The sequence below is a fragment of the Bactrocera dorsalis genome, chromosome 3 (genome assembly GCF_023373825.1).
Source record: "Bactrocera dorsalis isolate Fly_Bdor chromosome 3, ASM2337382v1, whole genome shotgun sequence".
In the NCBI taxonomy this organism is placed as follows: Eukaryota; Metazoa; Arthropoda; class Insecta; order Diptera; family Tephritidae; genus Bactrocera; species Bactrocera dorsalis.
The window spans coordinates 61,028,703-61,317,060 of record NC_064305.1 but is presented as its reverse complement, the minus strand read 5'-3'; the positions used below and the strand labels follow the sequence as shown (position 1 = coordinate 61,317,060).

The following is a 288,358-nucleotide window of genomic DNA, read 5'->3' as shown; positions in this document are numbered from 1 at the left end:
TAATTCGGTATGGTTTTTCAAACACGCGCGAAATAAGAAACATGAGAGATCAGTAAAGAAGAGACGTTTTGAAACAACCTTTCTAAGGAAGCATCCGATCCATCTAAAAGACCGAAATGGACTAAGAAATGAGTAAAGAAGTGAATTTGGATTCATATTTCCAAATAGGGATCACATCATATCACTATCACTTCGTTGTGTTAAGGTCGAAAAGCGAACATTTCATACCCTTGCAAGTTGTCAAAATCAAAACTGAAGAAATACCTCCAGCTATTAGCTAAACTTTAAATTAAATAAGTAAAGAAGGGCTAATCATTATATGTAATGTATAGGAGTTTTTGTTCTTGGCTGTCTCCGCGTCAAAAAGAGTTCGTAACCAGATCTATTATGTTTCGATAGATGAACGAGATGTATTCAGTGTCCTGGACATGCGTACGCTCTGAAGATCTAACATCGACTTGAACCACTATCTTAATATAGCGAATATACGCGTCCGCCTCTGTACAGCAAACAAACACAGGGAAGGTACGACATTGAGAAGCTACTATCACAACCGACAGAGAAACAATTTTGTACTCGACTTCCACTCCTGCTCTCTGAGAGCTCTCAACAACTCGGTATAAGGGAACTGTGATACGGCATATTAAGCTCCTTACGTATAGCTGGGAGCGAAACCATTAGTAGCATTAGCATTAGTTTTCGGAAAAGGCAAACGAACAGCTGGTACGATGAGGACTGTCGTTGTAAAAACGGACTGCTTAGCTGCGGTGACTAACGGAAGGTATCAAAATCAGAACATACTCGTCCCAAAGTAATGACCTAGCGGCTGATGTTCAGAGCATACTGAAGTTGTGGATGGAGCCCGATTAAATTATATAATTGTATTTTGCTCACTTTGTAGGACTGTTTTTAATTACTATGTCAAATATGAACGCGATCTGCTGAAAGGTTTGTTTGCAACAGCTGCTTAAGTCGGTATACCTTAGCGATTTTTACAATGGATAAAAATATCGTAGAAATAATTGTTTCAAATTTCGCATTTCTAACCAAATTTCGTGTGCGGAATCATTGTGAATGTTGGAAAAGACTTTATGAATCGCTGTAAGTTTTATCAAAACACAAGCATACGAGCGGGACAAAACCTTCAAAGACAGTCGAGAGATCGTTGAAGACTTGCTTCGTTCTGGACGACCTTCGACCTCTTCAATTGATGAAAATGTTACATTAAAAAGTGAAGGATATGATGCTTGTCAGGCAAGTGTTAGAGAGATGACAAGAGAATTCGATATCTCTCGAATGATTTTGGTGGATATTTTGGGTATGAAATGCTTCTTGCTTTACTCGTTCCGATAAAGCTAATTATTTTTCAAAAACACTACGACAAACCGGTTTCTTTGAACATGCTTGATCGTGCGACTTCCTATCCCACATTCATGCAGAGCATTATAACCACCGACGCGACAAGGGTTTATGAGTTTGACTTGGGATCAAGGAGATGCTCATTGTTTTTTTTTTCAATATTCGTGGTTTGATGCATCATGGATTTATTCCGGAGGGACATACGGTCAATAAGAAGTTCTATTTAGCCGTATTGAGGCGTTTAGAGAGCACATAAGTCGAAAAGGTCCGGAATTGTTGAAGAACAATCCATGAATTTTACACGTTCACAGATTTGGCTCCGTGTGATTTTTTCTTGTTCCGCAAACAGAAATTGCCACTCCAAGGAACACGTTTTCAATCGATTGAAGATATAAAAAAAAAATTCGCTGAAGTAACTGAAGGTCCTCCCAAGAACTGACTGTGAAAAGTGTTTCGAAGACTGGAAAAATCGTAGGCAAAGTGTACATTTGGTGGGCGACAAGTAAATATTGTCGAATAATTAAATATTTTGCGTTTTATTTACTATTTTCGGGTACTTTTTCATCACTATGTATATATATCTTATACAACTCTTGTTTAGCTCGAGTAATTGTTGGCATTACAAGCAATCGTTAGGTGAACAAAACTTGTATACACTGTAGCAACATGTTCCGGGAGACATAAAAAACTAATAAAAGGACGAAACTGTCACACTCTCTATTTCCATCATTATTTGTAACAAAGTTTTTCGAAAATAGAGAAAAACTAAGCCAAACTTTCGATTTTCCCAGTAGGAAAACGACATCACTTCAAGGAAATTAACGGCACGTCACATATTGATAAATATTGTGCAATAAATCAGCACAATGTAAACACAGACGCCAACCACACGCCCTGATGGCGCCCGTCAAGCAATTTCCGTTACTCGCGTACGCGCCTGGACACGAGCACTGTGTTTTCCTGTTGCCATTATTAGTAATCTTCCGTAATTATCGAGCAAACAATGCTGCAATGGTGTTTGTTTTTATGCCGCTGAGTACTTTTTGCCCCCCAAACACACATGCTTTTTATTTATGTTTATTAAATCACTGGTTTGCTGATTTTCTCACGCACTCGCCGCACCAATCACACGCCGCAGTACAAATTGCAACCTAACTGTTATACGCATGCGCATACACTGGTTGTTGGCACAAAACATTTGTAGCCATGCACACGAGCATTTATTGGACTACACCCCATTCTGCGTGCCACTAATGTCGCCCGTGCGCATGCGCAGCATTAATAATCGCCGACAATAATGGAATATGAAAATAAAAAGTGCTGTGAAATGTTGCTCAACAGCTCGAGTGACGCGCAACATGTTGCGAAGCGTATATTGCATGTGAACACACACACACAAACGCACATGGCGGCAAGTATGAGTTAAACATGTAATTAACCTCGCCAAGTATCCAATAAAGCCGCAGTTTAGAAACACGCTTACAAACATACATATACATGAAAACATGCATGTATATACATACATACATACATAAGCCCGCAAGCATAAATACACACATATGTATTTGATTATGTGGCAACAAACAACCAGTTGCTAGTTGACGCCACAGCCAACACACCACTTGTTGCTGTTGTTGTTCATTTTATTGTTGTTATTGTAGGCACTGTGTTGTTGCTGGCGGCTAAATATCTCAATCCGCAAGCGATTAAAGCGTTGTCGCCGCCGCCAATGCGCGTTGAGTTAGTCGCTGATAGCCTGCAGTTGACAATGTTGTTGTACACTCTTTGTTGTTGCTATTGCTGTATTGCTTTACATATATTATATTATGGTACCCATGGGCTTGTGGCATAATTTATGCTGAAAATATCAAAAAGCTCCATAAATCTTTCGGTCGGTCGCTGTCATTGGTTGTTGTGGTTACTTCTATGTTGTTGTTGCTTTTAATTTCCCATTGTTGTTTTTTCACTCATTCAATTACATTTTGCGATAATCGCCGTATGTGCTTTTAATTTGCCTTTTAATTGCAATTAATTGCTTGCATTGCTTCATACAAATTCGTCGAAAAAGCGCTCATTCATCTACGCAAACACTCACATGGGACATACCGGGCTTAATTGCCTGGCATAGAGGTTTCTAAATTCAGAAAAAATTTCTAAAATGGCGGGCTGCATGAAATAATTGAGCGCGACTTAAGCACCAAGCTCCACAATATGTTAGCAGGACCGCAAGACTGCTTGCTAAGAACTGTTGTTGCAATGAAAGTAAGTTCTACATGGACCCCGAGAGTCATGCTTAATATTCTGTCACCTTCAATCACCTTCAAGTGAATCCATATCAAGGGATATGGAACAAATCAAAATAAGAGGATGTTGTGGAGATGGTTATACCATAACAGGGTGCTTCTCCTAAAATCTAATCTTTAGAAACTTTGTAATCTGGAATCGTTAAAATGTAGATTATTACAGAACCTTCAGCTGATAGAGGAGGTATATCTTTCATGACTGCCAATGTACGAATCACGGCTACACAGAATTTAACATTTAGGGCTAAAAGGAATCGAATACTTTTATTTAATCTAGCGAGTTATTGAGTGGACTCATCTGAGAGAACAGTTAGACTAATAATGGTTTAAGAGCGATCAGGCAAAGCTTGTATTTCGACCTCACCTTTCAACTAGGCCAACAACCAGTCACAGTAAAACTCCTTATAACCGGGCACCCACCACACCCAGTGTTTTTGTCTGATTAAGGGTGCTGTGCACATATTAAGGAGTCACAAAAACCTGTGTTTAAAATGTCTTCTTAAAGGTAGAAGTTGCACCTCAGAACCGTATTTCTACCGAACTAATAAAAGTGAGTCCATGTCAGACACAAGTGGAATGAATGAACATTATACAAGGTGCGTTCCTAAGTAAATAAGGCTTAAAAAAATAGAACGAATGGTTTTTCGGCAAAATCAATTTATTTTATTCAAAATAGTCTCCTTCTGCTCCAATACAGCTTTTTGCACGGTCCAAAGGAGTGTCGAACGAGTGTTTTATCTCGTTGGCCGGTATGGCCGACAGTATGCTGGTGTATGCATTTTTCCGAAAGGAAGATCAGGTGAATACGGGGAATGGTTAATGGTCCTGTTTACTTTGGAACGCTCCTTATAAGTAAGCCAGAAACTGTGTTTTCGTGTTATCCAACAAGTTCAACAAAAATCAAAAATAAAATCTGCGTACTTAAAAGACAGAATAATTATTGAGCATTGGAACTGTACAGGAACATACTTGGTGGGAAACACATCACCTATTATTCCCAACCCATTTATGCTTTCAGATGTAACTTCCTTCAAAGATGCATAAAAGAGAACATCAAATATACTGGTAGATTCTAATGATGGAAACCCCCAAAAATAATTAAAAAATTTGTATGTCAATTAATGTCAATGGATAACATAAAGAAAGAATTTCTGCCCAAGTACATCGATTTTGGATCAACCCTACTATCTAATGTCAATGAATGAATTCATCATTACACCGCGGAGTCCATTCGATGGCTTTCCAAACGAACCAAATCCATGAGTTCATAAACGAACTCAATATTTCGCTAGCTATATTTTGTAATAAAAAAATTTCGTCCACTAATTTAAAAACGAAAAACCATCACGATCGTTCGAGGGACAAAATTATGGAAAAGTCTCCATAAAAATAAAAATAAAGAGTTTTTTACCAAGAGAATACACTGAAGTCCATTAAATAAGCTTTGAGATTGCTACAAATTTATGGTATTTTCCGAATCTGAGTCTAGTTTGCAGAGGTTTTTTCTAGTTCGTAGACCTCAAGAATAGAAAGAGTCTGGTTTATTTCTAAAGACCAGGGTTCTTCAAATATCGCCACAAGAGTAGTCTAAATCAACAGTTCTAAGTCACAACTTCTTGAAGACCATTCCATAATAAAGTTTTCTCGTGGTTGCCCTTGGCCCCGTCTTGTTGAAACCAGATTTTGTCAGGAAAGACTTCTTCCAATTGCGGCTATAAAAAGTTGGTTATCATCGATCTAGACCGATTATTAGACCAGATCAAAAACCACACCAAACTGTCAATTTTGTGAATGTAATGGTTGCTCATGAATAATTTGAGGATTTTGTTCGCACCAGAATCGACAGTTTTGTTTATTTATCGCACTACTCAGTTGAAAGTGAACATCATCGGAGAAGATGATTTTCTTCAAAAAATCGTTATCGTTTTCAAGTGGTTCCAAGGCAAAATCAGCAAATTCACGAACTTGCGGTGGTTTAATGGCGTCTGTTTTTGAGTGAGAACAATTTGCGAAATCAAATCCTTTCTCAAAATCAGCCAGGTTGTGGTTTAAGACAGCCCAAAGTCTTGAGAACGCCTTGGAATTGACAAATTGCGGTCTTCAGCAACAGCAGCCTGAACGACAGCAATATTTTCATTACTTCGAGCGGTTCTTATTGACACTTGAACATTATGCTAAGAAAGTGTACGGTCGAAATTTTCAGCAAACCCGGTAGTAATGCTATAATTACAGTTCGTTTCTTCGCCAAATTTTTTCTTAAATCAATTTTTGATTTTACCCTCCTGGAATAAGCCGAGTTGTCGAAGGTCTTGTTTGTTTCTTTTTCTTATTTCTCTACATTTTCTATATGCGGTCTCATAAGCCCGCGCAATATTATTGTCATTCGTTTTCGGTTTAATCGTTTGACTCTATGGCTTTATACTTATACACATACATATGTGGTATCTGTGTTTGACAGTGTCATTTAGAAGTCAACGCCGAAAGGTTATACCGTTTTGTAGTTGGCGATAACATGTGGCAGTTGCAGCTTACTTGCAAGTCTCGCTTATAAGCGCAAACAACTAATTGTGTTTTTTCCTATTTGGACTTCGTATTATTTATTGCATTCCAAGACTTTTTACAGAAAATATCCGTTTTTTATAAATTTTAATTGTGTAATTAAACGTTTGATCACTTTATGTTGTCAACTTTAGTTTTGTATATTTCCATTTGGCATAACTTACTACCAGATTTGGGGGTAATTAATAGACCTTACATGCCAGCAATTAACTAATCGGTTTTAGACAAAACATTACATGAAAATATCTCTCACTCTATAATACATTGGTGTAAGTTTGGCTTACACAATTTTTTGGATTTACATTCTGACTTGTTAACTGTAGACGCGGCTTCGCTGCAGTAAGGAGCTGGGTTTTGTTCGTTCAAAACTTGAAAGCTGTTCGGGGTATGAAAAAGCTTTAATATTATCATACCTTCGTATAAGATCTTACTTTTCGTTAGTGGTACTAATATGATCCTCTCTTCATCTGACGACGAATTTCGCCAGTAAGAATCAAGTTTTCAGCATTTCACATTCAGGCAGTGAGTGATCTGGCTCACCGATGACTAAAAGCAGACCCGTATTTTTGACCACAAGAAATATTAAAAGCTTCGACGAAGTTTAAGTGGTAGAAGAAATTATTATGATTCAAGATTTTCTAAAATATTTTCGGAAAATATAGACATTTTTAGAACTATCACACTAGAGACACCTAAATGAAAGTTGGAAAATATCAGTGAGAACCATTCCTGCCTTCGTTATAACAGTATATGTAAATTTGTTACGAATACTCAATAACTTATACGTCCCTTTGCCCGTGGGACGGACGGATAGCCGGATAACTCTAGCACAGAGGCAGATCTGGCTGTGAGGACTTCAAGTGCGGAAGTAGATCCCTCCAAGCGCATATCAAGTATAGCCTGGCAAGCGAGCTAAAATCAGTCAGTCGGTGCTGATTGTGCACCAAATCATACAATCCAACTCATATGGAGTAAAGTGAAGATTGGTCCGCAATTGCTCTCCAGGAACTAAGAGGAAACGAAAGGCAACGAAGTAGCGAAAAGAGAAGAATTAGAGAAGAGTCGTCCAGAAAGGTGCCCATGTAGAGCCGATCTTGGCTGAGCGTGGTCATGCGAAGAAATGCTTAACGACGTTCCCGTAAGATAAGTGAACTGCAGTCGGAGTTAGAGTTTAGTGCGTAGGTATACTGTTACGCAAGTTCAGCTTGATATAATACTCCATACTGCGTGCGGTCTCGAAAAAGGGACAGTATGAATCGGGCATGCCGTATACGGCTGACGGTATCTATGAAAGATTCTTCTTCGAAACAAAAAAGGCGTCAAGAAGAAAGTTTTAGTACTTAGAGGACTTTAATTGCAAAAAAAATTGCAGCGCTTGGTGGCGCCAAAGTCAAATTATTTATTATTTACCATTTTATTTTTATTTTCATCGATTTCAATTTATTTTACGCAATTCAAATATAAGTATATATTACAATCGCAGTTGCACTAAACCCGTTCACACCACAGCTGAGTGATCGGCGGTCCGGCGACCACCGTGAACGTCATCAGGTGTGAACAAGCCGACAAAGACAAATAGAAGCAGCAACAAAAAATACAGCACAAACATAAAAAATCACAAACACCCAGTCCACAACCCGATTTGGGCATGAAAAGTGCAAATGCCGCAACATATGGCCGCCACAATCAGTCGCCACTCCGCACCAACCGTCAGACAGCGCGTTCGCCGAGACCCAGCTGGGTGACAATTGCCAACTGACAGAAACCAGTAGCAACGACTTTGACATTTTGATTATAATTGTTTCGCTGCGACGCGATAAATGCATTACTCAAGTAAATCGGTAAGCAACAACAACAAATTCCGCAAAACTAGTAGAATTATAGACGACCAATAGTTATTAGAGTTGCCGTGGTGTATCGGCCGGGGTTAGTGCGGTGTGTTGCCGTTGAGCGGCTTAAAAAATAATTACAAAGCACTAAAAGTTGACATTTGACAATGGCGGCGACGATTGGCCGTTGACGTTTGAATGGCGAAAAGACATTGAAAAATGAATGGAAAATCGACAAAAGTAATAATCTATTCTATGCTTATTTGGTTGATTATTCTATATGGGTGCGTTCGTTAGGTGTTGAAACCACATGTTGCATATGTGCACTGTATTATTTTAGCGTGCTTAAGGCTAATTTTTCAACTAATAATTGCACAAACGTGTGCCCCAGGCCAAGTAATTATAAACACGTCAAAAGCTCAAAGACGATTTTGTATGAAAATAGAGAGAGAGTTGAGCGATCGTCAAATAATCTATGTAGATCAAATGAAGTAGCTCTAAAGAGTTATTGGTGGCAACTATTAAGCCATGTCATTTTGTCCCTGGCGCTAAAATTTAGTTCGCTAGTCGCTGGTGGGCTTTCATCTTTCACTCAATATGCTCGTTAGAACCTTATCTACGATGTTGAGTAGGCTTATCCCACTGTAGATGGGGTCTCCATTTTTGTGGATTGGGCAAACGTCGGGCATGCTTTCATTCGACCATATTCTACAAAGAAACTAATGCATGTACCTTATTAGTTCTTCGCTACTGTGTTCGAATAGCTCGGCCGGCAATCCATTGGCCCCCGCAGCTTTTTTGTTCTTCAGACGAGTAATCGCTATTCGAACTTCTTCATTGTCTGGCAATGGAACGTCTGCTTCATCTTCCTCGATTGGGAAATCGGGTTCACCTTGTCCTGCCGTTATGCCTTCACTGGCATTCAGCGGGCTGGAGAAGTATTCCCTCTATAATTTTAGTATGCTTTGGGCATCGGTTACTAGAACACCTCTGCGGATTCTACAAGAGTATGCTCCGGTCTTAAAACCTTCTGTTAGTCGCCGCATCTTTTCGTAGAGTTTTTCGACATTACTCATGTCGGCCAGCTTGTCAAGCTCTTCATACTCACGCATTTCGGTCTCTGTCTTTTCTTTTCTGCAAATGCGTTTCATTTTCATCTTTAGCTCTCGGTATCTATCCCATCCCGCACGGGTTGTGGTCAATTATAAGGTTGTGAGGAGGGAAGTCTTTTTTAACTCCTCTGTGACACGACAGTCCTCATCGTACCAGCTGTAACCAAGGCGCTTGAAATGCCGTCGCACATTTCCTTTATACCTAGTGTCTGATGAGTGCTCTCAAAAATCATTTGGCTATCTATTGTGATTGCAGCTTCTCGACGTCGAACCTTGCTTGTGTTTGTTGACGTGCGTTTTTTGCTGCACAGAGGCGGATGCGTATCTTGGCTGCAACAATTCGATGTTAGAACCTCGGATCGTACGCCCGTTTAAAGACATCCAGGTAGCTTGGTGAATTTTCCTATGCTGGAATCTAATACTACAGATAATCGTATTTCAGGCCACAAATATGCTTTTTTTGCCAGCCTGTCATTAAAGTCGCAAAGCGCGGTTTTGACTTCAGGATCGTTCGCCTTCTCACTTTATCTCGCCTACAAACGGATGCTCTTTGGCTATCCAGAGTATACTTGGTCTAAGATCGGAAATCGTGAGCTGCTTGACCCATATAATTGTTTCTGGCCACTCTCAAGTGAAAGACGCTCAGAGAGCTTTCCTCACTTGCGTGAACCTCTACACATGACTCCAGTTCATAGTGAACTACTGTGGTCTAAAAGTAAGAAGAAATTGTCACTTAAAACTCCTAGGCATCAGGAAGGCAGGTAAAGCCTAACAAGGCTAGATAAGTGGCTGAGAAGGCGAGAAAACTTATATTTTGCCTCCCAAGCAGATAAGCTTAACTGGGTAACAGACAAAGATGTTTTGATTTTCAGAAAGTGATTTTCAAAATCAGTAACGCCATTAAGGAGCAAATCTTAATACAAGGTGTTAGTTTCCGGTATCTTGATACATACCATTCCTTCCCATACCTCATTACCGCTTTAACTGCAGCTTTAGAGAAAGAGCTACTTTATTTTGGTATTCTAAGTTCCTTATATGCCGACGAGGACTCGATACTAATTGAATAAGCTCACATCGAAAAACACTTTGAATCTCAGTTATTGATAGATTGATATTAATCTATCCATTAAACACCATTAAGTTAAAAATCAATTTCTATAAAGCTTAAAGCTACAAAAAAGCTTTCATTAGGAATTCATATAATGCGACCCTTTTCATTATAACCACCCATTAGCACACACTCCTACCTGTTATTAATATCATAAATGCACTTTAAACTCCACTTAAGAACTTAAATGCAAATATATATGTATGTATGTATGTCCAATTATCAGTGCGACGATCTTACAATAATCTAATGCAAAAGTCACGTTGACACTTTCAGCTGCTGTTCTTAACAGCCCACAAGGCATAATGCTAATTGAATGCTAATCACTGGCAACAACCGACGAAGTAAAGCCAGACAACGTGTGTGCGGCTAAGAATACTAAGGATCAGCAGCAACAACAACAACGATGTGCAAATAAATCCGCTTTGCAAACGGCGTAGATATCAAATTCTCCAATGGGATACCAATCAGCGAACAAGAGGCTGGCACTGAGCTAAGCATTTAGAGAGTGCAGAGTTAAAGCATGGGGAGAAGTTGTAGAGGAGTTACACGAAGTATTGCGCTTACACTAAGAGACATAACAAATGTATGTAAGCCGGGACAGCAACAGCAAACCCACTTTAATTGTGCTGAAATGGCCAAAGTGGCCGCCAACTAGTTCGCGTCCACCAATTATTGTCGCAATTATTACGCACATAAATCGTTGTGCAACAACAGCAAAGTGGGATTAAACGACGCGACGACAGCAAAAGACAGCAGCAGAAAATGCTTATTTGTAAGTGTTTACATACTTATGCACCTCAGCGTAAAATCGAGTATAGTTCGGGAGTCATGAGTAGCAATAAATTTTTGGTAGAAAATAAAATGATCAAATTGAAAGGTGAATTTTTAATTTATACTTCGCGTGTTTTTCGAATCGGTAAATTTTTTTTGTAATTTGGTAGTACTGTTAGTGACAGCTATGCTAAATTTCACGTCACGTAAAGAACCGAGGAGCCATATCGAAAAACGCTGCTTCTCCATAAATAAACAATCCCTTGCTCCTCTCAGTTTCGCAAAGGGAGCCATAAGCTATGGCGTCGAGAGAGTGGTCCTCAGGATACTCCCTACAGAAGTCAAGGCGGATAAACCGCTGCCAGCAATGGGGACAGACTCACCCGAATATGGATATCGACTCAATCCTCTCGGACACGGTCAGGGGCGGATCGTCAGTTAATGGGTCCATCTTCAGTCTCGAGCGTTTGTTCGAGGAGACTAAAATCGGTAACGATGATGTTGCGGAACTCGCACTGCGGGAGAAGAGTTTGGATTCTATTCAAATTAATAAGCTCCTATCTCATCCTCTTCCAAGCAACTAATGCAGTTCAATCTTACCGCATGAATTCCGATCGGGTAGTGTCCCCTTAGAAATTTTACAACCACAGAAAGATGGATCTTGCTAAGGACAAGGAGCTATGTCAAAAGTACCTTACGTTCGCGCAGTTGCTATTATCTGACCATCACCTGCTAAGCCGACCACAGAACCAATCATCCAATAGTGAACCGCAAGCAAACAATGGAGCTCTACCCAATAAAATCCACCTGTCCCGACATATACATATAGTTTCCAAAAACTTATTCAAAACTTGTATTCTGAAGGTCTAAAAGTTATATATTTTTACTTTTGGAAGATTGATTTCGTCTTCAAGCCCGTAAGACAAATGTTAGGTTAAGTTATTCTGGCAGGTCCCGTATGGACCCGGTTCAGTCCTTTGTGATACCAGATAGGCTTCCGTTATGAAGTCCATAAGTAGTCGTCATCCTTTAAAAATTTCAATAGACTCTGCGGTCTCACTAATGTTATCTCCTTCAGCGGCTTATACCGTGGGCTCTCAAATCGTTAAAGTGTTTACCAATTAATGCCAATGTTTCTGCAGTACTTTCAATCGTGTACCATTAGAACTTTGCTTATTACCTATCTACCGTTTTACGCATGACTTTTACAGTTTTGCATTTATGTAGATAGTTCCGTCCTTCTTGATTTTCCTTGCACGCTCCTGTCCAGATCGACAATGCATGTATTGATCACTTTTTCGGATAACAGCCGTAGACCACTTTTGGCAATCATCTTCACTATATTGTTGCCATCAACGCCCTTATGACCTGGCACTCAGTAGAAGTGAAGCCGTTTGTTTAAGACGACACTGTCAACTGCTGCCCTGCTTCCGAAGACACTTCTGACCAACATGCGAAACGACTTTAAGGCTTGGTTGCTGCTTGGCTGCCTAAGACAAAACTTAGTGAACTAAATATTTCGACGGAGTTAGAAATGTGGCGCTAGGGGATGGAATGGATAGTTTAATAATAACTTAAGTTCTATTAAATGCAAATCAACCTATATTCAGACTATAACTAAGGCAGATTAATCGATTTTTACAAAGAAAGCTAAGGAGTCTTCTGCATCATTTTTCTTGTCTAAACATGAACATATTGTCAACGCTGCAAGAATATTTTCTCTGGAGGTATATCAATTCACTACTTAAGGTTTACGCCAATCAACCAGCAACTTCCGAGGAGCTCGAAGACAACATTCAGCGCACTACAGCCGAAATACCAAAAATGTAAACGTGTTTAAAAGAAGGGATATTCCCCAATCCAAGATAAGTTCAGCGATTGCTTCTACTTCCTAAACCAAAAAAAAAACCTCCTGAGGAACCTTCAATATATCGACCGCTTTGAGTAAAGCGATCTAGAAAGCCAGTGGATTATCAGAACGACAATACGGCTTTATGAAACAGAGGGTCATTGAACACTGATCACCCTGGTTGTGAAGAATACCCTCAACTCAGCAAACATAATCAAGGCTCTGTATGATATACGCGAATATTATTCGAAACTGATGAAGGTCTCAAGAGCTACTCTATTTCGATTGGGAACCGCATTGCTCGGTTCTAGACCCCCTTCTATGGAACCTAATGCAAGATAGGGTGCTAAGGAGACACCAACCAAAAGCCGTTAAATTAAATACCCAGATGACGTTCGGAGCAAATGCAAAAAGTGCATAAACGGTCTGCACCAATGGTTCTCCTCAATGAGTTTAGAACTGGCTCAGCAAGGTGACGAATACGAGCCGGTATACAAGTAATCAGAGAAGTAAAAGCTTAACAATATGACAGCAGCAAATTTAGCGTCTGGGTAATTTATCCGTTTAGTATATCTATTTGAATATGCAAATATTTTTGTTTTGGATATATCCCGGTTGTTTGTTTAAATCGTCACTCTCTAAAGTAAAACGAAACGAAACGTCTGAGTAAAGCGAAGTGAACTTAAGATTGTCGGACACAGTTGTAGATGAGAGTGTATTCAAGAGGGTATTCAATTAAAACTAAAGCCGGATCTACGTATTCGGAATCCAGCCAGATAAACAAGCAATCCAAAACTCTTAGCACGATAGCATGCCTCAATATTATTAAGCATCGTCTTCTGCTGCCAAAACAATATCAGCTCGAGTCTCCTTCCTGATATTTTCATTTAGAACAAATACTCACCCCTTAGCCAACCCTTGGCATCAACAATATGGCAAAATCACATAAACTCACCTGCAAAAGATAGAAAAATAATTATTTATCAAATGATTTCATAAATGGGGATTTTTTGGCACAAAATTTACATTTGGTTTGGACAAATTTTTAGCTCTTACTAGTTTCGCGTTTAATCATAAGTGAGGTCTTATCTGTCAAACAGGAACATATATATTACAAATTATTAGACATCCTTGCTTACATCAATATTTGATAAGAAAAGCGCTTAAAATATAATTGAAGAAATTTTTAATTGGTTCAAAAGCTAAAATTTGAAAGAAAAGAAATACATACTATATAACGGATCCTTAAATAATCAAGTCAATAAACCGCGTTAACTCCAACATTACTCATCTTTCCTAAACTCTCATCTGAACATAATAAATGAACTTTACATCCCTAATCCACACCAGTTTGCTCACTTTTTAAGCAACTTTTGAACGCGCTCTCTTTGCTTCATTCTCTTATCCTTAATCAGAACACACTGCCACAACATCATTAAACACTCTGCACAAAGCCTTGCCACAGCGGTAATCGAGCCACGCAATATCTGTCTACTTGGGTGGTCCACCAGTGGCAGCAGTCAAAGCCACAGCAGTCGGATCGCTGCAATTTTCTTTGTTGTTGCAAGTTGTGTGTGCATGCAACCGAGCGTTTGTGTTGCTCTGGCAGTGGCAATTGCAATATTGGCACTGCAGCACTTAATGCCACTTGAATTGTTGTTGTTGTGGTAGTTGTTGTTTAGTGTTTTTTTTTTGCTGATATGCCTTTGTTGTAGTGAATCGGCGATGCAAAGCGTCTATGATGCAGCGTCGCGCTGGTACAACGCTTATAACGCAGCGCGCACCAAAGTTTTTCACCTGGGAAGGGCAAGGAGTACACACTGTTGTTATTGTTGTTGCACACATTATTATCATTGTTGTTGTACTTATATGTGTTTTATTAGCATTCCTGTACTCAATTTCTCAATTCCATTTTAATTGCTTTCCACCACTTGGCGCCAACTTCAGTTGCCACTTGCCAAAGCGCGCCCTGATCACTGCAGCGACCCACAGCAGCGCGGCCGCAAGTCAGCGAACGCGTATCTCACTGCAATTACAGTTAGGCTGATCCATGTCTAGAAGTTAGTAGTCATTTACGATATTAGAAATATTCATTTACTGCGCGCCGCCTCGCTCTCCAGTCCAACGCGCCGGCGTATGGGGCACCTTAGTGTGCGCGTCGCGCTAGGCGGGTCGTCGCGCTGTGCATCTCCGTGCAATAATTGCAAGCGCGTAATTGCGCTACATACAAAGAAACACATGTGCTGCCATCCATCGTTCATTGGCGGCCAAAGATCAACATTGTGGCGGCCACCGCGATAGTCTTCTAACAGTTTCGCGCATGCCAGCGCGGCTACTCTCTCCGTTGGCTGTCGCGGACCACCAGCGCTTGAGTCATCGCTTATCTAAGTATGTGCGGACGGGCATAAGCACTCGCTGGCTTTGCTCCTCGCTCTGTGTGTCCGACGTCTGCCATCAACGCATTATCAGCATTCTTCTATTGATGATGATATTATTATGGCTTTAAGTATCGGGATATGGGAATATGGTTGTGTGGAGGCCGGCTCATTGCATGCGACGCCTTAATTGCCGATATTATTGTTGCATAGAGTTGTGACGTTATCGTCTAATATTTAGCTGAGAAGTCATAAGTTGCGCGCTTCCCAGGCATTAATTACACAAATTGAAAAATCACTATTTACATTTCGTTTTAATTAAATTTCAAGTGATATTTGAAGTATGGAATTTGCGGTTAGAATGAACCATAGAGTTTTATGATTTAATCAGAGTCTGTGTGTCTTTAATTTGATATTGAATATAAATATATTTCTGTGACCACGTTTTGCCGAACATTAAAGAGGATTTCATAAGCTTTCGACGCATAAGATAAGATATGTGTACTTGAACCCCAGACTAGCAATAGCTCTAGCTACTTCTTTAGCATACTCGTTTGTTCATAACGGAATCAATCAATTGGAACTGGAAAGACTGGATGAGATAGCAAGACGGGGTACCCTTGCCACACTCACAACGGATTGGGTGGCTCTCTGTTGTCCTCTTGCGTTCTAGTAATGGATCTATCTGGCGTTGGTCGAAGATCGGACCCCTGTACAACTGCGAGATCCTTTTAGCCTGGAGTAGAACGCAGAAGATCTACTGAAGTATTAGCTAAGTTTATATTGCCAAAATCGTAAGAACTTTTACTGAACACCGTCCAGTCGGCTAAAAATAATGTCTGATGAAGTTGTATGAAAATAAGTGACGTGGAAATAGTCGGGCACATTCTGTTCCAATATCCAGTTTTAGCAAGACTGAGATTGAAACAGTTCGGTAGTCATCCTTTCGACGAACCAGGAAACATAGTCGAAACGGGCCGCCTCAACAAATTTATGATAGGCTCAATGCGCTTTGTCGCAGTCGTTCTTCCTTTACGCTGTTTGGGGCCAATTAGAGATTCCAACGGAATGGAGGTCTTCCTCTTCCTCTACTTTCCCCGGCGGCACATCGTTCCACCGACTGCGATATTCAGCGATGCCATGACCAAAGGATCACAAAACTTTCGCAGAACCTTTCACTCGAAAACTCGCAACGTCGACTCATCAGTTGTTTTCATCGTCCAAGCCTCTGCACCATATAGCAGGACGGGAATTATGAGCGACTTGTAGAGTTTGGTTTTTGTTCTTAGAGAGAGCACTTTACTTTTCAATTGCCTACTCAGTCCGAAGTAGTATGAAAGATGGAGTCATGTGTAGAAGTTCACGCAAGTAAGGAAATTACTCTAAGCGCCGTTCACTTGCAATTCACAATCAATTCTTTTACACATGGGCCAAGCAGCTCACGACTTCCTGCCTTAAAACCAAGTATACTCTGTTTTAAGGCGAGCTAAAGTGAGAAGGCGAAACATCACTCCCCAGGGTTGTGCGATGAGCTTGGGACCCGCCCGAAGACTAATCTTCCGTAAATATCGAGAAGTAGAAAGAGCTCAAAATCAATGTTGTAATAAGAAAGCAAAGAGCTCTCTACAACAAATATACTAGCCGTGGATGCTTGTCTTGTCCTGAACTAAAATCAGGCAAGATACAATTTTAACGTATCAGAAAAATCCAACCCGGCTTCGACTTGTCGATATCGGGTAAGAAGTTTATCTTTACTTTAAAACTATTTAAAATAAAACCATCGACGCTGACAACTGTGAGTTCCAACGAAAAGCCCTCATTAAGGTTCTGATAACAGCGTGCCACTTTCGAAATTCCTCGAAATAAGTATTGAACTCGCGCCATCGAGTCGCAAGCCTCCATCTGCCGTCATAAATCTCCGAATTATGTTCCAATCAAACAAACAAAGATTAGGAAAACTTACAAATCAATTAAGATAAGCAGAGCTCATTTGTTGGCACACGGACCACCCCAGAGTCAAAATCAAATGCAATCACAAGCTCGCACATAAAAAACACTTGTTGACAAGCTGCCTGTAAGTAATTTATTTGTAATTTACGACTTGTTGTTTCCATTTCTGATATTTTTTTGGTTTATTTCTCGGAAGTAACAAATTTCCATAATTCATCTTCAGCTGATCGCCAGCGCGTTTTGATGCCTCGGCTGCAGCGTTTATTTGCTCAACACTCGACGTGTGATCGAAAACCATGCGAAACGCTTATCGCGTGTGATGTGGGGCTTCGGCTTAGGCGGCTTAGGAGACTTTGGCGGCTGGCTGTGTGTCGGGCAGTTAGACAGTTAGTACATTTAACCATTACAGCGCTGATGGAGAGATAGACAAATGGACGGACAGACAGACATACACGTCAACGACTGACCGTTTGCTTGAATAATTGTGATAATCAAGAGCCGCAGCGAAGACTCGCTGCAATAATAGACATATGGACTCACTGACGCTTGCATTTACCACAGTGAACGCCATGTATCTGTATGTGTGTATAGCTGTGTGTATGTCTGTGACTGAGCTCTGACACAGGGCCCACTTACACACATTTGATTCCCACTAATTTTGACTGATTTGAATTGTATCCGCACTTAGCACATAACTCAAAAGTATTTCTAAAATTTTTTGAAAATATAATCAGGCAAGTTTAAAGATATCATAAAGTGGTTACCAAAAATGAAAACCAAGAAAGAACGACACTCAAGTATCAAAAGATCATGTTGCGAGTCGCCACTTGAGTGCTTCAGTTTAAAGCGCCAATGTAGGAGTACGAAGTTAAGCTGAGTGCGAACAGCTAAACTGTCCAATGCATTCCCTCCATACTCGTGTACTTATACTTCAAGAAATATATAAAGTATATACAAATATATATATATATATATATATATATATATATATACATATATATTTATATGGAGTCATGTGTAGAAGTTCGCGCAAGTGAGGAAAGTTCTCTGATTGCCATTCACTGGCCAGAAACTATTCATTTACATATGACTCAAGCAGCTTACGACTTCCGGTCTTTGACCAAGTATCCTCTGAATAGCCTAAGAAAATCCGTTTGAAGGCGAGCTAAAGTGAGAAGACGAAACATCCCCTACATAGGGTTGTACTGCCTAGCTGGTTGGTGTCCTCGTTAGAGTGAAGACTGACATCACCGCCGTCCAAGAAATGCGATGGACGGGACAACGACTGAGGCGAGTAGGTCCTTGTGGCATTTACTACAGTAGCCATATAAAGGAGCGCAAATTTGGTGTGGTATTGATATTCATCTCTTTCTGCTTTCTCCAGACTAGACAAGAAAGCGAATCAAATGGGTCTGGCAGTGACGAAATATCTCCTGTCATCAAACAAACAGTCGTCGCACTCACTACTTGGCTCCCACGTCACTGTTGACAGTCATAACTTTGAAGTTGTAGATAGTTTCGTATATTTGGGAACCAGCATAAACACCACCAACAATGTCAGCCTGGAAATCCAACGCAGGATAACTCTTGCCAACAGGTGCTACTTCGAACTGAGTAGACAATTGAAAAGTAAAGTCCTCTCTCGACGAACAAAAGCCAAACTCTATAAGTCGTTCATTATTCCCGTCCTGCTATATGGTGCAGAGGCTTGGACGATGACAACAACTGATGAGTCGACGTTGCGAGTTTTCGAGAGAAAGGTTCTGCGAAAGATTTATGGTCCTTTGCGCGTTAGCCGCGGTGAATATCGCATTCGATGAAACGATAAGCTGTACGAGATTTTCGACAACATTGACATACTATAGTTCACCGAATTAAAAGACAGCGGCTAGGTCATGCTGTCCGGATGGACGAAAACACTCCAGCTTTGAAAGTATTCGACGCAGTACCCGCCGGGGGAAGCATGGGAAGAGAAAGACCTCCACTCCGTTGGAAGGACCAAGTGGAGAAGGACCTGGCTTCGCTTGGAATATTCATTTTGCGCCACATAGCGCTTTGTTGTTAACTCGGCTATAATCGCGTTAGCGGTGTCTACGGCAGTAATACAAATATACATACAATAATAAAGAGTGATACATTTCGAGTTTTCGTACTTTTTTTTGGATCAAAAGCACAGAAACATCAAATTTAATGGGGAATGTTTATTCTCATTCGAAAGAATATTTTATGGAATTTATTTTTTTAAGATTATCTCTTTCACATGTTGGTCGCGACTACGTCTCAGATGGTCCATCCCTTGATTCCAATTTTCAATGACTAGTTGGAGCATTTCGATTGGTAAATGGCGAATGACACGGGGCTTGTTTTGCTCCAAGGCCTGAATCGAAGCAATATTGTCCATAGACTTTAAACTTTGACGTCCTTGGGCATTATCTAAAGGTATACATATGTATGTATGTCGTGAAAGCCAGCTATCCTAACCTTACCGCTGAAGGATCACTTCTAAAGATTCAAACACACTCGAATGCAGTTTTTTCCGAAGCCCGGAATTTTTTCTCTCTTTGTACATTACCGCAGATTACTTTGTTGTTGCATTGATATTACATATTTTATAAAAATTTGGCAAAACATATTCTAGTTGACGAACGAAGATGGTTTTGGTATACAAGACCTCATAAAGAGCTTAAATCATTCTTCTCTCTGGCCGATTAAGATCTGCCATAACTCGCCTTCCAAGTAAGCTTACTTCTTCAGCCGATATTTACAGGGTCCATCTATACGTCGACTCTGCTATCTTTATCGATTGTCCAGTGAGAGTTTCATGATATTTCATTGATTGGAAGTGAAATTATTGCATTTTTAGTGTTTTTTATCGGTGCGAAAATGAGCTTCGAACAAAGAACCAACATTAAATTTTGTTTTAAAATTAGTAAAACGTTTACCGAACCATTTCAATTGATGAAACAAGTTTATGGCGATGATTGCCTATCCCATAGCAGTGTGCACGAGTGGTTTCAACGTTTTCAAAGTGGTCGTGAGGACATAAATGACGATCAACATGCCATGCCATGGACCAATCAAAATCTGTGACCAACGGAAATTCCTTCGAAACTGTGCGTGAATTCATCAAAAATCAGCCGAAATCATCATTGAAATTCATGGAAATGGTATTAAACATCTCCAAAATATCGGTTTATCGCATTTTGACCGAACATTTGGGCTTAAGAAAGGTGTGTGCACGGTTTGTTCCGCACAAACTGACTGACGACCAAAAACCACCAGGGGGCGCTAGATTCAAAAAGTCCTGTTTACTTTGGAATGCACCTTGTATTTTGAATAAAAATAAATTGATTTTGCCGAAAAAACCATTTGTTCTGGAAAGCACTTTGTAGAATGATGAGTTTTCTTTCACAACTGAATAATTTCAGGTTCTTTCAAAAGCTTCTACATCTTTTTGTCCCGAATTTCACTCCAAAAAGCCGAATAAAATTACAAATAAAAGGCTTACAAGTCTGATACTTCAGATAACACCGGATTAATTAAGCAGGTATAAATTTTAACAACCCAAACAAAGGGAAAGCTCATAATGTACTATATAAATTAGTCGTTAAACCATTATCTTAGAGGTCAAGTATCTCCTACCTGTGCTTTACCGAGAACCTTTTCTACCTAAGAATATAGAGCTTAGGCAGGTAGAAAGATACAGGTGGTCGGGTACTTAGATAATCAATATCATGGGTATAAAAGGCGTGTGGCGCTATCACGGAACTCAGTCTTAGTCTGTACGCAGAGGAAGCACAACACAACTAAAAAATTAAAAAGCTGCTTGAATTTCAAAATTCTGCTTTTAATAAATTAATATTCGTAGCTAATTTTTAAAATTCTATTGAAAATAACTAATATGGCTGCCATTCACAAATGTAAAGCATTATTCAACGAATTCGAGGCATTCTTCAAGCAGAAGATGGGCGAGTTTATTTACCGCAAATCAATTGAGGACACTGAAGCGGAGAATTGCGTCGAGGAAACACCAAAAGAATCTGATGTGGATTCTGAAGTGGAGACGCACGACCAGGAATCACCAAAAAGTTTAAAAGAATCAACAAATGTTAAGGAGTCAGAGACGATAGAAACACAGAATGAAAAACCATTACCCCTAATATTGAAACCCTACGTAGGGTCACCACTGGCGCACACAAGAAGAGTGAAGCGTAGGCGGCTAAATTTCGATGTTGAAGAAAGTGATGAAGAGGATTCGAGTGCAGCAGAGATTAGTCGAAAGATATCGAAAAAGTATAATGCTAAGCGGCTTAGATTAGAGTAAGAGGAATAATACATAGTTGTAGATTAAATAATTATATAATTATATTTTATAGAAATTTTATTGAACATGTACGTTTAGAAAATAATTGGTCTTTGGTCTTCTAGAATATGCTTAAACTTGCCACAAGTTATGTTAAAAGTTCAGGCTGTAAAAAAAAAATTAATAATAGTGTGTTCTTTAATAAAGTTAATTTTATTTAATAATGAATATATTACATTAAAGGAAATATGGGATTTAGAAAATTTTATTCGAAACGCTCACCCTTGAATCGGTCATTGATCAATGTCATTCTCCAACTCTGACTACATAGTGTAGTTCAATAGATTCAAAACTGTACTTACAGATGATCAATCATCACAGAATTGCAGCAGACTCCACACCAAACCAAATAACTGGATGGGACCTAAGATTCAAGCCACAAACCAAACTCTAGCGGCTCCTTCTCTGCCCATATACCAACGAAGGAGCTGTGGGTGGGAAGAAGCCGTTGGAGGAGAGGGGCAGTGAGCTTCTTTAAGGATGGGTTAAAGCTTGCGAGGGAGGTTGGTGGATGAGTTTACTGTCAGGAGTTCTCGATCAACTCCAGCTTCAGACGTGCTGACTATTGCAGTGTCTTCCAAGTCGAGGTTACAGCCATTAATGTAGCAGTAGATCTGCTGCGCCGGAGTGCATCCTCCTTCAGAGAAGTGGCCTTTCACTCAGATAGTAGAGCGGCGATACTAGCCTTGACCTAATTTACAGTGCGTTCAGGGTAGGTCGAGAAGTGGCTAACTTCGCTGTCAATAGTATCGAGTACCTTTGTGATAAGATTGATATGAGTGCCGTGTCATAGCGGAATCTGAAGAAATTGCAAATCTGATGAGCTAACAAGGAAGGGCACCCTAGAACCGGTATCGGTGGAATGGGAGCTGGTCGGAGCTCCCGTATCCTCTTGTGTTCTATAGATAGCTGGGCTTCGAGGAAGCTCGACCAGCGCTTGGCCACCTCGGTATATGCGCTGTCGCAAAAGTCTTTTGGCGCAAGATCGATTGTAGGAGATCTCGTAATCTCTTTGTCCTCAGTAAGGCTAGCCTCTCCTCAGTTGTGGGGCGATCAATAATGCGGTAACATTCTTCCACAACAATTACAAATACAAATCTGTCTTTGTAATCAAACCAATTGAGGGGTGTAAAATTGAACGTGAATCAAACAAAAAAAAGAAAACACAAAATTGAGAAAAAAATTTTGAAAAATCAATTTCTGAAGCATAAAATTTACAGTTGTTAATTCTGCCTTGCAACATAAGACGTAATTAAACAAGCACCAACAACAATATACTTATAACCTCACAAGTACCAGCATCCCTCACAATTGTCCAAAATAATGTCTGTCTCGGGGCTGAACATGTCAAATGCGGTTGACCACACACATACAAACACAAACACACTAACACGCAGTCATGGCGAGAATATGAGAGAATCAATGTTACACTGCAGTTGTCAGTTGTTGGGGCAGTCATCAATGTCAAGTCGACACGACGATACCACATACAAATATAATAATAACAACAACAACAACAATTGCTTTGTTAACAACAAAGCCAAGCAGCAAAAGCATACAATCCGATTTTGACAGCATCGTCGGTCTGCTTGCGGTGGCATCAGCAGTTGATCTCTTGGAAGTTCACTCGGGAGAAGAGTACGAGTACAACAAAACCCATAACACCAACAAAAGACGGACACTGAAAAACAAAACAAAAACAATTCGAAAAGTGGAGTAAAGACGGAAACGCATTGCATTGCCAGCCGATAACAACACTAAGCTGGCGTCAACCATACAACAACAACCAATAATGCTTGCCACAACGCCGTAGTGTGTTGGTGTTGATGGAGTGTTTGTGCAGTGATTAAGTGTGGCAAAGGAAAAAAGTTGCTCGATATTACACGAAGAAGCACACACACACACATAGTCACACAATATTTCGCTTCCCAGCCGCCCTTGAGGTAATCGACAAGTGTCGGGCACATGAAGTTCTCAAATTATTTCTTTTTTTCTGATTTCTCTTTGATGAGTGTCAATAAATTGATGGATTGTCAATCAAATGGAGAAGAGTAAATTTATTAAAGCATGAGTCAGTGCTGTGAAATCTATACCGCCATTCACGATATTTTAATTGAAATTAACTCACATAATTCTACTTGTGTAATGCTGGCTTTACTACACGCGATCGAAGTGAAGAAATCTGAAACAACTACTTCTTGTCTAAGAAGCTTAAAAATTGCATGTCTAACTGAAAAGCTTACGTCATAGAAATCCGGGCGGTTATTCCTTATTTCTCTTGAAGAATAGTTACGTATATGGGTATTAAGATGATCTACACATGAATGCCTCGGCCATGAAAGTAGTATCCTTTCTACAGATCCAAATTTTTAATTGCTGTTGAAGAAATTTTAATAAGAAATCGACAAAATCTACGTAAAAAGTTCTAAAGACGCAAAAATGGTATTCCAAAAAATCAAGGGCTGGCAACCTTTCAGCTGCTTGGATTGGTTTGGTGGAAAGTCTCCTGCGAAGTAGTCAAAACTGTTCACTTCTGCGAAAAAAATGTTAAAACTGGAGCAAAAGTGTATCAGCAGGATCTTTTAGAAGGTATGGTAAAGCATTTAAGCAATACTCTCTGCGATGGAGAGCATTGGATTATCCAGCAAGATTCTGCTTTAGCACATAAGTTGAAAGCTATACAAATTTAAAGGCTTCATAGGTGCAAATGAATGGCCGTCGGAACGTCAAACTGTGGATAAAATGGTACGTTGAATATTTCCCAGAAATTTGGAGAGTCTCAAAAAACCAAGAAAACAAACTTTATTTGGAAAATCTATTATAGTTTCGTTTTTATAGCGTCCTGAATTTGAAACATAACTTAGGACGGGACTAAAAATATGGTAAAAAGCAACCATAGATTAATATGCACATGCAACTAGACAATTAGTTCGCTGTTAAAAAAACACTGATACCTCTTTATTCTCTGTAAAGCCTGGAAGAAGGCCCACAATGGTAAAGAGTCCGAAAATAGTAACTATTAATCCACAAGTCTTCGGATTAAATTTTTACATAACCAGCTCATGAGATTTAAAATATTAAGATACAGTGGTATATGGTGGAAGTTGATAAAAGTTACAGTTGTTCAAAAATGAGTGAAAATAATGAAGAAATTCGCTATATTTTGAATTTTTTTTTATAAAAAGGGAAGAATGCCACGCAAGCCACCAATGAAATTTGTGATGTGAGACGATTCTGTATCAGTTGTTGTAGGACAACAGCTTCTTCGTTTTGGAAATTTCAACGTGAAAAATGCACCTCGCTTTGGTCGACCTATCGTTGAAAAAGTTGATGAAATTATGGAAAAAAATTGACCAGAACCCTTACATAAGTAGCCATGACATCGCTAAGGAGCTTAACATTCATCACCAAATCACTGAATCATTTAAAAAAGACTGGCTACAAAAAGAAGCTCGTTGTTTGGGTACTACCTAAATTGTCTGTGAAAAATTTAGTGGACCGAATTAACATCTGCGACTCTTTCCTGAAACGAAATGAAATCAAACCATTTCTGAAGCGAATAGTAACAATAATAAGCAAAAAAGATCATGGTCCTAAGGTGGTGAAGCTCAACAAATGGTCGCAAACCCAGGATTGACGCCTCGAAAGGTTATGCTGAGTGTTTTTTGGGATTGGAAAGGAATCTTCCACTATGACATTCATACATTTTTATACTCTCGCAACAAAGTTGCTAAGGAGAGTATTATAGTTTTGTTCACATAACGGTTGTTTGTAAGTCCTAAAACTAAAAGAGTCAGATATAGGGTTATATATACCAAAGTGATCAGGGTGACGAGTAGAGTTGAAATCCGGATGTCTGTCTGCCCGTCCGTCCGTCCGTCCGTCCGTGCAAGCTGTAACTTGAGTAAAAATTGAGATATCACGATGAAACTTGGTACACGTATTTCTTGGCTCCATAAGATGGGTAAGTTCGAAGACGGGCAAAATCGGCCCACTGCCACGCCCACAAAATGCCGGAAACCGAAAACCTATAAAGTGTCATAACTAAGCCTAAATAAAGATATTAAAGTGAAATTGGCACAAAGGATCGCATTAGTGAGGAGCATATTGGATGTAATTTTTTGGAAAAGTGGGCGTGGCCCCGCCCCCTACTAAGTTTTTTGTACATATCTCGGAAACTAGTACAGCCATGTCAACCAAACTCTATAAAGCCGTTTCTTTCAGGCATTTCCATATACAGTTCAAATTGAAGAAATCGGGTAATAACCACGCCCACCTCCCATACAAAGGTTATGTTGAAAATCACTAAAAGTGCGTTAACCGACTACCAAAAAACGTCAGAAACACTAAATTTTACGGAAGAAATGGCAGAAGCAAGCTGCACCCAGGCTTTTTTTAAAAATTGAAAATGGGCGTGGCGTCGCCCACTTATGGACCAAAAACCATATCTCAGGAACTACTCAACCGATTTCAGTGAAATTCGGTACATAATATTTTCTTAACACCCTGATGACATGTACGAAATATGGGTGAAATCGGTTCACAACCACGCTTTCTTCCAATATAACGCTATTTTGAATTCCATCTGATGCCTTCTCTGTATAATATATACATTAGGAACCAATGATGATAGCGGAATAAAACTTTACACAAATACGGTATTTGAGCTGAGGTATTCCTTGTGGAAAAATTGTCGTGATCGGACTATAACTTTTCAAGGTCCCTAGTATCGAACACGAAGAACTCAGTGCCTAACCTAACCTAACCTAATTTTTCACCGAAAATATCGGTAAATCGCTCAGAATGTAATTCTAATTAATTATACAGCAAAATAAAAAAATATGTAAATGATGGATAATGAAATATCGATTATCACTTTATCATGCGAGAGTATAAAATGTTCGGTGACACCCGAACTTAGCCCTTCCTTACTTGTTTAATACATACCATCATAAATATTCTATACAGCCTTACTTAGAAAGCCGAATATCTCGAGAAGTATTAATGATTGCGATTCTGACTTCGAAACTTTTTTATAGCAAATAAAATTTTCTACAAATTTTTCATGTTCATTTTTTCTATAGCTCCTGTCATTTACGAGATATATACAAAGAAATGCGAAATTCGTAGAAAAATCGGGTGTGGAGCCCCGTACTACCTCGCCGGTGTGAGTTACGACTTTGTTGCACTGGGCACTTTTATAGAGTGAACAATTCTCAGAAATATGCGTCTAAAGTTAAAGCGATGCCATAAAATACGTCTGATCTGTAAGAATTTAAAGATTTCTATGGAAAATTTTTACACGCCTTGGTCCAGTCCATAATGTAAATGTTAAGGGCTCAAATTTTCAGGGAATCCTTTTTAGAGTATTTCCAAGGAATTTCATGAAAAAAAATTAATAGTTCAAAAAAAAACACCCTAATGTACATATGTACATATTATTTTTTCCTTTTGCTCACCAAAATTCACACCTCAACATTCGTTGCTGTATTATTAATTTAACATTTCAATTGCCATTTGAACTTTTTGCGTAAACACAACCCCAACAACAACAAAACAAGCTTTCAACTACTCCATCATCACAGCATGCTTGCCCACCTATCTACCTACAAGCGTTTGCAAACATACCTGGAAACCAATATACGTAAATACATACATCAAATACATACAGACACAAATGTACATATGAACATATATCAATATGCTTGTCTGTCCAACCACTTGTCTGGCATGAGTTGACTGGCATCAGTGACTGATTGCGTCTGTCAAATGGTTGGTGATTTCTATGACTGGGTGGTGACTGAATTCTTTTGCCGCCTTCAAACGGTAAGTTTACACACATGCACACACACCTGTGATGAAAAATATAAATATATATGTATATTCAATATCTATGCGATGTAGGTAGGTTTGGGTTGTTGTTGCTCATTGAAATTGTTTATTTACTTGTCATTATTTTTGCTGCCAAAGTAATTGCAGGTAGACGAGGCACAGTAAATCAAAAACAAAAAAAAAATAAAACAAAAGAATCGCGAAACGATTAATGAATCGCGGGTAAAATTAAAAAGCTGTCAGATTTAATTAAGTCTAAATCTCATTTGATTATTCCATTTCGTACGCTTATTTAGTCACCTTTAATGTTGTTGCGCTGTTGTTTTGCCGACTTTTATTGCTTTTAATTGGTTATTGTTTTTTAAGCCGGATTATAATTTATTTGCGGAACCGCCATTCATTGTTTGGGACATTCCGCGATACCCTCGAAAAACGCTCACTCATTTTTTCTTTTGTTTTTGCTACAATGAAAGCCATGCTTTTGACCGCTCCACTGAACTTACGGGCGTCGGCTTGTCACTTAGTACGACAGTTCGTCAGCGGCGATCAGTTTTGATAATTTTTTTCTGTAGATTGCGGTATAAAATCTGGACGAACTTGGTAAATTCCGAAATTAAATCAATATCCTTTACGAAAGAAAAGTTTCCATACAAAAACTTAATTTTTATCGCTCAGTTTGTAAGGCAACTATGTAGTAACGGGTGATTTTTTTGAGGTTAGGATTTTCATGCATTAGTATTTGACAGATCACGTGGGATTTCAGACATGGTGTCCTACGTAAATGCCCATGCATCCCGAAAAATGCACTGTTTGGTGTGGTTTGTACGCTGGTGGAATCATTGGACCGTATTTTTTCAAAGATGCTGTTGGACGCAACGTTACGGTGAATGGCGATCGCTATCGTTCGATGCTAACAAACTTTTTGTTGCCAAAAATGGAAGAACTGAACTTGGTTGACATGTGGTTTCAACAAGATGGCGCTACATGCCACACAGCTCGCGATTCTATGGCCATTTTGAGGGAAAACTTCGGACAACAATTCATCTCAAGAAATGGACCCGTAAGTTGGCCACCAAGATCATGCGATTTAACGCCTTTAGACTATTTTTTGTGGGGCTACGTCAAGTCTAAGGTCTACAGAAATAAGCCAGCAACTATTCCAGCTTTGGAAGACAACATTTCCGAAGAAATTCGGGCTATTCCGGCCGAAATGCTCGAAAAAGTTGCCCAAAATTGGACTTTCCGAATGGACCACCTAAGACGCAGCCGCGGTCAACATTTAAATGAAATTATCTTCAAAAAGTAAATGTCATGAACCAATCTAACGTTTCAAATAAAGAACCGATGAGATTTTGCAAATTTTATGCGTTTTTTTTTTTAAAAAAGTTATCAAGCTCTTAAAAAATCACCCTTTAGTATATCCGTTCAGGGTATAAAACACATATCAAAGTAGGCTTGATCAAATTCCGGACATAGACTCAACCTTACGGCGAATTAGGCAAAGCAGAGAGTTTTGACAAGGGAAGATAATGCCATCTCAAAACACGAAGGCCTTAGGGAAAGACACGCCATTTTCACTTCTTCCTAAAGACGGTGTTACGGAAGAGGCTAAACTTTATAAAAAATTTTGGAGTTACTCTTGGCAGAAAGGAGGAGTGGAGCGATTCCACGTTTGACCTACTGAGAAGCACCCCTATCCAGTGGTGCATTGACAGCACGAAAACACCAGAAGGCATGGGAGCAGACATTTCGGACCACATACCAAACTATCCATCCGTTTTCCGAGCATCCTTCAAGCAGGAGTCTTTTCTATAAGTCAGTGTACAGAAATCAATCTTCATCGCAACTATCGCAACCAGCGTATCGCTATACTCAGCGATAGTCAAGCGATACTAAAAGCGATCTTAGCTTATGACGTGAAATTTCTATTGGTAGATGAGGAAGCAACCGTGTACACCTGATCTGAGAAGTGGAGCATAAAGGTGTACCCGCCAATGAGCTTTCCGACGAACTAACCCGCTCTGCGGCAGGTTCTTGGGTGATGGGGCCATAACCATTCATTGCGGTGGGGCCCCACACCATAAAACAATTGCTCTGCACGAATAAGAGAATGGGGAGAGAACGGAACTGATAAGGTATATGCAGGTCACTTCAGGCTCAGGAAGCACTTGCCTAACACAGGCATACTGCCGGTTTTGCGACATGGAACAGGAAGCTCCAGAACACTTGATTCTGGATTTCCCAGCAAATTGTAGAAGCAGGCTCAAGGCCTTAGAATCCATCTACATGGACAGGGATCACATCTCTTCAGTCGCGCCCAGCAAGCTCCTGCAATTGTCCACAGTGCTGGGTCTTTGTGACCTTATGTGATATAGAAGAGGAAACAATAGATCATAGGTCGCAGTTCAAAGCCTCCATTATTATTTATCTATCTATCTAGAATTGGTCTTAAATCTGTAGACCCTGCACTTAGGCTTGGACCAGATAATTCGTCAAACTGTTTCTTAAATTATTGAACTCTAATGGGTTGATAAAACCCAACAAAAACCGAAAGACGTAATTTCCTCTCACGACCCTCCCAATTTTAGTCAAGCAATTGGTTAAGAGACATTTCAAGATGTTTCAAAAGGTCTTAAGGTCTCCCAGTCTTGAAAAAGTGAGTGATAAATGGATCATAGCGGATAAAAAGCAAGTCGACTCGAGGGATGTTTTCTATAGCTACAAAGGAATATACATATATTTCTACTGTGAAAATTTTAAATGTTTAATTTCAATATTAAGACACTTGCTATTCAATCAGCAAGCAGACATTGAAAAACTACTTCACCTCAACTGCGGAAGCACTCTTCGTTTTGTCTTATATTACAGAAGTTGGAGAGTAGTATGGAATCCCACGCAGAAGAAATGTGAAATAAATTACACTACAGATAAGCCGACCTTCAGATAATGGATGATTCATCACAGGGTATTACCGCCTCAAAAAATGGATCAAACCTCGAGGAAAACTTACGAATTTACGAACAAATTTCTGTGAAACTTGTTTTCCAAAACTAGAAATAATGGCTCGGTTTCACTCAGGTCAAAAATAACAGTATACAATTTGTAGACAGCTCAAGATTATCGAACTTATTGAATATTTTGTTGAAGTCTTAAAAACAAACTTAGACTTAACCGAAATGTTTTACACTACCTACCTTCAAGGTAAAGAAAAAATTTTAAATTCGAAAGATGTAGACGAAGTTATACTCCTATCAAGAAAAAATGCTCCAAGACGATCAAGGGGGTCGACCGAAGCCGTCTTGAAACTTAGCGAAAAAGATGAATACCAAATACCAGTAATTCATAATCCCACCAATCATTATTATTAACGGTACTTATTAAGTGATTTCATTCAGCTCCACATTATTCACCAACCGCGCTTCCCGCGCCCACCCTTGCCGTCGCTTAACTATAATCGACAATTCCGACTCTACCAAATGATAAATGAAGTCATTTGGGTAAATGCGTATAAATATGTATGTATGTAGTATGTATGTACGTATGTCTACAGGCATCTGCAACAACAATTTGAATAACCACAAAATTAATATTTTGACAGTTGTAAATATAACTGACAAAAGACGAATGAAGTTATAAAAAATCATCGAAAATCAGCGGCAGCCCGCGGATTAAGCTACACAGCGCCAGCGGAGAGGGGCGGCCGCGTGGTATACTTAAAGACACCGAAATGAAATGCCGAAACTTGCGTATATCTCTCTTGCCAAGTACGGCGTGATCAACAGCTTTTGCTTTTGCTTTTGCTCTATGTTGTTGTTGCTATTGTGGCTTATGTTGCTATTTAACTTTTGACTTTGCCTTATCGCCTTTCGCTCGAAATCTTTAAGACACATTTTGGGTGGTCCATTGGTCGGTCGATCACAAACGCTTTGACGAGGCGGAGCGCACGGGCGCACGGGCGCTCGGGTGAAAGCGCGTTAGAGCGATCGGCGCGCAAAGTGTTGATTACATATACTAAAAGCACAATCAAGACATTTGACATGCGATACTCATGTTTGCATACGGAGAACACATAATGATGTCTGTAGCTAAGCATTCGGCTGACTTTGCGCACGCCTTAATGGCTTTATTAGGGTTAACGATTTAAACTTTATGCTCATTTACTTGCGGCCCATGTGCTTTGCCTCGTTTTGTGCACTCCAACTATCTGCGTTAACGGTTGATTTACACATTTTGACATCTGATAAATTTTAGTGTTTTTAAAAGCAGATAAACGATTAGTGGAATTAAGCGCCAAATAAAGAAAGAAAGTGAGAGTTAAATGAGAAAATAAAAGGAAGAGAGGCAAGGTCGTAACCGCAATTCAGATAGGTTTTGAAATATTTTATTTTTATATTCAACATGCGATTGTTGTGAAGAAATTTTTATTGAACACTCATTAGTTCTAGGCCTGAGAGCTTTTTTCTCCTATTAAGCTTTTCTCTACATCTCTCTTTCTCTCAGAAAATTTGGTTCTTTTATGTTAAAGATATCCTTCGCGATTTTGGTATTATGTATATCTCACATTACAACTCCTAACCTTAAATTATCTCAGAAACGTTGGAGCTCTGAGCAGCTGATCAGCTATTTTATATTCTTTAATGAACTTATGTTGAGACCCTCTCGTTTTTCCCAAAACTATTTAGTGTTATCTTAGGTTCTATCGAGCGTATTGTGTGAAAGATTAAAGCCCACCGTCAACAAACTGATTGGACCTTATCAGTGTGGCTTCTATTCGTCGATTTCGACAGCACGAAAAGGAGCTGCCTTTATGCCGCGATGTCTGATATCCCCCGTATGCCGATGATATTGATATCAGTTAGTTCTTGGGTCTGGCAGTGACAGTCGTCGCACTCGCGACTTGGCACTCACGTCACTGTTGACAGTCATAACTTTGAAGTTGTAGATAATTTCGTCTATCTTGGAACCAGCGTAAACACCACCAACAGCAAAGTCCTCTCCCGACAAACAAAAACCAAACTCTATAAGTCACTCATAATTCCCGTCCTGCTTTATGGTGCAGAGGCCTGGACGATGTCAACAACAGATGAGTCGACGTTGCGAGTTTTCGAGAGAAAAGTTCTGCGAAAGATTTATGGTCCTTTGCGCGTTGGCCACGGCGAATATCGCATACGATGGAACGATGAGCTGTACGAGATATACGACGACATTGACATAGTTCAGCGAATTAAAAGACAGCGGCTACGCTGGCTAGGTCATGTTGTCCGGATGGATGAAAACACTCCAGCTCTGAAAGTATTCGACGCAGTACCCGCCGCGGGAAGCAGAGGAAGAGGAAGACCTCCACTCCGTTGGAAGGACCAAGTGGAGAAGGACCTGGCCTCGCTTGGAATATCCAATTGGCGCCACGTTGCGAAAAGAAGAAACGACTGGCGCGCGGTTATTAACTCGGCTATAATCGCATAAGCGGTGCCTACGCCAATTAGGAAGAAGAAGATTTAGTGTTACACATAGGGCGCCCCATCCTACGAGCGTGTGTCGACAGATCAGTTGGTATTCCCATCATATTCCTCCTACGTCTCTTCTATCGAGTGACAATAAGGATTTTATGTATTTCCAATATACCGTTTTGTATATGACTTTTGCAGTTTTGCACCCAGGTATCTCGATCCATCGCGTTTTGATTTTATTTACCATGATTCTGTCGAGATCGTCTTATAAACAATGCATTCGTTTTCCAATGATGACCGCGTTTTCGGATGTTAGCCGTACCCTACTCTTGGCAATCTCCAAGGCACTTTTGGCTGATATGTGATACGAGGCAGTCATCGCCTTGGTTGCTGTTTGGCTGTTCTCGTAGATGTTGACTCTGAAATTGCCTGGAGGTCCGCGGCTTTTGCAATAGCAAAGACCTCAGCTTGAAATATATTGAATCGGTCTCACAACTTAAAAGTTTGCCGTTATGCATATCTCAGCGAGCCTCTGAACACTTCCTCTTATTAAAGTCTGGAATAGGACCAAAAATACATCAAGGTTCCATACAATGCCGTTTGGAATCCCAATAGCTGCTTTGACTTTACCATGGATAACAACAAAACCTTAAAACCTAGGTTATATTAGGTAATCTTTCTAAGTATAAATTAGCCTTGAGCCTTGAGCTTGTCACAGCTCAGTAGAGGCGACTAATATTAACTGCAGCCAATTCGCCAGGTTTGCAGAAGGTATGATTGCTAAGAAACTTTAGCATTAGTCTATCCAAAACTAAACAGTGGAGGAGAAGTGTCCGGTTGTTTCACTTTCTCCCATGCAACTTTGACAATTTGCGTCCTGCTAATTTTTTAGCCTCAATGAGAGTACAAATTGTACAGTATCGACTTAGGACACTTAGGACTTAGGACACTTATCATTTCTACAAAACCAACCTTTGCTAAGAAGAAATAATTTAAGGAGCCTCTGAGTAATGAGAATGTCTCTATCATGTACATATAACCTGGTTGCTCACCAATGCTCACTAAACTCACACGAGATCCACATATAAAATAATGCAAGAGGCCAGCGAAGCACCGATTCGTTCCCAGTCCGATGAAATCGTGGTAAGGGTATCCATACTTGCGAACTCATTCACAGATCCTGTGCTAGAATGCAATGCGACTCGTTCCCGATATGCTGAGATTGGGGTAAAGGTATCCCTTCCTAAGATCGCATCAGCATTTTCAGCGATTCTGCTGTGATCAAGTACACAAACTAGCCCGATAACAAAGTTATGGCTTTCGCTTATTAGATCACACACTCCCTGACTAAATTTGAGCGCAATGTCAGCGAGCTCCAAGTCAGTATTTCCGCTCTGCTATCAAAGTAAATGCATATTTCTCTAAGTTAAACTGCACTTCGCAACAGATATCTACTACTCTCCGATACTTTAAAAGTACTACATTGGTATGGTAGCCTGTGGCTACTGTTAATAGAGAGCTCCTGGCGGAAAACGGCGCCTCCAACCTGTCTCCTGAGCTTCGATTCATTCGCGAAAAAGCTTACTGAGGCTCTTCTATAGTCACTTGAGTATCCCTGTCCGGCATCGGAGTGTTCACTAGTGAAGAAGATATAACCGCGAACCGTCTGAGCTCTACGACGATATGAATTTAATTCGAGACCAATTGGTGTACAAGGCAAGCAAGGGCGCCCACGCATCCAAAGGAAAGACTTAGTGCATATCAAACTGTCTACACTTGGCAGTTAACGGGTTTTTTAAAAAGAGCGCTACAAAAGTAAGTAGCGATTCCCATTCATAGTAACGTGGGGGTTTTAATCATCAATGATGCCGCCGGTCCAAAAACCGCACCAAACCGTAATTTTTTCGGGATGCAATGATGACTCATGGCAGCAATTTTCTGGACACTGAAGGCACTTCTTTGTCTCACTGGCACGGAAACATTTTGTACTGTGCCTTTTGCACTTTCCATTAACATTCAATTGTTGATCTGACAGGACGATTGTGACGACCATCAATTGGACGTAGAGCTCTTAAACTTGAGGCCACTGACTCCAAATTTCCACAGCAAATTTTAATAATTTCGACTCGTTGTTGGATCGTATATCCTTCCATGATGAAGTGGCAAATCTTACTGAAGAGAAATGTCATAAGGGAAAAGCGGGGAAAAATATGGTGACGTTTGCTGCCCCTATGGGTCTACTGGTCTATTTTTGTAGCGTCCCTATTGAAAACGACGACGTGACCTCACAAAGGATGAAGACAACTGGCGAAGTTTTAGGCTCTCGGCCCAGACCGGCTTACGGTTGTAGTGCCAAGAAGAAGAACGGTCCGCTGACTTTAGTTACAAAAAGTGGGGTGTTATGTGCTCAATACCAACGTATAGAATTCATAAAATTAAAAAGAGTAACTAAGTTTCTGCGCGCTTTGCATGCACGTCACCATTCAATCATCTTTAACATTTGACTTAAGAATTATACCGTTAAGCTCTATTCAAAACTTTATTACAGTTGTTGTCTCCATATATTTAGTTAGATATTTATATTCTTTACTTCAGTATTATATAACCAAATGGCAGATATTTTGCGGCAAAGCTATAATTACGAGTATTTACGAACGAGTACGAGCATGTCGAACTGGAGCGAGCGAATGTTGTATAAGTGCCATGCTGGCGAACAGCACGTGCAACATAATAATTTTTATGGCCATCGCGAATGTGTTAACTAGAACAAAATGGTAACCAATGCGGCAAATGAAATGCACGAAATGCTAACTAGCCATGAATGTACGCGTATGCGCCGTGTGACCGCAAATTGTAAAGTTACAAATGAATAAATAGCAAATTAGTGGGGCAAAAACTAGAAATTTCCCTTAAAAACCACAAATGCTTTCTTGCGATGGTCGGCCCGGCAATTCCTCAGGGTACCATTGCGGACGCGCACAATTGTGCTGCGGACAAAAAGCAAATTAAATGGCAACAGCAACAACAACTCACAAAGCAAAATACACTTGCCATGCTTAGCTGGCACACCGCCGCGCTGCATCACTGCACCGCTAGCCAACTGCGAAGCCGCAACTCCAGTCAGCTCCATGCCACATGGCAACGGCTGCGGCCCATGAACGCCTCTAATGTCGCGCACACAGCGTTTCGTGGCCATTTGTGGCGCGTAGTGTATGTTGCAACAAGAGAAATACGGCACTTAAGAAACAACAAACGCGCTAGGACACTGTTAGCGACAGTTAGCTTGTTTACAACCAACCAGCGTTTGTTGTTGTGTGGCAACTGCCACTTGTATGTGCTTTGTGTTGTTGTTGCGCTTTGTGGCAATTGCTGATTTTGTCTCATTTCGCTTGTTCAAGCATGACACTTTTATTGCTGGCCATATTGGCACACCAACACACATGCAAACATACGCACATAAACACACACACACATATATAAATATACATACTTAGTTATTGTTGCTGATGCGGCTGGCGCTGCAGCGATAACAGTTATTAGTGATGACGCTGTGTCGCCGATTATGTCGCTGCTGCAGCTAGACGTCTACGGTCGGTCTGCTGCCACATGCCACTGCAACGGTGGTTCGAAGGTGCCACAAATAAGTTTAGTCGCCGACAGGTTCACCACTTTTCCAGCTCATTTGGCTAATTTGGTTGCAACAGCAGTGAGTTAGTAAGATAGCTAAACAAACAGACAGACAGACACATATTCACCAATGCCACACGCTCGCCAACTTAGCTGCAAATACCTCCAATAGCCGCAAGTGCCATAAAGTGTTGCCGTCGCTGGTCATAAAGCCATTTATGGCGTGCTTAGTGTATTTTTGTTTTTGTAAAATATTAACATGGCATTGTGTGACTTAATATAAATATTAAAATACTAATAAATTTAGCGACATTTTTGTAATAAATAGTTCGGATTTCTCACTCAATAACTTTAAGCTACCAAGGCTTAGTGAGGAAATAACGCTTTTTTTGGTCACGCGAACGCTTAAAGCGGATTATTCGCTAAAATATGGCTAAAATGACAAACGTTTGAGATATTTGAGCAAGCTTTATGAATATGGTCCAAAGCTGGCTTATAAAAAAATATGAAAGAAAACATTTTTCTCCTATATACATATCTTCAGGCACAAACAATTATGGGTACTTACAATAATCAACAAAGTAAATATCAGTTAAATTAGGAGTTTTCTAATAATTTTTATTATCTTTACTTGGATCCAATGATGACACTACTGTGATCAAAATGAAAAGCGAATTTTGTCCATTTCATTTCTTTCAAAATAATCCCCTCCCTCGGAATGGTCATGTGAATTTGCTGAATAGCCAGAAGTTAGACGAAGGTAAATCAGGCGAATGCGGTGTTTCCGGCGCGATATTAGTTGAAAATATGGCGAAATTATCCCGAATTAACAATGCAATATGACAATGGTGCATTATCGCCCTTCTTTGTTCCATAAATTCACACATAGCAAAAATTGAAGAATTCACTTTTAGAGCCTCTCAAATCCTAATGATTTTTTTGACTTGAAATTTAGCCTAAATTCACCGATTCGAAAAACACGCGAAGTATAAATTAACCTTTCAATTTGATCACTTCCTTATAACTATTTATACATTGTAATAGTAGGGGAGCCCAAGAGCCCCTACCAAATATGAGCCCTTAATATGGAGGCGTGCGTTGGGGGGAGTTCGTCAGATTAGAGAAAAAAAAATCGATCCTTCGGGAAACTCGAGCGCGTAAGATTAAGAGATGGTAAATTAAATACATGAAGACGAGTGTATATTTCAATATTCTGACAGTTTGAGGGAGACTTAGAGAAATAGCAGGGTAACAAATTTGTAAAAAAAAACGTCACCTTGAAATACTCGAGCGCGATAGATTTTTTTTCATTTTAAAGGTAATTCTGTCAGAATCACGAAAATCATATAATCTGAGAGTTTCCGTGGGACGATACAGGTAAAATCGTCGACAAAAGGTCAAGTGTACTGATCACCATAGCGTGGTTGTTGTTAGTAGACTCTTGACACTTTTGTTTGCTTGTGGTGTTTTCTATTTTTTTTCGTTTACAGCGATCAGTTTTACATCCGTTGTAAAAATGAGTGACGTTAGTATCAAATGTGTGTCTGTGGCGAAGAAACGTATGAAAAAATCAAAAAGTTTACTCCACAATCTCTAAATAAGTGTATAACTGTTTTGGAGTATCGCAAAGCGAAGCCGGTTGTCAAGAAGTTCAAGACGTGGAAACCAACTTCGACGATGATTCGAATGACGAAAATTTACATGTGTTTTTTATTTTATTTTTTCTATTTTCATATTAATAAATTATTAAATTTTCTATACATATATATGTATACACTGTTTTTATTACATCCTGTAACAAAAACAAGAACTAAACAGAATTCTTCCACTTTTAATCGTCAGATTAACGATATGCCTCTATATAATTGTCAGATTATCTTTTGGGAAGACTCTGACATCAAGTTCATCCCCCTGCATAAAAATTTGACGCGCTCGACTATCTCAAGGTCACTCTTTTTTTTACAAGTTTTAAAATCAATAAATGACTTTTGGTCACGTTGAAATTGTCAGAAATTTAAATGGCACACTTTTTAGAGGTTCATTAACATTCGCTTTGAAAATCTGACACGCTGGAATAACTTTTTTTTTAACCTCTCATTACGGCCTTCAACCTTGAATTGATTGTCAGATTAATATATATCGACTATAAGAAACACAATGCGCGTATATACCATAAATGACTGACGCGCTTGAGTATTTTTAAATGACTGTTTTTTTTTACATTTTTGAAAATAATTACCCGCTCTTCTCCCCACTAAAATGGAAAACTTCACCTAGACTTTCTTTTTTTTTAAACGTTATCTTGATAATCTAGTAAGTCTCCATGACGCTCCAGTAACTGCAAATTTAGCACTCCAGGCTCCCCTACTAGAAGTAAGCAGATTAGATATGGTGGTACAATAAAGCTATTGTCTATCTACATAGTTTGAATAGGTGACTTGCTTGCATTTGATATCAATTCGATATTTATTGGCGGGCATTTCACAAATACAAAAGTTTTAAGGCACTCAAAACCTCACAAGTCTGGAATAGAGCTTATGACGTTAACCAAGTGAAACCTCAGTTTTAGAGGTAGGCTTACTTATGCCAAACTAAAGAATAAAGCAGGAAAAAGTTGGAAGATAAAGCATATAATATTTTCCATTAGATAGTCCGCCTATTTTTGAGATATCGGTCGAAAATTTTGCGCACGTTCTTTTCTCTCCAAGGAGCTGCTCTTTTGTCGAAACTAAGCGGTCAAATTTATGTTACGAGTATTGTATAGAAAACTTTTATTTTGTCAAAATATCTTTACGAAATCGATAACGAAACTGTTCAAAACAAATGATGAAAAAATGTATGAGAAGTTTTTTACTTAATTTAAATATTTAGCTGTCTCGAAACTGTTTTAAATTTAAGTACTCGATGGCGCTATAAGAATTAAATCCATATGATTTTTAGTTAGCCCTAACCTCCAAAAGAGACGTGTATATATTTGACGGATGTGGGATTATTAGTTTGTGAATTACTTAATTTTGTGGGAAGTAAATTTTGTTATTGTGAGAAAAAGTATACAACGGAATTTCGCTTGCTGATAAAATACTGCATTATGAAAGGAAAAACTACAGCTGTAGCAAAAACTTGGCTCAGACTCCGCCACTGCTACAGGAAAACCAACCGTTGAAAAGTGAATAAGTTTGAACGAGGAGATATGAGCACCGAGAACGATGAAGGCAGTGGACGTCCAAAAGATATTGTTACCGACGAAAACACCAAAAAAGTCCACAAAATAATTTTAAATGACCCTAAGGTGAAGCTATTTGACATAGCAGGCACTCTAAAGATATCGACTGAAAATATAGCTCATATCATTCACGAATATTTAGGTGTGAAAAAGTTCAGTGAAAAGTGGGTGCCGCGGGAGCTCACTTTTGACGAAAATCAAATCTTTTGACGAGTTGATGATTCGGAAGAGCGTTTGAAGAGGCTGCAAGTAGTTAACCGGAACTTTCGCATTGATGTGTGACAATGGGTTATTTCACAGCGAAGTCTAATCGACAGTCATCCGAGTAGACTGCACACGATGAACCCGCTCCAAAGTGCGGAAAGACGCAACAGTCGGCTGGCAAGATTATGGCGTCTGCATTCCGAGATGCGCGTAGAATAATTTTAATTGACTACTTTGGAAAAGGAAGGCCCATCGATAACGACTACTATATAGCACTATTAGACCATTTGAAGGACGAAATCACCATAAAACTACCACAATTGTAGAAAAGAAAATGCCGTTTCATCACGAGAATACACCGAGTCATAAATCCGTGAAAACCATGACAAAAACTCAAACTCCCAGCACTCTGAATAATTCCAGGAGCTTGCTGAGTGTGACTGACTTGATATGATCTCTGTCCACGTATATGGATCCTAGGGCCTTGAGCCTGCTTCTACAAGTTGCTGGGCAATCTAGAATCAGGTGTTCTGGAGTTCCCTTTTCCAAGTCGCTAAACCGGCAGAGACTATGCCCATGTTGGACAAGTGCTTCCTAAGGGGGAAGATGATCATATCTCTAAAACTCGCCAAGTTGTATCCTCCCAGCTTGGCGTGGCGTATTCCTGTTGCCTGCTGCCAGTACTGTTTTCTTTCCACTCTCTCTTCCGTGCGGAGCAGCTTCTTTATTTGGTTCTGACCCCATCATCGTAGAAGCTGCAGCAAATCGGGCTAGTTCGTCGACCAGCTCTTTGCCGGCTACTCCTTTATGCTCGGTACCCAGATCAGGTGTACACTGTTGTGAAGGGATAGACGGTTCAGCCTTCCTATACCCTGCTGCAGCTTTGATGGATGAAGTTGCGATAGTAAGCAATATTATCATTTTTATTCATTAATAACTCTCTAACAATGATCTCTAGAAACGGATTTTGTTCCTTTGATATTGCTGTAAGTTGGTTTCACTTCGAGTAGCAGTCAACTAGGGTTTTTAGATTTTGTTTAAATAGAGTTTGAGTGAAGTTCTGCCTTCTTTTCAACGTATGTAATTACGTCTGATCGTAAACAAAAGTATACAGCCTCTACCAATAAGGATGACGTGATTTTGATAACTCCTGGCGGCCATGTTTGCTATTATTGTAGCTACTGTGAGACCAGCAAGCCGGTCAATCTTTATCTTTATTAAGCTTAGGAGTTCCCCAATTCAAAGTTACTATAGCCTTCAGACCATAGGAGGTCTGCAAATACCTAACCGTTACTTCGATAAGCATATTTTAGCACAGTTAGACTCATATGTACACAGCGCTTCTACATCTTCGTTACACTACTTGCTCACTAATACACTTAATTGCTGCGTCTGTTGAACGCGCACGCACCAACAACAACAATTATTGCAGCAACATTGTTCTATGCAAATTTTGTGCAACACAAGTAATCTGCATAAAATTCTAATTGAGTGCACATCATTAATTTCGCATATTTCAACACCAACAACACGCATACACACACACACACACACACACGCCTATCATATGTAAAAAGTACTTCACTTACGACCAACGACGGTGGAAGGAGAGTGAAAGAAAATGATTTAATAAAAGCAAAATGCAATGAAAACTAAAAAAGCATACAAATTACCGTACAACAACACCAAAAATGATATGCAACATGCACACATCTAAAGGGTGATTTTTTAAGAGCTTGATAACTTTTTTTAAAAAAAAACGCATAAAATTTGCAAAATCTCATCGGTTCTTTATTTGAAACGTTAGATTGGTTCATGACATTTACTTTTTGAAGATAATTTCATTTAAATGTTGACCGCGGCTGCGTCTTAGGTGGTCCATTCGGAAAGTCCAATTTTGGGCAACTTTTTCGAGCATTTCGGCCGGAATAGCCCGAATTTCTTCGGAAATGTTGTCTTCCAAAGCTGGAATAGTTGCTGGCTTATTTCTGTAGACTTTAGACTTGACGTAGCCCCACAAAAAATAGTCTAAAGGCGTTAAATCGCATGATCTTGGTGGCCAACTTACGGGTCCATTTCTTGAGATGAATTGTTGTCCGAAGTTTTCCCTCAAAATGGCCATAGAATCGCGAGCTGTGTGGCATGTAGCGCCATCTTGTTGAAACCACATGTCAACCAAGTTCAGTTCTTCCATTTTTGGCAACAAAAAGTTTGTTAGCATCGAACGATAGCGATCGCCATTCACCGTAACGTTGCGTCCAACAGCATCTTTGAAAAAATACGGTCCAATGATTCCACCAGCGTACAAACCACACCAAACAGTGCATTTTTCGGGATGCATGGGCAGTTCTTGAACGGCTTCTGGTTGCTCTTCACCCCAAATGCGGCAATTTTGCTTATTTACGTAGCCATTCAACCAGAAATGAGCCTCATCGCTGAACAAAATTTGTCGATAAACACATTTCGAACCGAACACTGATTTTGGTAATAATATTCAATGATTTGCAAGCGTTGCTCGTTAGTAAGTCTATTCATGATGAAATGTCAAAGCATACTGAGCATCTTTCTCTTTGACACCATGTCTGAAATCCCACGTGATCTGTCAAATACTAATGCATGAAAATCCTAACCTCAAAAAAATCACCCGTTACATACAAACATGCAGGCAGCCCTACGCGTCTTACCGCCAAGTGTTGGAAAGGGGAGTGGTGCAACAACTTTATGAACGCGGCAACTTTTCCCATTCAATGGCTCAATTTACGGCGCGCCAACAATTTCCGCGAAGCGTACACGAAGGCAGAGAGTCACATGCCACAGGCAAGCGCTGCTTCCTCTTCGCAGGAGCATTCACTTCCCGCAATTCAGCCAACAACAACTAACTAAGCTAACTGCAACTCCCGCTATTACACTTTCGCCAGCGCTAACAATGCGCTGTACATAGCACCGCACCGCACCGCTCAGCATAGCATACCATGGCATGGCTTGGCTTGGTATGGCAGCAACGCGCTTGTGTGACGTGCGGTCAAAGTGATTATCACATGACGTGACAGCTTCAAATATTCATGATGCATTTGGGTCATAAACATATTGTTGTGTTATTGCTCGAACAACATGTATTGTTGTTGTTATGACTGTTGTTATTGTAGTTGTTGCTGTTCCCTTTAAGTTTGACTGCTTAGTTGCTTGATTTATAAAGTTGGCGTTGATTTTGTTATGCGCCATTTGAGGTGTTTTCGATGCGCTTACATACATACATACATACAAGTGTACAAACATATGCAAAAACACCCACACATACATATGTATATACTCATAATTCGCTCCAAGTTAGGAACAGCGCTCGCCCTGTTTTGCATATGAAGCACGTGACGAGTGTTGGACCTGCCTGTTTCGTCATATTTTTACTATTACTAAAAGTCACTACCCCCCTCCGCCCCTTCTCATGCCCTGCCACATACTTATACACATATTTAGCAATTTTTGAATTTCCTCCGTTCGTGTTTTTAGCGCGATTTAACTCTAAAACATTTTTCCTTTTATTGTTGTCTTTGTTGTTGTCGCATAAAATGTTGGAAAATTTCGCTGACTTCATTCCCTTTCGCTTTAGCTCTCCAGAACTATGGTAAGTTGTGTCGTTTTGATTGTTCCTCCTTTCGGTATCGTATTAGTCTCTACACCTGTGCCTAGTGATTTGTGACATGCAAAATTGTTTCGGACGACTGCCAGCAATAATCACCGCTGCTGATGGTATAATCATAGTTACAAGAACAAAAAACAACAAACTCACATTGAGAACGAGAAAGACGTTCGAAGTGTTTATAGGGCTCTTGGATTAGAACTACTTATATGTAGGATATTAGGTACTTAGAAGGATATCAAACTGATTCCAAGAGTCTACCGATATGTGAGTAGTCAGCACGTCACGGACGGACGGATGTGAAAAGTGAGATATTTCCCGAGTCCCATGTTAAATTACCCGAGTAATGAGTTCCAAATTAATACTCGAACGTTAGAACCATGTAATAAAATAAAAATTAATAAGTTGAAGATTTTTGTCTTCTAAAATATCTTCCTGAAATCCCTCTTAAAGAGTTTGTTGATTTTGTAGAAAAAAAACTCGTCCTAACTAAAATGTCCAGTTGTTATTTTTCAAAGGCCATGGTATCTCCAAGTTATGAATAACAAGTTCCACATAGGTGCTGTTAAAACAGTCCGTAAGTCAACGTAGGAATCAACATTTTGTCAGACAATACAAGGCCGAGCTCAAAAATGGGAGCAATACTAAATGATTTGACAAAGCTGAGAACTTTGATATGAAAACCATGTCTTTCAAATAGAACCGATGCCTTGAGGTATTAATAACAAAGGGCGGAGCTTCTTGTGTTAATTGCTGGTTCTGTGACATGGAACCTGAAACTCCAAAACATCGCTAATTCACTGTGCAGCAGTCTGTTGGCGCAAGATATTGGAATTTATCAATATGCTGGCGCTATGTGAGTCGTTGTGACTTAGGAGGGGGCACAAGAGACCTTAGTTCGCGTTAAAATCCTCATTTATTTATCTAATCTAATCTAATCTAACATTTACCACTAAAGTTCCTAAGCGCCACAGTTGATATACCTACAAAATCGGTCTCTTAAATCTAAAGGATGTTCTTAGGCTATATAGATAAATACCTATTATATATGTATCTATGTACACAAATTCAAACTAATTAAGTAGTAAGGAAAGAATACTAAATTGGAACTGAATTAATTATAGCCAGTCTCTATGAATAGGAATACAACAGCCACGGATAAGAAGGATGAGGAATAAGAATAAGAAATTGAAAAGAAAATGCCTTTTAAGATCAAAAAAATGCAATGTTATTAAAATTACCTGCTCTAAGTTAATCATTTATGATTGAGAGGAATGCACATTATAATATATGTATCTCTCCCAGAAAAAAAATCTACAAAAGGTTTCTGAAACCGCAGCCACCAAAGGTCCCTCTAGTAATAAAATATCGATTGAATGAAAATCAAACAATTTTGATGCGGTATCTAAAGAGAAAAGTCCCGGCCGTGTCCACAACAGTTGGGTCAACGTAACTGAAACATATTGTATATTTTTACGACCAAGAAATAATAACTCCGTAGTATTCCTTAAATAAATACAGTGGTATTCTTCAAAAAGGGGGTCTCTCATCCGAAGCTGTTATGTCCTTTTCTTTGAGGGTGTTTTTTTACATGGCGTATCCCAAACCCAGCGCACAATTCTCGAGAGGAATGGTTCGTCTTCTCCCTTAAGCTTCAAACTGATGTTTTAGGTTACCCAAAGGATACTTGTTCTAAGACCGGAAATCGTGAGCTGCTTGAGCCATATATAAAAGAATCATTTCTGGGTACTCCCAAGTGAATGACGCCCATTACTTCAATCTACTGCTGGAGGCATCCATATCATTGAAGCGAATCAAATGGGTCTGGTAGTGAACGAGGGCAAGATATCTCCTATCATCAAACAAACTGTCTTCGCATTCGCTACTTGGCTCTCACGTCACTGTTGACAGTCATAACTTCAAATTCGTAGATAATTTCCTCGAAATCCAACGCAGAATAGTTCTTGCCAACAGGTGCTACTTCGGACTGAGTAGGCAATTGAGAAGTAAAGTACTCTCTCGACGAACTTACTAAATTCTACATTTCACTCATCATCCTCGTCCGGTTATATGGTGCAGAGGCATGATCGATAAAAATATCTAATGAGTCGACGTTAGGGGTTTTCAAGAAAAAGGTTCTGCGGAACTATAAACTGAGCGAGGTATATGCGGAGCCGCTGTCTATGTCATGTCATCCAAATGAACGAAAACACTTCAACTCTGAAAGTACCCGCGGGGGAAGCAAAGTAAGAGGAAGATCTCCACTTCAGGAGACCCGGTGGATTCCAGAAAGACCAGGTAGGGAAGGACCTGGCTTCACTTGGAATCTCCAATTGGCGCCAAACAAGTCGAAAAGTCGAAAAGCAAAAACTTGTACTATCGCGCTGTTATCAACTCGGCTATAACCACGTAAGCAGTGTCTACGCCAATAAAGTAGAAGAAGAAGTATTATATTCTTTAAAATTTAGTGTGCAATATTTTCACCGCTTCAGCAACAACAACAGAAGATTTCTTGTAAAGATCAAACGCAGTAAGCCCTGGACGCTTGGACATTGTAGTAATCAACAGACAACACATGGCAGGTATTCTTTTTTGTAGAATGAAGCATTGAATATGTGACCTTCTTGTTAAATCCCTGTTTCATGTTGAAGCCTGAAGAGTTTCAAGATATAAAGAAATGGTTTCCAAAACTCTCTGTCTTAGTGAGAGAGACCGCAATAACCCGGGAGAATGAGTATATCAAAACCGCTCGGTGACCCGAAACTTTTTCATACAAGTATAGCAGTACTGCCTTAACGTCAATAAAGAATAAGTCGGTAAAGGTGAATTAAAAAGTGAAATGTCCGAGAGTCCCCTCCTTCTCATCAAATATTCCCAACACACTCCCCAACTCTATTGCCTTCGTGTCATTTTTATGAACGAACAAGTCGTGTGAAAATTTTCTTTCGTTAGAAAACAAAAACAACAATACGTGCGATGTACTCTTATGCGCGCTAGGCAATAACAGAACAACAAGAGAACACCAAGAATGCTTCTACAAAAATGTTAGAAGAATTGGAATCTCGAGCGCCAAGCAAAGCAATAAAAAGCCTGAGGGAAGTGGAGGCAGGCGCAGGTCAATTAAATGCATTAAACATGCGAAAAGCAAAAACTTGTTACGCAAATATTTTGAGCCATTAGCTGCCGCCCGACAGCCGACAAGCGACAGCAGAGTGCAACAAAAGAAGCAGCAAAAATAATAAGCAGGAGGAAACGCGGCGGAATACAATGTGCAGAGGAGGGAGGTAAGAGGGGAGAGCGAAAGCGCTGCACCAGTAGCAACAACACACACATAAAGGCATACACACAAGCTCTAGCTTGCGGCTTGGCGGCAGCAACGCAGCCAACGCCAATCAGCGCATAATCAAAACAAGCAAACATTAGACGATCAACAAAATCGATAGCAGCAACAGCAACAATAACAACAGTGGCAGTAGCGCTGGGAAATTAGCAATAACAAATCGCTTGGAAATTGCCAGCCATCTATTGCACCTTGCTGCCATTCAAGGGTGTTTATGTTGCCGTTGTTGTTATTATTGTTGTTTTTATTGCTAATATTGTGTATGTCGGTGCGATTATGACAACATAACAATCAATTGCCGCGTAGCATAACCGCTTTGTGGTGTATAATATTAGAACGTGTGTTGTTGCTATTGCTTTTGTTGTAGTTGTTGTTGCAGGCCTATATGAGGGCATATTTGCCTTAAGGCGCTTCCGAACTCCCATCAAAATCATAGCCATTTTCAGACACTTTATTGCCGCCAACCGAAGCGGCGAAGGGGCGTCAGCAATAGCAACAACAACAACGTTTATGACAGCCACGGCTCCATTAAATCATAATTAAAAAGTCGCACGCCGGCGCTAACGTATCATTTTCCAATTAATTATTCAAAAATTTCCACTTTTCGCATTTGGAATTCACCAACCGACAACACACACATACATACATACATATACATATGTACATGGGAGTACGTGCAAGAAGCTAAGCGCCAGCAACGCCTGCTCAACATTCTGCGCCGGTGACGGCGACGGCGTCATCATCGTTTGTTTGTTGTTGTGGAAAGCATTTAATTGTTGCTATTGTTGTTGTGGTTGCACTGGTTTGCTGTGCCGTTCGGTTGTTATTGTTAGTGTTATTGGCGATTTTAATGCTCTCCTGGCGACTGTTGCCGCCGTGACTCATGGGTGTTGCATGTTGCTGTTATTGTTGTTGCTGTTGTTGTTGTTTCAGCTAAGCTGTACGATTTTCACATTGTTTTGAGTGCGCAAATATTTCCGCCAAGTTGTCGGTGGCATTGCGCGCATTGCTCATTGACTGTTGCATGCAACAAATGGATGTGCGTAGTGTTGCATATTACTTACTGTGTGTTTGTAAATTTCTATAACTGTGCACGGGAAATAGTTCATAATTGCATTATACATTTTATATTGATTTTTTATCACCAGAGAGTTATAGTTTCGTTGTACCTACTTATATATACCTATATATTGTATATTAGGGTGTGTAAAAGAAGAATAAGAGCTATTAACAAGCCACATACTAATAAAATGCTCCCTGGGCTAATATTTACTGTGTAGGTCAGTCGAAGGATAGAGCCATGTGTAGAAGTTCACCCAAGTGAGGAAAGTTCTCTGAGCGCCAGTCACTTGGGAGTGCCCAATCCGGTCTTAGACCAAGTATCCTCTGGGTAGCTAAAAAAAAACATCCATTTGAAAGCGTGCTAAAGAGAGAAGGCGAATCATCCGTTCCTGGGTTTTGCGCTGGGCTTGGAGCCCTCCACTCCTCCACCCAATGAAAAGAAGAAAACAGCCTCGAATGAGAGACACACCTTCTGATGACGACCACTGAAAACGTGTTAAGTATTATAATTGATGGGCATGCACCTGGAATGCCCTGAATTGGGAAGGTGCCGCTGCCCGCCCTGCTGGTTGATGTCCTCGTAAGAGTAAATGCTGATGTCACCGGCGTCCAAGATATGCGATAGACGGAACAAGGACTGCGACGAGTAGTTCCTTGTGGCATTTATGTCAGGGCCCGTATTAAGGAGGGCAAATTCAATGTGGTATTCGTGGTTGGAGAGAGACTCTGTCTCCGAGTCCTGACATTCACCACGGTGGAGGAACGTCTAGCCACAATCCGCATCAAAGCAAAGTTTTTCAGCAAATCGTTGATTTGAGCCCACGCTCCGACGGAAGAAAAGAACAATGTAACCAAAGATGTCTTCTGTGAGCGCTTTGAGCGCACCTATGACAGCTACCCCCGCCAATGCTTGGCGACTTGAACGGCAGTGTGGGCAGCGAAGGCATCTGTGGAACAAAGGTCAGTAAATTCAGGGCCATGAGCGATGAGCTGTGTTCTTGGCAGTGGTTCGATTACCGCCATCTACGAGCTCGTTCTCACCTTTTTGAATAGACGGACAAAGAGACAGTCACTTGAATATCAACTTGTCTTATCCTAATCATTTACATATATAAATAACGGTGTATTGTTTTTTGTTACCCATTATTCCAAACAGGAACTTAATTTCGTTCAGTTTACATGGCAGCTATATGCTATAGTGATCCAATATCTGCTTTTCTGATATCTCAAAAACGAAGGCAACAGTTTTGCACATATATTCAGACAGCCAGACATGGCTAAATCGACTTGGCTCAGCAAGTTATATTGTAACAAAAAAGCACCCGGAAACTTAGTTTCTATGCCAAATATGAGCGCGATCTGTTAACCAGCTGGTTTACAGCTGCTGCTTAAGTCGATACACCTCAGTAGCGCGTTGCGATTTTTCCAATGGATAAAAATATTGAACAAAAAATTTGTCTCAAACTTTGTATTTCTAACCAAATTTCGTGTGCGAAATCGTTGCGAATGTTACAGAAGGCTTTCGATGATTCAGTTTTATCAAAAACACAAACCTATGAGTGGAACAAAGTCGGTCGAGAGATCGCTGAAGACATGCCTCGTTCTGGACGACCTTCGACCTCTTCAACTGATGTAAATATTGCATAAAAAAAGAAAAAGCTATGGTGCTTGTCAGGCAAGTGTTAGAGAGGTGGCAAAAGGGCTCGGTATCTGTCGGGAGACCATTCGAATAAAAATATGGGTATGAAAGACGTTGTAACTCGACTCGTACCGCTAAAGCTGATTTTTTTTCAAAAAGAGTACCATAAGCAGTTCCCTTGGACACGATTTATCGTGCGAATTCTGATTCCGATGTGGAGCTATGAGTTTGGCAAGCAAACAAGGCAAGAATCATCTGAATGGAGAAAGAAAAACGAGCCGAAACCAAAAAAGCAACATGGCATAGGCACTCAAAAATCAAGGTGATGTTCATTATTTTTTCAATATTCGTGGTTTGGTGCATCATGAGTTTTTTCCGATAGACGGTCCATAAGGAGTTTTGTTTGGCCGTATTAAGGCGTTTGCGTAAGAACATCTGCTGAAATGGCCGGAATTGTGCACATCGCATTGAACTACGATTGTGGACGAATTCAAAGCCAATAAAACGCAGTGAGTACCATCGATCAATCACCGTATTCACCAGATTTGGCTCCTTGTGATTTTGTTAGCTTATAAGAGACCAGTTTCGAAGTATTTAGTAGGCTCCAAAAATCCACATTTTGAATTTCCATAACAAGTAAGGTCACAGAAAATATTCTTCAATTTTTAATCTCAAGTTCAGAGACCTGAGACTAGACCAATATACAATATCCGGACAAGGAATCTTTTTTCAAATGCACATTAACTTTGTGCCACAATTACACGCTTATACATACACACATACATGCATATGCATAAAGGCGCATATTAAAAAACAAATTTTGACATTTCTTTCCACAGCATTTTGCAAATAAAAATGTCACACCGCCAGCCAATTATAGCGTTTCACCTTGCAAACACATTGAACTGCCAACACAAAGGCAACTGCACACACACACAGCAATAAATACAGAAATGCATACATACATATGGCCGAGTGCGTAATTATTAAGTGAGGTATTTAATTTTTCATTTGACCGACAAATATGGCGCATGACAGCAAATAAACGAATTGAGCGAACGAAAAAATAACGCCAATAACAATAAAAACATCTGCAACTAAACTTTGAACATTTCATTAAAATGTCATTTTCAGCGACAGCAGCGGCCAGATAATTTAACCGCAATACGCAGTTGCAAACGTCAACTGCAATAACGACTACAACAAAAACAAAACAAACAAAAAAAAACAACAAACATAACAAAAAAGCAATAATAATTGGCAAAATAGAACTAGACTTTACAAGCGTGTCTGCCATTGTGGCAAGCATGTGTGGCAATAACAAAATGCGCAACATGACACAACGTGCAAAGGTGGCAATGCATGTGGAAGGGTAGGTAGGCAGGTAGGGTATCGATTCGCGCGAAATTAACTTAAACACATTGGATGTTATATAGCCGGTGGTTATTAATTTGGCATTAGTTTGGTTATAGAAATTCAATTTCAATAGAAATTTTAATTAAATTTTAGTTGATATTGGCAAATAATACCGTTGAATTCATATAACGACTTTGAGCTGATAAAATGGAGCGACCCTCAAGGACACGAAATTACGCACATGGAGCTGAGTTTAATTAATTTCATAAATTCTTTCTTCTCTTATATTTACATATACTCTCGCAACAAAGTTGCTAAGGAGAGTATTATAGTTTTGTTCACATAACGGTTGTTTGTAAGTCCTAAAACTAAAAAAGTCAGATATAGGGATATATATACCAAAGTGATCAGGGTGACGAGTAGAGTTGAAATCCGGATGTCTGTCTGCCCGTCCGTCCGTCCGTTCGTGCAAGCTGTAACTTGAGTAAAAATTGAGATATCATGATGAAACTTGGTACACGTATTTCTTGGCTCCATAAGAAGGTTAAGTTCGAAGATGGGCAAAATCGGCTCACTGCCACGCCCACAAAATGGAGGAAACCGAAAACCTATAAAGTGTCATAACTAAGCCATAAATAAAGATATTAAAGTGAAATTTGGCACAAAGGATCGCATTATTTGAACGTAATTTTTTTGGAAAAGTGAGCGTGGCCCCGCCCCCTACTAAGTTTTTGTACATATCTCAGAAACTACTATAGCTATGTCAACCAAACTCTATAGAGTCGTTTCCTTTAGGCATTTCCATATACAGTTCAAAAATGGAAGAAATCGGTTAAAATCCACACCCACCTCCCATACAAAGGTTATGTTGAAAATCACTGAAAGTGCGTTAACCGACTAACCAAAAACGTCAGAAACATAAAATTTTACGGAAGGAATGGCAGAAGGAAGCTGTACCCAGGCTTTTTTTAAAAATTGAAAATGGGCGTGGCGTCGCCCATTTATGGACCAAAAACCATAACTCAGGAACTACTCTACCGATTTCAATGAAATTCGGTATATAATATTTTTTTAACACCTCGATGACATGTACTAAATATGGGCGAAATCGGTTCACAACCATGCCTTCTTCCAATATAACGCTATTTTGAATTCCATCTGATGACTTCTCTGTATAATATGTATATACATTAGGAACCCATGATGATAACGGAATAAATCTTTACACAAATACGGTATTTGAGCTGAGGTATCCCTTGTGGAAAAATTGTCGTGATCGGACTATAACTTTTCAAGGCCCCTGATATCGAACACGAAGAACTCAGTGCCTAACCTAACCTAACATAATTTTTCACCGAAAATATCGATAAATCTCTCAGAATTTAATTCTAATTAATTTTACACCAAAATAAAAATATATGTAAATGATGGATAATGAAATCTCGATTATCACTTTATCATGCGAGAGTATTAAATTTTCGGTGACACCCGAACTTAGCCCTTCCTTACTTGTTTTCTCTTATATTTTCACTAATATTTGTTCATTTATGATTATGGTCACCTTAATTACGACCTGACGAAATCAGCTGTTGCTTTAATTGGCCTTTTTCACTGTCGCTCGCAGTTCAAAGAATTTCGTATTTTTTCAAAATGTTTATTTTTTTGTTGTATGTAGAATTATAGAAAAAAAATTCTAATAATCTTATCGTCTCTTTGGAAGGCATTGTATAATCTGAGTGTCTACTTTTGACGTAAAAAATTTGTACTCACACGTGCAGAGACGGCTCAAAATTCCGAATAATAGGAGTTTAACCGTACACAATATTTAAAATGACATTGCGATAGGCGCACTCTTGATTCGCGGGGCTACTCGAGCACTTCGTCTACTATGGTGGTGCTGGTACTGCTCAAGTACGCCATTCACTAGGAGAGAGTCGGTGAAACTGCAAATGGTTCCACTGTCGGTATCCATGTAGGTGTGAGACGGGAGACTTCAAGAGGCATCATGTAATTATCGTAATTATATACGTCTGAAGCTTCTTCATCAGCGTTTCTCCACATTGAGACGAACATTTTTGGTTTTTCAATATGTACGCTGCAAAAGTTGACCGAAAGGGACAGCAAACAACGTCATATTTTTCTCGCTCTTTTGACATTTCTCTTCAGCTATGTTTGCCATTTCATCATGGAAAGATATATGACCCAGCAACTAGTCGAAATCATTAAAGGAGTCAGTTACCTCAACTTTAAGAGCGACTTTATGCTCGGCATAATCATCCTGTCAGATCAACAATAAGGAGTCTAGTGGAAAAATTTGAATTCACAGGCACAGTACAAAATGTGCTCATACCAGTGAGGCAACGAAGTGTCCGTAGTGTCGAGAATATTCCTGCCGCTAGCGCATCAATTGAGGAAGACCCAAATCAGTCTCTCACACGTCGTTCTCAAGCGTTGGATCTCTTTGACGTCGGTGTTGCGAATTTTAAGAAAATTTCTTGGCCTACATCCTTACAAGATCAAATTGATGCAAGAACTGAAGGCTCTTGACCACCAGAATCGTCGTATGCTCGTGAATTGGGCGGAGCAACAACTCTAAAATGATCCAATTTCATCGAAAATTATCTTTAGCTATGAGGCTCTTTTCTGGCCGAATGGCTTCATCAATAACCAAAATATGAATTATTGGTCTGTCACCAATCCACACTTACTCCATGAGTCAACATGACATCCTGAAAAAGTTACGGTTTGGTGCGGTATATGGGCCGGCGGCGTCTTCTTCTGCGATGACCAAGACCGACACGTTACTGTGAATGGGAATTGCTACCACTAAATGCTAACCGAATATCACAATCGATTTATTTATATTATATTATCGATTTAAGCCTGTTGACTGTCCGAATTTCAATACAATCGACTGTGATATTGAGATCTAATGTGTACTCCTTCGTCCAGTTCGTGAATATGCCAATTGTGGATGGAGTGAGTAAGAGCTTCTTGCAGAGAACAAGGGAAAAACTAGGTAAGACAAATGTTTACTTTTGAATACATGACAACAAATCCATTGCCTGACGTCAATATCGTACCAACATCTGCGTATGAAGTGATGTAAATTCCCTCTAGCGGTTAAGGAAGTTGGGTTTCTTACTTAGTTCTTCGCTAAGCCTGCTCCGTTTGTCAGACCGTCATACGTTGGAACATTATATCAGTCAAGTGCAACACTAACGTGTTCCGGCAGGTCCACCACGGTTGAATGTAAAGTGTCATACGTGGCTCTGTGCTGCAGAAGTCAGACAGTGTTCTCGCCAAAAAAACATCAAAGTACGACCTCCGCTTCTACGGGTTCCATAAAAAAACCACCACTAAAGTTCACACCCTCACTCCCACGGTAACTGCTAGACAAACTCGACTTTTACAATTCAACTGCAACGGACTCCAGAATGAGTAAACTCGCAAGAAGTTCCGGGAACTTGGATGAGATGTTCTTATGCATCCACCTTATAGTACGATCCTAGCACTATGCTTACTAATTGCCAAAATAGAAGCCTTCTTCGAGGCACTAAATGTTTCTAAATAAAAGAAAAATATTGTGGCAAAATATCAGTTCGCAAGCTCCATTATATTCGAATTTGTAAGCTAGTTGTTTATTATGTAGATACTGGTCTAACTCTAGTTGCAAGATGGAACCTGAGTGAACCTCTGTTCATAACAAGTAATGCCGATCAACCAGCATTTCCCTAAGATTTTCTCTCAACATTTTGCTTAAAGAAAGAAAATGATTTCAACATGCCACATAAAAATCACATATACAACGTCCTAGCTAGATTAGACCATTTTCTCATCCACTTTGAGCAGAAGTATTCGGTTCCATTTTCCAAGCATTTTAAAGAGCAACCTTTCCAACTGTCACTGCCACACTTGGTTGTGCAAACAAACCGTGCAAATGTGCAGCTACTTTAAAATTGCCGCTGCCAAGCAATTGAAATGCCCCACACTCACGGACAAGGGCACCTTGAACCACAACAACAACTATTCCATGCACCTTACCGCTCTATTGTCTCCGCTCGACATTTTGCTGAGCACAATTTTCTATTCGCAAAGTGTTCATCATTAAGCAATTTCCCCGCCACACTGAAACAGTGGCTACCAAAAGTAAACAAACGATTTTCAATTTTCCCAATTGCGCAATTTTTCAACTTCCGTTACGCTCTGCTACAAACAAAACCATTTCTATTGCCACCTATGCACATATTTACTTACATACCTATGCTATATACATATGTACATATCTAGTTGCACCTTAGTCACTTCATGCTACTCCCTCAATGCAATGAAATGGCGATTCGCCATGGCCGCCACCGTGTTGTCTACTTTTTTCACGGAGCAGTGGAAAAAAGGTAATTGCTGCATCATTTTAGCGGTCGCCTGAGCCAAAAGTCGTACAGCAACAACAAGTGCAACATTTTGCCTAATTTATCGTCAGTCTTTTTTTTCAAGCCCAAGACCAAGTCCAAGTCGATCTACGGCGGAGCAATGCTCAATTACGGTGAGTGTGGTAAGTGTTGATGTTTCGAGTTAAGTTTTTTTCTCACATTTAACCTCTAGCGGTGACTGCCTAAAAGTGTTGAAACGGCCATTAAGTCCATTAAGCGCTGAGCCAAGTTGAAGGCGGCAGAGTTTTGTGGAAATTGTATGTACCTTATGTATACGTATGTTTTTTACTCTCTATGAGTAAAGATCATATATGCATAAGGGTGATCATTAAAAAATCAAAAATGAATATTTAAACTGCTGCTTTCCTTGGAAATATCCTAAAAAAATTCCCTGAAAATTTGAGCCGTTAATATTAACATTAAGGACTGGAACAAGGCGTGTAAAAATTTTCCATAGAAAATACACTACAATCGTGAGTTTTTATACTCTCGCAACAAAGTTGCTAAAGAGAGTATTATAGTTTTGTTCACATAACGGTTGTTTGTAAGTCCTAAAATTAAAGAGTCAGATATGGGGTTATATATACCAAAGTGATCAGGGTGACGAGTAGAGTTGAAATCCGGATGTCTGTCTGTCCGTCCGTCCGTCCGTCCGTCCGTGCAAGCTGTAACTTGAGTAAAAATTAAGATATCGTGATGAAACTTGGTACACGTATTTCTTGGCTCAATAAGAAGGTTAAGTTCGAAGATGGGCAAAATCGGCCTACTGCCACGCCCACAAAATGGCGGAAACCGAAAACCTATAATAACTAAGCCATAAATAAAGATATTAAAATGAAATTTTGCACAAAGGATCGCATTCGGGAGGGGCATATTTCGACGTAATTTTTTGGAAAAGTGGGTGTGGCCCCGCCCCCTACTAAGTTTTTTGTACATATCTCGAAAACTACTATAGGTATGTCAACCAAACTCTACAGAGTCGTTTCCTTCAGGCATTTCCATATACAGTTCAAAAATGGAAGAAATCGGATAATAACCACGCCCACCTCCCATACAAAGGTTATGTTGAAAATCACTAAAAGTGCGTTAACCGACTAACAAAAAACGTCAGAAACATAAAATTTTACGGAAGAAATGGCAAAAGGAAGCTGCACTCAGGCATTTTTTAAAAATTGAAAATGGGCGTGGCGTCGCCCACGTATGGACCAAAAACCATATCTCAAGAACTACTCAACCGATTTCAATGAAATTCGGTATATAATATTTTCTTAACACCCTGATGACATGTACGAAATATGGGCGAAATCGGTTCACAACCACGCCTTCTTCCAATATAACGCTATTTTGAATTCCATCTGATGCCTTCTCTGTATAATATATACATTAAGAACCAATGATGATAACGGAATAAAATTTTACACAAATACGGTATTTGAGCTGAGGTATCCCTTGTGGAAAAATTGATCGGACTATAACTTTTCAAGGTCCCTGATATCGAACGCGAAGGACTCAGTGCCTAACCTAACCTAACCTAATTTTTCACCGAAAATATCGGTAAATCTCTCAGAATTTAATTCTAATTGATTTTACAGCAAAATAAAAAAATATGTAAATGACGGATAATGAAATCTCAATTATCACTTTATCATGCGAGAGTATAAAATGTTCGGTGACACCCGAACTTAGCCCTTCCCTACTTGTTATCTTTAAATTCTTACAGATCAGAGGTATTTTCTGGCATCGCTTTGACTTTAGACGCATATTTCTCAGAATTGTTCATTCTACAAAAGTGCCCAGTGCAACAAAGTCGTAACTCTCACCGGCGAGGTAGTACGGTGCTCTACACCCGATTTTTCCACGAAATTCGCATATTTTTGTATATATCTCGTAAATGACAAGAGCTATAGAAAAAGTGTTCATATCGATCTTGTAGGAAATTTTATTTGCTACAAAAAAGGTCCGAGGTCAAAATCGCTAACATTAATACTTCTCGAGATATTGGGCTTTTTAAGCAAGGCTGCATGGAATTTTCATAGCTTTTTTACTACACCACCCTAAATACCCTATGGTAAAAGGGTATTTCCAAGGAAATTTCGTGACGAGATTGAAAAAAATTAATAGTTAAAAAAACCCCTAATATACATATGTATATGTAACATATATCTATCACATTAAGCAACAAAAAATTTAAATTTGTAGATAATAAATATTTTTAAAATTCGACAAAACTAAAAAATGTTGAAGAAATTTACCTTTATTTTTGAGCCACGACCATTTATGAAATTTTCTTTTTCAGTTTCATAGCTTCTTGAGATATTCGTGCTAGTCAAAAATCCATCAATGTTTCATTTTTCATAAGGGTAGAAATTATGGCGACGAGGCCGCGGCCCTTTTTCTCTACTCAATGAAAAATTTTTGGTTTTTTTTATTATTTAATTTTATAGACTCTTCAAATAAAAAATATGCAAATAGATATTAAAAAAAATTCAAAGCTTATTTTTTATCAATTTCCGAAAAACGCGCGAAATCCGGCCCTTAAGACTATAATATCATCTAAAATAATTTAGTGCAATCAACAGTTAAAATTATCTCAATTCACTTTTAGTCACAAATTCATTAGTCTATGTATATCCAATACTGCATCTTACATGACACGTCTCTTTTTTAGTACAAAATTTTTTTTCTTTTCTTGAATTGCCAAATTGTTTGGCTTTAGCGTAAAATGTTTTTATGAGACTTAACTTTGTTGTTGGTTTGTTCGAGTATGATATTGTCGCAATTAAATGCAATCAAAAATGCAAAATTTCGACACACCGAAAAATGCAGATGTGCGGCATAAAGCGCGCCAACTGCCAATTAAAATGGCAATAAACTAAAATGAGAGTCGTCAAAAGTTTTTATGTTTTCATTGGTTTAGTACCGGAATATTTATGTACTGTGCTGTGTAGCTTGGCAAGTCTGGCTGCGGCCAATTGACAACTGACGCCTGCTTTCGGTTTAATTAATCGAATGAATGACAAAATTTATATGTGTGTATAAGCAAATGTTTAATCAAAAAATTATACATATAAGTGATTGTAAAATCGACTGACTATCGAATAAGTTGAAAATAAATTTATGTTGACAAGAGGAATTTTGAATATATTCTTGGGGAATATACTCGAGAAGCACTACTTGCAGTCGGGTATATGGGCAAATCTTCTTCTTCTTCACTGGCGTAGACACCGCTTACGCGATTATAGACGAGTCAACAACAGCGCGCCAATCGTTTCTTCTCTTCGCAAATCACTTGTGTTATTTAAAATGTTTATTGAGAACGAAAAATCTCTGACAGACATTTTTAGCGATGATCGGATTTCGTTTTAACAAACCGAATGATTTCAGTTAAGGTGTTCTGCAAACCAAATGATTTCGAATATTTCGAAGTATTTCTATTTCACATCGTAACGGCTGTTTAAAGCAAATGACATTCTTTATGCAACTGATTTGTGAGTATTTTATTTTCCAAAAATTTAAATTTTAAATATTTTATTTATTTTTTATTTAAATATTTTATTTTTTTTCGAATATTTTATTTTCCAAAAATTTAAATTTTAAATATTTTATTTATTTTTTATTTAAATATTTTATTTTTTTTTTTAATATTTTATTTTCCAAAAATTTGAATTTTAAATATTTTATTTTTTTTTTTTTGAATATTTTATTTTCCAAAAATTTAAATTTTAAATATTTTATTTTTTTGAATATTTTATTTTCCAAAAATTTAAATTTTAAATATTTTATTTATTTTTTATTTAAATATTTTTTTTATTTTATTTTTTTGAATATTTTATTTTCCAAAAATTTAAATTTTAAATATTTTATTTAAATATTTCATTTATTTTATTTTTTTGAATATTTTATTTTCCAAAAATTTGAATTTTCCAGAACGAACATGTTTGCTGCCGCGAGAGTATTACAAAGGATTAGAAGTAGGTTCTTCATGGATAATTCGCCACCGTTTGAAGTTGATTATTTTCTCTTTTAATACTTTTATTGATTATTTTACATTTTTTGAGCTTTCAGATTGGAGTTTATACTGAAAAAATATGTCATATACATACATACATCATATATATTTTTTATACTATTATATCAGAAAGTAGAGACTTCCACAAATGTGGCCTTTGATCATTTGATCATTTTACTAAAGATTTTTTTATTTAAAATTGAAGTTTTTACAGAGCGTTTGGATCAAGGCACGATAAGTATCACGCAAATTTCGTATAAGATAAAAATTGTTCTATAAGATAAAAATAATAAGACGGTCGAGAGATCGTTGAAGACATTCCTCGTTTTGAACGACCTTCGACCTCTTCAACTGATGAAAATATTAAAAAAGTCACGGTCATGGTTCATGAAACTCATCATGAAAGTGCTAGAGAGATGGCTAGAGGGTTCGACATCTCTCGCCAGTCATTCAAATGATTTTTGTGAATATTTTGGGTATGAAACGCGTTCTTGCTCGACTCGCCTTGATAAAGTTGATTTTTTTTCAAAAAGTATACCGTAAACAAATGTCTTTGCGAATTGCGATCCCACATTCATGGAGAGCATTATAACTGCTGATGAGATTTGTAAGTTTGACATGCAAACAAGTCAACAATCATCGGAATGAAGGGAAAAAACGAGCCGAAACCAAAAAATAAAAAAAAATCGAGCCAAAGCCGCTCAAAAATCAAAGTGATGCTTATTGTTTTTTCGATATTCGTGGTTTGGTGCATCATGAATTTGTTCCGGAGGGACAGACAGTCAATAAGGAGTTTATTTGTGCGTATTGAAGCATTTGCGTGAGAACATCCGTCAAAAACTTACGGAATTGTGGAAGAACATCATATTAGAGCCACGGTTGTGACCCAATTTAAAGCAAAAAATGAAGCAATGAATACCATCGACCAATTACCGTATACACCAGTTTTGACTCAATTGTAAATTTTCATGTTCTTAAAACTGAAATTGCTGCTCCGTGGAATCCGTTATCAGTCAACCGAAGAGATAAAACAAAGTTCGCAGAAGGTCATCCCAAAAAGTGCTGATGGAAAATATTACCGAGGACTGGCGAAATCGTTGGCATATTACATCTGGAGGTAATTACTTCGAAAGCGACAAAATAAATATAAATAAATAATTAAATATTATTAACAAAATCCAGATACTTTATGTGACAATATGTTTTAAAAATAATTAATACATATTCAAATACCCAAAATATCTATTTAAAAACGAATTTAAAGCAAACCTTTTTCGCATAAAACAAATACTCGAGAAAATTGCTCGCTCTTATAACACACACAATAATTTTTAAGTGCTAAAAATCTCTACTCAACACAATCGAGGTTATAAATCATAACACATTCCTTGCATACCAACTAACACTCGCAAACACTAGAGTTAATGAGTGCTATTTGGGTCCAAATACCGTCCAAACCAACGAGAATGTTTCGCCAACTGGCAAAGCGCTGTGAAATTAACAGCAAGAAGCCGAAATACAAACACGTACTATGCATACATACTCAAATAAATACAAACACACATACATAATTTGGGCACAAAAACATTAGCTCCCCACCACGGAACCTTAACGACCGAAAAATCACAAGTCAAAAACAATTATCCACTCTCAACACCACTTTACGAGTTGCCACACCGAGGTAACCACACGCACACACATGAGCTTGACGTAGCTTTTTGTGGTCCAACGCTAATTTGGGTTTATTAGGGATAAGCCAGAAAGCCGGCAGAATGAGTCAACCAAAATGCGAATACTCTGCGGTGTCATAAAATAAATTCATAAGCACCCATAATTGTAAGCGTTTGACAGAAAACCTGAAAAGCGGCGTGAGAGTGCGCAAGTGAGGGAGGGAAATCAAGCTTGTGGAAAGTAAGTAAGTTTACAAAGTGGTTGAGTGCTAGCTACAACAACAACTAGTGATGTTTAGGGGAAGACAGCGGAAAGTTACGTAAGTCGCACTTGATAAGTGTTTGTTTAGCATAATGAGCTCAATGGAGAGAGTATGTATGTAAACAAATATACAAACGTGAGTACATAAATTATGAGTTGATAAGCATAAGTACATATGTACATATAATCATACCATATATGTATATATATGTAAAGATATATGGTTTACTTTTGAGGCGTTCAATACGCAAATGGTTGTTTATGTGAGCAAGTTGCGTGTGTTTACGTGTGTTTGCGACCCCTCACATTTATTAAACGCACTGGCAACACTCGCACGCACACACATACAAAGATATACATATAATAGCGCATATAAGAAGTAGCAGCTGCGCGTTCGCTTAACTGCGTTTTGGAGGGTGTTGCCAAACCACACACACATACACATAAAGTTATGCATACACATACATACATACAGACATATTTACCAGGGGTTGTTCGCACATTGTAATTTTGTTGTTCTACCGCTACCACAGCCGTTTGTTGTATTATTTATTGCTTAACCACTTATTGTCTGTTGTTTTTGGTATTATTGCCTTTTCTATGCACCATATATGGCGCGTATATGTATGCGTGTATGCGTGTTTGAGTGTTATGATTATTTGATGCGCGTAAACTTTTAATTAGCTGCGCTTGGGTTTGTATTAAATAGAGAATGGAGACACATACTTCACTTTCAAGTGCGACAACCACGAAAGGATGGCGCTTCGCAGCCTCAAAGTAGACTGTGTGGTAGGAGTGCCATGTACATACATATGTATATGTTAAAATGTATATAACCGCTTATACAAACTTTTTTGAGGTATAATGCCTTGTATGAGATATACATACATATGTATGTACATATGTACATATATGATATAGTAGTTCGATTTTCTTTATTTTCACAGAGTTCGTTAAATATGTAATAGAGAACAATTCTGCAAACTTACGCGCTCTTAGCTTTTAAATTAAAGGCAGGTTGCTCGAAAATAAAATATGTATATGAATAAACGGTTGCATGGGAGATACATAGTATGTATGTATGCATATGATATAATTTTCGATCAGGTCGATTTCGCGAAATAATATGTACATATATAAAATGTTAAAATGCATTCAATAGAATATTAAAATGCACTTACGTATTAAATTTTATGCGGATAGCACAAAACTGACAAAGAAATTTTTATAAGCCGGAAAATAAAAACTTCCGAAAAAATCGTTGGCCCGAAATTAATTTTAGACCAATAGTCTCTTGGGCAAAATGTTTCAGCATGATGCGTAGAAAAGGTATTACAGCTTGCACTCGAAATTAATCGGGATTATTTTCATTTTTGCATTGATAAAAAAAATTGCAACTGACGTACTAAGAGATCTGTGTTCATATTATTACATAAATTGGAAATTAACGTAACGTATCGTAAAAAAGCCGAATATCTCGAGAAGTATTAATGATAGCGATTTTGGTCTCGAACCTTTCTTATAGCAAATAAAATTTCCTACAAATTTGTCATATACATTTTTTCTATAGCTCCTATCATTTACGAGATATATACAAAAAAATGCGAAATTCTTGGAATAATCGGGTTTAAAGCCCCGTACTACCTCGCCGGTGAGAGCTATGACTTTGTTGCACTGGGCACTTTTGTAGAAGCCATAAAATACTTCCTCTTAGCTGCAGAAATTTAAAGATAAAAAATCACAGTGTATTTTCAATGGAAAATTTTTACACGCCTTGGCCCAGTTCTTAATGTTAATATTAAGGGTTAAAATTTTCAGGGAATTTTTTTAGGGTATTTCCAAGGAAATTTCGTGACGGTACTAAAACAATAATAATAATTCAATAAAAAAAAACATCTAATATACAGTTACGGCCAATAAAATAGAATCATCCATGGTATAAATTTCCGTTCTAAAAAATATGAATTTGATTTAAAATCAACTAAAATGTATTTTTATTATTTACTTCAAGTCAAGTGCCATAGGTAACAGTAAAAATATTGGAAAAAAAAAACAATTAATAAATGTTGCAAAAGCAGAGGCAGCACAAAATTTCATTATTACGGAAGCCAAAAAAATGGTATTGTAATACCTTACATTATAAAAATAAATTTTTAGAGAGAACTGATAGAAAAAATTGTTATTACTTCATATCGTTCCCTTTATCGTCTAATACAGATGCACATCTTCTAGGCTTAAACTGAATTAGGCTAGGCCAGTGTTCTGTGGAAGAGACTACCAAACTTTTAAATCTTTTCTCAGAGTTCAACCTTAGTTCGAGTTAACGGGTCCTATATTTTCCTTAACGATTTTTCATAAGTTTTCAATTGGATTCAAAACTGGTGATTGTACTGGCCAAGCCATAACGTCAATATCATGATCCCAATACCATTATTTTGCAAGATCCGAAGCATGTTCAGGTGGCTGTCTTGTTGGAATTACCAAATAGAAAGCAAATTTATTTCAGCATATGGGAGTAGGACTTTATGTAAAATTTTAACGTATTTATGGCGGTTCACGTTTTTTATATCCAAAAAATAGGTCCGATAATACACTATGAGAAACAGCTCCAATCCATTATATTGTCAGTATGAAAATGTGACAGAAAGATTGAAAATTATTTTTCGAAAAGCCGTAACAGACTAGTGGCTTTGAAAATGGAAAAAGTGAAAAAAAATTTAAGTAGGTTGAAACCCTGTGGTTCGTTTCGGCAAAATATGCAGAAAGCTCCCACCGAACGATTAAAATCATTTTTATTTCATAATAGCAGCATTCATAAAAGGAGAGAGTCTCCTCAAAGGCTGTTGTAATATTTTTATTGGGGATGTTATTTTACATGGCTGGTCCCAAACTCAGCGCGTAACACTGAGTTGGGGATGTTTCACCTTCTCACTTTAACTCGCTTCGGATGTTTTTTGGCTACAAAGAGGTTACTTGGTCTAAGACCAGGAAGTCGTGAGCTGCTTGAGCCATATGTAAAAGAATCTGTTGTAAATTTTTTCATTACCTAAAACTTTGGCATATTACCTTTTTCTATAGGAAATCGAGACAAACCCTTAAAAAACTAACCACGCGCTCCTCTTCCCTTCCCGACCTCAGATCGCCACTAAATTATTTTTCATTTAATTTTTATTATTATATCTTACGTTTTTAATGGGTTTCATTATACTATGATTTTTTTGCTTTCAAAAATTATTCACCCTGGTCTAGATAAAATTGCAATCATCCAAAATATTAAAAAATTGTATGAGCATTTTTTGAAAAATAGTAAAAAAGAAAAACAAAAACAAAAAAGAATCTTTCAGCTTTTTTTTAAGAATTAAAGGAGTGAAATTAAAAAAAAAAAAAACAGTTTGGAAATTAGGAAAATTGAATGTATTTATATACACTAGACATAAAATGAAAGTATAAATGTAACTGACAACTTCAGAGCATTCACTTACTTCCTGCATTTCCGCTTAAAAATAAATTCATAAAGCATACCATGAAGTTGCACCGTTATGTAAATAAACAGTAAAATGTGCACTTATTATTTATACAAAAAAAATTTACTCTACCGAAAGTGATTAGCTTAAACTGGTGAGGAGCCTTCTTTCAAGCTAAAACTGAATTTTACCGCAGGTTTAATCAATTTTAATTTATTAAGTGAATTTCTGTTATGGTAAATACTTTTTATGTTCTGTTCTAAGTGAAAAATACGGAAAACTGAAGAAATTCGGAACTTAATTCTAGAGGATAGAAAGAGGAGTGAAACGTATAAAAAATATATAGAAAAAATATTCCATTTCGATCGGAAGCGCTAGAAAAGTTTTTGAAAACTTTAGGAAAAGGAACTAGACGCAATACGGTGCAGGTCCGAAGCACAAAGTTTTCATACACGCTGCGCGACTTATACGAAGAAAAGTTGTTGAAAACCCTGAAATTTCACCGAGAGAGTTGGTCGAAAGTTTTAGTTGTATGTAGGTGGATGTTTCCATAAGTGCAATGCTAAGGAAACTACGCACATTTGTTTTGAAAAACTACAAGTATGTCGCAAAAAACGACCTATGCGAATAGTAAAAAAATAGAGTTTGCAAAACAATATCGAAGAATCCAATATCGAGCTAAGGAATTAAAAAAATGTAAGCGAGTGTGGTATACACCTTCTGATCGCTTAAAACCACAGTGCATGCAATCATCGGTAAAGCATGGAGGAGGTTCTCTCATGGTTTGGGGCTGTTTCTCAAAATTTGGTGTAGGTAATTTAGTTAAAATCGATGGAGGAATGTCGATTGCCTCATATATTGACTTTATTAGCAAAAACTTGACAATAAGTGCAGGAAACTGAATTTGGGGTCATTTACCTTCCAACAAGATAACGACCACAAATATAGGTACATCTCGACTGGCTACTCACTTTTTTTAAGAAAGCTTAACCGAAAAACTGAACTGTCCAGCTCAGTCACCGGAATCAAATAAAAGTGAGCATTTCTGGTCAATTTTGAATTCCAAAACGTCAAAACCAGCACAAACTTGCAATAATTTTTCTTACAGATGAAGCGTCAATGGAAAATTTGGTCCGAAGCATGCCAAATCGTCTGCATGCAGTAATTCTGAACAACGGTGGCATTTTAATTACTAAGCTTACTTTCAAACCAAAAGTTTTTTTTTTCAAAGTTTATATTTTCATTTGACCACATTTGTTTAAAAGCCCTTATTTTAAAGTAAAACGTCACCTAAAATCAAAATAACGTAAGATCACTTGTCAGAAATTTACAGGCGAAAGAAAAACGTTACTAAAACAAAATTTGAGCTTTGGTTATAAAGTGGTTATATATTGGTTATCATACACTCATATTGAAACAAAATTTTAGTTTTGGTTATAAAATGGTTATATATTGGTTGTTATATCTGACAACGGTTTTCATTTTTTTTATGATATGTTGCTTTGCATTTAGATGACGATATACTTCTTTGTACATATACATAAATCAAATAATATTATCCGAATTTTCCAAAACGCCTAAAAATTACAGGAAAACAGAAATTTAAAAAAATCTGTTTATACGAGTATACGAGTATATAAATTCCATTTTTACTTTGACATAAACATCCCCACATTGCGTTAAACACAAGTCATCGCACTTACCTGAACTGGGTCGATCGCTGTAGCGCGTGCAGTACACCCACGCCGGCCAAACGATGGGACCGCTGCCGCTCGCACCTGTGCCGCTGGATTTAACAGCGCTACCGCTGCTATTCGTCTCTTCTGCCGCCTTCGCGCCAAACTCCGCCGATGTACACTTCGCTGCCGCTGCACTTAACTCGCCGTTCGCGGGCGACTTAGCATGCTCAGAAGCAGCGCCAAAGCTGCTGCTGACCGCGGTGCTATTCGAGTCGCTGCTGTTAGTGCAGATATTGGCGAGTGTGTGTGAGAAGTTTAGCGTTGCGGACGACGCTGCTGTGGTTGTTGCTGTGGACGTCGCAGCGCTGAGATGCGTTAAATCAATTGCGGTAGAGGAACTGGCAGCGCCAGCCACAGTAGAGCCAGCAGCCGTTAAACTATTTGCCGCTTTACGCGCGCGCTGCACAGCGCTACTATTATGCGTAGTGATGCCTTTGGCAGCGCGCGCGACATTGTTGCACGCAGCCATGCAAGCAGCGCCCTCCGCCAGACGTCGGCCAAAGTCTGCTTTTAGTATATTGTCAATGCTAAATTTGAGCGCTGGTTCATTTAGATTGTTGTTGTTGTTGAGGTTATCATTGGTATGATTGGCGTGCGCGTAGGGAAAATGCGCTTGCATTTGCGCCTGCAACTGGCTCAGGCTCGAGACGGCGCTGGCGGTTGTAGGTGAGAGTTGTGTGTGCGCTGTGGTTAAAGCGCTCAATTTGTTCAGCGTATCCGTGCTATTTGGTATATTTGTTTTATTTTGCTGTTGCTGTTGCGTGGCTTGGTTGTTATTAGCCACAGCTGCGACAGCAACAGCGGCTGCGGCTGCAGCAGCGCTTAGTTGTGACATTTTTGTGATGGCCGTCAATTGGGATTGTATACCCGCGAAATTGGACATTGGCTGCGGCGCGCCCGGTATGCGCGTAAAAGCGCGTCTATCGGGCGTCAGTGTGTCTGCAACGCCTGCGCCGCGCAAAGTAAAAGCGCTAGCGCGCGCCGCCGCCATTAACTGCATCTGCTGCTTCATCAATTCCTCGGCGTACATGTGTGACTTACGCATAAATTCCGTTTGAAAACTAGCCGTATGGTTGGTGGCGCGCGGCAGCACCGGCACAGGCATGCGTAGCGCGCTGGCTACGACATACGGGTCTAGGAGCGCGCTTGGCGCTGGTTGCGCTTGCAGCGGTACATGTTGCTGTAGCGCTGAGCTCGTCCCGCTACCCACACTCTCCTCATCCAGTTGTTGCATAGTATTATCATCAGTTGAAGCACTGGAACGCGCGTCACTGCCATCCCCGCACGCTGATGCCGGTGCGTGCACGCTGCTAAAAGCCGACGGCGCGCACAATGCCATCATATTACCAACATTGCTGAGCAACAAGCGGCGCTGCTGGTTAAAATCACAAAAGCTTGGTGTTGTTTGGCAAGCAGCAGCATTGGCGCTGCCACCTTCCTGACCCACAGACAGTTCACTATCCTCACTGCAAAGACTCAATGCGTCATCTTCCTCTTCTACATCCGCCTCTGTATCCACTTCCTCTTCGCAGCGTATTGCTGCCGCATCGGCTAAGCGTGCGGCTGCGGTTTTGGCCTCCAATTCACTAATTTCGCGTATACGCATTTGCTCAACCGCGCCCTTAGCAATCCCCTCGTCATCGCCCACCACATCCATTTCATCAGCTGAATCAATCGATTCGCACATATCAACCTCGTCCAACGCGCTCGCCTCCCTGGACATTGTGGTGCTGTGACGCCTGTATTTCTCACCTGCCAAAACCGAAGCGCTTGGGCTCAAACGCGGACTTGTTACGCCATGCGCCTGCAACAGCATACAATCCGGATGCATATCGATGCGACGTCGACGCAGCGCGCACAGCTGATCGAGTATGGGTGGGCGCGTATGCGCGTGTGTCGTTAGTCCGTTCAGTGGCGACGTGCGCGGCGATAGTGAAGCTGATGAATTGACACAAATCACTGGAGACAGCGTCGGCGTCGCAGGCGTGGATAATGCGTTTTGTGTGAGTGTGGCGCGCGTGGTCGCGACCGTTGACATTGGACTGCTGACGTTTGCGTTTGCTGCAATGGCAGCTGGCACCCACTAAATTTGTTTCAGTTGCGCACATGGAACGCGGCGGTTGATGAAAAGAATTTGCACATCAAAAGTTGTTTTCAAATGAAATGCCGTCGGCAAGCAAGCATTCAGTTAAGCACAAATCTGAGTGGGCTGCCGCTTGTTACTTTCATGGAAATACTTTAAATATCACTAATACAATGCGTACACATACACGCGCGTGACTGTCGACAACAGCGCATCGATCAATAAGTCAAAACATTAAGTCCATCAAAAATCGCGCTCGTAAAATCAGCAAATCGTCACAAAATATTGATACGTTGTTGAAGAAACGCGTTGGCAATTCACAATTATTCAGCTTACATGCTTGTTCTTCTTTTCACTAACACTATTCGCTTTCCGCTAGCCACTATTCATACACTATACAAGTACCGCTTGTGTTTTTTCTTTTCTCGTTTTGCTTTTGTATTTTTTTGTTTTGCTTTATCGGTCAAATGCTATAAAAATTTCCAAGTAAAAGAGACGCGCGCGCCCGTTCAATAACTCTTCGCACTGCTACTCTGGCCGACCACGTCGTTTAACTGAGACCGGCGCCGTCGAGTATAGCCGCGCCACATGCGATCGCACATTAAACGCCTGCCAGTTAGAAGCACCCGCCCCTCGCGCCTTCACAACACAACGCAAATTTCCACTTAGACTGCACATAAGCATATAGGCGCTAGCTGCCTAAGTCTTTCGCTCGCTCACGCGCGCTTGCCAATTTCAAGTGAGCCAGCACTACTATAACGCTCTCACGCACACAATCATCGGCGCTCTCTAGAAGCATATGAAGCGCCTCACAATTTGACTGCAGCGCGCTGCCTGAAATTGTGTCCAGATCCAATGAGAAACGCTGTGTTACAGTGCCAGCGGCGCTGCGTCGCTGCTCAGTGGTCTGACAGGTTTTTTGCCTGCGCGCTGCTGTGCGAGTGAGAGCGCGTCTGTTTGCAGCACGCAGCGGCCGTTAACACAAATACATAGGCGCAATGGTAGTATATAAGCGCGCTATAGGGCAGCCAAGCTGTGCGTAAGGTGAGAGCGAGTGCGAACTAACGTTGCCAGCAGGCGCCAGTAGTATGAGCAAGCAAAATATATATTCACTGGCTAGTAAAGCTGGTATGTTTGCGCTAAAAGCGTGCGACTAGCTGCTGCTTGGTGTTTTTGTTACTATTGGCTTATGTTTGTTTTGCTTTTTTGTTGTTGTTAATAAGTTATATTTCACGCTTTTCACTTTGTTACTGCTATTCTGAGTTACTCTCTTTTAAGTACGTCAATAAATTGCTTGTTGTTGTTGTTTTTGTACATTCGCCAACATTTTGTGTATATTTTGTTGTTGTTGTCGCTTACTTGCTCCTGTTATTTTGCCGTGGCTTTTCCTGTTCTTCTTCTACCACTGCCGCTGCTGCTTATACTGTTGTTGTTATTATAATTTTTGTTTGCATTATTGCAACATACATCCGATCATATGTACATATGCACATGCATGCGTCTGCTTTTGCTTTTATCCCCGCGGCTTCCCTTACTTTTATCAATATTTTCTTTACTTTTATTGCCGCTGTTATTATTATATTTTCTTTGCTGTCATCAGTTTGCGCTTCCCATATTCTTCTTCTCCATATGAATTTCGCTGAAATTACAAATACATATTGGTTTTTGTTGTTATCAACAATGTTGCAGCGGACATCGTGCGGAAACTCGCAAACAGTCTCGTTTGTAAGAGGATTTGTGTGTATGTGTGTACCTCTCCTCATGTATATATGTATGTATGCCCTATATAGGTATGTTTTTGAATATCTTTGAGTTTGTGCATTTTGTTATTGTTGGTGCTGCTGTCATTTGAGGTTATGTTAAGTGCTTGTATATTTGTTAATTAAGTGCGCCGTCGACACTTGAGCTCATTTTCCCTACCAAAGTTAGGCAACATGTTTGCTGCTGCATATGAGCATATCCAAATATATGTATGTATATGTTTGTATGAATATCTGTCTGGCAACACATACAATGTGAATACATATATGCATACATAAATATGGATATTGAAGAGGAAGATGTGCTGTTCATTTACCTTAGGGTGATCGGCTAAAAGACTTTATAGGTAAAAAATAAATGGTTTTGCTGTCGTCAGTCGTCACGATTGACTTTATACCAAATCAGAAAAAAGCTAACTTCGGTTGCACCGAAATTATGAAATCATAAATACAAAAATTACATGCAAGAGCTTGGTTTCGAGCGGTCGTTTTGTATGTCAGCTAATTGCTATAGTAGTCCGATCAGAAGAATTTCTGCAAAAGTTATAGAGTTGCCTTCGACAATAATCTATGCTAAATTTCTTGAGGATATCTCAACACATGAAAAAGTTTTCCATACAAGAACCGGATTTTGAACGATTTGATTGTGTATCAGCTGTAGCTATCGTGGTCCAATCAAAAAAATTTCTTCGGATATTATATCTTTGATTTAAATAACAACACTGGTAGACAAAAATCCACTTGTTTTTTCTGACATGAACAGAACAGAGTGTTTATTATGTAAAAATTGCCACAAATGCAGAAAATAGCAACAAATTTCTTCTATGAGGATTTTTATTTAAAAACAAACGGCACACTGTGTTGCGGCTAGTGGAAAAGTAACTTTTCTCCGATTATTTTTTTCAGTGTTTTTAATGATGCAATTTTGTCACAGACATTCTAAGTAAACAAAAAACACATAAAGCTTATTTTTATGTTGGCCCGTTGATTTTTAATTGATTTTAGAAGTCAAATATACAAAATTTTCACGAAAAGAGGGGATTTCAGGGCTGTATTCAAAATGATCTAATTTGATTTTGGTGACAGATATTTTGATTCGGAAAAAAAATCTGCCTTCGGACAAGTATCTTCTGTAAAACAAAGGAATGTTGTTTGAGACATTTTCATATGCACCTTTTTTAGAGCGAAAACCCGACTAAAGGTCCATTTTTCCTTTTAATTTATATTAGTTAAGCAATATCTAAAAAGTCCCAGAGAGTCCCAAAACCAAACCACTACAGAAATGTTACATAATTTGTTTTCAACGAACTGTGAAAAAATCAGCTGCCCATACCTGCCCTCCTGGGAGTTATAGCGATTTTAGTATATCACTCTCAGTATTTATTCCATAGAAATAGAACGGAAATTCTCGGAATCACTTATTGAATAATTTAATCATATTGGTTTTCGGGTGACTTTCCGTCATCCCACGTCAAATTTTTATTATTTTCTGACCGGTTTCGGCTAATCGCCATCCGCTCTGGCCACAGGAGTAGATACCGAACTTATAAGAAGGTTTTCTAGTATTCTTCAAGCTATAACTTCTGGATATAAGATAGACTGCGATAAGTTCTCTAAGTACGGAAAAGAAACTGCTGGTCTCTATGTAAAGAAATATTCGTGGCATTATATGCCACCAACTGTCCACAAGGTTCTTATTCATGGAGCTGAAATAATTCGTTCATTTTTGGTCCCCATTGGGCAACTATCAGAAGAAGCATTGGAAGCAGGAAACAAGGACTTCAGAAACACAAGGCTTTACCATGCGAAGAAAACATCAAGAAAAGACAATTGTGAAGACATATTACATTATCTACTCGCCAATTCTGATGCCGCAATCACAAGTAGGAGAATACTGAAGGAGAAGAAACACCTGAAATTATCAGAGGAAGCAATGAACTTATTGGTAGATGACTGGTAATTTGCAATTTTTCTGTAGAATGCAATAAAATATGCCTGTGTTATAAAATAATATCTTCAATTTTTTTTTTTTATTCTACATCTATTCCAGCACTCCACAAAAATGAGCATAACTCTCTTAAAACTGAGGCTATTGACTTTAAACCGGTATCAAATTAAAGCTTTTATTGTCACCTTTCAAATAAGAAATAGATTTTGGTTTTATATAAAATTTCAGAGTTTTTCAACAAATATCGAAAAATCATGAAAATTTGACGTTTATAATTCTTGTTCGGACCACCCTATACTTTATTTAAAAAACTAATCATAGGGTATTTATCAGAAATAAAAGAAGAATTAAAATAAATTTTTTTTGTAAATTTTTAGAACAATTTTTTTTTTGACATTTGTTGAAAATTTGACCCAACAATTTTTTTCGGTGTAAATTTATTTTTCACTCATTCTGTGTGGGATTTCATTCTGACCAATCTGTAGAAGTTTCTCATCGATACAATTAAAATAACAGTTTAGGCAATATGATTTCCAAAAAATTCCGGTTTCGCAACACTGTGCGGCAATAGATATGTACATATATTATTGTTATATTATTTTATTAACCAAAGAGTACCTTAAAATGTTACTGTCGATGTTTTTCGGCGGAATTTTGTTTTTGGAGTATTAACAATAGTAGCATAGCTTCGCGCAAACGACGCATAACACGATAATGCATACATATGTATATGATAGAGAAAAGCCTAGTGGAAGCTTAACCCCATTTTATCCATTTTTAACATCAAGTCACATTATTACCAGAAATAACGTTGTCAAAGCTTCATTGTTGATTTTAGATATTTATTTGTAAAAAGTTTTTTTTTTCCAAAAACTGCATTGTATTTTGATTTCTATACTGTAAAGTGAAGGAATCAGATGAGATCTAAAATTTTGTTATATGGAAAGTAGACGTGGTTATATACCGATTTCACCTATTTTCACAATGCAAGATAAAGAGGCCAGGAGAATACTGTACTATTATTATGTACCGAATTTGAAATTTTGTAAGTAGTTCCTGTAGCATTTTTTAACCTCAATCAAGCGAAAGTGGGCAGCCCAGCAGAAAGTCCTCGCCTTCCTCCACACAAGTTTGTTGGCAGAAGTGGATGAAGGCTTTCATGAAGAATTTTGCACATCTCAGAAATTTCGCTATATCCAGGCATTCACATAAGTCTAATAACGAAGTAGGTTTAAGCAACTGATAATGAAAGCATTGATAATCAAACACTCTTCAACTCTCAAGGCTAGCGCACAGTCAGCGATCTCAAGGCCAGCATTGCCGGTCTGCTACCGGAGCGAATATTCACCTTTATGAAGCAGGCTGCACTTCAGAGCAGATCATCTGCTGTTACTTTAGTTGCAGCTAACTCAATAGAAAGACATTCCAGTAGTCTAGTAGCCAAAAACAAATGATGATAATGGAATGAAAAAGTACCAGTTTCATAAAAACATATATTGTCAAAGAATAATTAAAATCATTAAGTATAATTAAAAGTAATTGACATAATTAAATATTTCCTGATTATTTCAGATAGTTTTTAACCTTTTTAACCTTTTTCACCTGTATTTCCTTATTTACTGAACTGTATTTTTATTGATAATTATAACCGACTTTTTATTCGATGAAAATAAATTCAATTAATCATTGCGATTACCGAACCCAAGTAATTGTTCGTATTACTAAACGAAATCAAAACATGAAAAAAGAAAAAAAACCGTCAACTTCCACTGCAACGAAAGCTACAATATAATACATTTCACAAAAGCATTAAAAGCGTAAAAGGATATAAAAAGATCTTTATCTTTCCCTTATTTCTTGTCGACCGATCCGCCCAATTTTTTCGGAAATTGTAATCATGTTTTGTGCGCCGAATTTCGTGAAGACACCTTGTCAACTAAAAAGTTTTCCATACAAGGACTTTCATCCATCGGGGTGAATGCCAGTACTCGACGACAAAGTCGCTCTTCCACCATGAATCACACAACGAATTTGCGCTCTTTTATATGGCCTCTGTAGTAAAAGCCACAAGGATCTACTCGCCTTAGTCCTAGTCCCGGGAGCTAAGTCAAGTTTTTGTTCAATTTTATCCATTTTAGGCATAAAGGTACATTGTTATGAGTAAAACATTCTCCTTAATTTTCACTGAGATAACTCCCTTATTGACTGTTGTATGCCTTATAAAGTCAAAAGAAAGTTCGAAAATCTTCGTATTACGGCTGCTATATATATTTCTGGCCTAGGCAACACTAAGTGTTGCCAGGTGCAATCTGACATTTCCATTGGAAAGTTTGACATTTTTAGCATAACATCACTCAGAACGTTTTGTCATTTAATCGTGAATTGTTGTATTTACAGGGAATTAAAAAATTCATCTCGGCCAAAAAATGGAATTAACTCGTGAACATTTTCGTGCGATCATTTTTCACAACTTTCGACGTGAATTATCACGACAAGAGTGCATCGATGAACTAAAATCTTTGTATGGCTATGAAGCACCATCCTATAGCACTGTGAAAATCTGGTACAACGAATTCAATCGTGGCCGACACTCGCTCAAAGATGAATTCCGTGAATGTCGTCCAAAAACAGCCGTTGTGCCAGAAAACATCGATGCCGTACGTGAACTGCTAATGCAAGACCGTCATGTAACATACCTTTAGATAGAGGCATGCCTATGCATTTCTCCCACCAGCATACATTCGATATTGCATGAACACCTGGCCGTAAAAAAGGTTTGTTCTCGTTGGATCCCGCACAATTTGACAATCGCTCAAAAAAATGCTCGTGTGGATTGGTGTAAAGAAATGCTGAAAAAATACGATCGCGGTGCTTCAAAAGACGTTTATAAGATCGTCACAGGTGACGAATCATGGATCTATGCGTATGAGCCCGAAACAAAACAGCAATCGACCGTGTGGGTCGAGCCAAATCAACCGAAAAAAAAACATTTTCGTTGATAAATATGCCTATTTACATTATTAGGCCAGAAATACATATAGCAGCCCTCGTATTTAAATTTTTTTATTCAAGCAAGTTTATATCTTATGATTAGATATTAGGAACTAAATATATTTTAGAAATATTCAAAATACTTAGAGAAGAAAATATTTTCGTAGAGGAGTAGGCCACGGCTTGAAAACATGAATTCATGTGATTGGTAAATTAAAGAAATGTGCATTAGAGCGGGCCGATTTAAATGGAGCCAAAAAGCGGAAAGGTCACGTATGGTGTTCTTAATGACCATCTTAAGGGATTACAGGGGCTTTCTCGGGTAAAAAACAGCCTTTTTTCAACAATTTGCTTTTCATATGAATAATGATATATTTTATTATAATTTTTTATTGTTGCAAACATACACTATTAGCAAAGAAATTCTGAAATTTTTGGAACAAAATATTTTAAACTCAGTCATTGCGACGCCATTTCCAGTGACCCCTCTGAAAAGATATGCGTCCGCCCAGAATAACTGCTTACAGGATCAACTAAAGTGAAAAAATACGTGTTTTAGCAAAACATTAACTTAGAACTTGGACAAGTGCAAAAAACTGAAAACTGGATTTTTAGTGACATTTTTATAAAAAAGGGAAAATTTCATTGAAACTGGTTTTACTTATAGTCTCTTAAGCAAAGTTGCTCAGAATGATTTGTAGAACCACTCCCGCATACACCATTTTATAGAAAAAATTATCCTCTCAAACAAGCATACATACCTACACATAACAAAGGTTACCAATCTGCTAAAAATGCCCGGAAATGTCGATTATAAAATGTCTTACAAGCATTGCATATTAATTAAATTCATTACTGAAATACCTACTAAAAATACATTCATTAGTTTTTGCATAATTATTATAACTAAGGCTCCCAATCCATCAAGCCGCCAGTGATCTTAGCAAAGGTCGCCATTAAACACATGCTGAAAAATGTTTCCAAAGTATGAACTGCTTTTGTAAGCATTGCCTTAGTAATAATATTCAATTGCAGACTGTTGTGTTAGTCAACAAAACCGAGCTTAACAAGCCAGCAGCCCAACGTCCCAACGCAATGCCAGTTTTGTGTCTTAAGTCTTTAGTTTGCTCCAGCTTAGCAGGCATTCAATATACATTTTGCGACTTTTATTTTTCTTAGTTATTATATTTATGCACTTTACAAGCATCTCAGCAATTTTTCAAAGCTGCACTTTTCTTCTCTTTTTAGTACACAATTCGTTGGCGCTTTTCTGTGAACGCAATAAAAAGTCTCCTGCGGCTTCAGCAGCGTGCAACATTTTCATTTGCAACAATGCACGCTGCAGCATTTATAACTTCGCCCCAGCTAAACACATTGGTTTTTGCTTTTTACTTTTGTTGTTGTAAAATATTTATGTTATTTGAAACTATTAAAGTTTTTTCTATGCTTACAATTGATTTTGTCTTCGCATTTAGTTCGCATTTGTTTACTTTTCATAAAGGCAAATGGTCTGACAATCCGCTGGCATAGCTGAGAGAAGTGTAATTTTCAGTTATTTATCACAAACATAAATTTTGATGTTCTGAGTACTTTATATCAGCTAATGCTTTGTCTTTTGATTCACGATAAATTATAATAATGGTATAGAATTAAGATATATTAAATATATGTAGATAAAAGAAATTAAAGATAGATATGCGCCTAAGAAGCGTCGTCAAGTAGAATTATATCTGAAAGCATACATTTCATTACAAACTATTATAATCAGTATATAGGAAGATAATGACCTTTCTATAAGTAAATTAATATTTCTACTCAATTTGGAATATTAGATGGAAACGGTATCATTCTGTAAGAGGTAAGGAGATCTCCAAAACCGAGTTGTCGAAATTCTCAGCTTACGTATAAAACCCCCAAGAATTTAAGAGAATGTCAAAAGTCTTGAAGCAAATATGAAATTAGGACATAACAGTTACACCAGTAAGGTAAGCTTAAAATTTTTACTAAAAAAAATTTAAGGAACTAAAATTATGGTGATTTCCTAAGGCATTTAAGTACTACTGAGATGGAGTCTATATCCTGGGGCATTACGCAATCTTTTATAAACTTATCGACTTCAAACTAGTGTTTTGAAGGGACTCCTCGCTGGAGTTTGAGGTTTTCGAAGTTACTTAGTAAATAAGAGAAATATGTATATTTAGTGTTTGTTTATAAAATGTAGTTATGTTTAAAGCTCTACAAAAATATATCGGTTATTACGCAGCTTAATCACTATTATTGCCAAGGTTATTATTCTAACACTTTAAACTGGAGCAACAATGATTATGTTTTATCTGCGTAATAACCAATCAGTGACAATTATAATAACTCGCTAACTTTATTGATGCCTCTGATCAATTGTTCGCACTCTCCTTCTCAAACTTACAAGTGTTGCCACTATAAGAGTACTTACAGCGCGTGAGTAAAATGTCCACCACCATCTCTCTACCTTACATAAGAGCAGGTGATTTGAATAGGTAAATTCGATTAATTCGAACTCATGTTCCTTTTTAATGGACATAGAGACTTACATACATACACACATACCATATCTTCATACCTAACATGAGTGCATTTTTGTGAATCGATGTGTTCGTTCGTGACATATAATTAGGTGTCTCTGTTTGTTAATTTAAATGTGTCGTCGTTCGAAACGCCCATTCTACTAACAAAGCCTACAACCGAATGACCAATCGTCCATTAACCAAACTCGTAGTGAACCTGTCCATCAAGCACATTTCCATTTCAAAAGTAGAGTTGCCGTTGTTTTCATTACAAGCATTTGCATATTTACTTCGGTTACGCTTAAATAATATGGGTATGGAAGCTGATACTCGTATAACCAATGAAAGTTACAGAAAGAAGAATTTAAAAATTTCAAGAGCGTTTACCGCGTTTAAAAATTATACATTCTTATGACATTCAACTTATTGTAGAACTGGAAGTATCAAAATAATAACTAAAGGATCATATATAACACGCTCTCCATGAGATGAAGAATCCTCCTAATCAAAGGTTGCGAATAATCACTTGTCTTAACTCAATCACAGGTGATTAAGTGTACCGTTGAAACCAAAAATAGCCACTTCAGTAAAAGCCAATCAGTTAAATGAATTTTAAATTTTTTGATACTTTATATTCAAGTTTTCACTATGAGGTTTGAGGTGTGATATTATTTTAATTTAATTAATTTTTAAAACACGAAAAGTATCTTGATTCAGATAATTTTAAATGTGTGCTATCCGAGATAAACCTTCATTTACTTAATCAGTCAATAGTATATCGTATTTTACAACCCGATCTTCAAAGACGTTGAGATAATTATTCGAAAAAGCGACAACGAATCCAAAAAAGTATCCGAGGTTTTCTCTCAATGTTTTCGGAGACAGAATATAGTAGTGCACAACCCGTTCTTATCACAAGATTCCTGATTCTACATCGCATAGTACTCTGTAGACGCAGTTTTAAAGTGCTTGGATTCATACTATATACATAGTTTCTGGAATTCTTGAGAGTGATTAGTAAATATGTTATAAACGTTAAATCTAAAAATGGTTACGTAAACATTTTTACCTGTCACGGCAAGAATTTATCACCTTTTCTGATGATCTAAAACTATTACACAAAGTCAAAATCTGTTTTTACCTACTTTTTTAACTTATAGGTAAATATTGTGTGCGTTCAGGAAACTGGTATGTGTAGATCGATAAGTTCGGTAGGTCTTGTTCTAGACATTTCCTGCAGTCTTCTCTATCTGTCATTCTGCGGGCATGTGTCGCCACCAGACAGTGACCAGTTAGTATTCCGATCATGTTCCATCAGTTTCTTCTATCGAATGCCAATAGGAATTTTATGTACTTCCGAACTACCGTTTTGCACATGACTTTTGGAAATTTTGCACCCACGTAGCTCGTTCCATCGTGTTTCGATTTTCTTTACCACGCTTCTGCACAGATCGTTTTACAAGGCAAGGCATGGGTTTTCTAATGTGGGTCACGTTTTCGGATGTTAGCCGTACCACATTCTTGGCAATCTCGTCCACTATTTCATTGCCCTTGAAGCTTTTGTAAGCTGCCACCCAGTAGAAGTGAAGTTACTTACTTCCAGCAACACTTTCCACTGCTTCCTAAGACACTTCTGGTCAATATGCGATACGAAGCTACTGCTTTGATTGCTGCTTGGCCGTCTACGTAGATGTCGATTCTGGAATAGACTTTCGCAATAGCAGAGACCTTAAATTGAAATATACTCCAGTTGTCCGGCAACTTAAAAGGTACCTTATGCCTAACTCTGGACATTATATTCCCGCACCAACTCCATCGTCCATTTTCGAGTCATCCGTATAGAAGTTTAGAGTGGTTGTGCGCGTAGCTAAAGTACCTTTTCGCCAACCATCATTTTCTATATTTACTTTCAACCTTCTTTCCCAGTTGAAAAGTGGGAACAATTAGTCGGTGTTTGCCAAACCGCCATTACCTACCGAGCTCTATAGGTGGCAGGTTTAGTACCAGTCAAGACTAACATCTTTGACTCTTCCAGTTTACCAAGTCTGTATTAGTTTCTCTATTCTATAAGTCGGTCGGTAAAATCGGTCGAATAATGAATTATTTGGATGCGTTTTCGTTGCATCTTTTCCAAAACCTTATTAGTAAAACATATTTCGGATCGATTTGAGTGTTCAAAGCTCCAATGATCCGTCTGGCATAATTTTCCGATATTTATTTCAGATCTAAACTCAGGAAAATTGACTTCGGTCCGTTCAACCAGGTTAACTTTCGACGCTTGTGGGTTGGTTGTGAGCTTCTGAAGCCAATGAAATAGCAATCAATGAGAATTCGGAATTTCAATTGAATTTGTATTCTCGCATGTTTGAATGTTGGTCCGTATTGAACTTTCACCCAACGCCCATTGTCCTTGTTTGCATTTGTAAGTTATTTGTTTTTTCGTGTTTCACGCGTCACTATATTTGTTTTAACGCCATTCGCTTTACTCACACATACATATGTACACATATTTGTCTATATGAGGTGCTCTAAATATGTAGTTGTTGTTGTATTCAAATTCATTTAACATTTATTGCATGTAATTGAGGCGTTGCAATTCTAATTTGTTGTTTGAAGAATAAAATAGTAAAATAGTTTTCAAATGCATGTCAGCGCTGTGAGTTGTGGTGTGAGTAATTAACAGGCAATTAGTAAGCTTTTATTGAACAAATTGTTGTGAATTGATTTAACTACTATGTATTTACAGACAAATATGGCACACGTAAATGTAGTACTAGCATAAATAATGCATAATATATATGTACATACATACATACATACACACCACACATTAGGACGGTGGAAAAGTTTCTGTGGAGGGTTGCCAAATGTCTTTCAATTTTAAGTTACAAAAATTGTTTCATAAGGAGATACTACCAATTCAGAGTTATAGCGGCATATGTAGGTATTAAACTAAAGAGGATTTGGTAGTGTTATAGTTAGAAATATTTTTGAAGAGTGTTGCCACCCGTTTGAACTTTTTAAATAGAAAAAGATATGGTTAAGGAAAGGCCAAATACTACTAAAAGAGATTTTTTCAATAATGCAGTCCATATTTTCCATATTTGGTAAAGAGAGTTGCCAGCTGTTTGAAAAAAAAATTCTCCAATAAATGTATTTATGTGGGTATTAAAGTAAAGAGCATTTTGTAGTGCTTTAGTAAAATATGTTTGAAGAGGGTTGCCACCCGTTTGAACTTTTTAAATGGTAAGAGATGAGGTTAAGGAAAAGCCCGAATAATTACTACTAAAAACTATTTCCTCAATTATGCAGTTCATATTTTCCACATTTGATCAAGAGAGTTGCCACCTATTTGAAAAGAAAAACTTCAAAAATAGATTTATGCGGTTTAGGCAGTTCTAATTTTCACAAAAGAATTGATACCTGATTGAAAAAAAATATTTCAATAATAGTATTTATAAGATAAACGAATTATTATACTTTACATTCATTAGATTAGCCACTCGTAGCCACTAAAATTCCTAAAACTCATCATTACCTGTCTTCGATATTCACTATTATTCACATGTAATGATACATCAGTCTCTCGTATAAGATGTCTATTTTTCTTCACAAAAGCCGCCACATCGTTATGAAGAAAGAGTTATAGGGTCGACATGTCATCATCTGTTTCGTTTGGATACCTGGTCTCTGGCAACTACAAAGCCGACGATATAGCCAGTGGAGGTACCATTACCCGCACACATTTGAATCGGACTACGTGTCATCATCAGATTCGTCTTGGCTGCCTGGCCATAGCGGAATTGCTGGAAACTACAATGTTGTCAAAGTTGTATGGAGAATCCAGGCACTTTCTCCTCCATTAACCAGACTTTGCAAGACTGAGGTTGAAATATCACGGCAATCTCATATTTGACGAACCAAGCCAAAACTGACAATAACTAGGGGTCTCACCCAATTTCTTGTAGGCTTAAAGCAAATAGTCGATTTTTTAGGAAACACTACGTACCGGCGTTCTGAGCTATCCATGTGGGATCCCTGTTAGGATTAGATTCTGTGTTGGATCACCTAATCCAACATAGAGTCTAAGAGTTGTTCGTCAAAAGAAGGCTTTATTTTTCAATTACCTACTCAGTCCAAAATATGGCAATATCAAAATATCTTATACCTTGAATTTCAACATAGATATTTAGTCAGTATTTAGATAAGTTCCAAAGTAGACGAAAGTCAAGTTGCAAATCTTCTGACTATTATATATAAACGCAGGAATTTAGTTTGCTCTCTTACCTACAAAGAAACCTGAAACTTTTTTTCGAACAACTCACAGATAATCTTTTAGTACGACTTGAGACAATTGGATCAATAAAACATAGTTCAGATGTTTAAAATGCTCCAATAGCTAACATCTATTTCAACACTTAAACTTGAAACAATTGATTTCTTAAATCGGATCTCATCTTATCAACTCGAGTTCCGCTGCAGGTTCAGCGCCTTCGCCGCTCTATCGTCGCAAAATATGATCTACTTTATTCCATCAGAAGAAACGAGCTCGTTTTGACTTCGATGGGGTTTCTTTGTGCTTACAACGTAGAAGACAAGATAAGATTTGTTTACTAACAAGTTAGTAGCTTTGATTTTCTAGAATGACATAAGGATCTTGTAGAGAAGTCTTCGTCACTGAAACAAATGCTTACTTTACGATCCCTTCCATCGGCTTTAATCAGAAGTGATAAAAAAATGGAATAAAATCTGAACTGGATACATCGCTTTCCAACAAATATTATTTGCAAACAAATATACATACATATGTAATAGTATAACCACGTATTTTTATATTGAGGAAAATCTCTGCTCAGTGATTTCATTTAACAATCTGCCAAACCAGAGCAAACCAGAGGCACACAGCACAGTCGTTACGCTTGATTTGCCAGCATCCATGTTAATATTGGCGCAAAGCCATAGAAATGCATCAATAAAATCCAATAAAAGTTCGACAGACGACGTTCGATACTCGACATTCGACAATCGGCTGAAACGACGCGCGCTGACATGACACAATTGCCAAAGTGAGGCAGAAAGCAACACAGGCACACAGACGAACCGACAAACCGGCCAACAACTGAACGGATTGACTGAATGCAACTCAAATTACAAATCAACATACAAATGAATACGCAAATTGCCGATACAAACAGCAATGCCGCGTCAACAACGCGCAACGCACAGTGATGGCTGACCGGTGGATGGCTGGATGACGGCTAGCGGCTGGCGGCTGGCGTAGAAAAACTGGCGGACGACTGGGCAGCTGGCAGCAGTGACTACTGCCGATTGCCGCTTGATGGTCAATTTGTGTTGTAAGCGAGGCGATTGCCGACAATTTTTCGTTACAATATTGACCGCCTTTCATGGCGATTAAATGGTTAAAATGGTCACTTGAATGGCTGCCGCCGCCGCTTGCGCTGTTTAACAAGCCCGTAATTAGTTGTGCTTTTCACTTAAACAAACAGACCGACCCGCTTCACGAACAACCGCACGTTAAATGCTACAAATACTACAACAACAACAATGAGTAGAGAAGTTGATGCAAATATAAAATAGCAATAAGTGCGGCAGTGCTCAGCGAAATCATATAAAATGCAAATAAAGTAGGCAAAATTGTGAGCGACGGAACGGCTGAATGGTTTAGGGACGAAACCCCGGAACGCCTGAGCAAATAAGCCTGCAGCTAACAGGCAATTGAACGCCTGAACGATGGTACGAATGAAAGCTGACAATTGACAATGCGTCGAGGATTTAATTGAAAGGATGTGGCCTGCTGGCTGACTGCCTAGTTGGCGAGCTGGCTGCCTGGAAGGCTACAAACATTGAGTTGCACTGGACTGTAGAGCTTGGGCGCTCTACCATAGAGGAAAATCCAGTAGTTGGAGCTGCAATTTTGTAGCGAAAAATGTGTGAAGAACAACAAACTCAACACATGCACAACAACAAATGGCCGGCCACAATGGCTGCAAGCGCTGTTATTATTTGCTTTCAGAGTTGAGAGGCCACGTCGTCGGCGTACTGCAGTGTGGGGCTAATGGGCGGCTGTGCTTGATTGAATTTGATGTGGCACGCACTACGATTGTCACCACTTCTTTCGTTTATTAAAATTCATTGATATTGTTAAGTTATAGTGTTTGGTTTCGACATTTGGAATATACTGTAAAAGTTAGGCATAAGGCAGCTTTTTAAGTTGCCGAAACACTGCAGTATATTTCAAGCTGAGGTCTTTGCTATTGCAAAAACCACGGAGCTGGCCTCTAATGCACCTGCTGGCAATTCCAGAGTTATATTCGACCAGAAACGTCTTAGGAAGCAGCACACCAGTGAAAAGTGTTGCCAGAAGCAACTTCTCTTATACTGGGTGCCAGGCCACAAAGGAGGACAATAGAATAGTGGACGAGTTTGCAAAGAATGGTGTATGGCTAACATCAGAAAAAGTAATTAACATTAGGAAACCAATGCATTGTCCATACGACGATCTGGACAGACGCATGGGAAAATCAATACCCGATAAAACTAGCTACCTGGGTGCAAAACTGCAAAAGTTATATGCAAAACGGTAAATCGGAAGTATACAAAATTCCTATTGGCACTCAATTGAAAAGAAGGTAGAAAAATGATGGGAATATTAACTGGCCACTGTCTGGTGGCGACACATGCCTTCAGAATGGGGCTGGCAGATCAAGAAGACCGCAGGAAATGTTTAGAGCAAGGCATCAGGGAAACAATTGAGCATCTATTGTGCACTTGTCGTGTATTGAAAAGACTACATTGTAAGCATATCGGGTCCCCACGGTACGATACACTGGAGAAGGCATTGATATTGAGTACACAGAGTCTGTTAAAATTCGGGTCAAGCGCAGGCATCCTAAAGGATGACTGAGTACTCATGAACCAAGCTACTGAACTCCATCTGTTATCGTAAAGCACCAAAACTGCTCTATGCGTGGTTAATTGGCCTACCAGATTTACCTAACCTACCAAAAAAGCCAGTGAAATCGAAGAAAAACTTCGCTTGGTTCTTAGAACACGGAATCCCTTTTATATCTTACATATTTATTATTGTTGCTCCTACAAAAAGCATAGAGCCCTTTTAAGTCAAGGTCTTATTGATTTATTCGGAAGACGGTATATTCCGTCGACTCCGATATCCTTATGAGTGTCGCATATCACTTTTCACAGTCGCGACAACGGTTCGATCTGAACAGTTTCCTCGGAGATCGCATCGTTGAAAAATTTTCTGGTGATATCTCGTCAAATAAAAGAGAATTCCATACAAGGAATGGCAGCTGTATGCTATAATAGCCCAATATCGGCAATTTCGACAAATTTCCTTCTTAGTGTTACAAATTTCGCACTTCTAGCCAACTTAATATAAACTGTTCAGGATATAAAATGTGTCGAGATTGACATAATCGAAGCATTAGACTTTGAATATAGTTAGAAAACAATCGACTGTTATAATATCGCAAAGCATTCTTGAAACCCGAACTGTTATTTATAAGTGACATAGTCTCTTTGAGGAAGAAAAGTATTTACTTGAAGACAGCCTACTACATACTATGTACAGGCTTAGGCGTAAGATATGGCATCAAGTGGAACTTGATTTCCTACCTAAACTACAAAATTTTCGTAAATTAAGTTCCCAAGATCTAAAAAAGTTGAACAAGAGCCAAGTTGAGTTCTTAAGTACTTGAAGAACCGCAAAACTGAAAATAGCTAACAACTTCTTTTGATATCAGCTGTGGAATCTAGAACTACTTTTTGGTATTCAGAAATCGTAGATATTTTCTCATTCAATTAGGCGGTTTGCATTGAGCCAATAGTTGAAGCCCAATTAACGCTCACAGTTTTCCAAAAATTCGCGTAAATGTACTAGAAGAGAGGTTAGATAAAGGGTGCTATGATAGAGAGTTCCTCAATGCAAGAAAACTAGATATTGTAATATAAATAGATTGAATGATACTCTGCGTAATCCCTAATATAACCCTCCAAGCAAAAGGGATCTGAATATTCCAGAATAACGAGGAGAATATCTTGACGCATCATTACATTAACAAAGCAAGTAATTGAACATTCTTGCGAATAAGAAATTGCTTACGAGTACAGTTATTATTGGTAATAAATTGAAAATAAAATTTCTACAATAAACAACAACAAGCGATCATTTTCCATTGCAAATTTCTCATTACCATTTTTAATTTCCGCATTGACATATTTGACAAATGTCACACGGTTAATTGCTTATTCTCTGCAGCGCTCTGTTCATAAGCGAGTAACTCCAGTGCTAGACATAAAAAACACCTGTTACGGCTGATTTGTTTTTAATTTGTTTGGGTTTGTGGTCACCGAATGTCCACGACATGCGTACTTCCGCATTAAAAATGTGCAGAACAAAAGCAACAGCAGCGACCTCTAGCGTTGATCTTTAGTAATTTACTGCAAATTACACGCCGGAGGAGCTCATTCTAACCGTGTCTCAGTGTCGTCAGTTAACTCAGCCGAAGGAAGAAGCCAATAAGCCGCGCGTCGTGTTCAATGGCGATGCGAATGTGTCGTTCATTACTCGTAAATATACCGTACAACTGGTTAGCAACGCATAGCAGTATTCTAAATGAAAAGCCACAAAACAGGTGGAAATGGGAGGTGAAAGCGCGTCAAGGAAAAAGACAAGTGCGTCGAATAGAAGTAATGGCGTTTCGATGACATTTTTAGTATGAAATAAGAATTTGTCGGGTCTTGCAATTATAGTTGTTGTTATAGCTGTTAATTGGTAAATAATTTGAGCGCTTTTTGTGGGTTTGTATTCACATGACGACGATGGTTAGAAAATATTATATTAAACGCGCGATTAGGTGCTTAAATTTTAAGGTTGGAGAGTTTCATGCTTGTAATGTTAACTTCATTCCAAAAAAGCAAGGTATATTACTTTCGTTTTTGAATAAAATAAATTTAAAATAATTAATTTAGATTTATGAGAAGAGCTTTTAAAGATAATTAGCATCATATTTTAATAAAGAAGTGATAACTTCTCGAGCTTTCTATGTTTAAACAGCAAAAGTTTTGAGATTTTATTTAAGCCAAAATTTTAGCACATTTTTTCTGGTCGCAGGATCTACTCTACCTCTTCGAAAGAAATTAAAGGTAATTTTTCAAAGCTTTAGAACATTGTGAACCCATAAAAACTTCTTATATCTACATGAGGCAGAAACGAAGGTCATCTGCGAACACTAAAGACCACAAATCAAACTTCAAGTTGTAGTAAGAAGTTAATTGATCCGTGTTCGTTAACGATTCTTTTCTAGTAAATTGTCACTAACGAGGTAATACATTCTTTTCGACGTAAGATGACTTTGCTAGCAGTTGCTTTCTTAATTACCAGTTATTGAAAGGAGTGATATTTATTTCTAAAGTTATGAACCAACCTTGCCCTCGTTGACCAGCATTTACCTTCATCTTGCTTAGTAAAACCGCCTAAAAAGTATTTTTTTTTAGCAAAGAACCCACATGGAAAGATAACCTCCCTAACATTGCATATAAGGACCTTTCTGCAGTATTATGTGGAAGACTGAAGTCCATTGTAAATAAACTGATTGGACCTTATCAGTGTGGCTTTAACGTCAAATCCTGAAGATTCTTTTTTTTCTTTCAAAACCGCTTTAGACAGCTCTGCCAAGAGCTACCTATTCGCAGATTTGTCAAAATATGGTATCCCTGAGGATCTCATACGGTTATGCAGAACGTTTGATACCAGATGAGAATTTTTTTAGACGGGATGATTTTCTGTCTTGCGTCTTCTACAATATAACGTTGCAATAAGTGATAAGCGCCGCTGTGGCACGGTTAACAACGAAGTCAACCTTTCCATATTAGAAAATGAAGCGGAAGAGGTTAACCGTGTGGTGAACGAGGACAAGACACAGTACCTGAAGGCCACACACACAGATTCTCCGCGCCTTAGGAACTACGTCACAGTTAGCAGCTATAAACTTGAAAAAGTGAACGACTTTGTACATCTAGGAATCAGCATAAAATCCAACACAATACAAGCCCAGAGATCAAGCGCTGAATCTTATCAATTGGAATCGGTAGACAATTCAAAAGCAGATCCCCTTTCTTCACGAATCAAAACTACTCTCTATAAATCTCTCATCATTCCCGTACTACTTATTATACGGGACAGGAAAGACGATGACAAACCGAGAGATGACCAAAGCACTAGAAGTATTCGAGAGAACTGTTCTCCTCAGGGACTTTGGAGCCGTCCGCGTGACCTATGAATATGGAAGAAGATGGAATCACGTACTGTATGAGCTCTACGGCTACGTGGTCATAGTTAAGCATATAAAAATACAACGAATGTGCTGTTTAGACCATGTCGTTCGCATGAAAAAATTAAAATTAAATATGTAATTAGAAAATTTGAATTCTTTTTTACTTTTAAGAGCTTTATATGAGTCCAAAAATAATTCATGCTGAAATAAATTACATGCAAATTAAAGTTTTTATTATTTTCTCTACCAATCATTATCAGTTTTTAAAATACTCTAAGAAACGATTACAACTGTCAAAAAAAAAAACAAAAAATTATTTATGGCAACCCTCGTAACAGAAGCTTTGATAGTAATTGTTTACTTATTGTTGTTGTTGCTTCAGCGCTTTCCGTTATGGTATGCAACTTTATTTAGTTAGAGCCACAAACTGACGTTTATGTTGGCACAACCCTCCAATACACCCTGACAGGAGCAAACAGGCCAAGACCCTTCCAGTACTAAACTTTGTAAAGTCAACTTAGGCTGGACTCCGCAAAATGCGCTTCGGCCAGAGGTAATGCACATCATTGCCATTATGGCTGCAGCTACATAATCAACATAATCATTACAAGTTTCGCCCGTGCAGCTGTAACCATCTAACGCTGGACAGTTGGAGTTGGTCCGTAGCTAAGCAGCTGGTGCCTCAGTTAGAATTGGCCGGGCCAGACGGTCGGGTGAACAATGGTGCCAGCGAACAAATCAATTTTCCTCGCATTGCACGGGGCATGCAGCACACTACCGAGTACATGTGGCATGCGGCATATTCGCCCATTTCGCCTGCCACATTTGCAATAAAATGCAAATGCAAATTTTCCACTAGCTTTTCGCATTTGCTACTCCAACGGACTGCAAATGGATCGCCGCTTTGTCGACTGATCTCACGGTTGGCTCGTGTTCATTTGCCGGCAGTAAGCACACCCATTTTTTATGGTACTAAAAAATTATTTGCTTGCTTTGAGCGGCACACACACACACTCATACACAAGTACGAGGAAATTTATTATTTGTTTAAACTTTTGCTCCCCTCTGCCGTTTGTCAGTCTGTGCATTGCAAATGCTATTTAATATTTCAATATTTTCTGCATTGCATTGAACTTTTGCTGATCTAGCTTAGAAGAGATGAGCGCGGTCGCGTTCTGCGTTGATCGATTTTCTTGCACTTTGTCTCGTTCGCATTACCTCAGTGCGATGATCACAGCGCTCGCGATGACCCTTAACGATCCACACACCTAAGTGTGTCTGGTGTATTAATTTTGTGAGCTAATTTAGCCATTTTGATTACTTTGACCCAAAAGTTTGTAGCGCGTGTGCGAAACAGCTATCGAATCGGTATCGATTGCAGAGATCAGTAAGTTCAAGTGTTAGACACAAGGTGGAAGACTTGCGACTGTTGCAGTTGTCCCGAACGCTAATACTCGCAATGTGGGGTGTGGCTATTAAATAGCGATATTGATACAGAATAAAAACGCATCTAATCCAATGACAGGATGAATGTTCATTGGAAAAACTGTTTTATCGACTGTGGATTTTCATTCTATAGGGAACGCTTTATGTTCCACTTTAATAGATTTGGGAAAAAAAGCCTCAAACCCCAAAAACGATTATTTTACATATGGCTCAAGCAGCTAACGACTTCCGGTCCTAGACCAAGTATCCTCTGGATAGCCGAAACCAATCCGTTTGAATGCGAGCCAAAGTGAGACAGCGAATCATCCCTAACCAGGTTGTGCTCTGGGTTCGGGACTTGCCACCTAAATATACACCCGCAATGAAAAGACACAATAGCCTTTGAAAGCGCCATTTATGATGACGACCACTCCGTGAAAGTCCGGTCTCTTAATTGGGAAGGTTTTGCTACCCAGCTGGTTGATGTCCTCGCAAGGGTAAAGGCTGCCATCATCGGGGAAAGACACACTCCGTCGCCGAGCCCTGGCATTTACCACGGTGGATGAACGTCTAGCCACAATCCGCATCAAAGCGAAGAAAGATGCCTTCTATGAGCTCTTGAAGCGAATCTATGAGAGCTGCCCCCCGTCACGATGTCAAAATGATGCTTGGCGACTTTAACGATAGTATGAGCAAAGAAGTTATCTTTGGCAGAACGGTCAGTAAATTCAGCCTTGATTTCCCCGGTACTACTAGATTCCAGCATAGGAAAATTCATCAATCTACATGGCTGTTTTCGGATAGAAAAGCCACCAACAAGCTCGATCATGTTGTGCGCTCCAAGATCCTGGAATTGATTCAGACCACTATCTTGTAACAGCGAAGATACGCAGCCGCCTCTGTGTAGTAAAAAACGCACGTCAACAAACACAAGTTTCGCCGTCGAGAAGCTGCAATCACAACAGACAGCCTAACGATTTTTACTCGACTGTCTCCCTGAGAGCACTCATGGGACGGCATTTCAAGCTCCTTATGTATAGCTGCAAACGAAACCATTGGTTTTCGAAAAAAGCAAAAGAACAGCAGTAGAGAAAAATAAGACTGCCTATTTCACAACGTTATAATCGACCAGAGTACCCTCCAGGCGAAGTAGAGGAAGAGGAAGACTTTCACTCTGTTGACCAGGTGGAGAAGGACCTGGTTACACTTGATATCTTCCATTGACGCCAAACAGCGTTTTGACTATATTTCCTGGTTCGCCGAAGGTATGAGATCCGTGTAACGCAAAAATATATTCGAAAGTTACTATTTGCGCCAAGTGCATTAGTGAAGTGCAACAGTCGATGGAAATCGATTTCGATATAAGTTGGTTCATTAAATCTCTAGAAGATATTGTCCGTACAATGACAAGCGATTAAAAGAACAAGAAAAAACTTGGTGCGTTTTCAAAAAAAGTAGAATTTCGTGCCAATTCATTAAAGATACTGCCAAATAAGATTCATCAGAGAGTAAAAAAGTTCCTTTAAAGGTCAATATGATGTCATCCACAGAACAGTCCAACAAATTGGATTTGCCAGCGAAACTGGTGAAGATTGTCCCAGCCGGAAAGGGATTGCCAAGCGTCAACATCTTGAAAGCCCACAGAAGTAGTCACAGGGCTTTAATAGGCAAAAACGGCTCTTTTACATTATATCATACGAAGTCAAAGTGTAAATTAAAAAAAAAAAAATTATATAACTTCACTTATTTATTATTTCTCCACTTTAATTAATAATACGACGACGACATTTTTTCCAATTCTTATTATTTTTTATATTTATTACATTTCAAAATAGCCATTATATAGAAATCGTGGCAGTAGCACTCGTAACTCATCCAGAAGTTTTGGGTCTTCCAATTCTTTTCTTAGTACTTCCGCATTTTCGAGCACCTCAGCAATATCTTTATTCTCATCGGCCAGTGTATAGTTGAATAATAGGAAGCAGAGGAGTAAAAAAAGCCCTGTTTATGTAAAATTAAAGTTTATTTTAATTCTCAATATCAATAACAGTTTTTAACATTAAATTGTCGTCTGCCATACAAGACAGAGCTGCTCCTTTATTATGAATCAATGAATCATGATTATCTGCCCGTATTCAGTTATTACTTGTATGACATATTTAATTTTGATATTATTATTGTTAGCAAAATGTTCGCATCATCAGAGATAGCAGAAGATCTCAACATCTCCTACAAGGTGCGTTCGAAAGTAAACGGTAAACTTTTTGAATCTAGCGCCCCCTGGTGGCGCCATCTATATGTCGACTGATGCATTAGAATCTGCTATCTTTTTCGATTATCCAGTGAGAATTTCATGGCATATCTTTGGATTGGAAGTGAAATTTTTGCCAACATTAAATTTTCTTTTCAAATTGGTTAAACTTTTACCGAAACGTTTCAATTGATGAAACAAGTTTATGGCAATGATTGCCTATCCCGTAGCAAAGTGCACGAGTGGTTTCAACGTTTTCAAAGTGGTCGTGAGGACATAAATGACGATCAACATGTGGGCCAATCGAAATCCGTGATCACCGTAAAGAATCCAACATTCGAAGGACGATTATTTGACCAAAAATCACATTTTAACCATTAACTACTCCCCGAATTTACCTGATATGGTGTCGTGCGACTTCTTCCTTTGCATTTGCCCATGAAAGGAAAGCGTTATGCAGACGTAGAGAACATTCAAAAGGCTTGCACCGGCCAACGAGCTAAAACACTCGTTAGACATACTTTTAGACCGTGCAAAAAGCTGTATTGAAGCAGAAGGAGACTATTTTGAATAAAATAAATTGATTTTGCCGAAAAAACCATTTGTTCTTTTTTTTAAGTCCTGTTTACTTTGGAACGCTCCTTGTATTAATCAACTCAATACATTTTGGTTAATATTTTGACTCGTACAAATGATCATTTTGTCGTAAACGAAATTCAAGGAGTATTCACGACCATAATGTTAGGTGAAATTCCAAATAGTTACCAAACACATCCTAATTGACATAAAGGGTTTGTCCGGGAAGTAATAGGACTGATATTCTTCCGCCGGGACTGTACTTCGGAGCGTGCGCTCACCGACTGAATTCAGCTAACGAAGCAGTGGCTGGTCAGTTGTCTCCGAGCACCTGGAGTGTCAGGACAAACATTTTCACGCGACGTGTTTCTGTAAGTGGTGCAAGCCCAAAATACAGCGTTCGTTAGAGCAAAGGTACACGATTAAATTTTGTGTGAAACTCGGTACATCTGGGACAGAGGCGTTTGATATGATCAAACAGGCTTACCCAGATGTTGCTTTAACAAGAAATGGTGTGTCGGGTGTCGGTGGCAAGGGGCCTTTTTGGAGGGCCGGGAAGAGATTGCTGATGACCGTGCTAGGAGACCTGCGATTTCGACAAAAACCGACAATGTAACTCGTGTGTGCAAAGTTGTGAACTCAGACCGCCGACTAAGTATTCGAATAATTGCCCAGATGTCATTGCGGCGAGTGGAAGTGTGCCAAGAAAATTTGAACATACGAGAAAGTGACCCCCAATTTTTGAACAACGTAATCACCGGTGACGACTAATGGATCTTTGAGTACGATCCCGAGGCAAAGACCGATGAAAGGCAAGCATTTTAAGACGACAGAGGGGATCGAAACAACATACACCTCGGCTCTCAAGGCTATTCCGGAAAATGCCTTCCATGGCATCTTCAATACTTGGAAAACGCGCTAGCAGCGCTGCATTGACGCAGAAGGAGCATATTTTGAAAGTTTTTAAAGAATTGTAACGATTGGTTCAATAAATTTGTTTAAATCGCCTCAGTCTTATTACTTTCCGGACAAGCTCTTTATGTAGCAAACCTAACTTACCCCAATATCTATGTTTTGCCAATTCCTGGCGAATTTCAATATGTGTAGGAATGTGGCCTTTGTATTCCGTTTTGCGCAGTGTCTCTTGAAAATTCGTGATATAGAAATAGAGTAGCTCGTCATAGTGGTCACGTCGCATTTCTGGACCAAACATCATTGTGAACGCATAATGAAGATCAATCGCCGGCGATCCGAATATGCTGATCTGATAATCAAGCTGCGCACAGAAAATTGGGTAAAGAGCAGAAATCATTAATTCTGGTATTAAGTTATATAGTAAACAACTTTGCTTACCAACATAACATCAGTCAGTTTATCCCCATTTTTCTTGGTCATTATGTTTTTCAAATGAAAGTCCCCATGGTTGACCACAAATATGCCATCGCGTTTACCACTGCCGGCTTCGTTAAACATATCGATCGACTTTCCGCATAGCAAATGTTCAACGGATGCGATGTGTGGCACATATTGTTTCAAATCATCGTGTTCGCTTAGAATCTCCTTCAGAAATCCAATACCATATTTAACATGTGGAAAGGTAGTGGGGTCGGCAGAATTCATTGAGCCCTTGTCTAAAGTAGTTATGATATTGTCCTTCTAAAAAGATGCGAACAAATCCGTCGAAAGAAATTTCAGTTTCAAAATATGTTTGTTTTCCTCACCTCTTCCTTGCACAATTTGTAGCTGATGGCATGCAATTTTGCCAGTTTGAGAAGAGTAATTTTCATTTCCTCCAAATTAGGATGGCGGTACCCTATTGTGGTGTAACCTTTGAGTGCTAAATCTTCAAAAACCACATATGACGGTGCAGTGGTGCTGGAGGCGATGAGCCTTTTCCAAAATATATTTAAAAATTTACTTTCATTTTCGATCTGTTGTTTATTTCTCAATTTCAGTTTGGTTTACTCACTTTGGTCCCAAAATGGTGTTGTCGCCATATTGTCTCAGCACTTTTTCGATCATCGGCAGCACTTTAGTATACATGGTTATTTCCGTATCGAAATAACTATAATTTTTCAGCACTTCTTTCTTGTTTCCCTCCATGAATGGTTCGATTTTTAATATGAACGATGAAACCTTCTCTTGTGTTGGCTGCGACGGCAATTTGTAAGTGACTTTGGCTCGAAACAAAATGCTTGCGTAGTTATCATTTTTCAATGTGCCTGGTTTCAGCTCTAAATTGGTGATCTAACAATTGAAGTTTTATTTCAAAAAGCTGTAAATTTGTAATATGGACACACACCTTCACGCTTTCAGTTTCGATGTTTTTGAGGACGTTTTGGAAAAAATCTTCGTTCAACCATTCCGGGTAAGTGAACTCAACCTCGCTGCGCTTTTCGTTATTTGTCATTGCAATGCTGACCTCAAATTGAAAATGTTTATCTTCCGTATTTCGTGGGGCTTCAATTGTAGAATGGAAAGAATGGAGCTCGCGTGTCGCACTTTTATACCTGCTGATCGCTTCAAATACTTCAGATTTTACAGTTCGTTATCTAAATTTTGCAGTTATTTTTGCAATGCCTTATTGCATTCATAAGAGCTGTGGTGCTAGATGTTGAGGGGAAACGAAGCTCTTCAGAGGTGGAAATAGTCATAAATCACTCACAATGCACAATAAGTTTTACAGATTGTTCTTCGTATTCAATTTCATTGAGGCAGGTAAATTTGAAAGCTATTTTAGACTATCAATCACGGTTACTTATCTTATCATTTAAAAGCAATGAGATAGAAAGATAACGAGCTTGATACTAAAATAAGTCGTTGTAATAAATCTGCTCTCTTTTATGGGGCGACCACATTTATAAAAATAAGATTGAGAAATGGTATTAATTTCGATGTTAAGATGCACCTCGCTCTGGTCGACCTATCGTTGAGAAAGTCGATTAAATTATAGAAAAGATTGACCAGGACCGTCACTTAAGCAACCATGACATTGCTAAGGAACTTAACATTCATCATCAAACGCTTTTGAACCATTTAAAAAAGTCTGGCTGCAAAAAGAAGCTCGATATTCGGATACCACATGAAAAATTTAATGAACCGAAATAACATCTGCGATTCTTTGCTGAAACAAAATGAAACCGAACCATTTCTGAAACGAATGGAAACAGTAAACGAAAAGGAGATCAAATACGGCAATGTGCGAAAAAGATCATGGTCCAAGCGTAGTAAAGTTCAACATATGGTCGCAAAGCCAGGATTGACGCCTCGAAAGATTATGGTGAGTATGTGGTGGGATTGGAAAGAAATCATCCACTATGAGCTGCTCCAGCCTGGTCGAACGGTTAATTCTACATTTTACTGTCAACAACTGATGAGATTGAAGCAAGTAATCGAAAAAACGTCCAGAACTGATCAACAGAAAGGGCTTCGTCTTCCATCAGGACAACGCTAGACCATACACATCTTTGATGACTCGGCAAAAACTGGGAGAGCTTGGCTGGGAGTTTTTGATGCAATTATTCGTATGGAAAAAGTGGGATAACGCCAGATTCGTGCATACTGTTACAAAAAAAGTAGATTATGAATATAAAAAAATAAGTTGATTAGAAATACGAAAAGACATGTTCCACCACCCTATGTAAATAAATATATAACACTTTGCATGAACGTAATGATATCCTGACCATGCAACACCTAATAAACTGCTACAATGACACATCGCAAAATATTGATTTGCATACCGCTATAGCGACACTAGACTATGTAAATATAAGAAACGTTAAAGGAATCACGTTCTTGTCCAAAAAGCTGTTTAGCATTTTTGTTGTTGTTGATTTTTTTAATATATTCAAAATTTACATACTAATATACAAGATGACCTGTAGAGTTTCCAGATTAAAACAAAAAAAATCTACAAAAAAATTCACCGAAAATGATGTCAGATGTTTCGAATTCTTTCTGCTTGGGAAACTAACTGTATTTGAAATTAAGAAAAATCTTTTAAATTATGAAATTATTGTTGACCCTGCTCAACTATCCCATCCTATCCCATGTGCTCACTCTACTCATTAACTCATTCTCTATCTAAACTCTGTCACAAATTGATCAAACTTTCTAAATTGAAGTTTCATTATTAGCGGCGCTTCCTTGTACTCGTACCATAACTTAAGAAAGTGTAAAGTGAGCACATTGTTTAAGTTTCGAGATTGGCAACAGTTAAACGAAAAGAAACTGTCACGCGAGTGTCAAAACTACAAACTAAACCAAACGAACTGTCATTGGTGCAAATTAAAATAAATAAATGACACTTTTCATATGAATTTTGTTTGTTTAGCCTGACAACCCAGGCATGACCCGAGCAAATCTCCAATCAAATACGAAGGAGATGGAGGCACAGCCAAATGCCAGATGCAGAAAACAATGGCAGGCGGCAGTGCGAGAGGCTCACATAACAAATGTCATTACATTAACAAAAACAAAGAAGAAGAAGAGTATAAAAAGCAGCGAAAAAAATGTCTCCAGTTTCGCGACGAGTGCAACGACGATGGCACAGAAATCAACACTCGGAAATTGGCGCAAATAATTGTGGCGTTCATATGTATGTGTTTATGTATGAAAAAACTCAAAGTCGCTACCAACGAGCTGCGTTGCATGCAACCAAAGCATGTGAGGCAGCAGCTGTTGCAGCATTAGCAGCCTTATTTTTAACCCTGTTAAATGTAACAGAAAATTATTGCGGACAACAAACGCTTGCAGCCGAGCCAACAGACAGTCAGCAACAACGATGATATGATCAGTGCGCAACAACAAATAGGAATTTTCTAACAATGCTTGCAGCTTTACGAGTGAGGGTGTTTGTGGAGAGTGAGAAAGCGGGTGGGGGAGAGGCGATTTGGTTGCTGTTACAAATTTCTAAATCAAAGTTACGCTAACGAAGTCACCATCAACGACAAAGCGACAATGGCGATCACAATGACGGCGACTACAACAACAATACACAAGCATTACAACAACAACGCCAAAGACTCGCACATTAAATGGTGTTAACAATCAACACCAACTAGTTGCAACAGCTGCCACCAGCGACAACAAGCACTACAAGAACAACAACAACAGTGCTAATGCAACAAAAACAACATGCAATGCAACAGCGCTATGCCAATAAGTGGGCAATAATGTAAAATGGCAACTCAAGTCGCCCGAAGGCGCTCATAAATTGTTGCCACCACCACCATTGCTGGCAATAAGAGTACCAACAACAACAACAATGACAACATTAACGACCGCAACAGTAGCGACAATATCAATATTATTGCAGGCGCAACAACAAATTCCACGGGAATGCAACAGCAGCAACAACAACAAGAACAACAACATCAATTAGGGAAACTCCACAAGTGTCAAGTAGGCGACGCGGCAGACAATTGAAGACACAAATCGCCAACTGCATAACCGCATGATCAAGAAAAACAACAACAGAAGCAACAACAACAAATTGTTAGATACAACAACCACCAACATATACATATGTACACATCTAAGATCCTTAAATCACTGCAGCTTTGCCTTCAACTCGTCGCCGTCTCTGCGCCCACAACCAGTTGTAATGGCTGCTGCTCCCGTATTTGCTGCCAATTAAAATTTGGAAAACGACAATAAAATTTGTGGCAGTAATAGTCGATTGTTTGCTCTCTTGGTGTCTCTGGTTTCTTTTCCGTTAACTGAAGTAAATAAATATGTACTTGGAAGAACACATGTAATAATCGTGCAACCTATTTTTTTGAAGGAAGGTAAATATCTGGTACTTAAAGCAGATAAGTTCGACTTCGGCGAAATTTTATGCTCTCAAGCCAAGAGAAGTAAATTCGTTAACTTCGGCTGCACCGAAACTACAATACCCTTCACAAATAAAGAAAGCTTCCATATGAGAACTTTATTTTGATTGTTCAGTTTGTATGGCAGCTATATGCTATAGGAATCCGATATCAGAAAATTCAACAAATAAGCAGCTTCGTGGGGAGAAAATAATGTGTGCAAAATTTCAGATCAATTCCTCAAAAACTGAGGGACTTGTTCGCGTATATGCAGACAACACTCCAAGACAAATTTCGTGAAGGTCGTCCTAAATCCAATGTTGTTCAGACTCCTCGCTCCTTTGTTAATACACGAAAGCAAACACTGAAATAATTATAAATGAGCAGATAGTGACAATTTTTGGTCATAACGGATTATTAGTGCAAAGGAAATAAGCGTAATTGCGGTCCATTTTCACAATATTACATAGAAAGTTGATAAGAATGCTACATACCAAATTTAATCGAAATCGGTCGGGCGGATCCCGAGATATGTGATTTCACCCAAAAGTGGGCGTTGCCTTGACAATCTTTCAATTTTCACACTGGATCCCAAAAATCTCCCTCGTACCATCTTGGGCGTAAAATTTAATGTCTCAACCGGAATAAGTTATTGATTTATTGCGCTTTTAGGTTATCTTCCGATTTTATACATTTACACACTGTCGGTAGCAGTTTTCATAATATTGTATTTGAGCTGGTCAGCTTATTGGAGGGCAGGTTGCCTTTTGCTACAACGATCCTCTGTGGCAAATTATAGTTTTATAGTATATCTTTATTTAATGCATAGTTGTGACACTTTATAGGTTTTCGGTTAATGGCGATTTGTGGGCGTGGCAGTGGTCCGATTACATCCATCTACGATCTCGCATACCAAGTTTCATATTGATATATATTAATTTTTACTCAAGTTACAGTTTGTACAGACGGACGGATGGACGAACATACCACGATTTTAACTCGCCTCGTCATCCTAATCATTGATATATAAATAACCCTATATCTATCTCGATTAGTTTTAGATGATACGTACAACCGTTAGCCGCACAAAACTTGTCTACTCTGTAGCAACATGTTCATTCTCAACGAATTTATCTTTGCTGTCTGCCGAATTTATGGTACTCGTAAGACTACGTATAGTGAACTATGTAGATATGAATTTATTGTCCCACGCCAAAACTCACTAGAAATCGATTGGCCGATTGCAATCTTTTGTACCAAAATGCGGGTCCATACAATTTTTAAGTACTCTATTTGACAAATCCCTGAGAAATAGAAATTCGATTACATTTTTCTGCCCCCAGAATAAATTGTCAAAGTTAAGCCTTTTTTTAGACCTCTAAATTTCCCTAATAGACGAAAATACTCCAGCTCTGAAAGTATTCGACGCAGTACCCGCCGGGGGAAGCAGAGGAAGACCTCCGTTGGAAGGACCAGGTGAAGAAGGACCTGGCTTTGCTTGGAATATCCAATTGGCGCCACATAGCGAAAAGAAGAAACGACTGGTGCGCTGTTGTTAACTCGCTTATAATCGCGTAAGCGGTGTCTACGCCAATAAAGAAGAAGAAGATTTCCTAAACCATTAAAACAAAGTAGATACGAAATTTCTTAAATTTTCCGAATTAGTTTACTTATTATTTTTTCTTACATATATACATACAAAATCATTTTTATTTCTAAAAAATCTTATCAAAATTGAATTTATTTATCGTCCTCAAGTGTGTAGCTTAACCGTCGTCGTTTGATCTGTCTCATAGCGGTTCTTGTAGAAGTCACTTGTGCGTCTGTTTCACGTTTCTTCTTTGACGATTTATTCGAGCTCGGAGGTTCATTCGAATTCTCAACACATAAAATTTGTTCCTCATCTTCTGTATCGGAGGCGTCCGGCGTGTAGATATCGTAGTAAATAACTCGCTGCTTTCGCTTCTTATAAAGAGATTCTAGGTTTAACGATTTCGCCAACATAGCCAGAGCGCCAAATCTCGGTTTGTTGTACAAACTCATTGTCGTGCCTTTTTTGGAATAATATTTTCAATAAATTGTAATTACGAGTACTTCACTTGGTGCTGGTCGTGAGTGTTCTGAGAAGATATCACCAGGGATCTCCGTTTTATATGTTGCTCGGCATATGCAAATATTTAAAAATCCTTAAAAAGTGTATACCCGCAGGTAGATGAGTTCTTAAATAATTGTTTTTGTTTTTAAATATCTTTTTTAGTTTTTAACCTGCATTATTGGGTAGCAATTTTGGATTGAAGAAGCTTTTCACAACATATGCATTGTTCACCCAAATTCGGCTTCTTAAATTTTTGGTAAAATTATATATCAGGGAAATCCTTTATACTTTGCACGGTGTATACAAATATCCACCAATCCTTAAAAAATGGCTACTTAAAGCCTTTATCTATTAATTAAGGTGGTTTGCCTTTGTTTATAGATGTGATGATTACGACACGTTAATCTGTGTTACCGTGTAATTCTAGGTAGTGTTGAAACAGGTTATGAACTCAGCATAAGTAGTTGCTTTTGTTTTCAGCTACCTGGTGAGTTTTTACCCACCATATTTTTGTCCAAAGTTAAAAAGGCTCCACAAAAGGTGTAAGAATTTTACGACATGTCATTGTTCTATTCGGCTAACTAAATTTTTTTTTAAATCATGTATTTTTTTAGGAAATAATTTATCTATATAAAACCGACTGAAATTTCTTATAACCTTCCTCTCTTTAATGGTATTTATGTTGTCCATTTTGAAAATAAATTTATATAAAATATTTCATATTTTGCTTTTCGCCTATTTTTGCATTAGATCAAATTTTTATATTTCTAATTATTTTGAATTTCATAGACTCCCTAAAATTTATTACCATATCTTAATCGCGTCATCGAAAACTATTCTGAAATCATCCTCAAATAAGATATGCATGTATATGCAGAGGCTAAATTTATTATATGTATTTAATTGATGAAAAACTTCGATCGTTCAAACGATGGGATTTTATTATACTGGAGATATGAGGTTTAAACCAAGAATAGTTCATTTTTATTGAGTGTCAAACCATTAACATAATTTTATAATTTTTGAAAACCGTGTTCTTTTAATTTCATCAAAATATCACACATTTCGATCAACTGCCCGTACGAAATCATTATATACAAAATATTGCGGACACATGTCATCTCAACAAATGAAGGTCTCATAGGAAGACACACCACTAGCTCTTCTTCAAAGAAACGGCGTTGCGAAGAGGGTAAATCTTACAATGAAGTTTAGAGTTACTCTCGGCATAAGAGTTTTTCTCGGCCGGTAGTATACTGACGGCTCAAAAACACCAGAAGGCATTGGACCAGGCATTGCGGGATCTCATACCAAACTATGCATGCCAATGGGATATTTTCCAAGCACCTTTCAAGCAGAAGTCTATGCTATGGGTCTGTGAGCAGAAATCAATCTCTATCGCAACCAGCTTATCTATACTCAGCGATAATCAAGCGGCACTAAAAGCGATCTCAGCTTATGAGGTCAAATCTCTTTTCGTGGAGGGGTATAAAGGAAGGCTGAACCACCAATCACTTTGCAACTGTGTACACCTGATCTGATTCTAGACTGCCAAGCAATTTGTATAAGCAAGGAATCACATCACCTCAGTCGCGTCCAGCAAGCTGCTGAAATTGTTCAGAGTGCTGGATCTTTGTGACCATATGTGATATAGGAGATGGCACAAAAGACCATAAGTCGCCTCAATTATTTTCTATTTACCTATATTGACGACAGAGAAATGGAAGGCCATTTTTTACATTGCTCAGATATTCTTGAGAACTTCTTTTCAAGCAATACTTATGCCTGCCATATATGGAGTAAAGTCAGCGGGATGTTTCAAAATCCCGAATATCAGTTATATAGAGGCTAAGGCAATCTTTCGTCCGAATTTATCCACTTTAGGGACCGGAAGTTCGAAAATCTTTATATTAGGTATATGGGTTCTAAGAGAAGAACTAATTTTTAGTTTGAGATCATATTATTATCAAAGAAATATTTTAGCACAATTGCATGAACATAGCTCACAGAGGATTTTCAGTCAAGTAAGCGCACTATTTCTGCAAACTTTTATACCGGAATACGGAAAAGTGAAAGAATCGTACGGATATAATCAGACACATTCATTTTCACACCGTCGGTAGCGGTTCTTAGAATATTTACTCTAAGCCAATTTGGTTTTTCAGTGGTTTAAGAGACATGTATGAGTCGGATGTACTGCAAACCTCTGTACCAAAGTATAGGTTTATATCTTAAATAAGTGCTTACTTATAAGTTTTCGATTAGTGTCGTTTTGTGGATGTGTAAGTGTCATTAAAATAAAAATGAACTAAATTTCTGAAAGCAATTGGAGAATCAATTAAATTCGAATACAATTGTTTAAATGCCTACTAAATCTTTTTTTCCTAGTCGGTTATTAAATTTTCGTGTAACCCGACATTTGTACAAGACAGCGCAATGTGCCACCGTGTGAGTTATACAATTGCCACCGTAACGTGTAAACAATCAACCCACCAGCAGTGGGCTAGACAACAACAAGCAATCGCTTTAGCCGCAGAAGCAAAACAACGCAGCTAAACTAACGGTGACAGCTACAAATGGCCAATGGTCAACACTTGGAACTGAAAGAACTAAAAACACAACTTACTAAAAATTAGACAACAACAACAAGGGCAATCAAAGCAGTAGGCTTAACAATAACAAGAACAAAATCAGAGAAACCAGAACAGACTTTTGGCTACAAACATACAAACATTGATCATAAGCACAAAATTATATATACATATGTGGCATGTTTGTAAATATATTTGCAAGGGTGGTCCTAGAATGGCGAAACATAGAAATATGACAAATTTTTTATATCATGAACACTAATGAACATAACTGAGGGTTCTTCTAACAGTTCTTTCACAACGCAAGTTTTTTGAAGATTTCCTGTCAAATAAAAACATTTCCTTACCAGGAGGTCCATGACGCTATCCTATTCCCTAGTGAAATAGCTCTTGATCTCCGAATGGAGAATTCTAGACGAATTGATGAGCTCATTGAGGTCTTCAACTCCATGTGAAGGACTACTCTTGAAAGCTCCTGGTGTCTGAAAACCCAGAAAGGTAAATGGGAACCCCTTTTATGGACATCAATACTAACGGAGATAAGATCTTCCAGCAGAAGACTCTTCCACAAAGCCCATAGGAGAGGCTGTAGTAACGACTGGGCACTGTTTAAGGTAGGGCTGTTCATATACAAGTCCGAGTTAAAGAAGGCCTTCTGCGGAAGTGTAGAAGACTAACATGAGTTCTCAAATTCTTGCAAAATATCCTACTCTATAGAGGTGCCTGAAAAATGCTGATAGTGCTTGAACCGCGAGCAGGAATGCCTTATGTTCACTTTCCATTGAACCATTCCGCTGAAGAAGCGCCGCTGAGGGAGCTTCGGGAGTCTTGCACAGCTTTCTTGGCATTTTGGATGAACGTACCCATACCTGCGCGCTAATTTCATTCAAATCATTTAAGACCCCGAGCCCTGATGTCATTATACCAGCGTAGCGAACGATCAAGGTGGCGTGCAGCTAGCTGACCGCCATTTATGCGAACTGCGTGAGATTAGGCCAAGTTCCATAGGCCAGGAGACTGGCGTTTTTTACTGGAGGGAGCCCTTTTGTACAAGGAATTCGCTGTAGGCGAACGAAGAGGTTGTTTGAAGATTACCTCAACTTGTTAGCGAATAGAAGCGGCTTAGCTGTCAACCCAAGTAGAATTGGAAAGGTTTTATTTACCAAGAGGTATAAGATTCCAGAAGTACCTCTCCCCTTCTATCTGTATATAAGGTGAAATACCTAGAGCTTATCCTTGATAGAAAGCCTTCATCGGTTGCCTTATATATTGCTGTACAAGAGCTATAGGGAAAAAATGGGGATTTTCACCAAAGGTGGTAATTTAGCTCTACGAAACATTAGTCATGCTAATAATGTTTTATGGTTTATTCGTCTGGTAGAGATAGCTTGAAAAGACAACACTTGCTAAGAAGCTTGAACGTGTTCATAGGAATCTCTGGTGCACTGCGGACAACACCAACACCATGGACATCCTTCAACTGCATTCCTGAAAACTTGGATCACTGCAACGGAGAGACTACTCAGATTGAGTTGGATCTCCAATGGCATAAGGCGTTCTAGCTCAAGATCAATGGGCGTCGCATATTCTTAGCATATATGTATATAACTAGTGAGAGTTAGAGATTTGAAGTTTTTTTCTGAATCTTACTAACCCAACACCTCAAAACAATATTTTAGGTTTTTTAGAAACCTTACCTGACCTAACCCCCTAAAAACTATTTATTATTGTTATCGATTACTTAAATCCTGATTTTAACAATTTCAATTTTTTAACTTTATACGATCATCTGCTACTTCGCAATCACATCCATTCGATTTATTAAAGTCTATGTAATATCGTTTATCGACATTAATATACCAAATCCTTATTTTTTAAGTACCACCCTAATGCATACGTACCCCAATACCCAGGAAACCCGCCGCAGATTGCCAGCTAAAGCAGCGATCGCTCTTGCAAATTGGCCAGTTCGTCGGCGAAGTGCCGTATTTAACACCTCAGCAAAGCTAACAACGATAGCAACAACAACAAACACTTACAACAACATGATTGGCTACCGTGCAACGGGCAACACTGCCGCTATTATAAATTGTATTGTATGCATTTGTTTTTGTTTCTGTTTTTCGACAGTGCTGCGCCTGCGCATTGCCGCCTGCATTTTTCGTAAATGTACAGTTTTTGCCAATTTTCGGTGTTTGGTGTGAAAAATGGAAAATATTTGATTTGATTTTCAACGCGGCTTTTAGTTTATCTGCACGTACGCGCAATATCTCCTTAATGGCTGTGCTGTGCTATGTTATGTTATGCTATGCTGTGCTGCGCTGCCATTGTGGCCAAAATGGATAATTGGTTGTTGTAGTTGGCTTGTTCACTCTTTCGTGCCTTTGTTTGTTTATTGCCCACATTCTTTCGCTGCTGTTCGTATTGTTTTTGCTGGCATTGTTTTTCATGTTGTTGCTGGTGTTAGCTGTTGTTGTCGCCGTTATTGGGTGGCGAATATTGTACGGGGCTTGTTTGGTAGCCACTCTTTTGGTAATTGAATTGGCTTGTTAGCACCAAATTTTATGGTGACGGTCGAAATGAGATGGCCACAGTGATAAATTTATTTTTCCAAGTGCGTAATTTTTCTAACTTCTTACAGACTTACAGACTCATTTTATTTTTTTTTTTGCCTGCACACTCGAGCGAAAAAATTAGTTTTCAATTGAAATGGATTTTTTTGGTAAATTCATGTTTTTTTTTTGTTTTACAATGAATTCAAGCCATTTTCAGTCATCAGGTTTCCTACAACAAATCCTGTGACTCAGTCTCGGATAATATGAAATACATATTAGGGTTGTTTTCACATGCTAGAATTGACTAAGTAGAAGATCCAAAGTATATTAGTTTTGCTCATCTAACAGTTATTTGTAACTCCTGAAATTATATCAGGAGGATGGAGTCATGTGTAGAAGTTCACGCAAGTGAGGAAAGTTCTCTGATCGCCATTCACTTGGGAGTGGCCAGAAACGATTCTTTTACATATGACTCAAGCAGCTCACGACTTCCGGTCTTTGACCAAGTATCCTCTGGGTAGCCTAAGAACATCCGTTTGAAGGCGAGCTAACGTGAGAAGGCGAAACATCCCCTGCATAGGGTTGTGCGCTGGGTTTGGGACCCGCCGCGTAAAAAAACACCCCCAATGAAAAAGCAAACACAGCCTTGCTGTTGTTGACTCGGCTATAATCGCGTAAGCGGTGTCTACGCCAGTAAAGAAGAAGAAGAAATTATATCAAAATGATCAAGATGACCAGACAAACCACCGAATGTTTGTCCACCCGTTCGTTCATCCTTAGTAAAATATAGATGTCTTGAAAAAACTTGGTACACGAAACGTATAGAAAATTAATTATTTTTAAAAATTATGGACCGACAATTATTAACATGCTCAGTCACGCATATGCGACACATAATTAGAAAAATATACATTGCGGTCTAAAGGGTAGAAGATGGAATTGCCTCAATTATCGTTTTAATGAAATGCTTCAATTCAGTCAGACTTCTGAGTTTTGTTTTGTGTACCTTTTCTTAACATAACCCCACAAAAAAGTCTGATGCAGTAAAGTCAAATGACCTTGGGGCTAGCAGAAAGTGGAATATCTTGATATTAAATTATTTCCAAATTTTCGTTGGAGCTCCGCAAAGCCGGGTTAGTTATCTGTGCCATCTTGCTGGTACCAAAAGCTATTGAAAAGGATACGTTTTCGACGTAATTCTGGGTTAAGAAACTTCATTCAACAGCTTTAAATAACATTGCCCGTAAACAGTTACTGTCACACGGTTTTCTTCAAAGAAGTGCGGTCCGACAATACACCTTTATGGAAGTATCCACCACAGAATAACTCGTTCTAGGTGAACTTCCGTCTCGTGGATTATTTCTGAACTTGATTGACACCATATGCGACAATTTTGCTGTTTACATTTTCGTTTAGTGCAAAATGGGTCTCATCAGACATAAACAGGGATTTCATCAATACAGTAGAATCCCGATTATCCGGACAACGATTATCCGGATATCCGATTATCCGGACTCATTCGTCTCGGCTCTAATTGTCAATTTAAAATTGTTTTGACGGCGCAATGATACATGTTACAAGTTAATTTTCGCGTCCGATCGTGTTACGTGTACTCCCGCTCTCATTTGTTTGGGGGATAGTGTTTGTTATGGTTTCATTTTCTTAGATAGCGTTCAACTGAAGGGTTGTCTCTTATTTTTGTCTGCATTTTGTGTTGGAAATTTACAATGTTCAAGCGAAAAAGAGTAGTGTTGTCTCTTAATGACAAAGTGAAGATAATTAAGAGTATAAAAAATGGTGAATTTGGCAGTAAGTTGGCACAAATACATATACGGTGTAGGAACTTCTACGATATCAGGCATTAAAAATAATTCTGATTCCATAATGAAATCCACCTGCGCGCTTGAGAATGAAGATGGAAGTTCGCAACGTAAAGTTATGAAAAAATCTCAATACATATGATATTCTGGAAAATGCAGTTTTGAAGCTCTTGATATTGGTTTTAAGTGGTTTGAAAGACAGGATTTATCGGATCCCATACAGTTGTTATAACTGAAACGTATCAGGGACTTGGCCGCAATGAAACGATGTGATTCTTTACGTCAAAGACCAAGTTATTTCCAACCAAAATTTTAAATTACATAGTCATTGTGTAATACATTATTTATCGTTATAGCTCGCTTTTTATATATCGTACATATTATCTAAACTACATTTGTAAAACTTATTACATAATAAAACTTTATTATAATTTAAATATTGTTTGATTTGCTTTGAAATCGATTATCCGGATTTTCGATTATACGGAATACCCCTGGTTTTATTTGATCCGGATAATCGGGATTCTACTGTATATTGTCTTCTTCGACCATTTCAAACATTTTTTAGCAATATTTAAGGCGAATAGGCAAATCTAGAGCGTTTAACCGGCTGGTTATTTGAACTTGGTACGGAAACAGTTTTAAGTCAGGACTAACTCCATATTGTGCCGATTAGTTGAAACTCTTCGATTTGCCTGAATTGACGATGCAATAGCCGTGATTGTTTTTTGAACACGAACACACTGATCCCTATGGTACAATCTTCTTGTGCAACCTCCGGATTCGGCAAACATATTTAACAACCTCATAAAGGTCTATCTACTCGGGAAAGTAGCTTCAAAATCTCATCTAAATGAGAAAGATGGGAAAAAATGGGCCATTGCCACCCCCACAAAATATCGTTAATCGAAAATGTATAAGCTGTTATAACTGAGCTACAAATTGAGCGGGACAACGATAGAAGGTTTAAGATTGAGTATACACACATTTCCCTTATACTGTCTTTAGTCGCTGTCTTATCGTTTTCGTACTATCATTAAACCTTATAGCTATAGTTTATAAATTTTTGAAATTCCTATATAAGCACGCTTACCGCTCATATAACAAAATATTAAATTCCATCATCCTCCAGAAATATGGGTGACCTTTTCCCGAAAAAAGGTATGTACATATATGTATACGGTATTACTAAAAAAAAAAATTAATTTAAATTTCGCACGGAAACCCATTCGTCGAACTTTTTTTCTGGGTTGATATACCCCAAACAGAGTATATTAAGTTTGCTATGAAATTAGTAACAACCGAAAGACACATCAAAGGCTCTATTAAAGCTATATATAAATGGTCTAAGTTCCTCAGTTTTTGAAATATCGATCTGAAGCTTTGCACATTGCCTCTTCTCCTGAAGAAACAGCCTATTTGTCGGGACTGGCGTTATAGAACCTTTAAATAATATAGCTCCCATACAAGCTGACTGATCAAAGTAAAGAATTTGTATGGAAAACTTTTTTATTTCCACGGTTTATTGTTCAAAACATTGCACCCATTGGATTCGAACTTATTGTTTCTAGGAACCCACTAAAGCATAGTGGACTGTTAAAACTGACCGATCAAAAGCAAGTTATATCTTGCTTGAAAAAATGTCTACGATATATGATATACAAATTACACAGATTATTGTCTAAGGCATAATCTCTGACAAATATTGTTTAGATCGGAACACTATCGCATATGCGTTTTCAGAAGAGATTTGGCTTTGTTTTTCATATTTATTTAAAATGTAAATCATAAAAGGAATACAATACAAAAAAAGGTGTATTCATTATACGAAAAACACTTTTAAAAACAGGCAACATAAAGAATACATTTCAGTCGGTCTTATATAGATAATACATTTTCCAAAAATACACCCTAACCAAAATTGAGCAATTATATATTGTCAAATTCTTACGCCTTTTATAGGACTTACCCACTTAACTTACGCAAAAAAAATTATGCTTAAAAACCCACCAGGTATCTGAAAACAAAAGCAACTACTTGTGAACTCATCTACCTGCTTCAACACTACCCAGAATTACGCTGTAACGCAGGTTAACGTGTTAATCATCACACCTATAAACAAAGGCAAACCACCTTAAAGAATAGATAAAGTCTTTAAGCCGCCATTTTTTAGGGATTTGCGAATATTTGCACACGCTGAGCGCAACGTATAAAACGGACATCCCTGACGATATCTTCTCAGAACACTCACGACCAGCACCAGGTTAAATACTCGTAATTGTGTTTTATTGAAAATACTATACAATTCAAAAAACGAACGAAAATGAGTCTGGACAACAAATCGAGATTTGGTGCTCTGGCTATGTTGGCGAAATCGTTAAACCTAGAATCTCTTTATAAGAAGCGAAAGCAGCGAGTTATTTACTACGATATTTACACGCCGGATGCCTCCGATACAGAAGATGAGGAACAAACTTGGCGTGGAGAAAATACGAACGAACTTTTGAGATCGAAAAAATCGTCCAAGAAGAAAAGTGAAACATGCACACAAATGACTTCTACAAGAACCGCTATGAGACAGATCAAACGACGACGGTTAAGCTTCAATCTTGAGGACGATAAATAAATTTTGCTTTTTGGTTAAGATTTTTTAGAAATAAAAATGATTTTGTATGCATATATGTAAGAAATAATAATAAGTAAACTAATTCTGAAATTTTGAGAAACTTTTTATCGACATTATTTTAATATTTTATCGAAATCCAGAGCTTTTTAAAAGGCTTAACTTTGACAATTTATTCAAGGGGTAAAAAAATATGATGGAATTTCTATTTCTCAAGATTTATTAAATCCGTAGCAAATATTATATATCGACATTTTGACACAAAATAGTGGCTACTGGCCCAATCTTGAAAATGATAATTTTCCAGCGAGTTTTGGCTAGGGGCGGTAAATCCATAGGTACTCTTGTTTCCTAAAAATATGATTTTTTTGGATTTACGCCAATTTTTCTCAAAATTGTGGACTTTTGTATACAAAAAATTTCGCTTATTAACAATGAAGCGGGGAACTTATTGCTTTACTTAAGTGTGGAAATAGCACAAATGAATTCATGGCTTCGTCAATAAGCAAAATATTCGCTATTCGTTTGGCAGCAATCCACATGTACTACATGAGTCACAATTGCATCCCGAAAAAATTACGGTTCGTTGCGGTTTATGGGCCGGCGGCGTCATTGGACCGTACTTCTTCCATGATGATCAAGACCGGCACATTACTTTGGGAATCGCTTCCGTTCATTGATAACCGAATATTTTTGGTCCGAATTGAATGATATGGACTATATGTGGTTCCAACAGAAAGGCGCCACAAGCCACACAGCGAATGTCATAACCGATTTATTGCAAAATAAGTTGGTGAACGTGTTATATCACGAAATGGCCCAGTCAATTGGCCGCCTCGGTCGTGCAAATTGACGCCGTTAGAATATTTTCTGCGAGGCTCCGTCAAGTCTATGGTCTATGCTATCAAGCCAGCGACAATTAAGGATGAACTTCGTACTAATATCGATCGTGAAATTACAGCAGTATCGGCCGATTTATATTTAAAAACCGTCAAAAATTAAGTTCAACGTCTTCTGCAGGACTTCTTGCAAGTGTGTCCATGTTAAAAAAGTTTTTCTGATCCGTCAGTTGGTATGGCACCTATAATCTATATAGGATCATTTTTGGCGGTTCCTACAAATGAACAACATGTTGGGGAAAATAATGTGTGCAAAATTTCAGATCAATATCTCCAAAACTGAAAAACTAGTTCACATATATACAGATAAACAAACGGACAGGGCTAAATGGACACAGCTGTATATACACTTTATACAAGTATAGTCGCCGGCGAGGGTGCTACAAACCTCGTGGCAATTTATATTGAGTTTTGGGTATAAAAATGTGTCACCTTACAACAGGTCGTGCGAGTTTATAACCGGAGTTTATGATTTACCCAAATTTTTCCGGATTTAAAATGTTTCGTGTCACAAGATCTATGTTCTTTATTTGTAATTCTTCACTTGTGACCTAATTCAAAGTCAAAAATGCCATCGATCAGCCACCATTTTCACCAAATTTAATTCCTTGTGATTTTTTCTTGTTCCCGAAACTTAGATTGCCGCTCCATGGAACCGAGTTTCAATGGGGCTGAAGGCTATCCGAAAAAGTGCTTTTAGGAAAGTTGTTTCGAGGACTGGAAAAATCGTTGCCCTAAATGTATTACATTTGGTGGGGATTACTGTGAAGATGACAAAGTAAATATCGATGAATAGTTAAATATTTCGCGTTTTATTTAGAATTTCCGCAAACATGTCACACAAAACGCATTCTACACTCGGTCGATCAAGAGAACTGAACCCAGTCGGACTCTTGCCTTTCACTCGCTCCCTCATCTCCTTTCATTCTTGCACTCTTTTAATGGTTCCGATTCCACGATGTGCTAGTTAACAGTACCGTTCGGACATCCATACTTTCAAGGAAGTACGTCGGCTGCGTCTAATTACTTTCTATAAATAAAACCAAAGCGTCTGCCATTTCGTTTCATATTTAGCAAAGAATTGTTTATTGAATTTATTCGTTGAGTGTATGTACAAATACAAATGTAACTTTGCATATATCTATTTAATTTGTTTCTGCTTTAATTAAGTGTTTGTTATTGTTGCATTTTTATTCAAGTGTCCTGTACTCAATTATTTAATACTTTTCTGTAATATTTTTATTATTTTTTTTTAATTTGTAAGTGTTTTTCTTGGTTTATCTCATTTACATTGCTGCCCTAAATTGTTTGAAATCACAACAACACTCTTTAAACGCAGCTAAAATAACGGTTAGTGCATTTATTTATTTATGTACAGCACATACACACGTATCTACATATAAATTCACTGCAAGAGTTCATAATTTATTTCTTTGTGTGTATTTTATTGTTAGAAATTTGTTAGTACAATGGCTAGTTACTAAATTAGTTCATTAAATTTGAAATATACAAGCGTTCATTTACATACATATTTATATACTTCTATATACTAACGAGTATTAATATTCTTAGTAATTTAATAAAAACTATATTATATTTTATATAATTTCATGCAGCCGTAATATATTTTATTTTTTATATACTTATACATATATAGCATACATACATACATATATGCCTGTAAGTCTTTAAAACCACACTTAAACACCATCAATTGAAGGAACGCTACAATACTGAGTTTATATCGTTTTGAAATTAATTCGATTCATTAAATTCGGCGCATTAAATACATATTCTCACACTCACACGTATACCCTGCAGTCAAAAATGGGTACCAGTGCGGATAAGCAACAGTGTCTGCATGGAACAGTTGATGCTCATATTTGTTCCAGAGGTTGCAAATTTCCAGGTGTTTTTTTTTCAAATAGGAAGAAAGAAATTACAGAGAGAATTTGGTATTTTAAATTTTATAAATTTTTCTTAAATATACCAAAATCAAGTTAGGTTGTATAAAATAGTATCCCCTTCAAAAAAATTACTATATCTTAAGGGCTCCGCTTAGTGTGACATTAAAAAAAACGATCCTTTCATATTCCGATAGATTAGACTTTTAAAAACAACATACTAAAACTTGAAATGAATTTTTGAGTTATAACCTTCCCAGGGGAGGCCCCCAATTCAATCAGTCCACTAGTTTATATTTAAACGAATCATTTTCAAAATTAACGAGTGATCCAAATAGACAGTTTACCCGTGAGTAGTTCAAGTTGTCATGTTATTTTTGTTCAGTATTGTTTGGCATTCCATCATGGAGACACTTACGTCTGAACAACATTTGCTAAACTAATTCAAAGAACGGCCTACTGAGCGTTCTATTCGTAACACCATGACCTAAGTATATTGAGACTCAGCATTCATTACAAATTCGACCGAATAGACAACGTCCTGCGTAAAGAAAATATACCAACCGTAACTGATAGTGTACACGAAGACCGTGGAGAGTCGATTCGGTGCCATTCGCAGTAACTCGAACTGACGTATGGAACGACTTGGCGCTTTTTACGTCAAGATCTTAAATAGAAAGCATACAAAATACAGCTTGTGCAAGACCTAAAGCCGCTCGACTTTGCCAAGCGATATCGCTTCGTTCTATTGGTTCCTGAAAAGTTCCAAAAAGATCCGACATTTTTCAGCCAAATTTTGTTCAGCGATGTGGCTCATTTCTGGCTCAATGGATATGTAAACAAGCAAAATTGCCGCATTTGTGTTGAAGAATAAACTGAAGAGATTCAACAACTGTTATTTTATACAGAAAAACATCAGTTTGGTGTGGTTTGTTTGCCGGTGATATCATCCGTCCCTATTTCTTCAAAAATGATGCTGATGAAAACGTAATAGTCAATGGCTACCGCGCCTTAATAACCAACTATTTGATGCCTGAAATTGAAGCTCGCAATCTCGGCAATATTTGGTTTCAACAAGACGGTGCCACTTCCCACACATCGCAGCAATCGATGAATTTATTGGGAAAACAGATTTCATGAGCTAATGAGCAGATTTCACATTTTGGGCCGGTCGGTTGGCCACCATGATCATGTGATATCACACCGTTAGACTTTTTCCGGTGGGGATATGTAAAGTCGAAAGCAATGCGGACAATCCTATTTAGGCCTTCGAGCACAACATCACGCATGTCACTCGCCAGTTACGAGTCGAAATGCTAGAAAAAACTGGGCTCAACGGATGGAGCTTCGGAGGCGTAGCCGCGGCCGACATTTGGAAGAGATAATCTTCAAAAAATAAATGCCATAAAATGTTCTTTTGAATGATAATATACATTTTCCATTAAATTTGAAGTTTCTGTGTTTTTTCTTTAAAAAGTGGGGACCCTCAATATGGATCACCGTTTATGTATTGAAAAGTTGCTGTAAATTATTTTTTTCAATAATAAATAATATTCTCAACGCACGCGATGAAAGGACTTTTCGAGGTCACATTTTACAGCTTAGATGACATTATTGGCATTTTAGTAAAGATTCCTAAATTTTTACAAAATATAATATAGCCGGTGTTAGCTTCCCAATGGTGATAGAATTTCTCAAATCCGTTAAGCATTCGATTCAAACAATCAAATGTTTCCTCTTTTTCATATTAGTAGAGATAGTTGTGGTGACCATATAACCGAAATTCTTTTCAAACTCTAAATGCCAAGTTACGAACTGGCAAATCACGAAAAACCCCACTTTTAAATATGTATGTTTTAAACGTCTATGTGCCATATCCTAAGCAGTCAATTCTGCACGCGTTCTACAATTGCAGAGAGCGGAGAGGGAGACCAATACTACCGAACTAGTACCGCTTTCTAGCAAAACAGTTTTACGCTTCTATTGAACCAGCTCGATTTATAGCAGAGCAGATGTACATTTTTGTATAAGTATGTAAGATTCATTGAATTTTTTTGTATGAACATAGAACGCATTTAGAAAAGCTTTTACAGTGTGGCATTTTCAGTTAAATTTTTTACAATTTCGAAATATTTAACATTTCTTTTCATAACACTTTTTTTTCAAAAATATACAGCTATATACACATGTCTATATATAGTTATTACTTCTTATTTACAGCTATAAGTTGTTAATACATAAGTACTATACTCGTATATTAGTAACATCACATGTAATGCTGCAAAGGTTTGCGCCTTTGCTTGAAATTTCATTAAGACTCTAATTTTTTATTTAATTTATATTTTTTACTTTTATTATTGTTAAAGTTTTTATTGTATTTAATTATTATTTTTAATTGTAATTGAATATTAGTTTATTTTATTTTAATTATTTTAAGTTTTTTTAATTATTTAAAATTTTTTTAATTATTTTATTTTTTTTTAATTAATTTATTTTTTTTTATTATTTTTAATTTTCTGATCATTTAATTTTCGCAATTTCTATAATTTCAATAGTTTCTATTTAAAATTTCAACTGGACATTTAGCGGCTAGCAAATATAGTTTGCATTTGTTTTATATTTATTATTCATACATACATTATTTATATACATTGCATTTACATATATTTATATATATAGTATACATATTTATACATGTACATATGTATATTTAATTTTTTAGCTTTATTGTTATTTATTTTACATTTTTTGTTTATTTAGTTAGTATTTATTTAGCCTTCGTAATTACCACTTACATAGATTTGTTGCAATTATTACGTAGATTGGAAAACTATTAATTATACATACATACTTAATAAATACTTTAATTACCCGTATAAACGTTTGCAGCTGCCTGTTTTACGTGACGAATCATCACTAGGTGGAGAGGAATCATCACAAAGAGCAAAAGAGATTTTTGTTTGTATTATTTTCATATATGTATTACTATGTATGTACATATGTATATATATTTTTATTTATTGTAAGTAAATACATACAACCATATTTTTATTTTTTAAACTAAAATTTTTAAGCATCATTATGGAAAAATCACTAAACAAAATAAAAAATAAAAAATTTTGAAAAAAAATAGCAAAAACTGTTTTCATTTAATATTTTAATAATAAAATAAATTAAAATTTTTTTTTTAGTTTTTTAATAATAATTTGTAAATGATAATTTACGCAATATTTTTTTTTTAATAATTTTAATAAAAATTCGTATTTAATTTTAGTACTAATTTTTTATTATTGTATGTAAATAATTTAAAGTCAACTTTTTTTCGAAAATTCGGCATTAAACAGTTCAGGAGTTACATTTTAGAGTAAACGACTTAAAAAACAATTTAAATCCAAAAATCATTAAATAAAATAAAAATTCAAAAATTCAGCATTAAAGAATTTAAGAGTTGCGTTTTTGAGCGAACGAGTTAGAAAAACATTCAAATCCGAAAATCATTAAATAAAATAAAAAAAAAAATATTACAAAAAAATGGCAGAAGCTATTTTTTTTTAATATTTTTAATAATAAATAATAGCTAATAATTTTAATAATAATTTTTTAATATTTTGTTATTAATAATTTTGGTAGTAATTTATTTTATTTTTGTATGTAAATCACTTGGAAAATGTAAAAGGAAATTATATTTCAGTTTGAAGCAATAAATAACTAGCAAAAAAATAACATTAATTTAGTTAATCAGTTATTATATATTATATATATATTAGACATAAACTTACCAAAAGAAATTGTTAAATGATTTCTTAATAAAAAAATATTGTAAATAATTTATTTGATTATTTTAATTTATATGTACATATGTATGTGTATTAGTTATAGAGGACAAAATTCATTTTAATTTTCTTCGTTAAAAAATTCTGTATATACATTCTCTTGTTATATAGGACATACTTCTTTACATTTGGTTTCTAAGACCTGCCATCATGCACAGTTTTCAATTTAAGCATTTGTTAAAAATATATTTAATGTAAACATAATTGTGCAAATATATGTGTATAGCTATATAAAGTTTATACAAATGTACAATATTCTATGTATGTATATACTATATTGTAAAAATTATATGTCTAGTGTCTATAAGCGTAATTTTTCATGTCACCAATATGAAATTTCATTAGCATTGAATGTATCGCGAAAAAACAGAAGCTAAAATTACTAAAAATATATATTTAAAAAAAAATTAAACAAAAAATAAAATTAAAAATTAACAATTTTCTTGCTCTGCATTCATTTTAATAGAAATTACCTTTTTATTCTTTTTATTTTCTTTTGCATTAATGAATCACGAAAAAACAATCTAAAATTATAAAAAAAAAATTTTAAAAAAATTTAATACTAAAATTAGTTATTTTCTTTCACTGCATTCTTTTAGTATGCACCAGTTAATAGTAAATATTTTTTATCAAATAAAAAAAAAATAATAAAAAATAATAGTTTTCTTTAAATAATATATTACTCCCTGTTACACTTCTAACTACATACATATTTTAATAAGTGGAACCTGGGTACAATTAGTTTTCATACTCTAAGTAAACTTTTTTAACATTCGAATGATTTCCCCGCCTTGGCATTTAATGTTAATTAAATTTAATTCAGCCTTAATTAAAGATCGTTACACAATATATCAATGTACTGTACAAAGCAAAAATAAACATAAAGAATTCATTGTTCGAAGCATACTCTTAGGCGCTGCAGAGAAATAGAAAAAATATTTCAAAAATACCCTCTAGGAAAAATTAAAGCAAAAGTAGAATATCGCAAGTTTTCAAACGCAAATTGACTAAAAGAACACAGCTGATAAAATATTTTTTCGATTTTTTTAAACTGTGAAACCCATGTAACCCCTTGAAGAACACAGCTTAATGGATTTAGTTAAAGTGCTGTCTGTGTCCTAGAAGATTTATTAACCACTATTTTAGATAACTTTTATTTTTATGAAGCAAGCTTAATTATAACCAGTTCTGCGAACATAAGAGTTCCCGCATGAACTGTGAAAATAGTCTGACTTCAGTCAAAAATTCATTGGAATTACCAAGCAGTTAAGGAGCAAAAGAGGGGCCACACTTTGTATGGTAAAATTTCAAATTAAAAAGCATTTCACAGTCGGAATTTTATGAAGAAAAATAATTTATCTAACGTTCTTGGTGCGAAAATATATCGGATTATTATTGAGAAAATTGCGATCTGAGATCAACAGCCATAAAAAACGAGCCTTGAACACAAACAAAAAAAAATGTGGTAGCAAAATCTATTTTATATAAAGAATTGGCGCAACTGTCATACCATGTGTTTTTGTCTTCACTCTTTAATGCCTAGAAATTATAGATTTCGAAGTACTTCACATTGTTCTATAATAAAGCTTTCGATTGATTAATTTGCCACAAATAAGATCTTGAGGTCAAATTAAATATAAAAAAACAGCTAATCAAACTCAAATCAAATATCAAACAAAAAAAGCTCTCAAAACCTTTAAATGATTCAAGAAAACTTTATTAGCTGGTAATGTTAATTTCGAAAACCAAAAATTTTACTTCATCTCTATAAAAATCTAACATGTAGAATATAAAGCTTATCAGCTAGCTTGTGATAAAAATAACGCAAACTTCAATAATTCTATACTGGAGAGCCTTTTCGATATTTATGTAAACTAAAATTCCAGCGGTTATATCATCCATTCAAACCACTGTTACTATATAATATATTATTTTAATAGGTGCGATTCATAAAAATTCGAAATAAATCACGATCACGAATCTCGAAATGTACTGAAAAATAAATTAACTTCTTTCAGTTCCTAGAAAATTCCCCTGAATAACCCGAAGAAACCATTACCAAGCCAGCAGCTAGCGACATGGATCTTTCACCAGACTTAACTGAAATATTTCGAGATCCCGAACATACGTTACACTATTGTTACTATTGTTGCTTTTGTTATAGCACCTTATAAACATCTTTCAATAACGGTGCTTGCCCGGTTGTGAAATTCCGTTCGTTTCGTAGCGACTAAAGATCAGCGCTTGCCTCAAAAACCCCATTTCCAAGTGCCAAAAAATATTATAAACCACCGAGTTATGAAAACGAAAGGAAGGAATACACACTTATAACGGTATATACGAATAGTTGGTTGTGGGCAAATTAAAAGACAAAGGTTTTGTTTTTATTTCTTTTCTTTGTTTTCTTTTTTTTCTTTTTTACTCGCATAAATTGCATTTTCACAAAATCACTGAACAAAAATTTGTATTTGTTGTTCATGTTTAGCGTTTTCCATTTCATTCGTATCGCTATTCATTGCATTTTCTTTAAGCTAATACTTAAAGTAGACTACACACCTTTTATTACAGTTTTTTAGGATTTTTTTTATTTTAATTACCGTTTCTTTTTTATATTTATTTTTTTATTATACATATTTATTATTTTTTTATCTTTAATATTTTTTTTGTTTTATTATATTTTTTTTTTGTTTTATTATATTTTTTTTTGTTGTTTTATTATATTTTTATTAATTTCTTTTACATATCTTCTCCTGCTTGCAAAGGTGTAATATTTTACTTTTGTCGTTAGAAGCAAATTCAATGCATTCTTCTTCTTTAATTATCATTTTGTAACCAATTTTATATTAAATCTGATTTTTATTGTACACTTTGTATTGAAATTCAGTTTATAGCATATTTTTACTTTTATAACATTTTAATATTTTTAATTTTTTTATTATATATTTTATTTTCAAATATTTTTTTTATTATTAATTATTATTTTTTTTTATTTTTTATTATTGATTTTATTTAATTTTTTGTCATGAATTTTGCATTTATTTAAATTTTTTTATTAATTTTATTTTTATTTATTTTTTATTATTAATTTTATTTTTTTAATTTTTGATTTAATATTTTTAACATGTATAAAAAAATAGCTGTAAGAGATGTAAAACTAGTAGGTTCTTGTTATTGTTTTGTATTTATTGTAATAACTACTCTTTTTTTAATGTTTACGATATAAATTAATTAATTAGTTAAAGTAGGTATTTATGTATATTTGCTTTTAATTGTAATTATTTTACTTATTTAGCGTATAATTTGTATTTGCTGCTCTTAACTAAGGCAAGGTAAAAACTGAAATGAAAGCAGCGAGCGACGGCCATGCGAAAGACTTGAGTGAGTGTGGTGAGCCAGGTCTGTGTTTATGGGTGTGCACACAGAGCAGTATACAAATCGATATAGCAGGTTGGCAGTGAAGAAACAAGCTGTGACTGAAGATGACGATGGTTATGAGGAAAGTCAGCAAATAAAAATATTATTTCATTTGCTGGGTAAGAACAATACTTCAGAATTTTAAAAATGATTTTGAAAATTGAAATAAATATATTTTTATAAATTAAAATAAATACATACGTAAATATTTATAGTTTAAAATAAATTTTATCAATTAAAATAAATAAAATTTTAAAAATTTCCACTATTCGATTTGAGATTAATTATTTAGTGTATTAGGACAAATAAGTATTCGAAGTTTTTGAGAAAATATTGATTAAAAAATATGGAAATGTTGAGCAAACCTGTAAAGTTTGTCGGCTTTTTCTATCTTTCCCTTTTTACTTAAAAAACAAAAACCAAATATATTGTATTTTAATTATTTTAAAATAATTTATTTTTATTTTATTTTTTTATGATTTGATTTTATTTTTTTATGATTTTATTTTATTTTTTATTTATTTTTATTTTATCTTTTAATGTCTTTATTTTATTTTTTATTTATTTATTTTGTATTACTTTTTATTTTATTTTTTTTTATATCTATTTCACTTTATTTAGATTATTTGTTTTAGTAAGAAAATAATATTTTTATAAACCAACAAAAAATTCAAAAATCGAAACAAAAAACCAAAAATTTAATTTTTATCGAAATGTTAAAAACAACACTTTTTCTAGCATAAAAAATAAAATAATTTTTGTATTTCATTTTATTTCATTTCATATTATTTTTTGTTTATCTTTATCGTGTGTTTAATTAAATTTTTTATAAAAATAATTTTTAAGCCAACTATTTTTGCACCATTTTTATCGAAAAGTTAAAAATAAAATTTTTTCCAGCTTGCGGCAGTAATAAAAAAAAATAGATTTAATAAAATATTCAGACCAAATTAAAAAATTGTTAGACATACATATTAAAACATTTATTTTTTCATACGATTTTTGGAGGAATTATCTCCTCTGCAAATAAATCAAAATAATATTTCAATATTAAGGAAAAACCATTCAAAAATAGTTTGAAACATATTTTTAAACCGATATTTTATTTAAACACAACATAATAAGAAAAACTAATTTATTTAATTTAATTTTAATGAAGAAAACAAAATTTTTTTTTGTTTTTGTTTTACTCACATCTGTAAAATTCCGAAATTACATAAAAGTATTTAAAAAAAATTTTAAAGTGTTCTTTGTTAAATATAAATTTTATTTTTGTTAAAATCTACTAAAAAATGCTGAGCGATTACTTCAAGTATTGGAAATACCTCGTGCCCATAAAAATATATGCAAATCAAAAAAGTTCTGACGTCGAAAATGCCATTCCAATTTATTTTGCATTTGATTGGTTAAAAAACAGTTTATTTGTATATTTTTTTAAAGTAATTTGTTGCATATTTTATTGTTATTTTTGAAAACTTCAAATGATTTTTAGTTTTTTTTTACTTTTAATTTTTTTTTGCTTTTAATTGTTTCCATATTTTTCAATAGCTATTTTTTGTTATACATATTTTTTAATTTCTTTTTTTTTTAATTCCAAATAAACGTAATAACCTAAGGCTACGTATATAGTTTAATTAAGAGCTACAACCCCAATGAATTCAAAAAGTGTGGTTAGAAAAAGTTGAAGCTATGCGATTTATTTTATTTTCTTATTTTTAAAGGATTTTTTTCAAAATTCCAGCATTTTTTGCAAATAATTTTTCAATATAATGACTATAATGATTTTTTATAACAGAAATAAAAACAATACTTCTTACCACCCAATACTGTTGTTATGAGCACAATTTTTAAAACTGAAAATTTTTGTCTTTTGAAGTTTTTAATGCAAATTCAAAATATTTAAATTCCCACTTTATTAAATTTGAAATACCGAAAATTAAATGTAAAAAAAACTTCAATATATGAAGCCAAGTTCGGTTTTAAGTCACAAAATGCGGAAACTTCTGAAAATAGTTATTACCCAGCAAATAATGGGAAGAAAAAGGACGATAATAGCAAACAAAAAGAGTCCCTGTGAATACACCGAATAGAAGAACGATAACAGCAAACATAAACAATCCTCGAATCAGCTCACAGAAGTTGCGAAAAAATCTAAAGTAAACGTCATTGCCCACAATCATCAGAAAAATGCGTCAAAGTTTTTAGGAGCGAAATGAAATTAGAAGGATGTTGATCGCACACAAAACTCACCCACACGAAGTCAAGTGATGCCGTCGAAGGCAGCAGCACACACACACACTTCTTTGCACACTTTACTTTTGCGCATTTCCTTGTTGCAAGTTGCATCTTAAAAAAGCTGTTTGTTTGTTTTTGCTATTCTTTTTTTTTTGTCTCGCTTTGAAGTCGTTTATTACCGCTAATATATTTTGTAATTATAATTATTTAGTACATAACTTTTAATATTAACATTAATATTAATTTGTTTTATAATTTAATTTATAATAATTAAGTTTAATTTATTCATCATTAGCATTACTATTAACTATTTACATATTTGTTTCATTACTTCAACGTTTTCGTATTATCATATTTTTATAATTATTATAATAATTATTTGCTTCTTCCTGTGTTCTCTAATGTTTTTGAGTGTATGTGTATGAGTTTTGTTTTTGGATGTGGGCGTATATGATAGCAGTACTTCTATGGGGGGCCGAAACTACAAAAAAAAATTAAAATAAAAATGGGAGGTGACTGGAAATGTACGAGCGCGACCGCTTGAGCAGCTGTACGTATATATGTTGGTATGTATGTATGTATGTATGTAGTAGTGTTATACAAATTATTATATTAATTTAGGTAATTGCAATGCATAGAAGAATTGAACGGAAACAATTTTGCATTTTTGATGCATTTGATTATAATTTTGTTGTTTTAATGTATTTGTGTTGATGGTTTTTGAAATTTAGTCACATATTTGCAACACGCTCAGCTGTTAGATTTTATTTTAACGGTACTGTGTTTTCAAATTATTATTATTTTTTTGTTTTTTTTAATCACCAATTCCAATAAATTTACAGTTACAGTCATTCGAAAACAAATTTTCTTTATTTTTTGTCGTAAATGCTATTATTTTTTAATATTACTGTATTTTTATGTATAAGTATATACATTTATACATATATATTTTTAAATTTCATATTTTCTCCTAAAGGTTTAACCTCCCTTTGCGGTGCTATTTGTACATATGTATATGCGGAAGTATTTGGGCGTGTATTGCAGAGTTTTTATGGATTGTATGGAGTTTCGTATTTGCCAACAACCGATTGCCTTCGTTGTAAGCCGATGCAGCGGTTGGTGTGTGTAGTATCGGAAAATTCGCTCGGTATAATAGAAAACTTTTGGTATATACAAAAATGGTTTGAGTTGCGCAAATTTTAGCAAAAAAAAAGTAGAAATTAATTAATTATTTTTTGATTAATTTCAGAAAATAATTTAATTGTTTTGATTAATTTCAGAAATTAATATTTTTTATTAATTTCAGAGTTTAATTAATTTTTTAATTTCAGAATTTAATTAATTTTTCTTTTGCTATGTTATATTTCCTTTCTTTAATTCAATTTTTTTTTAAATTTAAGTGGAAAATCGGCTTTTTATCCAGAAAACTAAAACCAACACTAAATTTTGTTCGCATTGCCAACTTTTTCAGTAATATTTTTCCAGGCACTTTTGCCAAAAACAAGCTATACTCAAGAAATTTTACCGACCTTCGAGAAAAAGTTGCTTGAAAAGAAAATTTTTACTAATTTTTGAGAAAAAGTAAGCAAAAGAAAATTTTTTTAAAATTTTGAAATAAATACATTTTAAATCCGATTGACGCTGAACTGTATTCTAGTTTTATGAAAAAAAACTTTATTTGCAGTCGATTTTATGAAACATTGAATTTTTCTAGCCTCCGGAATACTCGAAAATAATATTTGTATATCAAAAGAATTGGAATAACTAAATTTAAGATATTAATTAAAAAATGTTTTAAATTAAATTTTGAATAATGAAAAAAAATGTTAAAAATGAAAAAAGATAAATTTTTAATCATGAAAAAAAAATTAATAAGGAAAAATATAAATTTTTAATAACGAAAAAAAAATAAATTTTTAATAACGAAAAAAAAATGTATTTTTAATAACGAAAAAAAAAATAAATTTTTTTATAACGAAAAAATAAATAAATTTTTAATAACGAAAAAAAAAAAATTTTTAACAACGAAAAAAAATAAAATTTTAATAAAAGAAAAAAATATTTTTCATTTTAATAATGAAGAAAAGTTTAATATTTTTTATAATGAAACAAAAAAAAATAGTTTTTTGATTCAAAAATAAAATATTTTTTTTTTTAATCTTATTAAATATTTATAAATTTAATTTAAAAAAATTATTATTTATTAGATAATTATAAAAAAAACTAAATTTTCGTTAACTATTAAAAATTAAATAACAAAAATTTCGTTAATTAGTTTTTTAAATTTAAATAACTCAAACTCTTAATTAATTAAATTTTTTTAAGCCGAAAAAATTATTGTTTTTGGCAAAAGGTGTTTTCAAAAATTAGTTTCGCCCTCAAAGCCACTGTATCAAATGCACTCTGTTGCGATTCAAATGTCAAGAAAAAACGACACACTGCCACTACTACTGCAATAACTACAAAAGCAAATCGATTATAAGCTGATTAAATAGTTTTTTTTTTATTTATTTTATTTTTATTTCCTTTGATTTTATTAAAAAGTAAAAAGTCGATCTTGAAAATAAGATCTGATATACATATATCATAATAAGCGAATGTCGTATTTCAACTTTTAGCGGCAGCACTTAATTGTCTGCCGCATGCTTGACGTATCTAACTCTTTATGCTCTCCCTCCGCTCTCCTCTCCTTCTGCTCAAACACACACACACACACATACTATTTCTCACTATAATAGCTTAGTATGTATGCACTCTGCTCCTCGAGGCTTTTACTTGTATTTCTAACTATCCATATTTCTTTTCTTTTTCTCTCTTTTAATGATTTACAATTTTTATTAGCGTAAAAAAATAAAAAAATGTGGTAGTAGAAATTAATAACTAAAGCGTTACTTAATTTATTTCTATCGCCTACCTATGAACGTATTATCTATATAACGATTTTTTTTAGAAAAAAAAAATTAAAACAAAACAGAAAAGTAACTAAAAAAATAACGCAAATATACTAATTACAAGAAATGAAAATGTAGAATTTTCTTTTGTTGTTGTTTTCTTTCATATAACTTAAGCAGATGTTTAGCTAATGAACTGATTACAAAAATGTTATCTTCTTTTGTATTTGAATTCGGCGATGGAATGACTTGTGCGAAATAATTGCGAATTAGCGCTAAAAAAAATAAATTTGTAGCGTTCTTTACAGTGCAGACAAAATGAGAATAAATTTAAAAAATTGTATTATTTCTTTTTTATACGAATTTGAAAAATCTTCGCGAAATATTTTTGGAAGCGCCCTAATGTTTGAAAATGCAATTTTAATATTGCGTGAATATATCAAAATAATTATTTAAATAAATTTGAAAATTTTAAAAAAAAATTTTTGGTTTTTATTCTCCTTTTTTACGCACACATCACCTAGTGGCGCAAACATTTCAAAATTATCAATAAAAAAAACCTTTGAAATATTTTTTGCTTTGATTCACCGCTTTTTACATATTTTTAGTTATTTTAAATCAGCTAGCATGCGTTTAAGCGCAGCCAATAATTATTTATGTGTGTACATACGGTTCAGCTAACAGTAAAAAAATTAAATAAGCCATATATTGCCAATAATTGAAATATTTAAAGTAATTAGCGGCTAAGAAGTAAGTTTGGGCGCCCCTGCACTGCTGACTACTACTGCTGCTCCTCCGCGCTTTAACGTCCTTTCGCCACAATTCATTCCACGCGCTCTCTGTTTTTCTTCGTTTACATAATTTGCATTTTCCAATTTATACGCTCATCAACTAGGACTTATACTGCACAAAGTGACACACTTCATTTGCTGTAACGGTGTTTTTCATTTTACATATTCACCTATGCTCTTTGATGCATTAATCATTTAGCTTTCTTGTTTGTTGTTTTCTTTCTGTTTTCGTTTACTTTTCATTTCTTTCGTTTTCATATATCATATCAGCTCAACTCATTAAGTATATATGTATGCATATAGATATATATGTATAAGATGCATATATATGTATATATAAATTAATATATAATCTACAAGTACATTATTAATTATTAACAACAACATCTAGTAAAATTACAAGAGATTGGTAAGGTATAAGTTGTTGTTTTGCTGCTGTTGTTGCCGTTGCTGCTGCTGCTGCTGCTACCACTGCTGCGACGCCGCCGCCTTTAGCGCTGTTGCCACTTGTTGCACATGTTGATTGAAGAGTTGTTGATTGAAGAGTTGTGAAAAGGTTATTGTTGACTTGTTGGTGGGCACGCTCCACTGGCGGCTATGACACCGTTATGGTGCGGTCAACTTGTTGGCGCTCCCATTACGCACACTATAACACCGTCATTCACTCAACACTTTGTGCACCTCGTCACAGTCCAGCTATTATGTGTTTGCACTAACAACTGAAAACACTCACCAACATTTGGCTCGGGCGCCCACTTGATACCGTTGGCCAACAACCACACAACTCCTTCAAAGCTTTCTCTTCGGCCTAGACGCGTTTGTCGCCAACGGCAGATGAATTTTACGCGGCAACAATGCAATCATGACGGCAACCGCTGCTGCTGCTGCCGCTACTGCAGCTGCGACACACCAAATGCGACATGTTGCTGCTGCCACCGCTCGACCTGCGACAACGGCGACGGCTGCGCCCATCTGTGCGGCGCACACATACTCATAATCATTTGTTCTTAGTGTTAGTTAGCTCCCCGTGTCTCACCTGTTTATAATTGCAGAGGCGAGCGTATTATTGTTTGCAGTCGCTGAAATCGCATGATTCGAATTGCCGCCGCCACCGCTGCTACTACTATTGCTATTACTATTACTACCGCCACTGTTAATTAGCGCCGCTGTTGCATTATTGTTGCCATTACTACTGTTGTTGCTGCTGCCAACAACATTCTCAATGCTCTTGAGATCATTGCAGCTGGTCGTTAGCACACCACCACCGGCTGTTGTGGTTATAACATCGGCCGCCGCAGCTGTGGAATTCGAAGAAACTATATTCACCAGCGATTGTTGATGCACCGCCACTGAGGAGGACAGTGTCGTCGCGTTCGTTGTCACTTGTGCCAAACTCACACTCATGCCATTGCCACCGCCACCACTGCCGCTGCTATTGTTGGCCGCTGCCACTTGCAATTGTTGCACGGTGGTTGCATTGCCGACGGCAGAGCTCGTCGCTATGGGCAGCGTGCGCATGTTTGTGAATATTGTCTGATTGTTGCCGATGCGTCCGCGTAGCAGCGCATGTGTCATGCCGCCGGGTCCGATTTGCATCTGCATCTGCCCGGAGTTGTTCTTCTGCAACGGTTTGACGTTCAACAGACTTGTGTACAGCACGCGTTTACTATTCTCGCCAGCACCAGCCGAGCTCACCGCCGCATTCGCGGCGTTCACCTCCATATTAGAGGCGCCGATTATGTTCAGTATGCGTTCACGTTTCAGTTTTTGTTGTTGCAAATTTGCATTCGCTGTCGCCTTATTCAACACCACAGCCTGCTGTTGCACTGTTGCTTGTTGTTGTTGTTGCTGTTGCGACTGACTGACTGCGGCCGCCACGGTCTTTGCGTCCACCACGATACTACCATGATGCACACTCACAGCGCTGCCAACGCCACCACTGCCACCGCCACTCGCATTGGCGGTAGACACGAAGTTCACCTTCAAATTGGAGTTCTGCAATTCTTTGTAGTGATGCAGCTTCTGTGTTATGCTGTTGTTGCTGTTGCTATTGCCGTTACTGCTGCCGCTGCTGTTATTATTGCTATTGGCCTGTTGCACGGCAACAGCATTGGCCAATTCGCTTGCTGTGGCGATGGTGAAGTTGGTGCCTCCCCCGCTGGCATTGTTGCTGGTCAGGTAGATCTTATTGCCGCCACCGGTGCCCTGTTGCTGGGTCACCGATTGTGAGGACGTTATTATCGCTGTCGTTGGCTGCAAGCTGTAGTTGTGGTTGGCCGCAATTGCTGCCGAATTGTGCTTTTGTTGTTGCTGGTGGTGTTGCTGTTGTTGTTGCGCGACATTCAACTCGGACACGAGCAACGGGTATGAGGACATCTTTATCACTTTGCCTCCTTGCATTTGCACCTTTTGCAACTGTTGTGCGACCTGGGATGTTGTACCAACCAATGTTGTTGTAACACCACCGCCACCACCGGAATTCGTTTGGCCTTCATTCGCGGCGCCATCATCATCTTGTTGCTGCTGTTGTTGTTGCTGTTGCAACTGTTGTTGCTGCTGCTGATGGTGCAATTGTTGTAAATGCTTTGAGATTTGGATTTGATGTTGTTGCGCCGCTTGAGTGATTATTTTTCGTTGTGAGAATTTGCGATTCAACAACAATTTGTTTATATCTGAAATAAAATATTTTTTGTAATTTTGTTAACACTTTCATATACATAAATTTCAACAGCAAAATTAAATTTAATTTAATTGTTTTTATAAAAAAATATTAAGAAAAAATAATTTTATAATTGATTTTGATTGTTCAGTTTGTATAGCAGCTATATTCTTTAGTGACCCGTTATCAGCGATTCTGACAAATGAGCAGTTTCATGGGGAGAAAAGCAAATTTCTAAAGTTGAGGTTATGTTAGATATGTATTCGGTTATAGTTGGAAGGTAAACAAAAGTATTAAAAAATTTGCAACATGTTGCACGAATATAGAAATACGGTTTTTAATGTTGTAAGTTTTAATTGACTCACCTGTCGCACCATCTGGACCGTTCAGCTGCCGCTTTTGACCCGGTCGACTGGCCCACACAATCTTATTGCCGGTCGAACCTGCTGCGGCTGCTGCCGCCGCCATCGCCGCCGCAGCATCAGCACCACTCACGGTCGTGGCACCGCTGGAAGTTGCATTTGCCGAACCACCACTTATCTGCCGCCACACAATCTGCTGCGTTTGCTGAGGCACCAGCTGCTGGTGCTGTTGTTGCTGTTGTGCTTGGCGGGTCGTTGTTGTGACAATGAGTGGTGTCGTGCCGACGGACGCTGACGACGACAAGTGTTGCACTGTGCCACCGCTGCCGCTGGCATTAGTCAAATGTTGTACGGCACCGCCGCTAATACTATGCACAGCCACTTGATGTCCACCCGACGTACTGATAATATTCACACCGGAACCTGTGGAGCTCATGTTCGACGCCGTCACAGCATTGCCATCAATGGTCAGTATATTCGTGTTCGCCGCCGACGATGATGTTGTATTTGCCTGACTGCTCGACGCATTGCCATCACTATTATTTTCGAATTTCACATTGGATAGCGTTATAACCGATGCTGGCGCTGTATTTGTGGACGATTGGCTATTAGGAACTTGCGCCGATGATGCGGATAGCGTGCCGCTGGTGAATGCGGGTGTGGCTTTTTGGATGTAGATTTTTTGTGTGCCACCAATGATGGTGCCATCGGCCGTTGTGCTGGTCGTGTAGATGGTGTGATTCCCCGTCGCTGTGGCGCCAATCGGTGTGAGCGTTGGCTGACGTAGTGGCGTTGTTGTGACGGTTGTAGTGCCTGCATTCGTCGGTGTGGCGGACACGTATTGTGTGATGACCGGACCCCCGGACAAGATATCACGTTGCATTTGCAGTATTTGTTGGCGTTGTTGGAACTGTTGCATGACATTTTGTATGCGTGGCTGACGCAACTGTAATATTTGATGCTGCTGCTGCTGCTGTTGTTGCACCTGCACTTGCTGGAATTGCTGCTGCTGCTGTTGTTGTTGCTGTTGCTGCGGCTGCAATGCCGGCACATTCGACGAGGTCACCGTTATAATGTCGCCAACCGCCGCCACCTCTTGCAAGTGCATCTGCGTCTGATGGTGCTGTTGTTGTTGTTGCGGCTGCTGCTGCGTGACTATCTGTTGCTGCACATGCAGCTGTGCTTGTGGCTGTCGTTGATGTAAAACACCGGTTGTCGCTATAAGCTGCGGTTGCACGTTGTTGGCAATGAATTGTGGCACGCTGGCGACATTTGCAGCGCCGCCGCTGTTACTGCTGAAACTAACGCCGTTCGCAGCCGTATTTTGCAATATTTGCGCGGGTATGCTTGCTATCGAAGTGGTTGCCTGCTGCTGCGTGCTTACCAACCCGCTACTTGCAAGCGCCGGGACCGGGGGCACATCATCAACGGGCTCTGTCTTCACCGTCGCATCAGTAGCAGGCAATGTTGCAGCCGTTTTAATGTCGCTGGGATCGACTGGCTCGGCTTTCGGTTGAACCTTTTGGAAAAATACGTCATCCGGTAGTGTGCTGCTCATGTCAGTGGTGTGGAAACTTGTACCCCCATATGTGGCACAACTGCTGTGCCATTTGCCACCGCTCTTGGCGCGTAACGAGCGTGCTTTGATTTTCGTTTTGTCATCGATGCAGTCCAGCAAATCGGTTTCAACATCCGCTGCAACTTCGTCAACCTCAGCTTCACCTTCCAAAATGCCATTCCAAAAGTTCGTAGCCTGATTTAGCGTCTTGATGTCGTCGCATTCCTTTAATATATTCACTAGCATATTCTCATCCGTTTCATCACCGTCACCAAGGAGATTTATGTCCGTGAGCGAGTCGCCACTTAAATTGAAATCAATAGCAGAGTTCGAGTTCCCGGCTGCACCGACATCTGGACTCTTGCTACTGCCACGTGTTACATCGGGCGCATAATAAGTTTGTAACAACTGTGTGTCTGGCTCGAGTTCGGCATACTTGAAGCTGCTGCTTACGAAGAGCGCATCGTCGGAATGTGTATCCCACATATTACTCAGCGTCTGCTCATTGGTTTTGTGTGCACGCTTATCTTTTCGAGACTCCATATTGTCACATGACAGCCGCAGCATTTCAACGGCTATTGGCGTCTGTTGTGTCCACTCGACCAGCGGCTCTGTTGGCGTCATTTTGCAATCACCACTATCGGATAGCTCGTCGGTCGGTGTCTTCGGGCGGAAATGTAACCAATCGCGACGTATCTCCGACAGCAACTCATTGCAAATGTCTAAACGTTGGCTGGAGGTCGGCGATAGACTGCCAATATAATCATAATTATCATCAAATTGCGTCGTTGAGTCGTTATCGATCAGAATATTTATGCCGTTCTCAACACCATTGTGCTCGCTCTTCAGTTGATTGTTGCGCTGCACCGTCAGCCGATGCTGCTGGCGTATAACATCGGGCAATTGATTTAGCGGCGTCGACAGGGTATCATCCTCGTCTACATTGACATGCGCGGAATTTGTGGAATTGAATTTCGTTGTTGGGTTATTTGTTGACTGTGCCACATCGGTGACGTCGAGGGGCTCCTTCTTCACGGTGTGACGTATTATGCTACTCAATTGTGCCAAATTCACATTCTCCTCATCTTCCACAACCTGCAGTTCGGAGTTGGTCGTGGTCTCCGTTAATGTGGACGACGACTTCTTTATGCTGCTCAAAGGTTCATTCGAATCATCGGCTGAGGCACCGCCACTTGTGCAATCTATCAGTTCTTGTTTGATAGCTTTGGTTAGCGGTGCTGTTGCTGACGGTGTGGACGTTATGGAACCGGACGTTGTGGCGGACGTCATTGCCGCAGTAATAGCAGCTGCGGCAGCTGCTGCTGCCGTTGCTGGCACTGACAACGACCCCGCCGGCACTGTTGCTGGGCCAATGCCTTCGCTTTTTATCACATTAAATTTATCGCTAACACCTACGTTCTTATTTATATTACTACTGCTATTGTTGTTGTTATTGTAGTTCATCAAATTGTTATTGGATCGATGATTGGGCCACTGCTGTTGCGGCTGCTGCTGTTGTTGCTGCTGCTGTTGCCGCACTAAATCGACCACGACTTCATCGGACACATCCTCACCGTTCAGCTTTTCACGCTTCACCTTTTCGCTCAACAGGAAACTACTTATGCTATTCATGCTCTTCTCATCGATCAACTTGGACAGCCGATGCAATAAACGACGTGGCAATGGCTCTTTTGTTGGTGCAACAGTTTGTGACACAGGCGCAGCTTTAGCATCGACAACGACATTGGCATTATTGAAACGCCGCCGTTTTGTGTGCTGCCCATCCACCGAATTACCACCACCCTCCTCAATGGCCTTCTGACGTTGCAGTCGACGGCGACGACGCTGCTGTTGCAAACGCATACGTTGGCGCTGTCGATGTCGCAACATTGTTAACGACGAAATGTAGTTGGCATCACGTGAGATATTTACATCTGGTGACAAGGCCTCCTCATAGTCGTCGTCGTCATCAAAGTCTGCCTCGACGCCATCATCGTCACTAACTTGTGCAGCCGTATCGTCGTGTTTGGGTGACGGCACACCAGACGGCACCTCAACGGGCTCGACTTTGATCGTCGTGTTGGCGGGTATTTGTGATGCAGGCATTGCAGTAGTTGAGCTGGTTGCGTTAGTTATATTGGGCAATGGCAGATCAACAACTGTGGGTGGTGAGGCGGGTTTTACATGCTCGCTTTTGATATTTGCACACTTCGCCGCTGCCGAAGTGGAATCACTCTCAAATATCGTGTAGTCCAGCTGTGACCAAAAGTCGTCCATAGTCGTAGTGATGCGATCTAACATTACACGACCACCACGTCCCATGCGACGTCTGGCGAAGCCAATGCAACGTGGTCTAAAAGGAAAGCACACCCAAATTAACTAAATCGCAAGGAGTCTGTGGAGAAAAGATACACACCTTGGATGCCGGATGGATGTTAGTGTAAAGCGATATTTCGTATCACCAAAACCGTTATCGTCCTTCGACTCCCAAGGCCAGTTACCATCATTGCCTCGCGGCTGTGAACATAAAGGGGATAAAGAAATATTAGAAACAAAAATAATAATTTAATATTCCATTTGATAAAAAAAATAAATAAATTTTAGCATAAACTCATTTTATAGTATCATACTCTCTAGCCAACGCAAAAGCTCACCCTCTGATAGTCGCAGTGCTGCTTTCGCCTAAATGCAAACGGTGCCTCCTCCTCGCTCTCGGAGCCCATTTTGTGCGCATGATGACCGCCACCACCACTACCCAAACCGCCGCTGCCGAACTCCTCCTCTTCCGTTTCGATATTGGACTCATTGGCTGCGGGCGACGAACTCTGACGATGCAGTTGCAGCAAATGCTGCGCGCTTAGCGCCGAACCTGCACCGCCCAACGCTGACCCTGACAAGCCATTACCATTGCCGACGCCACCCATCAAATACTGTTGTTGCTGTTGTTGTGTTAGATGCTGTTGTTGCTGCTGCTGCTGTTGTTTATCGCGCGTCAATTTATGTTTCCGCTTCTTGTACGTCCGTTTCTCCTTGCGAATACCACCTCCATTTGCGCCAGCATTGATTGCATCTACATATGAAATGATATTTTTATTGTACATCTCAATACAGTTGCATTTACTAAAGGAGTTGTTGTTACTCACCAATCGTTAGAGTCGAAGGATTCAGGTACTGCGAAGCCGACGCATACAGATGGCCACCACTGCCGGGCGTCACATTGTTGGCACCCGCCGCTGCTGCCAGCAAACCACCTGGCCCCAGTACACTGCCAACGCCGGTAGCATGCGTCGCCCCACCGGCCGACACCACACCGCCGGCCGTGGTGCCTGTCGCTGATCCATGGTGTGAGTATTGATTCGTATACAAGGGCGCAAACGCTGGTCTGCAGGTTGTCAAATGGCAAAAAAAAAAATGTTAATAACAAATAAGCGCCGTGTGGCAAGTAAAAGTGCTGCGATATCGACACATACCTGGAACTCTTCAGAGAAGAACTCAATTCGGAGAGCAGAGCACCACTGAAGTCGCGCAGCTGATATCGCTTCTCGAAGATTTCTATAGATAAATGCAATTGCTCACGTTTCGTCTTCTCGCGGCGCTTAACCATCTCCAGTACGGTGGTGGCACGCTGCAGGTCGCGCCTAATTTGATATATATATACACGCGTGAGATTAATACGATTTTTTTTATGTAAACAAACTGTTTAATGGAAGCTCAGTGAACGCTACTACATACGGGTTACGGTGTGCTTTCGTTTCGAAGTTGAAGACCCTTATTTCGTTAAGTTATAATTTATAGACATAAAGCTAACTCTGATAATACCACAGTAGTTGTAATAAAAAGTGGATTATGACTAGCTATTCAACCATATAAATATCGTTAATTCAATAGCAAAATTTTCAGGTTAGAAATGAAAAAAGGGATCCCTGTACTCTTAAAAAACATATTACCTCTGGATCTTAAACATACGCGTACAAATTGAAAACTTTAATTTAAAAAAGTTCAGTTCAGTTTCAAAATATTAATATAATTCAGCAAAAAAAACGTTAACTTCGGCTGCACCGAAGCTATAATCCTCTTAAGTGATGTTTATCTCTTAAAGATGTATGTATGACAGCAGTATGCTACAGCGATCCGATCTGAACGATTACACTGTTACTTTGGATAATAATATCTGCCAAATTTCGTAAAGATAACTTGTGAGATTAAAAAGTTCAACATAAGGACTTGAGTTCAGCTATAGTTAGACAACTTTCGGCGGTTCCGACAAATAAACAGCTCTTGGTCAGAAAAAGACGTGTGCATAAAATCATATTGATATCTCAAAAACTGAGACTAGTGTACGTATATACAAACAGACAGACAAACAGGCATGGCTAAATCGACTCAGCTTGTCGCCCCGATGGTTAATATTTTATGTATTTACTTTATAGGGTCTCTAACGTTTCCTTTTGGATGTTAAAAAACCGTGGGAACTTTATGTGCCCTGTCCAGGGTATAAAAAAGACTGTTACTTTGAATAACAATCTTTTCTTTTAAATCCAAAAGTAGGTTTATAATAGTTTGCCACGCCACCCCACTCATCTACAGCATGCTATCGGTTATAATCAAATTTAAAAATACTGAAAATTTTGAGGTTAGTAGTAAAGCTCAGTACAACATACTCTTCTAGAACATTTTCGAAAACAATTTCCTTCTTATGGTTACACCAATAACAAAATTTCGATTATTTGCTGATAATTGAGGAACAATTTTTATTTAATGTTTTTTTCTTGAAACCTTTTTTCTTTTGAAAAAAATATTTTTGTTTAAGTTTGTTTCAACATTTATCTTAAGTTTTCTTCGCTTGTTTAAATAATGTTCAGCTTAATAATACTAAAGTGCCGTTATATGGCGTTCACTTATAAACAAGAAAAAATTATCTGAAACAAAATACTGCCCGTTTTATCTACTTTACTGTTAATTCCTACTGTACTTTTAATTGCGATCATAAAGACGTTTGAGCTTGCACTCGTGTTACCCCGAAGTGTTTAGTAGTAAACAACCTTTACTGAACTACTGGAAACTACATTTACGTTTTTTATTAGAAAACAAAAGCAAAAAAAAATGGTAGTCACACTGGCCCATATAGTTATTCGTACGCACCTCAGCTTGAGCATCTTCTCATAGGACGTTTCATCGTTTTTGCGATTCTTTCGCGTTTGCATCTTTTCAGTGCGTCGGCGAAACGCTAAGTACGGATTGTTCGAAGATGCGCCCGGACGATTCTCCGTTTTCACAGTCAGTATCAGCGGGTGTTGCTGTATTATTTCAAGTTTTAATTTTAGCAAAATTTGTTGTTACATTTTTTCAAACATTTTTAACAATTTTTTTTTTTTTGAAATTTCAATCAATATTTTTTATATAAATTGTGCATATTTTATGAATTGGCACATTCTTTTTTCTCTATTATTATTTCGTTTTTTCATTAATTTTAATAAGATTATTACCATTTTTAAGCGTTTATTAAGCCAATAGTCGTAAACGGCTATGCTGACTTCATCGTCCTGTTTAAGCAATGCTTTCGCCTCATTCAGCTTAACGACCATTTGCCCTGAACTCTTCTCTAGCCGATCCATCATCTGCTCAAACTTCAGTGGTGTCAGATCGAGGCGACGACTCTGTTGGCTGATCCAAATCTCATCGCTGCTATCCATGTCGTAATCTGGCACATCTTGCTCGAGACCCAACGCTGCAATGTGATTGTGTGTGTTTCAAAAAAAAAAGGTTAGAAATTCTTTTTTTCCGTGCTGTAAGTTTTATTTTACTCACGTTGCATGTGTATTAGTTGGCGCGGCATTTTGTAATTTGGCGGATACATGCGGTCGTAGGCTTCCTGATCGGTGGTAAAAACCTCTGGAGTTGGTATAATGAGACCAGTACATATTGCCCGCTGCAGATGATGCTCCTGTAATAATTAAAAAGTAATGCTTTAGGTATTTATACTTTTTTTGCCATGGGAGGTAGCATTTTTAATGCAATTTTATTATTTCATGTTTTTGAAGAAGAAGAGTAAGTTTTAAACGATTATTTTAGCTTTTCGTAAATACCTGAAGCAGTTATGTACTCGTGATTTTCAAAAAATTCCATTTTTGCCGATATAGTATAGAATGTACATATATTTGAGAATATTCTCCGAAAATTTTAAGATGAGTTTGTATTTTTAAAAGTTTTTTGTAAGTTTTTTAAGTTAGTTTATTCAGCTCCGTAATCTTTAGACTTCGTTCAGAGATGGTGTGAAAAATTTCCCAAAAATTAAATTTTCTCCGAAACGATTGAACAGATTGATTTGAAATTTTCACACACAACCTTGTTTTTATTTGTGTTAGTGACAGAAAACCTCCCTGAAGCAATTTGAAGGAATGCTTCAAAATTGATTGTCCTTGGCCGGTTAAAATTCGGATTTGTTTCGGTTAAATAGACTCGACTGTCTTGCTACCTTCTTAAGTAATATATTTAAATTATAAAAAAAAAGTATAAAAAAATTAAAAGCTATAAAACAAACTAAATACTAAAAGAAGAATAGATATATAACCAATTATATCTCTAAAAATCTTATTCAAAAAGACATTGGGTTCCCCAAATCATATTTTCCTTCAGACTTTATTGGAAACAGTAGCGTAACTACCTCACTATCACAATTCCGAAAAGAAATATCTATTTATAGCATATTATTTCAAACACAAAAGAAAGACCGAGCTCTTGAAGTCTTCAATAGAAAGATTTTACTAAGGATTAGCAGTTTATAAGTAATGTAGTATGCATAAGAGTGAACTATACGTACAAAAACCGGATCTAGGCAGACGGAATGAATCAGCCAATAGTCCAAGTAATTTTGAGCAAAACTCTGCTATTCTTAAAGCAAACAAAACCCTTTGCATGGTATCTTATATTTTAGCACGATTTATAAAATTTTCTGATATCTTAATTAATTACATACCAGACTTACAAGCAATGTGGGAGAAGCAAATTTCAGTTTAATTCATACAATTACATATTTTAAGTTGACGAATTCACTCATAAATTTCAATTAATTTCGACAATGGTAATCAGTACAAGAAGTACAATATTGACACGATTGCTTCAACCTTATCATTTTATTATTATTTTTATTCAAGCAAATACAATCATATAAAGAAATAAAAAACGAACACTAAATGCGCTAAATGACGAATATAAACGCATCAGAGCAGCCAAAGGGCAATAAAATGATAATGAATCATTACTTGCTCACACACAAACTAGCACACGTTCGCAGGTATACAAACAAGTATACTCCATATTGATGCGTGCAAACTTCACCGAATGTAATGAAATGAATAAACTAAAACAACAATTGATCACAGTCATCACATGTTGTCAACCACGTTACACTAACTAACGGCAAAACGGCGAAAACGGCGAAAACGTCAAAATGTGCAAACGAGTGTACCATAAACATTAAACGAATACGCTGAACGCTTCTGCACTTGTATGGAACATGTGTTTGTGAAATAATCGCAAATGCATATAAGTAGATGTACTTGTATGTATATAAATTTGTAACATTTATTATGCACATGTTCACTTTCATGTCACACTACGCCGCCACTCACATGGAAATGCGCCGCGTTTTTATAAAATGAAAAAGTAGATAAATACTCGCGCCAATTTCATTAGACGGTCGTTGAGCATTTGAGACTTGCGTCAGCGGTGGGTGGTGCAGTGTAGTGCCGGAAGTTTGTATAGTGGCAAATGATATATTTTGTTAACAAGTGCAGAGTACTACTCTTGCAATTAATTTGGGAGATGAATGCTTCCCTGAAGCGGACGGAGTGGAGTGATGTTGGACACTGTGACAAGAGGCCTTTAATGTTGGAGTAAAAACATACTAATTTGTTTAAATAGATCACTATGGGCAACATGTACATACGTGAAAGGTATATTTCTACGCTAGCAAGGCATATCGGTGTAACATAAAGAATAATTAACGAAATCGTCAACATTTACTCCGGCTAGTTCTAAAGAATCGCTTATCATATAAAAATAAGTAAAGTAGGAAAATATTAAAAAAAACTGTACTTGAAATAAAGCAATATAATCAATCAATTCAAGCCTTGTTAACATTTTATTGGCCACCAGTGTATACAGACCCTCAAAACCGAACAAAATCCAAGGGGAAAAGGCAAAGAAATATTGTTTTGAAAATGGATAGGCCGGTTATTAACTCCGCAGTACCGATATACCTCTAGATGTAGTGAAACACAGACGAAGAAATTTCAGAGGAGGCAGAACACTGTAGCCCATAAGATAACAGAGATCCTCCTGATGTCTCCCGTCTACCATCACCATAGCGAGGAACACAATGCATTCCTCTCCAAACAGTTTCTGCTCGGATGTTTTAGTAGTAGTCGCCTGCGCTATTCACAGTGAACACATTAACACCTTTACCGACTACCTCTAGTGATTCGATTTTTTAAAACCCGTAAAACCATGTAACCCCTTAATAAACTATCAAAAGCAGATAAATACGAATGGGAACATTTTTTAAGTTGAAAAATATCGTTAGTTCAACATCCAAATCTTATCGCAAATTATGTCAACACATGTCTACAGATGCCACTTCAAAGCAAATTATGCATCACAAAGCCAGGAAACATTTGTCGAGACAGATATTTCTTTTTTCAATGTGTAAACGTTATGGCGAATACAAAAGAAAACATTCAATGAAAAAAATGTAAAAAAATATATACATATATGTATAAAAGTACGATATTCAGCACTAGTCAGTACTTATACCAGCCTAATCTGCTCAAAATTCAATTTAAATCTATATGAATGAATTTCTTTAAAAGAAAATTATTCTAACATAAAAACTAAAATGTTTTCAAGTGAACGAAATTACAATAAGAAAAAGCCTTGTCCAGCCCCTCTTAACCCTATATAATACTATGTTTACGTGCATTGATTTGAATCAATTATCAGTAATCAACTAAATGAAATGTGCTAATTATATTATAATAAAAGTCTGTGAATTAAATCGGAACTTTCAAAATTCGTACATATACACATGTATTTGGGGTATATAAGTGCACTTATGCTTGTTTAAAAGATTAGCTGGTAAACGCTTGAGCATTTTATATTTTCTGAATACCTACAGCTGCGAGATTTTTAATAGCAGTGGCCACCCCATGTTTCGAAAACTGTTGGTACATATTTTACATTACAAAATTGGTACTTCGTATTCACAGGGGGTTTTACCACAACGTAAAAGAAAAGTTTCTGCACACAATAAATTTAAGCTAAGTTGATATTTATATTTATTAAAATTTTTTTTTTTTGAACCAAGTACAAAAATTAATGGAGCAAAAAAATAGCAGTATTTCAGTTATTATAACTTAGAGGTAATTACGGCAAAAATAAATGGTAATTGATATTTAATTTTATTGATCACATTAATATTTAGTTGCATTGCCATTATTTTTTTATGACTGCAACACATCTGTCCTTCATGGAGTCCACAAGGCGACGACATCTTTCCAATGGAATGTTATACCATGCCTTTTGAACTACTTCCCACAAATCCTTGTTATTTGTTGGTTTTTCATCCCAAACGGCTTTCTTTAGATCAGTCCATAAGTTCGCAATTGGATTGAGGTCTGGCGATTGAGCTGGCCACTCCATAACCTCAATCCTATTCTCTCGAAACCATTCTTTTGCCACTTTACTAGTATGTTTTGGATCATTGTCTTGTTGCATGATCCATTTCAGTGGCATACTGTCTTCGGCATAAGGAAGCATGTTAGTTTGCAAAATATTCACATACAGATATTGATCCATTATTTTTTCAATGAGCCGTATCGGACCAACACCATGATAGGAAAAAACATGCCCATACCATAATAGATGATCCACCCATGGTTTAAGGGTTTTCCTTGTATACCTTGGATCATATTCTTTATTAGGTGGACGTCTTACATATTCCCCTTGATCCTTTCCCACCATAGAGAACCATTTTGCTTTCATCGGTCCAAAGTATATTTCGCCACTTTTAGAGTGGCCACAACAAGTGATCGTGTGCAAACTTTAGTCTTTTGTCTATGTGATTTTTTTTCAAAAGAGAAACTTTGCGGGGGCTCCGAGCATACAAATTATTATCTCTCAAACATCGTCTGACTGTATGGACTCCACATGGCAGATTTAACTCATCTTTAATTTGTGTAGCTGCCTTTGATGGATTGGCTCTGCTAGTCCTTACTATGCGTTTCACCAGGGATGCTGATAAAATCCTTTTACGCCCACGTGTTTCATATGATTTTTGGTATTTAAGAGCATTGGAAATCATTTTTGCAGAACAACATAGTAATTTCTGTACTTCTTTATAAGTTTTACCTGCACTTATCAGATTTTTTATCAAATTGCGTTTCTCGGTGCTGCAATGTTTTCCACGACCCACTTTAAATAAATAAATTGCGTGAACACAATAATTAATTTCTTATTATATTGTAAATGATAATATTACTTACTTTTAAAAATCCTATATATTAAATTTTTTCAATTATATTCAGAGAACAATTAAACGCTGCTATTAATGTGCCTCGCCATACAAACCACTTAGCGTCAGTGAAATTAAAATATCAAAAATATGATGCCAAACCTACCGTTATTCGAACATGACTAACTGCGAATACTAGTGTTAGTAAACGCTTTAGCAAAAAGAAAAAATTAAAACACTTAAAAATAGTAAAACTACAGTGGTAGATAGTATGTCCTTCAAGGGACTGCTATTATTTTTCTCGCAACTGTATGTATGTACTATATAGCCAGTAACAGTTGCTTAAAAATACATATTCTCTCAGAAAATTTATATGTGTGTGTGCGTATAAATTTTCTGCCCATGAACTCATATAAAAGTGTTAAAAGGTTAATTTCAGATAAAAATATATGATATTTGGGATGTTTTATACAACAAAATTACACAACAAAATACACAATAATGATGTTTCTCTAAAAAGTTATATTAATGAAAACTTTTGAAGTTGAATGCACAATCTAACATAGTACATACAAGTCAAATTTAAAACGGACGTCGAAAGTCGAGTTAGCTCTATATAAAAATAGTCTGCCATATTACTTAGTATATTGCATACATAATTAAAACTTGTAAAAAATCTTAAAAACAATTTATCGATAATTTTCAAAAGCAATGACAACATTTCGGTATACTCAATGCATCTGGAATTACTTATAACCTAACAATGAAAAAAATATTTGTGCAATTCACAAGTCTCATAAAGTTGTAAGTTATAACGATTCGAAAACATAGCTGGGGTACTCACAACCTGTCGTAAAGCATCGTAAAATCGTAAAATTATAAATTTTTACACTTGTTTAAAAAAATTGTTGTTGGATTTCATACAAAAATGAGTTTACACATTTACAATTCTCAATGCTATGTTTTCGAATCGTTATAACTTACAACTTTATGAGACTTGTGAATTGCACAAGCATTGAAAATTGTAAATGTGTAAACTCATTTTTGTATGAAATCCAACAACAATTTTTTTAAACAAGTGTAAAAATTTATAATTTTACGATTTTACGATGCTTTACGACAGGTTGTGAGTACCCCAATTAAAAAATATCATTTGCAGAATCTTCCTATACTTAAAACAAATCTCTTTGAAATATGATGTTAAAAAGATTTAGAGAGCGAAATGTATTTCTTGGCGAATTTATTATTTGATCTTAGTTATTTCATGTGATAAATAAATAATGAAGATAAGACTAAATAGAGATGCACATACGAGCACGTATTGTGATATGACAGAGATTGGATTGGCGACTAAATGAATACCATCCAAAGAAAACAAAAACAAATTTTAATTTTGGCTATTATACCCTGCACAGTATAAAAGTTTTTCATACTTGATTCTGTTCGAACGGTTTGCATGACATATGCTTTCATTATCCATGCAAAATTTGGGAAAGCTAACTTGTCAAATAAAAAGTTTTTCATACAAGGACGTGATTTCGATCGTTCAGTTTGTAAGGTAGCTACATATAACGGGTGATTTTTTTGAGGTTAGGATTTTCATGCATTAGTATTTGACAGATCACGTGGGATTTCAGACATGGTGTCAAAGAGAAAGATGCTCAGTATGCTTTGACATTTCATCATGAATAGACTTACTAACGAGCAACGCTTGCAAATCATTGAATTTTATTACCAAAATCAGTGTTCCGTAATCCGTTTTTTATCGACAAATTTTGTTCAGCGATGAGGCTCATTTCTGGTTGAATGGCTACGTAAATAAGCAAAATTGCCGCATTTGGGGTGAAGAGCAACCAGAAGCCGTTCAAGAACTGCCCATGCATCCCGAAAAATGCACTGTTTGGTGTGGTTTGTACGCTGGTGGAATCATTGGACCGTATTTTTTCAAAGATGCTGTTGGACGCAACGTTACGGTGAATGGCGATCGCTATCGTTCGATGCTAACAAACTTTTGTTGCCAAAAATGGAAGAACTGAACTTGGTTGACATGTGGTTTCAACAAGATGGCGCTACATGCCACACAGCTCGCGATTCTATGGCCATTTTGAGGGAAAACTTCGGACAACAATTCATCTCAAGAAATGGACCCGTAAGTTGGCCACCAAGATCATGCGATTTAACGCCTTTAGACTATTTTTTGTGGGGCTACGTCAAGTCTAAAGTCTACAGAAATAAGCCAGCAACTATTCAGCTTGGAAGACAACATTTCCGAAGAAATTCGGGCTATTCGGCCGAAATGCTCGAAAAAGTTGCCCAAAATTGGACTTTCCGAATGGACCACCTAAGACGCAGCCGCGGTCAACATTTAATGAAATTATTTTCAAAAGTAAATGTCATGAAACCAATCTAACGTTTCAAATAAAGAAACGATGAGATTTTGCAAAATTTTATGCGTTTTTTTTTTAAAAAAAAGTTATCAAGCTCTTAAAAAAATCCACCCTTTATTAAGTCGATTAGTTCGCAAATATTTTCTAATGACCCCTTACGATTATTTTTATAACGAATCTTATTCGTTAAGCTTAAAAGTTGTCTTATGGTGCAATTAGTTATAAATATACCGTACGGTCTGGTTACTTTAACTGAAAATTAATTAAAAAATGTTGTATCCTCGTACAAAAGATTATATGTATGTATTTATTTTTACTCGTGATCACTCATTGTTTTTTTTCTGTATATGCAATTATACATATGTATGTATATGGTTTTAGCGTTGGAAAAGTAATGTCATTATATTCTTTTTTTTTATTCACAAAGGTATGTGCTAATATAAATGCAAAAAAATTTGCACTATTACAAAGTTGCCTTACTGTGCGCAATAAGTCAAATAAGACAGCTGTTTGACCGATAGTCATCCGACTATAGTGTCTAGACAAGGGGCGATATGCTTTTCAAAAGAAGCCTAAAGTAAAGTATAAATAAAAACTGCTAAATTTGAAAATATGTAGCATGTGCGGAAATGACAATCAAACACACTCAGTATATTCGCTCACCAGTTTATTATGCTGAGTATATAACATATTTGAAGCCAACGCTTAGCAAAAAAAATATACATATCATTTTGTATAGCTATACAATCTTATACAGTTGTTGTTGTTATGGGTTTTTTTGTTGTTTATAATTTACTTCTGTTTCTTTTGCTAATTTTGATTGCTATCGGACAAGTTCTTAATGTCTATCTCTTTAAATGTTTTTTGTATTGATTTTTTTTGTTTTGCTGGCACTCCTCTTTTTATTTCTTATTCTTTTTTATGACTATAGTTTTTTCGCGTAAATTTAAAATTTATAACATTTCTTTGTTATTTTATGTTTTTATATTTTATTGCCATGTGAAAAACTAAGCCGGTTTTTTAGAACATATATGTAGCTCATATAGCTCTTGTCAACTAATTGGAAACGAACGATATATGAATAATATGTTAACGATAATTTTTATCTTACGCGGTTCTAGCCGAGTCAACAACAGCGCGCCAGTCGTTCTTCCTTTCGCTGTTTGGCGCCAATCGGAGATTCCAAGTGTATCCAGGTCCCTTTCCACCTGGTCCTTTCAACGGAGTGGAGGTCTTCCTCTATGTTCATCCATTCGAACGACATGATCTAGTCAGCGTAGCCGCTGTCTCTTCATTCGAAAAACTGTGTCGATGTTGTCGTATATCTCGTACAGCTCATCGTTCCATCGACTGCATTATTTGCCGTTGGCAATTCGCAAAAGTCCATAAATTTTCCACAAAACCTTTCTCTCGAAAACTCGTAACGTCGCCTAATTAGATGTTGCCATCGTTCATGCCTCTGATAAGTGACTTGTAGAATTTAGTCTTTGTTCTCAATTGCCTACTCAGTCCGAACAGTTATTTTGCATTTTAGGTGACGATATAACTATTAAGCACTCGTTGTTAAGGATCGAATAGAGTGTACGATAAATATCAAAGTAGTCACTAGTTTCCAGTTTGACCATTCGAAAATTTGGAAGCAAATGAAATGGCCAACTTTGATTTTGAAACCACCAAAACACACACACTACAAGGAAAGTCTGTTGACGATTTCTTTCTCCATAAGCTTCTGCCATTTTTTTAAGCTAAAGCGACACTAAACCTTGTTTTCTTGTATAAGGTGGGTTCCAAAGTAAACAGGACTTTTTGAATCTGGTGCCCCCAGGTGGCGTCTGGTGCGTTAGAATCTGTTATCTTTATCGATTGTCCAGTGAGAATTTCATGACATTTCATCGATTGAAAGTTAAGTTATTGCGTTTTAAGTGTCAGTATGTTTGTGTTATCGTGGCAAAAATGAACTTCGAACAAAATGCCAACATTAAATTTTCTTTTAAAATTGGTAAAACTTTTACCTAAACGTTTCAATCAATGATGAAGTTTATAGCGATGATTGCCTATCCCGTAGCAGAGGGCATAAATGGTTTCAACGTTTTCAAAGTGGTCACGAGGACATAAATGACGATTAACATGTGGACCAATCAAAAACCGTGATCAGCGAAAATTCCATCGAAACTTTGCGTGAATTCATCAAAAATCAGCCGAAATCATCATTGAAATTCATGGAAATGGAATTGAACATAGTATCCACAACATCGATTTATCGCATTTTGACCGAACATTTGGGCTTATGAAAGGTGTGTGCACGGTTTGTTCCGCACAAATTGAATGACGACCAAAAATTGCTTAGAATCCAACATTCGAAGGACAACATTAAAGAGGTCAAAGAGGACAAAATCACATTTTAACCATTAACCGCTCCCCGTATTCATCTGATACGGCACCGTGCTACTTCTTCCTTTTCGGAAAAATGCATTCGCCCATGAAAGGAAAGCGTTAAGCGGCCGTAGAGGTCATTCAAAAGGCTTACACCGGCATACTAGCGGCCATACCGCCCAACGAGCTAAAAAAAAACTCGTTCGACATGCTTTTGGACCGTGCAAAAAGCTGTGTTGAAGCAAAAGGAGACTATTTTGAATAAAATATATTGATTTTGCCGAAAAAAATTTTTGTTGTTTTTTTTTTTTTTGAAGTCCTGTTTACTTTGGTACGCACCTTGTATACGAAAATATTTAAATTGCCAATAAGTGAGACCACAGAGCCAAACGTGCAAATAATTTCACTTTACACCCACGTATAATATATTCCAGAGCCAGCAAGATTGGGTGAAACACTAAAAAAAACATTCACCGACTACGTTTCGTTGAGGAACAAAGATGATAAACGCGGGGCTACAAACCACACGAAGGGAACTGGCGGCTATGAACTGCCAAAACCAGACGCAGAAAATAACAACAACACGTGACTTTCGAAAACGAATAAAACAAAAGTAAGCAAATCGACTTTAAGACGGCAGAAGATTCAGCAACAAAAAAATTTAAAAACAAAAAGCAAAAGAAAAACAAATAAAAGTTAATATCAAACAAACCAAAAGAGTTGCGAGAAAAAAACTAAATTTGTGAACATTAAGTGGCGAAGAACGTACCAAATGAAGTGGAGGTAGACTGAAATATAATGGCAAGGCATGAAAAGGAAGTAAAAACACTGCCAGCACATGGCAAATAAGAATAAGACAGGGTATAAACAAAAATAAAAAAGAGAAATTGTAAAAAAAAGTCTACGCAGTGGCACTTCCCAATTCTGACAATGAGCAATTTCAGCAGGTCACGACTTGCGTTAAGAGCGGCCAAGAACACAGAGCTACAACAACAAGGCTAGCGATTTCGAAACGCCTTGTCGACTTTTTTTGACTTCGTCGCATGAATAACAACAATGACGACAACGACTGTGTTTGGATTTTTCGACTCAGCAAAAAAAAAATTCAAATTAAGTATAAACTCAAGAAAAGTGATAATGAAAACCCGATATAAAGATGGCATAAGAGAGTTAAGTAAAGATAAACCGCAAATAAGTATGAATTTATACAAATAAATGGATGAAGTAAACATTATGCTTTGCAATTCAAATTTGGAATATGTACATAAATGGATTAATGTAACCGCCTACTCTCATATGCTGACATATGATTATGGTATCGCTTTTTAGGACTCTGCGCGATAATGAACATTTTTGAGAAAAAGGAACGTAACTAACTTCTGCTGTTTATTTCTTTTTAAGTAACAGTAAATTTGATTTTATTCATTAAACTAAAGTAAACAATAGAAACGGTGAATCCGTATATACATACATACATACATATATGGTTCGTCCTTAAATTAACTTTATGGAAAAAATTAAAAAGGAAAATAAATATATACGCTTTTTATGTACATATATGTTACGTCTCAGTATGTACATAAGTATAATATTTATTTCATGATTCTTTGGCAAAACCAAAAAAAAATTAATTTTTTTTTAGTATTTAATTGCTGAATTAAAAAAAAAAGTTGCTTAATAATTCAATGTTTTCAGTGGTTAAAATACCGAAGATTAAAAAAATATTTTTGCGGTTTGACTTATGAACCACGCTGTTATAATAATTTTCATAATAAATTATAAATTTGGCATAATTGTTTATTTTAAGAACATAAGCACATAACTTATCGGAATGCTATGACTCAATGAAATATGCAAGCAGGCATTGAAAATGAATTATTTGCGCAAAATGGCATGTAAACCTCTAAGCTCTCCTCAATAATAATCGATTTAAGTATTTACAGGTACTATTTATAAGCAAATGCATTCGTAATAAAAATAAAAAAATGATGAATTGAAGGGGAAAAATTACAATCGAATTTTTTAATCTTATCAATTAAAAGTATGTACATAGTACGTATAAGTGTGTATGTACGTACTACTGATAATACAGAAAAAGCATATAAACTTTCATACGCAAAGGACTTCGCACATACATATGTACAATATAAGCACATGAGTTGTTCAATTCCATTTCTTTTTTATAATTTTTCAATGAACTTGAAAGAAGTGGTTTACGAATCAAAATAAATATACATATGTACGCAATTGAGATATGATAAAACAATTTACAAAATAAAAACAGAAAACATACATTCACTTTACTGATAGTGGCGCGTAACCAGATTTTAAGTATATGAGGATGTGCTATAATGGACAAAATCATTTTTATTCGATATAGTATTTGCAAAAAATTTATTTTAGTTTTAAAATTTATAATTTTTCGTAATAAGTAAGTCCAGTAGATTAACGTTTACTAACAGACATCAAATTGTCTGCGAGCTAACATTCAGTCTAACTTCTGCTGAAATTTTTCGTGAATTCGCAAAGAAATCCTTTTTTGTTTTGAGAAGAAGTATATACGAAATTTTTTAATTTTTTTGGTTTAGGACATTAGAACAATTTGCCTTTATCATACAAAAGAAATGGCAACAAAAAAATCACACCTATTATTTTGTCCATAAGTGTATATAAAAGATTGCAATTGGGATAGGTATTCAAAACATTATTTTCACAAGAATTAAATGTTTTTGTTGCGGACCACTAAAAGCATTATAAGCACACACCATGGACCCAGCACATTTAGTGAAAATTCAGAACACCTGCTAATTGACTTCATAGCGGTCTGCAGACACAAGATAAAGGCCCATGGATCCATGTTTCCCAATAGGGATCACAAAGCCTCAATAGCACCTGGCAGTATGCTGAAATTTATCAATACGCTGGGACTAAGTGAGTCGTTGTGACTTAGGAGAAGCCACAATAGACCTTAGGTCGCGGTGCAATTCTCATTTATCCATCTATCTATCCTTACACCTAAGTGTTTGGATGTCATCGACTGCTAGACCCATGTAGCACTGATACTAAAGATCAAATAGTAGGTACAATTTCTACGAGTGTATATCTCTTTAAATCAAGAATTTTATACTCGTATTTAGCAGAGAATTTTTTTCAAAATGAAAACTCGTTGAGAATAGGTAGCACCGTAAATCGATATATTCTCACTTCATATTCGATATACATAAACTTCAAAGGTACAAAAAAAAAAACAAAAGGCTTGGCATACAGGACCTAAACGGACTCGAATATACAATATTTGATGAAAACGACGTTCTCCCTAGAAAAAAATATCTTCATCGAAAAATTATTGTGCCAAATTATATTATCATAATCAATGTGAAATAAAAAAATCATTATATGCTGACTATAAACATATTATATTATGAGAACAAAGTACCCCACGCAAAGCAAAGTAACAAATTAATTGAAAATGAAACAACACAAGCAAAAATCTACACAAGCGTGTTTCTCAATGTGTAGCACTTTCTTAGGTATTTGCTTAACGGCTTGTTTTCGTTCTTAACAAATTCACCGCATAGCGATTCTACCAACTCGACTAGAATTACTTGAAGAATAAGAGTGCGTGAAACCTTAAATAAAAATCTGAGCAAATATGTACACACTTACGTCAATATAAGTATATAACAAACAAAAAAAAACGTTCGCATAAAAACCACTATTATCCGTTTATACCGAAGCGAAGGGAGACGAAGTTATTGAAAGGTTGCTATCAGCAAAAACAGCAACTTTCACAGTACCATGACTACAACAATTGTATAGCCGTTGGCAAGCAATACAGTGGTGTTCAAGAAATCCTACAGCTGCAGGCAATGTACCACTATTCCCACATCTTTGCGCTTAATTTCAGAAAGATGTTTGTTTTACAAAGTGTGACTGTGTTGTCAGCTGAAGTGTGAGTCACGAGTTTATTTATGCATGAGTGTGTATGCGGACTGGTTAGTATTCCCATCATTTGGCTGCGGTTCGATGCGTCTGTTTCTGATTTAATGGACAGTGGTTTCAACGCTATAACTCTTCCCGGTAGCTAGTCATATTAATGACCGAAGTTAAATATTTAATTCCGAGAATACTTAGCTAATATTATAATTTTCTGCACGTTTTATAAAATATAGCACTTATATACCGACATACATACATACATATGTAATATATTACATTGAAGATCTGTGAATGTGATGAAATGGAGACAAACCACTTCATTAAAAAAATATAGATGGTTCGCATTAGGATTGATCTCATTTATATATTTGTCTAGTCATTATTACATCATAAGTATGTACACGTAGCACTTTCAATATAATTAGTTTCCAATTAAATACAAAAATATATATTTCAAGTATGCAAATGACAAATTCCACGGAAAAATGCGGTGATGTTTATTGAAGGCAACAACATTCCTACGTACATACCATATTTACCTATAACTGCTCAGGAAATTCTACCTGTAAATTGAGCAAAGGCATTATTAGGTGTTTACCTGCTGCATATTCATACTTGTATGTGTGTTTATGCGCAATCAGTCACATGTATGTAGGTATGTAAAAACGTTATAAGATAAAATTGTAGTGAAATATAATAAGCAAATAGTGACCTGTTAAATAGCTGGTCATCGAATACGGCTTTCTGATATACAAATTCACGTATATCCAATGCAGAATTTTTTAAATAAATTAAAAAGAAACAAATATAAGAGAAAAATTTAAAGGCGTAGTAACCGCAAAGGTAAATTGATTATGAATAACGAAAACTGTATAACAAACACGCAAATGTGAAAACAAAAACATTTAGTCGTTTTGTTATTTGCTGACTAATGTATAATGATAATATTGCGACGAATATAAATAATATGACATACAGACGTACATATGTACATACACAAAACGTACGTAGTATGTACTTTAATAGACATATTAAAGTGAGCTTGCAATTTTTCTTTTTATATGGGGTTATTCATTCGCATTTGGTTTAATAACTTTGCTCTTCACTCCTTGAAAACAATGATATTTTACGGAACATTCAGCATTATGACTTTAGGTTAGAATTCTTGTAAGCTTACCGATTCCTCTTCCTTCTCCATGCCACTAGGCATTTGTGGCACAGCACGATTTATAGCCGAATATTCAGGCAAATCAGGTAGCTCCTCTGCCAAGTAGATGGGCATCTGCTTGGAGGGATCGAGCGCACGCGCCCGAAACGATAACTTCGACATGATGATATTACGAAGATGTGTGGTGTGTATGTATTTTATTTATTAATGCAACGGTGGTTACTGGTTTTTTACTTCTATTTCGTTTCCTGACTCTTCTTGCAGTCTTCTACTCAATCGCACGCTTCGTTAGTAGTCGACTTGATTATGCCAAGGACAGCTGATCGATAAGATACGTTTTATGATTTGGATTGTTAATGATTATTTTATGTTGTTGATGAGCCTGCTTGCCTGTTCTGCTAATGAAGTTTGTTCTTATGAAATTAAGAGCTCTCCGCTTTCTATTATCTTTTCTTTGAATATTAATCTAATTTAAGCGTACTTTTTCACGCCAACAAGCAATTGCTGAAGCTTTCGCGGTTGTGACGTTGACTTTCGTTGTTGCACAAAAACGTGTAACGTCGACGATAAGTCTAAATTTGTGTTGGAATGCGTCGACTGTTGCTTGTCCTGCAGCAGCGGCGTTAAACTGCTATTAAATAGCCTCTGTGCTGAAGAGCTGGAAAGCGGCTTCTCTTCGCTATTAAGCAGGTGCTTCGAGGTAAAGGAGCTGTGTTTAAAAATGTTATGGGGTGTAAATGTAGGATGCAAGGAGAGGTGCGTGAGATCCACAAAATTCTGTATTACAACCACCGCTTCAGCTCCTTGTTTTGCAACTTTTATTGTGGTAGTTACACCTGGTCGCCAAGTGTAGATGTTAGTATGTGACAGAAAAAATACCGCCGTTCGCGGACTGCTGCTATCGTTGTTGATGCTGTTTCTGTTGTTGTTGTTGTAGTTGTTAGTACTTATTCGATAATTTTTTTTATCGCTTTTCACAAACCAACAATATTCTCTTTCTCGATATTGTTTTTCCAACTGTGGTTGTTGCAGCAAACGTCGATCAGTGGTAATTGCTGAAGCTCTATCTTTTCTGTTGCTTTCCCAACAATTGCTACGGCTATCCTTGTAGACACTGAGTTGGCCAGTAGTTTTAAGGGGAGTGAGAATATATGTATCGGAACTTTGGCAATTGTTGTTATTAATAAGATTATTTTCTGTTGTAATCGCTCCAGCACACAAAGCTGATTTATCGACGCAATGTTTAACGCTACTCAGAGGATATTTTGGGCTGTTGAATTTTAGTTTTGATTTAAAACTGCAGCAATGATTATGATAATGCTGTTGGTGGTTAGGGCAAGATTTATTGTTATTGATAGTTTTCTTGCTGGCGCTGTCAGAATTTCCGTATAGCGTGGACAACAGCGTTGATATCAACAACAAAATGTAGGCGAGAAATTTATTGCAATTACAGCACTGCGGTGGTAGCAACGACAACGACGAGCGGTGCAGCAATGGAATCGACGACATTTTTCAAGTTGAAATCGAAGAAATCAAATGAATTGGCATAATTACGTTGATGATTTTTGCACATTTCATTGCAAAATTGTATTTCTCTTACACTATTATTTAAATATTATTATCACACTAACACGTTTCTTCGTTTTTATTTATACACAATGTTTTTGCAGTCGCCTAATTTGTTTGTTGCCACTTTTTTGCTATATTTTCTGCTGTTGTTTTCGGCTAATGTGCTGATAGTAAACTTCGCCTCTTGTTTATCAGACCGGCGAGTATATCTTCCTCTTTTATTTTAGGTCTGCTCTTTATAATTTTACCTCCATTGTTACTTTTACAATTGTTATACCATTTTTAGTTCAATTTAATATCTGCATTAAAACAAAATTAATAGTAAATATATTCTTCCAAATTTAAATAATTGGTATTTCTGCTTTCATAAACATTGTTGTTGTGTATATTTTCATTGTATGCTTTGTATCACATTCCCGGCGAATTGAAATGACAGCTGCATAAGAATGCATTGTCAAAAGGAATTAGAAAATAAAGAGATCTCTTTTTAAAACTAAATTTCGTCACATTTTCATGTCGTTGTTTTCATTACTTTATATTAAAATGGCCATTTACATTTTATGAAAGATTAGTTTTTAACCCATTTCTGTTCAAAACTTTAAATGGCTGGAAGCGGCTTACAGGTAGGCATACGCACTTTCCCGCATTTTTAAAACTATATAAACAAAAAAGTGGTTGTAACACTCTTTACAAACAAACTGCTTTTCCAAGCGAAGGCATAGCCGGGCGGGATACGACGACGCTGTACGAAGCGTCACGGCGAACTCGTACAAAACAAATACTACCCGGCGAATTCACAAATGCTTGCTCAGCATTAATACAGCGCCGAAAAAAACACGGAAATTGAAGAAACGGGGCACCATAACGTAAAAAATAAACGTCTAATTATAATTTTTTGCGCACTCAAATAAACTTTAATTCATTCAATGACGACGCAAATTTATCAATTATATTACAAATATTCGTTTAAACCACACATAAAACTTTAAACACTTAAACTTTTAAGAAAATTTACGAAGAAAAATTACAATTTTGCAGAATAGCGTGGTTTTGGCATAAAAGCCATAATGGCGGAAGACTAGTCGTCGACGATATTCTCGTCAGCGTTCGCGCTAACCGACAAGGAGAATATGCATGGAATATGAACGATAGCGACTGTTATCGCATTTACACTCAAGCCCATAAAGCCAATGCTACACAAACGTAGAGAAAAGTCGAACAGAGCCAAAGCAGAAAACACAAAAACATGCTACAATAAACGACAACGACCGAACCGAGCACGTTGCTTTACTCCGAATCCGAATTATATACACACTATTTTCAACTCTTTTTCGCACACGCGCTTTACCACACACAATATTTTCGAATTTTTCCGAAAACTACATATTCAGCGAAACTACTCGCACCTTAATCCGAATTTTCGAAAAACCATCGCTCCGCGCACGCTATCCAGCGACCGTTACACACACCAATACATCCCTCCTACCACTACACAACACTAGTAACGAGACGCGTCGTTTATTAACGTATTTTGACGAACTGGTAATTCCATGTTCGCGTCTTTCTTATCCGTCGCATACTACACCTCCAGCCATCCACTTCATACAATGCGTATACCCTTCTTACAAATACAAAATTTTCCGAACTAGATAGCTGGGCTAAGCACACTTCGTGCACACACAAATACACTCGTGCAAAACACGAAACGCAATATGCGCCATATAATCTTATTCACTACCGACCTCTCGTTCACACCACATCTTTACGGCAAGCGTGCGAGCGAGAGGCAAATACGATGACCATTATTTTTCGGGTCGGGTAAATGGCGAGCACCATGAAAATTTTTTTTCCACCAAAATCGATCAAATTCGATTAATTCATACTTTTTTCACAACGTATTTTCTGCACTTAAACTCTGCTAATTTCACATATTTTATATGCGAAACATTACGCGCAATCGTTAATTGTAAATATCAATTAGATTTTGGAAATAATTTCCACTTTTTGCGTTAAAAATCGTTGCCAATTGTGCAACGACACGACTTTTTCACAGGGGCACGTTCTTCACTGAACGTAATGGCGGCTCGGCTAAAATCTTTCCGAATGCTTTCGGAGTTGTAGTGCTACTTGCGAAATAACAGAAATTAAAACACCTCATTGGAGGGCATAAAACATAGTCAAAATTGTATGCAAGTACATGGAAAAATCGACAAAATTTTAAAATAATTATTGGAATAATGGTTTTGAGGTGTCAATAAGGTTTAGGCACAAAATTCTTAAATAATCTTGCTTGTTGGCATTTCCTTCTAGTAGCGAATGTTCGAAAGTATATATTCAGCACCAGCGAGTGTGTTCAGTTGAACAGGGTGTAGTAAAAAGTATGTAATTTTAATTACAATTTTGTATTAAACGTAGTAAAAAACTTAGTTTGGTGATTACTAACTTTTCAAATACTTCAATCTCTTTTTATTAAATGTGTAAAATTTAGAGCAAAACCCTACTTTCAATAATACACGTTTTCTTATAAATATATTTCTATAAGTATGTTAATATACATACATATGTTAGAAATTAAATTTTCTCTGCGCTTTTATGTTAAGTAGAGACTGTTAATCCAAACAACTTTAACTGAGTTCTATTATAAATAAGTACTTATATTTACCGTAAAAGGCTTCTCCTTATTTGTTTTTATAATTAAAATATTTTCGTTTAAATATATAAAATTATTAAAACAGGTAAAATATACTAACAAATTTCGAACTACATCTAGCAAGCAATTCAATTTTTGGAAATAACTTATTTTTAGCGCCATCTATGCAAAAAGTTATGCGCCTATAAGAGAACCAACATCATACATTTTCATAAAGAAATTTGCAACTTTTGTAACTGCTTACACCCTTATATATGGATATTCCAATAACAGTTATACAGATCGTACGGTTCCTTCTCAAACCGTTTATACACAGCTATGCTCAATAGTTTCATGACTATTATTATTTTCATAACTCTGTGTGATAAGACATAGGTGAGCAGTATTAAAATGCTCCGATATCGGCGCTGATAAGAAAGCTCACCTGTGCAAAAATGGTACGAGTAAATAAAAAAAAGGTTGAAAAAAGAGCAAGCAGCTAATACTGCAAGCTATACAAATACAAACACTAACAATACAAACGTGCTAAACGTGCAAAAGCAAGAGAATATAATTGAGATTAGGAATTGATAACTAAAGAAATTTGTTGAATTTATTGACATGTTCGTAATACTTTTCCTTAACTGAAATTGGAAGTCAGTTGATATTACGTGTTCAGGGCGTACACATATAATTCGTAGTATTTAGTGCGTATTTAATAACGGTGAAATAATGGCTCATTGTTTGCTTCCACAGCTATGAGTTACGTATATTTAAAAGTTTGACGGTTAATGTTATCGATTACTCCGTTTTAATCGATACTCTACTTAATAATTATGTAACGCAAGACTTCGCTAGAGTATCATATTTGTACTTTAACGCGCTTGCGTAATCGTGAACACAATTTAAAGTTTATAAATCCAATCAAAATACTCTTTTTTAAATTAAACTCAAAATCGGTGCTGGACAGAAACTCTTAAAATTCGCAGTGTTTTTGTGAAAATAATAACTCCATGAAGAGTTTCTCAAAGCAACTACAACATAAGAACGTAAAAGTGTCTAAGCAAAATGAATCAGCTTAAAATGATATTCGAATTCACTCATCGTAAATTAATTTTGCGCTGATAAAATCGACTCCTTATCAATAAACTCTAGATATTTTCGTACGCTTACCGCTTTCCAAAGCTAATGTTTATTTACTTTGTTTTGTACATGACTGCATACCTCCCTTTATCACTTAAGTCCTAAATACCCAACTCCCACTTAAGACAAATTGGCAACCGCAACTGGTATAAATATATTGTATGTGTTTATACGTAATATTTTTCCTTGAAAAGTTGTTGTTGTTGGTGTAAACGAATATGGATGACAATTACATTAGTTCACCGAACGACTTCCAGCACATGGAGGGCACCGAGTCGGTGGAATTTAAACGAACCTTTGCACTCGATGGCATCGGTGAGGACGAGACCTTGCGACTGTATTTGCGTAAAGCGGGATTATCCGACGAAATTGAGTACTTGACACCCGAACAGCGACGTGCCTTCATTTACGATATCATTAAGAGCAACAAAATGCCTGGATATTGGATGGTAATAATTGCATATGTAAATTAATTTAAAGGAATTGTTTGGTTAAAATAATGAAAAAAAGTAAGATATAATGTGAACTTGAGTTGCACCGAAGTTATAATCTTCTTTATTGGCGTAGACACCGCTTTCGAGGTATAATACCCCTTAAAAAAAATTCAATACAAGGCTGATAATGGCGGTTGCGATAAATTAGCAGATTTTTATGGAGAACAGAATGTGTGCGAAATTTCTGAACGGTATCTTAAAAACTGAGTGATTTGTTTGCTTCATGCAGGCAGACAGACCGACATTGCTAAATCGACTCAGTTCGTTACCCTAATCATTTACATATATGTAAATATTTTAAAGGTTCTCTGACGTTTCCTGCTGGGTGTTACAAACTTCGTGGGAAAGTTCACATATATTGTTGAGGGTATAAAAATTTAGCGATGTAACGTTGTATTGAAGCCTGAAGACGAATTTATATTTTTTTCTTTATAGTGGGCACACGGGAAAACACACTGAGTCATATTATCCATCCACGATTTCATATCTAATAGGGTGGTCATTTTATTTCTGATCTATACCATATGATCCAAAACTGAAAAGAAATTTCCTTGTTAATCTCGAATATCAACTGAGTATCAAAATAAATAAAACCCTTCTCAAGAAGGATAATTTACTTTTATCCCTCTGTATGAATAAATTAAATAACTAAACACGCAGAACTAAAACGTTTGGTCAAACCCTTCTCACTCACAAGTTTAAAATTCAATCTCTCAGTGATATCAACAGCTCTTTGTTTTAAGTGTTCACTCTTGAACTGTTATCTACACTTTAGCGCCGCGGTCAAAAGATTGTTGGTTGAAACAATGAAAGCCAGTGTAGGTCGTCTGGAAATATAGCAATACTGACTCGGTTAACTTCACAGGTTTGTTTTTATGAGACGGTTTGTGGAATCTCCCAATGAGTAATCACTCATATCAGGCAGAACGAAGAGCTATTAATAGTGTTGAAGTACATAAGAAGCAAATAATATTATTATTATCGTTATAGCTTTAAAACTCGCAGTCGGATGGAAGGTAATACCGTACTAGTTAATATATTCGATTCTTTGTTTTCAATATATTTGCCTAAGGTGTACATTTAGCAGATGCACTAATGCTTTCTTAAAGTTATCATCCTCTGAATAATAATTATAAAATCTCCTCCTCCATTTTCCTTAAAATATGACTTCGTTCTTCCTGTAAAAGGCTCTCTTCCTGCCAACTAGCAAGTCACTTTCTTTAGACAAAGAGAGAAGTCTGAGACGAAGTCATATAACGTTTTTCTTTTCATGCCAAAGCGAGATCACGGAGGTCACGTTATTCCTCGTGGCAGTAGTTTTGACAATCGGCATTAAAGAAAAGCAGTCATTATAAAGGGTGATCCATTTCGAGGCTCCCTACTTTTTTAAAGAAAAAACATAGAAATTTCAAATTTAATGGGAAATGTTTATTATCATTCGAAAGCACATTCCTTGGCATTTATTTTTTGAGGATTATATCTTTCAAATGTTGGCCGCTGTTATATCTCAGATGGTCCATCCGTTTAGTCCAATTTTCGATGACTCCGATGTGCTCACCGAAGTGTTCTCTCAATAAATCCATTAATTGTTGCAATGTGTGGGGCCCTCTTGTTGTAATCATACTTGTATGTCGCCGTGATTACGAGCTTCAAGCCAGAAATTAACTTCATCGTTAAACAAAATTCGGTTCGAAAATGTCTCATTTTCTTGGAACTGTTCAAGAGTCCAGTTTCAGAGCGAGGTAAAATGCTCCAAGTCGTTCCATAAGCCATTCTGAGTTGTTGCGAAAGGCACCGAATCGGCTCTCCACGGTTTTCGTGGATAAAGTTGAACGATTTTTAAACGTTGTTCAGCGTAAGTCTTTCCATCATGAAATGCCAAACAATACTGAACAAAAAAACCATGACAGCTTGACACAACTCACCCGTGATCTGTTAAAAAAATTCTATTGGAAAAAGTACATATAATACTTAGATCACCCATTATATATCTTCCAAAAGTTCTTTTAACTTTTCATTCAAACAATATACTTGGGTATTTCCCACACCCAAAGGCATGTAAGCATATACATATTTATATACGAGTTAACGATTGGACTATACAACTCATTATATGTATGGTGAGAGGATATGCCATTATTGTTAGTAAGAAATATAATTATAGCAAACCTTTTATTAATAATTATTCACTTTATCAATTCATATCACAAACTGATAAATTTTTATTGTGCTAGTAAATGTCATAACGCATATCAGCGATTAACTCCAAGTTGCTTCGAAATTATTCGGCAGTTACTCAAAATACATTTCTATGTACGTATATACATATGTATGTATATTTTAATTACCGTAAATAAATTATGTAAATATGCTGTTATAAATACTGTTGGAACTCATTATGGGATGGTCATTGTTCTTATATAATAGAGAAAGCTTATAAAGTTTCGGAGATTTCTTTTTCTTCTTTGTTGGCGTACAACGGCGCACCAGTTGTGCTTCCTTTTCGCTGTTTGGCGTCAATTGGAGACTCCAAGTGTAGCCAGATCCTTCACCACCTGGTCTTTCCAACGCAGTGAAAGTCTTCTTCTTTCGCTGCATCACCCGGCGAGTACTACGTCGAACACTCTCAGAGCTGAAGTGTCTTCGTTTATCTGCTACAGCCCATCGTTCCATCGACTGCCGCATTCGCCGTTGCCAATGCATAAATGACCATAAATCTGCCGCAGGGTCTTTCTCTCGAAAGCTCATACCGCTCACTTAAAAAGCTTCGAGTTTTGTTGTTTAAAAAAGTACACTTTACTAACTCGACTTTTTTCAGCCTTCCACAATGACTTCGCCATCACCATACAATTTACCATCAACATCAACAACTAGTAGTCGTACACCACCACCACCGCCTTTACGCAAAGCCAGCGCCACAAGCAACAACAGCTCGACTCCACCGCCAACATTGGGATACGCCACTGTGAGCACATCTTCGTCAAGTAATAGCTTAAAAAGTTTGGAAAAAAGTAGTCCCATTGTACCGCGTCGATATGAGCCGACACCTCCTACACCGCCTTCGCCCTCAACATTTGTGACCAGCATTAAGGGTTCCAAATATGAGATAAGTGGCCCGATGAACTTTCAACACATAGCTGGCGATATGACACGAGATCGGACGCGCAATGCATTCGATCTTACCATGACCATGAATGATAATGTATTGAGGAAATATATGCTGGAACGCGGCATTACGGATGAGGACTTGAAAGGCATGCGCAAGCAGGAAATCATTAAAAATATCGTGCAATCAAAGTTCACTTGGATGGTGAGATTTTAAAATCAAGTGTAACAAGTCGAAATTTCCTTAATAGAAAATAATATATTGTACTTTCAGCCACCTAAGCGTAATGTTAATGGCACAGATAGCCATCATCTACCCGATATAAAGTACGCTACTGTATCTTCTGCCAGTGATTATGGTCTAATCACCTCACCGAGGTTCTCACGATCGAAAAAATCAATGCATGCGCCCCCGCCACCACCACCAACAAACTCAGTCTTAACAACTGTACCGTTTACTAAACAACAACCAACCAGTCAAACAGGCTTAGCGACTATACCGGTTACCAAACCACAACCAACCCCAGCATCGGTACCGCCACCACCACCACCTCCAAATTCAAATGTGCCGTTGAAGACGGACACAATTACACACTCAAGTTTGAACTTATTAGCCGCGAGTTTCGCCGATCCCAGGGATTTCCCCTCCATCGAAGATATTTATAGCAACAAGACTGAAGTGGAAGCAACAGCGCGGCAAGCTTCTGTGCAACCGAGGTTGACTTTAAGGCAAGCGCCTCCACCACCACCATCTGCAAAACCGACAACAATCACTGATGCATCGTTGCAGCCACCACCTCCATCCCTTGTCCAAGCCAACAAGAAAAAATCATCAGTAATTTACCATTCCAATCAAAGTTTGTACAGCCTCGACGAATGGGAAACTGAAGAAGATAGTCAAATATATGGACGAACGAATGCCGGCTCTAAAACGCCGCCGACACCTAGCGATAGCAATTTGTATGCTTCTATAAAACCAATAAATAAACAAAATAATCTGAAAATTAACGCGGACCTCGGAGGTTATGCAAGTGTTGGTGGTAGAAAACAGCTTACTGGACCACCAACACCACCAAAGCCTACGCTGAAGCCATCATTTGCTGCTCGAGTTTCTAAAGTGGGAGCACCTAACCCTCAACCACCTCCGCCGTCAGCTAAACAAAATGTAGTTCCGAGTGTTCCTATACCACCTCCACCGCCTCCTAATGGTAGTACGCCTATTCCACCGCCACCACCACCGCCTACTGGAGGTGCACCTATACCTCCGCCACCACCACCTCTAAGTGGTGGTGCACCTATTCCACCGCCACCGCCACCTATTACTGGTGGTGCACATATTCCACCGCCAGCTGGTAATGGTGCACCAATGCCACCGCCACCACCTGCACTAAACTCTGCAGAGAAAGGTAGCAGACAACCAACGGCGCCTGCATCTAAAAATAATGATATTGGTGATGCGCGAGGTGCGTTGTTAGATAGTATTCGGAAGGGTGTAGCATTAAAGGTATGGCACACTGTTATAAACGAACACGTTTTGTTTCTTAACTCTATTTTTAATTTCGTGTCGTCCACAGAAAGTTGATCAGAAAGCAGCCACAATCAGCGGTGTGAAGCCACGCGTCGAACGTAAGCCGCCAGCTAACGACTTCCTTTCCGAACTTAAACTTGGTATAACACTGCGTCGCGTAAAGGACAAGGCACACAACCCATATGCCGATGAAGATCCAGATGAATCCCAAGCTTAAGGAAATTGTTTGTATTGTATAGTATATATTATATGTAGTTATATAAATATGAGGTTTCCATACATACAGACGAAAAACGAAACCAATTCAGAGCTTTGTTTTAATGTGATTATGAAGATGAGTATCACCAATACCTTTCTTTGTTGAACACGTACTAGTCTAGGTACTAAATGTGTTCATCGGGAAACTAAGGCATTCAACTGTTTTATTTTTATACTCTCTCAACATGTTCCTACAGAATAATCAAGATAGGCGATCCATTTCGTGGTTCCCTACTTTTTTAAAGGAAAAAACACAGAAACTTAGAATTTAATGGAAAGTGTCTATTATCATTCGAAAGATCATTCTTTGGCATTTGTTTTTTTTTTGGAAAATTATCTCTTTCAAATGTTGGCTGCGGCCACGTCTCAGATGGTCCATCCGTTGAGTCCAATTTTCGATTACTCGTTCGAGTTTTTTTTTCGGATTTTGCTTATTACTCGTAACGAAGCCATTCAGCCAGAAATGAGTCTCATGGCTGAAGATGATTCTTCGATGAAAATCCAGATCATTTTCAAGTTATTGCTCAGCCCGATTCACAAATATACGACGATTCTGGTGGTCAAGCGACTTCAGTTCTTGCACCAATTTGATCTTATAAGAATGTAGACCAAGATCTTTTCGCAAAATTCGCCACAACGACGTCACAGAGATGCCCAACGATTGAGAACGACGTGTGAGAGACTGATTTCGGTCTTCCTCAATTGATGCGCTAGCAATAGCAATATTCTTGACACTACGGGCACTTCATTGTCTCACTGGTATGGGCACATTTTGTACTGTGCCTGTGGATTCAAATTATTCCACTAGACGCTCAATTGTGGATCTCGCAGGACGATTATGACGACTATAAATTGGAAGAAGCGTCCTTAAAGTTGAGGCCAATGATTCTGAATTTCGGTAGTAAATTTTAATAATTTCGCTTAGTTGCTGGATCGTATATCTTTCCATAATGAAATGGCAAACCTGTACATATGTCTATGATAACAACGTGGTGTCAATAACGATCGTCACTGATACTCATCATTTAATTCTTTATAAATACTTGTTTAAAAGAGTCGTTGTATATTCGTTTCAGGTAATACAATTTTTATTGTTTCAATTTCTAAGTACTAGGGTTTAAGTATCCTCAAAATGTTCGCTAATATGTGATGTCATTCTCAGCTCCTTAGTATTTGTGATCGGCTACAAATAAACTTTGTTCTGCTTTAAAGGGTGGTATGGAACCCGCAACATATTTACCACTTCTTGCCAGCGAACTCGCCTGTAAGAGTAAACAAAGATTTCGAATTAATAATCTGTTTTATGAACCATAAAATTCCGCATTAATTTACTTTAGCCCTCTTTTTAAGCTCGGCTTGACCAAGTGGTATGTTCTCTTTTTTGCCAGCCCAAGCTGCCATCGCCGATGCTTGTAGGGCACGTCCGTAAGAGAATGAAAGTTCCCAGGGCCGTTTCAAGTTGATAGTGTTTATTGCATTTAAATGCACTGTAGCCTCTTCCTCCGATTGACCGCCGGAAAGGAAAACGATGCCTTAAAATAAATATAGATGAAGTCGATTAATAGTTAAGGACATGTACATATGTATGTATGTATATAAAACTATAATTGATATCCGGAAATATCTTTTTGAAATATCGAAAAATAAGCAAGAATAAGTAAGTCAGGGAAAGTTAGTCCTTGAAGAGATCGCTTCATGCATCATAAGGGGGAAAACAGACTGTCAAAGTAATGATAGAAAAGCAAAATTAAAAATATTGTATTAGATTTAACGGTAATATCTTGTGGAAATTCGTACACGAACCGTAAGTTCTTTATAAAAAGTGTCTAGATTAAATATTTTCCGGAAATAATACTCTGACCACAGTATGCTCGGAAAATATGTAAGATCCAAAAATTTACTAGATATGGAAGAATTTAGTCGTCATAAATCTTGTGTTCATACCGGGTACGGCAGCTGGTACTGCTCTAAGAAAACTTTGCACAGTTACATAAGCTACTTCCTCAGGTGAATTCTTTCGACAAGAACTTTGACCGGGTAGTATCATATTCGGTTTCAGCAGAGTGCCCTCCAAAAACACGTGATGATCGTTCAATGCCTTGTATTGAGCGGCCAAAACAGTTTCCGTCACCTTTTTTCCATGAAAATTGTTAAAATATGGCAGTATATGTGTGTAGAAACATCGCGTACCTTTTGTGCTCTAATTATATCATGATCTCCATCGACCAGCACTTCTGGTTCTACGATCGGTACAATACCCTGCGACTGGCATATCGAGGCGTAACGCGCGAGAATATTCGTATTCTCCATGATCGCCTGATAGGAGGGTGTATGTTTGCCGATCTTCAAAACACAACGCCATTTCGCAAAGTCACAACCATCCCTTTTGTATTTGCCGCAACGGCAGTAGAGATCATCAAGACCCTCTGTGGTGCCCTCATCCAAGGTACCAGGCAACGGTACAATGCCTTTATCCACTTTTATACCCACAATTATGCCACGATGTCGCAGCAAATCTCCAAATGTCTTGCCATTATCTGCTTTTTGGTAGAGAGTTTCGTTATGCAATATAACACCCGATATGTAGTCCTGTAGGTTTTCGGTCGTAAACATGAGTTGACGATATTGACGTCGATTTTCTTCGGTGTTTGGTAAATTATATGGTGAAAATCTCTTTTCCATGGAGCCGGGCGATTCATCGGCCGCCAATATACCTTTGCCCGGTGCCACTATCGCACTGGCGATGCGGCGGAGCTCTTCTTGTAACGCGCACGGTATATATTGGTAATTGGTGCCCATTTCTTAGATAACTTGGAATTTTGTTAATTTGCCAAATCTTTTTTTTGAATTTTATTGAAATGTGATTGTTTATTGCATTAAAATTTGATGTTTCTAAAAAACTATTGCTTCTTTCTAATTATTTGAATGAACAGAAGGTGGCCAAATTCAAAATATTTAATATTTTTAATCGAAATTCGAAATTGATAGTAAAAAAGAGTAGTAGTAGAGTTCAACGAGTGTCGGGTCTTCGTAACCGGAATTGACTGGGATTTATATCCGGTCAAGGACTAACAACTCGGTAACCTTGCCCAAATTGGGAGGTATTCTGTTCCTATGATAACAACTGTAGCAACGAGAGTGAGCCCAAGCACTCTCCAGCAATTTCACTTCAAAAATGGAATAAGCGGTGAGCAACTCCGAGACGTTTTTAAAAAGGTTAATGACCGTTAATGGTTAGGCTTGAGAAGACGTGCAATGGGAGGATTTTTACCAATCTATCACGTTGTGTGGTACAACGAACATAATACCTCAATGACATGTCAAGTTATAAAATATAAAAATATTTTTAATTTCAATTATTATAAATTAATTTTGGTGTCTGATTTACTGCCCCAATTACTCTATGAAGTAGCAGGTTTCATCAGTAAACAATAAATTTCCGCCCTAATATATACTGAATACCGCTAATTTTTTAATTAATTATTCTAATTAAGTTAACTAAGTTGCTAAGTTATTTTTAACGTATTCTGCATTGTGAACTTGGCTGCTGAAAATATATTTGATAAATCAATTTTGTTTTGTTTTGAATCACTCTGTACTCAGGCACGTCATTGTAACCTCCAAAACCAATAAAGGAAGAGGAAGCAGCGTAAATAAATTGTAGCCGGTTGAAGAAATGTTTCCTTTAAGTTCGCAAAAAAAATTTTGGACTTTTGCAAATGAACAACAACTTAGTGAATTACGTTTGCAACAAAATGTTAATTATATCAATAGTCATGGGGCTGAAATGAATGTAAGTGAATATACAAGCACAGCAAAAGGCACTTTATAACTAATTGAATCTCGTTTATTTTTTCGCACTTGTAGCAGGAGCAACGTGAAGCTTTCTTCCTGCTGCTTGCGGAAGAACGTGTACTAATTAAGCAATATGAACTGTATTTAAATGATTTTTGCCGTCGCTTCGAACCGCCTATGCCAAAATGTGTTGTCGGCACTGCATTCCATTATTTCAAACGTTTTTTTCTGAACAACACACCAATGGATTACCATCCTAAAGAGATATTGTGAGTTTGGCATACAATAATAACACCTGTCATATTCACAAGTAATTGTTTTATTTCAGAGCCACGTGTGTCTATTTAGCCTGCAAAGTTGAGGAGTTCAATGTATCCATTGGTCAGTTTGTGGGTAATATAAAGGGTGACCGCAATAAGGCAATGGATATTATACTCTCGAATGAGTTGCTCATGATGCAACAACTCAATTACTACTTGACTGTGCATAATCCCTATAGGCCGGTCGAGGGATTTCTCATCGATATTAAGGTTTTGCTATAAACAACTATGTTGCTGTTAGGGTTTTTAACGTTTTAAATATAATTTATAGACTCGCAGCAATATGTCGAATCCCGAACGTTTGAGGCCACATATAGATGAGTTTATTGAAAAGACGTTCTTCACAGACGCTTGTCTGCTATACGCGCCGTCACAGGTAATATCTGCAGTTTTGCAAACAAATTGTTTTGTGTGCATATAATACAATTGCATTTGTTTTTATATAGATTGCACTGGCAGCTGTGCTGCATGCCGCTAGTAAAGAACAAGAAAATCTAGATAGCTATGTCACTGAAAATTTATTTGTGGCGGCACGTGATAAATTGCCCGCGCTCATAGAGGCTGTGCGCAGTAAGTTTCGTTTTGTTGTTTTCTTTATTCATTCCATGTTTTATTGATTTAACTATAATTCTTAAGAAATACGCTTTATGGTTAAGGCATACGAGCTGCCATCGAAGGAAAAAGTAAGATTGATTGAAAAGAAGCTGGAAAAGTGTCGCAATCAAGAAAATAATCCTGACAGTCAAATGTGAGTATACACGATTCGCAATAGGATATTTATAGATATATTATTGTGGATTACTAAATGATTTTTTTATTATTTATGTTATTATATATTATTGTTGATCTTTAAATGCCTTTTATATTTGAACTTTGCAGCTATAAAGAGCGCATGCGCAAAATGCTTTGTGACGATGACTTGGAGCTCCCCTTAGACTCATCATATCACGTCGCAGACTCTAGTGCAGACATGTCTATGCTTAATATGAGTCAAGAATCTGTATGATTTACAGTTGAGTGCTTTATTATTAGTTTTTTTCTGTGTACTGTTATTGTTAATGATAAAATAAAGAGACTAAATGGAAAGTGACAACAAAAAATAAAAAAAAAAATAGATCATTAAAACTGTACAATTGAAGAATGAAGTGTATTTATCAAAGTAATTTAATCAGAATAGTGCGTTTTGAAATTTATTTGTTTAATACTTACCTGCTTCATACACGTTCTTACATGTTCATTGAAATCCATACTCAAAACACGAACAAACATGAATTTCTTATTTTAACAATATTTTTATTGCATCTGATACTACACTGTCATCTGTTTTGGACACAAAACATTTATAGAAGTGATTTTTTTCGTTAATATTATTAACAATACGTGTATGTGATACATATATGTGTAATCAATATTTCTGAGACTAATTTTATTTGCCTCAAAACAACATTTGTTGCTTACGGTTATAATGCAAGTTCAATGCGGTAATTATTTTTGTGTGTTTATGTGGCATTAACTTTGCTTAAAAGTGCTTTCAATTACACATAAGTATGTATATACATATTTTGGATATATTGACGTTATTAAATTTTTTGCATGTGAAGGTTTTACTGTTTTAATCCTTTTATGTCGTGTTAAGGCTTAGTAATTACTTTCATGGTACGTTTATTTCTATGTCCTTCAACAATGTGTAGTATTGAGTATTTTTATTAAGCCTTTTTTATTTTAAAATTTATTTGTCTTTTTCAATATGCAAATTTTTTTTATTAATATTTTTATAAGCTATTACTAATGCATAACAAATGTTTAGAACTTTTTCGTCTAATATTTAATGTGGTGTTAATTTATACTATTGATAACAAGTTTTTTAAAATTATGTTTTTTAATGACGCTTATGATAAAAAAATAATGATTTTAATAATGGAAGTCTCAAAAAGCCTACTTTAAATGGAGTCTTAAAGATATTGCCGTTTCCAACATTTTACAACAACAACTTTTCCATTTTGTAAACTTGATTTTAAGACAAAAATATTTTTTAAACCTGTTGTTATTTTTGTTGTTGTACTAACTAACTTTGAACTAAAAATAATTGTTTTCAATAATTAGAAGCGTGGAGATATTTTGTTTGATAAATATTTTTTTCTATTGAAAAATACTTCGAAATTGCAAAACAAAGCAGGTGTTACGAGTTTTTAGTTCAAACATTGTTATATGGATTTTTTTATATTTTAGTGCTATAAACTGTATTTTTTAATATAGCAGTTAAACCTCATAAGGTTTTTGAAAATATTTTTTTTTGTAATATTTTTAAGATTTAAAAGCTTTTCACATAAATGAAGTGGTTTTGATAATTTCGAAATATCGAAGTTAGAGTGAAAGCCTTGGCTTACGAATTTGTTACTTTGAAAAAAAAGTAAATTAGTCAAGTTGCAAGCTTTCATAGGTAAAGTTGTTACGAAAGCTTACGAATTTTTAAGTTCGAAAAAACGGCAAGGAAGTCCAGTCGAAACTGTTTGTATAAGTAAAGTTATGTTATTGTGAAAGCTTTGAAATATCAATATTAAAGCGAAAGCTTTGTCTGATGAATTTGTAAGTTCGAAAAAAGAAGGCCTGAAGGCTTGAAAGCTCCGTTTCAAAATTTCAAATAGCTCGAAAACATAAATTTAATTCTTTCATATCGTGTTTTTGTGTAATTTATAAAATTTGACTTTCTTAAGCTTTTTGTACAGTTGCTTAGTGGGGAAAGTCGAAACATTAATTGATTGGCTTTCAAAAATTTTTTTATATTTTATTTATACTTTATGGTTTCGCGTTAAATAAATAAAAATTTTGGTATGGAAACTTTTTTATGAAATTTATTAATTATACAAATTGTTAAGCTTTATAATTTTATTTGATTATAATAACTTAACGCAATTTTAATTTCAATTCTCTAATCTCTTTCACGTCATGAAAGCTTTGCGCTGTGGAGCTAAATTTAGGAAAAAAACAAACAAAATATTTTAAAGCTTAACAATTTTTATTACAACAATTTAAATTTATACTCTAAAAGACTGCTTCATGTCACGAAAGCTTTGCTGAGCTTTTGAAAATACCTAAAATTTTGACGGTTTAAATATTTTTTTTAAATACAACAACATAATTAGTTTTAATTCTATTAAAATTCGTTCCACATCGTAAAAGGTCTTTTGAGCTTTTGAAAAAAACATAAAATTTTTTAGGTTTTAACATATTTTAAATACAACATAATTCTATTTAAAGTCAATAAAAATCTGTTTCACGCCGTGAAAGCTTTGTTCTTTGGAGCTTTCATTTGCTACATTTAGAAAAAAAAAAATTTTAAAGCTTTAACATTTTTTTTTAATAAAACAACATAATTCAATTTTAATTTAAATTCTAAAAAAAACTGTTTCACGTAGTTAAAGCTTTCCGGAGCTTTTGAAAAAACATACTCTTATTTCGGGCTTAACACTTTTTTAAATACAATAACATAATTAAATTTAATTCTCTTAAAATCTGTTCCACGTTGTAAAAGCTTCGGGCTGTGGAGCTTTCATTTGCTGAGCTTTTCGCTGTCGGTTCAAAAGCTGCTGCTTATGGTTGCTGCTGTTGTGTGTGTTTTGCGCTGGCGTGCGGGGCAACTCAGCTGTTGTTCTGTTGTTAATGCGATTTTTTGGGTTAACGTTGAAAGCTCATAAAAATAAACTTGAATTCTTAATTTTATGCATGTGTTGATTTGTACAAATGTGGTTATTCATATGTGACTGTATATGTGGTATATGTATGTGTGTGTGATTTAGCATATGTGTTTGTGTGTCTGGTCTTCTTGTGTGTGTGTGAGCTTAAAAGTTTAGCGTCGAAGCTTTCAACGGCTAAGCAGCAAGTTAAAATATTTCTGCTTTGAAGCGCATTTTAAAGATTTCTTTAGCTTTGATTTGCGGTTGTTTTGTCGTGGCATTCGTAGCTAAGTTAAGTTTGCTTCTTATAAGCATATATTTATATATATTTATTGTATATTATGTAGCATATAGTAGTAGTAGTTAAAAGTATATATGTACATACATATACGCTGTTGTTGGTTGGTTGGTTTGCACATGGTTGCGATGGTGGTACATGATGAAAAAATTTAAGTCAGACCATTGGCATCGTATGTGAAAAAGCACTTTTCTTCTTTTTCTTCGCTTTCAGTGATCTTTTCTTTAGTTTTTCATTTTCTGTTGACTTTATTGAAATATTTATTGCTTGTTTCTCTCTCAAAGCGCAAATTGCAAACTTTTTCAAATTATTATTTTTTCGTTACGCTCGAATTGAAAAATGTGCACGAAAGTATTTTTTCTCTCGCTTGCAAGCGACGTTCGGTCGCGGAGAGGCAAGGGAGAGAAGAAACGCTTCCAACACATTTTTGTCACTTTCATTTGAATTTTTCATTGACTGATTGGGTATTTTATTATATTTTTAATTGTTGTAAACAAATTAACCAATTCAAAGTAATTAAGAAAAATAATATTTTTCGTTCTTCTTTCGCTGTTTTAGATGAATTTTGAATGAAATTTGTAAAAAGTATGTATTTTGAAATATAAAAATGGTTTGGTTTAAAATTGTGGCACGAGTGAGAGAAACAAAGCGAGACAGATACTTATACAGTTAGATAGACAGAAAGAGAGAGATATACATATAAAGAGAGTTATAGAGTGAAAGAGCGAGTTGTTAAAATGTATGAAGAAAGTATGTGTTGCACGTGGTGAATAAGAAAAGCTCAATAATATTGAGCAGCATTTGTTATTGCGTATTGAAGGAAAAGCTCAATAATATTGAGCATTATTTTTTTAAGAAACAGAAAATATTATTTTTTTTTATAACAGAGCGCGTGCGGCAAATTAAAAATGACTTAATGTGTTAATGAAAACACGTTAAAAAGAGAGAAAAGAGAGTGAGCTTGAGTGTGAGAGTAAGTGGGTGTTTCAAAAGTTCAGTTGTATGAATGGCGTGTGGCCAGCATTACGGGCGGGCGCATACGCTACTTTAGACAATAACTGAACCGAATTACACACAACAAATAATAAATAATACTTACACATATGTAAATATGTATATAATAATGAATTTTTAAAATGTGCGTGACACAATAAATAACAACATTATGTGTTATGAGTGTAAATGCTGTTGTAATAGCGTGTTGTTAATTGAAAGTAAGAAATGTACAACTCAAGTGACCACAAAGTAAAAGCATTAATTATGAGTTACATTTATAAAAATATAAAAATTAGCGCAAATACACATAAATAGTTAAACATATAAAATATTTACGAAATAATAAGTGTTTGTTTCGAAATCAAAACCACATCTTCTCACATCTTTGATGAACGAAAAAACATCATCATTTGCATTACATAAATTTTAAATAATTTCTTAAACCAATATTTTGTAATTTTTTACATTCAATATCAATATTTTGTATAATTTTTATTTTTGCTTTTGTAATGTAAATCATTGATCATTAACAACAACATCGAAATGTGTTTTTTGTTGTTTTGGAAAAAAATTAGAAGTCAAATATTCAGTGCTTTTTGCATTGTGAGGAATCTATGGTTCGTTCATATCACTTATAAAATAAGTTACGCAATTACGTTTACCATTACAACAACTTGCCAACAAGCTTGCTGTCACCGATAGCTTTTTTCAGATCTCAATTTTCTGGTTATATATTTTTTAACGACTTTTCTTAGTAGCTTTTGCATAAGTACTACGCAATTCAAGCAGCAAATTAGTCCAACAAATATTATTGTTTTTGTAAAAAATAGCAAAACGAGGCGCGCACGCGTGTTCCTAGGCCTATAGTAAAAATTTACTCTTCATAGCACGTAGAGCAGGAGCGTCGGATGGTTGAGGATACGGATTGGATGAACGGTTGACTACGTCACTACAATGAAGTACGGGCTGAATCAGAGTTTGTTTTGAGGATGTTGTTTTTGTTTGGCGTATACGGGTGTCGCTTGAGAGGAGGAACTTTGATTGATAAAGGAATTTTTTTTTGGTAATGTTATGACTGGTTACGAAAGTAATTGTGGCTGTTAGTTTTTTACGGGCATTTATTAGTTAGTAATTAGTAGTTTGCGAAAATTCGATTTAATTTCATGCTAAATTTTTCATTAACTGCTACAATTAATTAAATTTTTTGTATTTTGTTAAATTTGTGTAGTAACGAGTTTGGCAGAATTAACGGGATATGTATTAAATATAGAGTTTCTACCATAAGGATCTTTTGTAGGTGCAGTGAGGAGCTCAAACATTGCTTAGAAGCAGTGCATTTCAGCAAAAAAAAAATTAAATTAGAGGTAAAAGTATATAATTTACAATATTTAGAGTGTAGTGCGGAAAGAACACAAAATATTTGTATGGAAGAAACAATTTTGCGCAACTAACACAATATTTACATATGTACATGAATACTTGAAAAAAATTTAAATTTTATTTAAAATAAAGGTCTAAGTAAATAATTATAAAAAATTAAAATATTTAATTAATAAACAAGCAAAACATAAATTTTAGTTAGAAAAAAATAATTAAAGCAGAGGAAAAAATATATAATATACAGTATTTAGAGTGTACTATGGAAAGAACACAACAAATTTGTGGAATATGTATATAAAAAATAAATTTAAATTTTATTAAAAATTATTTTAGGATTTTTTATTAAAATATTTCATTAACAAATAAGCAAAACAGACATTTTTAGTTAAGAAGTTAAATAGTTTCTTTCACTTTGTTATCGATAAATATTTTTTTAAATTACGCTGTGCACCCTGTGTTAAATTGCAGTTTGAAGGAATACCAGTTAAACAGTTTGAACGCAAAATAATAAATAATTATAATTTTAATGTGTTGCTAGTGAATATAATGTTATTAATTAAAATTTACAGTTAGTGTCTGAAAATAATAAAACGATGAATTCACTAGCTTATTTTCTGATGTCACAGATTAGTAAATAAATGGAAAATATTAATAATACTAGACTGGCTAAACCAAGCCAGTCGAGTGGACGTAAACACAACAGTTGCGTTCTTTATTTTTTAGTGCCATTAATTTTTATGAGAGCAAAAATGTATGCAGAAGGCTTTAGTTAACCAACTCTTTGAGATTCCCTTGCCAAATTAATAATGTGCGAATGTAATATTTGCTATTGCTCTGCTTCCCCAACGGGTACTGCGTCGAATACTCTCAGAGCTGGAGTGTTTTCATCCATTCGGACGGCATGACCTCCACTCCGTTGGTAAGAGCAGGTAGAGAAGAATCTGTAAGTAAACAACTGGCGCGCTGTTGTAAACTAGGCTTTCTACGCCAATAAAGAAGAAGAATGTAACAATTTTTATATGAAAGGTATAGTTATTTTTTAACAGTTTCTTCAGTTCTTGTTTTAATCAAATATAAATAGAGATTAAAAAAGTTAAAACCTGAACGCGCGTATTGAATGACAGTTCTTATTAACAAATTTGCTTGGATGCTTCTACTCGCAATTTCAGGTATTTATATAACCTCAAGTAACTGCTTCTGGTAGCAGACACGTTACAGTAAACTACAGAATAGTTGTCTCAAAAATGGTCTGAAGTTTTAAGTTAAAATGAAATAAAATATATTTAATAATTATTTTTTAACAAAAAAAATTTAAAGAAAAAATACTTAAATATAGTAAAAGGTTATCTTTCGCATAAAAAATGTTAATATTTACGGAAGATAAATAATTAATGCTTAATTACTGAAATTCACGTAAAAGGCATTGATAAGTGTAAAATACTTGTATAAGCAAGTGATGCAACAACTGCATAAATGAAGAAAAAATATTTTATTTATGCGAAACTCACCATTTTGGAACCTTTCTTTTCCGTTCAACACTGATGCACTGAAAATCATAGTACAAGACTCGTGGCGCAAATATTTAAGGCTACTCAGGCGTGCATTTAGCTTTAAAAGCACAAGCCATAAGTAATTATAATTAATGAAACCGAGAAAAAGCGCTACAAATTACCAAACAATTTAAAAATTATATATAGCACGTTTCAACAAATTTAAAATTTTTTCTGTCGTCAAATATTCAAGAATAGCTATTTTTGCACTAAAAGAAATTAAAGAAAATTGAGCTTTCCATGTTTGTGTAAAAAATATATTTTGGGTATATTTAGTTTTTTTCTAAATAAAATAAATCATTTATAAATTTGCCAATTGTCTTATCTACTAAGGCTTAAATTATAATAAAATAAATATATGTATGTCTATGTGTGTACAATAGCTTTTTCATAATTTTGACTAATTTTATTAACATCAAGTCTTCAACAGCTTTTTTTTAAATAGCAAATGCTTGATATTCGAACACTGTATGACTATGTGAATAGAAGTACTCAAGGTATTTCGAATATTTTGCAGGCACATTTCTATCTTCCTACTAGTATTTGATATTGACTTAGAAATTTAAAAATGGTTTAGCGCAATATATATTGTGTCTGGTCTCTGGCAAATGTATGCCAAAAATGCCACCTTTCTAATTATTTATATTATTTGAAAAATTTGAAGTTCAAGTGAAAATTTTGGAAAACTTTTTTCAAAATTTTTTGCTTTAGAGTTTTAAGCAAATCACGTCAAATAACATAAATGTACGAAGTAAACAGTGCCAACGTTTAAATGTCGACCATGGCGTATGAGTAACTTGCTTTCCTTCCAAACGATCGTTACTTTTTTAAGTAGCAACGCTTTACAGCTACTTCTGTAGACTTTCGCTTGTGACAATAATTCTTAAAAGTAGTTAGGTGTAGACAAAGGTTGTAAAAGTGATATAAGTATAAGTACTTGATTAAGCGTAGTTTCTTATAGTGAATTTAAAATATTTCATTATTTATTTATAATCTAGATTTTTTAATTTAATTGAAACGATTTAATTTATCTTTATTTTCTTCTCTTACATGTTTTAGGTATTCTTTTTAATTTTTTGCATGTTTAATATTAATTTCATGTTTTTGTTTGTGTTGTAGGTTTTTTGGTTTTTATAAGTGGCTAAATAAAATACTCAACAACGCTGTGCATGTGATGAGGGCAAGTGAAAGAAACAAGAAGAAATTTTTGGGTGTATGCATATTCACTAAAAAACACAGAAACCTTTTTGCAAGGAAAGACAGTTATCAGACTGGTTATAGTTTTTAATAATATTTTAGTATCATATGCATCCACCTAGTTTGGCTTCCATGATGGAATTTCGATACTCTCTCGAAGATTAAGAAACTTTGGAGCATATTGTTTATCCAGCACGAGCTTTATAGATGATTTGTTTCTTCGATCAGCTACAGCCAATTATTTCTAGCCATGAAGCCTTTTAAAAGAAAGCTGATAAGTAGCTTTTAGGACCTTTTGGTCATAGGAATATAAAAAATCGCATTTTTTCATGCTGTAAAAATTCGAATAATGAGAACTAAATTTTGAAATTTTTAATTAGAAATAATTTTTATCGAATAATCTTTCAAAATATATATAGAGAAGATATTGAGATTAAAAACTCTGCAGGAAATAATATACGTAAGCAATATTTATTAATAATATTTACTCTTAGATCTTTCGGACTTCGAGAGAAAAAAATCTTATTATCAGTTCCAACTGGAATATGTGATCGGTTGCTTCAGTGTTCGAATGTCTTTTTGGAACTAAGTGTTGATTTTAAGAAAATATTTTTAAATTATTTTAGGTATTAAAAACAGTTTTCATTTACCCTCATTGCAAGCACAGCGCTTTCGCTTAATTAATAAATAAGTGCAGATGTATTACATGCTTTGAAAATTATATTTTTGGTAATAATAATAATAATTGTTGGCTTTAAATTGAAATATAATTTTAGTTTTGAAAAATAATTTAACAAAAACGATAAAAGTATTTTCTACAAGCTTCTCTAACCGAAAGCTTGCCGCTTTGCACCACACGCGCACAAAGCACAAAATTGCATTGTTGCCACATTTCACTACTAAGTGTATATTTTACTGTTTATTCTACGTCTTTGAAGCCAAAAAGCATGCAATGCTTAGAATTTTCTTTTATAAATGATATATTTTTACTTAACTTGCAGGTTACACTAAGTTCTAGTGCTTGCACTAATCACTCACGCTTTTATTTGAATATTTAAAAATATCTACATATATTTTTTACTACTAAGTACTAAGAAAATTAATTAACAATTAAGAACTACGTCTTTTTTCTTTGCATTACACAATACATATATGATTACTGAGTAATAAATAAAAAGATTTATTGCTAAAAACAAACCAAAAAAATAAATATAAATAAATAAAGTTCCTTATTGAATTACAATGCTTACTAAATAATACTAGAAACACTTTTTAAAAGAAAATTTAAAATTAAAACGAGCACTTTGGGAAAAATTAAACATTTTAACTAATGCCTAAGTACACAATTTGTTTGTAAGTATGTAATTAAAAACTATGCAGTGTTTACGAGTAGTCATAATTTAGAGTTAAGAGCAAAATTTCTAGAGAAAAAATAACAAGTGTTTGTGTCTGATCTTTAGAGGGGTGGAGAAAGACTAAAACGAGCGTGGAGCGTAACTAGTTACGTATAATGTATGTATGTATTTATGTACTATGTACGAATATGTATTTATGCAGTAATTACTAATTTATGTAATTATTATAAACAAAGTAATTGTAAATATACAAATACTTGAGTATGTATGTCTTTCTTGGAGACGTGGACGTTGTAAAAAGGTGTTTGTTAACACCAACAGCGCATTCCCGGGGAGCAAGCGGTTAAGGCAACACAGTTTTCCGACTTCAAAAGACCAATGCAAGCCAAAGTAAGTTGGTATGTATACATGAAAGACTGTTTGGTGCACTATATTTTCGATATAATTCGGTAATGCATTATACGCTTTTTTATTAACAATTCAGCAGAAGGTGTGCTTCGTATTACTGATGCATTACCATAAATTACTTTATGCATTACTACAAATTTTTATAGGCACCATAAATTACTTTGTGCATTACCACAAATTACTTTATGCATTACCCCAAATTAATATAGACAATACCATACATTACTTTATGAAATATCAATAATTACTTATTGCAATACCACAAATTATTTTAACCATTACCAATAACTACTTTATTCATTACCACAAATTATTGTAGGCAATATCAAACATTACTCTTTCAACATTACATTATGCATTACCAGAATTTATTTTAAGCATTACCACAAATTACTTTATGCATTACCTCAAATTAATATAGGCAATGCCATAAATTACTTTATGCATTACCATAAATTACTTTAAGAAATACCAATAATTACTTTTCGCACAAATTATTTTATGCATTACCATACATTACTTTATACATTACTATACATAACTTAATGCCCTCACCCAACGGAATGCACTGCTATATGGGTTCAACTGTGTGTGTGTGTACCATTTTTACTTTCAGTTTTTGTAATTTAGTGTGTGCCTTTGGGGGTTACTTGGACCTACACTCTATCTTTCTACGATTTGTGCACATATATTATTTGTTGTTGTTGTTTTGATTGGGCATGCAACATGTTTTGGTTGTTCGGTTGATGGCATGCAACAAAATTTCGGTTTAACACTGAATTTATCTTGTTCTTGTTGTTGTTGTATATTCATATGACAACGGTGATTTGATATTTGTATTTGTTTTTGTTGTTGATATTGCAGTTGGAGTTGCATTTGACTGGTTGGGGTATGTTGTGAGAGTTTTGGTTTTGGTTTTTGTTTCTCATATTTTTCTACTGGTTTATGCATATGTTTTTGTTTTTGTTTTTGTTTTTGTTTATGCATTTGCAATAGTCGAGCGAAAAATTGCAATTGCGCACGAATCTGTATTTGATTGAGTAAATATAATATGAATGAGAGCGCTGAGATCATGATGTAATGGTGTGATGAACCATTTTGCAATAAATTTTTACTAGAATTGCACATATCTTCCTCACAAAAGCACATATGTCCATTGCCTGAACTTTCCATCATGCACACATGATCGACCATAAATAAATTTATTTGCAATTGCGACGTACACATACGTCGTACAACTTCGTAGGCTGTAATGCAACAACACAATTGCCGAACGAACGCGCAGATAGAGAGGTTGGGAGAGAGAGAAAAAGAGAGCATACATTAAATTGGTGTTTGGTAAGTAAATCTAAGTAATCGTTATGTAATTAGCTTACAGCTACTGTAGCGCCGCTAAAACACTTATATTAACTGTTAATTTCAAGCATTATATTAAAGTGATTATTCGAATATAGAGACGTCGTTTGTTCGGGACTTACGTGATTTCGAATGCCGCACCATTTTCACACAACAGCCATTGCAGGTCATCAGCGGTGGTTGATCACGCGGTAGCGCCGTGTAGTTGAAGGGATCCTTGCAGCGTGCATCCGTCCATGAGTCGCATTCATAGCAGTAAATCGAACGTGCTGCGCATGCGGAGTTGGTGATTTGTGGAGAAAAATTTAATTGTATTAGCAAAGGCTTTGAACAATGTTTTCAAAGGAGTATGTGGTTATTTTTTCATTCTTTTTCATATCAATTTATTTTTATTTTAACGCAGTGCAAAACATTGACATTCATATTTTGACGTTGCAGCAACAACTACGAAAAATTATACACAAAGCTACGCCTAAAGCAAAGCAAGCGAAATAAATTTGTACAACTTTTACAAACTGTGCAAAAAAGCTAGGACTTAGAGTATATAATATACGATATAGACATGTGAGTGCATAGTTAATATTTAAGACATATTCTTCAATATTTTAAGCAACTAAATATATTCAAAAATTTATAAAAAAAATCAGCTTAACTCCCCATTATTCTACGACCACTTTTATTACGAAGTCTTACGCCCTATGTCTTCTCTACTTTTCTCTCAAATTTCTAAATGTCGCATTTCTTTATATACAAGTATTTCGTATAAAAAATCAGGTGGCACTGTGGACTGAATAGGCAATTGAAAAGTAACGGGCTCTCCCGATAAACAAAATCAAACTCTATAAGTCACCCATTATCATACTGCAAGGATCCCGTCTTGCTATATGGTGCAGAGGAATGAAAATGGCATCATCTGATGAGACGGCCTAGGAGTGTTAGAGAGAAAATTTGAGAAATTGTTTTATGGAAAATTTGCGAATACCGCAGTCGATGCAACGATGAGTTCTACAAGATATACCGTGACATTGACATAGTTCAGCGAATCAGGAGACATCAACTGGATCGATGGGAGAGAACACTCCACTCCATCTTTAAAGGTTTTCAGTGTTGCTTTGTAAGTGGTGTATTGTGTGGGGTACTAGTTTGCATCAGGGCGAGAAGTTTAACTATTTAGCCACTTCATTAAATTGACATAAACGTTGAAGGTAGAGTTCTCTGTGCTCTCCATTACCAAGCGGATGCGGAGAACGGCAATACTGATCCCTCCTAGAGCGCGTTCAAGGTTAGAGAAAAAGGTCTGATCTCACTAAGTAAGAGTAGTAAGTCCATTCATCAAGCTACTTCGATATCAGACTAGTTTGGGTGCCTGCAATCGCTGGAAACTGTAAAGTGAATGAACTCGCAGCAAAATATAACCTCACTCCAATCACATCAGACTGGGTCGGTGCTTCACTGGCCTGTTGTATTTTAGCACTGAATCTGTGAACCTTCTTTGAGCTCAGTAAGTGTTAGCTATCAACTAGCACCTGTGCGACAACTAGACATTCTTCAGGTGAAACGTAAGAAATCTATTGAATTATTTGCTCTTAGCAAAGTTCATGTTACCGAAATGATAGGGGTTATCACTGGACACTGTCTCGTTGATACTCGCTCGCTAATCTAGACACTTTCTCTTGCACTGACAAACTTTATTTACAATCTTCGAAATTACCTCTTTCTAAGGGCTTCTGCGGACGTCGGTGATTCTATTCAGCTGCATGCTATAGGAGTTGATCCGAGCAATTTGTTTACAGTTTATACCGTTGACTTTGACATTGATATATGCAAATTTTCGTGAAGATATCTTGTGAAATGGAAAAAGTTTTCAGGTGCTATGGCAGCTATATGCTATAGTACATGGTGACAAAAAAGGATCCGGGAAGGACTGTCCTTAGGTACTAAGCCAATTATGAGCGCAATATGCCAACCAGTTTTTCCAAAGCAGCTCCTTATTTTGGTACACATCAGTAGTGTGTTGCGATTTTTACAAAGAATAAAAATATCGAGCAAAGCATTTGTCTCAAATTTTTTATTTCTAAGCAAATTTCGAGGGCGGAGTCGTTGCGAATGTAGGAAAAGGCTTACGGTGATTCAGTTTTATCAAAAACACAAGCCTACCAGTGGTACAAAGCCTTCAAACACGGTCGAGAAATCTTTGAAGACATGCCATGTTCTGGACGACCTTCGACCTCTTCAACTAACGAAAGTATTAAAAAAGTAAAGAATATGGTACTTGAAATCGTCAAACAAGTGATAGAGAGATGGCAAGAGAGCTCGACATCTCTCGCGAGTCCGTTCAAATGATTACGCTGAATATTTTGATCTTGCCCGACTCGATCCGATAAAGCTAAATTCTTTTCAAAAAGTGGACCGTAAACAGGTCTTTTTGGACATGCTTGATCGTGCGAATTCCGATCCCACATTCATGGAGAGCATTATAACTGCCGATGCGATATGGTTTTTTGATTTTGACATGCAAACAAGTCAATAATCATCGAAATGGAGGCGAAAAAACGTGCAGAAACCAAGAAAACCACGCCAAAGCCGCTCAAAAATCAAGGTGATGCTCATTGCTTTTTTCGACACTCGTGGTTGGGTGCATCATGAATTTTTTCCGGAGGGACAGACGGACAATAAGGAGTTCTCTTTGCCCATATTGAGGCATTTGCGTGAAGAGGTCTGTAGAAAACGGCCGGAATTGTGGAAGAACAATTCATGCATTTTACACGCCGATAATGCATCATCTCAACGAACCACGATTGTGACCAAATTTAAAGCTAAAACGCAATACTATCCATCAACCACCGTATTCACTAGACTTGGCTACGTGTGATTTTTTCTTGTTGAAGCTGAAGGTCATCCCAAAAAGTGCTTACGAAACGTGTTTCGATGACTGCAAAAATCGTTGGCATAAGTTTATCACATTTGGTGGGGATTACTTTGAAAACGACAAAATAAATATTGATGAATAATGAAATATTTTGCGTTTTATTTACAATTTCCTGTTACCTTTTTAAAAACTAAATTTTTTGGATATTTTGTTCACTTTTAGTTCCATAAAAAATCGAATTTTATTCTAGAAAATAATAAATTTACATTTAGAATTATTAAAGCCATTTAAAATTACAAAAAAAAATGAATTTTATTCTCACACGTTAAGACAAGAAATTCGATAAGAACCGCACCTTTTTCTCCTATTCGAAGAATACAGAAATTTTGTATGCTTTCTTCAATCGCCCTAAACAAAATTGCTTACAAAGACTATTTAAAATATTGCTTTATTGAGTATTCCATACCTTCTACCATAATCACTATCCTGTGAGAAATGTTTCTACTTTTCGCTATTATATTGTTTCGAAGCAAAAAATTATATTAAATATTCTAAAACCATTGGAACATAACTGCAATTAACGGTTTGTGCAACATGCTTGTAAAATATTAGGTTATGGTACATAAAAATATCTACTTATATACTGACATGACATAAGCATTAGCAAAGACAATGCACAATAGTGAAAAAAGAGATGTTGGAAAAAAAAGCAATTTTTAATTTATTGAAAAAGCAAGTTTGTATGATACTTAGATTCATAAGAACTTTCTTGTGAAACTACAAACTACAAAGTGATAATCAGCGCAAGAGATTTTTAAATTTAAGAATTTTGTGAAAATGTAATAGAAATTTTAAATAAAAATAAATTTAAAAATATTTAAACAAATATTGTCTAATTTCTTATAAATATTTTTACAACTTTTTTATCGTAAGTATAATTTTATTATTATACTATCGCAACTATTTTTGAATGCTTAAAATATATCCATATTGTTTATTTCGTTACGGTTCATTTCGACCGCCAGTTAAAAATTTAAGCACAAAAAAATTTAGAAATTTTATAAAATACGAAACTACAGTTATTTTAGAAGCTATCTACTAGTTCTCAGAGTAAAAAATGATATAAATAAATAAGGAAGGACTACGTTCGGGTGCAACCGAACATTTTATACTTTTGCAACTTGCCAGAATCAAGACCTTAAGATGTAAATAGTCAACCAGAGCATGTCATAATTATTCATATACGATACTGACCGACATATTCGACAAAAAGTTTGTTAGAAAAAAAACGGAAATCATTATACATTTGTAGTATAGTACTTGAGAATTGATTTTATCAATTTTTACGCATACTACATATGTACCATTAATATGCCACATACTAATAAAATGTTTCCTGAGACTCATTAAGGTATCATCACCCATCATATGCAGTAAAGTCATTCAGATGTTATATGTTCTTTATATGGGGGCTAAGTGCAATTTTACACATTTGAGGCACAAAGATGCACTGTTATCAGTAAAAAACGACCTCTCATTTTCATAAAGATACATAACTCACATGTTGACCGTTATGTGCTGTACAAAGTCACCCGGAAGTTCGAAAATCTTTGCAATAGGTATATGGGAGCTAAGGGAACTGTTGATACCATTTAACCAATTTTTCACACACAGTCAGGAGAAGATTATTCTTGAATTTCAATTATATATTTCACACATTGGCAGTAAAAATTATAGATACTGGGGTCGAAATATTCGATCCCTAGGGGCTTGAACAGTTTTTGTTGAATTGTAGCAACATGTTGCAAGAGTACAAAAATTATATATTTGGCCACAAATCTTAACCGCCCAATCAGTTTTTAAAAATTTTAATGGAAGGCCCTCTTTGGTTCGAAAGCCCAATTTTTTTAATGGAACGAAAAGAAATAACTTAATATGTATTGAAAATTAAATTAAAGATGATGAAGAAATCATATTGGTTAGTTTTATGAAAATACGTTCTGATTAGATTACAATACAATAGATAATAATGTTAGTTAAAGGGTTATGATTTGTGACCATTAATATTAAATACATTTTGTTTTGCAATAAATGTGTTTAAATTTATTTTGGTATGTTCGCGATATCGATACATTATAGGGTAGATCAGTTGAACTGAAATTTAGATAATTTTATGCATCATAAAAAAGATTAGTGTTATCGAACTTTCCATCTAGACTAAAATGATACCACTGTATATGGCTTTTTTCAAAGATACATACTTAAATATAAAAAACTCCGTGTAAAGAATATTAGAGGATTTATAGCTTTAAAAGTTATTGCCATTGGCGTTTTGAGCACCGAAGTTATTATTGTTGGTATTGATAATACTCTTATAAAACTGAATACAGAGCAAGCATTGAATCAACCTTGAGCTGCACAGGCAATTTAAATCTCACTTTTTTGTTCCTGAAGTAAGCATTAATAGTGAGAGGACCAAAACATAAGACGTGAGAAAGCTTAAAAATATACCGATCACATTCACTTCTGTGTTTGTTTTTTAATAGAAGCGACACAAGTATACATACGTTTAAAATAGCATAGTCGGTGCATAACATTGGGTACCTTCAGAGCCAGACCAAAACTGAATGGTACGCAGTGAAGTAATCTTTAGGCTACTAATGGATAAACACTTACAGAGCAGGTCTGAGGACCTACTGCAATTTCATACCAGACAAGGGTTCCACAGTTACATAAAGCTCGCTCTTAAAGGGGAGCTAACTATATACCATCGTTATGGAGGATAGTTAAAGCAGATAGGCTCTTATAAACTACATAGAAATGGTTTTAGACTATTTAGTTTTTCCTTATTTAGCTTAAAAACGTTGGAAAGATTATAAAAATACACATACGAAACAAATTAACATGCGTATTCTAAGGGAAAATCCATAGAAACAACACTAACCTAGTAGACCTAGTAGTAGACTTTTACCTTTCCAAAAGTTTTGGCTTTACACAACAGTTTTAAGGTCATTGATGACATATGGTATACTGGCATGATGGTCAATTTGAACACACCAACGTCTTTTAGAGTTTTATCGCATATAGTGAAAGAATGACGTGTCCTCTTGCTGGATGTAACATCATATTTCAAGATATTCCTAGCGTCGGGCACCAGCCTACAATTATATTCCGATAAAGAGGGAATATATGTACATATATGCCTCTAACAAGCTTGATCAACAAGCAGGCAAACGTGACATGAACGGAATATGGGCTGCATATGCCGACTATTAAAATTCAAAAGGAATGACATACATATGTAAGAACTCTAGTAGGAGTATTAACAGGTCACTGCTGAATTAGCAGATATGATAGCAGACTGGGAATATCATACAATGACTATTGTAAAAGCTGCCATGAGTATAGAACATCTTCTATGCGAATGCAAGACTTTGTATAGGAAAAGAATCGCAACTACCGTTTGAGTGCTTTTTGACGATAGGTCGATGGCTGCGCATATTAAGGCGTTAGAGTTTTCAAAAAAAAATGTGTTTGTTATTTTTTTCATAATGTACAAATATTTATGAATATGCACAGAAAATTTCATATCGTTCCGGTGAATATAGTCGAAGTTACATGTAAACTTGGAAAGGCGTTTCAGAGAGCTTGGAAGTACAAGGCCAAACTTTAAACGCATTTTTCTCAAAACAGTGACCAACATTACTCGAAAACGGCTAAACCGATGAGTCTCAAATTTAACATGAGCTTCTTAAATATATTTTTTAGTTAATGTTTTTTCTCACTGATATATATAGTTTTTCTAAATAATATATTAACTAAAACGTAGAGATACTCGTATGGTGGTCACCCCAAAAGGTATTTTTGAGAGGAGCTCCCGGAGGTCAGCTTTAGTTCCTTTCCAAATGAATATTTTTACTAATAATAAGTCTTAAAATGCTGTTAAGAGATACCATAATATATGTGAAAATTTTTGAATCAGTAAATTTAAAAGTTTTCTTGGAAAACACTCTGGAAAAGTCTTTTTCTTCGGCATTCTAACTCTATATAACCCCTTAAACTGTTTGTTTTGATGAGCTTTATCTGCAGCACAGGGTGGTTCATAGAGAACATAATAGAGTATGGTTCCTTTAGTCTCTGTGGTTTCACAATAGGCTTCCTAAAGGCCTAGGTACGTTGTCAGATATTCACTCAGTGGTCACCCGGAGAATTTATATTTATATAAGTATTATACAGTTCATTTGATTTACCCTATATTAACGGAAAAGTATTATAAATCACTAGTGTTATTAATTATATAAAATATCGGAACTCGGTGTAAATAGGCAAATTGTTGTTTCATACAACATATCAGCATATACATACAAATATTTGAAAAGCAATGCAAGCATTTTACATTTAGATAAAGAAACATGGTTATAATAAAAATGTGTTTAAAATATTCGTAAATTAAAAAATCTTGTTTGTATTAAGTGTGTGTATGTTGGAATTTATGTGTAGGTATTTTTACTTATACTATTTCAACACGAAAAGCTTTAAACACTTATTATATCTTGCGTTAAAAATTGTATTTTTTGTTTTAATATGGGAATATACGCTTGTTTTTTAATTTAAGTCAGAAAAAAACACAATTATATTAATTTATTTATATTTGCTTTTGACGCATAAAGAAAAAAGAGCGATAATTTTTAATTGAAAATATATAATTTCTTGTTTGCTTGGCAATTGGAAAGAAAATGTGACATATGCTTGAGGCATGAATTCATACTTTGACATTCAGCTGACACTTGTGGAATCCAAATGAAAATGAGAACTCCAAATGCCGCTGTAAAGAGTGAAAAAGAAGAAGAAGAAAGACCAATATTTTTTTTGTTTTTTGGTTTTGCATTGCATTTAATTGAGAGAAAAGATAAAATAATGCTTTTAATAAGATATAATAACAAAGTTGATTTTAAAAATTTACTTATTATATTATTATTTATTTGCTGCAAAATATTTTAAGCACGAGTAAACAAAAGATTTTACCATTTTCAATATTTTTAATAATTATGACTTATGTATAGTATATCAATTAGATCTGATGATCACATGTAAAGCACGCTATTATTGGAGTAACCATTTGCATACTGTAGTAAAAAATGTATAAATATTTTACGAAGTCGTTACAGTTATCAATATATTAATTTCCGGAGAGAGGTGCCATCAACTCGATTTATAAAGTTACTCATTTAAAGGACTTTAAACAGAATAAAAGGAAATTACTACACAGAGAAAGTGACTGGGTCGCCATGTCGCTAGCGAATTAAAGTTGATTTTCCAAAAATAATATTGAAACTTAATGTAGATTATTGTGACCATTTTACAGATGATATAATACGATTTTGAATTAGTGTTATTTTATACTTCTAGGCTACACACGTCTAAGAAATGAATTACTTGTTTGGCAACGTGAACTATCCGTAACTAATTTTATATAGAGGACAAAATAGGACCAGTCCCTGTTAAAAAGAATAACCTTAAAAAATGTGCTCTCCCAATCAACCAAAGAAATTCATGTAATATGTATTATTATTAACTTCAGTAAATATAATTTATACCGAGAGACTTCAAACAGTTCATTAATATAATTAAAACAGGAGGTAGTTTATGTTAAACTGGTAGGCCAATGAGTCACGCATAGACCAGTTTTGGTCCTTTGCGGTACCAGATGAAGTTCAATTCTCCATTCGTCCATTTCTATTTTTACTTTGAACCTTCTTCCCCAGTTGAAAAGCAGGATGATGTAGTCGGTGTTTGCCAAATCAGCATTATACACCAAGCTTTTCCCAAAGGTTCTATATGTAAACTCTCCTGCAGCCAGTAGTCGTTCCGCCGATTTTGGTCATCGTTCTATTCTGCTTTTATCCTTCTAGAGTCAAAAGGCTTCTGATCCAGCGTTGTATAGCAGGATCAACACCTATTTACTGTACACTATTTGAACTCTTGTAACCTCCATGATTGCAACAGCTGCCTCGAAATGACTCTGCAACCAGACAATTCTTATGAAATTATCGTTTCTGCTGATAGTTTTGCGAGGCCTAACTCTTTTGCAATGATTTTTGTTTTGTGATAATAGCGCTTGGTGCGCAAATGTGGAAGATCTTTCAAAAAGTTTTGCAATTTTCCAAATATTTTACTATTTTCCTATCTTCCGAGCTACAATTATTTGCCCTTAATGTCTTGAATTTGCTTTAGTTCATCTCTCTTAAGGCTTGCCGATACAATAACAACTAAATTTGGACGCACTCTCCACAAAACAATCTATTTGTTCTTCTATTTTTATATTATTATTCACCTGCAAAGCCTTCAGGTTGATACTGGTTGGGAAATTCTAAAAAAAGATTCAATTACTCAGTTGTTTACCACTTTTTTGGCATTAGATGTCAGCTTCTCCCGAAATAAAATATATAGTTTCATTACAACGAGGCCTTTCAAAAATAATTCCCAATTTAATATTACTGGCTTAACAGTCTTACTTATTTATCCGACACTGTATGTTCTCTGATGTTTCGAGCACGTCTTATACATACATAGTAAAGGACTATAGAATATTCCGTCCTTCTTTCACTTTTGTGATAATGATTTATATTGTTCTTAAAGGTAAGACGTAAAAAATATTTATTAGATAGCACTATGCCTTTCCTCGGCATGATGTATTTGAAAAAAACTTTATATTGGTTTCAGCGTGGTTAACGATATATAAAATCTGTTTACGAGAAGTCTACTTGTACCTTATATATACATATATTAAACTTTTAAACGACCAACTTGCACCAATTTCGTAGTAAACTACCCAAAATGAAAACTGGTACGAGAGACACACCTTTTTACCAACTCGCTCTACAAATAGTGTTAACAAAGTCTTAAGGTCAATAAATAAATAGATATATAATTTCTGTTCAGAAAATATATGTATCAATAATCAAAAAGTTAAAAAATCAAAAACAGTAAAAGAATATACAGTGAAAATAGACGGATGATGGCAACGAGTAACGAGTTTACATGAGTGGAGGCTGTTTTTTTACTATACAAATTTTTTACATAGAATTCAGGTGTGCAATGGACGTTTACACATGTATGTATGTAAGTAAGAATTGTGTTGCACTAGTACTGGGTTGAACGCATGTCCTAGCGAGTGGCGTACAAGTAGCGAGTACCTTGTTATGAGTGAAAGCACAATTTTTTTTTGGCTTAGCCAGTCAGAAATACTTAGATGTATGCATGTTTGTAAGTAGTTTATGATATTCACTATAATAACGATTTACTTGAATTCGCAAACATTTACAAGACGTAGGCAACGCAACGAACGAGTAAATATCAACGAGTTAACGAATTAACAAACGAACCAATTAACGAGTAAATCAGTAAAAGGCTTTGCGCTTGCTTTAAGTTAGTTGCAAGATTTCATCATTTTTTTTAGTATAAAATAAAAAGTAAATATAAAGAAAGTGGGATAAACCCGAAAAGAAATGTGCACTTGAGAATGCTTGTTCAATGAAATAGTTTAGTTAAGGTTTCTAAAGAAATTTTACGCAAACGTCAGTAACTCCAATTAGTAATTAGTAATATTTAACTAGTTGTCAACAAGTGTATACACACATTTCTCTACGTGTTCCATAAATTAATAAACATTTTTCGTAATTTCAACTCAAAATTTCGAGAACTAGCGCATTTAATGCCAAATTCGTTATAAATTTTAAAATTAGTACAGAAATTAAGAAATAAATAGTTAATTTAGTGTTTGTTAATAATTACAGTTTGCTGGCAGTTTTAGAATTTCTTTTAACAAAATGAAAACAAAAACAATTTTATTTCAATTCACTACTTTTGCACTTACATGGAAAACAATTGTCCGCCATTGCGTTTTTCGCACAAATCAGCATTACTGATTGGTTAACCGTAAGAATTTCGGATAATCAATTCAAATTTTTTTAATTTTGGTATTTTTTCGAACGCCGATGTAGTAAATGGTGATTGGTGAAACATAAAAAAGTACAATAAATAAGGAAAATTAGAAATAATTGAATTTTGATAAACTTCAATTCAAACAGAAAATAATTATTTTCATTTTTCATATAATGTGATTTATAATCAACTGAAATTCATGTAACAGTATATATGTATCTTTCAATAATTACATTGAGAAAAACGTCGTAGATAAAACGAACTTTCTAATTCAAGTATATAAAGGGTGATCCATATCGAGGCTCCCTACTTTTTTAAAGACAAAGCATAAAAACTTCAAATGTAAGGAGAATGTTTATTTTCACGCGAAAGAACATTCCTTCCGCATAGGCTTTAGACTTTATTTGTATATCCCCACAGAAAAAGGTCTAACGGTATGATAGCACATAATCTTGGTGGCCAATTGAGTGACCCAAAACGTGAATTTATTAGCTCACCGAAGTGTTCTCTCAATAAATCCATTGAGTGATCGAAGGTGTGGGAAATGGCGCCGTCTTGTTGAAAGCAAATGTCGCCGAGATCACGAGCTGCAATTTAAGGCATCAAATAATCGGTTATAACGGTCGCCATTGACGATTACGTTATCAACCGCACCATTTTTGAAGGAATTTGAATTGAAGATTCCTCCGGCTTACAAACCACATCAAACCGTTGATTTTTCTGAATGAAATGGGAGCTCTGGAATTTCTCCAGGATGCTCTTCGTCCTAAATGCGGCAATTTTGCTTATTTGCATACCCATTGAGCCAGAAGTGGGCCCATCGCTGAATAAAAATTGGCTCGAAAAAGTCGGATCTTTTTGGAACTTTTCAAGAACCAATAGAACGAAGCGATATCGCTTGGTAAGGTCGAGCAGCTTCAGTACTTGCACAAGCTGTATTTTGTCTGCTTTCAATTTAAAATCTCCACGAAAAATGCGCCAAGTCGTTCCATGCATCAGTCCGAGTGCTGCAAACGGCGCCGAATCTACATTGCACGGTCTTCGTGTACACTCTCAGCTACTGCTGATATATTTTCTTCACTGCGTGCTGGACGTGGTCGATTCGATTTTAAATTATCCAATAATGTATGTTGGATCTCAAGATGGATAATGGTGTTGCGAATAGTACGCTCAGTAGGTCGATAATGTTGATCATAAGTTGAGCGAAGCGTGCGAAACACATTCTTTACAAAACATGAATTTTAGTAATAAAATAGCACAATTTGTAAACGTTGTTCAGGCGTAAGTCTTTCCGTAATCAAATTCCAAACAATACCGAACAAAAATAGCATGACAGCTTGACAAGGTCTGTCAAAAAAAAGGCTATGAAAAAAGTACCTATACTTTCCCTCTAATTGTCTAGCAAAAGAATCCATTATTACTCCATTACCTCAATTGAAGGTTTTATTTATAATTGTTAAAACTATCCGATTTGAGTAAAATATGTACCATTCTGTTCTATAACTTGTGGCCATTCTAAGCGCACTTTCATAATGTCACTCTCATAGAAACTCTTGTCCCTTTTGGGCAAAAACTGGGTCAGTAGATTTTTACAAGTTTTTCTTGGAGCGAACTATCAGCATTTTAAATCTCAACAGACACTTCAGGTGTCTGAACTATAAGGTGTATGCATGAGAACCTTATTATTAGTTCCCGAAGTTTCTGGCGAATCACTACCGATGGGTGTGAGCTGGCGTCGTTTTTCTGCAGCGCAACTCCTGTCTGATTGGTCAAAGCCGGGTACTTTTGGGCAATTGCTTAATTCAGACGGTTAAATTGTTGACACTAAATGGACGTACAGTGGCGTGCACAAATGAGTACATAATTCATTTCTTTACTTTTCTGAACGATAAAATAAGTAATAACAAAGAAAATAAAAGCAAATATTTTTTCGTTTATTCGTTGTTCCATTCTAAATAAAACAACCAAAAATTCAAAACATAAAGCAACAAATTCATAGAGATAAAAAACCATAACAAAAATAACTCGCATGTACTCAATATTGCACTTTTCAATAAAGTTGTTAGTGGAGCACTTTTTTAGTACTTGGTCCATAACCCTTCATTTTTTAGTACCATATTAGTTCCTGTATTATTTCTTTTGGTACATTCTGTCACTCTAGCTGTACTCGTGCCCACAGCTCTTCGAGGTTTGATGGAGCTGATTGGTACAACCCCAGCCGTCTTCCCACGATTGACCATAAATTCTCAATCGGGTTGAGGTCGGGGCTTTGGGCTGGCCAATTCATCAGATGAAAATTTTGCTCACTCAACCATTTTTTCACTATTTTCGCAGTATGCTTTGGGTCACCATCCTGCTGAAACACGACTTCTTCTTCAGGATACGCACACTTGTCAACGAACTCGGGAAGATGAGTCTGCAAAATGGTGAGGTAATCTTCCTTTTTCATTATACCTTCAATTCTGTGTAATGGCCCAATATGCCACCAAGTAAAGCATCCCCAAACCATGATGTTTCCACCACCATGCCTCACAGTTTGCTTGACGTGGTGGCGTTGAATGGTATCACCAGGGCGACGCCAGCAGTACTGCTTACCGTCCGATTGGAAACGATTAAATTTTGATTCATCTGACCAAATAACTCGTTGCCAGTCATTTATCGTCCAATTTTTATACTCTTTTGCAAATTTCATTCGCGCCTTTTGGTTTTTTTTGGACAATGCAGGTTTATTTTTTTTAACGGCTGAAATATAGCCAATGTTGTGGAGCGCTCGTCGTGCTGTCCATTCACTAACGTGCTTATTTTTGGCAACTAAAGTATTTTTCGGTGTAATGGTCTTGTTCTGCCTCATTTCTGCCATCATGAGACGTGCATCCGCGTCGGTCAACAGTTTGTGGCGGCCTTTGGTTTGCTCTTTGGGAGCAGTATGTCGTCTTTTTTGAACGCGAATGACCACAGATTGACTAATATTTAACTCCTTGGCTATTTCCCGAGATGAAGCACCATTATTTGTTAAGGAAACTACATTACTCTCCACATCACGCGATAACTTTTTCATTTTTTTTAAATACAGAATATTATTGCGGTACACTTGATATAACACTTTATTTATTACTAATCACACGTTTTTACACATAAATTTGCATTACTGGTCATAGACGATAGCAAACAATTCAAAACTAACGGTATAAACTGGCTTTATGCTGAGTACATACAAAAGTGCAAAATTGAGTACATGCGAGTTATTTTTGTTATGGTTTTTTATCTCTATGAATTTGTTGCTTTATGTTTTGAATTTTTTGTTGTTTTATTCAGAATGGAACAACGAATAAACGAAAAAATATTTGTTTTTATTTTCTTTGTTATTACTTATTTTATCGTTCAGAAAAGTTAAGAAATGAATTATGTACTCATTTGTGCACGCCACTGTACGTCCGTACGCTCCGAGCTCCTAACATCGACTCGGACCTCTATCTTATTGCAGCTAAGATACGCACCCGCCTCTGTGCAGCAAAAAGGGAACGTCAACAAACACAAGGAAGGTTCGACGTCGAGAAGCTGCAAAAACAACAAATATCCGAACGATTTTCTATTAGACTTGCACTCCTGTTCTCTGAAAGCACTCGTCAACAGGGGTAGTACTTGAAAATCCTACGAAAAAATGCGGCGACTAACAGAAGGGTTCAAGTCCGGAGCATACTTTTGTAGAACCTCCAGATGTGATCCAGAACCTATGCCCAGAGCATACTAAAATTATGGAGGGAACACTTCTCCAGCCTGCTGAATGGCAGTGAAAGTATAACGTCAGGAGAAGGCTAACCCGGTGGGCCAATCGATGACGATGAAGCAGACGTTCCATTGCCCGACCATGAAGATGTTCTAATACTTAAATTTAATAATTTGGACTTAAAGAGAAGTCTATTTTCCTAAAAAAAGTGATATTGGATAGAACCAACAGAATATTCAAGAAATTCGTTCATCAATCTGATTTTAGTGGAGAAAAAATCCTTCTAGTTCGATGTATCTACATATAAAGGTATTCAGTATCCAGTATAGGTAAGCTGAATAGTTACATAACAAACATATTCCGTTTAAACCTCAAGATTCCATATTTGGTTTTCGGCAATATCAGAAAAAGCTTGGTTGAATCTTCTTAAATATTTAAAAATAAGAGGGATTTCAATTGACAATAGTTTCGCCTTTCCAGTGCATAAATCACTCTTTTTGTGGTAAAATCATTAGACAATTAAATCTACAAGACGTGAATTTCTGGTAACAAAGATTTTTATCACCTTCTGCCTGCTACCTATAATATTCTATTGATGAACTTGGCTGCGGTCGCTAAACCTACTACCGCAACCAAATACCTTCGAAGATGGTCCTGCAATATAAGCTTCGGACACTTACCCACGGGTGAATAGGACAAATAAATACTATAACTACAAGTGTCAGAACTGTTAAGGACAGTGTTTTCTGCAAAAGCCATTACAGACACTATGACGTTGTGGGTGAAATATAATAGCTGTCGCACGTTTTACTAATCCACACAATACCCATTTGTACTTTGCATCTTCCATTAGTATAGAATCTGTTTACTGAAAATCCGCCCACACATAAAGTGGCCGTCATAAATTTGCCCACTGACAAGCTTGCCCTTACTTTACCAGCTCACTTGCACATATGCGCCTTAGTTAATGACCGCTCGAGGCCAGCACAATGTCGACTCTTCTCACCTCGTCAAATCACGTGTGAACCACTGGTAGGGTGCTCGTGTTGTGTGCCTGTCGTGCCGAGTATTGATGGGATTATTAGCTCATCAAGTTTAACGCATGATATGCTTGAGGGTACCACTATAATAACGGCACACGCGACAGAAAATAAACAAACAAAACATTTGCAAAAAAAGAAAAGAATATTGGAATAAATATGTTGTAGAGCGTCGTACAAGCTTGTATATGTACGAGGGTACTCGTTAAAAGGGAATGTTATACTTGTAAAACAAGTGTACATTTCAGTCAGCCAGAGATAATTAGAGGATATACCATTTAATTTGGAAAATGTAACTTCCACATAAAAAAACGTTACCAATGAACCTCTAGTTGATCCCAAAAAGGTATTACTACAACCTTTGCATATTAAATAGGGGTTAATGAAAAATTTTGTGAAGGCAATAGACAGAAATGGAAGAGGGTTCTGTATCTGAAACAAAAATTTCCAAGAGTCAGTGAAGTAAAAATTAAGGAAATTGTGGGTTCGCAAATAAGAGAACTAATGAAAGGTGAAACATTTGAGGAAATGCTCAATGAAACTGAAATACGAGCTTGGAGTGCCTTTAAAAGAGTTATTAAAAACTATCTTGGAAATGTGAAAGCTGACAATTACAAAGGACTTTTGACTGAACTACTTACTGCCTATAAAAAAATGGGTTTAAAATTCAATTTCTGGACTTCCATCTGGATTTTTCCCGAAAATTTAGGGGCGTAAGTGACGAACATGGGAAACGGTTCCACCAAGACATTTCTGCTATGGAGAAATGGTACCAAGGCAAGTGGAGTGCCAGTTTGTTTGCCGATTACTGCTGGACATTCTTAAGGGATACTCCAAAAACAAAATATCACCACAAAACATCGACAGTAACATTTTATGGTACTCTTTGGTCAATAAAATGATATAACAATAATATATCTACCGCTGTTTATTTTTTAACAAAAGCGGATTAAGAGACAGCTAAAAGTTAAAGAAACTGTGTTTAAGTAATGTCTTGTTGGCATCAGATAAATGATTCTTCTAAACACTTATGGTTCGACTAAACACTTATTGGTTAAAGTTTTGGATATGAAACATCTCAACCCTAGACTCGTACCAAAAGACCTGAATCGTTTGCAAAAACGACGGCAAATAGAGGTGACAAAAAATATGCTTGACAATGTAGTTGAGGAACCTGAATTCATCAAACACGTCCTTGCTGGATATCTTAGTATATATAGAGGCTCAAATGAGATCCAAAACCGAAAAGCCAAAATTCACTAAAAAAACTACAGGCCTTCCGAGCCGAGGCTTATAAGAAGTGTATGGAGAATTGATTCAATCGTTGGCTTGCGTTTATTGGGTCAAAAATATCTGATTTCGATTTATTTTCGGTTATACTCATGTTGGAAAATTATAAAAGAGCTTTGGTAAATCTATATAAAGTATAGAAATATACAAAATTTTATTAAACGAAGTATGAAGGATATGGTTCATTCATTGAGACGAACTTAAACCAGTGTTTTCGCACTTAATGCAAGCTGTATCTGTTCTAGTCTTAGTGCAGTCTCATATCTGATAGATCTGGGTACATTAAGTCTGCTTGACGAATTTATGCAGCGCTTCACGTTCAGTGGATCTTAAAATACCGGTATCTAAAATAAATATATGTATTTTCTGAATTGAAGAGTTTTTCGCTAAAGAAAAATGTTCTGCTTTGTAAATCTGCTTTCTAATTTAGTTCTTATTCTTTATTATTGCCAAAATTGTCAACCTTTTCGGAGAGTGTTATAATACTTCCCCACAGGGATGATGAAATTGTCGAATATGGAAATGACTCTTTTTAAAGGAAATGTCTTCATGTTTAGAGTTGTTATTTTTTGTTTTTTTGAGAATAAAACAAGTATTAATTAGACTCTCAACAACAATAATTTTTATTCTATTTTCATATATTTCGACTTGAAAATCCAGAACCCCCATTTCCACCCATAAGTCAAGTAAGTAAACAACGTAAATATTGTTTTGATTTCCACCGGCGTTGAATTGGTTTGTAAATATTTTTATTTGTTTCTATTGTAGACACATGTTTTAATTATTCCTTGTTAACCTCAAAAACCAAAATAAATAAATGTAGAAAATTCTTAAAAATCTTTTTCCATTTCATTGCGGTTCTATAAATTGGTTTGCTTTGAAGATTACAACTTGGAGCAGATGTGTGAATGAAAACAATACAACAAAATTGAAAAGTATTGTTTACCATATTTTATGTATGGTTTGTACAGGGTGCGTCAACTCTTATGTCGGTCTGTGAAAGTTTAATAACATTTAGAAAAAAATTACAGTTTTTTAGGTATTTGATGCTAAATTTGACCAAGTGGGCGCTTTATTGATCATGGTCATTATGATTGATCATTTTATCATTAAAGTTTTCCCTACCTTTTTTGAGCAATTCTGACTGTATAACAATGACTTCGACGCGAATGTTGTTTTATTTTCGGTTTGTGAATTGTCGGCAGATTGCTGGTATCTACTGTCCTTTACATGTGCATGTTAGAAGGGAGGGAGAGTAAAATCTAAAATTCTAGGCTATATTGTCCCTTCTTGACATCGACATCGGACATTGCTCTTGCAGAATATAAACTGAATTCACAGAGTGAATTGCAAACAGTAAAAGTTAAGCCTTTCCTCATACATTAGTTGGTATATTAATCATTTTTGGAGAAAATGGTGGATGGAATAGTAATTCGTAGGCGAAGGTGTAAGCTCCTTCCCCTTACGCTATGGAGGTTCTCTTGGGAGTGGCCAGAAACAATTCTTTTACATATGACTCGTTTAAAACGAGCTAAAGTGAAAAAGCATCGCTTCCCTGGGTTGTACGCTTGGTTTGGGACCCGCCACGTAAATAACACCCCCAATGAAAGGCTTAGATTTTATTAAGTAGTACCCCTGGGTCAAGTGCAAAGAGCTATAAGAAAGATCTATATAGAAATAAACCGTCGTTTTCTATAATTTTTTTTGACTTTTGTAGACTATGCTCTTATTCGAGTGTCCTCATAAAGAGTCAAGAGTCAGAGAATTCGGCGTGTTGTCTTGGTTAGATTAGTACATAATTGAAGTTTGCAAAACAACTGAATCGGTTAGTGAATGTCAAAGTTACTCGAGTAACTGAAAAAGCTGCACACCCTGTATGTACATATGTACATGTGTATGTAAGAATCTATATTGAGAATACATTTCGTTCAAATCTAAGCGTAAATATTTTAAAACAATTTTGAGTAAAATTAAATAACTTGTACTCATTAAGTATTTGTTCAATGGCATGTAAAATCATGTAATTTTGATTAGTTTTTTTTTTGCATGAATGCTCATGAAAGTTCATGAAGAAATTATAAAATATGTACAAAATATTTTCCTTAAGTTTTATATTTTTTGTAAACGAAATCATTAACCCGCTACTATTAATATTTTATACTAGTAAGTATATAAATACTTAAATTCTTAACTTTTGTTGTAATATGCATAAATAAATCTGTATAGTTTCTGTTAAAAAATATTATACAAGATCTCGTTGACGCTGTAAACTCGCTAGCTAAGAATATTAAATATTTTTATCAAAATACATTAAATGTACATAATAAGCGTTTTCCAATTCCATATATGTATGTACCCATATAGGTACATATGTATGTATATGGTATATGTAATTATGCATCCAAGATACTTTGCACTATCAGCAATGACTCGTGATGTTTTCTATTTATAGTTGAAATGGCATGATATTTATTTTTATTATCAAATGAGCAGATGTATGTATGTATGAAAATGTAATTGTTTTTGATTATTTATAGGCACAGCGCTCACCTGTCAACATCAGCATCCATTTGTTGTAAGTAGTGGGTGGCGTCGTCGTTGTTCGTCGCCAACGACCCATTCTAGAGACTTTATGTTTTACTTATAAGTTTTTGGTTGAATTTGTAATGAGTTGTTTGAACTAGGAATTAAGAGAAAATATATGTATATGATCGAACGTATTTTTCATGTAATTGAAATTATATACACATATATATATATTTTCAAAAATATTAAATACTTTTTTTAAATTTTTTTTAGTTTATTCAATATACTACGAAATTTCCAATAGAAAAGATTATGGTATCCCTTGTATACGAGTATAAACCGTCGATTATGTTATGCCCCCAAGGAAGGAAGTTAACCGTTTTACATATAAAAAATGTTTTTCCCAAATGATGTTTTCTAAAAAAACACTTTTGGGCTTGACGATAAAGAAACGAAATTAATGATTTTGGAGCACTAGACCCCCCTTTCTTTTCCATCATCTATTCTATTCAGTGCTATCAAATTGACTTTTCGGAGTAATGATTTGACTTTATTTCATTAGACCTTGGAAATGCCGCAAAAGACTGTTACTGTGGGAAAAATCTAGTATACGCCGTTCGTGAGATAAAGTCACAATTATCGTCCAAATCATAGTCATCATTATCAAGGAGAAAGAAAATAGGATGGAAGATTGTAAAGCTAGAAGAGGCCAACACACGAATGAAATTCATAACTTCATAAACTATGAAAACCAGATATTTTCAATATTTAAACTGTAAATGATTGATTGAGCTTCATATACAATATATCTTCTACAGTCTTCGATTCGTCAAGCGTTGGAGAGTAGCAAATCGAACTACCTTTATCAAATTAAACATACTTGTTCGATGAGAAGTCATCTGACGCCTGCAGAGTCATAACACTACGCTCTTTCTTACCCCTAGTATGATAAGCATACGTCGTAATGACGTACTCATTTTTGTTTACACCCTCAGGCTTTCATTTGCATACATATGTATATTCGGAGCAACTTGAATTTTTGGCTCAGTCGGTCTTTAAGTCTTTATGAGTATCTTATAAGACTGAAAATAAAATGAATGATCTCAGTCAAAAACAAATAATTTTAAAATCTTTGACATTCTTTTATTCTTACAAAGAGTATACGGCACTTCGATGTACCGTTATCTTTCCAGTGGTATAAAATTTAATTATCTTTCTAGGGTTAATGGAAAAATAGTTTTTTCGTGCTATCACGTTGCAGTAACCTTTTATTTCGAAAACAGATTGTTATGGATTTTTATAGGACAAAAATTTTTAAGCCAATATCTTAATTGTTGCTAAAGAAACAAGTTATGTCTAAATTAAAATATTCCTTTAAAAAAACTCTGCATGATGTCAGTTAGTAGATTAAATAGTTATAGTATGAACTTTTCACCCTAATTATTATTATTATACTATATATATGTATATTATATAGATTTTATATACCAACATATCATATGACTTACCTCTAATCAACCGTATGCAATTAAGAATTACTTGATTCTATAAGATCAACCAGAGCAAGCAGCTTCGTCGCTAACAATACGCAGTCATCGTACCTCTTCTTCAGTTTATTAACGACCGCCTTCTTGGAACTCGCCTCTCGTTCTGTGATAATTATCCTTTACCGGCGTCTTTCTAATATTTCACTGCTTTGTTTTACAGCAATAAAATGATCATTCTACCAGTAATTGCAAGGCGTAGGTGAATTAAATCATTATAATTTCATGTAATCAATTATCGATCCACAATTAATTAATTAATCTTGACTTTTAATTTTTAATTAAAATGCAATTATCAGACAATAAGAGAGTGAGTGTGTGAGTTTGAAATATATGTATCTACAAATATTCAGTTCACTGTTTTCTGACTAATTTCTAAAGTAATTATAGTAGGCTTTTCGTTCACAAGCGCAAAATCTAAAAAATAAATTGATAATATTATTTAAAATTAAAAACTGCAGAAAAAAAGAGCATGCCAAACTATTTATATTTTCTATTAATAAAAGTACTTTATATAAAAGTAACATTGAAAATATTCTGCTGATAAACTATTTTCTTTTTTTTTTGTTAATGAAAGAATTTTAAAGTGATATTAATGACGTCAATGTATCAGTGAAGAAGATTTTATAATCTTGTGCCGTTGTTTGTGTGTGCCGAATGCATTGTGCATGGAAACAATAAAATATTTTACGATGATATTAATCAAATTTATTCTAAATATATCTGTATAAACGGAAGAGAATTCAACTTGATCTAAAAACGAGTGTAAGTAACTATGCGATCTATATTTAAAGGTGATCATTTTATTTAAATATCTAAATATCTACAAAAACTTTTCCTTATAAAGGGTGCCCAAAAATTAAAGCAAGATTTCAATTTGCCGCCATCGAGCAAATAGTTTAAGCTTAATAAAATGAATCGTTACATGATAGAACAACGTGTCTTTATTACTGAACAATATTTCAAAAATTATGAAATCTTGGCGGCTGCAGTTCAAAAATTTCATACAAAATATGGCAGGAACAGTGTATTAACTTCGTCAACTGTCAAGAGATTTTGAAATGGCGGCAATTTAATTTTCCCTCTAATTGTGGAACACCCTGTGTATTTTTTATTTTTTCTGGCTTGTAGATTTTTACTTTATTCTATTTAACTTTCTCGCTCTTTTCCTCCTCCTAGTTCGCCAGAAGCAACTCAACTTTGACTTTTATAAATCATGGGACACTTTGGTTCAATGCTGTCTGTTGGTCTTACGAAGCTAACTCTAATAAGAAAACTTCGGTCCGAAGCTATAAGACCCTTTATAAAAGCAAGAGATGCCTTACAAGATCTTGATTTTGATCGTTCAGTTTGTATGTGTGTTATATGTATGATATAGTGACTCCATTTGAATAATACCGGTGCTTTGAACAATAACTCAAGCCAAATTTCGTGAAGTTATCTCCTCAAAGGAAATGCTTTGCTTACAAGCACTTGATTCATATGGTTCAGTTTGTATGGCAGATATGTGCTACAGCAAAACGAGATGGCCACCGATCCCGATTTTCAAGGACGTTTTGTCACTTTCGTGAATTGGTACAGCTAATTAAAAAATTCATCTCGGCCAAAAAATGGAATTAACTCGTGAACATTTTCGTGCGATCATTTTTCACAACTTTCGACGTGGATTATCACGACAAGAGTGCATCGATGAACTAGTCTTTGTATGGCTATGAAGCACTATCCTATAGCACTGTGAAAAACTGGTACAACGAATTCAATCGTGGCCGATGTGCCAGAATCGATGCCGTACGCTGATATCTTCCAAGATGAGCCAAATCCAACGAAAGTTGTTAGTGGAAGAAGCACTTCGAAGCAAATGGTCGCCTGTTTCTTCGGCAAAACTGGTCATGTGGCGACTGTTCCGCTTGAGCAACGATGATTTCTTTTTATTCCCACCTATCAAGAAAAGAATGCGTGGTCAACGATGTCGTTCGCAAGAAGATGCTGTTGAAGCATTCAAAAACCATGTTTTGGAGGTGTCTCAATCGGAGTGGAAAAAGTGCTTCGAAAATTGGTTTGAGCGCATGCAAAAGTGTATAAATCTTGAGGAGAATATTTTGAAAAACAATAAAAACCATTTTCGTTGATAACTATTCCTATTTTCATTATTAGGCCAGAAATATATATAGCAGCTCTCGTATAAATCATGGGACACTTTGGTTCAATGCTGTCTGTTGGTCTTACGAACCTAACTCTAACAAGAAAGTACGTTAACTTCGGTCCGAAGCTATAAGACCCTTTATAAAAGCAAAAGATGCCTTACAAGATCATGATTTTGATCGTTCAGTTTGTATGTGTGATATAGTGACTCCATCTGAATAATACCGGTGCCTTGAACAATAACTCAAGCCAAATTTCGTGAAGTTATCTCCTCGAATGAAAATGCTTTCCTTACAAGCACTTGATTCATATGGTTCAGTTTGTATGGCAGATATGTGCTACAGCAAAACGAGATGGCCACCGATCCCGATTTTCACAAGAAAACTCGGTTCACTTTCGGTTGAATGGGTACGCTAATAAACAAAATTGTCGCATTTGGAGTGATAATAAGTCACTCATCATTCCTGTTCTATTATACGGCGTATGAACGACGACGACCCAAGAAGAGAAAGCACCTGAAGCATTCAAGAGAACTGCTCATCGTAGGATCTTTGGAACCGTTCTCGTGTGTCGTGAGTCCAGAAGATGTAACCGCGAACTGTATGAGAGACATGGCTTTTGTCAAACGCATAAAAATCCAAAGAATGCGCTGGTTAGGCCATGTCGTTCGCAAGTAAGATGATGCTTCAGCGAAAGCTCTTTCAACTCGAGGCCCATGGGTGGAAGCAAGGCCGCCCACGCATCCAATGGAAGAACTAAATTTATAGCGACCTGTCTACACCTGGTATATACGACTGGCATGACCTTGCAAAGAATAGTAGCGAAAACTTGTGTTCCCGGCTCAGACCGACCCACGGTTGTAGTGCCAAAGAAGTAGAACCCATTAGTTGTGGTTTGTTTTGCAGCAGACTTTCCGCGGACAATTTCACAATCTTTATGCTGCTATTTTTGGGAACCGAGCAGAGACTTGCCACCGGATTGTTCATGAATTTATATGTCAAAATTCTGAAATTGGCATCCAAGATCTTCTCAGAAATTGTGAGACTTTCAGATTCCGCTAGGAGTGGTTGAAGTACACCCTATAGTGTCAGGGCTTCATAGATAGGCTTTCATAGAAAGAAGCAAACGAACCTATAAACTTTCCCACGACAGTCAGACCTAAGTAACCGTAACGGACTCGGAATTTTATTTGGCCAAGGACTTTCAACTTGAAGGAACGCTATGATGGCATACTAAATGAACTTAATTCTAACAAGAAGGTATTACATGCCGTACAGCCAACGAAAAAATATTGAAGGAAACTTTTGGTGAGTGCATTATCTCGCGTCGCGTGCTAATTTTGTGAGATTATGTGACTTGTCTTCGCAGATCTCCACGAGATGATTGACGTCTTGGAAGAAAATATTCCGCGCGTTATTGCTGACATACGAACCAAATTGCCGCAAAAAGCAGTCGAAATTTGGACCTGTCGGCTGAAATTTATACGAGCCAGCTACGGCTGTCATTTCATTTCTAAATCAAGTCCTTATTTATAACATTAAATTTTATGCGTTTTATTTCTTCTTGAAAAACATATGTCTAAAAAAACATCTCTTGCAAAGCAGTCAGGGTATAGACGTCATTTTTAACACATCTCAAATAGATAGCCAGCTGTGTATAAAAGTTAGAGAAATGTGATTCTAATAGATAGCACAGCGTCGAGCACTCAGCTGGTGCAGCATTTAATCGAAAATCTTCGCTGTGGGAAATCAGAAAAAATTTATTTTTAGACTAGACAACATCCAGCTGTATGGACAACAGAAAGAAAGGCAAAACAGAAACCACTTGCAGGCCACGAAAATTAATTTAACACATTGCAAAAAAAAGAAATGTTTTTGTTAAATGTAATTGTCACACGCCCACTTTATGCCGTCCATCACTCGTTCAGTTCTAATATTAAACAAAACTGTTTCGTATCTCGCAAAACTAGCAAAACTACAATAAATACTAAGTGTTATTAGACGCTATTTACGTATGCATGGAAATTAAGTTGTAAAATATACATACTTTTGATATCAGAAATAAAAGTGTGACTGGCAAGCGAGCGCTGCCCGATGGGTGCACCAACAAATTGGCATCGATGTGTGGGTGAGCGCGTCGCATGCTCACATTGAACTCTGGCAAATTATCAAACAAAAAAGTTAAAGAGTTAAAATAAAAACAAAACATGTAAGGAAGCGCTAAGTTCGGCTGTAACCGAATATCTTTTACATGCTACCTGGATTTCATTAAGATACCATCAGTAATCATCAGTAAAGTCAGCCGGATGCTCGAAAATCTTGATGCTAGTTATATGGGGGCTAGGGCAAGTTTTCGCCCGATTTCATCCAATTTAGGCACAAAGATACACTCTTATGAATTAACACGCTTTATCATTTTCATTGAGGTAACTGAAATGGCCGATGTATACGGTACAAAATCACCCGGAACGGAAATCTTTGTAATAGTTGTATGGGATCTAAGGGGGATTCTCACCCAATTTCAATTATATATTTCTTGACAAATATTTGCGGTACAAAGTCAAGTGTCGGTATTGGGATCCTCATATTCGGCACTTAGGGACTTGAACAGTTTTGTTTCGATTTGGACAGTGTTTGATCATAAGGTGACATACCTCAAAGGTAATACGTCTCGTCAGCCTGATCATTTATATGTACCCTATATCTAACTCTTTTACTTTTAAGTGATACAAACAACCGTTAGATGAACAAAATTACTATACTCTGTAGCAATATTTTGCAGGAGCATAAATATATAAACACAAGCGAATGCCTTGAGGGACCATGAGGCATGTGGTAAATTGGCACAAACATACGGACGTACAGCTGCATGTACCTATGTATATATATAAATATGCAGATATATGTACATATATGCGTAGTCTAGTCTGTTCAGCATAAGCGTGTATTTTATTTTAAATCTATTTTTGAACACAACACACTTCAGCATACAGAATGCAGTCACCACTAAATGTCACACACATGCACGTGTATGTATGTGGGCAATAAATAAATTTTTTGTTTTTGTTTCTTAAATAAAATTTTAGTTAAGTTTCCTCTTTTCGGCTATACTTTTGTGCGTCACGACAATATTTGTTTTCAGGCTTTTAAAAAGGGTTATTTTGGACGGGCATACACGGCGTATACGTAATCAATTTTGTGACATTGCAATTTTGCAGGCAAACAAGTGGTTTTCTTTCCCAAAATTATTTACTTTTAGGTTAAAGCGGAGAAAAGGAGCTTCATTTGTTTTATTATCGCAATACAAATTTACTTTTTGTTATAATCGATTGATTTCTTGAATATTTACTTGAACCAAATCTTGAAGCTGACCAAAGGGATTGGACCAACACTTAATTTTTCTGACTACTTTCAGTACAAAATAAACTTATATACTTAATATGTATATTATGTGAAAGCACTATAGGAAATCTAAAAACATTCAACGGTTCCGAATATACCATCTGATCAAATTTGACACGGACTAGTCGCATTCAGACTAGATCGCATTCAGACTAGATCGCAAAAGATCTTCACATCTCCTATGGATCGATTCAGCACATTTTGGTTAATGTTTTGGATATGAAGAGTGTCAATGCTGTCCCGAATTTTTCGCACAAACCACGTGGTGTTTTATTTCTATTTCCGCTATTTCACCTGGATGTCTAAAATTATGAGATCTGAGGTATCTTTGATTTGGAAAAAGCGGGATATTCGAGATGGAAATTTTTAAACTGGAGGATGAAGCCATCTGTAGAAGTTAACGCAAGTGAGGAAAGTTCTATGACCGGCATTCATGGGAGTGGCCTGAAATGATTCTTTTACATATGGCTCAAGCAGCTCACGACTTCCGATCTTAGACCAACTATCCTCTAGGCAGCCAAGAAACATCCGTTTGAACATCCTCTCCCCAGGATTTTGCGCTGAATTTGGGACCCGCCACGTAAAAAAGCCCTACCAATGAAAAGGAAACAACAGACTCGAATAATGAATGAGGGCAAGACGAAATATATATTTCCAACAACTCCGCACTCGCAACTTGGCTCCCACGTCATTGTTGATAGTCATAACTTCGAAGTCGTATTATACATAATTTCGTCTATCTTGGGACCGGTATTAACACTAACAACACTGCCAGCCTAGAAACCCCACGGAGAGTAATTTTTGCAAACAGATGCTACTTCGGACTGAGTAGGCAATTGAGAAGTAAAGTAATCTCTCGTTTCCTAACTCTTTTCTCGCCCTTTAAAGAAGCAGTTGAATAGCATTTAAGGAGGGTTGCCGCTATTAAAGTGGTAATAATTTCATTTGCTATCAGCATAGGTTAGTTTAGGTTAGATGTCTGATCCCTCAGCAGTGCGTAAGGATCATACTTAGACTGATTGCACAGTCCTTTGTGTTACCAAACGAAAAACTCTTTTACTTGGATATCAGCTATCGTTAAAAACGTCCTGAATCTACCGCAAATCTAACTAAGGTGTTTTATTTCTATTTGCGATATTTAACATAGATGTCTAAAAATATTTGATTCGAAGTGTCTTGCCGTGATCTGACAAAAGCGGGAAATTCGAAGAGAAAATTTTAAAATGATTCTATCTCATTTTCTTTCAAACAGCTGACATCCTATAAGATATTCGATAATATTGCATGAATTCCGAACGGAGAGTGCTCAGATAGAACTTCTACAACATTGTAATGTGAATCTTATTGGGAGCGAAGAGTTCTCTAAACCTCTTATGATCGACGAGTGCTTGCTGAATTGGTTTGAAATCCAACAGGAACCACAAAAGCCAACGAAGTTCCTACCCGATCCCATTCCACAGTTATTGAGTCTGAAATACCAGCATGTTCAACAGTCTCACAGTTTCCTGTAGCCAGGCTACCAAACCATAATTCGATGCTAGAGGAAAGGAGTTTACGCATCTTTTACTAGTCTTGTGGGCACAATCAGCAAAGTCAAGGCTAATATCGGTGCTCTACTATGGGAGTAGATAGTCACCACACTGTAGAAGGCTCCGCATTGAAGCAGCAAATCTACTGCTACCTTTATAGCAGCCACCTCCGCTTCGAAGGCGCTGCAGTGGTCAGGAACCATAAAACTGATGCTGGTGGATAATACCCGACAGTGTTCTTCTAATTAAAAAAGATTTTCTATCAGAGGTGAAAATAACAACGTCCGGGAAATTGAGAAAATCGGCTAACCTTTATTTATTAACCTAGCCTAGTAGCTAACATTTGTTTAAGATCTATGAATGACCTTCTCATTGTTCTAGGTCTTGATTTTATGTGTTCTCATCACGTTTCTATCCTTCTCTAAAAACTGTATGTAAGTATTCTAGCTGTCAATCCTAACAACACCAGAAGAAAGAGAACTAAAGGATGTTGTCAAAGTGCAGGATTGACAGTTGGAACACAGGCACATCTACATACAACCATATGTATGTATATGTATATAGCTTTGTACAGGTAAAGCTGTCAAATACTGCTTCATTGTTTTTGTTGCAAAATCGGAAACTGTGCGCTAATCAAGTGTTGCAAATTCTGTTTATAAATACTACATTGCTTGTATGAATATTTATGTGTGGCGTGCTTTGATGGCTGCCTTGCCGTGTGCCAACAACAAATTTATGTAAGACACTGATTTATCGATTGCCGAAGTTACGAAAAGATAGTAAAAAAGTGTGAATATAAGTAGACACATATACATACATACATATGTATATTCACATGTATGGATGCACAATGCTACTATGTTATTGTTGTTGTTTTCAGCATACTATTGCCAAACACACAAGGAATTCGCTTGCCAGTCACTGTTTCATAATTAATCGATAAAGAATATGTTGCAAAAAACCGAGAAGGTAAACCAACAAAAAACAGCTATGTGTATGAATAAATACAGGCTCAGAGGTTCAATATCTAACTACACGTGTATATATGTGTGTGTGTGTTTGAGTAAATACATAAAAATGCTTGTATATAATTTACAAGGCTTAACACCGAAACCGTGTCAGCGGCAACAATAATAACAGGTGACTACCGAAATTTTACAACAACACGCCTGTAAGTAGGCAATGCAGGTTGTCAAAAATCTATGCCAACTGCGCTGCTGAAGCAGATCCTTACAACAACTATGTTTTGCAACATAAATTTTCACTTTCCTTACGCACGAATTTTGCTGTTGTTGTTGTGATTTTTTTCTTATATGAATTTGTAACACATTTCACTTTACATTTGCGCTAGCTTTTTTATTGTTTTTTACCACACCATTTTTTAATTTTGCTTATGCTTCACTTTTTCAAACTCCAGCTGACTTCGCCCGTTCGCCAGCGCCCACCCGCTGCCTCCACTGCAGCACGCAATCAATTCATCGATTCTTTCCTACTTGGCACACACTTTTTTCATACTATTCATTTTCTCTGTATTTCAAATGCCTGCACACACACGCACACGTTTTTGCATTGCCTTCGCCTTTGTATTTTTTATTTAAATTTTTTGCACATATTTTACTTTGGCAATGTCTTATTTCTACTTTTTCACAAATTTTCACCAAAAAAATTTCTAATTAAAAATTTTCATGCTTTTGTTGTTGCCACTTTTGTATTATACATATATGTATATGTGTGTGTGTGTTGCAGACAATTTGAACGTGCACTCGAGCTTTTCCGTTTTGTTGCGGGTTATCCGCCGTTACGAGAGCAACTGACTCGGTCGAAAGCGTTTGGGTGGTCGCTAACGTGGCTAGCCGAATTCGTTGGCCATCGGGAGTATATTTGTTGACATTGCTTGTGGTATTTCTCGTTTAGGGATGCCAGCGCAGCTGAATTATAATAGCTTAACGTGTTCTAATTGAGATATTGCAGTCTATTGGTGCTATTTAATAAAAAATATTCGTTCAACTTAAGTAAATAATTATTATTATATTTGTAGAAAATGACTTTGGTAGTTATTTTTGTTGTCCTAGGTGTAGAGGTGTAAAATATTTGGAAATAGGTTTGAGGTCATTCCGCAGAGTTGACGGACTTTGGTCAGGGTATGAGTCTAGCCCGTTGCAGTTATTTAGCCCTAACTGTTCTCACGACAGAAATCTCTTTCCTTTAACTTCTAGCTGTATCTTCGGAAGAATAAACCTTGCAATATATATTTAGAGGTTAGGTATGTGAGTTTCACGGCTTCAAAAATTGATTTTTTATTGTCTAATTTGGCTCTATAACATCTGTAGAATATATTCCTTAATACTCAGGTTGACCCTAGCAATAGTTTTATGTTTTTAAAGTCAATCAACTCAACCGATCTTAATGAAATTTTACACTGTTCTTCGAAATATGATTTACATGGTCTTCAGCGAATATTTAAATTAAAAATAAAAATATTTTCATCAAAATTAGAATTTTTGTATGTTCGTCTGATAAAAATATATTTTTAAATTTTTTTCCTTTGTTCAATACCTACTTTATGAACTTAACTAAAATCATTTTTCTTCTCACTTCAGATGATCCTGTAAAAAGACCTACTGTCAAGGTGGAGGCACCTTTCTCAAGAGGAACTGTTGGAAATGACGTCGTACTGGCCAAGTTTCGAATATTTTTTTCAAAAATTTCACATAAGCTTTAAAAAATTATATCTTTGGAATAATTAAAAGTTTAAATAAAATATTTATTTTTTTAAATGAAAATGATATTAAAAACCGACCGTTTTTTGCTGTAGTAAACCCATTTAATCCAGTAATAAACTCTATTAATCTTATAACCTTAGAGGTTATATCCACTTGTCAACTTGAAAAAATCGATTTTTATTAGATATAGTATATATTTTTGTTACATTTAGGATATACATTGTATATATCGAAGGTTCAAACATTCGTCAAAAAACTCCGAAAATTCTATACTTATCCGGCAAATAGTTTCTGCCCGTATTGTAAGGTTTTTAACTTAGTATAAACGGCTCTCAAGACTTTAAACAGCTCTTTCCTCGAAACGCTGAACATTAAGTTCTTAAAAAAATCGAATTCCGGGATGCAAGAAGCATCTTTTGAGTTAAAAAAAATCTTATTGCTTACAGTTGTATCAATAACAATACTCTCTTTATATTAATATTATTCCAAAAATGTTATATAACAGAGTTGGCAATCCAGCTGTATCCCATTCTCTCATTTAACGGTTCTAAACAAACCTGCCGGATAAATGTAGTCGGAGAGAAGTCAATTTAATCCCACAATGTCTGCATCCATTGACATTCGCTTGGCTGTCTTGTTGTTTTTAGCTGTGTCAAGTGGGATTCCCTAAGCGATTAAAAAATATGCCACAACAAGTGTGTTACGTGGAAAAGCGTGATGTTCAAAAGAGCTTTTGAAAGCTTTCTTGCGATTGCTTGGAAGCTTGTAAGACTGTTCGACGCCAAGCAAAGTAATATTTTAAATTCTTTTGGGTAAAGTGTTTATTTATATGGAGGGAAACTGTTTCGCATAGTTATTCGACTATTTTGGTTCACATGTTGAAAATGATTAATAAGGCACCTGCTCTTTCAAATCTAATTCTCTCTTTCTGACTTTAGACCGATATATGTATGTATATAAGTCCATGTCCTTCATGCCAAGCAATCGCTGCTGTCGTAAGAAAGTTTCTGACAAACATACATATTTTTGTTATGCTATGATTTTAGTCCCCGAGTGCACCGGATGTTGTAATAAGTTCTACCTAACGGTTTGTCCACGAACCAAGCAATTCTCCCAAATAAGACAATTAGAAGGCAGAAGAAGTATGTAATAATGTGTGGTAGTAGTTTATAGCCGATTATGACTTCGATTCGGTCACGAAGACTCGACTATCTTGGAACTTTATTTTTAGTATAAAATATATGTACATACATGAACACACGATCTACTTATAACTTTTCAGAAATCACAGCATGTTTTTAGGGTAAAACTTACGCTTTACGTCAGATGTATAGTACTAGTGTCCACTCAGCTCCTCCTTAATACTTCTTACATTTGTTTTTTCCCCGATGTCGTCTAACGGACGTTTCAGGAGGCTGAAATTTTCGACGTTATTGGTTTAGGTCTTGTGCCACCTCGTTATATATAGTGGTAGAAGTAGCTGTTTAACCTATTACAATATTCAGAACCTCGTTGGCAATTCGAGCTATTCGAACCCTTAGTTTGACTCGGTATGTATTAAGAATTGCTTCTTAATGTTTCTAGGAGGTAATTCCGGTCTAACCAAATTCGTGTTGAGTTGGTATTTATGAAAACATGCAAACATACATATATTGAAAAGACGTCAAGGGGCACCCAATCAATGTTCAAAGGTAAAGGCTTTGACAAGTCTTTAGTTTCCTGAACTTTGTCGTAATAGTTTCTACTAATGTTGAGGAATTATCAACCGTCTGGTACTATACCTTGTGTGTAGCCACCACATTTTCCTTGTCTGTTCCTCAGTTCATTTATGTTTTGCATAGAGTAAAGCAGTGGTTATGTAACTTTAATAAAATCAAAATTACACACCTTCGTCCAATTACTTAAACGGGCGTGGAGCATTCGGTTGCATCGAAGCTGGCATTCTCTTCAAAGTTCTTTCCATAGTTTTACCGATCATTTTGTACCTACTAATAGTGATCCGATCTGAACAATTTCTTCGGAAATTGCATTATCGCCAATCCATGCGAATTTTGTGAAGATATCCCGTTAAAAGAAAAAGTTTTCCATACAAGCACTTGATAGCGATTGTTCAGTTTGTATGGCAGCTTTAGGGGTCCGATATCTACGGTTCCATAAACGAACAGCTTTTTGGGGAGAAGTCATGTATATACAGACAGACAGACAAACGGAGGTGACTAAATCGACTTAGCTAGGCAAGTAGATTATTTATGATCATTAAGATTTAAGATCTCTGACGATTTCCTCTATGACAAACATAAAATATTTATTCATGGTATAAAAGTACAAGTTGAAAAGATGATTGTAAAGAAAAATAATGAACGGTTCTAACTGTGATTAAGTCTTATGTTCTTTTTGTAACGGTTTTCTAACCCCAATTTGAAGGAAAATTAATTGTACGAAGTCATCTAATAATAGGCCCAGAAGGCATGATATGTTGCCGGGATCTGACCTCTCATGACTGCTTTTATTCGCCGATTTAACCCTGTTTGGGTCGGCAACTATATTAAAAGTGAGGATTGTCAGAAGACGATTAGACCTCATAGTCAACTAGTATACAATTATTCAATTTACTTAATTCGTTTGCCAGTTTTTTATTCATAAAATGGTTTTGAATGCATTATTACTTAGTAAATTTCAAAATAAAATATTGCAAAGTAGTGGTGCCATACAGTAATTCCTTACTACATATACAAACATTATGTGTCTAATATTACACAAGGGAGATTCTTAAAATTGCGCATGAAGTTTATATAACATACATTTATTGTTTTTTCTTTTATTCGTGCCTCTTTAAATAGAGTTATTTGATTAGTTTAATTTCGCCCGACTATTATGATTTTTTCGAAACAAAAAATGTGCTAAATTCGCAGTAATTTTTCTTTTAGCACATTAATTGTAGATACAAAAAGCTTTTTATCTTAAACCTAAATATTAATTCTTTATGTATGTGTTTCTGTGTACAAATCGCAATGCGTATGATATTCTACCGAGCCTTTGTAAAATCTACTAGCATCTCAACGACGTTTTCACTCAAGACCAAAGGCGGTTAAAATTTTACTTCCAATCGTTAGTTAACATTGCGTTGTATTTACGATGATGATAAATATGTTGTTGTTGTTGGTTTTATATGTTTCATGTAGACACGACTACTTGCAGTCATTGCAGTCATTTTGCGTTAAGAGTCTCATCATTCAAATATTTATATTTGCAAGAACAAAAACAAAACAAATATTAAAAAAAAACTAGTATTTAGAACATTCCACCGTAGGGTGCATCAAATTCACTATCTCGCATTGAATAACCGAATATAGTTAAATAGTTAATCACATTACTGATTAATGTAAGTGTAGCTGCAGTCCAAGTAATCTAAAAAGTAATACAGATTACAAAACATTGCATGTACATATGTATATATTAACATTTTTCTTACCACTTGACTATGCGCCAGTACAATTGGAAAAGCAAAAGCGCTTAGCACCATTCCAGCACAAAGGAAGAGTGCGAACTCTGTCTTTGGATTAGTTTCGTTTCCTTGATTAAAGCGTTTCGCTATGAATACCGGTAACACGGATAGGACGTAAAATAGCAACACAAAGAACGGGTAGAAAATCTTCGGTTGTGGCACCGCACACGCTAATATAAGGAATGTCATGCCCAAGCATGTTAAAAATGCGCACACTAGTAATCTGTATTAGTATAGCAAAGTGAAGAGAGAAATATACATTTTACACAACGCAATAAGATTTATTAGGCTATCATTTTGGATCTTTTGTTAACTTACGCTATTATGTATGTAGTCATTCCGTCATAGAGATAATGAGCAACGCAGCAACAAAGCACATACGAAAAATACATAAATAATATTAAACAATGATGAATACATTTTATTTTTCATATAAATACCCTTTAAAGCAGCCATTTTATAAAGTACTTATTGGATTTATTAAAAATTTTCACTTGAGATCCTTTTGTGTGTTTACGAAAATTGTTGTATCTGCATTAATCATCAAGAAAACAACCAAGTGTAATCAACTGTCAAAATGTAGAGTTACCGTACACTTTTAAAGTCAATTCGTACTGCTATCGGTTATTCGTATTTGTAAATACTTAATTTAACACGTATTTCTCCATCTTTTAAAAATAAAAAATGATTCTTTTACTAAGTATAAAAATATGTTCTTTAAAATAAACTGAAAACAAGTTAGAATTTTACTTTGATACCACATTTTGCACTTTATGGCACCATCTCGTTATGTGGCAACATTATTGAGAACAGTTTTGAGAACACAAAATTGTTGAGGAACAGCTGACTACCTATTGAAACGTTGCTTTTACAAGTGTTATAAAAATTTGATGAACAAGTTTATTCAAATTTTATGCATATGTATTATAATTGAAATAACTCATATCAAATTGTGAAGCCTCAAAAGTCGTTCATTTCCTTGTATTTAGTGGTATAGATGAAAAGATTCGAACTTCTTGCGAATTTGGTACAGCATTCAGAAGTTGTTAGCAATATTAAAGAATTCTTTAATAATTCTTTAACATTAATGTTGGTGAGAAAGAAAACTAGTTTGCAAGGATTTAGTTCCGGTTCCGTTCCATTGTTTAGTACAGTCTGAAATAAAGATTAGCTTAGAGAGCTAACCTAACTTATGGTAAAACCACAATTGTTACAAGCGCGGCATAGGCTGATATCAAATTCAGAGTTTATAGTTCTTTAAATATTTGAACCACTCAAAATGTTTGTATGCGGTTATGTATGTGTGTACAAACTGTTCTCTAAAAATGTTTGATAAGAGGACTTGTTGTTGATCAAAAGGAATATTCTTGTGGTCCAACGTATCTACAATGCAACGGGTTTATTTTATCAGCTCTGTTTTAATAATAAATATACTTATTCATATGATCAAATACCAAAGCTGGTTGACATCAACTTGTGAAGAGAAATCCACATTGTATTCTTTTGGACCCGACCATATGCATAGGCTCTTATAGCAAGAATACATTATATAACATTTCAAATATACTTATTAGTTGTATTAATATAACTAATTTCCTCACAAATTGCTTGCATTGTAATATAATTATTGCGCCTTTCACAAAGTTAAAAATATCCACTTGAAGCCTTATTACAATACATTACGAGTTCAAGGCTGATTTAAAAGAACAAATAACAACAGCGCAAGCAACATAAGGACGAACCACTATCAACAACATATTGCCATTACCATATAACACAAGTAAATCAGCCACTGGAACAAATGGATAAGACGCGAACGTGACCAATTGAATGCCAGCACTGCGCCAATTGAGAAACTAAAGGCACAAACCGAACTACTACACAGACAAATATACACATATTAATGTGTGTAGGTGTAAATATATGTGTACATACCAGCACTTGCTTTGGTTAAAGCAGCTTGAATGATTTTTATGGCTTTACTATGCGCTGATAAGGGCACCACTGCCTCATCAAACATGTATTTCTGAGGAAACACACATTAGCATATTATTTTGCACGAGTAAATTGTATGTAACCGATAAAGTTGAGTACAAACCCATACATACATGTATGTATATATGTATACGTATATTATATGAAAAGCTTCGCTATGCGCAAAACCCACACGTCACTGGGACACAAACACGAAATCTGTATTCGTGCTTGAGGAAAATCTGCAAATGTTTGTTTATTTCTTTGTGAACGCCGAAAAAGTTCAATGGAGCGACCGAAATGGGACGCGCATGAGCGTCGAGTCCTTCAAAAAATTTTCATTGATGAAAAATTTTGTCCTATCCCACATAGAAATAGGTTTAGCACCCGCGCTGCATACCTGCTGCTACTGCTGCAGCGGCAAACATTCGCACACAATAACAAAGCTGCAAGCACTGCAGAGCGAGAAACTTGTTGGCCACATTCACTAGTGAAAGAGAGCCATCCGTACATTTGTACATATGTACATACATATGTATGTAGGTAGAGCCAGAGTGCAAGTCCAGGCCTGTGGGCTTTATATTGATACACCCGCAAACTGGGGTGGCGCTTGCTGCTTTTGTCCGCTCCTTCGCATACTAGCACAACGCCAATGCCATCGCCACCTGTTCGTATTTCAATGAACTGCAGTTGAAGGTGAATTGTGCGGCAGGCGGTGTCGGGGGTGTGTACAAATACAGTGAAAATTTAATGCAAAGTCAATTCGCACCGCAGTGGCGCAGTTGTGAGTGGCTGAAAATTTGATTTGCCTGTATACAAGAGTGTATGAGCTAGTAGAGCTTTCGCTGTGAACTGTTGGCGGTGTGTGTATACGCTAACGGTTAATCATACGCCTGCGTGTACTCAATAGCGAAGAAGTGATGTGTGCATAGTGTGTCATAACGGCAGTTTTTATTGAAAATTTAGATGAGAAATATTTTTCACTGCTTAAGTAGAGCTGTTTCTGTAAGTATATAATATTTATTTATAATATTTATGCAATTTTATTATAATTTTCAATCAACTTTTACTATATTTGCATATTTTTGCAGATCGTAATTTTTGTACGCTTCGCCTTATAGCAACAATTTTAATAGAAAACTGAAAAATTTACAAATTGGGATACTCATATAGAGCTTTTGAACGCTAAAAATTCAAGTCAACTCGATTCAAATATACTTTGATTGTGTTAGTGAGGATTTGCAGAGATTTTACTCAAGTTCGTGAGGGCAACAAATTTAAACGAGTGTGGTCAACGATCTAAAATTATTATTAGAGACAACGTCAAAGTTCCAAGTATATGTAAAAATATTGTTTTGTTTTTGTTTTTGGATTTGAGATAATTGAAAGCAGTCTTGAGATCATCTGTGGAATTTTCCTAGAAGTCATCTCAGCAGTAATCTGCTTGGAGCGGAGCCACCTACAAGTAACATCAAGAGGTCTTTCCTTAACTATGTCGACGATATCGAACAGTATGCCGACCGGACTTCGGACGGAACTAACTTCCGACAGGCACTGACCGCCATTCACAGTGAAGTTATCAACACCTTCACCGAGACCTTCTCAGTGAATGGCGTACTTGGAGTCAAACCACCACCTTTTGCAGAGCCTTGCGTTGCCGCGAGAATCCAGAGTGAGCCTTGCGCAGCTGCGTTTGGATATTGTAGCAGGTTAAACTCCTGCTTATCCAGAATCGATCCAAGCATATCAAACATATGTCTAGGAAGCAACGAGCCGACGCATGACTCTTTTCACCTCTTTACATGCCCAGCTAACCCTGCATACCTGACGCCACTCTTCCTATGGTACTACCGTTGGATGACCTCGATGACAACTTATCTAAGCTTTACTACCCTAACAACAACAACATCGTCTACGGAATCAAGGAAATCCTTAATTTTTCAAAATAAAACCCTGATTTTTTAATTACATTAAATTCTGTAAGGCACATTATTTTTATTTTTTTATGAAATCACTCTTAAAAAATCACAAAAAAAATGTTTTTCTAATATGCATATACTTATGTATATCCCCTTAACCCGATTGGTTTGCAATTAAGTTCAAAAATCAAGTAAGAATAAGATAATCAGTTTCATAACTCCTAAAGGTATGCTACATTTTACAAAATCTGTATGTACAAGAATAGTGTACAGGAGAGTACACACCAATAAAAATTAAAATTTGACGAACGGAAGAAATGGCAAAGCTTCTACATATACTGAAGTTTCTTATTTAATTAAAATTTTGCTAAAGTTTCTTTGTTATTTTTCCTGCTGCCAGACACTGTACCGCCACTCAGCCAACACATTTGCACTACTGCATTAAACCACCAGCGCGCCAGCCAACCAACCAACCGGCTACTGTATCCTTTGTCTCCGAAAGCTTCGTTGTTTTTTCTCTGCAATTTAGCTACTTAGTATCCGTTGCCGTCAGCGGCAGGAGCCCGAGCTGGAGCTGATGAAGCAGGAGCAACAAAACAGCGGCAGCTTGGCGCACTACACATACCCAATGTACGCTCTCACCACCGCGCTACGGAGGCGTTGAAACATTGTGAAGCATATGCGACGACGACACCATTAACATTTTGCGTCACAGCTCGCAAGCTACAAGTTTCAATCGAATGCCGAACGACAAACGACGCAACCACGACGCCGTTTGTGAAAAAACGAACGTGGCATAGCGTTCAAGCTCCAACCGTGGGACGTTGGCGAACGCCAATTCAGTACAACGGGACACTTCGTTGCTACCAAAACGAACGAAAACGAAACGGAAAATTAAACTTGAAATTTAAATGAAAGAAACTCAAAGGCTACTAAGCTGAACATACACCGAGCAAAAACGCCTACACATAAAATAGAAAAGAGTAAATTAAAGTGAAAATTTAACGATTTGCAAATGGAAATTTGCACCGAAACGCAAGTGTAATTAAGTGTACAGTCAATTTGAGTGGCAGCCTGTGAGACGCAAGTGCAAAAAAACGCAAGAAAAAGCGAAAATCTGTTAGTTACATACGGAAGATTGCCAACTGCCTACGCGCGTACGAAAATCGATAGTCAAACGTTTGACGAGCGTGCAGCGGGCGCGCGGCACACCAGCACAACAATAGCAACAACAACACCAACTACAATAACTGTAAGCGCGCTGGTGTGCGCATTGCATTAAAAGGGCAAACGCCAAACGGCACCCACACACACACACGCACCGGCAGCTGCGTGCCACAAAGCGCACCATATGGCAGCAGCGAAAAGTGAAAAAACCAAAATTTGATTGCAATTCGTCAACGAACACGCAAAATTGCATTGAAGCCGCTGAACTGCTTTACGAATTTGCACAGCGCGTGCCGTGCAAGTGTGACCCCTGTACCCCCAGCTCGTGAGAGGTGCGTGCGTAAGCAAGTGGCAGCGTTCGACAGCCGTGCTCCAGCGACGACGTTCATAATGGCCAAGTGCGGTGCAATCGCGCTGACGCTGCTCGCTGCAGTGCTGCTCAACATTTTGGGTCACTGCGAGATGTCCGTTTACCCAGGTACGTATCGGCTAAAAATAGCACACCACGCAACTGCAATCACACACAAGTAGCAGTAACGGCTTTTATAACAACAAAAACAATAACAATAGTGATAATATGTACGCTATTACAAAAACTCGCTGCTGAACACACGCGCGCTTACTAAAAAGGAGGCGCGCGTGGGAAAGCAAACGCGAAGAGCGAAAAGCGAAAAGCAAGAAAGGACATTCGAAATGTTTAAATTTAGAAATCGAATTCAAATTAGTAGTTATTTATAAGCACGAGGACAGCGCTCAACCAAGCAGAACCAGCAATTGAAATTGGCCATTGTTATACTGTATTGTGTGTTTGTATAATGTGTGTGTTTGTATGGTGACAAGGAGCAGCACAGACAGGGAGCCACAGCGCTCCTTTGGCCATTCGCACGATTGGCTTTGGCTATTTTTAAACATTTCCATGCCATTTGCGTGCCGAATGTCATTTCGCAAACAATTTTACACTTTTGCATACATAAAACTGTAGAACTGTATAACTGTATATATGTTTGTATAAGTATATATGTATACTTGAAAATCAGCCAAAAGCAAATAGAGTAGACAACATGCCACATTCAGTAGCTTAAGGCGAGGTGAATAAATATCTATAGATGTGTGTATGTATATATGGGTCTAAGTATGTGTATGTATGTTTGTATATATGTATATTTACGTGTATATTCTCATATTAATATGTATTTGTATGTGTTAGTGCAACTTCGTTAGGCCGGAGTGTTGAATTCAACACGCAATAACAATCAATTGAACACTTCGCGTATCGAAAAGATATCGGAAAGCACACACACACACACACTCACGCAATATATATGTACATACATGCCTACCCAAATCCTAATCCCGCAGAAAGCCTAGTTGGTGTTGGTGGAAACTAAGAAATGCGGATTAGGCGTATAAATAGGAAGCGCCGTAGTTTGCAGGAGGAGGAGGGTGAGGGGGAGAAGGCGCACAGCAGGCTGGCCGCACAAAACAATAGCAACAATTATCATTAATGGATACATGCACACAGCCAATTGCACATACAAATATATGTATGTATGTATGTATGTATGTATATAAATGCATGTAATTGTTATTATTGTACTACAAAAACAAAAACAAAAAAGCAAGCAAACTCAGCACTTCATTGAGTTTCGTGTACGCGCACTACAAGCTAACTATATATATGCGTATACATACATATAAAAACAAACACACATACATACATACATATATACTTACATACTACTTACATATAGCGCATACACATAAACCTAAACGCATACATAAGCAACTTAATACTATATAGCGCCGAAACGCGTCAGCAACGCGTTCGTGTTTATGGCCAACACCCTCGAGCGCCGCTTTTTCTGGCCGCCTGCCCACTCTGCTCCAGCACCAGTTTTCTACGAATGGAATTCCAAATATAGATCTTACCTTACCAGCAGCGCAACTACTACATGCATACGTAACACCGTTATCCGACAAACAAACATTGGCGCTGAACTTTAGCACGCTCCTTGCTGTTGTTATTGTTTTTGTTGCTCTTGATATCCTTTTTTCGTGGCTTCGCTGTCATTTCCGATTGCAATGCGGTGCTGTAACGGGTTTCCTCGGTATGGGGTTGCCAGCTGTCGCAAGCTTTCTTTGCCCATTCACCTGCTTGCGTGCAGTTGTTGTTGGAGTTACGTGTAATTAGTTGGGTTGGGCAGCAATGCAGGTTATATTTCGGTCGCCGCAGCTCAATTATGTGCATAAAAATAGAATTCTTAGCTTTTGATGTAATTTTAAAATACACAACTCGCCTATAAATTGCGCAGTTCTGTTCAACTCGCTGGCATATGTTTGTAGTTGAAGTGTATATTTGTGGGGCGCAGTTGCAATGGAGCGCTGTTTTTGTCATTTCCTATGCAGAGCTTAAGAAATGCGAAAATATTTCGAAAATTAAAATGAAAGTTACGCTTTTGGCGACTTGGAAATATCAGCATTTGTTTAATAAAAGAGAGACTTTTGTGTATAAATAGTTTTTAGTTTTTTACATAATTAAAGACAAAGTACCACCTCTAAAGTCAATTATGCAATCTACGAGGTGTTTTCTAAAAATATCGGGCATTATCAGCTCTGCTCATTGCTTACTTTGTCTGTGGGAGCCGCTAAGGTTAGACGTGTCTTTATGAGCTTGACGATTCTCGTTTGTTAAAAGTTCACACTTCGTTGCTTGTTCGTGAATTCTTGGCCAAAAAGAACACTTTAACGATGCCCTAGCCTCTATATTCGCCAGACATGCCTTCATATGACTGTTTTGCTATTTACGAAAATAAAGCAAATCCTAAAGGAACGTCGTTTTACAAACATAGATGACATTAAAAAGCTAAAGACTATCCTAAAAATCGAGCTTGAGATGTGTTTCGACGATTCCTTTCATTGGGAGTGTTTTCTACGTAGCGTGCACAACCCTGGGGAAGGATGTTTTGCCTTCTCAATATTGATCGCCTTCAAACGGCTGTTTTTATTGCTACCAAGAGAATACTTGGTCTAAGACCGGAAGTCGTGAGCTGCTTGAGTCATATGTAGAAGAAATTTTTGTGGGCATTCCCAAGTGAATGGAGCTCAGAGAACTTTCCTCACTTGTGTGAACTTCTACACACGACTCCATTCTCTATATAGCCGCGTAAGCGGTGTCTACACCAATAAAGAAGAAGAAGTTTCGACGATTGGAAAAGCGATGACATAAGTATCTATAATATTGAACAGCCACAACATTAATGTAAACAAATAATTAAATATTTTTTTTTCGAAAAACGAAAGCTCCTTTTTCAACAAATTTCAACAAAACACTCAGTCTTCAAAGAGTTGCATTCAAAGCCTCAATGATCTGAAAACAAGCAGTCATAAACCAGATCTTATTAAAAAAATCTGCTGAGTCAAGAGGAAAGACTTAAAAAGTACGGAAAAGTTACTGTATACTGTATACTGGCTCAGCTCTTCATGAGCTTTAGGGTTTCGCTTATGATGTAATGGCAGCTCTTGAATTTCTTCAGGTTACCCTCTGTCCCAAATGCGGCAATTTGGGTTGTTCATAAACCCATTGAGCCAGAAATGTGCCTCATTGCTGAAAGAAAAATTGAGCGAAGCGATGTCCTTTGGGAAGATCTATCAAAAGAAAGGATATTGAAACAAGTGCCTCTACTTGGACCACCCGTTACAAAACGAATTATATCTAGCGATGATTTGAAATATGACGACTCTGTGCGAGTTCTATTTTATTTAATTTTTTAACCCTGAATTTAGGACTAAAAATTATTTTTAATTTTTCATTTGGGTTCAAAAATTGGAGAATAATATTTAATTGAAATTTTCGGGGGAAAAAATATTAAAATGTAAATTCAATTATTTTAAATGCATTATTTGCAAACCTACTTCAGAATACGAGAACACGAAAACGTAGAACACATGACCAGCCAAGTTATATTCAAGATCGCTATAGAAGAGCGATTATGAACAATTTTAAAACCACTGGCATATGTATTTATTGGCTTTAGTAACCAATAAAAAGCTCACAAGTATGAAGTACCGTTATTTTTTGTTTACTTAAATCTGTAAAACTAACGATTTCAGAAATATAGGCATAATTGTAATCAATACTAATATAAGTGGTCATAGTTAATAATTATTTATTTTTTTGTGATTTAAATTGAAAAGATAGCATTTTGAGAAGCATTAAAAATAATTTTTGCATATAATATAGAACAAGGATTTTTTTTTGTTTTTATAAATATTTCCCAAATTCACAATAAACCTTAGGTCGCCGAGCCAACCTCAATAAAATTCTATGCTAAATATTTTCCAGCTAAATAACACCCATTTTACCAGCTGGACTGCAATTTTCGGTATACAAAATTTGTTTTTCTATACTAAAGTGTGGAAAATCAGACGCGCGCATGCATACATAGTATAGTTACATTCACAAACACGCGCGAGCAAACAAGCACGCGCACATAAGTGCCATATTTTAGAGATATATGCATATAATATATCTGATTATTTGATATGTATGTATAATCGGTGTACATATGTATGTACTTAGATATCTTATTCTCGCCGACGTCATTGCCGAAAGCGGATACCAGCTCCACATAAAAACAAACAAAAAACACACACAAGCTAGAGCCGAACTACCGCCACCACTCCACTAATGAATATCCTCACAAATGCGACACATTCGCGCAGCGAGCCAACACCAACACTCCCAACATCACTCCAACACTTGCCGCCGCCATACCGCTGTCTTGGCCAACTTGCCGATTTCCCAACAAAAAGCAACAATCAAGCGAGCGAACTTTGTCACCATCGGCTGCGCTGAATAGCCGAACATGCCGAACACAACAGTTGTCGGTGAAGTGAAAGCCAAAGTAAGCAACAACAACAGCAACAAAGTGCTTACCACTACCAAGATTAGTGAGTCAAGAAGCGAAGGCGAGTGGTGTGGGCTCCACCACAATCACCGCATTAATGAGACCAACAAAAAAAAACAACTCAAAAAAACAAGAGGAAGAAATTGTAACGAAATCAACAACCCGCAAAAACAAAAAAAAAACAAGCAAAGATAACAACAACTATATCAAACCAACCAACGAACCTAGAAACACCTTCAATGGGCCTTGCTCGGCTGAAGGCGCCTCAGACCTTCTTGGGTGGGTGAATTTAATTCGTGGAACGCACTAGTAATTATGTACACACTTACAAACACCGACACATGTTTGTGTGTATGTGTGAATGCGAGGTGCTTTGCGGGTGTTAGCCTTGTCTTAACCGTTTAACGCAGCGGGTGCATGAAGCAGTTATTCTTTATCTAGCACACTTGCCTTTAAATCCGGTCTTCCCTACCCCCCACACATCTACAAACACACACACACACATACTCACACTCGGTAGCTAACTAAATTAGAAACTATCAGCGCCTCAATGCAACACAGCTCAGCTAGTAACCGTTCGCTCCACGAAGCTTGTTATGGCGCCTGTGGGATTGCGGTGGTGCGGGTTGTTGTAGTTGGTGTGCATTTATGCATGTGTTGGTTTATTCGCTGCATACATAAAGTTCGGGTTATTTTTAAACTTAGATTATACGCTCTTTGTTGGCGGGTTTCAGCGACTTCTCGGGCAGCGCTGGTTGGTTCGTGTTCTTGTTGCTCCTTGGGGCGTTAGTCGTTTAGTGGGCACTTCTATTTTCAATTATATTTGCACTGTATTCGCTTGAGTGGCTCATTTGGCTTAAGTTTCAACTATGTTATTTCTATTTTTGTTTTTGCTGTTCTTGTTGTTTTTATTTACACTTGACAGTACTTCCATGCTGATAGCAATAACACCGTATGCGCCACACAGCGGTAATTTCCATGCCCCAAATACGTTAATTACTCCGGTTGGTCGTGGTGTGAAACTTTTTGGAATTTTAATTAACTCCATTAAGCATATGGTGGGAAATTTCGTTTGGTTTCGTAAGTTTTTTCATAATACTTGTATTCAAATAAAATAATAATAAGTTTGGAATAATTGGAGCGTGTTTAGGGTGGGGCCACGGGTTCAATTATTTACAGAATTTTATTACAGCGCTGTGGAAATTAAATGCTTCCTGTAGTCAGGATTTATAACTAAATTGATACCACTTGGTCAATATTCTGATATCAGAAATATGTAGATAACTGATGGTGTACTCAAAGACCATTGAGAGTCGATTCTGCACCATTCGCAGCAACTCGAATGAACGTATGGAACGACTTGACACATTTTACGTCTAGATCTTAACTTGAAAGCATGCAAAATACAGCTTCCAAGAAGATCCGACGTTTTCAAGCCTAATTTTGTTTAGCACTGCCAAATTTGGGATGAAGAGCAACCTGAAGAGATTCAAAAGCTGCCATTTCATTCAGCAAAAATAATGGTTTGGTGTGGTTTGTGGGTCGGTGGGATCATCGATTCATATTTCTTCAAAAAAGTTGTCGGAGATACATCTCCCGCATCAATCAATGGATTTATTGAGAGAACACTTCGGTGAGCATACAAATTCACGTTATGGGCCGTTATGAGCTGCCAAGATCGTGTGATATACCGTTAGACTTTTTCCTGAGGGGATATGCAAATTCTAAAGTCTATGTGGACAATTCCGCTTCGTTTCAGGCCTTGGAGCAAAACATACTCAAATGAGTCATCGAAAATTGTACTCAACAGATGGTCTGAACGTAGCCGCAGTCAACATTTGAAAGATATAATCTTCAAATAAACAAATCTATTCGACTATTCGATTTGGTCAGATAGTTAAAATTGGCTTTAGAGTGAACTACTGAAGCTTTTGTAAAAATTTCAAAACAAAATTTAGCATACGTGACTCCTTAGTAAGAGTTTAAAGAAGAGAAAAGACCATGCCTACTTCTACCGAATAGTCGATCCATCAACAAAAATATATCTGAAAGAAAATTATTTGCATAAAATAAGTTCAATCAGTTTAATCTTCATATACTTATTGCATAGAGGCGGCCTTTTTATTTAATAAAAACAAAAGAAAACTTTAACTTCGGTTGAAAATTACAAAATATTCTACACAGGAACTTAATTCCAATCGTTCAGTTTGTATGGCAGTTATATGCTATAGGAATCCGATTAAATAATTTCTTCGGAAAATGCACTACTATCTTGGAGAATAATCCATGCCAAATTTCGTGAAGATAACTCATCGAATTAAAAAGTTTTCCGAATGTTCTATTTGATCGCAGCTATCTGCTATAGTGGTCCGATATCGGTTTCGACAAAAGAACAGATTCTTTGTTAGAAAAGTGCGGTCTGATCATATATATAAAAAATATATTTTTATTGGTTCTCCGATACTTCTTTCTGGATATTCAGGGTATAACTAAGTTAGTCGGTTGCCCAATAAAAGTGGTTGTTATGTTTTGGAATTCACATAGAACTATTTTCATCAATATATTGGGTCGAAAAGTTTTCAGCTTATGCTTTCTACTCACCTATACGTGTATGTGTCCAAGCAAAGTAATAAGTTCTCAAAGGTTTAAAAGCAACACGCTTCCCAGCCAACTGTTTACCAAGTAATTATTCAATTATATTCAATTAAAAGTGGCAGTGTTAAAATTGATAGTTATTATTGTAATTACTCCGGCAAATTTGACCAACTCCAATTAAAAATCTAAGAAAATAATTATTTCCAAAAAAATTTTTAAATATTTTAAAAATAATTACACGGCAACAAATGTATTTATAATTCTTTGAAGGACCTTGAACAAATTTTCAAAGTAACTACTACTCTACTTTTTGTTTTCCACTTTGCGCCTAAAAGATGCAATAATGTTTGGCTTCATTATTAACTGAAAGCCTTTCTTGCATTAAAATCGCTTGAAAACAGTTGCTAGCAGAACCGGCTGGAATTGAAATTTAAGCATGCTTCATTGTTTATTATTCAAGCGTTTTCCAAACACTGTACCTACATTATTTTTCTTTGGAAATGCGAAGTAACCTCAAAAGGTAATTCGTTATAAAAATCTTCAAGCAAAAGGTTGCATAAAACTTCAAGTGGGCGTTGAAAGAAAACTTTGTCTGAAAGCGTATATCAGCTCGTCTAATATCTTATAAAATATATATTACCACACGAATACATACATACATACACATACATACATGCATGTAAGAATTTGAGAATTCATGAAAACGCCTACGCGCTTGTTGATGTTGGCATAACTAAAATGTTTACAGTTATTAGACATTATGTGTAGGCGGCCGACATGCTTGTATATACATGCGTGTGTGTGTGTGTGTTCAACAAAACGGCACTAATTTGCTGTGCCAAGCGTGTGTATGTATATGTGAACGCAAAACCACATATGTTTGTTGTTTGTTTATGTGTATATGCGCGAACATCAAACGGCCTGAAGCTTTTCAAATTTTTTCCATTCCAAGTCACACAAATCACTGACATTTTATACGAATTTTTCTGAGTACTTAAATTTAATATGGCGATAATCCATTTCACATATTCCATTGCCCGTTAACAGTTTAATCTGTAGCACTCTCAGATGTTCATGCAGCGCGCCTGAAACTATGCTTACAGAAAGATATTTATTGAGCTAATTTTTTACTTAAATTGTGGAAATTATTCTTTATAAATTTTAAATTTGTGATTTCTTAATTTATATATATTTTCCAGAGGTTTCTGCAATTTAAATATATATTTTGCAATATTAGCTGAGCAAAGGCAAGTTGGACAGTAGTAAACTAGGATAAAAAAATCCGAGATCAATTTGCTTTTTCTGCATATAAAATAAGTAACAACTTAAGTTCGGTTACAGCGAGGGTATAGTACCCCTCACAAGTACGAAGAGATTTTATAAGAAATTAGTTTTAATCGATGAAAACTATTTATATAGTGGTCGGATCTGAACAATTTCTACGTAGATTATACCGCTGTCTTGGACACTAAACTATGCCATATGAAGATATCGAGCCAAATAAAATGGACATGATTTTCAGTTCAATTTGCATAGCAGCTACATATCGCTCATTTGCTGCAAGACCGGCATAAGTCAAAAAAATCGATTCTCCAGAAAACGCGTTTAAAATTTTCAACTGACTACAACCTTACACGGTGACTCCAACCTTACACCTCTTCTCAAGCGGAGCATATAAGAGGTATTCATATGAATTTTTCACTCAACATGAAGTATGATATAACGAGCAATTCTGCAGCATTAACTCAAAAATCACGTTTTTTGATTTATGCCGGTCTTGCAGCAAATGAGCGATATGTATATGCAATTTTTTGGCGTGCGGGGTGGAAAATGCCTTCCGCATCATCAGAGCTGTCGTAACAGCAACGGTATGTGCCATTTGCAGTTCATTCGCCCCTCTAAGAAACCATCACCCAGTCTGGAACTATATTTGCATTACTTCAGGATGGCATTCGATTTTTTTATTGAGAGATTTACATTTGCCCACCTGCGTTTAGGTTCCGCTTTTTGCTGCGGAGCAAAATTGCTGCGAATTTCTGGATAATTCGCCTCCTAGCTTCACTCTCCAGCGTGAAGCTGATTAAATTTTACGCGTTTATTGGGCCAACCAGGTCTTCTACGGCGGTGTGTTCTAGACATGGCGGCTCTGCGACTTCTCCCTGTCTGTGGAGGTACCTTTTGAAGTATCCGTGACCAGTTAACAGCTGAGTTGTGTAAAAGTCGACTTCTCCGAACTTGCGGCTTGTCCATAAGTTTAGGTATTTTATTAATCTGGCCGACCATCTGCCACGACTCTCATTCTCCCAGCTTCGTTGTCTTGTTGTTATTGGGTCTTTCTTTATTTTTCCATTTCGTATACCGCAAAGTCAGTTGGAGCATTACCGCTTAAAACTAATACTGTATCACTTGGCACTGGTATGGTGCACTCTTGTCACTACCTTCTTTTTAAGCACATCTCTCCAGATCTCAGCTCGGTATAAGAGGACGCTGATTGTCGTCGACATTAAGAGCTTTCTCTTTCCTTGCCTGGGGCCCCCTGTGTTGGCCATTAGTCTGCCAAGTTGCGAGGTGTATTTCGCTGCCTTTTTTGCGGCGTGCTGGATTTGTACCCAGAACGTTAGTCTGGAGTCCAGTGTTCTGCCTAGGTAGTCTACTGCTTTTTGTTTCCTAAGAATATCCGTAGTCGTCTGCATACTTATTACCGAAGCGAGCTGGAGGTTGTGTGAGTCGAGCCATTCTTGCGTCTCCCCATATTAAATTGAATACTGTCCAATTCTAATTTTTGAATATCTAAAATATCCAAAAACACAGGAAGTTTTTGAATATTAACTTACAGATATAAAGGAAAGAGAAACAAAAAGGGGAGAATATGTAAATGTCATGGTATAAATACATACAAAAATTTCCCTCAGTAAAAATTTTAATAACACAAAAGCGAAAAAGGTTTGCTACCCTCATGACGGCGTCCCATTAGCATAAGCACTTCCTTGTTCTTACTTTATTTCATTTGCCCTCCGCCAACCGATTATTTAATACAAGCAATTTTTCTTTCTACATTTCTACGCTTGTAGGGCTTCGACGCAAACCGTTACGCCAATTTCTGCAACAACCGTTTGATGTGTCTTCGGATTATTTGGCCCAACTTATGGAGGAGAATGCGCGGCGGCGTCTACAACAAACATTCGAACAGCAATTGGAGCGCATCCACATGCAAATGAATCGGCAACGACAACGCGACGAGCGGCGCGAACGTTTGAATCAACGCCTACAAATGCTTGCCGCCGAGAATGCGGAGGAGAGCAACGAGGACAGCGGTGAGGTTGAAATGGAATCGACGGAAGTCGATGACAATGCCTACGATGTCACTCAAAATCAAGATAATGTGTATAGAAACAACAACAATAACAATCGAAATCAATACGTGGACCCGAACGGCTTCTTCACCTATAAATATGACACACCCATGGAGATGAATTTGCGTGAACGCATACCCTTCGCCGTGGGTCCATCCGATCCACGTTTCTTCGAGCAGAATAGCGGTGAAATCGAAAGTGCGCGCAACAGCGATGAGTTGGACTCGCGCGCCTTGGATGACTATCAGGAATTTGTACCAGCCGAGTCGCAGAACATTGGCGAAAAAGCAGTGGCTATTGCAGCGGCGAATGCGCCAGCCACCAACGCAACTAACACTGAGGTCTCGACGGGCGCGCCCACTGACGTCAAAACGCCTGTTCTGGCGCCAGCACCTGTTGATAGCGCGAAACTGAGCGATGGTGGCAGCACCACCTTCCATCGCATCAAGCCGCAAAACGCTGCGGCGGCAGCTGCGGTCGCGGGCGCCGGCGTTGTGGCGGCAATGAAGCTCCCAGTGGCACAGGACGCCAGCGATGACAGTAATGCACGACACCACATCAGTGCGCTCATTGATAAGCTGCAGAAGGAAGGCAAGTCGGCGTCCATCGCCAACACACACGATGTGGCTGCAGCTCTGGGCGGTAACGGCATTAGCGGCGGCGATAATTTGGTGGTGCGTCAACATCTGGGCGTCGATGGCGAGATGGGCATGTATTTGGTGGCTTTGATTGCGGGCGTAAGCGCCGCTGTGACTGTGGGTTTCATAGCGCTCGGCATTGCCTGGTACACGTAAGTAACCCCCAATGATTTTGCGAGCGCGACAGTCTTTTTTTTATTGTATGTATTGCCTACATTGCAGTTTGCGTCGCAAATCGAAAGCCGCAGCGGATGTTGAATATCCGGCGTACGGTGTGACCGGACCCAACAAGGACATCTCACCGTCCGGTGATCGCAAATTGGCACAAAGCGCACAAATGTACCACTACCAGCACCAGAAGCAACAGATAATCGCAATGGAGAACCGCCAGGCGGCAGAGGGTAGTTGCGGCATGTCCGATGTGGAGAGCGACGATGAGGAGAATGAGGAGGGCGATTACACTGTCTACGAATGTCCCGGACTCGCACCGGTGAGTGCTCACAAATCAAATTGCGTTTAGAAAATTAGTATGTAGAAGAAGTGTGGAGTAAAATATTTGTTTGTTTTTTTTGTTTTTTCTTTTCAAACACACAGCCAATGGGAGAGATGGAGGTGAAGAACCCATTGTTTATAGATGAAACCCCAGTTACGCCATCGACCAACATCACCACCACAACCACGACCACCACTTCCACACCCATCATCACCAATAACCTGACACATGCCACACCACAACAACCACCCACACAACAGCTCGGCAAGAAGCCCACTTACAAGGTTATTGTTGGTGCTGCACCCAATCCCAAAGCTACCTCAGCAGAGTCCACGTCTTCCGAGGAGAATAGCAAGCGCAAGAAGAGCAAGAAGTAAACCAACTAAGTGCAAACGGAACGGTGGAGCTTGGCGCAGTAGCGGTGCCTGGTGTTTGTGTTGTCAAATAGAAAAGTGTTTCACGCAAGTGAATTCGCGAGTGATTTACTTAAGCGAGCAAACAACGGGCGGAAGTGGAGAAACAGGGAAATGTGTGGTAACACGAGTGGTGCCATAAGATGCAAGAAATGGTGGCGCAAAGTATTACTTCAATTAATTTGTTGGTTTATGCACACTTCTCGAAGCGTTCAACTGGAAACCACTCTCTTTCACAAGGCCAATTAACACAATAAAATAAACAGGTTATTCAAAATACTATATGTGCAACATAATAGGTGTTTGAGCTGCAACGGTGAGTGGACTTTGTTGACGAGGTCCACTTGCTGTTGTTGTAATATTGTATATACACTTTATATAAAGGAGAGGTTCTAATAAAGCGCAGTTTTGGTGTTAATGATGATTGAAGGAAGGAAACGGCAGAGCTTGTCAATACTTTTGGAATGATGAATGTTGAAGGTTTGCCAAAATAATAGTTATTAAAACGATTTTTTCTGAGTTAAAACAAATATTTTAAGCTTAAGATAATGGTAAAAATAACTTGAATATTAAAAAAAGAACCGTATTAGTTAATCTTATTATTTTCTTAATTAAAAATACTTTTAGAAAAGTATGTATTCAAGTAAGACGCATTCAAGAAGAACAAAAAATAATAATTTAAAAAAAAAAATAAAATTTTTATAAATATGAAATAAAGTAATATAAATATATACATAGAACATATTTTTATTTATTTTATAAATATTTATTTTTTTTAATATTTTTAAAATTTTCTAAAGTTGGAAAGTAAATGAGTAAACATTATTTATTATTTTTATTATTTCTTTAACTTAAAATATTTTTTTGGAAACTTAAAATATTTTCTAAACATAAAAAACATACTTCTTTATTACAAATCTTTTTTATGAGTCAAAAATATCTTAATATTTTTTTAACTAAAAATATTTTTTTTGCAACTTAAAATATTTTCTAGACATAAAAAACATACTTTTTTATTTAATAAGATATTTTTAACTCAGAAAAAATATTTGTAACAAAGAAATATGTATGTTTTTTTTTATTTTTTTTTTAATATTTTTTTTAATATTTTTTGTTTAAATATATTTTTATTAATTTTTTCTGAGTTAAAAATTTCTTATTATTTTATTATTTTTTTAACTCAGAAAAAATTAATAAAAATATATTTAAATAAAAGATATTAAAAAAAAATAAAAAAAAACATATTTCTTTATTACAAATATTACAAATAAAAAAATATAAGATATTTTTAACTCAGAAAAAATATTTTTTTTTATATATTTTTGTGTTCAAAATGTTAACTGCAATTTCATTAACGGCAAAACTGCGCCATCAGTCCTAACCTGAAAATCTCCAAAAATGTTAAATCCAAAAGAGCAAACAGAAATATACAAAAGATTATATAATACAATAAGTGGTGTAAGTCAAACTCAGCCATTTGTTAAGTTTGTGAAACTATCAGCGGCGCGTTTAGGGCACGAATGTCACAAACATGTTGTGCGTACATAAATGATGTGAGGAATTAAATTCCTTGCCAAAAGTGAAAAAAATTGAAAACAATCTCTAACATTTAACTAACTAAAACAAAAATATAGATAATATAACACTTTAAACTAACTGAAATTTATGAAACCAAAAAACATTTTTCAAATTCTTCCCTACTTATAGATTAGCTATAATTTTTTCTAACTACTACAAACAAACATACATACATACATATGAACCTAACTCAATTACTAACAACCGAGCGTTGATGCATATACAAACAAACATTTTCCGGTCAACAGGCAGCGAGATAAAGAAAGCCTTTCTCAGCACTGTGACTAAAACTAAGAATAAGCTAAAACAATTACAACAAAAAAACTTAAGAAGCGCATTTATGTAATAAATAATTTTTAAAATTTAGTTGTCTGTGCCAGAGAGCGTGCGTAATTTTATAAGCAACTTTTCGTATTTTTTACATATACAAACACATATAAACATGCTCATACGCATCAACATACATATATGTACATGCAAACAAACACACACTATTGATACTGTGTATATAGAAGCATACGCATGCATAACTTAACTAGCAAACTTATTAGAACATATTTAAACACATATTCATACATACATACATACACACTTTTTTCTAAAAAATCACACAAAACACACTTGCCTATACAGTACAGAAACAGCTAACTTCATCCGAGCCTAAAATAATAAAGACATTCAATTCTTATTCGAAAAAAAACAAACTTTATGTATGTATGTAAATTAATGTAACTGTAATTATGCATAAACACTTAAACACATGCGCATTACTCTACATATTTAACGCTTGGCAGCCTGGTAAAACAAATATGTCTGAATATTTGTGTGCAGCTATACAATTTGAAAGCTGGGCAATTGAACTCTTGTTATTTTATACTAATTTTTTTAAATATTATGGAAATATCGTGCTATTTTCACTCGTATATGCTTTTTGTCTAAAAGACGCCTAACATAAACTATGAAAAACGGTAAAATTCAACTTTTCTGAGAATATTCAAATGTGTTGCACATTTTTAGGCGTTTAGTAAGTTTATTGTTGTAAATATGCCTTTTGTTTAAAGCGCCTAAAATATACTATGAAAATCAGTAAAAATTTAAATTTTTTTAAGTTTAAAGATGTATTGCATATTTTTAGGCGCTTAAGTGCATATTTGCTGCAAACGCCATATTTGGTTTGATTTAGCAACTTAATTTTTTATCTTCAAATATTTTTTCCATATTTTGTAAAATAATATTGAACTTTCTTAAACGTGTTTACAAAATTGGTGTCAATTAGCTGCTTGCAGCTGCGTTTCAGGTATTTCAATTAAATAAATATTTTCTATACATCCTTGAATCTTCAATTTAATAATTGAATCAGTTAAGTCTAAAATTGTGCGTTGCTGGTAATGTCACTTATTTAAAAATACATTTTTTAAGCGCTTTCATTTATTAGTGCAAATATTGCAACCGCGATAACAGTGTGTAAAAAAACTAATGGAACAAAAGACAAAATAATAATTATTGCAAAAAACCCTTAATTATTGTATAAAAGAGCACGCAAAATAAGCATGCTGAGCATTATGTAAATAAATTAAAAGAAAAATACGCCACACATAAAAAAAAAAAACACAATATACATACATATATATTTTCATAATATCATTAAATTTATTACATTCCTAAATTAAAAAAAAAAATTAAAACAAAATAAAAATGATATATATACATATATAGAAATATGGCCGGCCCTACAAAAGCAGCTTTAGTGAGCTTCAAAAGTTTTGAAAAGAGTTGCATGCAATCGATAATGATTTTAAACCTATGCTTAGCATTGAGATGAGACATTTGTATCGATTGTGTAACTTAAATGGCAAAATGTTGCTCATTTTCTGGCTACAATTGGCTAATATTTGAATATACATTTTAATTGTATGTGTGTGTGTACTTATCAATGTAAATTATATAATAACAATAACAATAAAATATTGCAATTGCAAGCAAGCAAGTTGGCGTAGAGCGAATTAAGTTTAGCAGCTAAACAAGTAATGGCCTCAAGAATTGAATGTCTGCAAGAACAAATAAATACCCATAATATATACACATATATATTATATTACATATAGTATATACTAATTTATATATAAATAACTATATGTACATATATACATATATATTTATACAAATCAAATGAAATTAATTAAATGTGTATGTGTTGTAAAACAATATCATATTAATATTTTAAACTATTTCGACAATTTATTAAATCAAATGCATGAAGTCAAAATGCATTTTTAAGATTTTTTCGTAGAACGAGAAAAAAGTTGAAACCATTATATTTACTTGAACTTCGAATTTGCGTTGTTATACATATACATATGCATATTTTGTTGCAAAATTGTGTAACTAATTTTTTGTATAAACGTTTTGTGATCAATTACTAAGAAATTTACATACATATATCTGTGTCAATTTATACATATACATATAACATAACAGTTGTATATTAAAAATTATAATTTCAAAAAGAAAATAAATTGTAAACACATAAGTAGATATGTATAAATATAGCAATATGTGTAATAATGTAAATTAATCAGCTAAACACTTGTGTTTACATGATTTTATTATATATGTATATGTATTTGTGTATATCAACACTAGCGTTAATGTGCAAATATTTTGCTCCCTTTTCTATGAATAAAATTATTATTTGGGTTTTTTCTCATATTAAGTACACTGTTTGTATGTAAATAGTAAAATATTAAGGCGTCAACGTCAATGTACATATATACATATGTACATGCATATGTGAACAAAAAAATATGCAACATTAGGATATACATACATAAACATATATAAATATATGTATACATATATATATGGTAAAACACAAACATATATATGTATATATTGCAAAAACTGAACAATTAAAGCCCATTTTCAATTATTTTGAATAAGTAATTAAATACATACACACAAAAAATACAAGAACTGTACGTATGTAATGAAATTATTTCAGTAAACTAAAACAAACCAAACTACGAATGACTGAATTCCCCTACACCTGTACACAATCGCACACACACTAGCATTTGCATATACATACATACATATGTATATAAAAACACACATACACATGAAGAAAAAACAACTCCAAATATACCAACAAAAGTGGCGGTGGTGTACAACAATTAAGATTTACAATTAAATTTAACAAAAATTGATTTTAAAACTAACATGCAAATTTTAAAGAAAATGCAAAAATTATCAGTTGATTATATTTAAAATATACATACATATACGTATACAAATTACACAAAATATTTACAACTCACAACAAACACTCAATTGCAAATTTCCACTTTTATCAACTCTTGCCAATAAAGAAACGCTACTAAGAGAAAACAAATAAAACAATTATAAAGGACTAAGCGATATCAATAATTGATTGAGTAACTGTGAATTCTGAAAAGGTATTTAAAAAAATTTAATATGAAGCGAAATAATTATACAATACATAAAACATAAATGAAATATATATCAATAATGAATGTCTGCATTATGAACGTACAGGGGAGTAAATTGCATTTTGTAAATAAATAGATAATGACAAAAAGCCGTTTCACAATGTTGCATATTTGTTAGAAATAGTGTGCGTTACAAATACATACATACATAAATATGTAGGTAACAAGACCTGCAGGATGTGGTTGAACAGAAAATATAAATAAAATCTAGCAAATCGATAATATATTATTAACAGCTTTACATAATGACAGCTAACACCAAACAAAAAGGAAAATTACTACAATACTTGCTACAAATCTTTACTTTACTTAAACATTTTTCCACTCACTTCACACGTAAAAACAATAATAATTTCATATTTTTACATTCCTGCAATATTGCAAATGAACGTCGATTATTGATACTTTGTATGTATCGATAACTATTAACTGAAGTTGAAACACAATAAACTGGAAAAACAATTGTCGCGGAAAGCGGATGATGAGTTGAAGTCATATAAGAAATGATAAAAATGGTATAATGATGATAAATTATATATACATAATTAATTGTACTTACATAATGCAAGTTATACATAAATATATACAAATAAACTAAACTTAACTAACCAAATAAAAGTTTTACTTAACTGTGTGTAATGAAAATGGTAAGTTGTTCGGTGCCGCAGTTAAAAGAATGCTCAGTAGTTTTTGCCTCTGCCACCATAAATGAATGTAACGACAAATGCATGCACATATATCTAAGTGAGTATATACATATGTAAACTTGTGTGTAAGCACAACGCAGCTTCCATTAAAATTCAAATTTTCTATAGAGCAAGTCCAATAGCAATTCTCCTAAGCACTTGTTTTTATCAATCTTTAATATACCTTTACAGATATTTCAAAACAACTACAGATTATTTATGTAAATTGTTTATTGCGCTATAGCCTAGTAGTATCAAAATTAAATTTAGTTAAAAACTAACCTTTCGCAATTTAAAATTTATTAAAGATGGCCGATTGACATACAATATGGCTGGCGGCTTGACAGTTACTTTCCATATTTCCATTCGCCTTCGTGGAAACGGAATGTAAAAAGTATTCCTAGTTGCAAAATATTGATATGTTGCAACAACGTTTTTCACATGCAAAATGTGTACAATATATAAATTCAAATATATAATATAAGACAAGCAAGATAAACATGATGACCAGAACGGCAGCGGAAATCAGGTAGTTATAATTTGTCTACGGAGGTTTCGTCCTTGCCAGATATTTCTGGTGAGGTACTTAATAAATAAAGCAATAAAAAGCTTGCGTAGATCGTTAAAGCTCGTAAGAAGCTCTCATAGATTATAATTAATAACAACAAAGCGGTATAAGCGTTTGCATAATATTAAAATTCATGCAACACATTAAACAGTTCAATTGGGAACAGTTACTTTGAAAAATTTCAAACGACAGCGCTGCTTCAAATTGTAGAGTAAGTTTTGTTCACATATCATATATTTTGCTGCTGGCAATGCTGCTTATTGTTCTTTTCTTTCTTTGCCCGTTCGCTTTTTCTGTCATTGCTGTTTCCCTTTATTATTATTTTATATTTTTGCCGCTGCTTCACCGCCTTTGGTTTGCAGCCGTTGGTTTTCCATACGATTTTCGCTTGCAGCATTTTCAATTGTATAGTGCAAGTGGAAAAAATCAGACATTGCAAAGCCAATTGGTTAAGAAATAAGCGGACATTTGAGTTTTCCCGTTGACGCCGTTGTAGTTGCTTTACCTTTGTGCATCGTTTTTCACGCTTTGATTTTTCACTTCAGTCGATTTCCAAACATTTTTATACATTTATAAAAATTGAAGTAAGTGAAGTGTTTTATAAATATATACAAACGAAATAAATAAATTGTAAAATAAAGATACACAATTTATTAACAAAAATTCTTAATAAAAAAAAAATACTAATCAAATTTGATGTGTTTTCAATGGTCGTAAAAGTGAAAATTTCAAAAATTGTGCATATATCGCGTGTGTATAAATACATAAATACATACAAATTTGGAAATGTGTTGATATTGTGAGGCAAGCAAGAAACGCTGCATAATTGTTGAAAGAAATCTTGTGATAGATATTCTGAATATTTTCTGTGGCAAATAGAAAGTCTGGCTAAGCAAGAAAATAGCAATAACGATAAAATTAGTGACAAATTGCATACGGGGACTGTGTGGTACTCACTTATGACGGCGTTGGCACTGTTGGCGATGTCGCTTTGAAATGCCACTATACATACAAAATATATAATAATAATTAAAATTAAATTATAATAAAAAGGGGTGTGAACGCCCAGTTGGTTGGCTGTGAATTTGTCAGACGCCAGCCGCAAAATCAAGTAGATATTCATACAAAAGTGGAAGCTCGCCAGGAAGAGGTATGTACCATATACAGGAAAGTATTTTACAAATTGCATGCAAATTAGTATTTCGCCTTGGCTACGCCTTGTCATGTATATACTTTTTTCTAGCTGACCTCAAGTTGGGCACAAGTGTATTGTTAGCAGAGAGTTTCCCATGAGCCGATTTTGTCATTGAAAATAAGAAGAATATTCGCTGGCTGGGCATATTTTTCTTTTATAATTATTTGAGTTGAGTTATTTGAAAAAGTTACAATTTATATATGTAAATAAAATAAGTTTTTATTCATTACCATGCTTGCTTGGTTCATATTCATATATGTAGCTCAAAATGTTCTTGCGACCACTTGGTAGACATTGTTCTAAGTGATTATGATTACATATAAGAATCTAATCTAACTTGTGCTACTGAAATTAACATGTTTTAAAGTGCTCACAACCGGCTGATATTTACCTACATATCTAAAAATACTTCATTCATATCTACATAAAGAATTTCGCATATCGTTGCTGTTGTTGTCGAGTTATTGTACGGCTCGTGGCTTTTATTTAAAGAATGCGAAGAAGTATGTGCCTTCTGCTGTAGAATATGGTTTGTTGCTATGGTTGTCTGTGACGTATATGTATGAACATACATATGTATGTACATAAATTTAATCTCAGCGCCGGTATAAGTACATACATACATATGTATGTGTTATATGTTTGTACTTTTGCATTAAAAATATATTTTTACGTAAATAAAGTACATAGTATGTATGGAAATGATGAAAGATACCAAATCCTTTTTTGTATAACATTTTTTATAACCATTATGGCCAGATCGAACAAAATAAAAATTTTTGGGCATTTTAAATTAAAATACCCAACATTTATTACGATTGCAAATTATTATATATTGGACTTTTAATATATGGCGAAACTACTTAATTCCTTTTTTATGATTTTATGGTATATTAAAACAACTGACTTTCGATCTTTCAATACTTAATAAGGTGAATTAAGCCTGTTAGTTCTCAGTTAATAAATGTTTTTAATCAATTGTAATGAAAATTAATTCTATTATGCATCAAATTACAAAACGTTTCATGATATATATTTAAATTTCGCATTTTCTTTGATTTTCATTGTTTTAAATTTTTATTAGCGATTTTGAACGGCGGTAACAAATTCCTCCGTTCACATATATTTTTGGTATAGTTTCAATCTGGCCGTTCCAGTCATTCCAATTGCCAAACGTCAACACCTACCCAATCCAGTCAACTGTCAAAGTTCGGTAGGTGAGCGGCTCTCACATTTCCAGTGACAGGAGAGTTGGGGATCTCTTTATCTCTGGTACATAGTATGTATGGAAATGATGAAAGATACCAAATCCTTTTTTGTATAGCAAAGATATTCCTATACAAGTGTCGGTGGCAAAAAAACTATGTTTCATGTAAAAGTTTCCTATGGGTAAATAATGCACTAAAATTGTATATTCATATAATCGAGCTTTAGTTAGTTATTTTTTTTTTTAAATTTCATGTGGGGGAGGGCGAATATTTGTAGGCGTTTCTTCTGGTCTCCAAAAGTTTACATGTACATTTATCCAGATTCTTTTGCAATTAATAGAAACCTAAATAATGACATCCTATCTACGTACGTGTATATTGGACGAATGTATGTAGTATGTACACATTCTCAAACAAATGGAAAATATTTGCTAAATAGCCCACACCACCCACCTAACACTAATAATACATCTGTTTTAATTTTGTTTATCAACAGAAATAAAATTTACATTTGCATTCCATTACAAAGGATTAAAGAAAATAAATAATCATTAATTTTAGTTCTTCATCAACATTTTTAACTTTATTCTGTTATAAACAGCGACAATGTCGAGTATTTATTTTGGATGGAATACTGACTAATCGTCTAACTACTGCGCTGTGTGCAAATCGTAAAATTACTAAAAATATTTTAAACTAAATACCTACTTCAATGAAAAGTGTATGTATAAATATTTATTGTGTGTATTCAGGAAATGATCACGAATTTTTAGAGCTTTGTTGGAGTGAAAAGCATTTGGAATAGCCTTAGCGCCTGTTCCTTTAAATATTTATTACAGATGTTTACTTACGGTTAAAGTTCTCAATGGCCAGATTATACAAATTATTATTTTTTTTAGTAAAACCACCATTGAAAATGCATTTGCTTGAAAAAATTCATATTGTTACTATACAAAATAAGTTAAAACCTTAATTTTCGTTGAACCGAGCTGTGATACCCTTCAGAAAAAAGTTTCCATCAAGAACTTTATCTTGATCAGACAGTTTGTATAGTAGCTATGTGCTATAGTGGTCCAATATCGGTTCCAACAAATGGACAGCTACTTAGTAAGAAAATGAGGTGTGCAAAATTTCGGATAGATAACTTAAAAACTAAGTGTTTAGTTCGCGTATATGCAGATGGATGAATTTCTTATCAATGTCTGCACTGAACATTTGAATGATCAAGTGCAACAATTTGCTTACGAACTTTGCGTTTTTTAGATCGTTACTTAACAATTCCATTTTAATAAAATACTTTTAAAAAATATTTGCAATCACTTGCAAAACCAGAGTTTGCTTTAGATTTTTTTATTTTGGCTGTAGCCAGATGCAAATTATGCGAAGTAACGTCTAGGGTACTAATAGTGCGCCCAATGACGCTATTTTTTCTCAAGGTGTGCTGTATTTGCACTTTTTGTTTCCCATATGCTGTTAATCTCATTTATTTTAATAACCTTATCAACAACCAAAAGTCAATGACATTTTAATTATAGGGGAACACATTTTTCGATTATTTTCCAGTAAATTTTGTTTTTGCCTTTTTAGTACTGATTAATGTATAAGTTATTATATTAATATAAACTGTAGATATTTGCAATGTTTTTTTGCGATTTACTTACCCTTGAGCATAATGAGTTATCGCATGGAGAAAAACAGCTGCAATTTGGTGAGTTTCACAGCTGTTCTCCATATCACAGGTGCATCTGTCATTTCTGCTGCAATAAGCTGTTGGTATTTTTGCTTTGCTTTCCAGAGTTTTTGTTAACGTTAGCTATCTGAAACGCTTGTAGGCCGGACGATATTTAAATATTTTCTATATACACACTTGACAGCTGCTGCAATCTCCGCTGCCACTTCCGCTACTTTTTGCTTGTGTTTACTGTTTTATCGACATTGATGTGTTCGTAGACTTAACCATACCATGGCTGAAGTTGGTGTTTTTGTGTTGTAGGGTTACTTTTAACTGTTTTATTGTGCTGATTTTTATTTTTCTCCTCTCTCATATATGCTCTCAGTGTTACATATTTCTCGCAGCAGCTGTTTTAAATTTTTTATGCTACTCCAAGCACCTTAAGTAATTTTCAAGGATAAAAAGTACTGCTTGCTTCATGTAATAATAGGTCGCATGTGCTTAGAAAATCAGACTCGAACAAAATTTAATATCTTTTGTTTAGACTAGGTGCCGAGGCGTTTTCATTAAGTGTCGTTAAGAGCAATAATGATACAAATGATTAAATTGTTTTCATAGTCGTTTTCCCAAAATGGGTAGTAATAAGACAGAAGCTTTACCGAGATACATAAGTAGACCGTGCTTTCGTTGTATCAGCAGAAAAAATTCCATACATCGTTTTGTGGAATACGTTCTAGTAAGAGAGGCTTGGCTTTGGTATAGAATCCCCTCATTCGGGCATAATATGGGTATGAGCGGATAGAAAATGTTCTCCAGATTAAGAGATCGACCGTTTTCGATCAAAATTGTCGGGAGTGACACACTTTTAATCACCAGTAACGATACGCTTCAAAAGTGGATTGATTTTGTTGCGATTCAGCAACGATTCCCGAAGGAAATTCGGTCCAGAAGCTTTCTTTTTTGTGTTAACTAGTGTGGCATAAATACATTGAGCTTCTTTTTATATCCAGCCACATTTAAATGATACTATAGCGTATTTTGTGTACTGTTTATATCCTGGGCAATACAAAGAGTGCTTAAATGTCGGTCGAACTCAACGATTTCCATCGAAAATTCGGAAAATTTTTAGAGCGTTGCGCATCTTTGGCATTAAAATTACCGAAACGTTATCGACGAAACAAAAATTGTGTACGATTGATTCCTACAGTATTAGGTCTCTGAGCATTCAGTGTCCATATTTGATGCGTTTCAAATAATACTGAGTGAAGCCATCCTTGACTGAGAATGATTTTTAGTATGAAGTCATTTTCCAATATTATATTGAGATAAAATTCCTCTGCATCCTGCCAAATACCATCCATTTGCAAAAATATGTAATAAAATTGCATTTAGAACTAAATATGTACCTACAATTACTCTAACACAGCAAAAGAACAAACCTACAGAAAAATAAACAGAACGACAAAATGCAAAAGCGAAGTGACATGTTCGCGAAAGTGTTTCTAAACTAATGTTTTGTTGTTTTGACATTTTCATTTTGCATTTAATTTTTTTTATTTACTTTGTTTTGCTACCCAGAGAATATTCGCTTTGTGACCCACTTAATGACGGCGCATCGACGTTACCACTACAATGTGGGTCAAAATCATGCCGCTGGAAGCTTCTGTCACTTCAGAGCATTACAAGCATTTGAACATACATGCATATATTTGTTTTGATATGAGACCTTTTTCCACGCATTTGCACTTTGCAACACTTTGCAGCTGCCACAATGTGCCTTAACTGCCATGCTGCCCTTCACACACATATCCAGCTCTACTTCGCACCGCACCGTACTAAATGTTCCAGTTAGTAAGCGCTCGTTATTTTGCCGGCCGCCAGCCACTCATTTGTGTAGAACCTAGATGCTTTTTAGTGGTCGACACTTTGACGTGTGCGCACATGCCGTTGAACAATTAACGCTTTTCACTTAATTTCATCGACATACTTTTTATAAGCGAGTGTGTACTTCAGCACTTCCTTTGCCCCCACATCATTTCACATTTTCCTTTCAGCCTTTTCCACTGCAATCAGTTTTTGTTGTGTTTGCAAAAAAAAATACGCTTTCGCGTCAATTTGTTGCTCGGTCAACAAATGACTAGTTGGCCCAGTGCAGCTGCAGGCGCTGCTTTGTGTGTGTGTGTGTGTTTGTGAATACTATGCGTAAGTACGCGCTACTTAATGTGCTCGCTGACGGCAGAGTCACGGCAGCGAGTGGAAATCAAAACAAAAGAACGGAAAAGTTACTATGAAGACACAAGTGTTTCACTAAGTATAGGGTGTTTCGAAAGTAAAATGTAAATGAAGAAAAGTAACATACATACGATATGTAAGTTATTTCTCGATCAAAATTTTCGAATTCTCAGTATCGTAAATCGGTGGTACAGTTCGTCTTACCGAAATTCTCATTTTAGAAATCTTTAATGTACTCCTTTTGATCAGCCCACTTGACCAAAAATTGCGATCCAAACTTAACAGGAGAGCCCTTGACCGCATAAAAACCCTGCGAATTCTGGTTCTGGTAGAACCTGTATAGGTAAATACCACCATATATGTATAACACCCGAGTCGCTTTGTCCCTATGGTCCGACACCGTCGAAACTGTAGCGTATTTTCCTGCCGTTACATTACAAAAAGGGGCCATTTTACCTCTACAATAACTATGCATGTATATGTATAACCGAAAATTGTAGTTGCACTTTTCAAGTACCGAAAGCTCTGAACTAACAGATCAATCGAAAAGTCCCCGGACTACGATTGACTCACTTTTTTTTCTAAAATTTGTTTCTTTTTTTTATTTAACATAGTTCCTTTCAAGGGTAATAAACTGATTATAGCGACTCTCTAACTTTGGGAAACCATTTTTGTAGCAGGATTTGTCCTTTGATTCAAAATAGGCCTCAATTTCGGCGATCACCTCTTCATTGGACAAAAATTTGTCCAAATCTGTTGAATACGGTGGTATTCATTGCGCTTTTGGCTTTAAATTCGGTCACAATCGTGGCTCAATGCGATGGTGCATTATCATCATGTAAAATCCATTGGTTGTTCTTCCACAGTTCGCTTCCATACGGCCAAATAGAACTCTTTATTGACCGTCTGCCCTCCCTTTTTGAGTCGAAAGTCGTCCAGAACGAGGCATGCCTTGAACGATTTCTCGACCGTCTTTAAAGGCTTTTAATCACTCGTAGGCTTGTGTTTTTGATAAAACTGAATCACCGTAAGCTTTTTTCAACATCCGCAACTGAATTTAATTACAATATCCGCGTATTTTTTTACCCAATGTCAGTAAACTTTGACTTCCTTTTGTGAAAAGTAGCTATACAGGGTGTTTGTTAGAGCAGAGAAACGCGATTAAATTCTGTGTAAAAGTCGGTAAATCTGCGACAGGGACGTTTGATATGATCAAGAAGGGTTACACAGATGGTGCTTTAGCAAGAAGTGGTGTGTTTTGTTGTCACCAAGTCTTTTTGGAGGACCGGGAAAAGGTCACTGAGCAAATCTAAAGTGAAAACGATGCTCATTGTCTTTTTTGACATCAAAGGCATCATCCACCGTAAATTTGTTCCTCCTGGACAAACCGTCAGCGCCAAGTTTTACGTGGAAGTCCTCAAGAGGCTTAAGCGAAGAGTCAGTCGGGTTCGACAATACATCGCAGCCGATTGGAAGTTGGAACAGTAAGGGCGCAGCCGCCCTACAGCACAGATGTGGCTGCCTCAGACTTTTTTGTTCCCTTGCTGATAAGGTTTATGAAAGGCAAGTATTTTCAGACCGCAGAGGGGATCAAAACAGCATGCACCTCGACTCTAAAGGCTATTTCGAAGAACGCTTTCCGTGACGCCTTCAGTGCTTGGAAAACGCGGTAGCAGTGCTGCATCGACGCAGAAGGAGTCTATTTTGAAATTAAAAAAATTTTAACGATGGGTTCAATAGCCCAGTCCTAGTCAGTCTATTACTTTCCGGACGAACCCTGTGTAACCCCATAATATTTAAAAGACAAAAAAAAAAGAAAAAATGAATTCCTCAGTTCCGAAACAAACAAACCTAAATATGTAAACTAACAAATAACTCGACTATAGCGTTGTAATTTTTAGGTTATGATTTTTTTTTTTTGCAAAAAACGCTCCCAGCATTTTACACATAGAATAATGGATTTCGTTTTTTGAGAAATGCGTGTGAATCCAACTAACAGCACTTGCACTTGGCGTTTAGCCACCATTGAGTGTGTTGTTTTGTAAATCGCGCGCGCGACGACCCTATTTTTCGTAAGCTATTTACAACTCAACGTCCGCTCATTATCGCTAATTAAAGTTGTTGTTTCTATTTTATTTTATATTTGTTTTCTATCTGCCCCCCAAAAAAAATCTGTTGTAAATTGTATTGTTTCGTTCGAGACGTTTGAAAAAAGAATTCAGTCGCCCTGCCGATTTTGAAGGTTGGCATTTTGTCGAAAAAACTAACGGTTATTGAACTGGCAGCGTACGAACTTGCCATTCGACACTGAAAACTAAAACATGGCCACAAATATATACATAAGTGCGAACATCTGCTTTATTATCTCCATCTAACCAACCACCCAGCCCCACCGCAACGCATTTTATAAGCCAATTGACCTTGTCTTCTATGGCTGCCTTGCTTTTGTGGGGGTTGCAGGAGCCGTGCTACGATAAGTGCGACCAATGTCCACAATGACTAATCGTAAATCAATCAGTTGGCGTTGAATACAGATTTAAGTGTACGTATATATAGTATGTATTTACATATACAAACATATTTTCTAAAAAATTTAAATGTTTTCAATCGCCAAATGTGACCCCTCTCTAAATTACGCATATTTTCATTATATTATTATCTTGTTTTTTTTTTGTTGTTTTTATTTTTTTTGTTGTTGTTTTTGTTTTAATTTCATTGGCATTGCATTGAAACATTTCATATCAATTCCATTTGATTCATATAATTAATGGTAGTCATTGGCCGATGTTCACATGTTTGGCCGAAGAAAATACAAATTAATTGCTACCTACACATACATACATACATACACGTATGTATGCTTAATAAATTAAAATTTAATATTTTCAACAATACAATTTATTTCGTTTGTAGATTTTGACATTGAAAATGAAATTTAAAAGATTTTCACATCTCGCGATCGGAGCATTCATTCATATATAATACTTAAATACATACATACATACATTAATATATGAAAATGTATCAATTTGAACATAAAATTGTGTATATTATTTTTATTAATTTCGTGGCGTCTGTTTTTCGGCTCCACATACAAGCAAACATTCGTTTCATATTTAAAAAAATGCTCATCTGGCAACCATGACTAGATCATTGATTTCGCTTGGCATATTGCATAAACATATTCAAATATATGTATGTATGTATGTCTCCTTATATCTTAATATGCAACTTTGTTTGCTTTAATCCAATTTTTGTTTCTTTTTAGTTTTTCTTTTTAAATGCCCCGATTTTTCAATAACAGGCGTTTATTGGTTTCGAAAAAAAAATTCTCACTCCACAAATTTCCCACATTTACATTGAATTTAGAGATATTACTGTGCAAGCGCTAAAAATTCTTAAGTGATTTTGTAATGTACACATCAATATATACACTTGTATACTTACATACTTACAATTTTATGTCCAATAAATTTTTCACTTGGCCATTGGGCTTTTAAAAAAATGTTTATTGTTAAGTATTTGTACATATTTGGCATACATATATTCACATGAAACTCGCTCTAATACACTTGTGGGTGTGTGTGTGTAATTTTATTGTTTTTAAACTATATTTACAGTTATTGTAGAGTTTGTAAATGAAACGGATATTTATCGCGCTGTGCAATTGTGCAATATTTACATATTTTCCAAGCGTGGAATTTATATTGTGAAAATTTTTATTATGCTATGCGTTGGTATGCTATGTAATGTTATGGTTTGGTATGATATGTATTTTGAAAAATCCTAACAAGTGCCTCAGCGTTTTTTTTTAATAAAAGCTTCTTGAATGTTGGCTATGGAGAACTTTAAATATTTCTTTTACTTTGTTCTAAAAGTTATAGGCCCTATTATTAACTATATAAGTACATATGTAAGTACATATGTACGTATGTATCATATATTGACTTTTTAATTGAATGTTTGTGAAGAAGTTACATGGGTTAAGGTGTTTCGAAAAGTCGAATTTTTTATTGCCTTATTAAATTCTACAACACCTCTACAATATTGTCCTCATTTTGTTTATCCGAGTAATAGTTTCGGAGATACAGCCGAGGCTAGCTGGGCTAAGTGCGCCGTCTTTAAACGCGTTTTTCTCGAAACTGTGTTTTTGAAGTTGGTTTTCAAGATTTCTCCAGAACTGCTCAATCCATCTTCATATTCTTAAGGATTTGGACAAATGATTTTTTTTTCGATTACAACTATTTAAAAAAAATGTCGTGAAATTTTCACTGAAATTTGAATTTTTTTGTAATACTGTTTGCCAAAAATCCAATTATTAGTGTTTTTTCCTTCGTCCAAGTTCTAAGTTAAGGCTTTAACTAAAACACTAATTTTTTCTCATCTTTTTTCCCAGGAGTCACCGGCGTCGCAATGCCTGAGTTTAAAATTTTTTTTTTTCCAAAAATTCGAAATTTCTTTGTTAATAGTGTATGTTTGTAACAATAAAAAATTGTAATAAAATATTTCATTTTTTATATGACAAAAAAATTGTTGAAAGAATACTGGTTTTTACCCGAGGAAACTCATGTAACCCTTAAATATGGCGGTAGTAATCGAACATTTTATACTCTTGCAACTTGAAAGGGTCAAAGCCAACGAAATACCTTTAAGTGTTGCCAAAACTTTATTTAAAAACAAGTAAGGAAGGGCTAGGTTCGGGTGTATTTGAAAACTGTATACTCTTATAACTTGGAAGAATCAAACTCCGAGAAATTATTTCAGGAAAATTTGGGAGTATATATATATACTACCTGTATTGACCCGATTTGATCTATTTTTGCAAGTAACACATACTATATCATTCCACTTACCAAAAAATGCTCCCTGGATTTCATTAAGGTACCTGACATCATAAGGCATATGGAGTAAAGTCAGCCAGATGTTTGAAAGTTCTGATATACATAAATTATATAGGGGCTAGGTCAAGTTTTCGTTTTCATTGTGGTTGTTCTTTTCGATTAATTGCCTCGCACTCACCTTTCGGAAACTTGTATATAAAAAAAGGCAACACACAATTCCGCCAAAAAAAAACTCACAAATGTATTTTATTAAAACTTTTTTGGATTTTACAATGAACTTTCAAAATTCTCCAACGGTATTTCGCTAAATTTTATGTGTAACCGAAATATTAAATTTACTCGAATTACAAAGTTGAGGTTGGCGCAATATTAAAACTTAGCACTCGGGGTTAATCACACGGCTGGTCGTTAGCGGATCGCAAAAAGAAGTGGCAAAAAACGAACTTGTTTCTCCCTCCTCTTGTTCCTTTTTTGGTGGTGGTGAAAAACGCAGTGGTAATGTACATAGTTATGTGTGATGTGGATTGTAGGTGGTGTAGAGATGAGTGTGGTGAATGAAGTGTGTTAGTGACGGATATTTTGATGCGGTGAGTGTAGAGTGTTCTGTGTTGGTTATGTGTTGTGTGGGGCAAGCTGAAGCTCATTTAGCCATCCCGGCCCCCCTAGGCGAATATTTCAGCCTAGGAGTCGTTGCAACTGCTGGAGCGTGGCCACAACGTTGCTCAGGCCTGAAGTGCGGCGCGGACGGGGCGTTTGTTGCTGGCGTCGTGTTGACGTCCCATTCTGTTGCCGCCGGATACGGGAGGATGATATGGTTGGCTGTCGACGCGATCGTGCATCCCGGCTGGTTGGCGGTCGTCGTACTGCACCACGGTGGTGGCTACCAGATTGTTGACCGATGTCGGTTCTGGTGGTTTTGTGCAGCATGGTGTGGTGAGGCCACATACATATCTGGCACAGGTTGCCCGATGGACATTGCTGGGTAGTGTGGGTAGGTGCCAGACAATTGAGGCAGTGGCCGTGTGCCTGGACGATGCGCAGCCTTTGCGGTGGTGGCAGACCTTTAAAAATTGCGCAGTGCATCAACCGGTGCGGTCGTCGACATATTGGGCACCTGATGCGCTGCGGCTCTGCTGCTGATATGGGCGTTGGCGGCAGTGCTCGCGTTCCACTACGCGGACCCGTTGATGTGGTGGTTCGGGGAGCTGCTACTGGGCCAGCCGCAACTGGTGCTGCCGCAACTGGAGCTGCCACTTGTCGTGGCACGTGGACAGTCGAGCGGATGGTTGGCGTCGGAGCGAGTGGCATGTCTGCATCCATGTTTATCTGTATGGAAGAGTATGATTTTAATTGTAAATTTGTTACATGAAGTGGATATGGGTATGGCTGCCACGTTGTGGCAGAAATGGATCGTCAAGTTGACTGATCATTCGATTGCTTTGTTTGTTATCTTAAAATATTTATTATAACGGGTTTATTCGAGGGTTTTTTCGTTTACGTTTCGATCGGCGGTCGGTAAAAAGCATAGCTTAACGAGCGGTCTTGTTAACTTTCCTGATTGCGTACGGAGATCGACTACGCGAATATGACCGTCGGAGCCTTGGTAAAGCTTCTCTATGCGGCCAAGCCGCCATTCGGTAGGGGGGAGACACTCGTCCTGTATCAGGACACAATCTCCAATCTTTGGCGCATTTTCGGTAATTTTCCATCGGTACCTCTTGTGGAGGTCCTTGATATAGTCCTCTTTCCATCGGCGACTGAAATTATGATGGAGAATTTTAATTCTTTCCCATCTGTTTAGTAAGGATAGCGACTCCACGCCTGGCTCAGGTGTGGCCAGAATGGGTGCTCCTTTTAGAAAATGCCCTGGAGTTAGGGCTGTTAAATCGGAGGGATCTTGCGAGAGGACTGTGAGGGGCCGTGAGTTGAGAACGGCTTCGACTTTAGTTAATAATGTAGTGAATTCTTCATAATTAAATTTGTAGCTGCCAGCTATCTTCTTGAAGTGAGATTTGAAGCTCTTTACAGCTGATTCCCACAAACCACCCATATGAGGAGCGCTTGGGGGTATAAATTGCCAATTGATACCTTGGGGGGCGTACTTTTGTACGATGTCAGGTGATACTTGTTTAAAGAAATCCACGAACTGTTTCTCTGTGGCTCGTTGAGCTCCAATGAATGTTTTGCCATTATCGCTCATGATTTTTGATGGGAAGCCACGTCGAGCGACGAAGCGAGCAAATGCCGCGAGAAAAGCCTCTGTCGTCAGATTAGTGCACAGCTCAAGGTGGACTGCCTTTGTCGTGAAACATACAAAGACAGCCACATAGCCTTTCATGAGAGTGGGAGATCTTAGCATGGACGCCTTTATTTGAAAAGGCCCAGCAAAATCGACACCTGTGGTGGTGAAAGGCAGAGCGAAATTGCAGCGTTCAGGTGGAAGTGCTGCCATAATCTGCGTTCGCATTTTTTGCTTATGCATAGTGCAGATCTTGCACATGAAAATGCATTTCTTGATTTGGGGCTTCAGACGTGGGATGTAATACTCTTGTCGTACCATATGTTGCATGAGGCGATGTTCGGCGTGTAGCATTAATATGTGGATGTATTTCAGGAATAAGGTGGCAAATGGAGACTTCTCAGGTATGATTATGGGGTGGCGTTCGTTATACGTAAGGCTGGAATTAGCAAGCCGGCCGTTTGCACGAAGCAGACCTTTCGTGTCGATAAATGGGTTTAGTACTAAGAGTGAGCTCTTTTTGTCAATTGGCTTCGATTCTCTTAGCAACCCCAGGTCGCGGCTGAAGTAGCGCGCTTGGGTTGATGCGATAAGAGCGACCTTTGCCTTTTGTAAGTCTTGGTGCGTCAACGTATCGCATTGGGGGCAGGTTGCTCCCTTTACCTTAAGTTTGAGTCGCTCTGTGAATTTGAGAATATAGGCGACTACTCTGAGTGCTCGGGGGAACGATGAAAATCGTTCAAGGATGTCATTATCATCCAATATTGTGTGGTAGGTGTCGATTTTTCGACTTTCGGGGGCAATTATGTTGCGCATTGGCGATTGTGGCCAGGAATCGGGAGATTCTGTTAACCACCGGGGGCCATTCCACCATAGGGTGGTGGTGGCGAGATGCAGGGGTTTGGACCCTCTTGTACCTAGATCAGCAGGATTGTCAGCACTGGCAACGTGTCGCCAAGTGGCTGATCCTACTAGGTCAAGTATTTGCGCCGTTCTATTAGAAATATATGTCTTCCACGCGTGTGGTGGTTTTTCTAACCAGGCTAGCACTATTTCGGAATCAGACCATAGATATAATTTGTGTTGTGCCATGTTTAAGTGGGTCTGCACCATGGAAACTAGCTTTGCTAGTAGCAGAGCGCCACAAAGTTCAAGTCGTGGTAGACTTATGGTTTTTAGAGGCGCAACTTTTGCTTTTGCCACTAGTAGGTGGCTTGTAGTTGCAATATCGCTTTGTGTGCGCACATATATAGTGGCACAATATGCCTTTTCAGAGGCGTCGCAGAAGCCGTGTAGTTCCACTTTGTATTCGGGGGAATAGTTTACCCACCGTGGAATTTGTATCTGCGAAATGTCGGTCAGATTATTAGCGAACTGGGACCATCTTTCTAAGCGAAGAGGTTTCACTAGTTCGTCCCAGTCAGTTCCGTCTAGCCATAATTCTTGAATCAGGATTTTCGCTTGTATCATAATTGGCGAAAGCCATCCTGCGGGGTCGAAAAGTTTTGCCACAGAGGAGAGAATTTGGCGTTTTGTATTGGCGGATAATGCGGATATGGACTCAGTCGTGTATGAAAACTGGTCCGATATCGCATTCCATTGGATGCCCAGTGTTTTTGTTGTACTTTCCTTTTCGAATATAAGGAAATTAGTATCCAACAAATTGTCGTTTGGTATGTTCTTCAAGATATTTGGGTGATTAGCTGTGATCTTTTTTAGGGGAAACCCTGCAGTGTTGAGGGCTTTTATCACTTGTGATAAGGACTCGTATGCTTGTGAGAGGCTGTGGCTCCCAGACAGGATATCGTCTACATACGTTTGCGTTTTTAAGACTTTTGTTGCCAGAGGAAATTCTGACTTTGTGTCTTCTGCCAGTTCGTGGAGTGTACGGATGGCTAGATATGGGGCACAGTTTACGCCAAAGGTAACTGTTTTCAATTTAAAGTCGCGTAGTGGACTATTGGCAGATTTTCGGAAAACAATCCGTTGGAAATCTTGATCATCTTTATGAACATTTATTTGTCGATACATTTTTTCGACATCCCCATTGAATACGTATTTGTATATACGCCAGTTCAATATGAGGAGCATTAGATCTGGTTGGAGCGTGGGTCCCGTAAATAGAATGTCATTTAGGGAATTCCCCGAGCTAGTGGTTCTGGAGGCATTGAAGACAACTCTGACTTTTGTTGTTTTTTTGTCAGGCTTTACTACTGCATGATGTGGCAAGTAGAAAGAGTAATATTTGCCTCTTATGATTTTTTCACATGGGCTTACTTCCTCCATGTGGTCTAAATGGAGGTATTCTTCTAAGACCCCATCATAATCTTGTTTGAGCTCACCTTTTCTAAGTAGGTTTTTTTCCATGCTTAAAAACTGCTGTATTGCAGAGGTGCGAGAGTGACCTAAGGCGAGTGTATCTGGAAATTGTTGTTTTAGTGGTAGTCGTACGACATACCGACCATTATCTGATCGAGTAGTTGTGGCTTTGTAAAAGTCTTCACAATACTGATCTTCTGGTGTTGTAATTGAAATGGGGGGGAGTTCTTCTAGCTCCCAAAATTTTCTCAATTGTGAATTGAGGTACTCGTTTGAGATTTCCTCAACTTGAGTTGTCATTGTTGTGACTGGTTCCGCAACTAGTCCACTTAGGACCCATCCGAAAATGGTATTTTGCGCCAGTAGTGTTTTAGAAATTTTTTCAACACCTTCTAGTATAATTTGCGATATGAGATCGCTGCCTAATAGAAGGTCTATTTGAGCGGGGGTGTTGCAGTTGGGGTCTGCTAGAGTCAGATGTGAAATCTTATCCCAATGCTTGCTACTTATTTGATAGCTTGGAAGCATGTTTGTTAATTGCGGTAAGACAATAGCATTTGCTTGAATGCGCTTATCCGCTTGGGGGGAAATTAGGGTAATGGGGCATATTTTGTTAGAGTTTTGTACTACTCTTCCGCCCATTCCCGTAATTTCATAGTTGGCATGTTTTGTTGGCAATTTTAATTTATTTTGGGCCTTAGACGCTATAAAGGATCGTTGGGACCCTTGGTCTATTAAGGCTCTTAGTTTGAACAGTTCTCCTCGATGTTCGATGGAGACAACTGCTGTGGGTAGTAGTACTCTACTATGATTATCGCTGTGTAGCGTTTGAGTTTTTAATGCCTTTGAGCAGCAAGGTGTCTCTTGGCAAAATTCGGGATTTTGTGTTTCGGGAGTTGCGGTTGCAACTAAACCCGTGGCTCTTTTTGAGAAAGCGCTACTTTGAGGTGTGTTGGGAAAGTTATTTAAGTGCAACATAGAATGGTGCCTTTTGTGGCAATATACGCAGTTGAATTTGCTTTCGCAATTATTGAGATTGTGTGAGTGGGACAAACAGTTTGTACAGAGTCTTTTCGATCTGACAACGTTGTTCCTTTCATTGATATTAAGTTTTTTAAACTTTTCGCAAGATTTTAGCTTGTGCCCTCCTTTACACAGTTCGCATGACGTTAATTTATTTTGTTCAGATGTGAACGATTGATTTTTAAAAAAGCTTCTGTTTAAACTGTTGTTGTTACTAGCTTGGGGTCTAATGAAACTTCGATTCAGGTCGTGTTGAACGTTTTTTGTTCTGACCGTCTTTTTATCTACCCTTTCCGCAATTTCGTATTGGGTAGTTAAGAAATCTTTCATCTGTTGCCACGTTGGGCATTTTCTTCGTGATGAGAGCGATTGCTCCCACAGAAGCAAAGATTTTTCCGGTAATGCCGCGGAGCATATGTTTACCAGTATGGGGTCCCAATTGTCTGTGGGAATATTCTGTGTCGATAGAACCGACAAACAATTTGAAACAGTGGATTGAAGTTTTATAAACTCCTCACTCGTTTCTTTCTGAATTTTTGGTAAGTTCATTAATATGGTGACTTGTTGGTCGACCAATATTCTTTCATTCTCGTATCGTTCTGTTAGAGCTTCCCAAGCCAAATTGAAATTGTAGTCATTTAATGCGAACTGTTTGACTATTACGCCTGCTTGACCTTTGGTTTTGTATCTGAGGTGATACAGTTTTTGCGCTTGAGATAATTTCGGATGGTTTATGTACACGGCCGTAAACATGTCCCGGAAGGACGGCCATTGTTCATAACCTCCGTGAAATGTTTCTGTATCGCATGCTGGCACTTTAAGGTGAATGCCTGAACTCGCCTCTTGGCTTTGAATTTGTGGCAGCTCTACTCTCGGTTGTGGAGTAGGTGCAATTGCTTTAATTAATTTCAACTGATCGGAGATCATGGCTTTTGTCTCTTCATATTGGTCAAGGCAATTTTCATATTTGGCGTAAGCCGAGGATTTGAAATTTTCGGGTAGATCTGAGTCGTCAGTTTCTACTATCGCGTCATATGCAGATTGGAGACGTGTCCAGAAATTGTCAATATTTTGATTTTTGATTTCTAGCACCGATTCAGAGTTATCTTGGATCGGTGAAGATGAAAAACGAGTGCAGTATCTTATTAAGCTGTCACTCTCAGAAATGAATTTAGCGTAAGAAATATCTTTCCCCCTTTTTTGCTTTGTAGCACCTTGCTTCGAGCGTGTAGCTTCTGCCGGTGTACTTGGGCTTTTGTCATCAGAAATCATTTTCGGAATTTTTAGAAATTGAGTAGATTTAGAGTCTGTGCTCATTTAGTAACAAATAAATTAATAAACGTGAAATATATTTTTTAATATAAATTCAGCTGAATGTAAAAACCCGAAAACTCTTTTACGTAAATAAGAGTTTTTATTTCCGAATTAACAATTATTTTATTGAAATACGCGTATGTCGTGTTACGCAGTATTTTAGAAATGTTTAGGCAAAAATAATAATAAATATATTGTATATATTGTATTTTATATGTGTGTATATATATATACTTTTTTTTTTTTTTTGTTTGTTTGCGGACTTATTCGAATACCCTCGTATAATATATTTGATGTATTGTATAATATGTGTATATATATATATATGTATATATATATATATGTATATATATATATATATATTTATTATTTTTGTGTTGTTTGAGGACTTATTCGTATGCCCTCGTATTCACTTTCGTAGTTACAGGCGTCAATACTCTTTGTATATGTGCCTGGCCTGTATGTATGCGCTATAATATAATAAAAAGCATGCAGCGAAGGCAAAAGGAAATATTTGCCAATGTAAGTATATGTATATATTTGTTGTTATACCGGCCCGTTTATGTATTAATAAATATCGTTAAGTAATATGTGGGATAATTATTACAAATATTCAAATTTTGATTATATTTCCCCTTTTCTGCATATAGATTCAAGTATATTTAAGTATATTTACTTGTATATAATGATGGTATTGTTTTTGCGGTCTTTTGTTATTGTGCGACACGAATCAAAAGAGAGTTCACCTCTTTTTGCCAATATGTTACGATATTAAAATTTTTAACTTCGTATAATATAGTACGGAGTCGTTTTTAGTTGATATGTATGTATGTATGTTCGAACTGATTATTTCTTTTCTTTCTCTTCTTGTCTTTTTATTGTGCCTTTTGCTTATTTATTTTTGATATACTGCCTGCTGTTTTGAGGAACAGAAGGAGTATTGCGGAAAATCTTGCAAGTGGATGCTTGAAATTAAATTGTTGTTTGATTAGCTTCTTACTTGTGTTCGTAACACAGGGGTAAGCAAATAGGCAAATAAACGATTTTTTTTTGTTACTGTTTTATATATATAGATGATATATATAATTAAAATTTGCGCGGTTTGTGCCGTTCAAACGGATTATCTTAAATATAAATCCGTTGGTTATCATACATATGTACATACATATAATAAATATAAATGAAAACGATACACTTACTTTATCACGCCTCAAGGGGTTTTTGGGGGGAAAGTAAGATTTAGAAATAGCGCTATGCCTGTATGCTCCGGTTCTCCCGTCCTGTTGTCCCGCGCCTGTGTGCCGGTTTTTCTGTCCTGTTGTCCCGCCGCTGTGAGTCCCGGTTTTCCTGGTGTGTGTTGTTATTTTGTTGAATTAATGTTTTTTGGCCGATCGCGCCCGAATTATGTATTAGATTTTTGTAACGCGGCGCGCTCGTTTGATTTTGGTTGTTTTTTTTTTTTTTTTTAAATAATTTGTTTAAAAACTTTTACAAATATATTGTTTTAAAAGTTAATTTTGTTTTTGTATGAGTATATTTCTTGCTATATCCTTTTTTTTCACAGCAGTGGTCGTAACTTTTCACTTCACGTAAATTTAGTTATATTCTTTTTCTTTTGTTTTTTTTTTTTTTATATGTTTAATGTCACAAATTTGATTTTTTTTATGTTTTCCAATAGTGCCGTTCTGTTGGCTCGAAGGACCATGTTCTTTTCGATTAATTGCCTCGCACTCACCTTTCGGAAACTTGTATATAAAAAAAAGGCAACACACAATTCCGCCAAAAAAAAACTCACAAATGTATTTTATTAAAACTTTTTTGGATTTTACAATGAACTTTCAAAATTCTCCAACGGTATTTCGCTAAATTTTATGTGTAACCGAAATATTAAATTTACTCGAATTACAAAGTTGAGGTTGGCGCAATATTAAAACTTAGCACTCGGGGTTAATCACACGGCTGGTCGTTAGCGGATCGCAAAAAGAAGTGGCAAAAAACGAACTTGTTTCTCCCTCCTCTTGTTCCTTTTTTGGTGGTGGTGAAAAACGCAGTGGTAATGTACATAGTTATGTGTGATGTGGATTGTAGGTGGTGTAGAGATGAGTGTGGTGAATGAAGTGTGTTAGTGACGGATATTTTGATGCGGTGAGTGTAGAGTGTTCTGTGTTGGTTATGTGTTGTGTGGGGCAAGCTGAAGCTCATTTAGCCAGTGGTAACTCACATATTGGCCGATATCATATTTTATATGGATGCATATAGATAGTTATATGTTGTGAAGGTTTGTCTGTATGTCCTTGTAGAATCGTAAATAATGCATTCGATTGAATAAAATTACTCAAAATAAATTGAATTTCCTTTCCTCCAAATTTGGATCTCCAATTCCAGTTGGCGGTGTAGCAACGTGCTTCGAGTACAACTTGTATATAATAAGATATAAATAATTATACTATCATTTTGCTCTTTCGATAATTGAACGATATATGCGCTATCAAGCTAACTGAAAGCTCAAAATTTTTATATTACGTATATGAAGGCTAGGGGTATTGAGCCGATGTTATCCATTTTTGGCGTCACGACATAAAAAAAGAGAGAAACGATTGCTCTATGACTTTCATTAAGATACCTCTGAGATTGACCGATATTTTGTGTAAAAAGTCAGGTATAAGTATTGATGTCCACATATTTAGTATGTTATGGACGGATTTGAAGAGTTTTAGGTCGTAAGATGGCATAACTTAAATGAATTATTTGTGGAACATTTTATTCGGATGCCTTAGCTCTTACTTCCTATGATCCTGAAGTCAAAGGCTCTGATAGTATAATTAAAAATTGTGATATACAAAATGGATGCAAATATAAAGTTACGCACGAAGTTTCGTTGTAATTGGCCCAACAATGTGCCTGAGATATTGGATTTCACCTAAAAATGAGCGATATTGGTCCCTTTGCCAAATTTTTGCATCGCTTCTGATGTTTCCTGTAATATGGGAATAACTGCGCGGTCACTACCTTGTGACGCAAATCGACTATCCTCCTCACTAGTAATCCAGTAAACTGTCGGTTTAATGACTGACAATGAACCGCGGGCCATCGAGATCTCATGATTTGATTCCAACTGGATTTTGCGGGATTCTTTAAAAAGGAAAGTGTATTATACCAGCAAAAATACAGCTGTTTTGTTGGGCATGCTTTTAGAAATGTTAGTAGTTAATTTTCGTATAAGATATAAATAACATTCGTCTTCGATTGAAAGCAACAACATTTGGGTTTGTTTGTTTGAGTTAAATACAGGTGATTGTGTGTTACCTCATTGAAATTGAATTAACGCAATTCTTTTCTAACTCTTTTTATTTTATCCAAGTTATTTGTTCGTTTGGCCACTCTCCAAATTTTGTTGAATTAATTTTGCAACAGTTTGTCCAAAAATAGCTTGCTCGTAATGACGCTCATACAAAAGTATATGAAGCAAAGCTTATAATCCCTGACTTCTAAGCCATTATAAGTATGTATCGTCACCACCTCATCATGCCTGATTCATGCACAAGTCATATTAGCGACAAAGAAAAATAAAGACAATTCAAATTAGCTGACTTCACTCATGCACTGGAATGTTTGGTATGTTGCTGTATTACGCCCGCACCTCATGCCTTGCAATTGGCACTTGTTACGCTTAATACCGCCCGCACATTGTTTTTATTATTCTCCTGCTCTCTTAAATAATATTTGTTGTCGAATGTTTGCGAGGGATTTTCTTTACGGTGAAAAACAAGAAATTTTTTATGTTCCGTTACACAAAAGTAAACGTATTGTCTAGTCGGACATACTCCATGCCCCAAACATTCTTCTCACATATTTATAAGAAAATATTTTTGAACTTTTCTTCTGGGAATCACTTTGCTATTTTTATAAGCCTACTTAGGTCATGCCATGTTGCTTCGGGTATTTAGCTAAATATTATACGTAAGACTACTTACGCCTCCATTTGATTTTTTAATTAGTGTAATAAGCGCAAATCTATTTTCGGCCAGCGATTTCATGCTCAATTATGTTTGTATGTAAGTATGTTAAACGCCTCTCGTATTGGCAGCTAAAATTGACGGAATGATTAAGACCCAGACACACGCAAAGAGAAGAATAAGAAGATTGTTTTGATATTAAAAAAAAACATAAAATTCTCATTAGTTTGATTGAAACCAATTGCTGGAAGTTTTATTCGCGAATTCTGGGAAACAAAATAAGCTGATAAAGCGTAACATTTGGGCGTTTGTTTTCATTTTGCTATCATTTATCTTTTTTTGTGGATCAGCCTCTCTAAGTGTAGCATTTCGTAAAGTGACACACCTTTTTTGAATGTGCTTTAATTTTGTTTAACGCAAGAAGTTTCCATGGACCTGGACAATAAGGGATCACAATATTAAAACGGTTGCAGCGTTTCACAAAGTAAGCCTGGGTATAAGTACTCAGCTGGTAGTTCAATTAGTTACATTTAGAAACAACTTCACTGTGAATTTTCTACAAAACTAACAACACATTTACGGTGTCAGTTATTCCCACAAGTTTAAAGAGAAGCTTGAAGATATTTACACTTCTGGGGATCAAATTTATTCAGATTTAATCTAAGCTGCGTTGAGTATCTGAGTAGCCTGTTTATTATCGATTTTGAAATGATAGCAACCAAATTTTGACCCACATTACATCCTGTACAGGTTACTATATTAGCTTTGCCACGAAGCTTGTAATATACAGAAGCAAACGTCGGATACCTAATAAAATATACATGTATGTATGAATATGTATAAATGATAAGTGTGATGAGCTGAGTCGATTTAACCAGTCTGCCTGCCCTCAATATTGTTCTCACTTTCCGAGAAAGGTTGGGGTGAGGTGGACAGGGATACAGAAATAAGTATCTATGCGAATGGGTCAAAACTATGGGTCTGGCAGTGAACGAGGGCAAGACGAAATATCTCTTGCCGCACTCGCGACTTCGCTCTCACGTCACTGTTGACAGTCATAACTTTGAAGTTGTAGATAATTTCGTCTATTTAGGAACCAGTATAAACACCACCAACAATGTCAGCCTGGAAATCCAACGCGGGATAACTCTTGCCAACAGGTGCTACTTCGGACTGAGTAGGCAATTGAGGAGTAAAGTCCTCACTCGACGAACAAAAACCAAACTCTCACTCACTCATTATTCCCGTCCTGCTATATGATGCAGAGGCTTGGACGATGACAACAACTGATGAGTCGACGTTGCGTTGTTTATCTGGATGAAATGGCAGCTCTTGAATCTATTTAGGTTGCTCTTCATCCCAAATGTGGCAATTTTGCTTGTTTACATACTTATTGAGCCAGAAATGGGCCTCATCGCTGAATAAAAATTGGCTCGAAAACGTCGGATCTTCTTGGAACTTTTCAAGTGCCGATAAATCGAAGCGATGTCACTAAAGAAGATCGAGCGCGTGATCTGTCAAAACCATACTATTAAAAAAGTACCTCTGTAAAGTGCGAGTCCTTCACCTAGAGGGTCGTGGGTTCGAATTCCTAAAAAAATCTGCCAGTACCAGTTTTAAGTCGAAGTCTTAAGACGATCTCGATAATTCTATTTGAAGACAAATTTAACCCAAACCAATAGGTGAAACCGCACGTGGTATTTTTCTTACTGATTAAAAAAAAGTATAAATGTACGGATGTAAGTATGTACATATGTATGTAAGTATGTAAATTTATAGCATACCCGTTTTGGCAGCTCCTAACTGCTTCCTTGTGCTAGCGGCACTTGAGCTTTTTGCTACTGGTGAGACGTTGCGGATTCGGTTGGGACCACAATGACGTGTTTTTATTATTATTTTTGTTACTGTTGTTGTTTTAATCGCTGTTACTGCATACATACATATGTATTTATTATTATTTGCAACTTGTTGTTGTTATTGCGATTGCTGTTAATTTAATGCGCGCGCATTGTTGGATCAATTGTAAAACAGCCGCCGGCAACAACAACGAATATTATGTTGTTCTTATTATTGTTTTGATAGTTGTATGCTATTGCGGTTCTGGTTTGACTGCCGCCGCCCACCACACAACGCCCGATTGCGGTATGCGAATGCTCAAACAAACACACAAATACTTTTATCGACGCACTCGCTTGTAGATATGTATGTATGTTTGTGCAAATGTATTGCTTGCGTTCACTGCGGTATAGGTATGTACATATGTATGTAAACAATTTCAATTATTCCTCCGATTATTATTTTTACTTACAACCAAACGCATGTTTGTTTGTGCATGTGTGTTCTTGTTTTTGCCATTTTCCATTGTTTATTTTTTCGATAGGAAAATTTATGTAAAGAAAATCCAGAAGTAGGCGAACTGCGAACAACCAACGGCGTACGTCAGCCCCAAAACGTCAGCAGCGGCGGTCGACTCAATGAATGGACGCACTGGCTGGCGGCTACAGCATTTGGCGGAGGCGTACATTACGTACGCTTATATTCGCTTTGCGGTTATGCTATGCTCAATGCGGCTATGATATGTGTATGTATGTATGTTTGTGGTGTTGCTGCGGTTGCCACCAAAATTCGCTGCCCCACCTGCCCCACTTAGGACGTATGTACCCATACTTAAGTATATACAGTGGCGGACAAAAGTCTACATACACCCCCTGTTTTCTTCGATGTGAGAGTACAAAAACTTTTTAGAAAAATGTGTTGATACAGTTTTATTCTAATCTTCTTTCTAATAACAACAAACTTAAAAAATCCATTAATTAATATAAAACTACAAATTTATGGAATAAAAACTCAAATATTGTGTTGACAAAAGTCTACATACAGTACAAAAATATCTTAGTTCAGTGCGAAAAACTGTAAAAAATGCTAGTTATTAAGACGTTTTAGTATTTAGTTGGGTCCCCATTGGTATCTATAACTGCTTGAAGACGCCGTGGCATTGACTCTGCTAAATTTGTCAACGCTGCAAATGTTATGCTGTTCCAAGGTCCCAATATGCGCTCTTAGAGTAGAGCGGAGCTAGAAATTTGGTTCTTTCTAATTCTACGCTCCAAAATCTCCCATACATGTTCAATAATATTCATATTTGGACTTTGAGGTGGTGTATTTAATTCACTTGGAGTATAATAATGCAACCAATCCTTGACAATTTGCGCCGCATGCATCGGATCGTTATCTTGTTGAAATATCCAACCGGAACCGAGCCCTAAATTATCCACCAAAGGCCTCAAATTATGTTCCAACAGAGACTAAGTATAAATACCGTCCATTTCATCTTCAATAAAGTCCAACTTTCTAACTCCAGAGGCCGCAACAGCTCCCCAAACCATTACGCTGCCGCCACCGAGCTTCACAATTTATACTACGTTCTTCGGTTCAAGCGTGGCGTTAGTTTTCCTTCAAATTTTCGCCCTTTCATCACTTCCAAAAAGGGTGATTTTAGAATCATCTGTAAATGAAACTTTTCCAAAAATCCATTTCATCTTCTTTGTGTTTTTTGGCGAACTTTAAACGAAGTTTCCGGTTTTTTCAGAAATAAAAGGTTTCTTCCGTGGTGTTCTACTGTGGAATCCGTTATCGTTTAGAGTTTTTTTTTATTGTTTTTGGTTGGATACTCATTTGTGATGTACTTACTACGCGTTCGGCTATATTTGGAGCATTTACTTTTGGATTTTGGTCTACTTCGTTGGGAATCAGGCTGACGTCTCTACGAGATTGTTTTTTTGGGCGTCCACTGCGCGGTTTATTTTCGTTGGAACCATTATTTTTAAAGTTTTTTAGAATTGTCTATACTGTTGCTTTTTTCTTTCTTTTATCACCAAATTTCTTACATCAATTGATATTTCATTTCGCGGAGCCATTATAGCTATTGAAATGTTTAAACCACAACTAAATTCAATAAATATCAAACAATAAACATATTGAAATAAAAGAAAAAGGCTAACGTTACCTTACTGTTAATATTGCAATGTACAAAGTAAGTGATTAGAACTGTATGTAGACTTTTGTCAAAGCAATTTTTGAGTTTTTCTTCCATAAATTTGTTGTTTTATGTTAAATAATGATTTTTTTTAGTTAATTGTTATTATAATAGATATTAGAATAAAACTGTATCAACACATTTTTCTAAAAAGTTTTTGTACTCTCACATCGAAGAAAACAGGGGGTGTATGTAGACTTTTGTCCGCCACTGTATATATGTACATATGTATATCCATTATATACATATATGTATGTATATGGTATGTATGTATGTATGTGGCCAGCGCCGCCTGCAAATATCGAAACATTTTATTGTTGCCAATAATTTTCGCTCCAACGCCGTTTAGTTGGCTTTTGTTTTCATAATCGTACGCTTCTTTCAATTCGTGTCGGTGCATAATTTTTTCAAATTTTTTCTCCAACTTGCGCTTTGCGGCAACGCGTTGTGTACCGTTTGCGTGCTCGTGCTGGCCTTACTTTGGCATCGCTTATATGGACTAAAGTAGCGAGCGTATTAATTACGCTAGAAATTGGCAGTTTGCATAAAATATAGAAAAAAGTGCTCGTATAAAATTGTAAGTCGTACACTTGGCGCTATTAACCGGTACAGTAATTGTTATTGCTGTTGTTGTGTGTTGTGTAAGCTCTTGAATGAATTCCTGCACGCAGGCGCTTATGTTGACGCGTCAGTTTTTTTTCTTTTACAAAACGCTTTGTAATTTAGCTGTCACATTCGCTATGTTGTTGTCTTTGCTGCATGAAGCGCGGAGAGTACGGGAATTATGCGCGAATGTCAATCAGTTGTGATCGTGCTCGAATACTTGTTTTCTTATTCTTTGGAATGCCAAACAGTTTTTGGAGTTGATTTAAACTGTTCCTTCTGTGTGAAGAAGTTTATGGTATCGATTAATATGTAAATTGTAATATATGTATGTAGGAATTAACTAATCTGACTTTACCTGTTGTTTCCCAAACGTGGTGAAATAATGAGACCAATTTTGCATCTACTTTCCTTAAAGTCAGAAACTCGCTGAAGCATTAAGGTGTAGGGTTAATTCGTGTATAACAGGGCCCATTTTTATGTTGTTATGTTTTTTTATGAAACAGTAAAAATCTATTTTTATTTTTATTTATTTATTTTCATTTTTTTTTGTTTTTATTTTATTTTATTATTTTATTTTATTTTATTTTTTTTATTTTATTTTATTTTTATTTTATTTTATTTTATTTTTTTTTTTATTTTGTATTATTAATTTTTTCTTCTTGCTTTATTTTTGAAGAACATTCTCTTAAATTTTCATGTAGAAATTTAAAAAAAACTCTGAAGCGTTTCGAAAAAAATTGAATTGCGCTCATAACTCTGACGGTCGCTTAAACGGTCTTCAAGCTTATCTAAGCGGTATTATAAGGGTGTCACTAATGATACCAACATTTTCTCCGTCTAAGTTTTACTTATTTTTTGGATCAAAGAGAAGAGGGTATTTTTAAATAGTAAATGAGATACAGATGATGAATATTTAGCTCTAAAATACTTCGCGAACTGAAAAAGCTGGTTGCATGGTTAAATGTAGGTAAGATTGAAGTCAATATAGGAAAATAAACTTTTCTTCATTACTATCGCCGATCTTACTTTGTTAATTATGTTCTGTGTTTTTTTGTGACTTCAGCCAAGCGACCACGTTACCTTATCCAATGCGTCCTGGAGTCAAGCCACGTCGAAGCCGCCCTTCTCTAAATTGTGAAGAAGCTCGGCAGAGGCGATCTTACTTTTGTGAAGGTTTACTTGGAGTACCCTGAGCTCTTGGTTTTGGACCATCAGACTGCTGACTGGGTTCTTTCTCCACCTCCACCTCCTGTAGGACAAGTGAAATCGCCATGATCTCTTTTATTTCGAGATCCTATTCCACTTCACCCATATGCAGCGTGTTTTTGTTGCCGTCCGCGGAGAGGCGCTTCTTGAGACACGCTTCCAACGCCATCTTCCCGAATTTTGCGTACAAAATATGCTCTGCCGCCTTATTGATCTGGAGGGTGTAACCTTAAACTCCATCTTCGTTGACTGATTCTGCCACTCCTAACATCCTCCAGTTGCTAGTCGGCACGCCCGGATTTTCCAGTTGTGGTAGCCGCACAGCATGTTCCGGGTTCGCCACGCGAGGTATGGTTACTGCCGCTTTGCGCACCGTTGGAATACTGCTGCGTTCCACCACCTGTTTCGATTTTTTCCACAGGTTTGGAAGCCTTCTAACCGCTTCCCTTTCGGATGCTAGCGTCTGGTCGTCGTTAAATCACTCAGAAGAGCAAAGAAGTTATTCCCTTTCTGCGTTTATGCTTACAGCGCTTTCTTTATACGAATCTTCATGGACTATGGAACCCGTGCGCTGTAAAGCTGATTTGGCAGTAGTGCTACAAGCGCCGCCACCTGCTCCAGTTGCTGTGGAGGTGTGGCCGCTGGCGACACAGCTCATAGGATTGTTGTGCCAGCCGGTGGAAGCAGCCTCATCTCCCAAAGTATGTTCTTTTTGTACTGATAACGCAGTCCGCTTTGTTCCTTTGACCTCCATGTTGAGTTTTATCATTAAGTGGTCTCTACCCCTAGCGTTTATACCTAACTCATTAGCAATTACATATTTGCCTACTTCTGAAGATGCATATAAAGCAGTCCATCATAAGAGGATGGTTGGAAAAATACGTCAGGCTTCGGTAGGAGTCGCCTGCTAGAAATATATTGATTCTGACAGGGGCCAGCTTGAAATCATGTCTTTTTAAGCACCGACACCCATTGCCCAGACGACATCCGCACCGAGGATACAGCTAAGAGTAATTTTTGCCTGCTTAAAAGCTATTGGAACAAATTTTTTTATGATCTATTCGGTACGGAACCTATTCGTAACTCAAAGATCCATTCATTTAAGAAAATATGCGCATTATCTTTCCAACTTATTCTATCATCGCAATTTTGAATTATGTCTGCAGTCCGTTTTGCCGTTAATTTATATTCAAAGCCTAGCGCCTATTGGTTTCGCTGCTGTGGTTGCGTACGTGCAGCGCCAGTGGCCCGATCGCCGTTAGGACGCGCCACTGCCAGACTACCTGCATATTAGCTAACATACATATGTACATATTTATAAAATATGAAGCTTATATGTATGTTTATTGGGTTGTCCATTTGTAGATTTTATCTGCCATTTATTGTATTCGTAATGGACTTTACTCATTTGCAAAGCTTGCCATGTGTGCTTATTTATTATTCTCTCTTCCTTCGGACGCTTTTTGTGTGCAATGTGTACCAAGTCTATGGTCTTCAAAATGCATTATTATTTATTACATAATTAGTTTGTTTCTGAAAACATTATCTCTAACGAAATGCGTAGCAAAAGTGTATGTATGTATGTAGGTAAGCTTTTGTAATATTTTTACTCATACAAAGTATATTCTGCGCTTCAAGGTGTGGCAGAGATTTTATGGAATATGATTTGTGTGCTCTGATTTCGACACATTTGCGAATATTGGGCGGTTATTCGTTTAATTTATGTTTACAATGAAAGATCTGTATGGCTTTGCAGAATAAGAACATAAGGGTGGTTCTTATAAATAATAAATTTACTGTTGTGAGGTTAGGAAATCCTGTGTCAAAGCATGTATAAATATTTCTTCACGATTTTAGCACCACCCTAATGCACATAGAATTATGCATCGTTTGCAGTGGCCCTGGTTTTATGAATTTTTGTTACGCTGCTTTCCACGTTCTCTAAATTCGCCTTAGGTACCCAGTTGGACTCAATATTCTTCATTATACATCACATACATAGCTGCAAGTATCTTCGCAAATTCATTTGTTGGCATCTTCACTGGTATTATCGCGAGAAATCTTAATTGAAACTAATTAGTTGGCTCGCCTTTACTTCTTCTTCCTTTTCAGGGTATGATATTTTTTTGTCTCGACTTTCGCTTTAATTGGTTGATTTTTCTAAATGCTTTCCATTTTCGGCTGATGAGTGCATACATCTTGAAGTGTCTTGTGTGTGTCTCATGGTATCTGCATACATACAGAAATCCATAAATAACTCATCCCATTAATTTATCAACTTTTATTGCTGGGGACCTCAATGAATTCATGGAATTTTATTGCACAGTACATCATGAATAAGTTTAACGGTTGCGATCGAAAGTAATTTAAATGAATCTATTCTTGAAGACATTTTTTATGCATTCATTAATTAATTTTCGGGTTCTTGGTATAACATATATTTTATGTGACCACAAAAAAATTAAATATGATTCGCTCAACGCGCTCCAAAAATAAAATTAATAAACACGGTTATTGTCAATAAAATATAGGCTGGGCCATCTAACGTTTTAAATTTGAATTATCTATATTTCGACATTAGAAACGTCAAATACCATTCGTAAAGTGACAGATATTCAGTAAAAAAGTCTAAAATTTACGAAATGGGTCGCTGTTCACTATTCTACAGTTCGCAGAAGATCATTTGACCGAGGATGGTAAATTTTACCGAAAAATCATCTCATTTCCAGCTCGATGGTTACGTTAAAAAGCAGAATTGTCGCATTTGGAGCACAGAAAACCCGCACGTAATCCTCGAGAAGCCAATGCACCCAGCACGAATCACTGTATGGTGCAGATTTTGGTCTGGTGGAATCATCGGCCCATTTTTCTTCTGAAGAAGGAACCGTAACCATCAATGGTGAGCGATATCGCGCAATGTTAACCGAATTTTTCTTCAAGCAAATTGAAGAAGAAGACTTCGACAACATTTGGTTCCAGCAGGACGGCGCTACGAGCCATACAGCAAACGCTACACTCAATCCTTTACGTCCTATCTTCGAAATTTAAAATTTTATATGGCCCACCCTATATATGCCTTTTTTTTTGCCTTCAAACTCATAATTTATTGCAGTTTCTAATATTCCAACTATATCACAGCTCTTCTACCCTTCATAAGTTTGATTGTCGCTACAATATAATTATACATTTTCCAAAAAATATATAAAATTAACTTAATACAGACCGTTCTCAGCTCGATACATTTATTGGAATTCCTTCTGCGACGACACTCCTTTAAAATTAGAAATACAATAACAAATAATACCAAAGCGATAAATAGGAATTAATTTTAATTCCGAACTGAAAGCTCTACATCCAATAAAATTTCCAGAATTTTTTGAAGGCTTTTGCGAAACCGGAAGGTTTGTCATATTCTGAAGTTGGCACTGATCCTTTTTTTATGACTGGGTGATGAAAGCTAATAGAATTCTAATTCAAGAACTTTGCCTCAAAACTCTGGTTGGATTTTGGTTTCGAATTAAGTTTTCTTATCTATAAACTTGCATAAGCGAAAATGGAGTGGGCTTCGTTGGCCGCGGCTACGTCTCAGATGGTCGATCCGTTGAGTCCAACTTTCGATGACTCGTTCGTGCATTTCGACTAGTAAACGGCGTGATGTTTTGCTCCAAGGCTTGAATAGGAACGGGATGGGCCGCATAACTTTACATATCCCAACAGGAAAAAGTCTAACGGAGTGATATAGTACGATCTTGGTGGTCAATAGACTGGCCTAAAACGTTAACTTATCTGCTCACCGAAGTGTTCACTCAAGAAATCCATCGATTCCTGTGATGTGTGGGAAGTGGCGCCGTCTTATTGAAACCAAATGTCGCCGAGATCACGAGCTTCAATTTCTGACATCAAATAGTCGGTTATCATGGCGCGATAACGGTCGCCATTGACGGCTACGTTCTCACTATTATCATTTTTGAAAATTAGACTGATGATTTCACCGGTCCACAAACGACACCAAACCGTTGTTTTTTTCTGGATATAATGGAAGCTCTTGAATCTCTTCAGGTTGCTCTTTGTCTCAAATGCTGCCATTTGGCTTTTTTTACCTATCCATTGAGCCGGAAATGGGCTTCACCGCTAAACAAACTTTGGCTCGAAAACGTCGGATCGAAAACGTCGGATCTTCTTGTAACGAAGCGATTTCGTTTGAAAAGGTCGAGCGGCTCTACATCTTGCACAAGTTATATTTTGTACGCTTTCGATTTAAGATGGGGACGTAAAATATGCCAAGTCGTTCCATACGTCAATCCGAATTGCTGAGAACGGCGCCGAACCGATTCTCCATCATCTCTTAGGTACGGCTGTTATATTTTCTTCACTGCGTGCTGGACGTGGTCTATTCGGTCGAATATCATCCAATAATGAATGCTGGACCTCAAGATAGGTGATGGTGCTGCTCAGTAGGCCGATTATATGTTGTAATTCGTAGTCAATAAAATACGAGTACCACATATTTCGAGGCCTCTAATATCTCGTTTTTAGCCAATAAAAGAAATACCATCAAATGTAGGCTACGAAGTTAGTAGCACCAATACTAAATACTGGTATTTTCGGAACAATCAAATCATTATGAATTACCGAAACAAAATATTTTCGAAATTTTCGTTTTCAAAATAATGTTTTCATTTCGAGTTTGTAGACCTCTTCACACAAATTATTAATTGACCTATCAGAAAAATACCACGCTTTCAACACTTGTCTGATAATTTATTTACGGCTTTCCGCCCTGCCAAGGCCTCTTTCCTGTTGGTGCTGAATCACTTCAACGCCTTCCTTTGAAGTTCAACGACTATTAGCGACGACCTACACTCGAAATCTCGAAATACTTCAGTAGGCATGGTATGTGCGCCCGTTCGAGATTATCTGTGCGCATTGTGAACTGAATTCGCAGTATCGTTTAAATAAATATAGACACCTCCTCGGCAGCACATTTCAGTTACGAGTCCATTTTCGACACTTGCTTTGTGGATGTTTCCTGTTTTCGCTCTAAATACGCAATTGAATTTTCACAACAGCCAACCCACAAAAGCGTAATAAGGAATGTGTCTTGTGAGAGTATTCTGGCTCACAATGAAAACACTGACCCGGTTGAACGTGCCGCTGGGCGCGTCTGCATCTGCTCGCAGATTCGTACAGAGTGTGTGTGGTTATGTCAGTCAGTTCAGCGTGGCTGTGTTTGGTAACTTGCTGCACATCCAGCCGCTCGAGTGCATTTACTATTTCGACTTTATATTTCTTCGCTGTCAGTTATAGCCGTGCTTTGCCTTGTGGTCCATTGGCACTTCAAACATACATACTTATGTGTGTATGCATGCTTTTGTTTTTGGTTTTTTCTCCTTTGTTTTTGTTGTTTTGTTTTTATGTTTTGTTTTGTTTCCACACAGCATTTAGCCAATTATCTCAGTAAGCATTTGCTTTCTTTGTGTTTTCCCTCGGCTACCGTGCTTTTATTTGGTTTTCTTCTTTATCGTGCATCCTCCTCTTCGATGTGGCGAGCGACCGGCTGGCGTCAGGCGCTTTTCCTACTATTTTCCTCGCCAACAGGAGACCGTCAATGCGCTTGCTACTTGAACAACGTGTTTTTCTGGTTGCGTTTGGAGAATGTTTTGTTGTTGTCGCCGGTTTGTGTGCTGCATTGCGTCTGGGTGTCATTTTTACGCTGACTTAACGGTGAAAAAAAGGCGTAAAAAGTGCATTGCGACCATAATTCTTTTCGAATGAGTAAAATAGCTTAAGTGGACTTAAGGGGATATTCTAGTTTAGAGGCCCGAATTTCGACCGTTTTTTGGCAGTTAATAAAAAGCATTTGTTTTTTAATTAATTAATTTAGCAATATAACGGTTTTTTTTCAATGAGAGCGCTACAAAAGTTGGTTTGAGATATCGATGAAATTCTTTATTCCTGTGAAAGTACATTCGCTGCCATTATGTATGGAACTCAATTTCTTTTGCATGGCCACCAAGGGTACGCTTGCAGAAGTCCGGACACTGAACCCTATTTCGACGGTTTTCAAACATAAATCGGCCGATACTGCTGCAATTTCACATTCGATATTCGTACGAAGTTCGTCAATCGTCGGCTACTTGACGTAGCCCCACAGGAAATAGTCGTAACAGCGTCAAATTGAGCGACCGAGGCGGCCAATTGACTGTGCCATTTCATGAGATAACACGTTCACCAAACCTGGCTTTCAATAAATCGATTGTGACATTCGCTGTGTAGCTTGTGGCGCAGTCTTGTTGGAACCACATATTGTCCAAGTCCATATCATCAAATTCGAGCCAAAAATATTCGGTTATCATTGAGCGGTAGCGATTCCCATTCATAGTAACGTGTCGGTCTTGATCATCACGGAAAAAAGACGGCCTAATGCCGCCGCCGGGCCATAAACCGCACCAAACCGTATTTTTTCGGGATGCAATGGTGACTCATGGTTTGCTGCCTAACCAATAACGCATATTTTGGTGACTACCGAAGCCGTTCAGCCAGAAATAAGCCTCATCGCTGAAGATGATGAGGAGGTCAATCGGCTTCAGTTCTTGCGTCAATTTGATCTTGTAAGGATGTATACCAAGATTTTTAGGCAAAACGCGCCACAACGACGTCACAGAGATGACCAACGCTCGAGAACGACCTGTGAGAGACTGATTTGGGTCTTCCTCAATTGATACGCTAGCGGCTACAATATTCTCGACACTACGGGAACTTCTTTATCTCACTGGCACGAGAAAATTTTGTACTGTTCCTGTGGATTCAATATCCACTACACGCTAAATTGTTGATCTGTCAGGACGATTATGAGGACCATAAATTGGACGTAGCGCTCTTAAAGTTGAGGCCCTGCATCCGAATGAATTTTGGTAGTAAATTTTAATTATTTCGACGCGTTGTTGGATCGTTATCTTTCCATGATGAAATGGCTAACCTTTCGAAGAGAAATGTCAAAAGAGCAATCGGTCTACTTTTGTAGCGTCATTTTAAAAGCTACATACCTCTGAAAATATTTAGGGTTTTGAAAAATCCTCTTGTAGGCCTATTCTCGATTATTTATCGAATATTATACTTTGGAAATATAAGTAAAACATCGAATTTTTTTCTAGATTAGGATAATAAATAAAATTGTCAAAATTTATCAAAGTTGATTTAAGTCACTTTGAGAAATAATCAATAAAATTGATCACCGGAGCCAACGCTCATCTCACAACAGAATTTTCGAGCAACCAACAGCTTACGGCACAACAACAAGCTTTACCACATAAATTGTAAAATTTCGAAAAATCGGAAGTGGCAAGTTCACTGCACGCCACTATAAATTCTCTTGCGTTTTTCAGCGTTAAAACAGTAAATTAAATTAAAATGTGTATTTAACGCTTGCCAAATATGCATTTGGAATTTTCGTGGGCGTAGTTTCTTGTACTTGTCGTCTGTTGTTCTTTTCGTTCACCTTGAAATTACGTTCTTTCTCTATACTTGCACCCTCCTCCACTTCTTCATGCATATATATTGCAACCCTGTCATGTTTTCTTTTCTCTTTTATGTATTTATTTATTTTTTGCTTTTCGCAGCTGCTGATTGGCACATTTTGTTTTTCTTGGCTAGACTGTTTGTTTTTATACGGGAAATTGTTTGCTTTTGTAATGGCCTTTGCAGTAGCAATAATTCAATTTAGCTGGTCACACATCATGTGCGTAAATATTTCAATAAATAAATATATGTACATAACATACATATGCACTCTCCGCGAACACTTCACGCACTCAATTGCATGCTGTGGCAACTCAACTACCCAGTAGGAAAATTGAAGCAGTCTGACACACTTTTTGTTCTGGAATAGGAAAATTTTACTAAATTTGAAACAATTCGTGAAATATGAAAGTTTTAAAATAATTTTATAATTATTTTTCGATATTCGTATTTTTAAGTCGCATTTAAGAACTTCATAAAACGAATTTGTCGTACCCTTGTTATTAACAAAATATTGCTTTGGGTGATTTTTATGGACCATACCATATCTCTTTCTCGGTCCACAATCAACTCATACCAATAGAGCGTATTACGGAGTGGCTCAAGGAGTTTCGAAGCAGGAAGGGTCATAAGAACTATTTACTATACATCTGAAGAGCTATCAATTTGCAAACATAACTGTCTTTATTGTGTTCACTATTTTTGTCGTTTTTTGTGAAATTTTGGTTATTTTTGTACAAATCTGGTACTAGCCCGTTTCGTGGCTCAAATAAGAACCGAAAATCTTTAGTAGATATCGAATGTATAAGTTTTCTCCCTTATTTTTTTAATTTTAATTGTCAGTAGATGAAATAGAAATTATAATTTAAAATAGTTATTGAAAAAATATATTTAATTTTTGGCATTGATCCCGGGTGGAATTCCCGGTTCCAATTCTCTTAGGAATATGACGCTCTAACCTAGCTGCTGCTGCAAGAATGATAGGACGACATTTCGACATGCGAAAACTATCGAAACGAACTGTAAAATCTTCTTGAGAAATATAAATAAAGTCTTTGCCAATTTTCGTAGTGCCGCTATCGTATTTTTGAACATTTATTTCAACTAATCGATGTGAGCATTTTTTGGGGCGATTGGAAAATTGTAGGAATCTAACGTGAAACAATTTTTTTCATAATAAAATGTTCATGCAATACTGAATGCCTATAGTTTTCGCCATCTCACGATAGGTCGCTTAACGATCTTGCAATATCAATTTGCGCACAGCATCAAAAGTTTCTGAAACATCAGCTGATTTTGGACGACCTTCACCAAACTCGTCTTGGAGTGATCTACAACCGCGATTGAATGCACCATACCATCGATAAACATTGGTTCTTGATGGAACTTCATCGTGAAAATTCAAATTAAGTTCAATGATGCACTCGAAAGTTTAATAAAATGATCGCATGAAATGGTTCGTCATTTAATTCCATTTTTAGCCGAGATTAATATTGTAAGTTACTATAAACAACATAAATAGCGTTTGTATGTTAAGACGTAAATGTCAATGTTTCATATGAAGTTGTGAGTTACTAGATTGCAACACTAGGGCTGCCAAATATCGTAGTATAAAGAGAAACCTACCTTGTTCTTGATCGAACTATTTAGTTAGTTTAGTAGATATTTTTGCAAACGAAAATTTTTGATTTATTATTAGGTAAGTTTTTAAGGGGTAGGGTTTTCTCGGATAAACAAGCAGCCTTTTTTAACAATATACTATTAACAAAGAATTCTGAATTTTTTGAAAAAAAAATTTAAACTCGACTATTTCGACGCCATTTTCGGTGACCCCTCGGTAAAGACATGCGCCTGCGTTGGCAGGATAACTCGTTACAGCATCACTTAAAATGAAAAAATACGTGCTTTACTTAACTTAGAACTTAGACGAAGGAAAAAAACTGAAAATCGGATTTTTTGCAGACAGTTTTATAAAAAAATGGTATTTTTTGAAATTTCTGAATATTTCTCTACATTTTTTTCAATAGTTGCCGAAAAAGTCCTTTTTCAAATCTTTTAGATTTGCATCTCAAAGACCTGTGTAAAATTTCATGAAATCGGTTGAGTAGCCTTTAGCGCACAAGTCCTCAAGGCTGTATATCCGAAACTATTACTCGGTTCAACTTGAAAATTGCGGATAATCTTCTAGATGTGTTTAAAAAAAATCGATTTTTTGAAATCCGTAAACCCCTTAAACTTGTAAGCTTGATTTGACAACTCTTGAAATGGTCTACTGAGAATCGGCCATTTCAGACTGTTTTTCATTCAGCAAGTCTGAGATATGTGAAACATGGAGACTTTCCAAAGAATATTATACAAAATGTAGACATGTATGTCCCCAACAAATAAGTAGACAAGCCTTATAACAGCATATAACTGATTACTAAATAGCTGTCAAAAGTCAGTTAGTTGATTGTATTACAGTCATCCAACATTTCTCTTCTACTCTACATTTGCACCTCCATTATTGAATCACTAGCAAAGCATACTTGACGGCGCTCACACTCTGCCATCGCAATCAATATTTCACGTCCGTTGTGTAAAACAAAACAGCCAACAGTTGACCGAACTGCTCGGTCAACCAAACCAACAAATGACCCATAAGCCACTTAGCAGCTGAGTGGAACATGTAACTCATACACATACATCAATATGTAAGTAACTAACAACAACAAGTTATAACGCAAGTGTAACTGAATCTATGCGCTGGCATGAATCACCATTTACCGCGGTGGCATGTTTGCAAGTTTTCCTTTTGTCTTTAATTTGAGGCAGCTACCTCACTTTGTTCGCTGGAACTACATACATATGTACTAGACACTGTGGAGAGGGGCGAGGGCGTCATCGTTGCCATGACGTGCAACCACTTTGCTTGGCGTTGCGTAACGACGGTCTAGTGCAGATGACGCCTGTCATCATCACCCCCACCAACACCTGCATATTGTTGTGCCACCATCACCAAGGTGTCTACCACACGCTCGTGCCACTCTGTGTTGTCGTAACGCTGCTTTGGTTCGTTCCGTCTGCTTAGACAGTTTTGTTGCTCTTTTTTCTTTGATTCTTGCTTTCTGGTTGCTGAGCCGCAACAGCTAGTTTATAATTCTCGGGTTTATTTCTGTCAGGTTGCATTTCCTCAATTTGGTTGTTAATATATTGCATATATACAGATATATATGTATATATATATATATATCTATTATATACTATATATTTCTCCTTATATTTATGCTTATAGCGCTCGATTATGTTTTTATTGTTGCGCTCCACTTGGCCGGCAATGCGCTTTTTGCGCCCCATAAGTATGTGTTTGTGCAATAAAAGGCGATCAAACAGCCCACAGTGCCTCACAGTGGTACAATTTGAGTTGTATTTTCTCAGAAATAAATTAGAATTTGTATCAGGATAACAGGCAGGATAACAGCTTACAAGATCATCAAAAGTGAAAAAAAAAAATGTGTTTTTGTTAAAACCTTAACTTATAACTTGGACGAAGGAAAAAAAGCTGAAAATTGAATTTTTGACAGAAATTAAAAAAAAAAGTGAAAATTTTGCGTCACTTTTTTTGAAATGGTTGTAATCGAAGAAAAATCCTTCGACCAAGTCTTTAAGAATTGTATCTCAAAGACCTGTGTAAAATTTCATGAAGATCTTTCTAGTAGTTCTCGAGAAATCTTGCCAACCGACTTCAAAAACACAGTTTCAAGTAAAACGCGTTTAAGACGGCGCATTTAGCCTCGCTAGCACCGAGCGCACAAGTTCTCAAGGCTGTATCTCGGACTCTATTATTTGGACCAACTTGAAAATGTAGGACAGTATTCTAGAGGTGTTGTAAAATTTAATAAGACGGTGAAAAAAAACGATTTTTTGAAACCCGTAAACCCATGTAACCCCCTAACTTAGGGTTTACGTAAACTTGTCTAATTCTGGTCTTCCATATCTACATTTGTTACGGTGAATTCCTTCAAAAAGTTATAGAAATTGTGGTTGAAATTTGTTATGATATTGAAAGAGAGGAAGCGAGATTAGACTCACGTAAAAATATCACTTTTTTTTCAAGAACGCTCTGAGTAGAGGTCGCTAGAGCAGCATTATGCTTAGCAACAAACAAGATTGAAAAAATCCATCCAAAACATTTCTTTAAAATTTTTAGATATGTGTTAACTCGAGCCTTTTGTCATTATAACGACCAAAAATTTTTTTTTATCCATTTATTTTTCTTCAAAAAACCAAATCTAGAAATTCATATGTATATAAGTGTATCTTTTGGACATTAGGTCTGATTCCTTCATGAAGCAATGTCACTGGTAATACTTCTATTTGTTCAAAATGAGTGCTAACAATGATTTATATTGAAAAATGCCAAAATCTATATTTTTTTACAAAAATAAAAATTAAAATTTTCCAAATTTACCACTGTTCGCTGCTGAGTTCGTTAAGCAGTCACTTAACGAACCATTCAACCCAGCCGTCGAAGCAGCCGAGCCCAGCGCACCGCTGCCAAAAGTGCTTGGTAAACAAGTAATCAAACAGTCGGTGTTGGCTGTTACACGCCTACAACATTTCAATTCGAAAAAAAATTCATATAAAAAATTGTATGCTATATTTTCATCGCTTCCTTAAAATAAAAGAATTAACGCAGTATCGGAAAGGTAAACAAATTTTCATTGTTATTTTGCCCGAGCATTTTGTGTAACAATCGCGGTTGTATTTGTAAGTTTACATTGACCGTTATTGTTAGTCGATTTGGCCACTTTTAATAGCTCGAGCCGTAAATTTACTTATTCTTTAATGTTACGCACATATACATACATATGTACATATATTTACACAGTTTAATTTAATGTTTGCTATTTCCCAGCCTATGGACATTCGCGTGCCGGAAATCGTGTACAAAATTCGTGACTCCAAAAGAAAAAACAAGTGGGCAATTCTGCCTTTTATGGGACTTCAGCTTTATGCCCTATATGTGTATGTTATCTATGTATATGTAATATTGTAAATATTTATTAAAAATGTCATAACAAATTGATATCGTTAAAGAAGGCGCGTTTTTTTAGTAACGCACGTGTCGTGGGAGCGGCGGCCAAATATTGACCGGCCGACCAATCATTTTAGTCTGTTTTATAGTGTGGGAAAATATTGTATATGTATGTATGTATGTACATGGCTAATAATTTTAGTATGTTATTGGCTTATTATAACAAAAATTTTTCAACTTAGTCAACACCCAGTTGAATATGAGAGTTTTAGACAAAGTTTCTAGTCAATTTTCGAAAAGACTTTTGTCACAATCGGTTATAGCCGAGTTTACAATAGCGCACCAGCTGTTTGGAGACAAATTCCAAGTGCAGTCAGGTCCTTCTCTACCTGGTCTTTCGGACGTTGTGGAGGTCTTCCTCTTCCTCTGCATCCTCCGGGGGCTATTGCGTCAAATACTTTAAGGGCTGGAGTGTTTTCATCCATACTAGCGTCGCTGGAAGAGTTATTTTGTGATGGATTTCGAGGCTGAATTTGTAGTTGCTGTTAATGCTGATTCCAAGATAGACGAAATTATCTACGACTTCGAAGTTATAACAGGGGCGCCAAGTCGGGAGTACGACGATTGCACCCGTTAACTGGAGATATCTCGCCTTGTCCTCGTTCACAACCAAACCCATACCCTTCGCTTTCTTATCCAGTCAGGATAAACCAGAACTAACTGCGCGGTTGTTAAGGCCAAGAATATCAGTATGCCAGCAGCTGCGCACTCTTCTAGAAGACCTACCTTCTCTATTCAGTTCTGCAGCTGGAATTATTTTCTCCAACTGTAAATTGAAGAAGTCACACGATATGGAATCGCCTTGTCTGTAAACTCGTTTGGTATCGAACAGCTCAGAGAGGTCCTTCCCGATCCTAACGACGCTTTTGGTAGTGTTCAACGCCAGTTTACACAGCCATATTAGTTTTGCGGGAACATAGAGGTATAAAGACAGTTCCTTTTCGTACTGTCAAAAGCAGCTTTAAAATCGACGGTGATCCTCTTTTCACGCCTCTTTTGCAAGATTTGGCGCAGGGTGAATATCTGGTCAGTTGTTGATTTTCAAGACCTAAAGCCACATCGATAAGATCCAATCAGTTTGTTGACGGTGAGCTTTAATCTTTCATTTATTATGCTCGATAGAACCTTATATGCGATGTTGAGGTGGCTTGTCCCACAGTAGTTGGCGCAGTTTGTGGGGTCTCTCTTTTTGTGGATTAGCAGAGCACACATAAATTCCAATCGTCCGGCATGCTTTCGTCCGACCATATTCTACAAAGAAGCTGATGCAGGCTCCTTATCAGTTCTTCGCTGCCGTGTTTGAATAGCTCGATCAGCGATCTTGTCGCTTTGTTGTTCTTCAGACGGGTAATTGCTATTCGAACTTCTTCATGGTCGGGCAATGGAACGTCCGCTCCACCGTCATCGATTAGGAAATCGCGTTCACCATCATGAATAGGTATCATGTTTTCACTTCTATTCTAGAGGCTGGAGAAGTGTTCCCTCCATTATTTTAGTATGCTCTATTTTGTTTACCTTTGACTTAACTTACTTTTAATTGATTTAACGTAATTTGTTTAACCCAATTTCACTATAATTTTTTTCAACATAACCTATCATTCGATAATCAAAAAGCTTTTCTTTCAATAAATCAAACTTTTATTATTTCAAAAAAGTTCTTTGTTTCCGAGTCATAATTATTTTAAGCCACTTACGCAAAATTATACGGAAAAATTTGAAACAACACTTCACTTTGTAATCACACGCATAAGCAGACACACACATACGCACAATATCATATTAAAGTTGGAACTCATGTACGGTAATCAAAATCGGTTTGAAGAAAAGCATGAATTGAGCTTATCACTTAAAACCGCAGCACACTAACATACACACAATGTACTTGGTTTGGTAGGTTTACTTTGTGCGCACAAATGTAAGCTCTGTACAATATGCGCATATGCAAATAGTGAACATTGAACTCCTTTTAGGTTTTGTTGAATTTCACTAACAGAAACAACAAGCATGCCATTTATTTCTGCTTCCGTTGAAAGCGGTCCGTTTGTCTTGCTACTTCGTCGGCGTCCGTATCGCCGTCGTTGAAGTCAGAATTTATTATCGCCTCTGAATGACGCTGGGCTCGCTGGCCGACTTGTGGGTCGCTAAATATTCGCACTTGCTCAGCACAGTTACAAAGTACTCTTAAAGTAAAGCGTCGAAAGTGTGAGCATAAATTACAGAAAATGCGAATAAATGCAAATACGCTGCATAAAGATCGGCAATGAACCAAATAAAGCGCTTAAAATAATTTTAAAGAATATATTTGTATTTATAAATGAAAAACAAAATAAAAATGCAGAATTTCATAAATATTTAACAGAAATTTTTTTTTTACAATTTAATGAACTTTATTGTTTAACTTTGAATATGTTACTTTTCCCTTAAACATTTTCCTATAACATTTATGGTCGGTTAAAAATCCAGCTCCGTTCGGGTTACGTGCATCCGACTGTTGTTGGAACGGTTTCACAATGTTCTCTTTGACGGTTTCAAAACTCAAGGATCAAAAAATTAATAGAAATATAGCAAAAATGAGGAACTACTTATCAAAAATATTCGAAATATGTAGGTCAATATCTTTAACTAATCTCCGAATATGAGCTTATTCAATTTTGCAATTGACCTTTTGTCGTGGTCTTTAACATGGAATCCATTGATTCCATGTACATATTTACCGCAACAGATCATTTCCGTTACTAACTGATCAGTCTGATGGCGTCACAGGCTCGCAAAATGGGGCTGACAGATCGAGAAGACTTCAGAAAATATTTATGTATAGCAAGGCGCCAGGGACACAATGAAGCATCTTGCAAGATTGCGCTGTAAGGCATCCTAAAGTATGACTACTCCTCATGGACCTAGCAACTGAACTCCATCTGGTCTATGCCTGGCTTATTGGCCTACCAGATTAACCTAACCTAAATCTTGTTGACTTTAGCCTTGATATATGTACTTACATGTATATATCGGTCAATATTTAGGTTTTCTAATTAAGATTATTCACTTAACGGAATGTCAAAACTTGGTAAGATCGGTCTAGTTTCCATTAGTCCTCATATGCTGAATATACTGCTAACCCTTAGTCCGATTATTTGAAAATAGGTGCATATGCATGTTGCTGAAAATACAATAAGTGCAAAGGATATTTATTAACGGTTTTTTATTTGAACCGAAATATTTCATTAAAATTTTTTGGCGAAATCTCGAAATATTTCATGCACCTGACGGATATGCGGGTATTTAATATTTGATTCCCACCGAGCCTGGTCGCTACTTACGGCGTACTATATAATGATTAATTGAATTAATTTTCTATTTAATTTCACAAAATTATTATTTATATGTACTTATATATGTACATATGTATATACTTATATTTTATTAATCTTGATTCCGCTCATTCAATGCAAAAAATTCTTCGTTTCTGTTCATAACTAAATTAAATTTTTTCTCTCTTTTTACAGATATCACTTTACGCCTGAGTGACTTCATTGTACACGTGATTGCATCAGACACAAAGGAGACCCTTTCCCACCCTGCCTAAAGTGTGAAACTCAACGTCGTGTGTAAAACTGTGCGCATATAACAACAGCCACCCATTGCCTACATTGCGGAGCTTCCGCATGCATTTCCCCACACCCCACATGCCATGATGCGTTACTCGGAAATCTCCAGAGAATTATCGACGGATAGTTTGCGTTACGTTGAAGTAAGTAGTAACTGCTAAGCCATTTTTATAGACTTTCGCACTTGTTATTGTAAAAATACCTACTTACGTTCACATTTATCCTCGCAGCTGGGCGAGGAGTATATCTATAAGAATTTACGTGAAGATTCGCCGCGCAGTGACACTCATTCCAATGCTAGCAGCGGTTGCATGGCACCACCAACATACACCGCCAACCATCATCACCAACACCTTAAACAGCAAGAACAGCAACAGTACCAACAACAACAATTGAATTCACAACAGGAGCAACAGCCACAGCATCACCACGCCGACTACACTAATTCGATGAGCAATTGCGGCCAACAACACTCAGCCGGCTTACGCAATTCCAAACGTTATTCGTGTGGGCGTAACGGTAGTCATGATGGCGCCGCAACCATTTCCTACATGCGTCCACGCAAGGATAGTACACGCTCAACGCAGAGTTGTCAATTCGATGCCGAGCAGTTGACGCAAGCAATCGCCAGCAAGACAATGCATGTGAAAAGTAGTCGTCGCAAGAATTCCATCGGCTGCCTGAATTCGTTGTCCTCATCGCCGGGCTCGCCGGGTTGCTACTACTGTGTTGGGTAAGTGGCTGCTCATGTAATAAGCTCGTGTGTCATATGTGCAATGTGTCAGCTTGTAAGTTTATTTGTCTAATCATAATGTTTTTTATACTCGCTCACAGCACCGCACCACCGCCCGGCAAAAGTCAAAGTCTGCCCGCACGTTCGTCTATGAACAATTTGGATGCGGTCATTTTGAATGCGCTACGCGTGCCGGCTGATGAGTTGGCCAATCAGATTACGCTCTTGGATTTTCCCATCTTCGCTGCCATACAACCGGACGAGCTGACCAGTTGCGCTTGGACGAAGAAGGACAAACACGTCGTCACACCGAATATTGTTGCATTTACGAAACGTTTCAATCACACCAGCTTTTGGACTGTGCAGGAGATATTGAGTGGCGAACAGCCAAAGCAACGTGCCGAAATACTGACACACTTCATTAAGGTGAGGAAAAGTTCGGTTAAATAGGGTTTATTTGGAGGTACTAGTGAGGTTAATTAATTATTGTGATTATTAAAGCATTAAGCTACATACTATATGTGAGGTTAGGTGCCTATTAAATTTGGTAATAGTATTTTCTGTTAAACAATTGGAAGCATTTCGTCACTTGGAATGCAAAATAACGTAACAACATTTTCGGAAATTTACAGTGGCATGAATGAAACACGAAATAAATGGGGCATGAGTGAAAAAAAATTTTAATATTGGTTAAAGCTGGTTTATATCTGAGCGCAGAACCTGAAAATGTTGAACATATATAATATTATGTATGTATGTATGTAATTTGAAGTAATGAAGCGTAATCAATAAGACACTCAATTTCGAGTTTTTTATACTATATAAATTTTAGGTACCAGAAAAAAATTAAGTTCTAGTTTACCAATTTTTGATATTTTGTCGACGAGGTGGAATCTTCGTTCCAACGACATATTGTTTTCATAGTAGCCAAAGCTTTCACTTAATACTACTGGGGTCCTTGGCTGGACTTAATCCCGGTGTCTTCTATGCAGTACAGTCTAACTGATTACTACTTAAATAAAATTCAGTTCCGATTCGTTGCTGCTGTAGAAAACTTAGTTACTAAAATTAAATTACTTATTATTAACAATAAAAATAATTTTCAAATATTTTTATAAAATTTTATATTAATGACTTAATTTATTTCTACAAACTCCGCTTTCCAACAGGTGTCCAAAAAACTGCACGAACTGAACAATCTGCATTCGCTGTTCGCCATCATTTCCGCCATGCAAAGTGCCAGCATTTTCCGTTTGAAAAAGACTTGGGCTTGCCTCTCCAAAAAGGATCGGCAAGCATTTGAACGACTAAGCGATATATTCAGCGATCAAAATAATTGGGAGAATTTACGTGCCTATTTGGAGAGTCTACGCCTACCATGCATACCCTATTTGGGTTTATTCCTGACCGATCTAATTTATATTGATTTGGCACATCCACATAAGGGTGGACTCGAACCCGAACAGCGCCGCAATAAAATGAATAATATTTTGCGCGTCATTGCCAATTATCAACAGTCAGACTACACGCATATAATGCCAATTGAGGCAACACAAAAGTATTTGACATCCATACGCTATATTGAAGAGTTGCAGAACATCTTCGAAGAGGATCAATACAAGTGAGTTTATTATTATTATTTATTTCGTTCGCTATTCATAATATAATAATAATTTTTTATTTGCAGAAAATCTCTAAAACTGGAGCCCGCCTCACCGTCCGGTCCGAGTTCATCGTCTTGCAGCTCAAAGGAATCTTTCAATATAGACGCTATCACACCGGCACTAGCTTGCTTGAATCTCTCACCCGCCAAAACGATCGGTTCCATGCGCATCGCCAACAGTAGCGGCACTAAATTCATACCCGGCCATCGCAAATGTCGCAGCCTGGGCACGAAGTAAGTTCTAAAGCGCACACTAGAGGCGTCTCAGTAGCGTCGCTCGTCTCACATTAATTGGCTACTTAACAATTGCTATACTAACATTTGCCTTTAATAAATTAAAAGTACTTTGTATTTGTATTTATATAACACTTGTAATTTTTCAATTTGTGTTTTTTGTATTTCTTTGAAATGCCTTCTCACTAACATCTGTCACCTGCAACGCAAACGACACACCCATCATGCAATCTTTCTTACTTCCTTACTCTCTCTCTCTCTCTGTATCTGTGTACTTAACTAACTCACCACATCATGCAATTGGATGTACATACAAACATACTTTACATTATACGTCGCGTGCGTCGGCCAAACAAATATGCAAACGAAATTCTACAACGATTGTGTGCTGCCAAAACAAAAACAATTTGCGTTAATTCATTATTATTATTTTGTATGACATTGTCATGTGTGCTGGCAGATTTCGCAGCACGAGCTTGCCGCGAAATTTCTATCACAAATGCCAGTGCTCCATTCTGATGATCGCACCCGGTATTGGCACCATTTCGAATAAGCGTTGTAGATGTAGTCGGTGAGTTCAAATTGATACATAACATTTTGTTCGTATTCCAAATTACAATACCATTTTGCTTTTTGTGCTCTAATTTCACTTTTACATAATTAATTATTGTTGCTTGTTTAATGTCTGCGCCTTTTTTGCATTGCTTAAAGATTTAACTCATTCGTTGCAAAGCTTTGAAATATTGAATTGTTTCGCTTCGTTAACCTTATTATTGTTTTATAATTATTGCATTTTCAAGCAGTTTCTGGTATTAGTAACCCAATTCTCTTATGAGAAAGAAGCAAAAGTATATTCGCTAAAAATTAATTTCAGCCATACTTTCCGAGTTCGACGAGGTTCGAAAAACTACTTCAAACATAATATTGCAAGAAGAAATACTGTGGTATCGGGTATCTACAAACGGTTTTAAAGAAATTAATAACAAAATAAATCATATAGCACAGGGTTAACAAATTTTTCATTAAAAATTAAATTTTTACTTTTTAATCCAAAATATTTTGCAATCGCGTTGAATTGTTAATTGTAAAACAAATCCTCCACATAACTACTTGATCAATTCATAGTTTCACATAATGGACAACTATTGTCGATTTCGCAAGGGACCCTTTGATGGCTATAAATTATATATATTATCCGTAAATAAACATGACCGCCATGAGCTGTTAAAATCACGTCATACCTATTAGTAATTGGCATTGGAGTTGTTCTCACTATGTGTTCCAAATTGCCCAAGTTAATAAATTTTCATAAAAAACTTTTAAGCCGCTGCTACAACAAAGCAAGCTATTACAGCCGTAGTTGGTTAAAGGTGCACGAAGAAGTTTTTATTCATCATAATTTTAAAGGGATCTCTCATCTTAGTCGGCTATTTTGACATAAATAGTCAATCAATTCATAGTATGAGGTTATTCACTACAAGTATTCGTTTTGAAAATGTATCCTTAGACAGCCACAAGTTATTTCTCCGACAACTGCCACAAAATCGAAGACCATTACAGGCGTATTCATAACTTACATATGTGTTTTGCAAAGGTACTTCTTTCTGTAAATATCTTTCATGTAAATAAATAAATTCAGAGAAATAATTTAGTTTAATTATCTGGCTTATTATATTATATATTCCCTAATAACGCCATTTATCGTACTTCTCGCACCGAAATGGACATTTTTGAAAGAGAAAATGTTTTTCGTTATCGTAATAAGTGCTATTATTTTGACACCAATAAACATCTTCAAAAATGTCTAAAACAAATTTTTCGTTTTGTTGTTATAATTAAGTAAGAAAGTCTGACAAGGCAAAGCATTTCTTCACTTACTTAAGTTATTTAAATAAACTTTTTTATTTCGGAAATCCCTGCATGATATATTTTTTTTATAGGGTATTGGTAAATTATGTTGTCTGTCTTAAAAATATACAAATACTTTTACTTTTATGCTTATACCGCTTTTGGCTTATTATTCAGTCAGCTAATAAAGCTAATGTTTTAGATTACCCAATCAATGCAAACCTTCAAAATACAATAATACGCCCCTGGGAACCTAGTTTGACGAATTTTGAAGATGTATACATATTTTTAGATAAATGCTTTCACCAAGTTCTATTTAGTTTTTTAGTATTTGATATTATTTATCAATACTCGTATTTCACTTTCACATTTCTAGGACGATTAGAAACGAACTCATTGTTTTTGCATTAAATTGAAGGTTGCTATAGTTAGAAATATACGATTTAGGCCAAATATGTGCCGTTTTGTTTGATGAGTAGTTGCTATTTTCAAGGTGATTTTAATATGCTACTCTCCAAAAAATCCTCAGCTCTATTGTCAAAAAATTGTGACAATCGATTTTCACAAGCTTCTCTTGAGGCGAATTTTTCACCAACAAAAACATTCGGCATAGACAGGAAGAGTTAGCAATCACTTGGTGCTAGGTTCGGGCTGTAAGACAGATGCATAAGAACGTACCAAGTAAGTGTAAGGAACTGCTGGCTAATCATTCTTGATGTATGTGACTTGACATTGTTGTGGTGTAGCACAATTCCTTTGTCCTTTGTTGAAGCTGGTCGCTTCTGGTCGATTGCTTCCTTCAGACAGTCCAATTGTTGACAGTACAGGTCTGAGTGAGGAGCTTGGCCAGTAGTAGCTAATATTAGATGATTCCCTGTCACTTCTATTAAATATAAAATCAAACCTTCCTGACCTGACATGCCACCGTTTGCGCCGCCTAACCGCAAATCAACCGCAACTGTGCTTGCTTAACGTTGTCGTAAGTGACATTCTTTTTCTCCTACAGTAACTATTCGCTTCAGAAATTGATCGATTTTGTTGACACTCAATTATATCGTTTAAAAAAATAGAATTAACAGGCTTCTCTGTTATAGTAGAATTATAATATTATTCATTTCAAATTAATTTTGGTTGTAACTTGCCGTTGTACGTATACTCAGTTTGAATCGCTGTATACTTTAGTTTCGGTTAAAACGTTGTACAAAAACAAGTTTAATTTATTTCTAAATTTTGAAAACATGTTTCCACAACAAACTAATCACTTCTTCCTTCCACTACCATTTTCAGCATTTTTGGCAAAATCACACATTCGCATAACGACAGCGCCAACTATGGCAATCCCACGCTAATGCTCGGCTACGGTGACGAACACTATCTGCACGACTACAGTGTGCTCAGCCATCAGCAAGCGCGCCATCTACTGGACGATTCAGTGCTTGAGCAAAGCAGTAATATGTTGAGTAGCGGCGATGCCACTTCAAATGATAGCGTTGAAGGCGCACTTTGCCACAACAGTGATTTGGAGCTCATCTATGCGCCCACGCTCGATCCGGAAAATTGTGTGCAAGGTTGCGTGCGTCGCAAGACGGTGCAAAAGGAGGGCCGTAAACCCGCTGTGGCCTCTTGGCAACGCTATTGGCTACAGATTTGGGCCAATTCGCTGGTGTACTTTCCGCCCAAATCATTCAAAGGCAGCGAACGTAGCGACTTTAAGCGCGAACCGTGCAAAGTGTGTCCGCTCGAGGGCTGGTTCGCACAAGTCGTCGATAATACAAAGCATAAAAACTCATTTGAGCTTTATCATCGCACATTGGGCACAATCTACAAGTTTCGCACAGATAGCGCGCAGGCGACACAGCTTTGGACCGCCTCCATTTGCAAGGTGGCCATGCAACGCAGCGCACCCAAACCGCTGCCCATCAATTTGATGTCGTTTGAGTGATTTCATATGCCAGACGAACGGGGGTGTGACATGCTAGTGTCGGGGTGTTTGATTGTGCTAAAATGAAATTACAGCAAATGCAACGGGTAGCGGTTACTTCTAAATGTTACAACGCCGGCGACGCGCTTCAATGGATTTCCAATTGCTCTGGAATCGTGTTCAGCATGAAATCCCCGCTCTATATACTGTGCTTGGTGTAGCTTAGTTTACATACTCAACGCTTGTTTAATGTTTGTTGCTTTCATTTAACTTGTCTACAAATCACTCGAAACATAGCAGAAACAGCGAGCCTCATATGAAAGTAGGTGAGCAGACAGCACATCATTTTACAAACGAGAATTAATCCTTTAAAGACTGATACTTGTCCGCATAAGTGGATGTAACGAACTCAATGGAGACTCAGTGGAAACTCAACCGAAACTCTTTATGGAACAAAACGAAAGCAACTTTCTTATTGTATGATTACTTTAATTTTTTTTCTTGCTAAGAATTTCTGAAATTGTTTACTCGAAATTTTCATAAAACAATTTTGTAAGGCATTTTAACTGTTCCTCACACATACATTTGTACTTATTTAATAAAGCAAGTGCTTGCTAATGGTACGGAGAGAAAGGTCAGTTAAGTGTTGTTTGAAATTAGTATTTTTGAAAGTAAACATTTCACAGAGAAAAAAACTTATGTAAATCTACAACTAATATGCGCAGTACAATTTGAGCTAATGTGAGATTAAAAATATTTGTTTTTTAAGAACAATAATTGTAGCTGAAAAATTATAGAATAGTATAAATTCAAAAATTGCAGTATATGGTTACCGGAAATAGCGCTAAACTCGAATTTGAAAAATTTTCGTGTTCAAACATTCGCAAACTGCCTTAAAACATTTTGTTGCCTTAAATTAATGTCTATATTACTAATGTTTTTTGCGAGAAAGAGTTGAATGTGAATTTGTACTTTGGCGTTTTTGCTTTTGACCATTGAATCAAACTTAAAACAATACGCGGTTTATTTAAAAAGCTACTAAATCTAAATATAGTGAAGTTTTTGTGAACCTGTATATGTTATATGTAGTTTTGAAAAGATTTTGTAACTTTTTGTCATACAAGGACATCCACTAGAATTATAATAGTTATATGCAGATTGAAACTTAAGGCCTGTGGTAACCCAATTTACATTTTTTATAAGAACTTTCTTTTTTTATTTATTTTTGGCTCGAAAAACTTATTTTTGTTTTTGTTATTTTTTTGTTTTGTTTCCTTAAATATTTGCGTTGCTTTTAAAACTTAATTGAATTAGATTGAAATAAATTCTCTTGAAGTAGCCATTAGTTGCAATTGAAAAATCTATAAGAAACCTATTTTCCACTTAAGGAATGACTATCTTGACATTGCCCACACCACATACATAGCTTATAAATTAAAAAAAAAAATACGCCATTAACACAATCTCTGTTACTTTTCCAACAACAGCGTAAAATATGTTTAAAAAAACTCGAAAAAATTTGGAGCAAATGTATTGCATACAGAATTATTATAATTCAAACTGTATTTTTAATTTTTTAGCAGCATTTTCCTAAAATTTAACACCGCTCTTTTTCTCTCTCCGTTATTCAGTTAAAATGCCCAGTAAAATACATGTTTTATGTAGTTATTAATATGCTTACGATTAACCTAAAATTAGTATTACAATTAATTAAATTACGATTTACTGTTAGTTCATACAACGACTTAAGATTTATCATCATACTTTGCCTTAGCGCTTTGCGAATACTCTCTTTTACATACATACATACTGTATAAGTATATTCTGTAAGCGTTTCATGTACTATGTACCACAAATGTAGCTGTTAATTACTCCTATGTATTAGTTTTATATGCAAAAATCTAATTGTTAGTTGCTTAGTTATAATACGCTCATGTTATACATTACATACATATTTAATATAAAAAGGATTAGTGTAC

General features: G+C 36.5%; 10 protein-coding genes across 31 annotated transcripts; 4 read left to right on the top strand and 6 right to left on the bottom strand.

Annotated features, from left to right (window-relative positions):
* Nucleotides 1-47,596: 47,596 nt before the first annotated feature.
* On the bottom strand, nucleotides 47,597-69,229 carry LOC105222444 (uncharacterized). The gene is made up of 2 exons (XM_029548761.2): nucleotides 66,437-69,229; nucleotides 47,597-47,791 (listed from the first exon to the last, which is right to left on the bottom strand). The coding sequence occupies exons 1-2, from the start codon at nucleotides 68,558-68,560 to the stop codon at nucleotides 47,597-47,599; spliced, it is 2,319 nt and encodes a 772-aa protein (XP_029404621.2). The 5' UTR covers nucleotides 68,561-69,229.
* A 22,097-nt stretch (nucleotides 69,230-91,326) lies between these two features.
* Nucleotides 91,327-94,905, bottom strand: LOC105222445 (uncharacterized). 2 transcript variants are annotated; one of them, XM_049452386.1, is made up of 6 exons: nucleotides 94,718-94,905; nucleotides 94,385-94,662; nucleotides 94,137-94,305; nucleotides 93,769-94,071; nucleotides 93,475-93,691; nucleotides 91,327-91,589 (listed from the first exon to the last, which is right to left on the bottom strand). In XM_049452386.1, the coding sequence occupies exons 1-6, from the start codon at nucleotides 94,823-94,825 to the stop codon at nucleotides 91,408-91,410; spliced, it is 1,257 nt and encodes a 418-aa protein (XP_049308343.1). In that variant the 5' UTR covers nucleotides 94,826-94,905; the 3' UTR covers nucleotides 91,327-91,407. The 2 variants fall into 2 exon arrangements, with proteins under 2 accessions (XP_049308343.1, XP_049308344.1); XM_049452387.1 differs by having other exon boundaries at nucleotides 93,769-94,068.
* A 29,792-nt stretch (nucleotides 94,906-124,697) lies between these two features.
* Nucleotides 124,698-151,000, bottom strand: LOC105222446 (uncharacterized). The gene is made up of 10 exons (XM_049453900.1): nucleotides 150,848-151,000; nucleotides 136,270-136,405; nucleotides 135,948-136,189; nucleotides 135,604-135,758; nucleotides 133,932-134,099; nucleotides 133,605-133,843; nucleotides 133,116-133,531; nucleotides 132,878-132,978; nucleotides 128,907-132,814; nucleotides 124,698-128,554 (listed from the first exon to the last, which is right to left on the bottom strand). Exons 1-10 carry the CDS (start codon nucleotides 150,998-151,000, stop codon nucleotides 126,915-126,917), a joined length of 7,158 nt encoding a protein of 2,385 aa, XP_049309857.1. The 3' UTR covers nucleotides 124,698-126,914.
* A 4,691-nt stretch (nucleotides 151,001-155,691) lies between these two features.
* LOC105222412 (uncharacterized) lies at nucleotides 155,692-161,613 on the top strand. Of its 2 annotated transcripts, XM_049451958.1 has the most exons (5): nucleotides 155,692-156,628; nucleotides 159,492-159,983; nucleotides 160,053-161,112; nucleotides 161,143-161,282; nucleotides 161,353-161,613. In XM_049451958.1, exons 1-5 carry the CDS (start codon nucleotides 156,398-156,400, stop codon nucleotides 161,521-161,523), a joined length of 2,094 nt encoding a protein of 697 aa, XP_049307915.1. In that variant the 5' UTR covers nucleotides 155,692-156,397; the 3' UTR covers nucleotides 161,524-161,613. The 2 variants fall into 2 exon arrangements, with proteins under 2 accessions (XP_049307915.1, XP_049307914.1); XM_049451957.1 differs by having other exon boundaries at nucleotides 160,053-161,282.
* Nucleotides 161,614-162,538: 925 nt separating this feature from the next.
* Nucleotides 162,539-164,667, bottom strand: LOC105222413 (fructose-bisphosphate aldolase). The gene is made up of 4 exons (XM_011199739.4): nucleotides 163,755-164,667; nucleotides 163,509-163,695; nucleotides 162,897-163,096; nucleotides 162,539-162,826 (listed from the first exon to the last, which is right to left on the bottom strand). The coding sequence occupies exons 1-4, from the start codon at nucleotides 164,361-164,363 to the stop codon at nucleotides 162,731-162,733; spliced, it is 1,092 nt and encodes a 363-aa protein (XP_011198041.1). The 5' UTR covers nucleotides 164,364-164,667; the 3' UTR covers nucleotides 162,539-162,730.
* A 525-nt stretch (nucleotides 164,668-165,192) lies between these two features.
* Nucleotides 165,193-166,807, top strand: LOC105222414 (cyclin-H). Its single transcript, XM_011199740.4, has 7 exons — nucleotides 165,193-165,357; nucleotides 165,432-165,628; nucleotides 165,688-165,889; nucleotides 165,951-166,055; nucleotides 166,126-166,249; nucleotides 166,316-166,427; nucleotides 166,559-166,807. Exons 1-7 carry the CDS (start codon nucleotides 165,241-165,243, stop codon nucleotides 166,683-166,685), a joined length of 984 nt encoding a protein of 327 aa, XP_011198042.2. The 5' UTR covers nucleotides 165,193-165,240; the 3' UTR covers nucleotides 166,686-166,807.
* Nucleotides 166,808-177,179: 10,372 nt separating this feature from the next.
* LOC125777903 (protein quiver) lies at nucleotides 177,180-207,729 on the bottom strand. Of its 17 annotated transcripts, XM_049454070.1 has the most exons (8): nucleotides 207,524-207,729; nucleotides 207,002-207,447; nucleotides 198,798-199,250; nucleotides 197,314-197,443; nucleotides 188,639-188,686; nucleotides 185,531-185,587; nucleotides 178,016-178,162; nucleotides 177,180-177,784 (listed from the first exon to the last, which is right to left on the bottom strand). In XM_049454070.1, the coding sequence occupies exons 4-8, from the start codon at nucleotides 197,381-197,383 to the stop codon at nucleotides 177,201-177,203; spliced, it is 906 nt and encodes a 301-aa protein (XP_049310027.1). In that variant the 5' UTR covers nucleotides 197,384-197,443; nucleotides 198,798-199,250; nucleotides 207,002-207,447; nucleotides 207,524-207,729; the 3' UTR covers nucleotides 177,180-177,200. The 17 variants fall into 17 exon arrangements, with proteins under 17 accessions (XP_049310027.1, XP_049310019.1, XP_049310024.1 ...); XM_049454062.1 differs by having other exon boundaries at nucleotides 207,002-207,729; XM_049454067.1 differs by having other exon boundaries at nucleotides 198,798-199,012; nucleotides 207,002-207,729.
* Nucleotides 207,730-211,245: 3,516 nt separating this feature from the next.
* On the bottom strand, nucleotides 211,246-212,384 carry LOC105222415 (leptin receptor gene-related protein). Its single transcript, XM_011199741.4, has 2 exons — nucleotides 212,101-212,384; nucleotides 211,246-212,036 (listed from the first exon to the last, which is right to left on the bottom strand). The coding sequence occupies exons 1-2, from the start codon at nucleotides 212,320-212,322 to the stop codon at nucleotides 211,920-211,922; spliced, it is 339 nt and encodes a 112-aa protein (XP_011198043.2). The 5' UTR covers nucleotides 212,323-212,384; the 3' UTR covers nucleotides 211,246-211,919.
* Nucleotides 212,385-216,421: 4,037 nt separating this feature from the next.
* LOC105222416 (uncharacterized) lies at nucleotides 216,422-230,235 on the top strand. Its single transcript, XM_011199742.4, has 4 exons — nucleotides 216,422-217,671; nucleotides 227,767-228,838; nucleotides 228,909-229,176; nucleotides 229,281-230,235. The coding sequence occupies exons 1-4, from the start codon at nucleotides 217,584-217,586 to the stop codon at nucleotides 229,554-229,556; spliced, it is 1,704 nt and encodes a 567-aa protein (XP_011198044.2). The 5' UTR covers nucleotides 216,422-217,583; the 3' UTR covers nucleotides 229,557-230,235.
* Nucleotides 230,236-236,099: 5,864 nt separating this feature from the next.
* On the top strand, nucleotides 236,100-287,800 carry LOC105222418 (ras-specific guanine nucleotide-releasing factor RalGPS1). 4 transcript variants are annotated; one of them, XM_049453952.1, is made up of 8 exons: nucleotides 236,100-237,083; nucleotides 279,879-280,123; nucleotides 280,211-280,713; nucleotides 280,815-281,139; nucleotides 281,883-282,334; nucleotides 282,401-282,610; nucleotides 283,071-283,181; nucleotides 285,746-287,800. In XM_049453952.1, the coding sequence occupies exons 2-8, from the start codon at nucleotides 280,064-280,066 to the stop codon at nucleotides 286,398-286,400; spliced, it is 2,316 nt and encodes a 771-aa protein (XP_049309909.1). In that variant the 5' UTR covers nucleotides 236,100-237,083; nucleotides 279,879-280,063; the 3' UTR covers nucleotides 286,401-287,800. The 4 variants fall into 4 exon arrangements, with proteins under 4 accessions (XP_049309909.1, XP_049309913.1, XP_049309911.1 ...); XM_049453954.1 differs by lacking the exon at nucleotides 236,100-237,083 and adding an exon at nucleotides 262,314-262,545; XM_049453955.1 differs by lacking the exon at nucleotides 236,100-237,083 and adding an exon at nucleotides 272,735-272,754.
* Nucleotides 287,801-288,358: the final 558 nt, after the last annotated feature.

Excerpts from the sequence above, each read along its gene's own strand:
- LOC105222444 (XM_029548761.2), bottom strand. The coding sequence starts at position 68,560 with ATGTCAACGGTCGCGACCACGCGCGCCACACTCACACAAAACGCATTA. Across the intron at positions 47,792-66,436 it reads GTGGGGATGTTTATGTCAAA|CAACATGCAACACCCATGAG; the intron begins GTAAAAATGGAA and ends CAACAATAACAG.
- LOC105222445 (XM_049452386.1), bottom strand. The coding sequence starts at position 94,825 with ATGACAAATAACGAAAAGCGCAGCGAGGTTGAGTTCACTTACCCGGAA. Across the intron at positions 94,306-94,384 it reads AACACCATTTTGGGACCAAA|GCTCATCGCCTCCAGCACCA; the intron begins GTGAGTAAACCA and ends ATTTTGGAAAAG. Across the intron at positions 94,072-94,136 it reads ACAAATTGTGCAAGGAAGAG|AAGGACAATATCATAACTAC; the intron begins GTGAGGAAAACA and ends GCATCTTTTTAG.
- LOC105222446 (XM_049453900.1), bottom strand. The coding sequence starts at position 151,000 with ATGTCGAAGTTATCGTTTCGGGCGCGTGCGCTCGATCCCTCCAAGCAG. Across the intron at positions 136,190-136,269 it reads CCAACTAATACACATGCAAC|CGTTGGGTCTCGAGCAAGAT; the intron begins GTGAGTAAAATA and ends ATCACATTGCAG. Across the intron at positions 132,815-132,877 it reads ACATCCATCCGGCATCCAAG|ACCACGTTGCATTGGCTTCG; the intron begins GTGTGTATCTTT and ends CTTTCCTTTTAG.
- LOC105222412 (XM_049451957.1), top strand. The coding sequence starts at position 156,398 with ATGGATGACAATTACATTAGTTCACCGAACGACTTCCAGCACATGGAG. Across the intron at positions 159,984-160,052 it reads AATCAAAGTTCACTTGGATG|CCACCTAAGCGTAATGTTAA; the intron begins GTGAGATTTTAA and ends TTGTACTTTCAG. Across the intron at positions 161,283-161,352 it reads GGAAGGGTGTAGCATTAAAG|AAAGTTGATCAGAAAGCAGC; the intron begins GTATGGCACACT and ends TGTCGTCCACAG.
- LOC105222413 (XM_011199739.4), bottom strand. The coding sequence starts at position 164,363 with ATGGGCACCAATTACCAATATATACCGTGCGCGTTACAAGAAGAGCTC. Across the intron at positions 163,696-163,754 it reads ATATAATTAGAGCACAAAAG|GTGACGGAAACTGTTTTGGC; the intron begins GTACGCGATGTT and ends CATGGAAAAAAG. Across the intron at positions 163,097-163,508 it reads AGTACCAGCTGCCGTACCCG|GCATCGTTTTCCTTTCCGGC; the intron begins GTATGAACACAA and ends ATTTATTTTAAG.
- LOC105222414 (XM_011199740.4), top strand. The coding sequence starts at position 165,241 with ATGTTTCCTTTAAGTTCGCAAAAAAAATTTTGGACTTTTGCAAATGAA. Across the intron at positions 165,358-165,431 it reads GTCATGGGGCTGAAATGAAT|CAGGAGCAACGTGAAGCTTT; the intron begins GTAAGTGAATAT and ends TCGCACTTGTAG. Across the intron at positions 166,056-166,125 it reads TGCTATACGCGCCGTCACAG|ATTGCACTGGCAGCTGTGCT; the intron begins GTAATATCTGCA and ends GTTTTTATATAG.
- LOC125777903 (XM_049454062.1), bottom strand. The coding sequence starts at position 197,383 with ATGGGTCGTTGGCGACGAACAACGACGACGCCACCCACTACTTACAAC. Across the intron at positions 178,163-185,530 it reads AGTGTCAGCTGAATGTCAAA|CACGTTCGATTTACTGCTAT; the intron begins GTATGAATTCAT and ends CCGCATGCGCAG. Across the intron at positions 177,785-178,015 it reads GGTGCGGCATTCGAAATCAC|CCTACGAAGTTGTACGACGT; the intron begins GTAAGTCCCGAA and ends GTTGCATTACAG.
- LOC105222415 (XM_011199741.4), bottom strand. The coding sequence starts at position 212,322 with ATGACATTCCTTATATTAGCGTGTGCGGTGCCACAACCGAAGATTTTC. Across the intron at positions 212,037-212,100 it reads TACTGGCGCATAGTCAAGTG|ATTACTTGGACTGCAGCTAC; the intron begins GTAAGAAAAATG and ends ATTACTTTTTAG.
- LOC105222416 (XM_011199742.4), top strand. The coding sequence starts at position 217,584 with ATGGCCAAGTGCGGTGCAATCGCGCTGACGCTGCTCGCTGCAGTGCTG. Across the intron at positions 217,672-227,766 it reads CGAGATGTCCGTTTACCCAG|GGCTTCGACGCAAACCGTTA; the intron begins GTACGTATCGGC and ends CTACGCTTGTAG. Across the intron at positions 229,177-229,280 it reads AATGTCCCGGACTCGCACCG|CCAATGGGAGAGATGGAGGT; the intron begins GTGAGTGCTCAC and ends TCAAACACACAG.
- LOC105222418 (XM_049453952.1), top strand. The coding sequence starts at position 280,064 with ATGATGCGTTACTCGGAAATCTCCAGAGAATTATCGACGGATAGTTTG. Across the intron at positions 280,124-280,210 it reads ATAGTTTGCGTTACGTTGAA|CTGGGCGAGGAGTATATCTA; the intron begins GTAAGTAGTAAC and ends TTATCCTCGCAG. Across the intron at positions 281,140-281,882 it reads TACTGACACACTTCATTAAG|GTGTCCAAAAAACTGCACGA; the intron begins GTGAGGAAAAGT and ends GCTTTCCAACAG.